The following is a 288,358-nucleotide window of genomic DNA, read 5'->3' as shown; positions in this document are numbered from 1 at the left end:
CTCAAAAATGACTGACATTTGAATCAGTTGGCCGTATATCACTACAGTCAAAGGTCCATAACGAATCCAAGCACCCTGCAAAACAAACGCCCATCAAAAGGTTTGTTTATATTCATCTTTATACGAATACCAGCAAAGCTAAAATAGTACGTACACCTTCTGAACATTCCAGCAGTAACAAGCTACAGCAAACCAGATGAAAAAAGTAGTTAATGGCTAAGATGGGCCCGAACAACTCCGAAAGTTCATCTGTAAAACTTTAAAGCAGTTGAAATTAATATTTTTTTCCACATTTAACACGTCTTGAGTTCGTGAAATAATGATTGGTGCTAGTAGCGGCTGGGGCGACGGAGGCATGCGAGCAGCGATCTCCGTCATCGCTCCAATAGCGGCCCGACGGAGCTCGGTGACCATAGAGACCCCTTGCACAGTCGCGGTAACCTCTGAATGAAGCATTTCTTCCGCGATAAAATAAAATGTAATTCTCGTAATCTGGCTATTTTGCTGCTGGTTCTTGGAATTAAAATTAACAATATTTTGGGTTATTTTTTAAAGAACAAAACAGAATTTTATAATTACAATTCCATTGTTTTTTTGACATTTCAAAGTGTTGGTAACCCCAGCGTCAGTAACAATAAGAATTAACAAAAGACATACTCTTAGGTACCCGCTTCTTACTGGTAAATTATTATACATAATGTGTCCGTGAACATGCATGATGGTAGGCAAATTAAACGAAACAGTGCAACATTTACTTTTCAAGTTCTCTCAAGAAGTCCGCGTCAGGTTTCAGTAAAGTGTCACCACACCTTTACTGAAACTTAAGGGAAAAGGGGGGATACCTACATCACTTAATTATTATCATTGACTGAATGCTTCTTGTTGTAATTACTTGAAATATAATTTACTTGACACTGGTTAAATATTCAAACCGCACGGAGTCATAATAGTCCAGTCATTTCGTCCGAAAAAAAGGCAAATAAAAGAAAATGAATTTGCGCTTCTAATTTTTTAATATGTTGTAGGGGATACCTAGAAAAGCTTAACTTGAGATTGTCGACCAAGCTTTCCTAGGAGCTTTCGCCGCCATCTTGGAAAACGCTTAAAATTTGTTTTTCGGCAATAACTCGGCTATCCGATGAGATTCGAAAATTTTTGTAGGACACTTTTTGTAGCTTTCTTTGTGCTCTACAATAACGCCCGAACCATTTTTAGCGTATCATGCATCGTTATCGAGATATCGATCGATAAAGTCAAAAATTTTGGAAAAAGAAAATGAATTTGCGCTTCTAATTTTTTAATATGTTGTAGGGGATACCTAGAAAAGCTTAACTTGAGATTGTCGACCAAGCTTTCCTAGGAGCTTTCGCCGCCATGTTGAAAAAAGGGGTAAAATTTGTTTTTCGGCAATAACTCGGCTATCCGATGAGACTCGAAAATTTTTGTAGGACACTTTTTGTAGCTTTCTTTGTGCTCTACAATAACGCCCGAACCATTTTTAGCGTATCATGCATCGTTATCGAGATATCGATCGATAAAGTCAAAAATTTTGTCGATATCTCGATAACGATTCATGATACGCTAAAAATGGTTCGGGCGTTATTGTAGAGCACAAAGAAAGCTACAAAAAGTGTCCTACAAAAATTTTCGAGTCTCATCGGATAGCCGAGTTATTGCCGAAAAACAAATTTTACCCCTTTTTTCAACATGGCGGCGAAAGCTCCTAGGAAAGCTTGGTCGACAATCTCAAGTTAAGCTTTTCTAGGTATCCCCTACAACATATTAAAAAATTAGAAGCGCAAATTCATTTTCTTTTTTGAATGTACGTAATGACTGGACTATAATCTAAACAACAACAAAAAATTCAAAATTTGGCTTATTTGTATTACAAATAACATACCCAATTATTAGTTTATGATGTTCTATACATTCTTGTAATTTAAGGCGCACCGCTCTGTTTTCCTCTGCATCAAACATTTCTGATGAGATGTCTTCGTTTCCTTTGTGTTTTAAAATTTCCTTTAATTTGAAAACTACTTTAATTTTAGGCGACGGAAAGTTTTCAAGGTTGTATCTCAGAATGTACACGTGTCCGATTATTTGGAAAATTATCAGAAACAGTATTAAATCTATCCCGGATACCATGATACTGCAGTTGTACGATAGATATACATTATAAATGGTAGTACTCGTGAAGTAATCGAGTGGGTCAAAACCGGGATATTTGTAATATAAAGCAAATTCTAGAGTAAAGTTTTCAGTCTTGTAAATAAGAACGTTTGTAACGTTATTAAACAACGGGACAATATTAAAATTTATCATTGCAGTAGTAACTAATAATGCTACAAAAATTGTGTAATAATAGGAAATTTTGTCAACAGTTTCATTTATCTGAAAAAAGAAAAGAGAAATTATTATGATTTACGAGTACCAAATGGTACCAAATCATGACGTAGGGTAAGTGCGCTAGTTTTCGTCCAATATCGGAGTTGCCAACTTTGTGATGCGAAATTAATATCTTAAAATACCCTTACTCATATGACGTATCATATGTCGTTTTAGTCCTTATGTAGTCTACTTTACGTTAATATTATATGACAATAAGTAATGTACGCTAGTTTTCGACCACTGTGTAGAAAAAAGGGTGCAGTTGAATTATTAACTTAAAACCAATTCTACAATACAGTAACTATGGATTGTGGTATATCATTTGAAAGGTAATTTTGTTAGCTTTCAAATGATATCAAAAAGATTTAAATAAGTTTCTTACCTAAATTTAGGAATATATTGCAATAGGTCGAAGGACAAATGGACGAAAACTAATCTACAGGACTAGCTAATTTTAATTTTCGTCCACCCCAGAGCTTGTTCATGGAGTCATGGACGAAAACACAACAACGTTTAAAGCTGTTTTTTGTTTTCGTCCACATCTTTTTAACGGTTTTTATGGGTTTATCACTGTTAAAAAGTGGACGTAAACTAAAATGTTTAATGTAATAGCAATAAAGATCATATTGGAAGAAAAAAAATTGTATTTTGTAGGTCCATTGAAGTAAAATGATTATTAAAAATATTAACTAGGTGTCAGGGTTTCCGTCCACGTGGATGAAAACCAAAATCTTGCAAAATTGTCATGCTAGTATTAGTCCACTTAACTATCTAAGATTTCTATACAAAAACTTTAATAAACCTTTAAAATAGTGTTTATTATGCTAATAATTAGACATATGTGCCAAAAACATTTACATAAAGTAGCTAAAACAGAAATGAGGATCAGTACTATTGTAGAAAATACAATAAAACTAGTATCTACGTTAATCTTTAAGACATAAGAAAGGTATATCTTCTTGAATTATCCAAATCGGACCATTACTTACGAAGATATTAAGTAATAAACATAGGCCGTTTTTGCCGCTAAAAGTCAACGTACGCAGGGCCGCATGACGTCACTATATCCGAATCGAGCGCAGCCGGCGTACTATTGGGATGGAAAAATTTTTTTTCCAGCTAAACTATCAGTTTTAGAAAAAAACTTTTAATAACATTTATTCATCAAAATAAAGTAACCTATCGACCAGTAATAAGTCATACCCAGCTTATAGCCTGGGGGGAGGGGCAAGCCTTACCCGGCTTCTGGCCTTGGTGGGGAGAGGCAAGTCATACCCAGTTTCTGGCCTGGGGGGGGGGGGGGGGAATGTTACCCCCCGCTTCTGGCCGGGGGGGGTGGAGCCCATCTTCATAATTGAACATACCATGAAAGTTCCCTACCGGCACGTTTTTTACTATTGCACGTTGTTTTCCATTCACCTGTGTGCAGCAGCAACTTCCGTAGATTTTTTTTGGAGCTATTACTTGTCAAATTACATTTTCATGCAGGCAGAACTGTTACTTAGATATTATAGATTGTAACAAGTCCAAACTTGCACGAAAAGTTAGGTTTGTATTCTAATTTTCCGTATTTGTTTGTGGCAAGTCGGTCAAATGGACGAAACAGGAGCTGGACAGAAAACCGGCGCAATTACCCTAACAATATTAATAAATCCTTTGTTTAATTTTCTACTAAGCAGTAGTCAGTAGCTAAACTCTTTTTGTCACTTTTGTTCTAGCCATGAACAATCCATTGGATTTCATTTACTGGAAATCTTCATTTTTGTAGTTTTTTATGATAAAATATTCAAAATAAGCTGACGTAAAGGTAAAGGTCTGGTAAAGGTCGCGGGAAGAGCCTGGATGCGGGCAGCGCAGGACCGTTCATTGTGGAAAACCTTGGGGGAGGCCTTTGTCCAGCAGTGGACGTCATTTGGCTGAAAAGAAGAAGAAGAAGAAGAAGCTGACGTATTTATTTCTTCCCTATGTCACAGAAGTCATAATGCAGTTAGACACCCAGGTACATAGTGTTACAGTCTGTCTGTTAAAATCAATCGGGTGTTCAGCAGGGCTAGGACAAAGAATTTTAAAGAATTGATCCAAAAATGGGTGTTACCTGTCCTGTGCATTTTGCATTTTCTGTCAGTGTATGAAACTGGCAATAGAGTGACTTTGTGGCAAATTGACAATACGCATTAAATAACTTGTGTCTTGTACCTACATTATTAAAAAAAGTAAATAAGTACTTACCTGTTTGTAATAAGGTCCTTCATTTTTGAAATGCATCAAATGCATAATCTTTACGAATTTTGTAAGCAACAAATGATATTTCCGTAACTGTGGTAGGATCAGCCCCGGATCTAGGGGGGGGCAAACCGGGGCACCTGCCCCGGGCGGCAGTTTCAGAGGGCGCCAAAATCAATTTAGTACATTCTGTATTAACCTAGTTGGCAACACTGATAGCGTACGTATCTCTGCCGGGGGAATCCCCGTATGTCACATACGGGGATTCCCGGCAGAGACTCACATGTAGAACTAGAGGCTACACGAACCGAGCCGAATAAACCTGTACGTCAAGGGACTATCGTTGTTTGTTTATGTGATTGATTGCGTGTGCGAGTAATTATAATAATTATTAGCGAAACTATTGACTTAAACTACACCGTATTGAAAATAAACGCCTTACGAAATAATAGGTAAGTAATAAAAATAATATTATAAATCATATTATTTATATTATCTTTTCGATCCTATTGCTGTTCCTTAATGTATTATGTAATTGATGAAGTGTCTATAACTCATGTTTTGCTGGGCTCCGTAATTCAGTTACTTACCATAATATATATTATGAATATTTAGTAAAATATATATAAGATTTTTTTATGTTACCAAAAATAAATAAACTTTAATTTTCTGCTTAATTTAATTCCTTAAATAACTAGTAGTAGCCCTAGAATAGCTTGTGTGGCGCCCGGTCCGTCGTCAGGCGGCACTCTTGTGTTCGCGGCCAGTGGCCCAACGGCAGCACAAGCGCAATGGCGGCCATTACGTAAGCTCGTGTGCGTGCGGATTTTTGTCAGTGTAGTAGTGAATCAGCTGAACAGGGTGTTGTATTGGGTTGATAAGAAATGAAGTTGTTTCCTTAATTATCTCGGAAACTAGCCTGAATTTTTGGCTCAAACTTTGGGAACGTATTCAGTGTGACGTATACATGCTCCCATTAAACGGAACGTAGCTGATTTAGAAGGACCCTATATAAAGATGTATTTTTATTATTAGAAGTGGTTTCATTACAATAGTTCAGCGGATGACGGCAATCGGCAGTCCGATACTGGCAGCACCGGTGGGTAGGTATATTTAGCGGCTAGTCCATTATAATTTTAATTTTGAATTTGTTTTTTGGAGAAGGGACGTTATAATTATCGAACATTACCTACAGCTACGTACATTACATGTGTAGTACCTATTATAAATCATCAAACGGTTATCACATCGAAAGCGAAATCGATTGGAAGCTAAAGGTAATCGATGTTGCAGTTTTCTAAAGATAAGAATTAAACTGATTGAAATAGAAATGTAGTTGTAATTAGATACAACGTCTCTGGATCTCATTTAACAACATAAAGTAAGGTACTTGATACAAATAAGGCCTACCTAACTTTAAATGCTTATATTTCAATAAATATTAACGCCAGTCAACAAAAACAAGGATAATTAACTTCTTCCATCCTTTAATTTTAGCAATATTACAAAAAATAACACAATTTTTAACTAAATCTATTCAAAATAAGCAAATTACGAAACCACTGATTTTGGCTTTATTAAATCACCTACACGGAATAAGGCCTATATGATTCAAAAGCCTGTAGACCTTAAAATTGAGGTTGTATTAAACAAAATGCGGTCTTATAACATTAAACACGTCGGCTTGTTTGCGTTATCAAAATTTTACATACCAAGTAAACAGAAATATACTGTATATCTCTAGATAAACTTAAATTCCACTTATTAAGAATAATACATAAATTATAGTTAAAATTAAATATTCATAGTAACAAAGTAATGATTCCTTACTTAAATTATCAAAAAAAATATCAAAAACAAACAATATTATTTTTTTGTATAGGGCTTATTAAAACACCGTGTTCGAATAAGGCCTACACATAAAACCTTTTAAATAAATCAGTTTAGGAAAATCATTTAGTCTTGATTTTTTGTAAACAAAATGAGATCTCAATTTTCGTTAGAACCAGGGCATAAAAAGGCTTCTGAATCATCTTTACGAACTCCTACACAATCTTTATGATACCACCAAAAGCAGTCCTTTATGGTAGCATATCTGCTACATTGTCTTCGGGACAGGCATGATAATATCAGCTTTAATCCTTTAGAATTATACATACGGCTTTTTTTCTTATTTTTTATTGGTTTTGTATTTTGTTTCTTTTTTTTTACAGGTTTAGTATTTATTTTTTGCTCTGTTTTCTTTTTATTTTCTGTGCTGTTAGTAACATTCTTATTAAATAAATATTTAGTTACTCTTTGCCTCATTTAGTTTAATGAATTTGTCCGTAATCAGGTGTTGACATAAGTATCCAATATGGCCTACCATGCTGAAATAAGGCCTGGGCCTTATTAGATATCTCGCTCTTGTTGTCTTTAAAAATTTACAAATAATGCATCTATAGCCAGTAGTACAAATTAAGGTAATTATTAGCTAGTAAGAAATATTTAGAAACGATTACTAAGAAAAGCTTAATCTAAAACAGCGTTATTTTACCGAAAATTTAAGATGAAATCGCCAGATTTTTATAAGAGAGCACGAAATCACCCACCACCTTAGAAGAACGCGTGCCAATTGGTGCTGGGATCGTGGATCGGGACGCTCTTGCACTCTACCGGGTTGTAGGGCATATGAGTACGTGTCCTTGAAGTATTATCCCGGTTGGATTTGTTTATCTGTGTTTTCTGATGTATAGGCCTTATTAGAACGTAGGCCTTATTTGTATCAAGTACCTTATTAAATAATCTGATGCATTTAGAGAGGCCTATCACGGAATACCAGTAAGTGGTGTCCGTCTGCCTGGGTAAAAGATACTTACAGCTATTAGTACTGCTAAAAACGTGAATATAATCATGTGTCCCATATTAAGAAAGTCTAACTCCTCCTTGTGAATATACAGGTAATAAAGTTCACCAATAACGATGACGCTCGTGTGGTACGGCATCAACGCTCTGTGAACTCTTACGAGCAGTGACAGCTTCTCTCCGAATACATCCGCCGGCCATGCGCCCGGGGCCACCATGAAGATTCTTATGATTTTGAAATAATTCAGTGCTAAAGGGTCTCCTTCCCTGAAAAAACTTAATTCGTATGAGTTGCGTGTGTTAAAATATTTTAAAATGTTGCTCATTTTACCTATTTCAATTTTACAAATAATTTATTTTGTTGAACTGAATTTGGGTTGTTGTTAATTTGCCTCAAATTATACTCGTCACAGGAAAATATACGAGTAAAGTCACACTTCGTTGATTACTCATTTATTTTATTATGTAATGACGAAGAAAAACAAACAAAACCACTGTAAACATTGGCGGACGCTTTCTACAAAAAAAATACCTTTTGAATAACATTTCCGGAAAGTAGCAACTAGAAAAGAAGTTTAAAAATCGTCCAGTGCTATGAACACCAAGCTTTGAATGACGTGCTTCTGTGTAATTAAGCAATATTGTCAATATCGTTCTTAATCAAAATTAATTGTGATCATTATATTAACGATGAAAACAGGTTCAGTAACTCACTCCTTCACAACATAATCTTGATCAAAACATTTTAAATTCAATCTAGTAAGTACCTACCTTTTTTCAAAATCTCAGAGAATTATAGAGATTTTGGTCTATCTCTCAAAGATAGTAGTAATACCGCTTTTAAAGCCAAATAGAAAGAGATCCACTGCGTATTATTAAGATAATTCATTATTCTGAATTAAACCCTGTCAATGCTATCCGTATCTTATAATACAACTAACTAACTTATTACAAATGCCTAAGATGTAACTGTCTGTCTGCCTTGTTATCAAATGTAAATGGTATGAGGATAAGTACGTAGTTCATTTGGGAATAACAAAGGATAGTTTTTATTTATAATTCTGTAAATAGTCGGTCGTCAGTGTGGGTTTTAACTTTTACAGCGACCTTTCGTTAGTCATTACTTTAGTTAACTTTAAGGCGTGTCTTAAGCAGAACTGCAGCCGGGTGGTACTTAGTACTTTAAACAGAAATTTGTATGGGAAATCGATGATTTTACATTTTGGCCGTACGAAAAGTCATTAGGTATTAGCTACTATGCTTTGGTACGTTTTTCTGATTAATATTTTTTATGACAGATGACACGCGAATGAGTATAAAAAATGAAATAACTTTGATATTATGAGAAAATTGCACGTGTACAATCGCAAATTAAATTCGTATCCAATTAAATGTGTTATTACCAAGATAATAAGTCTGCATTTGACCTTGAGAACTCAGTACTACTTATGGTAAATAAGGATATTTTCTATGGTTTCTATAATGGTGCACCAGTTTTCTTTGACAGACCTTTAGTCTAGTCATTTGGTAGTTTTACCTGGAATGTTTTCCGGGAGTATCTAATGAAAATTGGTGTTTATATTATGTTTCCGATTTTCAACTTTGCGACCTCGTATGGTTGCCGCTCGCGCCGCCATATTGAAAAAATGCTGCCTAGTAGCAGTTTTTTTAATAGGGTAAACCATATAGCTGTTACGGTTAAAGTGATAAATTGAAAATTATGAATAATAACCGGTTATTATGAATAATTCCCGACAGTCGCGGTAAAAGTGATAAATTAATCACATTTAACAGTGATTATTTAATAATTCAACCTTAGTACTAACCAATTTCATAAAAGAGAACAACATCTTGTGTAGGTAGGGTAAGTGTGCTAGTTTTCGTCCAATTATCGGAGTTGCCAACTTTGTGATGCGAAATGAATATCTTAAAATACCCTTACTCATATGTATCATATGTCATTTTAGTCCTTATATAGTCTACTTTACGTTAATATTATATGACAATAAGTAAATACCACGGGTTTTTTTATAAAAAATATTTTATGCAAAAGAGGCGATTTCACTAGTTTTCGTCCTAGTGTACGCTAGTTTTCGACCACTGTGTAGAAAAAAGGGTGCAGTTGAATTATTAACTTAAAACCAATTCTACAATACAGTAACTATGGATTGGAGATGGGTTATACTAGGTAAATTTGATACTAGGTGCACCTATTCCTAGTATTTATTAATACTCGATCCAAATACCTATTCCACCTAGTACGTAGTAATTTAGCATACTTGACGCGACTAGTGCGGACTAATCCACGTAATATGACTTTAAAATACATTTTTTTTGAAAAGAGACAACCGTAGTATGAATAATGCAATTTGAAATTGAATAATAATTCCTCCCTTCATACTTCAACAGGCTTAGGATTGTCAACTTAAAAGTTGGCGTATTTAAAAAATATCAATTTCATAAAAATATTTACATATTTTTTCTTATTATTTACATGAATATGGTTTGACTACGTTTGTGTGCGTTTGCTTCGTCGCGCTCAATTTGTTTGGTCAGACAGAGACAGAGTGAATTTATACGTTCGCACATAAACTTAGCGAGAAATACTAGGTGCGCGTAATACACGACTACGGATTACGCAATAATAACCTCTATTACTTTGATGATAGGGTCGGAAATCGTGTAATTTATAAAATACTAGGTGGATCAAGTATTTAAAAAATTGGAATAGGTGCTGCCTAGTACTGTAAAATACCTAGTGTGTGGATCTGTTCTAGTAAAAACGTCTCATCTCTACTATGGATTGTGGTATATCATTTGAAAGGTAATTTTGTTAGCTTTCAAATGATATCAAAAAGAGTTCAATAAGTTTCTTACCTAAATTTAGGAAAATATTTCAATAGGTCGAAGGACAAATGGACGAAAACGAATCTACAGGAATAGCTAATTTTGGTTTTCGTCCACCCTAGTGCTTGCTCATGACGTCATGGACGAAAACACAACAACGTTTAAAGCTGTTTTTTGTTTTCGTCCACATCTTTTTAACGTTTTTATGTGTTTATCACTGTTAAAAAGTGGACGTAAACTAAAATGTTTAATGTAATAGCAATAAAGATAATATTGGAAGAAAAAACATTGTATTTTGTAGGTCCATTGAAGTAAAATAATTATTAAAAATATTAACTGGGTGTCAGGGTTTCCGTCCACATGGACGAAAACCAATATCTTGCAAAATTGTTATGCTAGTATTAGTCTACTTAATTATCTAAGATTTCTATACAAAAACTTTAATAAACCCTTAAAATAGTGTTTATTATGCTAATAATAAGACATACGTGCCAAAAACATAACGTAAAGTAGCTAAAACAGTAATTAAACATACCATGTAAGTTCCCTACCGGCACGTTTTTTTTCTAACTTGACGACGTTTTCCATTCACCTGTGTGCAGCAGCAACTTCCGTAGATTTTTTTGGAGTTATTACTTGTCAAATTACATTTTCATGCAGGCAGAACTGTTACCTAGATATTATAGATTATAACAAGTCCAAACTTGCACGGAAACTTAGGTTTGTATTCTAATTTTCCGTATTTGTTTGTGGCAAGTCGGTCAAATGGACGAAAACAGGAGCTGGACGGAAAACCGGCGCAATTACCCTACGTGTTCGTGTACAGCCAAACTTTTGAACGTTTTGATTCATAGGTATATTAATATAATTTGGCATAATGAGTTTGGAAATTTGGAATGTTTCTTGCATAATATTACTTTTCCATGATGCCTATAACATAATTTTTTAATTTAAAGTGAAAAATAGGTTAAGGTGCGGCGGGGGTGGCCCTTGGGCCACCCCTAAGCCGCCTATTTAGTTTTATACACACATAAATGACCTCATATTAATCACATTTACCAAATCATGCGGTAATTATTCACAATAACCGGCGATTATTAATAATTTTCACATTTATCACTTTGACCGTAACATAGCTATTGCCCACATAAGGATTTCAAACACATTGACATGAAAAATTCAAGAAAGTATTTTCATTATCTGGTCGATTATGACTTTTTTCTTAAAACTCAATAAACTGTTAAACAGAATATTAACAGCTTTTAGTTAAAACTTACATAACTTAGAAAATAATGAAATAAAATCCTCTAAAAAGTACAGTCATTGCCCATTACTATACTAATTGCCCACATCACAGCACAGTAATTGCCCAGTATCTTAAAGCAAAATAGACTTTAAACTTTTCGGTTTTATTAAACTTCTTCAAAGTAATATTAATCAACATTCTTTAAATTACAATACAATTTAGCACCAAAGTGCTCGAAAAGACAAATCCAGCAAACCCAAACTCGATAAGTTTCCACCGTTTCGTTTAGGAATTCTTATGGCTACCTCCTGACTCCATCATCAGGACCCTGGACATCATCTAGTACTAAAGTGCTCGAAAAGACAAATCCAACGAACCCAAATTCGATGCGATGCCGCCGTTTCATTTAGGAGTTTCTATGGCCACCTCCTGACTCCATCATCAGACCAGCTCAATTATGGTACCATAACATTGCATTGTCATCGTACTTACATAAGTATACCAAATTTCAGCTCAATCGGTTCAGGAAAACTGGTCTTAAATTCAGTTGCAAGAGTTGTCCCACACATACCTACAAAAAAGTGTCGTTAGTGATCTGGTTATAAAAACTGTTGTTCTGGGTTCTGGAAGTTCTGGAAGCCCGAAAATCTTTTTGGTAAACAGTATGTACTGGATTAACGATTAACGGACTCAGGATACCTAATTTAACGGAAGTTAACGAGTCCGTTAACATTTTTTAAAGTTAACTTAAAAGTTAATCCGTTAGTAGAAATGTTAACTTCGTTAATTAACGATTAACGGATTAATGAGTTAATGCCCAGCCATGCCTTTGACGATTGCATAAGATACCGTAGTGGTTACTGATTGTGTTGTTTTGATAACTTTTCTTTGATGTGCATTGTGGTGGACAGCCGCTCGGACGGGCAAAAATAACAAAATCCTTTGGTGAAATAAAGGTATATTTTTGCTTAAAAATGTCCAGACGGCTATCTAAATATACAGGGTGTTTCTTGTAAGGTGTCAAGCCAAAGGCAGGTGATAGGTGAGGACTAGACCTATCGATTTCACCCCCATGTATGTTCTACGATTTTTCGTAATTTAGAAGTGATCGTTAATTTTGTGATTTTTTTAAATTGTATGACCTAGTAGGCTTTAAATTTTTTTATCTTTTTTTTAGGTTAACTTTTCTCAGATTTCTTTTTTTTGACAGATTCCCTAGTAATTGCAGATGTTTGAAAAAAATATCACCTTCCTATCTTTGATGCAAGATACAAATTTTTTGCTAGAAAAATAAAAAATATGCTTTTTTTTAGCAGAACATTCTAAAATTTTCAACTTAAAAGTTTGAAAAAAAAAAAAAGAAATTCCATAGGTCCAAAATAATTTTAAAAACTGCGCAGTTTTCTAAACTTTCATAACAACACAAAAAAACATGTACTTAATAGGCCATTATTTTCTGTAATCGCTCTACTAAAGTAGTAAGTCGGAGATTCCGTTACATGTTTTTGACTTTCTTAGAACTAACTAATGTTTGCAATCCACTAAGTTTACGTTACGTAGAACACGTTTAGAGAAACTGAACAGAACATTTTTCATCCACAACGGTTCCACAAGAGCTTCCTGCTCTTGCCCTTCATCTGACCTGATGGAAAGTTGGAAACTGATGGATGATTAGCGAGCTTCACCCGGAATCCTAAACCACAGAGGAATTGGCTGTCCTAAATAGGTACTCTTACCACTAGACCACAGTGGTGATTGTTACTTTACGATTAAATTTGATATACCTACCTATTAGAGTGTGAGAGAAAAGGAAAGAGTTTNGTGGAGCGATTACAGAAAATAATGGCCTATTAAGTACATGTTTTTTTGTGTTATTATGAAAGTTTAGAAAACTGCGCAGTTTTTAAAATTATTTTGGACCTATGAAAATTCTTTTTTTTTCTCATACATTTTAGTTGAAAATTTTAGAATGTTCTGCTAAAATCATATTTTTTATGTTTCTAGCAAAAATTTTGTATCTTGCATTAAAGATAGGAAGGTGATTATTTTTTTCTAATATCTGCAACTAATAGGGAATCTGTCAAAAAAAAGATATCTGAGAAAAGTGAACCAAAAAAAAGATTAAAAAAAAATTAAGCCACTAGTTCATAAAATTTGAAAAAAAAAAACACAAAATTAACGATAACTTCTAAACTACGAAAAATCGTAGAACATACATGGGGGTGAAATCGATAGGTCTAGTCCTCACCTATCACCTGCCTTCGGCTTGACACCTTACAAGAAACACCCTGTATACAAGGTGACTGACTGACATAGTGATCTATCGACGCACAGCCCAAACCACTGGACGGATCGGGCTGAAATTTGGCATGCAGGTACATGTTATGACATAGGCATCCGCTAAGAAAGGATTTTACGAAACTCCACCCCTAAGGACGTAAAACGGGACCCACGCGTACGAAGTCGCGGGCGGCCGCTAGTTTAAATATAAACACAGAAAATATATACAGGGTGGAATTTTGTAATGCCACCTGGAGGGAAAGTACCTACTCTTAATACTGTAGATAGAAAATTTAACTGAAAGGAAACATTACTTAATTTAGGAAAAGAAATAGAAATAGATTAAGAGTACTTTCCCTCCAGGTGGCATTACAAAATTCCACCCTGTATATTGTTTCACTCTCAGACTAAAGAACTATTGAGCTTGCATGTGCAGAGCTAGAGCAGCCTATTATTATGTACAAGCCCCCACCTGCAAATTACCAATTATTCGAATACACTATGGAGGATGTCTTGAAAAATGTATTTAAATGTTACGGTTAATGTGATAAACTGAAAATTATTAATAATAACCGGTTATTATGAATATTTACCGACAGTCGCGGNAATCATCCGGTCAACACACTGTTTTTCAAAAGTCATAATAAATCATCGCTCTTGAATTTTCTCGAGTCAATTCCATTTTCTCAACGACTAAACAAGATTGACAAGACCTTGTGATACGACCGAGAATCTTTTTTTAAATAAATAAATGGTATACGATTTTTAAAACCCTGGACTTTGCAATTAAATAGATTTTAATATGACTGGAACAGTGGAAATATTCCATTCCCGATACTTTTAGTGCAGCCCTCGTACCATATTTCATATTACTGATATGTATTACCAGAGATATTATAGAGTTGCACTTGTGCCTCTTTTGGAAAGTGTTTAAAATCAAAGTCAGGTATTCGGATCTTGAGCGCTCGGCCAATGAGTTGGGTTTGCTTTGAGAAACGTTAATTTAAAATGTAAAGTGTTGTAATTTGTCGCTACTGGGACTACCTTTGCAAATATTCCTAAACATAATCAAAACATTCCCTCTGCGCTCAAGATCTGTGCCGGAGACTTTATCTCAGGCAACATTCGTTGTGGTGTGAATTCATTTCGGTGTGAATCCCCATAAAGGGTTATTCCAACATTAATAACAACAACATACCCAATTATTTCTTTATGATGTTCAATGCATTCTGCCAATTTAAAACGCACTTCTTCGTTTTCTTCAGCGTCAAACATTTCGGAAGTGATGCTCTCGTTCATTTTGTATTTTAAAATATCCCCTAGTTTGAAAACCACTTTATTTTTTGGCCACCGAAAGTTCTCAAGGTTGTATCTCAGGATGTACACGTGCCCGATTATTTGGAAAATTATTAAAAACAATATTAAATCTAGTCCAAACACCATAATAGCGCAATTGTACGACAGATAGACATTGTATATCGATGTAATCGTGAAGTAATCGCTCGGGTCAATTCCGGGATATTGGTAATATAAAGCAAATTCCAAAGTGTAGTTTTCAGTTTTAAAAATAAATACGTTTGTAACATTATTATAGAATGGTATAAAGTTAAACATCAAGCAAGAAAAAAAAGTTATTACTAACGAAAATTTTGTATAATAAGAACAAACTTTGTCGACAGTATCGTTCATCTGAAAAAAACATAATAATGTGACTGACTATTATATGGATGATTTTACATTAATTACTTAGTTAGATAATTATCGTTAAATACTGCAACTTCTTGTAAGCTACTGATCAATTAAAATAATCGGAATCAACTTCAAGAAAAATACATATTTTATAAATTCATATTCAATGCAAGTTTTATTCTGTTCAAAACACTTTTTTTATGTGACAGGAGGCAAACGAGCAGACGGATCACCTGATGGTAAGTGATTACCGTCGCCCATAGACACCCGCAGACCCAGGGGCGTTACAGGTGCATTGCCGGTCTTTAAGGTGAAGATACGCTCTCCTCTTGAAAGCTTGCAGGTCGTATCCGTCCGGAAACACCGCAGGCGACAGTCCATTCCACAGTTTGGTTGTACGGGGCAGGAAGGTTCTAGAGAAACGTACTGTTGTGGACTGCCAACCATCTAAGTGATGGGGGTGGAAGTGCTGTCAAGCCGATCCGAAATGTCCTGGCAGTCAACGATTCGAGCTGCTCTCCGTTCAATGCAGTCCATAGGGAGAAGCTGGTACTGGGGCGCATCTGCCCAAAGATGAGAACAGTATTCCATATGTGGCCGAACCTGCGCCTTGTGAAGTTGCAGACGATGGGCTGGAGTGAAATACCGTCTCGATCTATTGAGCACACCAAGCTTCTTCGAGGCTAATTTAGCCTTACCGTAGAATGGGGTTACTTTGTTTCACGGGATGACTTTGATCGAAACTTCCATTTTGTATAAAATCACGAATTGCGTAAAACGAAACGCATTTGGTAGTTTTTTTTAGATTAGTAACACTGAAGAACTATCAGTTCCTTTTTTAGAACACGCGGGAAATTCGTCTATAATTTTAATTAAAAAAGGTTAATATAATGTTTTTATTTATTTATAGCTAAATAATTGTGTTGCAAAACTTCATTTGTGTACTTATTTAAGTGATAGTAAAATGAAATTTCTAGATATACTCCATCATGTGGCCTATGATCGATTATCCCATACAGTGCTTAATGTTTTTCTAACTTCAAAGATAATGGAATGACTTGAGTTTGTTTGATGCGGGGTGTCATTGATAGGGTATATGGTGCGAGATTGATCAAAAATGATCAAATTATCCCCAGAGACTATACTCCTCTTTAAATGGTAATATCCACTGGTAGTCGAAGGTTTCAAATTTTTGGAATATAAAAAAGAATTCAAATTAGATCGCGATGATATATCTGAAATTAGGAGAAGTTAAATAATTAATCTACCTGCCAAAACCAAAGCCTTTAGCAATTCTGGATAGTCGTTGAATGTGTCCAATTTTTTTTATATTGATATTGCAGAACTTGTATGACTTAAGTGAATTTATATGATTTTTCTTATTGTTTTGATGCATAAATTCAATATTATTTATTTTTTTAAGACAAATTATTTTTATAATTATTTTTTAAATTTTATTTTGTAAAGTTTAATTATTTCTAAGTTCTTTTCGTTCGTAAAATCAATAAATAATACTGATTGAATGCTAAAATTTTAATACCAACATTTTAGTAACGAAATACAGTTAATTATTTGATGACTTTTACTAGATCAAAGTTATCCCATATGACAAAAATGTCAATAACTATTTATCCCGTTGGCAGATTTTGATTTTTTTAAATCTATTGGTATTATAATTGTGGTTACTTTCTATTTACGCAATAAAATCTGGGGATATCAAAGTAACCCCATTCTTCTTTTAGCTTTGATCACATACTTACTTTTTATTTTTTTCTCAAAATTGAGCTATATTTTTTCATTTTTTATTACACGAATCGAGAGTACTATAAAAACCGATTACTTATTAGACTTTTTTTGTATTTTTTTACACCCACAGATTTAAAAGATATGGACCTTCAAAGTTCAAAATTGGCCAAAGTAGCCCCATTCTACGGTACCTTCTAAGTGACCACGGAACTGGACTTCGCTCGATATGTCGACACCAAGGATTTCGATATTGGCTGAGGCAGTTAGGGGAGTGCTCTCGAAACAGCGGGATACGACAAACGGCAACTTTTTGGCGGTGAACGCGCAAACTTGTGTCTTTGTAGGGTTAAATTGGACCAAATTGCGATCACTCTTGATTTGTTCCGATTCCGATAAGTACCAAATTATTTACCTGATTGTAATACCGTCCTTTATTTGTGGAATGCATCAAATGCATCACATTTATAAATTTTAACAGCAACATATGATAGTTCTGCAACGGTGGTAGTATACTTCGGACCTGTAAACGTAATATTTTTAGGTTGGCTCTCCACACATTAAACCAATATTAGGTAATATACAGTGTGTCCGGGAATATAGTGATCAAACTTTAAGGGCGCGGCTAGTCATGTAGTCGTAATAGGTTGTGTGATTCTTTCAGGCAGTCCATTTTCGCATGTTAACAGCGCTATGGAACGGCTGGGAAGGGGTATCTTTGTTCAACAATAATGTCGAAACTAATAGACAATGTACGTCTATAAAAGACAATGCCGGAAATTGGCGTCTTTTTTTTTTCGCGCGGCCATCGACCAAACTTTGTTTTTTTTATTACAAAATAGTGTAATAAACCAAACTTACTATGACATGTATACCTCTAAACTCAGTCTGAACTGAGTTACGAGCATTAGAAGTTTGATGATTTTCATACTAGATTTGCTTTTTGCGCGCAACAAACTTTGTTTTTTGATTACAAAATAGTGTAATAAACCAAACTTACTATGACATGTATACCTCTAAACTCAGTCTGAACTGAGTTACGAGCATTAGAAGTTTGATGATTTTCATACTAGATTTGCTTTTTGCGCGCAAAGTTTTGTAAGAAATTGCAACAAAATAGTGAGACTGTATGTGTAAACAAACAACACCATCCATTAAAGGCTCCAGACATCAGTATGGAGCAGAATCAGCGCAATAAAAAAATAGCGCAATATTTTGTTGCAATTTCTTACAAAACTTGCGCACAAAAAGCAAATCTTGTATGAAAATCATCAAACTTCTAATGCTCGTAACTCAGTTCAGACTGAGTTTAGAGGTATACATGCCATAGTAAGTTTGGTTTATTACACTAATTTGTAATCAAAAAACAAAGTTTGGTCGATGGCCGCGCGAAAAAAAAAGACGCCACTTTCCATACAAAATCTGGCACTGCCATTTACATTCGTTTTGTAGAATAGCTCAAATACTAATAATACAATGTAAATAAAACATACTTTAACGACCTGGTTTTTCTTGTGTTGGAAAATAACTGAAAAAGAAGTGAAAAAAGTCATGTATTTTTCTAATTAAATCCATTCTTATTCCAATAAAATGTATGAAACTTGTGTCTGTTTCTACTTCTACTAATAGATAATTTTATTGGCTATCACATGATATAAAATATAAATTTGCTTATTAATGTTAAGCTACCCAGGCTTTAACTTGTTTTTGAAGGAAGAGGTGAAAACTAAAAATGAAAAACGTAAATCCTTGTAATTTTGCGGTAAAATTGGTCAAGCCCCAAATTTAAAGTATTTTTATCGATAAAATTGTCCCTAGATCTCGCCCTTAAAGTTTGATCACTACATGCCCGGACACATTATATATCAACCATTCTCTATCCGAGAACAAAGACACTCACCGCTGTTAGTGTTCCTAAAAGCGCTGTTATAATCATATGTCCCAAATCGAGAAAACTTAACTCATCCATGTGCATCCATATGTAGTAAAATTTTCCGACGACAATGAGGCTCGTGTGGTACGGTAGAGTCGCCCTGTGAAATATCACGAGCACCGAAATCTTCTCTCCGAATATTTCCGCCGGCCATGCGCCTGGGGCGACCATAAAGGTTCTTATACTTTTAAAGTATTTCAGTGCTAACGGACTTTTTGTTCTGCAAAAATTTGCTGTGTAAAGGTTTTTAATATTTATTATACTACTAAATACGCAGAATCAAAGTCGATTAATAAAAGACACAACAAATAGGTAGGTGAGGTGATTTCATTTCTTTTTCTAACTAAATTCCTCCACTGCTAGACAAAGATCCTTTCCAGGAGTAACCACGCCCACGGTCCTACGATAGCTGCATTCAGGCGCTTCCCGCATCCTTCCCATTGGTCCACCAGGGGGAAGATCTGCCTAAATATGTCTTCCTAGCTCGCAGACCGGGTGGCCGTTCAGGTATAAACGACTAGATGTACGTACATACGAGTAGAAATACTTCACCAATGTTTACTGCTATACATACCTTGTGAATAACATTGCAAAGAATTGCCTACAGGGATTCAACAAAGAAATTTAAAAATTCCATAAACTACCACAACAACTGAATAAAGAGCTATGAATGGCGTGCTTGTTTGTCAATTTTAATTAAGTCAGTTGTATTATCTTTATTGCAGTTCATGGAATTGATGAAGAACGATTCAGTAGATTTTTGCAAAATAATTATAACGTAAAAATATTAAGCACAATGAAAAAGCAAAAAAAGCCCTCTGAACATGTTTCGCTCGTTCGTACTTTTATGTCAAACTAGCGGCCGCCCGCGACTTCGTACGCGTGGATCCCGTTTTACCCCGGTGTTTAGATTTTTTCATACAAAAGTTTTTTCCCGCTAACTCCCGTTCCCGTGGGAATTTTGCAATATCCTGTTGTAACTAAACTTTAAGTTTACTAAGATACCTGCTGCATGTCAAATTTCAAGCGTCTAACTTAAGCGGTTTAGATTTTTCATACAAAAGGATTTTCCCGCTAATTCCAGTTCCCGTGGGAATTCCTAAGTATACTATAACCTGTCCAGGAGTATGAAAAATAATTGTACCAAGTTTCGTTAAAATCCGTCGAGTAGTTTTTGTTTCTATAAGAACATAGGTACAGACAGACAAAAATTTTACTGATTGCATTTTTGGCATCAGTAGGTATCGATCACTAATCACCCCCTGATAGTTATTTTGAAAATATATTTCATGTACAGAATTGACCTCTCTACTGATTTATCTACACTAATATAATATAATATAATATAATATAATATAATATAATATAATATAATATAATATAATATAATATAATATAATATAATATAATATAATATAATATAATATAATATAATATAATATAATATAATATAATATAATATAATATAATATAATATAATATAATATAATATAATATAATATAATATAATATAATATAATATAATATAATATAATATAATATAATANGTTCACCGTATAAAAAAATTTTTGAAGCAAAATTTGTAGAGAATTTAGTATTCCACAATATTGATAATAAATACAAATAGCAAAAAACCCATAGGAAATGAGATATTTCTAAAAAACGCGCAAAATACCGATTTTTGTGACCGTTGACCTTGAAATTTAATAGTTGCTTACACCCTACCATATGTAGGTTTTGAGACAACTTTTAGGGTGTCAATATACCTACACGTATTTACAGACTTACAGCTGGGTATCTCGAATTCCGAGGTGAACTTACTATAATGACTGGACTACGGTGAGTAAATACGATATTGTTTTTCTGTGACAGACAAAATTCTACGCGGGCGAAGCCGCGGGCGGAAAGCTAGTCACCAGCTATAAATAAATCATAGGTACCTCTGAATGGTCACATACATGTCCAATTTTTTTATTGCGGTTTTTAAAAAAATATCAAAAATGTTACAAAACAAAATATGTAGTACAACAATTGGACATGTGACTATTCAGAGGAGGTGTGATTGATTTGTTTGTAGGTGATCAAAGGACACTAAAATAATAATTTAACTAGAGTCCACTTGGATCACCCAGGACATCGTATCCGTGGGTGATCAAAGGCACAGAATAAATAAGGACACTTAATTGTCGCTGGAAGTTCACTTTGATCACCTGGGTGATCAAAGCCAGGTGATCAAAGTGGAATAGACCTCCTTTTAGAACGTAGGTGGTCACTAAGACGAAATTTTGCAAAATTCAACCCTTATGGGAGTTAAAAAAGGGGTTGGAAGTTTGTATTGCAGTCCTCGGTTTTTAAGGTAAGAGACTTGAAAGTTAAAATGTATGCTCACTAAGATTTCTACATATTGTGGAGGTGTACATATACTAAAAATGTATCATTAGAAATCAACTACGGGGGCTAAGGAGATAAAAGGAGGGTTGGAAGTTTATGTTATGAAAGTCCTATGTTTTTAAAGTAAGAGAGTTGAAATTTAAAATGTATGCGCTATATATTATTATGCTAAGAGCGGATTTTACGAAACTCCATCCGTAATGGAGTAAAACGAGGTCCGAAATATATTTTCAAAATAACTATCAGGGGGTGATTAGTGATCGACACTGATGCCAAAAATGCAATCAGTAAAATTTTTGTCTGTCTGTCTGTATGTTCCTTATAGAAACAAAAACTCTCGACGGATTTTAACGAAACTTGGTACAATTATTATTCTTCATACTTCTGAGCAGGTAGTATGTATACTTAGGAATTCCCACGGGAACAGGAATTACCGGAAAAAACCTTTTGTGCCTATAAAAAAGCTTGAGGCATGCATGGACCTTAGTAAACTTAAAGCTTAGTTACAACAGGATATTGCAAATTTGCCACGGGAACGGGAGTTAGCGGGAAAAAACAGTTGTATGAAAAAATCTAAACCGCGTAAGTAAGATGAAGGGGGTAAAACGGGATCCACGCGTACGAAGTCGCGGGCGGCCGCTAGTTATAAGTAAAGATAGATGACGTCCAGCAGTGACTGGACAAAGGCCTCGGGCCTCGCCCAAGGATTTCCACAAAGACCGATGCCGCGCTGCTCGCATCCTGGTTCTTCCAGCCTTCACTAGATCGTCAGTCCACCTAGTGGGGGGCCTATACCCACGTCTTCCGGCCCGTGGTCGCCACTCGAGAACTTTTCTGCCCCAATGACCATCATCTCTACGAGCTATGTGCCCCGACCACTGCCACTTGATTTTAGCAATTGAACATTGTATTAAGTAATAATGATTCAGTATCACACTCGCTTTTTGGCCAGACTTCACCTAATTAGACATTCAGTGAGGACTCTCCTTGACGGTAAAATAACTGAACTAGAAACTTTAGGGACAAGTCGCACGCTTGCTCTAAGGATTGTACAAGCAAACCCACTGTTCATCATTTTAATGCGGATATAACCCGCACGAGTAGGTAATATTCTCAATTTAATAATAATTGTCCTGTCAAATCATAAATGTAATCATTTTAATAGAATCATCGTATTATGAGAAAATTGCACATGCAAATTAAATTCACAGCAAGTTGTGTTTATTATTAACGGTTGGATATTTTCACGTAGGTACAGTCAACAGCGAATCAGATACACATTAATTAATTGTTGCAAAGTAGCACCTATGACCATAGCTGGGCACCGTTAATCAAATAGTTAACTTCGTTAATCGTAAAACCGTTAATAAAAAAATTAACTTCGTTAAACGTTAAAACGTTACATTTTGCAAGATTTAACGCAAGTTAACGTTAATCGTTAATCCAAACACATGATAATAAAACGAAAAAAATAATCGTATGCAAGGTTCAAATAATTTTGAAAGCGTATCGCGCATGGAATTTATTCCTCTTTTATGTTTTCGCTACAAGCTTTCGAAATTATTCGAACCTTGCATAAGTACAATTATTTTTTTCGTTTTAGTACAACTGCAATTCAGAATAAAAGCTTGTTTTTAAAAAAGTTTAAAACACTTTTTAGTAGCAGGGGAGAGAGGAAGGCAAAGCGGACCACTTAACAAAAAAAACTATAAAAATTATAATAAAAAGAAACTTTTTTAAAAACAAGCTTTATTCTGAAGTGCAGTTGTACTAAAACGAAACAAATAATTGTATGCAATGTTCAAATAATTTCGAAAGCTTGTATCGCGCATGGAATTTATTCTTCTTTTTTCTGTTTGCGCTACAAGCTTTCGAAATTATTTGAACATTGCATACAATTATTTGTTTCGTTTTAGTACAACTGCACTTCAGAATAAAGCTTGTTTTTAAAAAAGTTTTTTTTAATCATAATTTTATTTTACACTTTTTAGTTGTCAATCTGGGCCCTGGTCATCATTTAGCACCAAAGTGCTCGGGAAGACGAATCCCGAATCAAGATTTGTCACACGGATTACTAATGTTTGGCCAAAAAACGTTTCCCAAATTATCACATCGCAAACAACGTATGGCAAATTTTTATTTGGCAAATTCTCACTTGACAAAACAACTTATTGCAAACTTTTAATTCGCAAATGTCGTTTTTGGCATATTATGGTTTGGCAAAGTATGTTTTGCCAAATGTTTCATTTGGCAAAAATATTTCACGATAAACTATTTACAAAACAATATTTTGGCATAAAATTTTAAATAAATAAATAAATAAATTGGTGCATTGAATGGAATAAAAATTAGTTTGTGGTTATTATTTTGTTTAGTGGGATTAATTTTCATATTTCATTATTTTCCAAATGATTAATTAACAATAGAGGTGATTCTAGCGCTTGGCGGCCGCTGCTGCGGCACGCTTCGCTCGCCTTCGCGCGTTAAAAGGGTTACTGTTCTAACCTAACCTAACCTACTATTTTCTACAATACCTACTTTCTGCAATCATACTATTTTCTGCAATCTCTTTGTTTTACACAAAATTCTTGTGAAACCACGATCATGACATGACAATTTCAGGAGTAGTTCAGAGAGTCAAGAGAAACCTTCATCTCAATTCATGATTTGATTAGTAGAAATAGGGATATCTACCTCTCGATGTGATCCCGCTGTCACCAAGTCAGGGTCTGATGTTCGGATCCTAGGGAAATCGCGGCAAACCCTCAAATTTTATGGGCACGTATTACCTACGTTTTTCCTATTTTTTTTCTTAAATTCAAGCATCTGAAATTCATCATTTCATGTTGAGCTGATGATGGGAGGTAAAACTCCATAACGTTTACGAGTTGGAGGATAATTCTTTAAATATTACAGGTACGAATAGAGCGACATTTGTATCCTTTCGGGTTATTAAGGTTGGCTGATGATGGAAGGCTGACATTTTAGGTTGCCAATTTACAAACTTGTAACTTACTAACCTGTAATTTGTAGGGAAGATGTTTTTTACACCTAACATGGGAAGAATATTGCGCGGCGCAGCACGGTGTAGGTGGGGAAATTCATATGCCTGAGTGTTCTTACTCTAAACTTCTAAAGGTTCGACCAAAGCAACGCGCCCGCGCCATCGCTCTTTTGACAGGGCGCGGTACAGAGCACCACTCGCGGCGTTCATCGTCCGCGCATAGCCCGACACAACACCATGTATTTATATTAAGATGCGTATATTTCATATCTTAAGATAACATATTATGACCCGAAATTATTTGCAATATCGCTCAGTATCTTAAGATGCTTAAGATAAAATATATATTAAGTTCGTCGTGACGTGTGATGGTTCATAGGATTTCTATGGTGAGCGATATTCTAAAATATGCTCTAAGATAATATATATTTTATATTATCTCGCCGTGTGTGACGCGCTTAAAAAGGGCTACTATAAAGTCGATGATTATTTATAAGATTTTAAATGTTTAGGATTCTTAACAGCAGCTTAGCTCGCATAAATATTTATAACTATGTAGGTAAACTAAAAGTCTGTCTGAATGAGTTTCTTGCGCTGCTTCTTCTCAGCACTGCAGCACTGGCGCCCATTTATTGTCCTGAAGCAGTGGTAGGGTTAATACTGGGATGAGTTTTATGTGCGGAGCCAGTGGCGGTTGAAAGGACCAGGAAATGTCGGAGTTGGCTCTAGCTTCTGCCATGGACTTCAATATTATTATGTTGGAAGCGCCGACGAAAGCTGTCCCATCTGAAAACTTCGATGGAGTGCCGCGTCGTGCAATAAACTCAACGCCATGAGCGAAACCATAATAGTAAGCTTTAATAGTTGTTATTTTCATTTTTATTACAACTTAATAGTTGTTTCTTTCATTTTTATTTAACCTTCAAGATTTTTGTATTTTATACGTTCACAAACATTTAGTAAATAACGTTAAAGACCATTTAAAACTACTATGAGAACGTTTTCGACTTCTACGTGTACGAAGTCGCGGGTAAAAGCTAGTGCTAGGTAATATAAAAATGTAATAACTTTGATATTATGAGAAAATAGCACGTGTACGCAAATAAAATTCATATTAAATTAAATGTTTTATTACCAACTCGCGAACAATAATTCTGCAATTGACCTTGGAAACTCAGTACTACATAAGGTAGATAAAGGTATTTTGTATGGTTTCTATAATATGGAGCACCAGTTTTCTTTGACAGACCTTTTACTACATAGTCCAGTCAATAAAGAACTCAATTTCTAACTTCGGGACTTTATTTATAGTCCGATTTTTAATTCGGCGGAATTCTGACAGCTGTCATTTTTTGACAATTCAGATGTAATAAGCATTTTTTGCTTTGAATTATTAATAGGTAAATAATATGAAATGAAATTATGTCAATTACAACTTACAAGAATTTTATTAATAACACTATTGTTTGTTTTGTGAATTCAATGTACACTAATTATTATGTACAGACGACGGCACGTCAAGGTAACCACTGCGGGTTCCTGTGCAGTAGTAATAGGGGCGAATTTATGTGCTGTCGTGTGTACATTTTAGAATTAAATAGAAAAAAACGCATAGAATAGCATTTCAAAGGCTCATATAAACAACAGTTTTAAATTTCATAAATATTCCTCAAACGGTACTTTCAAACTCCCCTCTTCCCACCGGCTCAAAGGCTAAGGGCGGGGACTTTTGTCGTCATGTTCACCTCCTTACTAGTCTAATAAAGTATAGAAGTCAGAAATTGTGTTCCACGCATTTCTCTCTATACCGTCGTTTAGGTATTCATTGATTGGACTTACAGGAGCCACTCGTGTTATGTTTTTATTGGTGGTCAGCTTTAGGTCATGGCGTTGGCTGGGGCAGTATGAATTGGGGGTGGGATATCCTCGTAAATCATTTATAAATATTAAATATTCGAGTATGGGCATTTCTACGGGGACGACCGATCGACGTACTGGGGCGAAAAAAGTACTTTTAAAATTGAAACGACTTGAGAAAAATCACACGTGTTTATGAGGACTCTTGACTTGATGGAGAGCATATTTAAAAGACCGCCAGGTTTCACATCTCGCCTTGAAAAAATCCGAAAGTTCAAAAACGGGCGAAATTTGGCCTAAAATGGTGTGTCCGGTTTCCAGAATTTACTCGTTTTTGCTTCATAACTTTTGAAATAATAACTTCCCCATTATGATACCCACATTCACAGAACAAGGGATAGTTAATAAAGCCATATAAATGAGTTTCTTTATTGTAAGTCAGTCTTTCCCAAAGTGGGCGATAACGCCCCCTTGTGGGCGCTGCAGGCTTAAAGGGGGGCGGTAAGAGACTCAGAAAAAAAATCGGGATGTTGTGTAGAGGTTTGGGAGGCGTCATCTACTTACTAGGAGGACTCTTAGACATCGACTGAGCTCGACTCTTGACGACAAAAATGGGGGGCGCTAAAAAATAATTTATTCTCAAAGTGGGCAGTAGACTAAATAAGTTTGGGAACCACTGTTGTAAGTCCTTGGATTTTAATACAGTAACACATTTAGGTAAATGTTGTCCGACGTGTTTGTCTCAATTCCGTTATTTTTACTTTTGTGCTCCTATATCACTAACTACGCACAGTAAGAACACCCACGACTGATTCCCATAAACTAGCAGTAGCACTCGAGTGGTCGAGCAGTATAAAAGTGGGATCTGTCGCTTTGAGGAGCATTTTTCAGAGGTTTGAAATCACTCAGAATTTTTGGTCACTGGTCATTGCTCAAACCGGTGTGCGACATTAATAATGTTCATGAAGTATTTAATAAGATTACTGCTGAATTAATTAAGTATTTAACTGATATCTGCCATTACGTTTGGTAGAAATTGTTGTAATTTATAATATTTTCGAGTAATTTGATGAAATGTGATTTTTCCTCAATTCCGTGGATCTCAATTCCGCGGAATATGGGGCATCGAATTGAGAAAACACGTACACCGAATTGATATTAAATGAAAATAGATACCTACTTTTATTGTGCTATAAATTGTTTGTGTATCTTAAAATAATAATGAAATCAATAGAGCATAAAAATAGGGTGAACCAATCATTGGACCGTACCAGTCATTGGACAGAAGACAATAAAACTAATTTTTTTGAGGTTTCATTAAAAATAATACACTGCTATTGCTACTTATCAAAATAATTCTTCCAGGTTCTTCCCTCGACCTTCACCAGATCGTCGGTCTACCTAGTAGGGGGCCTGCTCACTGTTCCGTGGTTTCCACTCGACAACTTTTCAGTCCCAACAGCCATTATCTGTACGAGCTATGTGCCCCGCCCACTGCTACTTGATTTATGCAATTCTGCGGGCTATGCCGGTCACTTTGGTTCTTTTGCCGATATTTTCATTTCTGATTCTTATTAGGCTCATAGTAAGCGACCACGTTTCACATCCATACACCATCAGTGGCAACACACACTGGTCGAAGACTTTTGTCTTAAGACACTGCGATATTTCAGACGTAATAGCGAAGCTTCCCGATCGATGCTTAGCTATGTTGAATTCAGCGATAGACCTCTTTCTCAAAGTTGGACCTAACTATCTGGACTCTTGTCCCAGGTAAACACAATTGTCAAAAACTTCGAGTGTAGTCTCCAACCTTCAGAGGAGTGGGTGCAACACGGACATTTGACATGATTTTTGTCTTGTCCATGTTCATTTTGTGACCCACTTGTTGAGAGGCTCTGCGGAGGCCATCGAGCATTGTGCTTAGATCTTCCAAGGTCTCAGCCATGACTCCGATATCGTCCGCGATATCGCGACTCCTTGGTCTTCTGTATAATCTGCCGTAGCGTACCTGTGTGTGTACCATAATACTAAAGCCTTTTCGGAAACAAGCTTGTTCGGAAGACTGGAAGTCGTCGAGTCTGCGAGCAAGATGATTCGTAAGGACTCTCGAAAACAGCTTGTAAACAGGATTACTAATGTTTGGCCAAAAAACGTTTCCCAAATTATCACATCGCAAACAACGTTTCGCAAATTTTCATTTGGCAAATTTTTATTTGGCAAAACAACTTATTGCAAATTTTTAATTCGCAAATGTCGTTTTTGGCATATTATTGTTTACCAAATTATTGTTTAAAACTTACGTTTCCCAAAATATTTCACGATAAAAAAATTACAAAATAATTTGATTGGTGCATAGAATGGAATACAAATTAGCTTGTGGTTATTATTTTGTTTAGTGGGTAGTTAATATTTTGTTCTAAATTAATTTTCATATTTTATTCTTTTTATTGAAATTTCCAAATGATTCATTAACAATAGAGGTGATTCTACTGTTCTAACCTAACCTAACCCACTATTTTCTACAATACTTACTTTCTGCAACCATACTATTTTCAGCAATCTCTTTGTTTTACATATTTTTTTTGTGAAAACCATGATCATGAGCTTTGATTTGTGGGTAATGGTGGGTAAGTATGTGAAGTGTCAATTTGACCAAACAAATTATTTGGAATATGATATTTGGCAAAATAAAACATTTGCTATACAGGGTGTCCCGTAATGTAACGTCAAGCCGGAACTGGGTGTTGAGGCAAGTTATGCTGGTTATCAGAAAAATATAAAAAAAAATCTATGTAGCATATTTTCAAAATAATGGGCATTTAAAAAAAAAACAAAAATTTCTACTCCAGCTGACGGTCTTTTTACTCGTGTTGCCACAAATCTTCACTTTTTCCAAATTTTTTTTTTGTTATGTAACCCTGAATAATGCTTCTCTAAATTGTTATCAAAATTACAAAACTAGCTGCTTCAGCTTGGATAAAAAAATACATTATTTCCAAAAAAATTTTCAAAATAAAAATTTTGTCTCGTTTAAACTGACTGTACTGAAAAAAAAAAGTACTACGCAAGTGTGGCATGTGACGTCATAATTTGGCGCATTTAGTAAGGATTCCAAAATGGTATAACACTTGGTAAATTCTTGCATTAATTGTCGATCATTTTTGGTTTTTTGGAAATAANATTTATATTTTTTATTTATTTATATTATTTTATTTACTTTTATTGGTTACTCTGCAATGCCAAACAACATAACATGTAAAAATATCAAATCATTTTAGACAAATATATTTTCAACTTAGACTCGTCATATCTCAGAATTCCCATATCTCACAACATAGCTCTTTAAGTGAATATACCTACAAATATAAAGCTTTGAAATAAAATACGTTTCATTTTTGTCCGCCCTGGGGCATTTTCTCATATTAAAGTTCCCAATGTCCTTTTGGCTATAAGTTGTTTGCGAAGTGAAATTTGGCGAAAAGTAATTTGGCCAAACGGAAGGATACCTTGTAAACACGCCTTATAAGTGAGATGAGTCTATAATGCTATCACTACACTTCTAGGCCATACCGAAGGCGTTTTTTCTTCGAGAATGACGAATTGAACTTCTGTAGAGCCTTTAGTACCGGCGATGCTCAGCCATGATGCCGTAACACCCGGTGCCTTGTTGTATTTCAGCTATTTGAGAGCCATTTTAATCGTGTACAAACTGACGTTCGATATATCTTCGGTATAGTGTCAGGTCAATGTAGCTCTTGGGTCTTGCAATATTTGTTTTATGTTTAAGGTTAAGAATAAATAAACAATGAGACCCTGTGTTATGTATTTATTTATTTTATTTAAATAAAATTAAAATAATATAAAAATAATAAGAATTAATTATAGTTCTTTATAAAAAAATAAACATTTTGATTAGGATTTTTGTTATATTCCATTGGTATTTCAGACACATAAACCTAAAATGAACCATCTAACTAATAGACCAGCAGTCAGATATCAAAACGTTTTAAGTATTTATTATATCGATTATTGAAATACATTAGGTATTTCTTCATAATGTCATCAATTCTAAGTTTGTGGAGCAATTTTTTATATTTGGAGATTCATTTCTCAATTCAGTAATTCATTTTCTCAATTCGGTGCTCTCTCAATTCGGTGCTTAACTTTTCTCATAAACCACTTCACAATATTTAGTGAAAATGCTATTTTTACATTCAGAATGGAGTAAAATTTATTTTTTTGTATTGAAACTACTTAAAAAACTAAATATAAATTTTAGCACCGAATTGAGAAAAAATACACCATGCAGTAGAAATGCCCATCGAATGCGAGACAAAGGTCGTCCCCATGAGCTAATGCACCACGGGCCCATTAGGTCGTCGTAAATTTTCATTCATTCATATGAATTTTACTTGAATAGGTGCAATTTACCCGAGATAAACATAGGTACTATCGGCCACACTTCGCTCACATCAAATGGTGATTCTTTGCAATAGAACGAGATGACATGACCGGAAATGGGTAGCTGGATGACCGATAGTACTAGTACTCTACTCATTGATGTTACTCGTACTGTCCAGTATACTGAGTTATTTATTATTTATTTTATGAGGATAGTTAGTTAATTTACAGATTATGGCTCATGAAATTATACCCCGAGGTGACGCAATCTTCATCTTAGTAACAGTTGTGCTTAATAGGTGCTAAGTTGGCAAAATAAATGTAGTAGTAGGTTGTCTAATACCTAATACATAGTAAGTGCCTAAAGTAAAAGACAATTATTTAGAATACGTGTATGTAATTTAATTGAAAAAGTTGTTACAATTCAGATGGAACTAAGTAATATTTTCATTATCTACTATTGCAAGTTATCATTGTTTATTCTGAGAAGCCACAAATATAATAGATAGAAACATGACAATTACAAGACAAAATCTTTTTTAAGCAAATTAAATTAAAGTCGAGTTCTATTTTGCTACTCTCCCATTGTTTGCAGAAATGCGTAGTATGAAAATGTTGTCTTCAATATCTGAAACAATAATACCATAAATAATTAACATTTTCCCTGAAATACAGTAAGACAATCGTAGAAACAACTTAGTATTTGAAAGTTGCGTTTCGAAAACTAATTTAGGTGCGCTGCATCAGGTGCGCTTCAAAATGGGTGCACTTTTAAGAATAGGTAACTCTGTCCTGCCATATCTACATTGAAGGACTCGTATTCCTTACCCCGGTCATGGTGCTGACGCCGACGGCCGCCAGCCCCAGCGCCTTGAGGCTGATCTTGTACTGCATCTTGTGCAGCATGATGCACGCCGTCCGCCGGTTGCTGGTGTCCATGCACTCCCACGGCAGGAAGTAAGCTGAATCTATCTCGCTATATCTACATTGAAGGACTCGTATTCCTTACCCCGGTCATGGTGCTGACGCCGACGGCCGCCAGCCCCAGCGCCTTGAGGCTGATCTTGTACTGCATCTTGTGCAGCATGATGCACGCCGTCCGCCGGTTGCTGGTGTCCATGCACTCCCACGGCAGGAAGTAAGCTGAATCTATCTCGCTATATCTACATTGAAGGACTCGTATTCCTTACCCCGGTCATGGTGCTGACGCCGACGGCCGCCAGCCCCAGCGCCTTGAGGCTGATCTTGTACTGCATCTTGTGCAGCATGATGCACGCCGTCCGCCGGTTGCTGGTGTCCATGCACTCCCACGGCAGGAAGTAAGCTGAATCTATCTCGCTATATCTACATTGAAGGACTCGTATTCCTTACCCCGGTCATGGTGCTGACGCCGACGGCCGCCAGCCCCAGCGCCTTGAGGCTGATCTTGTACTGCATCTTGTGCAGCATGATGCACGCCGTCCGCCGGTTGCTGGTGTCCATGCACTCCCACGGCAGGAAGTAAGCTGAATCTATCTCGCTATATCTACATTGAAGGACTCGTATTCCTTACCCCGGTCATGGTGCTGACGCCGACGGCCGCCAGCCCCAGCGCCTTGAGGCTGATCTTGTACTGCATCTTGTGCAGCATGATGCACGCCGTCCGCCGGTTGCTGGTGTCCATGCACTCCCACGGCAGGAAGTAAGCTGAATCTATCTCGCTATATCTACATTGAAGGACTCGTATTCCTTACCCCGGTCATGGTGCTGACGCCGACGGCCGCCAGCCCCAGCGCCTTGAGGCTGATCTTGTACTGCATCTTGTGCAGCATGATGCACGCCGTCCGCCGGTTGCTGGTGTCCATGCACTCCCACGGCAGGAAGTAAGCTGAATCTATCTCGCTATATCTACATTGAAGGACTCGTATTCCTTACCCCGGTCATGGTGCTGACGCCGACGGCCGCCAGCCCCAGCGCCTTGAGGCTGATCTTGTACTGCATCTTGTGCAGCATGATGCACGCCGTCCGCCGGTTGCTGGTGTCCATGCACTCCCACGGCAGGAAGTAAGCTGAATCTATCTCGCTATATCTACATTGAAGGACTCGTATTCCTTACCCCGGTCATGGTGCTGACGCCGACGGCCGCCAGCCCCAGCGCCTTGAGGCTGATCTTGTACTGCATCTTGTGCAGCATGATGCACGCCGTCCGCCGGTTGCTGGTGTCCATGCACTCCCACGGCAGGAAGTAAGCTGAATCTATCTCGCTATATCTACATTGAAGGACTCGTATTCCTTACCCCGGTCATGGTGCTGACGCCGACGGCCGCCAGCCCCAGCGCCTTGAGGCTGATCTTGTACTGCATCTTGTGCAGCATGATGCACGCCGTCCGCCGGTTGCTGGTGTCCATGCACTCCCACGGCAGGAAGTAAGCTGAATCTATCTCGCTATATCTACATTGAAGGACTCGTATTCCTTACCCCGGTCATGGTGCTGACGCCGACGGCCGCCAGCCCCAGCGCCTTGAGGCTGATCTTGTACTGCATCTTGTGCAGCATGATGCACGCCGTCCGCCGGTTGCTGGTGTCCATGCACTCCCACGGCAGGAAGTAAGCTGAATCTATCTCGCTATATCTACATTGAAGGACTCGTATTCCTTACCCCGGTCATGGTGCTGACGCCGACGGCCGCCAGCCCCAGCGCCTTGAGGCTGATCTTGTACTGCATCTTGTGCAGCATGATGCACGCCGTCCGCCGGTTGCTGGTGTCCATGCACTCCCACGGCAGGAAGTAAGCTGAATCTATCTCGCTATATCTACATTGAAGGACTCGTATTCCTTACCCCGGTCATGGTGCTGACGCCGACGGCCGCCAGCCCCAGCGCCTTGNTGCGTTATGATTAAAATATTGCGGTTTGCGGGCGATAAAAGCAATGGATAAAAGTGCAGTTTTTCACTCGCGAGACTGCGAAGATTGTTTTTACGGTGAAGTGTGTCAAAGCTTGGCGTTCAGAAACGCCAAGAATGACCACAGAGATGTGGAAACCAAACAGTTTTCTTGTTCGAGGAGTGTGCCTCTCCACACAACTCCTGGGAGGTTATTCAATCATAATAACGCCACTTCAATACTCACACACACTTTATTATTAAAATATTATCAAAATCTATTACATATTAAATATTAAAACATTTACAACTAAATCTATCGAACTTCAATAATACAATGATACAATGTCACATTTTCTCGCTTGTCTACACCTGTCATTATTTTCAAACTTTATTCTAATGCTGTTTACTTTTAAAGTAAAACCTGCCAGCAACATGTCATCTCATGATAAAATTCTATATCCTAACATTTCTACCTGCAGACAAAACTATTTGGGAATTAAAAATAAAAATAAAACTGCGTACATCTGCGTAGGTATACAGGGTGACTGGAACTGAACCCGTCATAGCTAATACGCGTATAGGATCATTTGCTAATTATTGAACCTATGCGAGAAAAAAATTTAAGCAGTTTTTAGGTAAAATTTCTGAAAAATCTAAAAAAAGTATAAAAATTGACATATCTCCTAAACTATAAAACTTCATAGAAAGTAGGGTTCAATAATTAGCAAATGACCTCCTCTATACGCGTATTAGCTATGGCGGGTTCAGTTCCAGTCACCCTTTATAACCACATTACAATGTGATTGAATAGTGCATGAATTTAATAAGTCTCANTACTTTACGATTTTTAATCGTTGCTGATCATCCAGCAGTTTCCAACTTTCCATCAGGTCAGATGAAGGGCAAGAGCTTGCTCGTTGTGGATAAAAAATGTTCTGTTCAGTTATTGTCTCTAAACGTGTTCTACGTAACGTACACTTAATAGATTGGAAACATTAGTTAGTCCTAAGAAAGTCAAAAACATGTAACGGAATCTCCGACTTACTACTTTAGTAGAGCGATTACAGAAAATAATGGCCTATTAAGTACATGTTTTTTTGTGTTATTATGAAAGTTTTGAAANCGCGCAACGGACCATCCGTGCAAGACAAGGACAAAAATATTGCTATCTCACGCTCTAGAATGTTCGAAGCGAGAGGTCCGATATTTCCGTCTCGTTTCTTCTCTATTTTTTCCTGAACATTCCAGATTTTCCAGAAAAGTGTGAAAGAGAAGCTATTTTGTGGAAGTGAGAGATCAGACAATGCAAGAAAGAGGCCTACCGAGTGAGTAAGCGAGAGAGCCTGATGGTTTTCGCTACGGTATTGCCTTTTTGGCGAAAATTTCATGTTCATTTTCTTAATTACGAAACAGATTAATTAGAAACAGATAATTTAATATTTTGAACTAATTGACATGATGTTGCTAACATTAATTCTGACTATTCTTGACGTCGCTAACAATAATAAAGATTTATTAGATAATCGACGCGATTTCGTACGCGTGGATCCCGTTTTACCCCTTTCATCTATCTTACGCGGTTTAGATTTTTTCGTTGATAACAACTAACCGAATTGAATGAAAAATATTAGGGATGGTACACAATTCACTTGTGGCGACATCTACGATACACCACTACAAACGTGTACCAACAGATGGTGCTGTTACGACTTCAACCTGGGCACACTCCACCGCTCATACAAACCTGCATCGCGGTGACGACGGAGTTTTCTACCCTGCCAAGTATACATATACAGGGTGTTAGGTAAATGGGTATATTATTATGAGCCGACACTAGCCCATGTTAACATGGTCATATAAATGGTATGGTGAAGTTAGAAATTTAATATCATCATTTTATTTTTTTTAATTTTCATACAAAATAAATTTTATAAAATCCGATGTGTATGAAAATTAAAATAATTAAAATGAAGATGTCAACTTTCGGACTTCACTATACCATTTATATGACCATGTTAACATGGGCTAGTGTCGGCTCATATACCCATTTATCTAATACCCTGTTTATGAAAACCAAGATGGTAGAAATTGGACCTTGGTCCCCGAGCACAACACCCGCTCGGAAGGAAGCACTCAACACCTTAGCTTCCTTATTGTGGTTGAGCATCATATCCCACACACATAATATAAATGACAGTAATGTTGATCAAATGAGGATCTATTCAGTGTAGTGAGTGATGAATTAAAAACCACATTTCCACAGAGAAAGATCCGAATAAATTCTGTAAAATGTAAATTTGACGACTGAGCTACAACCGGCATTCACAAGAGTAGAAATAAATGTATGAATTATATGAATGTAATAGTCTTAAAGCCGATACGCAAGATTTTAATGTTATAGAATACGTTAAAAATTACTCAAAAATATTAAAAAAGGTTTGTGTGGCTGCTAAATCGACATGATTTTAAAATCTATACTAATATTATAAAGCTGAAGAGTTTGTTTGTTTGGTAGTTCCTGAATCCTGTTTGTTTGGTTGAATTAGCGCGTTCAACCAAACAAACAGGATTCAGGAACTATGGGACCGATTTGGAATATTCTTTTTGCGTTGGATAGCCCGTTAATCCCTGAAGGCTTTAGGCTATACACCACTACATTTTTTATCACCGAAAAAATTTTAACAGGTTATGTAGAAATGTGTGCGGCGAATTCAACCTTTATGAAGATCTGTCAACGAAAAAATTTCAGGAGTATTTTAGAGAGGCAAGAGAAAACTACATCTCAATTCATGATTTGATTAGTAGAAATAGGGATATCTACCTCTCGATGTGATCCCGCTGTCACCAAGTCAACTATGCGTCCTAGTGATATGACTAATTGACTACTATGAACCACAAAACGCTTATTAAATTTGCTACAGGTGAGATAGTCAACTACTCCAGAAGTCTGTAATATAATAAATACAAATATTATAATATTCCCATCATGAGGAAATCAACTACATCAACATTGAGCAATCATTCTAGACATGCGGGAGCATGTTAAGCCTAGTTCCAGGCCCTCCCTGGACTACACCGTGCGTAGGTACTATATTTAGACGAACCACTTGGAGCCACTTTTGACCCCTCACTACTCATAAATTACTGTGCATTAACATTTCAAAGGCTCATATAAACAACAGTTTTAAAAAGAGCGTTGTCACATTTTTCATGCAGAAATCGAGAATTTGGCAGATTTCGAAATGATTTTAGTCATATAATTTATTGTTATAGCTTCTTTTGACTTATATCATCGTAATTATCATACGTTTTTACGGAATGTCTATTGACAAAATCTCGTTCAAATTGGATTTTTGCCGACGAAAACAGCGAATTTCGAAAGCCCGATTTCCAGGTAACTCGCGAAGGCACAACTTTGAACTAATATTACAACAAATTTATTTCAAAGTAAGAAGATAAAATGCATTCATTAGAATAAGCATACCCTGAATGTGGAAATGTATTGAAAAAATTTTGATGTTTAATTCATTAAAATGCATTTTTATCATGTCTAAGATAGTCAAAATTCGAGAAAATTACTGCAAGAAAACAGGTCACATCTCATAATCTAAAAGTCATTTGGCAACATAAACTACTTTATACTTAAGAAGAAAGATAGTACTATTAATGTGTGAAAAAGAAAAAATATCTATCTTCAATCTTCAAATGAAAAATTAATTTGAAAATACTATAAAATCGGGTGCATCAAATGGCATAAATCAGTCGTGCTTTGGCACTCGTAGACGCCGGGCCTATTTCAGTTGACTGCCCACTGACGTATATGCATCACGCGTGATTTTTTCGTAAATTGTAGTATGATTGAGTACATTTGATCCGCAAGTATTTTTAATTTATTTGTTTAGGTAAATCGGACTTGTAATTTCTTTCTTTTCAAACTTTTTATTATTTTACTTACAGAATATGGGTAGAATAGACAAAAGATATTATTATGGTATCTGTTTGGTCAGGAAAAAATAAATGACTAATAAAAATTTTAACAGGGTGTCAAAACATTNGTCATGGTGCTGACGCCGACGGCCGCCAGCCCCAGCGCCTTGAGGCTGATCTTGTACTGCATCTTGTGCAGCATGATGCACGCCGTCCGCCGGTTGCTGGTGTCCATGCACTCCCACGGCAGGAAGTAAGCTGAATCTATCTCGCTATATCTACATTGAAGGACTCGTATTCCTTACCCCGGTCATGGTGCTGACGCCGACGGCCGCCAGCCCCAGCGCCTTGAGGCTGATCTTGTACTGCATCTTGTGCAGCATGATGCACGCCGTCCGCCGGTTGCTGGTGTCCATGCACTCCCACGGCAGGAAGTAAGCTGAATCTATCTCGCTATATCTACATTGAAGGACTCGTATTCCTTACCCCGGTCATGGTGCTGACGCCGACGGCCGCCAGCCCCAGCGCCTTGAGGCTGATCTTGTACTGCATCTTGTGCAGCATGATGCACGCCGTCCGCCGGTTGCTGGTGTCCATGCACTCCCACGGCAGGAAGTAAGCTGAATCTATCTCGCTATATCTACATTGAAGGACTCGTATTCCTTACCCCGGTCATGGTGCTGACGCCGACGGCCGCCAGCCCCAGCGCCTTGAGGCTGATCTTGTACTGCATCTTGTGCAGCATGATGCACGCCGTCCGCCGGTTGCTGGTGTCCATGCACTCCCACGGCAGGAAGTAAGCTGAATCTATCTCGCTATATCTACATTGAAGGACTCGTATTCCTTACCCCGGTCATGGTGCTGACGCCGACGGCCGCCAGCCCCAGCGCCTTGAGGCTGATCTTGTACTGCATCTTGTGCAGCATGATGCACGCCGTCCGCCGGTTGCTGGTGTCCATGCACTCCCACGGCAGGAAGTAAGCTGAATCTATCTCGCTATATCTACATTGAAGGACTCGTATTCCTTACCCCGGTCATGGTGCTGACGCCGACGGCCGCCAGCCCCAGCGCCTTGAGGCTGATCTTGTACTGCATCTTGTGCAGCATGATGCACGCCGTCCGCCGGTTGCTGGTGTCCATGCACTCCCACGGCAGGAAGTAAGCTGAATCTATCTCGCTATATCTACATTGAAGGACTCGTATTCCTTACCCCGGTCATGGTGCTGACGCCGACGGCCGCCAGCCCCAGCGCCTTGAGGCTGATCTTGTACTGCATCTTGTGCAGCATGATGCACGCCGTCCGCCGGTTGCTGTTGTCCATGCACTCCCACGGCAGGAAGTAAGCTGAATCTGGCAACTTTTCAGTCTGCAATCAATATTTATAATGTACTTAGTTATAAAGTAATGGGCTAATAATATACAGGGTGTTAGGTAAATGGGTAAACTAATCGCGCCACCAAAAAAGGGCCTAAGCACAGAAATTTAAAACAATCATATCTCGAAAACTATCAAAAATCGCGGAACATACATGGGGGTGGTTCGGGTAGCCCTAGTCATGCTCTACCTTTTGGGCTTCGGCTTGACACTACTTTTTGGGACATCCTGTATAATCTTTTGTGCCGGCTCCTACGTTCCTACGCCACTCATCCATCGTGTGGATCTAGTAGATAGATATTATTGGCACCAACGTTGGAGAAATATCTTACTGACCTCTGAACCCAACATCTCAAAAATGACTGACATTTGAATCAGTTGACCGTATATGAGTAAAGTCAGTGGCCCATAACGTAACATTGCACCATATCCACCTGCAATTCAAAACACGCATTTTTGTAATTAAATGTTAATCCCTTAACGTTAACTATGTTAGTGAGTATAAAAATATGTACCTTCCGAACATTCCAGTAGTAACAAGCTACAGCCAACAAGATGAAACAAATAGGTACAGGCTAAAATGGGCCCGAACAATGCCGAAAGTTCATCCGTAAATCTAAAGCAGATTCTCAATTATTTTCTATCTACCACCAATCTAAATCACCGCTTTAAACTAGGTATATTATGTAGCCATACTGGTGTGGCGTGTAAATAGCCACACCAGGCGGGATCTTAATCGGAAGTCCAAATTACGTTTCCCAAATAATTTTGCTTGCAGAGGAGAAATAGTTGGTCCCACTAACCTCTGAGCCAATTTCGGGTCCCCTTCCGTCAGCTCGACCACCGCTGGCACCGGGACACTCCGGAATGAAGATGGATCGGCTTCGTTTCCCCTGCAGGGGGTTCGGGTCACGAGCAATTTGGGCTTTGACTGCGTAGGTGGTTTGATGCGAATGCGTTGTGCGTTATGATTAAAATATTGCGGTTTGCGGGCGATAAAAGCAATGGATAAAAGTGCAGTTTTTCACTCGCGAGACTGCGAAGATTGTTTTTACGGTGAAGTGTGTCAAAGCTTGGCGTTCAGAAACGCCAAGAATGACCACAGAGATGTGGNAATAGAAATTGTAATAAAAATCGCTATGTCCATAAATCGCAATTTCGATCCATAGTGCGCCGGCTCAAGGGCTAAGGGCGGGGACTTTTGCTATGTTCACCTCCTAACTAGTCTAAATAAAGTCCTGAAGTCAGAAATTGTGTTCTACAGTTTTCCATCTATAATGCTTTATTGACTGGACTATGCTATTTAATTTTAAAATTGTAACGCTTTAAAATACGTTCCAAAATGTTCTTCCAAATAGAAACTCCTTCGAAAGTGTAAGAAACCCCCAAGTAACAATAGTGTCAAGCAATCAAAACAAACGTCGCGGCGGTGTCGCGGCGATAACGCAGCGATCACGTTACGCTATCGTCGTGTCACATTGTTCGATATCGAGACGTGCACTTTCGCTCGATATGTAGGGCTGTTACTGTATTATTTGAAAAGCTAATTTAATTAAAAATAAATCAACGGTCACAGAGTGATATACGGTGAAAAGTTTTTATATTTCTTAATCATCTACTTAAATAGCTTGTCCTAGATACCGTGTTTATGATAATACTGTATAACACTTTGTGGATATTTTTGTGAATACATATTTTGTGAACATTATAATAATACAACTGCATCTTGAATCGGTTTACGTTATTATATTTTTGAAGAATGCTGTATGGAAGCGGGCTTATTTATGGGCCCTTGCTCTTAACTAATGAATATAACTTAAGTTTAAGTAGTCCTGAACTTCTATGAAGGGCCTATTTGGTGAGTAATGATTAATTTTTAGAACCATCATAGTGTTTTCTATGTTTTTCAATGGTGTCAAATGTAGGAGGGCATTATGGGAGTCACCACAAGATACCCTAAATTATAGACAAATGGCAAAACATGACAGTTGTAATTTTATAATGCCTGCGCTCTATGTGCTTACGTTAAGTATGCTCGCTACCGACTGCGTAAAAAATGACATTAAATATGTGACAATTTACAGCGCCCTTAGCGGCTACTTTCAAGAACTAATTTTGACGCACTGGCTAGCGAGCACACCTAAGGTGAACTCATGGTAAGCAAGCACACTGACACGTTTTTCCATTTTTTTGATGGGCAGATTGCGTTGTCTCACACATTCGCCCACCTTGCAGCCCTACACGATGTAGTTGTCGATGCAAGTTGCACCCGATAGAGCATTGTCCTCGATAAACTTGTTATTGCGATCGAGAAAGCGGCTATCACCTCGGTTATTTGTAAATACATCGCTCGTTTAATTGCTCAGATAGGTAAGGTGACTTTTCCGAATCTATTGTAGGTGAGTTTTCTTCGCTAGTTCTAGATAAGCGGTTACCTATGAGCTTCTTTGTCTACATCTACGAGTACACTAATATTATAAAGAGGAAAACTTTGTTTGTTTGTTTGTTTGGTTGTAATGAATAGGCTCAAAAACTACTGGACCGTTTTTAAAAATTCTTTCACCATTCGAAAGCTACATTATCCACGAGTAACATAGGCTAAATTTTATTTTGGAAAACATAGGGTTCCGTAAAATATGTAGATAATGTAGTCCACGCGCGCGAAGCCGCGGGCGGTAAGCTAGTTTACTATATTTTGACGTTCATAATTGCCAACAGTAGTCTAAATTGAATAAAATATTTTTAATTTAGATTTTTTTTGATTCAATCATAGATTCAGAGCTGTTGTTGAATTTGCACGGCCTAAAATCTTCTAGTGTATGTAGGGTAGGTACTTGAACTTGAGTGTTACCTATCTAAAAAATAAAGCTCAATTTATTTAATTATTGTGAAAATAATAAAACTTTCAACATAACGAAGTCGCATAAATCGACAGTTGCAGATAGCAGTTTGTTTTGGCTACGTGCAACGAAGAAATCACGATCTTGTATTCGACACCGGTATCAAATAACTGCCTTATAGGGTGATAGTATGATAGTTATCCAAGCCTTATTGTTGGAAAATCAGCTTTTGGTTTAAAGAATTCATATACTCATTATACAGGGTGTTTCTTGTAAGGTGTCAAGCCGAAGGCAGGTGATAGGCGAGGACTAGACCTATCGATTTCACCCCCATGTATGTTCTACGATTTTTCGTAGTTTAGAAGTTATCGTTAATTTTGTGATTTTTTCAAATTTCATGACCTAGTGGCTTAATTTTTTTTTTATCTTTTTTTTGGGTTGACTTTTCTCAGATTTCTTTTTTTTTGACAGATTCCCTATTAGTTGCAGATATTTGAAAAAAATAATCACCTTCCTATCTTTGATGCAAGATACAAAATTTTTGCTAGAAACATAAAAAATATGCTTTTAGTTTTTTTTCTCATACATTTCAGTTAAAAATTTTAGAATGTTCTGCTAAAAGCATATTTTTTATGTTTCTAGCAAAAATTTTGTATCTTGCATCAAAGATAGGAAGGTGATTATTTTTTTCAAATATCTGCAACTAATAGGGAATCTGTCAAAAAAAAAGAAATCTGAGAAAATTCAACCCAAAAAAAAGATAAAAAAAAAATTAAGCCACTAGGTCATGAAATTTGAAAAAATCACAAAATTAACGATAACTTCTAAACTACGAAAAATCGTAGAACATACATGGGGGTGAAATCGATAGGTCTAGTCCTCACCTATCACCTGCCTTCGGCTTGACACCTTACAAGAAACACCCTGTATATACTCATTTGAATGAAAATTCCATGTCAATCTCGTATTTTTCGACTTTATGTGAGTTAGTTCCTATTTACCGCGAGAAAAATTCGGTTAATTTTCGAGAAAACCCTAAAACAGCCCTTTTTTACGCGGGCGAAGCCGCGGTCGGAAAGCTAGTAACTTATAAAAAAATGTTTAAGATGCAACTCTTAACGTAAAATTTAATAACCATGAAGCGTAATATGTCAGTATTAAGAAGGCTCAAGGTCACCGGGCGAAGGAGGGTGCTATGCTCGGAGTTTACCTGCTTGATCGAATCAGAAATGAGGAGATCCGTAAGAGAACCAGAGTGACTGACATTGCCCGCAGAATCGCTAAAGTCAAGTGGCAGTGGGCGGGGCACATAACTCGTAGAGCTGATGGCCGCTGGGGCAGGAAAGTTCTTGAGTGGCGACCACGAGCCGGAAGACGTAGCGTGGGCAGGCCTCCCACTAGGTGGACCGACGATCTGGTGAGGGTCGCGGGAGGTGCCTGGATGCGAGCGGCGCAGGACCGGTCTTTGTGGAAATCCTTGGGGGAGGCCTTTGTCCAGCAGTGGACGTCTTTCGGCTGAAACGAACGAACGAACAAACGTAATCTGTCCAAGTGTAGAACGTGTCAAAGCTTCGACGTTATTGCTACGACCTAGACGGTCAGTTTCTCGGTAGAGAGAGTGTCTAGGGCCCGATAAGGTGCATTGTTATCAGTCCTTGTGCAACGATTGCATACATTGCGACTGCACTCGTCCGATAACCGAGAAAAATACAAATCGATCGGTTTTGAGTCAAAGGTCAAATTAATATAGACGACAGCACGTCAAGACTACACTTTTTTGTTGCAAACTCAACTCTATTACAAGTAATTAAGACCTCACTTGATGTCTGTATTTTAGTTGTGATTTTTTAAACCTGTATCTTAATTCTTTAATAATCCGATGTGACTTTGTGTTGCAAATTTGATATTTATAAACAATTTGATATTGCTAATTGATATTGCAGACAGAGTGTACTCAGTTAATTTGCGCCACAAGTTGCAATGCTAAGACAGTCTCAACACAAGTGACGTTTTTTCATTTGTGTTGTCGTAGGTTCTTATTATTTTAATTCATTTAGATTTTTAGTCGTTCATAACTCTACGTGACAGAATAAATTGTGGAAATACAGAAAGAAAATGGCTCATCACTCACCCATCATCATATAAATCAAATTTTAATTACAAGTTATAATTAACTGACTAGCGGCCGTCCGCGACTTCGTACGCGTGGATCCCGTTTTACCCCCTTAGGGGTGGAGTTTCGTAAAATCTTTTCTTAGCGGATGTCTACGTCATAACATCTACCTGCATGCCAAATTTCAGCCCGATCCATCCTGTGGTTTGGGCTGTGCGTTGATAGATCACTATGTAAGTCAGTCAGTCAGTCAGCTTTGAGTTATATGTATTTAGATACCTAGTGTCTGGTCTGCTTTCATCATTTCCTATGAAATCGCTATCCCAGGAAAAAGGCACTAAGGCAGCTTTTTTGAACAATAAAAGAATGGTTCATCATATTTGTTCTTCCCAGCAGGCGATTACAGGCGTTATAAAGATCCCGATACAATAAATCAGGGGGCCATTTTAGGGGGTCGTTAGCGATTTAAAATTTCAATATCGCAGCCGATCAGTTAAGGCGAATGAGTGTAATGGCATATAAATCAGTCGGTATCAATGTAGCCTCTGTCAATAGGTGTGAGGTGCGCGCGCGAGGATAGTGTGGGTGCGCCTTTAGCGAATTTATGTAGTTTGAAAATGAATCGCCCATTTTCGTTTTAACTCCAGCAATGGCCGTTTGAATATTTAAATTACTAACATGTAATATTGTTAATAATTATTGTGTACTTATGTTGTTAACATGACAGATTATTAATAATACTCGTGGAAATAAATAACATTCTAACATTCTAATAATTAACATCGAAACGCAATTAAATGTAATTTTTTTAGAATGTCAGAAACGGAAATATTTCAGTATCCTACATAAGCGAGCCTTTAGGATTAAAAAAACAATACTATTTTTCTATAAAATTGGTCTTAATCAATTAGATTCCTTCATCATTCATTATCATTATGTGCCACATTAACCGCAATAAAGTAATTCTTATTCAAACGAAAATTACTCAATTTAGGGTGGATTCGACGAAACAAGAGTAAATATGAATCTCAGAATAAATCATCAGTTTTGAGATATTTCCCATACTGAAACTGTCAATGTGCCAGTTATACCAGGAGTTATTCTCGAATAAAAGTTTGGTCGAATCGGTCCTAAACCTATCGAGGGTTAAAGTATAAATAATTTTTCGTCATGTCCACGCTATTCCTTCGCCCCAGCGAAGTCCATTATCGAGAGGTGGCGATGGCGTCGATAGCGGCATAATTTGCAATAAATATAAGGAGGTGCCCGTTCGACTCTCGGCCGAGACAAATTCCCCGTTTGTTACGCTCACAATTTGTTTGGATTATGTTGTAAAAGTTTTGGATAACAATTTGTTTTTAAACAAGTAAGAATTACGGTTTGTATGTTAGTAGACATTTTATAAAAGTACCTAACTTTTAAAAATCTACATAGAAAAATTTGTTCTTTCCTCTAGCCCTTTTTCCCATTATCTGCACGGCATAAAAAACTATTTTTTTAAAATTAAAATTGTTTAATGCAATAAATAGGTATAGGCTGATAAAAAATTACCGTAAAAATAACATTCATTTTCCTAACAAAAAATAGTATTACATTTCCAATTTTTAAGTATTTTTTCTTCCGGCAATCTTCAATGTTTTATTAATAAATTTAACACCAAATGAACAAAAATCTACTCAAGAATATTAGAACGGGCCCAGTAGCCGAAAAAATAAATATTTAAAAAATTAACTTAAGCGACTTGGCCCGTGGACCAAGCTAAAAGTGGGCCAAGTCGCTGAAAGACTGCTGTGTGCTTACCATGAGTTTACGTTAGGTGTGCGAGTAGGTACGTCAAAAATCTATGAAGATTTTATTTCTTGAAAGTAAGGGGCGCTGCACAATATGTCATACATTAAGGCCCAGAACACACGGTGAAACGCAACTGCAACGAAACTGCAACTTTGTGATGATTCTGATGAATGAAACTGAAACTGAAAGTTTCAAACTTGTCGCGTCATGTGTGGTCTCTCAACGGACGCTATGGCAGAAACTTAGATGCAACTCAAAAGTAACTAGCAGTTGCACTTGCGTTTCACTGTCTGTTCTGGGCCTTAATGTAATTTTTTTACGCAGTTGCTAGCGAGCACACCTAACGTAAACTCATGGTAAGCACACTGTAGTCTGTACCATTTCAATAACACGTTGGAAGAACTTGTATACTTACAAGTTTGTATCACTTTACAAGTCTAAACTTTTATTTAAGCACTTCTACATGAAATATCGTCGATAAAATTGCATCAACTCAATGTAACCGGAGCTGAAATGCGTTTTATCGCTCGATACTTTTAGTTTTATCGATTTTAATGCTGAACTGATATCGACAATGTTGCGCGCGTCATCGGGCGACCTAATGTACGCCCACGCGGCTCAAAAGTACTGATGCTTTAGGGTCTCTTCACACGATGATAATAGGTACATACATATTTTTGGATACATACTTATATGCATTATTTCATAGAGACTATGTAGGTACTCGTAGGTAAGTGTTACTTACATGATGTAGGTTCAGAACATTAATTACCTGCCTAGTTTAGTTAGTGAAAAGACAATTTGCATTTTAACACGTTTCACGGCGCAAGGAAAGATAAGCTTAGGTTTATCTCAGTTACCTATAGACTATTTAGCACCTATTCATAGTAAAAGAAGACAATAAAAATACAAAAATCTAGTGTTTCGTTCGTTTCAGCCAAATGACGTCCAGTGCTGGACAAAAACCTGCCCTAAGGATTTCCAGAGTGCAGCAAATTTTTTATAAATATTGTTAAAAATTTTTGCTATTCGTGGACAAATTAATACGCAACAAAAGCTATTCATGTATTTGATTCCGGGATAGAACGACTTTCAAAAAAAAATTTGCCAGGGTAATGTTTGAAACGCTACCGCAGCGATCTGTTTTTTCCTAATAACTTTAAAACTATAATTTTAACGAATTTTGCTATTAGTGGACAAATTTCTGCTCACGATGGACTAATTATCTGATATACTCTCGACTCTCTAAAGCACAACATTTATAAAAAAATTGCTGGGGTAATGCACTCGGATTTCCATGAATATCAACTGAAAAACGCAAACAAAGTCGTTCAGAACAACAAAACTTTACAATACAACCGCACGTTTATCTACGCGCCGATATCTGCAAAAGTAAGGTGAGCTCAACAAAACGAGTACTTCGCTTGCTTAAACTCGGTTTATCTAACGATGTGTTACATGCTTGTTCGCGATAGAGCAATCGCCGATGACCGGGCGATTGGGCACGACCGCGACAGGTTAGCAAACCGACTGTTAGATTAGTATTGTTTTAATTGGCCGTAATTATCAATTAGTACTGAATCTTGGCCTGTTATGGAAGCACATGGACGCGTAGGCGAGCCTATGTTTAATAATATAAAGATTTTGAACTTTATGTTGACTAAGATTAATAAAAAGTACCAGGGCAACATAAAATAGGTGCGTTCCGAGGTTTAGGTGCACTTCATTAGGTGCGCCTCTAAATGAGTTACTGGAAGTAAAAATATTTAAAAAGTCAATCCAGTGACTTGACCCGTGGCCCAAGCTAAAATGGCCCAAGTTATTGGGAGACTTCTAGCACTCTACATGAAGTGTCAAAAAATTACAATCAAAAGACTAAAAAATGTGTTGTCTATTTATTACAAATCTTGCGTTAATTTTGGGACACTCTTTCCTTAACCCTAAAGACTACAAACACCAAATATAATATCTCCGTGACGCAACACTAAAACGACACTTTCCTCCGCTTTGATTACCTGTATCACATCACCTAGCACTCTACATGAAGTGTCACTGTATCGCAAGGGTTAATGGTGTGAGAATCGCTGATAACGGCCCACCCCACCCTACCCCCGGTGGGGTATCACGGGATCGGTGTAATTGGCCGGTGATAGATAATGGGCCGTGAAACTTCGAGTTTTAGATGCGGTGGATCAGATCGGATTTGCGAAGATAAAAGTTTGAGTTTTGGTTAGTGATTTGGTCGTGGAAAGTTGTTGGGTAGACATGGTTTTAAATAACTGGGATGGGTAGAACTTCAGTTTTAAGCGATTTATAGGTTAGAATCTACTTTTCAGTGTTAGAATAGAGAGCACGCAATGATTTATTGACTGTAATGCATTGTACAGACATTTTATGTGAAAATATTGCAATGTTATCTTTATGATTCAATCAATAATTGATTATTTTTTAGAAATGTGTAACAACTGTAATACCTACTACAAAAAAACAATATTAAGTTAAATTTGGTAATATTTTATTACAAAACCATTATCACGTAAAATATAGTAACATTACTTACAACGAAATCATTACAAAACTAAAATACGATTTTAAACTTAATATCTTCTCACGTCAAAACCACAATAACACTTGACGTTAATACCCATGTTTATCCAGGTATACTTTAGTTATTAATAAATGCGATGATCCCTCCACCGGGCAGGGGGGAGGGGGGCTATCAGTAACACAATGTATCACATTTTCATAAGAGATTCATTTAGTTCGCGTTTTGCCCGCCCCCACCAAAATTGCGCGTTTCCACTCCTCTGAAGGTTAAAATGTTGAGGTAAGACGTTCAAGCAACGATACGTGGACCAAGTTGTTGCTGCAGTATTGATTACCTTTCAATGAATAACAAGATGTTCATATCATCACCGACATAATGTACTTGGAATTATGTGATACTAGCTTTCCGCCCGCGGCTTCGCCCGCGTGGAATTTTGTCTGTCACAGAAAAACTTTATCGCGCGCGTCCCTGTTTCAAAAACCGGGATAAAAACTATCCTATGTTCTTTCCCGGGACTCAAACTATCTCTATGCCAAATTTCATCAAAATCGGTTGCGAGGTTTAAGCGGGAAAGCGTAACAGACAGACAGACAGACAGACAGACAGAGTTACTTTCGCATTTATAATATTAGTTGGGAAGTTGGGATTTCCAGAAAAAAAATCGTAGCAAATCGTATTCAGGGGACAAAATGTTGTCAATTCTTTTTCTTTGACAGTTTTATTGTACCAATAGAAACCATGTAGTATTAAATACTGTAGACATGAATAGTAAGTTAGGAATTAGGTTTAGAATGTGAACATGAGAACGCACAAATGTAAATCTGGGTTATTTGACGTTTTAGAACCAACTAAAAATGTTTTTTTTTTTAAATTAACGAACCTAAGAGATTTTTATTTTACACTACGCTAACTTTTACCAAACTATTGCTTAGTTGATCTTTGAATACTAGACGGATGAAAACATACTTAAGTATCTTTTAAATACATCAAAAACACCTAAATATATGCGTTTGTCATCTGTCTCAATGGAGACATTTTTTATGAGTTCGGTTTGACACGACACTTATAATATTTTTTGATTAACGGTTTTTCATCCGACATTTTCCCGTGCCGTCCGCCGCTACGGAGCCGGACCCCGGCGTCGAGGGCGGCTGCTCGCTGCGATAGCGCTCACGTGCCTTTGTTCTGATCGGATATCGCTCGGATCATCTATTATTTATCCTTTTTCCGCGCAAGGAAGCGCGGGACGTGGAGGAGGCAAATATTTTGTGGGGTAGTTGAAGATTTTGGGTTTGATGAGTTTGAGATTCTCGAAGGTTCAATAATAATATTTCAATATGTCATGCCCTGCGTGCCCAAACAACTGCACGTAGATTTAATGAATGCTACTGACAACGCCACTCTTGTAGCGGAGTTTTGGGCTGACACTGTATAAGTTTGTTGTCGACACGACAAGAAGAGTGTGCGGGTCATTTGTTGTTAAATAAACGTGCTTAGATTTTGACTGGTAATTTCTTGATGGTTTCAAATTCAGCTCTAAGTTAGCCTGACTCTTAAACCAAAGGTAGCGGAGCACATCCGATCAACTATCATTTCATTGAGGTGGAAATGGACATAATATTTTATACTTATAGTCTTTGACATTCTACTAGATTTTTAATCACTTTGAAGTCGCTTATCTCTTCGCTAGTTTATCTACATTTAGCGCGATTCAAAAACGAATTTATAAACTTATGACCAGCATAAAATAATTATTTTGAGCACATACCGAAGCTTCGTAGCTCCTCTATTCGTACCTGCGCGATATATGTCGAGCGAGATTACGCTGAAAAGGGCCGAGATGGATCATGCGAGCGGTGACGTTATCGGACCCATACGCGGACGTCGATTCCAGGATTGGTGCCTAAAGATTTTTGTAAGAAGTTGTCTGGGGAAAAAGGTAATAATTTACGCGATTTTCAATATAAATATGTTTTACAGGTGAAAAACAAAAAAAGCTAAATTGATGGATAAATTCCATGCATATTCCAGCCTCATAGAAAAACAGTTCAATAAAAAGGTTAAAGTAAGTAACATATTGCTGCTAAAGGTTTCAGAGAGGTAGAGATCATGGAGGTTTTGAAAATATATTTGGACTAGCTGATCCGGCGAACTTCGTACCGCAATCATACCGTACATTAGGGATAATGTAGGATTTTAATTGTGAAATAATTTTTCATATCGGTCCAGTAGTTTCGGAGCTAATTCAATAGAAATAATCAAATCTTACCACTTTTTATTATTAGTGTAGATAAGTAACGATATGATAGGAAACACAACATTTTAGAAAACACGATACTGGTTGCATTACAATAGTGACTGAGCTTCTTGTGCTACTTCTTCTCAGCACTGGCCCATTTGTTGTCTCGAATTCCCGAAGCAGTGGAAGGGTTAATACTGGGACGTGGAAAAGTGCTTTTTGAAAGCCTACTTACAGAAACAAATAAGTTTTATGAGTTTTTTAGTAAACTCACTTTTCATTAATTTTCTCTAAAAGACTTGGCTTTCAAACTCGCTGTGATCGAGCCCCCACTCGTCGCGTCGCCGCTTCCTGAAACCCAATTGTGTGTGCTGATAACGTTTATCAGACTGACACTTAGGTGCCTCAAAAATAACGCTTCACGATCTGCTTGTTTGTTTTTTGTGCGCGCAGTCAATAAACCCCCTGACTTGGATATCAGGATTAAAATGATGTGTTCTTAGTTTTCGTGTAGGTACACATTTTTGAGCAGGTCGTTAGGGGTAGTTGTTTTTTTGGTCTACTGTTTTTTTAAATGTCCGATAGACAGAAAAAACTTTGGTTTTTAAAAGCAATTGCTATGGTCCAATGTGAGAGTCAACATGTGCTCCGAAGTACAACATCATATTTTTTGTACTATCAGGCTAATTTACTCTGCAATATTGTAACGAAATACGAAATAAATAAGTACAGAGAAAATGAAAGCTGAAAGCCTAGTGTCAGTCGTGTCTCCCACCTAGGAATCTAAGAGTACCTAGCTAGAGTTAATTTAATTTAATGCCTTGTTATAAAAAAAAATCTCACTAACTTAACACTGTATCATACACGGGTGCTTTGAAATAAGAGGCGTAACGCAGTTGCAGTGTCACTACAGTGACAATCACGAATGGTAGGATAACGCTTCCTCACGCCTCTAATTGGAAGGCGTCATAACCAGAAATGTTTTGAAAAACTATGGTTTTCCGCTGCTGTCGACGACTCAGTCTTTTCCCGCGGAGGCAATGGCGCGGACGCCGTAACGACGCCGCACCTGAGCCGTGCTCGAGTGGTTTGGCGGTTGTTTTTTTTGGGCGAGCTCTAACACACAATACGGGTAATAACGCGTCTATGAAGTGACCTGGGAACAGAACCCTACACCTAGAGTCCGGTGAATCTCATCTGAAACACTAAAGGGCTACCTACTTTCAGAAGGCAATGTTAGAAACGCTGCTGTCGACGACTCAAGTCTTTTCCCGCGGAGGCAATGGCGCAGACGCCGTATCGACGTCGCACCTCAGCCGTGCTCGAGTGGTTTAGCGGCTGTCTTCTTTGGGCGAGCTCTAACACATAATAATAAGGACCGACAAAAAAGTGACATAGGACATGAAAGGGCTACCTACTTCCAGAAGGAAATGTTAGAAACGCTGCTGTCGACGATGCAGTCTTTTTCCCGCGGAGGCAATGACGCGCACGCCGTAACGACTGCACCTCAGCCGTGCTCGAGTGGTTTAGCGGTTGTCTTCGTTAGGAGAGCTCTAACACAGAATACAAGTAATAAGGCGTCAATAGGAAAACACATTGACACGAATATTAATTATACGCATATCTTTAGTGACGGCATTTATAAATATTTTCCATTGCAAACTGAAAATATCGTGAGATCTAAAGAATTTATCTTTTTGCCAAAATCTATTGGCGTTTTTGCAGTATTTTGGTGTGGTTGGGCTTTCAAAGCCTACCAAGTAGATATACCATACTCTACTACATAATATGTGTACGATATAAATACTTGTACCTACATATTAAAATATCTACTCCAGACAACCGTATTTGACTATGCTGGTAGGTACGAAATATGGTATTTTTTCAAGAAATTTCCAAACGTTCTTGTCAACCTAACTAGAATTCGAATCTGGGTCCGTCTACGTGCCAAACTCTGCTCCAACGGGTTACTAGGATTAGAAGCAATGGTGTGACGCTAACGACGTCGTACCCCCGTGCTATCTGATGCTTAACTGGAGTAGCTTAGTGGTTGCTACTTCATTAAGTGATGACAGACAGGATTTAAAATGATTTTGTTCCTTAGTGCCTTGTCAGATTCTGTTGATAGAAATATGATCGAATATGTAATCAGATCCTAAACTTCTTAACTTACTATTATTTCTGCTAATTGTATAGTTAGGAACAACCTTAGCAAACAGGGTATAATAATATTAGTACTCTAGGTACCCACTGTTTTAATTGTAATTCGTAACAAAGATAAACAAAAATGTACTCAGCCGTTCGCTTTTGTTTTTATTAAAATATAATATTTCACCACTTTTAATTTATTATTACTTTATTTAATTTATTAATATTTCACCACTTTTCTTTTGCAAAAATTTACTAGATTTACGTTCGGAAATTAAATTCTAGTTAAGCTAAAATAAAACCAAATACATAAGTAATGCTCGCATGCAATTTTTGTTCGTGCGACGAGGAAGTTTAACAATATGCAAAATATTCAAATTGACTCACTATCAGATGAATTCTAACTTAATTGCAGAACTACATACTATTCCTATCGAGACAGCCTATTTTACTGCCATCTAAAAACATAATTAACTTACGTACTTAATTAACAATTCAATTTTTTGAATTTATTTTAGGCCGTCACTTCCTTTTTCTCCTGAAAATTTTGTTCAGGTTCGTCTTAAACCTTTAAACCTTTGGTTGAGACACGTATTTTTATTGTATTCTCTCGCATATAAACCTAGCCAGTAAAAAATAGGTAAGTAATATTGCGGAAAAGAGTATGTATTACTGAATTGTCTATATACCATGCTGTAAATATCATCTTGCATTGCAACGAACTGTATAAATCACTGAATCATATGTCTGTGAAAAATATTTTAATATTTCTTAGTTTAAAAATTGATGACGTCTATTAGCCGAATATAAATATCCAAATGAAAGTTATTTTAAGTCAAATAAATAAATAATGGCAAATAAATTATTGAATTTGAATTTGAATTTCAATACGACTGCAGAATTTCCCGTAAACTCAGAATTTTTCTTCACACAATACATTTTAAGGCACACAAGACGTCTACACTCGCCTCTTTGTTAACCGATACCGACATCGCACATATAAACAGATCCTTACCACAAATTACCCTTATCACTCCCTCTTACCAATTTGCACTTTAACTCAAAATAGCAAAGTCCGTTTCAGCTTGGCGAAGGTTAGTTTTCAGCCGTAACTTTGTACAAGTGAATTTGTACTTAAGTGTCTGGGGTCTAGGTCGAGTTTGGATTGCAGGGTAGATACAGCCTGTTGCTACCGGATATTGCCGCGTTCCATCAACTCGGTTGCCGGGAATCACCTTGTAATTCGCCAAATTACCCCCAAATCTTTGTGTAATTAAATACTTTTCAGCGATCGCCGTTTTTGAGGTTTTCGCGGGAGAGACGAGAATTGACCGAATGTGGTGTTGATTTCGATCACTTGACCTCTTTTTGATGATGTATTTCTTTAAAAAAATAAAGTAAGTATGTATTTAAAACCATAACAGGTAATTGATTCGAGGGGTATTTTGGTGTCAACCAACCACTGAACATACCCCTACTAAAAAGATTAGGGTTACATGGAGGGATTCTAGAATACAGTACTTAATTTTAAAATCACTTTATATCATTAAAATACTATCAGGGATAAATACTATGATTAACTGGGAATCTTCATGGCAAACGAATTCAATTCTTGTACAAAACATACCTACTCAATAATGTTGTTTAATTGTCACATAAGTAATTTGTGTATGTTTTGCAGTTACACTTTTAAAAGTAATTTATTATTTCTAAGCTTGTCTGTCTCAATAGTATGTAATAACGGAAGAAAAAAAATATTTTTTCCAAGAATTTATTTTGGAAAAATGTGTATTTTATTTTGCATGTCAATTTAGTTATTTTCCTCATTAGATCCAGTGTTTTAGAGCAAACAGAGCCCGATCACAATAGAATTAGGTGAAATAGTCCCATCTCTATATGAAATGTTTATTAATGAAACAATTAATTCTTCCCGATGATCTGCTCCTATATTACCTAGTCTTAGCGTGATGGTATACAGGGTGGAATTTTGAAATGCCATCTGGAGGGAAAGTACTGTTAATACTGTAGATAGAAAGTTTTATTGAAATAAAACATTCCTTTATTTTTTAAAAGAAATAGAACTGCCTTCAAAGATTTCCAAAAATCAAATCTCTCTAACAAACTTGATGAATCTAGTGAAAGGAAAACCATGAAATCTTACATTATTTTAATTATTTACATAAAAATGTATGGTATGGTGGTGAATTTTCAAAAAAATTACAAAATTCTTTGAATGCAGTTCTCTTTCTTTTAAAAAATAAAGGAATGTTTTCTTTGAGTAAAATTTTCTGTCCCTCCAGGTGGCATTACAAAATTCCACCCTGTATAGCCTAAGCCTTCCTCGATGAACACATATTTTTTCAAATCGGAACAGTAGTTCCTGAGATAAGCTCGTTCAACCAAACGAACTAACTCTTCACGTGTTAGTAAGTGAGAAATGAGTATGGTCCTTGAACGCATACCTTTATGTGAGGACCGAGGATGGTCCCTAAAGGCATGCCTACTCTCCTCGCCCCAGCTGTAGCGCTATCAGGTCCGCGCAGGCGCCTTAGATCATATCTGCTTAATTAATTTGCGCGCAAACAAACGGGTAAAAATGTGTGTTTTTCATAAACCCCCGTCAAGATGACAGCCAGTTCCATCTGTGGCTAATGTTATTCATGCACGACAGCCTTATAAAGATTCTAATAGATTGATTCTAATAGGTGTGACTGCGACACCCGAGTTGCAAAATGATTGACAGCCATAAGCCATGAACTGCACCTGACGACTGATATTTCTCTGATTCAGTACGTACTATTGGCAACAGTGCTAACTACCCATTGCCCGTCATGTCATCTCGTTCTATCGCAAAGAATCACCATTTGATGAGAGCGAGAGCAAAAACGGAAATGGATAGTTAACAGTGTGGCCGTGTGTACCTAATCACCTTTATCATTATAAGACACGTCACACGTCAAATTGTGTGACCGCATCTAAGGTGACAACGTATTAAATTATAATCAATTCAGTACTTCACTGCTGTATCTACTAAGACTCCCCAAGGTAGGGCCACAGAGCATTTTATCTCCCTCTTTTTTCATCCAGATTCTGCTGATTAACTGTTACGAGTAGGTCAAGCTCTATTTGCCATCAATCCACGATTTTGAATTTGAAAAATTTCTTTTCTTTGTATTATACTATGCCGTCCTAATTACAATAATGCCTCCACATTAAAAAACACATGCAAGTTCCATGGCGTTTCATGTTTAAAATTATCGCGGCTAAATTATAGCAAACGAGTTTCTTTCGTGAGCTTATCGCTGCTATCTGGTGATCTGTGAAACTTTCTGAATCTAAGCATGGAACGTGCTTCGGTCTTGACCTAATGCTACTTTGGATATTATGTACAGTCAGCGTCAATTAGTTCGTGACACTTAAAGTGACCATAAAGTTCACAACACGTCTTTGGCTTTGTTACCATTGGACCTTTACATTGGATTTAACCGCCTCTGTGGTCCAGTGGTAAGACCACCTGCTTCAGACGCAGAGGTCTCCGGTTCGATTCCCAGTGGGGGCAGATTTTTCTGTTCGGTTTGGTTGGTGGTAGGGCTTGTTCTAAGTCCGCCTGGCTAGCTACCACCATCTTATCTAAGTCTGTCGCCATAACAACAATGTTAACAGCATTATTGTGTTTCGGCAGTAAATGTTAGAGGTAAGAAGCCAGTTCCTCCGTTGTTGAGGATTCCGGGTGAAGCTCGCTTCCACCTTCGGCCTGATCGTCACTTACCATCAGGTGAGATACAGGCCAAGAGCTTACTCGTTGTGGATAATAAAAAAGAATAAGGTTTTGAACATTTTGGCCACTTTGGGTGTCGCGAACTATTTGACGCTAACAGCACTGCAGCGCATCAAGTTAAACCAGTTATAGAGTAATAGTGAAGTAAAGCTTATGTAGTTGTGATAGTGGCTACGTTCCAATAAAAATGTGCAGCTTGATGTGCTGTTGACTGTACTTTCTTGTTGCGATAATCTGGAGGTTTATCATGGCAGTTTTTTCCAGTTTTTGTTGAAGTCAAGTACGGGCGAATTATGGCAAATGTCGGACTGTACAGCATAATAATAATGCAAACTTTTCGTTGCCCAATGGGCCTGACTTTGACAAGACTTAATGACAGTTTTGTAATATTTTCCTGAAATATCCTGGGTTCGATTCCCACATGACATATATTAATTGCTTCATGTAACTATTCGAACTTTTATAATAAGCCTCTAATAGGTAATCACTTTGCATGACTCCTTTTATTTTTATTTTAAGGTCCTATATCTCTATTTTGGGATACCCTATAAAATAGGTCAATCTTATAAGTGCTATTTTTTTTTGTTTGGAGTGCTATGGTGGAAATTGAATAACAATAACTTTATTTCATTTCTCTCCAACCAATGTCGTTACTCACTTGTATCTTTACTCAAGGTGCCATATTATAGTAGGTAGACTACTTTTAAATGTCTATCTTCACGAAACAAAACTTGTGCCAATCGTTATCAGTCGGCTGTTGAAGCCTACGTCGCGATTCTACCTATCGCACGTTCATAATCAAACTGTCACTATACAAAAAAGTCGATTTTTCAGGAAAAGCATTTGAAATACTCAAATTTTAAAACCTTTGCAAAGTGTGCTAAATGTTCTTAAATGTTTTGTTTTTTGTTAAATACCAGTAGTGGCTTGTTTGGCTTTTACGGGAATATAATTATCTTTCAAATTATCATAATGGTTTATTTAATATTTAATTTTTTCCCTAAAAATAGTGTCACCATCTTTCTTTAACTTTAACAAACGTCAAAAGCCTGACAAACTCCAGACAAAAACCACCAATTACTTTCAAAGGAAGGTAGTGAAATTCAGCCAAAACTCGTTTTAAATACGATCTATCTTCGCGAAACAAAACTGGTGCCAATCGTTATCACCAGTCGGCCGTCGAAGCCTACGCCGCGATTCTACCCATGATTTTACATCATCATCATCATCATTTCAGCCACAAGACGTCCACTGCTGAACATAGGCATCTTCCAATGTGTGTCTACTAGCGTGGGACGTTCACCCACAAGGTGGACCGATGACCTGATAAAGGTAGCAGGAAGGCGTTGGATGCAGGCCGTTATCAACAGCGCGATATGGAAATCATTGGGGGAGGCCTATATTTTTACTTACTTATTTAACTATTCTCACTCAAGGTTAGACTCGTTTTAAATACGATTATCTATCTTCGCGAAACAAAACTGGTGCCAATCGTTATCAGCAGTCGGCCGTCGAAGCCTACGCTAGAAGGTTATGTTATCAGGAAGAGACCTCCATGAGGAATCGGCGAGGATGCTAAGGATATGATTAAAATGCTAAGTTATGTGTTTCATTAACAAACGGGCTTAAATTAAACCGTCTATTGCTATATTTGTGAAACTTGTCAAACTCTAGGTTGATTTTTTTTCTGTGGGTATGCGTAACTATTAGACGTAAAGACTAGACTTTTTAGAAAGCTAATCTCCAACATGGATGGACTAAGTAATAAGATTTGGAAAAGCATTTTTACAAAAAATGGAACTCTATTAAAAACATATCATTGCAAATATAATCAATAAAAAAAGAGGTGCTATATTTTCAGGAAAGTTTTCACTCACAAAGGTTTCAGGTATGAAAAGTTTTGATATGTTATCAATGATGACAGCGAGAAAAATATCTACTATTCATACATCATTAAGGTAATAAATCCATAAGAACTTTTTATATGGAGAGCTTTTGCTGAAAAATCGTCAAATATTTTCAATAAAACTCTGTATACACTTATGACTTAAGCTCTCATAAGCACACCACACCAGTTATTTTTAAAAGTAACTTTCATAAGGCAGTTTATTTTCAAAAGTGTGTTACTTTCGTACAATATTTTCTTTTTATTGCCCTTTGATTCCCTTCATGTCCGTGTGTGTTTGTGCGCCTGTGTGCGTGCGCCGCGTCGCGATGATAAGGATGTATTAGCACATTCCGCCGGCGAGCGCCACTGTATTTATTCTTATCCGGAATAAGTCAGGTTACACCCCTAGTGATGTGGGGAAGATATCGATAAACTAGATCATTTTATGAACTTCGAAGATAGAAAAAATTATTAAGTACGTACAGAAAGTAGGTACTGTTGACTTAAAAAGTTAGTATGAGAAGCAATTTTCTAGTGTGAAGTTTGATTGAAGTGTAATTAGGTGACCATGAAGAAATCGTAATAAAATTGTCTAAAAATATTATTTCAACCTTATTTATTTATGTCTTTCAATTTGTTCTTATGTTTTATTGTTAACTTTAATAATTATGTAATGGTTTAATGGACGCCATAACTTTTTGTACTACAACAGAGAAGCTCTTGGCTCTCACCTGATGAAAAGTGAAACTAGTAGAACTAGGTTGAGAATTGGAATGGAATTTCAACCCACATTTTTCCACTACATTCCTATGTAGTGGAAAAATGTGAAATCTCGCCTCAAAAATTTATGCACTTGGAATCTATCTGATAATTTACTCACCTAAATCAGCAATAAGGGTTAAATAATATTTTAAACTCCCAATCTGAACAGATAAAGATAACCATCTATCGATAACTCTATCGACACACGCCACCCCTACGAAGGGGGTGAAGCGACGCTGGCGCGGCGAGATAGCGGCGATGCCATCGCGGGTGGCGGCCCTGATAGTACGAATAATAATAATTTTATTATCGCCATCTAGGGCTGCCACCCTCCAGATATTGTTTCGCTATTAATGATTGGATGAGACGTTTTTGTATGAGATATCTACTGAGTTAAAAATGACATGTTAAGATTTTAGGAGTATCGATGAAAAATATAAATACATGCACCATCTTACTTTAACTTTAACAAACGTCAAAAATCTGTCAAACTCCATACTAAAAACACCGGTTATTGTCATAGTTACGGTTGAAGTAAGTTGGTGCAACTCAGCCTTAATGTCTTGCTAATCTAGGCAATGAAATGTACCTATTGAAATTATCAATTTATCTATGCACCTAATAAGACGGTTTTTGACATTGATAGGTCACCTTTTAAAAGGTAACCTTCAATAATAGTGTGTAGGTTATATTGCAAAACTAGAAGTCTTTATCATTTTGGGTAAGAGTTTTCAGACGTAGATAATTTTCCTTTCAATCAAAGTTGTAATCGAGATTCGCAAGTAAGAAGCTAGCAAGTAACACACAGAAAAACCTTGGAAGAAAGAGAAAAAATAAATTAAACATTTGAATATGGAATGAGAAAGAAACAAAACTGTTCGAAAACAAAAAAAAAATGTCGAACGTGAAAAAAACAAAACTATTCGAATTCAGAATCCACCTTTCCATAAAGTAAAGATTTTAAAGCGTAGTGGCCGTCAAAAATGGGCCGGGCTTAGGGGGCTCCCCCGAGGCCTTATCTGCCCGGTGCAGATTGAATATATTTCATGTGTGCCGAGATCCGCGCGAGAAACAGTTTTACAGTTAGCGTACTTTGAGAGAATGGTTCCCGTACTTTGTTAAGGGAAGATTCGCGTACTTTACAATGTTAGAATGAGAACGTTTAAGAGACAATGTTGTGGTTATGAGAAAAATGTATTCATGAATATTATCTTGGTAAAAAGAATATTAGCAATTATAAATGCGAAAGTTTGGATGTCTGGATGTTTGTTACTCTTTCACGCAAAAACTACTGAATGGATTTTGATGAACCTTTACAGTATTATTGTTTATAACCCATATTAACATATAGGCTATAATTTATAACGATATGTGACAAACAAAATTTCACGCTGGTGATGCCGCGTGCAAAAGCTAGTTACTAATAATCCCTTTAACATCAAAACTTAAATATCTTTTTGTTACGAGTGGTTTCACCACAATAGTTGAGCAATAATATTAAGTATGTTTATTTTAAATTAAGACAATATTTAACTTTATCCCAACGGGATTTGAACCCTCAATCGTTTATTCCCGATGTCCCCCAGTAGGGCCCAACGGGAAGATTTCAGTAGCGCTGTCCCCCACTGGTGGACATTGCAACTTTTTTTCTCGATGTCCACCAGTGGTGGACAAATAGTGGGGGACATCGGGAATAAACGATTTATTTTTTATCCCTACCTTACCTACACCGGATAAATATTCTTAAAGTGGTAACTTAGATATTTACATCATGCGAGTGGAAAAATTACACGTTCGTGGTTAAATTAGCGATTAAAGTGAACTTGTTTGGAGATATCGGACTTTATCGGGCGTAGACGGCATTGTTAAAAGGCTGAATAGCTATCTGCTAATGAGCAGATACCCGGGACTCGAACCCGCACCGCCGTAGGGCTGCCAGGGACCACAAGTCATCTATCTAATCCTTCGAATAATATTTAAATTACCGTTGTTGTACCGCTATTTATTTTGTGTGTGTAATCATCAACAGCCCTTTACAGTCCACTGCTGGACTATGAGCCTCCTCCACTATAGTGGAGGGTTTTGCCATAATCTCCACGCTTGGCAGGCGGGTTGGAGATCGCAGTTTAAAAGATTGATGTTTTTCAGAGAGCGCTGCTGCCCATTCTCTGTTTGATGTGTAGTCCCTAAGTCGCCTCTTACGACACCCGCGGGAAGAGTAGGGGTTGGTGACAAATGTATTCTACTCTGCCGTCACCACACGGCTTGTGTGTGTAATAAAGATTTGAAATAAATAAATAAATGTTTTTTTTGAGGATAATTATTAGAGATGAAACGGATAGTTGTTTGGCCGGATACCGGATACCGGATATCCGGCGAGCTGCTAGGCCGGATAGCCGGATATCCGGCGGCCGGATAGTTGTCCCATTGTCATGTTGCATGTCGTAACGAGTTTAGCGCTGCACAGGTGCTTCGAACGCGATCAGTAGGTCTAGTAGACTAGACAAGTCACACTTTTCGAAAATCGAATTCGTTCGAATAGAATGTCAGATTTTGCCACTCGTCTAAGGGGCAGATCAATTCGGGCGATTTCGGTTGCCATCGTGAGTATGTGATTGAATAGCGAAAATTCAATTAGTTTACTTGCTGCGTAATCTGAATGAACTGCATTATACAGGGTGACTTTGAAATCGTTGGCATTCTTTTTAAAATAAGACTCTACTCATGATTCCCCAAATATGAGTCATATCAAATGAATTAAAATTTAAATATTTGAATTTGAATCAATCTTCATATTGTGGCATCTTATTTCAATGTATTAAGTGTTATTTTGCAACAAAATGTATAGGATGATGTGCTGTTGACTGTACAATAGTTTTAGACTCTTTTTAAGAGCACACTAATACGAGGGTGGTCTGAAAAGTTTCCGACCTCAACGTGAAGATGGCAGCACACATCAATTAAAGTCAGGGAATGTAATTGTGCATCTTTTTACAGCAACACTTCAAAGTTTCAGCCATTTTTGACGCGCGGATTTTATTTGAAAGTCGTTTGAGTGAGTCGATGTGAGTATTTTTGTGAAAATGGAAAAAATCGAGTATCGAGCTGTCATAAAATATTTGTTTTTGAAAGGGAATACCCCTACGCAAATCAAAGATGAGTTAGATTCTGTGTACGGGGGCTCTTCACCGTCATTTACCACAGTAAAATTTTGGGCAGCCGAATTTAAACGTGGCCGTAAGAACTTGGGAGATGATGAACGTTCGGGACGTCCAAAAACTGTAACTACTGACGATAACATCGCTAAAATTCACCAAATGGTGTTCGACGACCGCCGAATTAAAGTGAGAGAGATAGCAGAGGCAATGAAAATGTCCAAAGAACGTGTTTGTCACATATTAAATCATGATTTAGGCATGAGAAAGCTGTCCGCGCGTTGGCTGCCGCGTTTGCTAACGCCAACGACGTGTTCGAATGAACATTTCCAATGCTCTGTTGGCGCAGTTTAGGCGCAATAAATCCGAGTTTTGGCGCCGAATAATTACTGTAGATGAGACTATGTAGAAAAATAAAAATAAATTTTAAGAAAAAAAAACTTGTATCTATGTATGTTAGGTCGGAAACTTTTCAGACCACCCTCGTACAAATACATAGTTAAAATAATGACAAAAAATCTCATTAGAGTTGTCTCATATTTGGGGAATGCACCATGTATCATGAGTAGTCTTATATTAAAAGGATGCCAACGATTTCAAAGTCTCCCTGTATGTCATCAGACAATCAGTGAAAAAAAAGATCGCCTATTTTATTTGGCAATATTTCGACATTAAAATATATTTACTATTTATGTTCGTCATTAGAGTGAATAGCCCAGAAAATAAATTAGTTTTTTGAAAGGCCCTAATATGGCTTTTTTGTAACTTTTTGGACTTTAGATAAAAACCGTCATTATTTTAAGCCATTTTATTGATATTTGACTCAAAGATTAATGGGTTTCATTTTATTATAGGAAATTTTCGTAGTTTTTTTAATATCCGGTATCCGGCCGGATAGTGAGCTACTATCCGGTATCCGGCCGGATAGTAAATTTAGGCCGGATATCCGGCCTACCGGATAGTTGCCGGATATCCGTTTCATCTCTAATAATTATTACTTTTTCACGCAAAGTACTGAACGGATTGATTTAACGATCCTTGACAATTTTTATCTTTGAAAAAGCTAGAATGTTGGATGTGTGAAAGTATGATAGGATGAATGGATGTTTGTTACTCTTTTACCCAAAAACTACTGTACGGTATTATTTGTTCATTCCTATATCAGAATAACGTATAGTTAGTTATGCTACAATTTATAACTGTGACAAAATTAATTTCACGCGAGCGAAGTCGCTGGAAAAAGCTTGTTGCAGTTTTTAAAGATACGTATTTTTTTTTAATTTTACAAGACGTCTAGATTGGACGTATGTCCACGGATATTTATGATTAATTTTATTTAATAAGTATGTAATTTATCCGGTATCCGGGTGGTAAGAGTTATCCGTTTGAAACCGGACAGGTGACAACCCTAAGCACCTGTAGTAATTAAAGTTGTTGTTATCTTCTAAATATATTGTGTGTGTGTTACTAGCATGGACAACAGTAATGTTATCGTAGAAACTTCTTTCCAATAAGAATATTCACTTACTTGGTGCCAGACATAGAGTTGATAAGGAAAAGTTAAGCTTAACTACTTGGGATTCCCACAAAAATTTAATGGAATTCAAATTAATCATGGGACATGATTAGGAAAACAACTTTATACGATGTATCTCAAATTCTCAACAATGCCGGTTAATAAGGCCCAGTTTTTTGATCCGTAGTAAAATAACAAATTGTATTATCAACAATGTTGGTTATAAACGTTTATGGTGAACACACTTCTGACACAAGCATTTTATATCAAGCTTCAAACTGGAGTGGTAAACGTGAATATTAGTATTATGTGCAATAAAAAATTGCTAAGACTGTAATTAAAATAAAACGCTTCGATTATTTAATGCTTGTAGATGCAGTTGTCCTTCAGAATCGATTACAATGTTTTATATCGATACAGTGACACGTGTGCAATATTGCTAAATACGCACGTCTGTAAAAGATGCCTAAATATAAATAATTAAACCATAAAATCATCTCCAGTAAAACTCATTAAAACTCATTTATTTCTGTAAATAGGCTTAAAAAAAGCACTTTTAAAACCTAAATGTATCAAAATGGCTGATTCTGGTGGTGCCTACGTTAGGCCTTCACAGTATGTCATAATCAAACAAGTATTATATAATTTTACCTTCATTTAAATTAATAAATTAACTTACCTAATTATTTATTTATTTATTTAAAATCTTTATTGCACACATAAAAAAACAGTGGTACAACTGGCGAGCTTAATGCCATGTGGCATTCTCTTCCAGCTAACCAGAAAATTAGACAAAACAGAGAATTTAAGTAGGCGGTTATTATTCAAAATTAATCTCTATAAAATCACCAATAAACCCAAAACATCTCAAAATAGTTGACACACACATTGCCCTTAACGGGTGAATGGCCCCTCGCTGGACCTATTCAGGGGTGGGGAGGGCAGGAAAGGGGGGGGGGGGTCTGAAAAACGTGAAAAGTGACCGCGATAAGGTATGTTTGGCCTGGCCGATACGATACCGGTGCAGTTATTTCAAATTTCGCAGGAGATAAGCTGAAAGTTTCACAGCGGTGCACACGTGGTTCGTAGAGGGCCATTCGTTCGTTAGCATGGTCACAGCTTGAGTATGTTTCGTAATACTCATTAAATTTGGTGGTTTCAATTCAGAATACTTCTTAAGAAGAATTAAAGATTTTTGCCAGTGGGCGGGGAATATAGCGTAGAGACGATGGCCGTTGGGGCAGAAAAGTTCTCGAGTGGCGACCACGGGCTGGAAGACGTAGCGTAGGCAGGCCTCCTACTAGGTGGACCGAAGATCTGGTAAAGGTTGCGTGAAGAACCTGGATGCGGGCAGCGTAGGACCGTTTATTATGGAAAGTCTTGAGAGAGGCCTTTGTCCAGCAGTGGACGTCATTTGGCTGAAACGAGACAAGAAAGATTTTTGTGACTTTGTAAAGGAATATCTATGGAAGTACTGAAAAGATTTTCAGCAGTAGAAAGCTGCATTATTTCTGAGTGACAAAAGCTAATAATTTATAATGATTTAATTGACCAAATTACAGCACTGAGTGAAGAGTGAGTCGGTTTTTCTGTGATAAACTGAATTTTGCTCGGGAGACACCGCGGGCAATAGCTAGCATTATACACATTATGAATATACTCGAGTGTGTTTTTAAGTAAACTACAATATTGTAATCAATATTGAAAAGTTTATACTCGTAGTTTATCGCTCGGAACACGCGAAACATACAAACTGCAGTACGCGAAAACGTTTATGTCAAAAAATACCTCACTTTAGATTCAAATGAGGCGAGCCACCTATTTCCGTGAGGGCTGACCGTGTGATATACAGGGTGAAGCACTATGAATCAATACTATTTGAATTTGTACGTTGTGTAAATAATTTTATGATTAACTAGCTGACCCGGCGAACTTTGTTCCGCCTTAATGGCAATAAATAAGCAAGCAGGCTTTTTTTTTAATTTCGAACGGGATAAAAAGTATCCTATGTCCTTCTACTGGCTCTAAACTACCTCCCTGACAATTTTCAGCTAAATCGGTTCAGCCGTTCTTGAGTTATAAGTGGTGTAACTAACACGACTTTCTTTTATATATATAGATTACTTTTTTCAGCTAAGTACATTTTTATTGAGTACCATAGTAAATCGAATCGAGTGTCTTAAAATTTACAGACGTAGTATGTTTATACTGTCGCAGTTGTATTACACACTACACATTCCAATTTTATTATTACAAAGAAAAAGTAATAAAAAAAATACCAACTAAGTATTGTGCACTTTATACTTTTACAGCTTTGCAACACAATTTCATAAACCTAGCAATAATAAGTTAATAATGATTTTATTAGTGTAACATCTGTGACTTTTTTATTCGATCTAAAAATCGCTTGTCATCGCTTGCCCTTTTTACTTCTGCATAAAGTTGAAAATGCAACAGTTACTGGTGATTGAGTTATTGCCATAGATCAACATCAAAAGATAAATGGTCATAAACCACCCTGTATAGTCCAATGCGCAACATGCCACTGCGCGCGTGCCCAGCCTAACTCTAGATGCGCCGATAGCAGCTCATTTGCATAATACTGCAGATTTTTTCAAGAAAACATATACAAACTTCATAACACACTAATGTTATGGGGTGGACCAAGGGATGAATGAGAGCGAATAGTATTTGTGGAAACCACAAAACAACGACTTCGCCCATTTTCAAATAAATCTCTCTTCTAAGATGAACTACACGCAAATGATAAGATTTTTTTTTTTAGATTTTTATTAAAAGCACTGACACGTCAAACGATTCATTTTGAAATAATCTTTTTAAGACGCCTTAGCGACTGCGCACACTGGGCGATAATCGCGGCGACTAGACGCGTGCGCGCGTCATTTCATATATTTATTAGCTGTCGTGTCGTGTCGAGACTCCGCGACTCTAATATGAAATTGACAAGAAAAGGCGTCTAGTCGCCGCGATTGTCGCCCAGTGTGCCCAGTGAAATTAACGTTTTTTTTCAGTCTTCCTTTTTTGAGTCACTCAGGCTGGGTTGCACCATCTTACTTAAACATCTTACTTATCGCATTGTGTGTATGTACAGTAATGTACAACTTAGTTTTATTCACAGTAATGTCAACCTAGAAAACTGAGTAAACGTATGTACAACAAAGTTCACGTAAGTACAGGTTTGTTAGGACGGTTCCCGCAGAAGTACATCTGCTTGTTCTGGCTATTGGACAACTTGTAAATTATCTACCTACATAAAATTTGTTAATTTCTCATGTAAGTGACTGCAATGTTTTTAATGAGAAATAAATGTTCTTTAAACCTAAACTTTTACGAACGTCAAAAATATGTCAAAATCCATACAAAATGCACCGGTTATCGTTATAGTTACTGTCAAAGTTAGGTGGTGCAACTCAGCCTAAGTACCTAAATTACGTCATTTTGTTACATCTAAAGACTCAAGTGTTTCTGAAAAAAATACTCTCATTTTATTTTTTCTATGACAAACTGGCCATTGGCATTTGCAAGTTTTCCATAGCACGTGTGGAACCCTAGAACTCTAATCTCAATTCCACGTATTGGAACAGGAAAAAATACCACATCTGACCTTATAATTATTATAATTAGTCGCTCATAACTTGAACTGCATCACAGGTCAAAGCGGGTCGCGACCTGTTTGTGTGATATTATTTTATTATAATTACTTTTCGTTGTTTGCAGGTAAGTGGGACAATCACGTGGAGCTGGTAAGATATGCCTTGATCACACGTGCCGAGCAAACGGGCGAGACAGTGCTCTCGGCCGAGTACTCGGTGTGTATGAACATTACGCCGAGTGCTCGGCCGAGCGCTCGAGTATGTGACTCACCCAACTGTCTCGACCGAGTAAATATTTTGACAGTCTCGCCCGCTTACTCGGTACGTGTGATCAAGGCTATAGAGGTGGATGATGAGGAAAGTGAAAATGCCGCGAGGAAAAGAACATCTAATGCTGAGATGCGCCATCTTACTTTAACTTTGACAAACGTCAAAAATTTGTCAAACTAAATACAAAAAGCACCGGTTAATGTTAATGTTATAGTTAAAATAAGGCGGTGCAACTCAGCCTAAGTAACTACAAAGAATGCGTGAATTGTGATAGTGCAGGGGTGGCCAAAGTTTTGACTTGTGAGGTCTACTTATGCTCGAAAATATTTCTTGTGGTCGACTGCAAGGTAGAGTTTAGAAGAGTGAAATAAAACATTTTAGCAGCAACAATACTACCACGTTACGACCCACCGACGCGTGTGAGTACCCATATTTACAGGTAGATAGATAGATAGTCAGTGTTCTTGGCGCGAATAGCTACATTTTAAAATAAGTTCAGTTTACTTAACTCTCGCGGGTATTGATGTGCCGTTCCCGAGAACGCTCTCCCAACTGAGAATATTCTCGGGAGCGCTCCCGGGAGCGTTCTCCTAAGTGAGAAAGGTTGAGAATCATGTTTATCAAATGGAAATAAACAAACTTTCTTAAGTAAATTAGTATTAAATTAAGTCGACAGATAAGTGTATATTAAACAATACACTCTATTTGCAGTGAAAGGCTATATTCCCAGTGTTCCCGAGAATATTCTCGGGAACTTTCCCGGCAATATTCTCGGCAACTGCACCTTTATTATATTTAATTTTTTTCGTCGTGAAATTTCGTTTTAATTATATGTAAGATGACAGAAATTTCTTTTTACACGTAATTAAATAATGTAACTGTCAATTTTTTCGTTTTTAACACGCTTTTATTAGGTCGTCGTGTATGTAACTAACTATGTAATGGAATCTTAGAATCTGAATTACACGTACTTCTATGTCTTGTATCATCATGAAACTTGGCAATTATAATGTAGATTAGATGACAATACAATATTGTGGTACCAGCTGATCTGATGATGGGACTGGAAGGTGGCCAAAGGAATTCCTAAACGAAACGGCGGAATCACATCGAGTTTGGGGTCATTGGATTTGTCTTTTCGAGATCTTTAAGTGCTAGATAATGTCCAGGGTCTTAATGATGGAGTCAGGAGGTGGCCATAGAAACTCCTAAACGAAACGGTGGAAACTCATTGAGTTGGGTTCGTTGGATTTGTCTTTTTGAGCACTTTAATGCTAGATGATGTCCAGGATCCTGATGATTTTTGGCCTTTTAGTGCTAAAAAGTTTTTTAAACTATTCTTATTTGACATTAAGGACATATTTCACAATCGCTTAGTAAGGGCCTGTTTCGCCACTTCTGGATAAGTTGTGGATAGCTTGTCTCGACGGATCATTTGACACATTTTTATAGAAAATACGTGCTAGCTAGATTGATCCGACACTTACCGAATATATCCCGGACATTAGTCTGTACGAGATTAGAATGGTTCTCAAACAGCTGTAAAACAGCAAGGCACCGTAATCACGGCTGAGCTTCTGAAAGCAGGCGGAATGTCGGCACTAAAGGCTTTTCAGAAGCTGCTCGATTCTGTCATGCTCGAGGGCATAACGCCTACGGCATGGCAAAGAAGTATGGTGATACTCATCTTCAAAAAAGGCGACAAGACCTTGTTGAAGAATTATAGACCCATTTCGCTTCTGAGCCATGTCTACAAGCTGTTTTCGATAGTCATTACGAATTGTCACGTTAGCAGACTCGACGACTTTCAGCCCCCCGAAAAGGCTTTAGTACCATAGATAGACCATAACAATATACGCTACGGCAGATTATATGGAAGATCAAGGAGTATAATCAGCTGCTTTGCGTTTGTGAACTATGAAAAAGCCTTCGATTCGATTGAGACATGGGCAGTGCTGCAGTCTCTCCAACTGTGCCAAATTGACTATCGATACATTAAAGTGTTGAGGCTTGTTCAAATACGCCACAATGACAGTCCGTTTCAAAACCAGGACCCGAAACCTATCCAGTTGCAGCGAGGGGTGAGACAGGGAGACGTCATCACCATCGCCCTGGAAGATGTTTTTAAGCTTCTGGGCTAGAGCGCATTCAGCATAAATATCAACGGCGAGCACATCACCCAGACAACAGACGATATCGTAGTCATGGCCGAGATCGTGGACGATCTAGGCACAATGCTCGATGGCCTCAATAGAGTCTCTCAACGAGTGGGTCTCGAAATGAACATGGACAACATTTAAAAATCATGTCTAAAGACCGTGTTGCACCCACTCCTCTAAAAGCTGGAGACTCTACACTCGAAGTTGTTGACAATAATGTATACCTGGGACAAACAGTCCAGTTAAGTAGGTTCAACTTCGAAAAAAGGTCAATCATCGAATCCAGCTCGGCTGGGCAGCCTTCGGAAAGCTTCACGATATTTTCGCGCGGCGTCTCCGTCGCGTTGCCACTCCGCTTGCAATCCGCTAGGGTGGCAAGGGCCTTAAAACTCAGAGGTACACTGATGTTCAAATACCGTAGCCGAGTCCTAAAGCCGCGGTACGCGTTCGCCACGAAAAGAGTGAGCAAGACAGCAATATCTCACTCACACATGTCATGCCTTGTTTATAACGACTAGTCTTAACGCCCAGTTTCGAAACATTACAAATAATATCACATAAACAACAAAATTAAAATTAAAACTAAATGTATTCTATCGAGAACACTGAGAATATTCCCGGGAGCGTTCTCGGTTCTCGAGAATATTCTCACTGGGAATATTGCCGGGAACGAGAACTTTCTCAGCGGCACATCTCTACTCGCGGGCTACCAAAATCGTCTTCGCGGTCGAACTCTTGGCCATCACTGTGATAGTGTGTTATTAAGGAACTACATAACATATTAGTAGATAGAATTAACTGACAATCTTTTTCTGTTCCGTATTTTTAGAAACTCTAACCATAGTTCGACTGAACCGAACCACCAGAGTACAGGTGGTTCAAGTGCTAGACTACTAGAGTCAATAGTAACTAAAATAGTACACAGAAAAATACTAATGAACCTAGGTATAAAATAATATGTAGGTACAAAGTACCTTAGTGAGTGTGTTTGTAACCGCTGTCCAGTACCTACAATTACTAATAGCATAAAAGTTATAACTTTGTAAATAAGTCTGTCCAAGAATTATAAATAACTTGAAAAAATCGAACTGCCTAAAGCGGGAATTGAACCCACGACCTTTCGCTTGCCGAAGACTGCTCTTCCATTTGAGCTACTTAGACACTGAATGAACCAGTGGACAGTCGATGATGTCAAAGAACAATTTGCATTCAATTTCTTCAACTGTCGTTTACTAACAAAAGGCTTTCATACTTCTATCTACAAGTAAGGCTATGAAAGCAGCCGAACGAGCCCTAACATTAAGTACCCAGTATTTCGCCTCAAGGCTCCTTGTATCGTATCATACCTAATTAAAATGACAAAAACTCCCGCACCTACTTCATCTATCACGCTGCCTGTGTGTGTGTACAGACGGGGGTGACGAGGGGTGGGGGGCAGGGGGTGGGGGTTACAAACAGCAAAAGTTCACGTCCGCCTTATCTCATCTGTTTGACGGATTCCTACCGACAACGCGGCGTATTCATATTTCGCGCAGATTAGGCAAGCGCAGAGGTAGCTGTTGTTTGGAAACTGAGGGCTGAGTGTGAGTTTTTTTCAAACGTACTCAATGTCATTAAATGTATGACGGATTGTACAGCGCCCCTATCCGGAAACTTTCAAAAACTAAAATTTTCATACATTTTTTAAGCTCGCACTCAGCCCACTGATAGAGAAAACAGACACTGACGTTAAGGGCCCGGTATAGTCTGACAAAACTGTGTAACAGCTTTTCACATAAATTATGGATATTGTGGTATTGGTTAATGAAATTAAGAGATTCGGTACTTAACTCACCCTAAAATACAACACATAAATGGTGAAGACTGTCAAAAAATTGCTGACTTTTTCAAAATTTTAATCGAATTTACCATGAAAGATTTTTTGCAACGCAATAAGTACAAAATACCTATATCGCGAGACACGTGGCGATCTTACCAAGTGACGAATTTTCTTGTTATGTGACTTTTTTGATCACATTGACTGGTCACCATTTCAATATTGCGTTATTTCAGGGAAAAGGCTTTGTTCTTATAACAATGTGAACACCTATGACAGAAATTTATCGATCGGGGCCTGACCAAGGCGAGTTTATTACTCAATATTAGTAAACAACAAAACAATATTTCTCTGCATTTCACTGCTCTGTGCAGCCAAGATCCTGGCGGCCCGACTCTGATAGCGAGCGCTATTTAATCACAGATACGATCGAGGGCGGGCGGCTTATCGCGCGCCTTATCGCCGCCCCCGACTTTCTTATCGCGCGTATAAATTCTGGGCGATTCTTATCCTGCCTTTCAAGGGCGCTAGATGTTTCGGTACGTGTGATAAGTAAGTAATTATAAACGCTCGCTTGAGGGTGTGATGCATCGCGCTTTGTTCGCGTTGGAGTGACGGATTATTTAAATTAGTTCAAGTAAGAATCCCTAAATATGTTCGCGATAGTCTTTTGTTTTAGTTTAATAATAAGTAACAATATATTGTTCTAAACTCATATTTGATATTAATATTAGGAAAACTGATATTACTCATCGATTACCGTGTACCTATGTTTCCATTAATGAATATTTAACTCAAGTAAATAAGAAGGCCTCAAATAGAGTAGGCAACATACTTAGTTGGCTATATTTTATACACATCTAAAAAATTATGGCCATTCAGACGAAACGTAAAATTGTATAAGACTAATGCCCGTATTCACAAACATCTGTACCTCTAGTAGGAAAAACTTTCGAGTTCGTTTCGTTGCGCCTAGGGGGCGCTGTTTAATTTTTCATACAAAATTTTTCGATGACACTTTGAATACGCAACGAAACGAACTCGAAAGTTTTTCCTACTAGAGGTACTGAGGTCTCACAGTGCGCGTGGACGCACAGGGTGGCACACGAACCAATCACAGAGGTCTATTCAACGCTATGTGTCCGATTTGCTGCTTCACATAAGCAAGCATCGTGTGTGAATACGGGCGTAAATTATACTTACTTAGGTACCTTATTAGTGGATAAAACATACATTGGACTAATTACCAACAATACAGCTCCTCTTTAGTGAGTGTCACATGTCGCGAAAATTATGATAAACGTAGTTTTGTGTATTAGGTTAGAGCTAACGATACGAGTTGCGTAGAGCTAGGGGGTGACAATGCCAACCACCCTCTCACCCCGCCTTATCACCCAGTCTTATCGGGTTCTATAAAATCAAGATAAGAATCGGGGTTTCTACGACCTGCTTTTGTTTGCTTGAGCACCATGATCTGTGATAATAAACGTTTTCTATAACCTTGATAAAATTCAGGTTTTTTTACCCAATTACAAAAACCTGGCTACGGACAGTAGATCAAATCATTCATTTGCCTGAGGTAAATTAGTGAGGATCGTACGTGGAGACTTAATGATGTCATAGACTAGGGGCCGTCCATAAATTACGTCATCGATTTTTTCAGATTTTAGCCCCCCCCCCCCTACAATCATCCTATCGTCATTTCTTAATGACCCCCCCCCCATCATTTACCGTCATCCGCAGACCAACCCCCCCCCCCTAATTTAGAATGACGTAATATATGGACGGCCCCTAAGAGCTGGTGAACGCCAGACCTACGTCATTTTATAAAAGCTGAAAGTTTGTCAGCGTATGCTCCCAATATAGGATACAATGTTGGTGAATCATGAAGTTTGGGACGCTGACAAACTTTCAGCTTTTATAAAATGACGTAGGTCTGGCGTTCACCAGCTCTTAGTCTATCATGATAATATTGGTAATGACAGCAAATAGGCCTACAATTTACAATCAAACCGAAAAAATAACAATAATAATGGTTTTTAATGGTGGAAATTTAACCGGTAACCGTAGAATCTATAGAAGTTCTCCATCACTGAACCACAAGTAGGTAAACCTCGTAACTTCTTTTCTTTTTTCAATACTCAAATCGTTAATGCATCCATAATGTTACAGTTTTGCACAAAACAGTTTAAAATGTACCAAAAAGGTTTTTGACTAACAGCTAACCAGTTGAAATATAAAAACACGTGTACTAAGCATTGGAAAACACTGAATATTGCTACTAAATATTTGTGGAATCATTGGAAATTCCAGAGCCTGACAGACGGTCGGGCAGGGCGGGCGGCACCGCTGGGCGGGCGGTATCGGCCGCCTTATCGCGCTATAAACTCCAGATGGCTATCGGCCTATTGTGACTCGCTTTTGTGTTATTTTTGTAGATATACGGGAATAAGTCAAAACGTGACTTTATCTGAAGCATTTTTGGGAAGGATTTATTATAGTACTGTAAAAGGTATAGTAACGCGTTTCCCGTATGATTTTTTACATACTTATGCATATCTTTACAGTTTTCTAGTAGGCTTATGTTTTTCAGAACTTACACCAAAGCTTTTTCAGTATTTTAATCGATCTACATTACCTCTTACATATAGTTTTCAAAATTATTGGTACAGTCAGCGTGAAATAGTTATTAAAAAACGATGCTTGCTTAAGTAAACCAGCAAATGATGCGTTGAATAGAGCTCTGTGATTGGTTTGTGTGTCACCCTGTGCGTCCACGCGCACTGTGAGACCTCATAGTAATGTTTGTGAATAGGGGCATTAGATCTCTAGATTTTTTGGATGTAACGCCATGTTGTCGTTCCATCTGTTTGTCAGAACTCGGTCATAAACCGAATCTTATATCTCTCGACTATAAATACTTTTTATCTCCACTCTGAAGCGTGTTCTTTGATGTTTCTATTCAGCTTTGGATTTTGATAGATAAGTTCGCAGACAAGATATATTTTGTATCTATGAATTAATATAATCATCAATATAATCCGGGCCCTTTCCAAGGCGAGAGTGAATAGGCACTTACAGGGCAGATATGTACCATCTTAGACTGCATCTCACTTAACACCAGGTGCGATTGCGGTCAAATACCTGCCTTGTCTTGCATAAAAACATTTGTCGAGAATAAACCTGTAAGTACCTATGCTGATAAATTTTAAGCCCAGGACTTTAGTAGATTATCCTGTCAACTTATGTCTATGGCATTCTATTGTATGCAATTCACATTAAGTCACGCCGACTTGGAATTTTGTCTGTCATTGAAAAACTTTATCGCGGCGTCCCCGTTTCAAAGACCGGGACAAAAACTATCCTATGTCCTTTCCCGGGACTCAAACTATATCTATGCCAAATTTCATCAAAATCGGTTCAGTGGTTTAGGCATGAAAGCGAGACAGACAGACAGACAGAGTTACTTTAGCATTTATAATATTAGTATAGATTAATTGAACATAAAAAGTACTTTATCGTCTTACTTATTTCATGAACGCTGCACAGGTTATAAATCAAACCACGTGACCCCCTGACACACGCGTCGCCAGGTCGGCCAGCATTATTAATAAAAAATAATTATTCCTCGTATCTAACTTCCGCTCGAGATACGCGATTACATCGGCCTGCTAATTAGAGTTATCGTAGACCAATTATTTATAAGCTTATCGAACTTGCGCCATTGTTCAGTTAAGTTTGCGGTGGTGCGTGTAATACGGTTGTGTAGGACGGCGAACATACTATCTAATTCCTATAAGAAAGGTGTATTAATCATTAATCGTTGATCCTATATAATTTTACTCAAGTCTAGATTGATTTTTGTGGTAATGACTAACGGAACTTGTATTACTTATACCTGAAAGGCTTTTCAGTACACTTCCGGTGACATTTGGTCGTGATAAAAATGTGTTTTTCTTTGAATGGTTTAAACTTAGTAATTAGAAGTTATTAATAAGTAGAAGTTAGTGTTCATAACAAGCACTTTGTATTTAAGTTTTTTTTTCGTTCGGTCGTTGGTTTCATCCAAATGACGTCCACTGCTGGACAAAGGCCTCTCCTAAAGATTTATATTATGACCGGTCCTGAGCCGCTCGCATCTAGGTTCTTCCAGCGATCTTCACTAGTTCGTCGGTCTACCTAGTGAGGGGCCTGCCCACGCTACGTCATCCAGCCCGTGGGCGCCACTCGAGAACTTTTCTGCTCCAACGGCCATCGGCTCTACGAGCTATGTGCCCCGCCCACTGCCACTTTATTTTAGCAATTCTGCGGTTTTTTTATGTAATTATATGCATTTCCAGACGAGTTTAAGCTCTGAATAGTTTTAGCTGGACGATTCGAGCTATGTCCGTGTGTCACCCACCTACATATATAGGTGACTATAAGTTTTCGCTGTACGCAATTGTAGTAGATTAGCACAATGTGAAGCAATGTTTTCCTTGATATAATCCTGTTTTATCATATTGCCTACTACCAGTAGTAGTTACTTGTTATTTGATAACAAATAATACTGTAAATATAATATTAAGTATCATATTATTATTTTCAGTGCAAAATAGGATAAGAAGTCTTTGCATTATAAAGAGTGAACTAATGCATTTACAAGTACCTTATCCATGTTTCAATCGTTACTTAATGAGTATCCTTTAAAAATATTTGATAATAATAAAAAACACTCTAAAATACATTAATAGGTACTTTATGTTCTAAGCAAAAGCTTACAAAAAGTTTAAATATAAATAATCACTTAAGAATTGCGACTGTGATTTGTCCATTCTTGAATTTAAATGGCTTTTTGAGCATTTTTGTTTCAGAATACGAAAAATAGACAGTTATAAAAATTTTTAAAAGTCTAAATTATCTCGCTAATAAAAACCCAAGCTTGCTGATCATAAACATTTTGATCCCAGATCGCCCAAGAATTTCTTTCTTTGCACCATAAATACAAAAACAAAATCCAATTGGTTTAATTTAAACCAATAAATTAAGCAACGACACATCCAATACGAAAATCGCTGTATCACAGTAATTACCAGTTTAGGCTATGCCAAAAGAAAACCATAAAATCCCCATTGCGAACGCCCATCAATTGCCCAGGCCAACGGTTAAAAGAATGTATGGCCCATAAAAATGTTAATACACTAATGCAATTGCGCATTTCTTGCAAGCGTAATTTGCCACGTTGAAACGAAAAATGCACTGAAAGTTTGGTGATAAGGCGTGGTTGTGAAGCATAGGCGTAAGGCGGTAGCGGGAGCGTGTTATACCTACATGCTTCATCTGTCCTTTCTTCTCTTGCATCTCCGTTAGCAGGGGTACGCCGTGACAACAGAGGGACCCCGTTGACTATCAGTTTCAAGACAAGCCCTGGCGGGCTGGATGTACGCTGAGCGGGTGCCTTTTTGTCAGAGGGGCACAAGCAGTTAACTGTCCACTTGTATATTTCTCTATGTTTGTGTCTATGTCTTGCCTGTTTGTATACCTTTCTTTCAAATAAAAAGTTTTCTTTTCTATTCTAGGTATTTGTTATTATTAGATATACATGTTATTGTTAAAAATACAAAGGGTTGTGCGGTATGAGCGGTAGCGGGAACTCGTCAAAAGTCAATAAAAAAGAAAAATTAAATGATCAGCAGTAATAACATTTGGTTAGCCTTCAAAGCAGCATTAAAATAATTTGGTTAGCCAAAAAATACTTGGTTTGCAATAAAAAAAAATCGTTCAGCGATCCTTGTGTCGCAAATAATCTTGATATTGATCAGCAATTTAATAACAAAACAGGCAGCTTTAAATATATGGGTTTTTGTAATAAACATTCATTATAAAATAATAACTTTGCTGTTAGTAATCTAATGCTTTTGTTACAAAAAATAAATAGTGTACTTAAAACTGTTTGGTGCTTATCAACTATTGTAGTCATTGCTTACACTACACATTGACAAGCGAATTGTTACTTACCTATTGGATAGCGAAAACATGTAATGGAGATTAACTTATCAAGTATTTAGTAACTAATTAGAACAGTTTTCCTTTAAAAACAAGATTTGTTTTCTCTTTACACAAATGTGTTACTGTGTTTTTCTTCCTTATGTATTTGCCTATAGAAGATAATTTGACATACAACTATGTAAAATTCAACTTTAAATAGTAAGTATTAAGAAATTATAGTAAGTAAACGACATACAACTTTTGACGAATCCACAGTAATTTTCTTTGAAATATCATAATCGCTATCGCCCATAAACGACTGTCGGGCATATGTCCAGCCGAATTCAGCATTCGCGGGAATGGCTGTTAAAGAAATGGGACATGCAAATGAGACGGATGCTATGACCGACGACCGAAACCCCTCCCCCTTCATGTAAAGAAATATTTTCAGGATAATATCGTCGCTTGCCTCTCTAACTGACGAATCTGATTTTTTTTTCGAAACTGCTTTATCTACACCATCTTAATCAATTTCGCAAGACGAATCAATCTGTCTAATCGCCTGAAAATTTTGCAAAATATCAGTTACGTCAGTTAGAGAGGCAAGCGACGATTTAAGAAATAAGTCTTTGTAAGCGTATTATGTATTACCACTGTATTTAAGTATGTTTAATGTTTATATTTATACAGACGGTCGTAGTAGAAATCCTTGGGGGAAGCCTTTGTCCAGCAGTGGACGGCATTTGGTTAAAACGAATGAACGAATGATTGTTTATACTCGTATTCGTTGTCTGGTACCAATAGTACTACTAGCTTCGCTTAATTTGATAGTGCAGTGTAAAATATCATTAGATATTTATTTATTTACTGAACCTGCAAATGCAGATACAATAATTTTCTGCAAATTCAAAATCGATGTGATGATTTTTATACAAAAGGGGAGCGGGACATGTTAGTGCCAATGGATTTTCAAGAATTGGTTCTTTTATAAAATTCCCCAAAATATTATCAATGAAACAAATTATTAGCTTATCACACCCAAACCTTCAACCAAATCCTCACTTTTGCTTGTTCGAACTCTACAAAAAGGCTTCAAGTTGATAATGCATATCTATCAGAACTGGCGGGCTTCGGCGCCGTTTGGCACCGGCCGCGATACACTGCATAAGTTAAAGCCGCCAGATATTTTTATACTTTATGGGGCTAACCGTGATAACGGGAAGGGATAACCCATGTGCCAAAATGAAACTGCAAAAAGATACGTGCTGTTACTGTCTATGGAACTTGGCAATTTTGTGCACACTGGAAATCATTCGGGGAGGCCTATGTTCAGCAGTGACTGTGGATGTCCTGTAGCTGAAAAAATGATGATGATAATGAATTTGATCAAAATCAACTGAAACAGACAAAATTTATTCTCAGTGAAAACGACGCTTTGGATGATCTGTATTAATTTTAACCAACTACAAAAAAGGCTGACAGCCGATGGGGCAGCAAGGTTCTGGAGTGGAGGCCGCGTACCGGAAAAAGCAGCGTGGGAAGTCCACCCACAAGGTGGACCGACGACATCATAAAGGTAGCAGCAAGGCGCTGGACGCAGGCCGCTACCAACCGGGCAACATGGAAAGCATTGGGGGAGGCCAATGTCAACAGTGGACGTCCTATGGCTGAGATGATGATGACAAAAAAAGGCTCGCAAACCGACTGTATGATTTTATATAGTCAGTCTTATTAGTTTGAAACTTAACAGTTTTAAGTAACTACTTAGGTTGAGTTGCACCACCTAACTTTAGCCGTAATAACGATCACCGGTGGTTTTTGTATAGAGTTTGACAGATTTTTGACGTTAGAAAGTTAAGGTAAGATGGTGAAACTCAGCATAAGAATGTATCTTATTGCGCTGAAAATCTTAAAAACATGGTCACAGCGTCCATTAACATAAAAGTACCAATATCACAATCATAAAGCTTACTGATAAAAAACTAATGCAGGCACCCGGAATGCACCGATATCGGGATCAGATAGCTCGTCCCGGCTCTCAGCTGATAAGGATTTAATTCATTGATAACTTGTCTACAAGATAGCTGTGGCGCCAAAACTGTTACGTCTTTACAATTATAAAGTGCCAGGATACGACCCTTTTTATTCCAATATATTTTATATTATGTGGACAACTGTTCTCGAGTGGCGACCACGAGCCGAAAGACGTAGTGTGGGCAACCCTTCCATTAGGTGGACCAACGATGTGGTGAAGGTCGCAGGAATTACCTGGATGCGGGCAGCGCAGGGCCAGTCATTCTGGAAATCCTTTGTCCAGCAGTGGACGTCAATTGGCTGAAAAAGAACGATGGACAACACAGTAAGATATACCTATCTTTAAAGACAGACATAGTACCACATAAACTACATCATCATCATTTCAGCCAATGGTAGTCCACTGCTGAACGTGGACTCAAGGAATGAAACTAAGTACATACAATATTCCAATCTCTCCATTCGTACCACCACCTTTTCCGTCTACACCGGTGGTGGTTCAACTCCGGTCACCAAGCCACCAGGTAAAAATCCTTTCTTTTAAGACACTGTCGAGGTCGTCGGTCCATCGAGCAAAAGGGCGGTCTTCACTACGTTAGTCGATACTCTCCTTTTCACAACCGTTTCATAGGTTCTGTCATGGATACAGTCGGTTTATTTAGCTTAAGTAATAATATGCATTGCAATTCTGACGTCAGTTTTTGCAATTCTGACGTCAGTTTTTGCAAACCCATACTCATTATTTCTTGCCTGGATTAACAACATTTATTTCATGCATACCAAAAGTCAAACACTATAAATCAGACCGACGGGAACAAAACTATTTCTCAAATAACAATCCAAAGCACCTTTCATCTTCAATAATTGTTTTATGTTCACCACAAGTGTAAACAATACACGCAAAGAAAAACAAATAGCCACTGGAGTATGCAACACGACAGCTACACGCGTTTAAGGTACAACGACGGCTCAATGCGAAGTGTTAACTCGCATTTCCATAGATTGCTGTCGATGGACAGGTAACAAGGAGATACCGTCGCGGTACCGCTGAGGTGGCTGCGCTCGCGCCGGTAGTCCGGACTTTTTGTTTTATCTCGCATCTCTGTCCCACTCATTTGTTGGCCATTGTGGAACGATCACCGTCTCGATTTCTTTTTTCAAAGATAATATTGTTCTCCGCTCCGATTGGGATCTGTATTCTGTTACAGCTGTCAGTTATTAAGCGTTCGGTGTTCGGAATAAAAAATCTAATCGAGTGTGAATAAAGTATGTGTACGTTACATTCTTGAGGAATCGGTTACGTTGTAATTATGACCACTATTTTGTTATTCAAACTTTAATTAATTTTTAAATAAATAAATGTTTGAAGATATTGGCATGTCGAAATTCATAAAGAAGTAGTTAATTTTAATGACGCGGAACTCGGAAGGACAATGAATTAATCCCACCTTTAGTTCCCACCACAGCAATTCTAGAATAGCCAGGATCTACAGCTTGGCGGCTAATGAAATCCAAATCTAATAAAGAATGAGTAGTCCCAGGGGATAGCTGACTGTCTTGGAATTAGCATCAATATAAATCAGAAGATTATAGGAAAAACTAGAGGTGAAAAACTTTGACTGCACGTAACATTAACGCCCGTATTTATAAACGATGCTTGCATAACTGAAGCAGCAAATCCAACGCACAGCGTTGAATAGAGCTCAGTGATTGGTTCGTGTGTCACCCTGTGCGTCCACGTGCACTATGAGACTATGTAATGTTTGTGAATACGGCCCGTTAGGATTGTATGTTATCCACATAGTTCTATTTTGTCCTGTCAAATCCAGTATCTTGGGCTCCCTACACGAATCGCACTGTCCGTAACCCGAGCCGCGGTGTAACAAATGTGTTAAACAGTTTGAACGTATAAACACTAGGGCATTGTCCCGCGATCGCTATCGCGACACACAAAGGGCCAGCGTATCGTGGTAGCGGCCGCGCTTGACAAATGGCGCAAGAACGAGCCCACCCAATGAGCGACCTGTACTATGAAACGCTGCTAAACTTTTGACAGTTGAAAAGTAAGAGGTTTCAACAATATTAGTAAATAGATTTTATAAAATAAGGCTGGGTGGCACCATCTTACTCTATCTTTAACAAACGCCCAAAATCTGTCAAACTCCATACAATAAACACCTGTCATCGTTAAAGTTACCGTCAAAGTTAGGTAGTGCAACTCAGCCTTACAGTGAAAATTCTTCTAGCTCAAAACTCAATCCAATTTCTAGCATAGATTGAGACTATCGATTGCAATACGGACCTTAATGACGGCTCTACCCTATTAAGAACATTAGATGTAACACTGATAAAGTATACCTATTTATTTTAATATCACATGTAATCAAAACGAATGTCAATTTATAATACAGCCATGAACAGAGATTATCAGCACGTGTAAAAAGTAGTCAACCTCCAAGAAATACTCAAGCAAGACTGAATAATCTAGGTAAGCAAGCTGCTATATCATAGATCACATTTACGTCTACAAGTAAGATAGTGATCAATAGCAAGCCCATAAAAGGTTAAAAACTATTTTTTATCACCTAAGCTTCGCAACCCAATAGGTCTCTATGACGCTCGAGTAAATCCTCATTTAGCACCGTGGCTTCCCCTTCTATAAAGCTCAATATGCGGAACGTACTCGTATGTACAATGTAAAAGCCGCCAGATTTCGTTACCTCAGCCTCAGACTATATCCTGAATCAAAACTAAACTCTAGTATGTGGACTTTTACACCATACGCACTTTTACACTTTTACATCGGACCGCACGGTGTAAAAGCCGCCGGACTCCGTTTCCTCGGCTACAGGCTTATATCCTGAAATCAAAACTAAACTGTAGTATGTGGACTTTTACACCCCACGCACTTTTACACTTTTACATCGGACCGCATGGTGTAAAAGCCGCCGGTCTCGACCACAAGCTATATCCTGGAATCAAAAATAAACTCTAGTATGTGGACTTTTACACCATACGCACTTTTACACTTTTACATCGGAACGTACAGTGTAAAAGCCGCCAGATTTCGTTTCTTCAACCTCAGACTATGTATATGTTACAGGAAATGTATGAATTCTAGGAATTGTATACTATTCCTAGGAAATGTATACAATTCCGAAGCTATTTAGGAAATGTATAAAATATTGCTTCAGAGATTTTTTAATACGCACGTATCCTAGGAAATGTATACTTTTCCTAGGAATTTTATAGAATTCCAATATTGTATTAGGAAATGTATAAAACTAAGCGGCACAAACGCGGTCGCGTGATCGGGTGCCCCTCGGTACGCCTAAAATTTCATTTAGCCAAACCACATTGGCCGATAGGTACTTTTAACTCACAATTATTATTGTTTAGCCTGACAGTTGGTTTCGCACTATTATACTTTGGCCGAAAAAAATATTTGCCTATTGGCATCCTTTCTTTCGGCATCACGCATATTACGCTGAAGTATTGGAAATCCCTAATTTTAACATCTCTTTTATTAAACTTATTAGCATGAAGGTTTTAATACTTCTGTAGCTGGATAACAAAGTCTCGGTTAGGTTAGGTTAGACTTGCGACCTTACACATACACAGCTGCCGCGGCGCGGCAGCGCCATTTAAGTTTCGGAAAAAAAAAACTGGCGTAAAGAGTAATAAAAATAATTTTGTGTAAAAAAATTTTAGGCTTAAAAGTTAAAATTTGTGTCATAGACAACTAGGCGTGCAAAAAATTTGACGATTCGATAGAGACCCCGCGTAATCGGATGATGCAATATCCTCCCCTAGCACCGTATGTTCACGCGTATTCATTGAAATCTTAATTTCATTTCCGATTGCTGTTTAGGAAATGTGTAAATTTCCTAGGAAATGTGTCTAATATAATTTACATCACACATTTCCAGGTGATTTTAGGACTTATACACAATTCCTAGGAATTGTATACAATGACGGATTTTATACATTTCCTGTAACATATATACTGAATTAAAAGTAAACTAGTATGTGGACTTTATAATTTTTACATCCACGCGCACTTTTACACTTTTACGTCGGAACGTACAGTGTAAAAGCCGCCGGTCTCCGTTTCCTCGGCCACAGGCTATATCCTGGAATCTTGTTTAAGTAATAGTATCGCGCTGCGATAGTGTTAGCCCATTTTTCTTCTGTATAACAAAGGGTGTAATCGGCCGTGTGTGTTACCCGGGAGCCATGGTGCAAGTTATGAACTTTGTGAGGCATCAAACGAAAGTAAAGTTTTTTAAAGCTAGTTAGATAACTCGCTTGCAGAGTTTGTTTATTTCGTTACCGACTTAAACTTAAACATCTATTGTTGGTTCAGTCTGATGCCGTAACTTTTGAGCTTTATTAATTTCTAACCTAAAATGGTTAGTGATAATTTTAATAGGTAAAATGTATTCGTAACGAAGTTAAAATGACTGAAGAGTGTGTTTTCTTTTACTTTAAATCCAATCCTTAACTTCGAACTCTTATGTTCTTCTGATGGATTTCGTTGCAGGTCCAATGACAATTTAATTTTCCCCCGAGACAAACTGGTTGGGTTTTTATTGGCGTCACAGAAGTTGCAGTGGTGGAAACTGGAAACGAGAGTTGGGAAATGGGAACAGTGGCGAAATATAAATCGTCCATACTAATGACTACTTACCTTAGGAATCAAGCAAGAGTCTAGCTGTAAGACTTTTGGTTTACGTCTGACTTAAAGCCAGTATTCACAAACGTTACTATGAGGTCTCACAGTGCGCGTGAACGAACAGGGTGATACACTAACCAATTACAGAGCTCTATTCAACGCTGTGCGTTCGATTTACTGCGTCACTTAAGCAAGCATCGTTTGTGAATACGGGCTTAAGGCTTTTAAAGTTTTATCATTGGCCCACCCCCCACAACGGCAGTGGGCGAGGTGTCGCCGTGTATCGCAAGTTTAATGATTCACTCCATGATTTCATACCTCGGCCGACCGAGTGACACATCTGATAGATGTACGAGGTGATCACCCACACAGTCTTGAGACAATGGTTGTGGTAACCTGGTATTGGTTAGGCTCAAGATCGTTCGCTTTGAAGCAGCTGGAGAAAAATCAATAACAATATTGTTTTCAAGTCTTCAGTAGAAAATACATAACAAAACATAAAATAAGCCAATTGGACGTGGCTCAGCCTTTTTTGTAAGGGAATAATATCTTGACAACTCTGACTTTCAGCTATGCCCAATTCTCTCGAGGTGTTAAACGAGGATATTGTTTTTGTTAGGACTTAGGGTGGGGTGGTCAATAGCAATATTGAGTGTAGGCACAGTAATGTTTTTCGATAACTTTTAAATGATATATGTAAACATTTCAAAATGATTTATCAAGTCAAGGAATTATCATAATTATAAATGAAACTTAAAGGCATATTTATTTTTCGCCACTAAAGCAAACAATATGCACGAATATACCTACATAATGTTTACGCCATCGCACCAGGTTGCACACCATTTGAATCAAGATTATATTGTTATAAAAACTTAACCTTTCAACTGCCATTGTCTTTTATCAGTTTTAATAACCGTATAAATATTAATATCGATCAGATACCTATTCAGTGTATGGTAATTTAAATAATTAGACTAGTTAAAATAATAACAAGTGTCAACTGTCAAGTTAACCTATTACCCCTTATTAATGTTATTATTACGTAACCGTACGTATAAAGAGCTATTAATTATCGGGCTAATGATTAAGTCATGTTTTACTTTTTTTCTTTCTAAAAAGTTAGATGTCTTATGCTATCTTTTTGTCACCCCTATAATTGCACACCTACTTTAATTCGATAACGACAATTAGGTAGTTCTTTATCGTTGATTACCTCGCCGAAACAAAGGCGTTGCATATTAATTACCAGTATCTCCCATGTGTGATAGTGACGCCTACTTACCTACGCCTGAAAGGCAATTAGTGATAAAACTCTAGTATCATTTAAAATATAGTAGGTACTGTGTCGGTATAGCAATGCAATAGAGCTAATGTTTTCAATTGTCGGCCGTTTGGTGTAGTGGTTCAGAAGTCAGAACGGACTACTACGCCGAGAGGTCCCCGGTTCGACTCCCGTCCAGGCAGAAATTAAAAAGATGAATTTTAATTTCTGTTATGGGTCTGAGTGTTACTATGTATGTATAATAATGTATGTATTTACAGAAAAAAAGTATTTAAGTATGTTTATATCCGTTGTCTAGTACCCATAGTAGCTTTGCTTAGTTTGGGACTAGAGGCGCAGTGTAAAATGTCCAAGAATATTTATTTATTATTTATAAATAAGTAGTCGAATGTGATTGGTTGTCCTTCAATAGCTCATGATTAGGGAAGACTGGGTACGGTTGTAACAACTCGAATGTTATCGAACAATGCTTGGAAGATGAGCCTTACTTGCCTTTTTCCCTTTGTACCCCTCACCTACTGAGCAACAGTCTAGTTGTTACAACCGTACCCTGTTACAACCGTACCCAGTCTCCCCTTTTAGGAAAATCGAAGGCTAGAGATCCTAGAAGCCATAGATCAATAGCACCGAAGTCGTAAGAGAAGTTCATCAGTCTACTTCATTGCTTGACTTCTTCCAACATTGGTATATTACTGAACTAAATAAAACTAATGGATGGGTTTTGTTGATGAAACTTTGCACTGAAAAAAGCTAGTTTTTATAGAATAACACGAATAAAAACAATCATATGACCATTAAGTGGCCATTCCAAAGTTCTATTGTCTGATTAAGAAACAGAAAATAAATAAAAAATATTAATTAAATGTAAATTACTTCCTTATTATACGAAACACTCTGATAATAAAATATACAATCGCCCAACTGGATCTCGCTGACCAATTAACTCATGTTCTTACTTATTACTCGAGATCTTATCCATTTTCAGTCACGATGTAAAGATTTTCAAGTATTAATTACATTTCACAAATTAAGGGCACCCATAATTTGTAAAGATTTAATAAAATTGATATATTTATCGACTAAATTACACTGAACAATGTTCTGAAATCAATAAAAAAATGAATAAAACGATCCCGAAGAAAGATTTCTGGTTCAATCGACATCAAAAAAGACATTACTTACTTGTGCAAGTAAAGCTCATCCTGTAATCTAGTTACAAATCATTTTAGTATTACAGAAAATCTATGTACATACAAAAACAGTTTTTAAAAGAAATCTTTGAAATTTTTCGTCCTCCTTTATGATTCCATCTTTTAGCAAAATGTCTCGTAATTTTTATAATAAATATTGTTATGTAATTTAAAAATTATGATTACTTACAGTTTACTTTGGCTTATCTTAATCTTAATCTGCAAACCTAATAATTAATTGGCTGCTGCTAATCACTAATCCGTTAATATCAGCACAATGCGGATTGACCTTGTGATATAATAATACAGCAAGCAAGCCGCCGGACAGAATAGCCGGCTTTGCGCCGGACTCCGTTAAAATAGTTATATTTAGGGCTGATTTTTCAATCCTCAGATAACTTTAACTGAAGAATAAGTTTGGCACATTGACAGTTTCAATATGGGAAATATGTCAAAATGACAAGGTTATTCTACAGATAAAAGTTATCTGACGATTGAAAAATCAGCCCNACAATAAATAAATAAATAAATAAATATAACACGTCTTATGTATTTATTTATCAGTTATTTAGCTTGTAATTATGAAATTTCTTGAATTTCTTTGTAAAAACTGAAGGGAAATAAGTTTTTTCCCCTTTTAAACTATAGACAGGTATGTATCTATTTGATAGCTGGTCATGTTGTTAAGTCTACGTCCGTAAGTCAAAATTATAAATATTTATCTTTCTTTGAAACCGTAACAAAAATGTTACAGGTACATAGTAAAGTAATTACATTGGCCGTACATAAAAAAATCCCGTGGTACCGGTAGGCTATGTAGGTACCAAAGTAGTGTGTACATAATGTATCTGACATCCGTTGTCTGTTACATTTTGTACAACCTTTACTTGGTTGGTTCTGGACTGGAGTATATTTATATCAATATATTATAAAACACGAGGTCACCCACTCTGACCCTTACAGATTGACCGATACGGATTGAGATTTGCTTCGAGATATTTGACTCAAAAGTCAAAACTAATCCATGGCTTGTTAGTCAACGTCAGTGACGTCACGGAGGGCCTGATCGGCCCTCAGATTGTTTCAGGGAATCAGCCGGAGTGAATAAAACCGATCGGCCGAACAATTTCGCAAAAACTACACAACACGATCCGTTGTTCAGATCGCTGATAGGGCTGCGGTAGCGTCAGCAATGGCGGCTTGCGAAAACTAGTTTTGGTTTGCAAAAAAAAAATACAGTGACTACTAGGAAAATGGTTTTTAATGTTTCAATTTTATTGACTATCTCGCAACAATAAGAATATTACGAAGATCAACAACGGCAAAACCCAAATAGTCAGTATTTGAAAATAAAAATGTGAACATCAAATTATATCAACAGATATGAAATCTAAAAAAATAGACTAAATATTTTTTAAGTAGAGGTATTCAAAGTTTATTGTTACTTGAGACGTTAATATTTTACATAATTTTATATCTTATTAGCTTCTTCTATGCCTTTATTTTAGTTTAAGAGACATTGGAGGGATTAATTTACATCAAAAACTATGATGTTATTTATTTTTTCTATATCAAATAACCATCAATACATCATTCAGTTTTTACAATTTGTAACGAAGTATAGACAAAACCTCCTTGCGTGCTGTCCCTACACACACGCGGGCTGCGTATCGTGCCATCTAATATTATTCTGGGAACGGCCTTAATAAGTCACTACAGAATGTTATCTATTTCATTTTATCGGGGCCCTGATAACGATCTCTATCCAATTAGCCCCACAATGCAATATGGGCCGTCTCAGGCACAGTTATGACGGAATTCTGACTCCATGCTCGTGTTTTGTTACTTTGTTGGCTGATGTCAGCGATGGATGATAAGATGCTGCCAGTTTTGTAGGAGTTTTTGGGAAAATTTGGTTAGGAGAAGCTTCTACGTGGTTCTGTTGTTGAAGAAAGGAGGTAATTATAGCACGAAATTGAAACACGCTTTTCTTATCGCCAAAACCTTATTATAATTTCTAAACACTAACTAAAAAAACCTTTCAATCAACATCCACAACTTTGTGACTTGTACAAACTTTCATCCTCTTTAGGCTTTTACGTGGGAACGTCATACAAGGTAAGGAATGTAGATACTTAAGTATGAAAACATTAGACTCTACCTACGAGTCTTTCAATAACTTGGTCCACTTTTAGCTTGGCCCACGGGCAATGTAAAAGTCAAAGTAAATGTTGATTTTCAACATTAACTTAAAGCTTTTCTTACATAGCTTAAGCAACTTTTTTCCCACAATTTCAAACAATAATCTGATTTAAGTAATTGCTTTGCTTTAGTTGTTATGAAGTGTTCATATCTGACAGACACAAAACAGTGACAGACCACCAAATCATCACCATTTATTGTGCCCTGTCTTCGTAGTGCACTTTTCTATCTAAAAGACTTTAAGGCTGGATTGCACCACCTAACTTTAAGTCACATAGCCGGTGTATGGAGTTTGACAGATTTTTGACGTTTGCTAACCACATTAGCCAATAAAAATAACCACATTAGATTTTTGTTGATTTATTTATTAATTTAATTTATTTATTTATTATTCAAACATCTTACAAGCTAACAGAATATATTCCAAAGCGCTTATAAGATTAATTGTACATAGGTTATCATGCATTTTTTTTTTGATGCGTTGTTTTGATAAGATGGTGCAACCCAGCCAAAGTATAACAGTTGCAATTATTCCTCAACTGACGCTCCAGGTTTCTTTTCTCTAATCTTTGTGCTAACCTTGTAGTTGGTGAATATACTTTGCTCAGTATCACGCAGGTCGTAGTGTGAAGGAATGCAATCAACTCCCGCGCAGCCGGGGTGATACCCGCCGTAATTTGATCGCCGATTATCGCGCGCGCCATCTTGCGCCCGAATACTGTACCGTTGGCAAATGAAATAGGTTTAAATTGCATTACGAGTATTTTGATGAGAAATAGAGTTAGGCTGAGTTGCACCACCTAAATTTGACCGTAACTATAACGATAACCGGTGTTTTTCGTATGGAGTTTGACAGATTTTTGACGTTTGTCAAAGTTAAAGCAAGTGTAAGTAACCCAGCCTTAAGCTGAGTTGCACCACCTAACTTTGACCGTAACTATAACGATAACCGGCGTTTTTCGTATGGAGTTTTACAGATTTTTGACGTTTGTCAAAGTTAAAGTAAGACGGTGCAACCCAGCCTTAGTGTTTTATTGCAAGCTTTGAGGATTCGTTAGTTACTGGTTACAGGTGAAGTTTAGGTTTAATTAAATGTGCGCATCTGCGGTCTAGTGGTTGCAATGTTGCTCTCTCTCTTTATTCAATGACCCTGGGTTTTGATCCCAATAAGACACGAACATTAAAATTCACTTTTGTAGTTTCTTCCAGTTTGATTAGGACGGTACAAGCTGGTATCAATATTTGACATCTAAAATTTTTATTTAGATTTTTTTTTCTTGGCATGCATTATATTGTAGCCCAGTTATCGGTCCAACGATGACCAAACTAAAGCCTTATGGAAAATCCTTAGGGGTTTGTCCAGCAGTGGACGACGTCCACGAAGAAACGAATCATAACATGACAATAATTCCTAGAACAATGAACAAAAGTGGTTATTTTATCTCTACTAATAAAATATAAAAGCTGCATTAATTAACAAAATAATCTAGACTCTATCACTATCACCACCTATGGGGGGTCAAGGGTCAGAGGTCGGGGGTCGCTGATAACGCATCGCCGTGTTATCAGCGATCGGCGCGAGTCGAATTATCGCGACTCGTTCGATTACTCGGCCTTATTCCTAATCGAGCCTTGGTTGTGAAATAGGGCATGACATACATAGGGGCCACTATACATTCATTATATGTACTTCTTTTGTGGTCGCGGGTTCGATTCCCAGCAGAGGCTCGTTCTTGTGCCACTGGTTTCGGGGCTCACTGTCTATAACTATTCTAGAATGTTTAAAAAAAATATTTCAAATCAAATGCTTAAACCTTTTTAAAGAAAACGTTAAACGTAACTAGTTTCTTTTCAAGTAATGATAAATGTATTTTAATATTTTATTAGAACACACCCCATTAACATTATTAATGACAGAATTAATCCGGCCGCTACAACTAAAAGACATATTAAAATAATGTGTTTGATTACTTCAAACACGAATTTTTATAGCCGCAGCCTAATTTTATACTCAAATCTGTGTCTACGCGTTATCACCACAGTGCAGGTGTAAGACAGTAGGATTATGCCCAAGGCATGTTTGTGTCAGTCAGTCCAAAACAAAATATATGAATCAAACATTCGACATTGGCGAGACCAGTTTGCTTCAAATACGTACCATTGAAGCCATTAAACAGAATAATAATAATTTGAATCTTATTTAGTCCGGAAGACAATGCATTTCTTTCAAATCTTGTTTTAAAACCACTGATAACTTAATATCTTGGTTCTCTGCAAAATACTGTCTTCTATCGAAAGAACAGTCCAGATGTGCCCTTTTCACTTGTGTTTTTCAATAATTTCTTAATTTAATGCTGTTCTAAAAAACGTTAATGACTTATCGAACGTTCAAAGTACAATTATTTCAACACAGGACAAACGGTTCTCATACAATAGAATGCTGTGTTCTGAGATTGCAGAAACTGCGATAGCTTCGAAAACAAATTTTAGTTTTTTAACTTTGATTAAGTTTAAATACATTTTAAATATTGTTTGTCTTCTAGTGTGTCTTGTTGGTTGTCCTATTAAATAAAACATAAAAAAAACTTTAACTTTTTCTCATTACTTGGGAGGGCCTACTGAACCTGCTTCTCTACATCTATGCCTGCCCATCACTATCACGGTCCTCTTGTTAATGCCTCCACCGGTGGTCTGAGTGACGCCCTTAATTAGCGCCAGGAATTCGGTATTTCTGACTGTTTTACATTTCATATCAACTATGTAAACTAAAGTTTAAAATGCGCGGTTAAAAATGTAAGCCTGTGTATAAAGTATCACAAAATTAAGAAAATGTAAAGATAAGTGATCAATCCAAAATGAGCATGAAATGTTTCTAAATGAACTTCGTAGCAGACTACGAGAGCTACGACGTAGAATCTTCCAGAACGTCTATTCTACGCCGTAGCACGACACAAAAACTTAAGAGATGTGCGATTATCAACAGCCTCGGGCACTGGATAGTCTTCATAAAGTACTTTTAAAGTAACCTTACACTACGCACTCGCTGCTTTATTAAGTACTCTACCCACCAACTGAGTTTACACCTTAACCCCAAGTTATAAGACTCACTTTTAAATGACTTCTTATCAAATAAGTAGTCCGTCTCTCAAACGGGAGCCGCCGTCATATCTACAAGTTCAAATTCGTAAAAAGGATTGCATATGCCCGATAGTCCTCCGGCGCCATCTTGCGATAACACGCTGTATAAATCAACGTTAACGCACTCAACGATAATACCCCGGTCGGGAGATAAAAGTATTAATCAATACGATTCCTTCGACCTAATGGATTCTTAATGTGAGATACAGCCGTCAACTGCTCGGAAATATGTGTTCCATGTCAGGATTGGTCGAAATGGAACGTTAAAGTACGTCATATTAATATTTGCTTTGGTGGTCAAATTGAATCTTTTTTTTATGCTAGACAAGGCAGGTATTTGACCACAATCGCACTTGGTGTTAAGTGAGATGCAGTCTAGGATGGTACATATCTGCCCTGTAAGTGCCTATTCACTCTCGCCTTGAAAACGCCCGGATTATAGTGTTCAGGAAATACAGCAGCAGGCAGCGAATTCCAGTCCCTGGCTGTTCGCATGAAATCATCTTAAAGTGAGTCTATGTTATTTCTGTAATTACCTATCTTGTTATGAAAAACCATCGTTATAAAAACCTTGAGATGAAAGTTAAAATTTGATTTTGTTCATGTGATTTTTGATCTGACTTATTTTGGTTTCACATACTTTAGTATTTTCACTTTGGACTCTGTGAACCCAACTCACGAATTAGTTTTACTTTAGAGTGACTTAATATGAAGGGTTTTAGATACAATAGCCCAATTTTATTATAAAAACGAAGTTAGTATTCCATTACTTTCTAAAATAAGCAGTCAGAAAAAAAATGTTATAAAAAAAGAAAACACTAAAGATTCGTATCCAAGATGTGTAAAAGAAGTTTTAAGTGTTTCAAGTGCAAAGTTCAAACAATTTAGTCCCAGCTACATAACTATATCTTTATTTAATTATACGAGCGTTAAAACAAACCTTAATTTAATGCAAAATGGCCGAATAAGATCAAATTAAAGGTTACGTTCAAAACCTTACATTGTTCATAATACTTTTTGCTCGCACACCTAAATCGTCGATCGGAGATACTGAGAAAAAATAATAGTTGTATGTAAATGAGCCACGCATGCGCGATGGAGTGATAGCAAATCTTGCGGCGAGATCTCCGGGCACCTGTGTATCTAGTCGGCGAGGCTATCGCGGCATATCGGCCCAAACTCCGAGGTTGCGTATATGATGTATTGTTACACTCGTTATGGTACCCACTTGGTTTTAAAAACGAAAATGAACGGTTGACTTTAAAATCTGTTACTGGCTGGAAATTCGGTTTTCTTAGCAAAAAAGCTTTTTTTTTCTTTTCAGAAAACTATTCGTGGTATTTTTTGTTTTTTTTAAATGAGCTAAGGTTGACTGGCGTCAGCTGAAAATAAAAAAATGATAGTTTAAGATCTTTATTCTCATTAAGAATTACAAAAATTCTCTTACTTTGAGAAATATGTGTGATTAAGATGTTTTTCTATTCTCAAATTACACAAAAAACCAGTCCAATGAATCATTCTGTAACGTCAGCGTAATCTTAATTATTGAAATCCACAATTCTAATTTGAATCGAATTTACACCTGATCATGCCCAAATGTAGAGCACATATAAAGAAAGAGTCTATAAATAATTAAATAAATAGGCTTCACAACAAATTATTTTGTCTGGGATACAGGTCACGAAGTGAATAACAAACATGAAAATTAATCATAGTTTTTTCTTTTTCAGGTAAGTTCACTTTCATTAAGCAGAAAAAAAATTGTGGGCCACAAAATACAGGTAAGTATAATTTGTGGCCTACTACCAAGGAGCAGCATTTGTCTCGGTAAGAAAATATTATGATATGCATTCTTTATTACCAGTAACTTTTAACGAGTAGGTGTTCCATTATGAACATTTGTTGCAATTTGGTCAAAATAGTTGGGTACAAACTGTCTGTAGTAAAACCACCAAAAAAGTGCTTTCAAAAAAGACTAGCCCCTCCATTTTGACTAGACATCGTACAACAGTACCAAAATACAGATAGTTCTGTAATTTTTGTCTACGATATTTATCATTTTATCGATACAATCGGAAGTTGATTGATTTCGTGATCAATAGATTACGTATCGCTTCGTACAGAATAGTCTGATTGTGTGATAAGGGTTCCCTTGAGATCAGGATAATAGGTAAGGTCTAGGCTGCGATTGTGTTTGTAATGTTAAGTATTAGATGAAGTAGTACTATTTTATCTTACTTCTTTAAGCAGTTACAGTAGTTTAGCACATAGTTTTGTGAAGTTTTAAAGGTTGTATCAAACTTGCCTTGTTTAAAACTAAATTAATTATTAACAACGATTTTTTTTTCTTTTTGAATTCATTGAGAAAGTTGATAATTAGGTCAAATTTGATGACTAATCGAAATCTTATTACGACTACCTTTTCAATCACTATCAGACATTTCAAATTAGAACTTAGAAATCTTGGATCTTCTAATTTCAATCTAGCCAGACGTGCCTCCATCTGACGTTCCAACACGAAGCGTCCTATCAAAAATCGCCCAGCCACGTTTATGGCAGCAACTTTTTTATTTGACATTTTATACAAGTTTATTCAAACAACGATAGGATCGCAGACGTTATCTCTCAATGCAACGTTACCGCGCGCTCCGTTGTGATACCATCTCGGCCATTGCTAGTTCAGTATGATAAGCCGCTGTGTGTGTGTGCGCGCGTCGCTGTGTGCGAGGGGAGCGCGCGCCCGACCGCCAGTCACTCACTTTGCGCGGCAAAAGTATGACGGCTGACCGACCACGCGGTTAAAAATGTCAATTAAAATACAACAGTGAAAAAAACCTGTGATGTTATTGTGGCTGAGGTACCTGAAACAACTGGAGCTGGCCTGCGCCGCCCAGACGCCGCCAGACGGCGCTGGGCTCGCCAAAACAATGTGTAAGTGTTGTTTACATCGGCTGTTATCTATTTATGTGTGTTATTCGCGTTTAATTGTTATGGGCAAGGTTCGAGTGCTATAATGTGTAAAAATAACATGAAATTCAAGCGAAAAACAGTGAAAATGCAGCAATATTATTTATATGCTATGCCATTAAATTCGTTGAAAAACAGTTGACGGCTACTGACACTTATGAAAGTTGACTTTTAATCGATTCATTATTTGATTAAACGAAAGTGCTTATTAACTGAATTCGGCTGTAAATAAACTGTAAACACTCATTTTTGACAACGAACACACATGTAGAGTCCTACAAACATTTTCGTTGATTTAATTTTATGTATGTATGAAGTAGAGGTGTTTTGAACATTATAGAGTAAGATTTTAATTGCTTATAAGGGCATAATTGGGTGTAATAATAGAGCTGAAATAGATTATATTTGTAAGCCTTTCAAAAACCCTTTACTTTGACAACTTTGTGAAATATTTTGAGCGCTTGTTTTTATTACGATGCAGTCTAAACAAAATACCTCAATATCATTCAACTTACCTATTATCTAAGTAAACTATTTTTTTTACTCCATTCTTCATTCGTTAACGTTGTTTATTATGATAAAAATGTCGTTAAGTTATTTCTTTATCTTGTTTGAAATGTGATTGCGCCAGCAGCTAGGGGAAGCACTGGTTTCTTATTATAAGTAACTACAAACTTATTATTATTTATATTTGTCGATTTTGATGGCAAAACATATTGTACCATAACAGTGGAGAGTAGAAACCAAAGTAGATTTAAGTTAAGGATCATCTTTAACTAAAAAACTGCGTAAACATGATAAAGGTTTGCCTTAATACTCGTGCTAAGATAAATTACTCTATCATTGTTACATAAAGATACGTTTTAGGATTATTATTAACTCTACTACTAACATAATGAGCACATACATTCAATCGTAGAGATTCCTATTATTGACTTCATCTAAGATTTTTTATATTTTATACTGAGACACACTCGCGAGAAGTGTCGGGGTATTGTATTAAGCTGATTTTTTCAATAAAAGAAATGGCGACCTTCGATAAACTACGACAGCTGAAGTCTTAAAGGCGTTTGAAAAAGGTTTTAATGCTTAAAAAAAAAACAAAAAAAATACTCTCAAGAAACTCATTTGAACCTGTAATCTCATATGCGATGAAAGAACTCTACAAAGACAGTAACATTTCTCAGCGACGTCTAATTTTAGTCGTACCACATATTAGCATAACTCATGTCTAGCGCACATTTGTGTTCCCCAGATTATGTTCCTGCGATCACGAGCGCCGATTGTAATCAGATATACTGACGTAAGATAAAAGATTTAAGGAGATACGTCAGAATGAACGAGTCGAAATTCCGCCCGTGTGTGGCGCGCACGCTGTTTTGACAGCCGCTGTCAGTGTCAAATGTGTCAAAGTCGTGGCACGCGAGCGAACGGTAGAAGCGTGCAAGCAGTTTTTAACCAACAATTCGCCGTAACTGGTTCTTTAAAAAAATGTTTCAATACTTGCTAGCTACTTTTCAAAGTAACCGAAATAGGTCACTCTGTTTGTATCGAGAGGCTTATACCATCTTAAATCATTTAAATAAATGAAAAACATGGAATTAGGCTAAATAGTACATCTTACTTTAACTTTAACAAACTTTAAAAATCTGTCAAACTCATACAAAAAACACCGGTTATTTTTATAGTTACGGTTAAAGTAAGTTGATGAAAATGTTTACATCAAAGACTAAGAAGAAGAATATTCCACAATGCAGGTGTGTTGATGACTAACGCCCGTATTCTCAAACGATGCTTGCTTAAGTGAAGCAGCAAATCGAGCGCACAGCGTTGAATAGAGCTCTGTGATTCGTTCGTGTGTCACCCTGTGCGTCCACGCGCACTGTGAAACCTCATAGTAAATGTTTGTGAATACGGGCGTTAATCTTAAAACAAGTACGCTTCTATGCTTTTCGTTCGCTATTGCTGCAAGCTCGTGCGTGTAAGCTTCATCTTTTGTTTTAACTGAACTCTTTATGCCAAAGACTTAAGAGCTATTTTCGAATAGTTACTTACTAATGGGAAGTCTAAGTAGACGTTTTTCTATTTGGAATGCTTATGAATATTTTAATTGAGGTCTAAAAAGATGTTTATCAGCCAATCCTTCGGTTTGCGAAGTGAAATTTTATTCTTGAGATCATACGTTTTGATTAATTAGTTAGTTAACAAAAGCGGTAGCAAACCTTGAGGAATATTCAAGTTTAATTTGATATTATCTTTCGAATAAATGTGCAGTAAACTCAAGCGCGGTAAATCATACTTTTTAACTTACTGTGACTAAAGAAACACACACGACTTACTTAGATATAGTTTTCCTTATAATTATTTTGATAAACATCTAAAGTGGTCATCTACATTACTGTTGACCTCCCTTCTTATCTAAGTGCTTAAATTATTTCTAACGCGTGTTAAAAGGAACGAAAAGGAAAACGTATAAAAAGGATTTTATCACTGTCACACTAAAAACACTACAAAACAAAAGATTTCTAAAATAATGCTTTAAAACTTAGAACTGGCACTCTTTTGATCAAAAGAAAAATATAAAAAAAACTATGAAACAAAGATTTCGAAAATTATGTTAGGCTTTAGAACTGGCACTCAACAATTTTGATCAAAATAAAAATAAAAAGCTATAAAACAAAGATTTCGAAAATTATGTTTGGCTTTAGAACTGGCACTCAACAATTTTGATCAAAAGAAAAATACATTTCAAATTTCGAAAACAGTGTGACGTGTCTGTGCGCAGCCGACCGGCTCCCGATGCGATAGGGGGCGCTATCAGCAGCACAGATTTCACATTCACTATCAGATGGATGCCTTCGCGCATGTGTGCGTGTTGGGGTGACTGACAAGGTTCCATTGTGGGAGCGACGAAACACCATGAGAAAGAGACGGATATACCCGAATAGACAGGTGTAGGTAGGGTTGCCAGATGGAAACTTACCAAATCCGGGACAATTCTACTAGGACAACGGTGTCGGGTCTTGGCCATAGTAAAAATATCTTGGTTTCTATTATTTTCAAATGATTTTATTTGTACCTATTTTAAAAGAAAAATGCCATTTATTTTCAAATACATACTTTTATTAAATAAATAAATAAATGCCAGCCGTGTCATTTGTTATTACTTATTAGTTTATTTTGACACAAAACTATTAGGTTTTCGGAAATCCGGGACAGTAAGGTCTAATTACTGGACACGGGACAAGACGCAAAATTCCGGGACAATCCCGGATTTCCCGGTCATCTGGCAACCCTAGGTGTAGGCTGCATTTTGAAAGCAGACCAGTGATAAAACCACAGATTCATCAAGAATGCCATTTGCCAGATATTTTGGCCTCTTAACAGATGGTCATATGATCTAGGAAGAGTAATTCAAATTATTTTCTAAACATTTCAGTGGTTTAACAGTCATGTTTTTACTGGAATCATTTTATTTTCTGAATTTTTTCATGTTGTTAAACCTTTTGATATAGATTTTTTTATGAATTAGTAGAGTCAGTCCAAATTGAATAAAGTTTTAGCAATTAAGCAAGATATACGTAAGATTTTGTGAAAAGAAAACTTGGGAAAACACCTAATGACGATGCACATAATAGAAAACATGACCAAAATGAAAAATGATGTTAGACAATAGCTTTCAAAGTGACATTTAGGTGGAGACTTCGTTATACATATTTTATCCGACTCACTGTGCGATAGCGAGGGGGTCGGTTATCAGATCATGGTGCTTCGCGCATGCGTGTATGGCGCACAGTTTGGGGAAGGCCTCTATGAAGACAAAAGGCCCATTATTATTCTTAAAACAAAAAGTTCAAGGCACATCTAAAACTTGGTAGTTTTGTTAAAACTGCTTCGTACTAGCTAGCAACAGGAAAGAAGTGCTGAAGAGGAAAAATAACTCTAATTAGAAAAAGCAGGAAGAACTTTTTGATTTGATAAAGCTTTTAATATTTTGAAATAAAAAGATTGAACTGAAAATAATATTATGTTAAATTAAAATTATGGAGAGTAAGTTTTTATTAAATTTTGCCCATAACAATGTGCGTTGAAATTATTTCATGAAAATACTAACCATTTATGAAGTGTAACACTTATTTATTATATTTCTAAGTACAATTTCAATAATAACTACATACTTGCAAGAAAGCAAAGTAATGATACTTTTTATATTCACAAGTTCTAAATTAGACAATTTCTTACACCAATGAAAAAGAGTGCTTATACATACAGGGTGTCCCAAAAAGTAGTGTCAAGCCGAAGCCCAGAGGTAGAGCATCACTAGGGCTACCCAAATCACGGCGACTTTTGATAGTTTTCGAGTTATGATTTTTTTACAACATACAGGATTTTAGTTTACATTCGTGTTATGGATGTAAATACTTCTGAATCAGCTAGGCCTAGTATTCATCTAATAATAATTNATAGTATATGTTCAATTCAACGAACCGTATGACGCTGAGCTATTTCGAGCTACGACTTTGTGTGTTTGGATAGTCAATAAATGTTTTTAAAGGCATACAAATCTAGTTACAATCTGAACTGTTAGGCTGAGTTCCACCAACTTACTTTAACCGTAACTATAACAATAACCGGAGCATATTTTTGATGTTTGTCAATGAAGTTAAAGTGAGATGGTGCAACTCAGCCTTAGAAGGTTGACAGCCATTTAACTGTCAATCTGGCAGATGATACTCATGATGTTATAGATGACCCAAGCTGAACTGTCCCACCGAACTCAATGACAGGGGGGCGCTACTAACGTTCAACTATATGGTTTCCAACATGGCAAAAATCGGAACCTGCGATCCGGTATTGACGGTGGCGCCCTACTGTCAATGTCATGCATAGGACAGTTCAGTATTTTGGAACTATAATCAATTGATCTACTTTTTATTAGCTGTCAAAACATGCCATTCCCTATTATGTATTTTGAATAATTATGACGTCACTTGTGCTTTAATGCATCAGTAATTTTAAAGTAAATATGGATGACAGCTCATCTTAAGTACTATACACTATTGCATAGGTACAGTCAGCGTCAAATAGTTCGTGACACCCAAAGTAGCCAAAAAGTTCAAACACGTCTTTGTTACAACTGGAAATAAGTTGTGTTGTCATCTTTTTGGCCACTTTGGATGTCACGAATTATTTGACGCTGAGTGTACTTATAAGTTGGCTTCCTATTTCACCATATTTTTGACTATGTCTAAAGTATACCCATATATTTTTGCAAAATAGCACAATATTGTGATTAACATAAGATTCACAGTTCTTAGCTTAGATTGTCGTCTGTAACTACTTATTTATCGTTACGTTATCAGAAAAGGCATTTCTGATATTAGGTATTAATTGATTATTATTATCTTATATGTGTCATTCTAATAAAGTTCTGTAAGATCGTATAATTCCTTTTTTTATTATTAATATTAAAGGCATTGTGAATTAATATTTTTTGCATATTTAATGGAAAATGTATTCCATTTTTAATTATAATAAGTAAAAAACATTTTGTTTAATTAAATAATAATATGCAATAACTATCGTGTAAAATTCGTTTCAGGAAATGCAATAAAACTGTGAATCCATTACAAATAGTTTATACTTTATATATATCGATGGGTGCCTGGAATAAAGCCGCAATAGCCATAGCAGCAGTTTTCCGATTAAGTCATTTTCGTAATCTGGGGGTCCCAATACACCTTGTGATTTTTTTTCAGAATTTTATCTTTGAAACTGGCTGATTTACCAAAAGCACTATGGATATTGAATCGTTATTCCCATTCACAATTTAAAATTTGTTGACCGGAATAATCGTGCCATATACAATGTTAAAACTTTTATTTAAATCTTCTACAAGCAAACGGCTATTACTGTATCCTTCAGATCAGCGCCCGAGGCTGCAATACACTATTGCTGTTTGATTAATTGCACACTTTTTACCGGAATAAAACCACAATGGACTCTTACGGAACCGACTTTCAATGTATGAAGCGGCAATATGTATTTCTACCTTTTTAGGGTTCCGTAGCCAAAATGGCAAAAACGGAACCCTTATAGTTTCGTCATGTCCGTCTGTCCGTCTGTCCGTCTGTCCGTCTGTCCGTCTGTCCGTCTGTCCGTCTGTCCATACTTTTTACGACTTTGAGAGCTGATATCTCAAAAACCGTTCACTTTAAGAAAAATGTTTTTTAGAAAACTTTATATCATTTTAAAAGACCTTTCCATTGATACCCCACACGGGTATGTACATCGAAAAAAAAATTTTCATCCCTCAGTTACATGTATGGGGGGCCCCACCCCCAATTCTTTTTTTTACTATTTAGTGTCATAATTTTGTAGCGGTTCATACAACACATATTCCCATCAAATTTCATCACTGTAGTACTTATAGTTTCCGAGTAAATCGGCTGTGACAGACGGACAGACGGACAGACGGACAGACGGACAGACGGACAGACGGACAGACGGACATGACGAAACTATAAGGGTTCCGTTTTTGCCATTTTGGCTACGGAACCCTAAAAATCAGGCATGCAACTTGACTATTCGCGCCATAGTGACCAAAAAAGTGCCTAAGCACAGAAATTTAAAACAATCATAACTCGATATTATAGACTCGGGGGTGATTCGATAGCCCTAGTGATGTTCTACCTCGCTTCGATTTGATACTACTTTTTGGGACAACCTGTATAAAATAATATTCTTTATTATTATCGAGTTTCCACGTAGGTACATACATTTTTTATCCCCAGTAAGACCTTATCAGTAGGCAAGTCGGGAGGCGTGTTATTTCCTCCCGATAAAAAACTGCACTGATAAGGCATTTTAATTAGCAAATACCTACTCCCTGATAAGAATTAAGTTTGATCTCGGAACTGAAATACCTCCAGATGGGTTTTTCCATTGTTTTAGCAATTAATGCAAATAAATAAATTTAATGATAAGGGTCAACCGTTTCATTATAAATATATCAGAAATATAGGCATTGTAACGATAAGGTGTTTCAAAAACCTAATTGTAATATAAAATGTTACTTTTAAAACGATGACAATAGTCCTTAAAACTGCCAATGTCTAGAAATTCTTTAGCAATTTTATAAACAACTAAAAATCTCCTGAAATAAATTGAACTGCCCGAGTTTATAGAACTTAAATCAAGGTAATAAGGCCCAAAATATACTTTATTACCATTTTCTTGTAAAAGAGTACATTTTCTAAAACTTTTGCACACGGATTTCAAAAGATGCATAGACACAAAACTGACTTAGAAACGATATAAGTACTAATTTGAAACAGTACAATTAAGGCGGACTTACCGCTAGGAAGTGATTTCTCTCAACACTAAAAGAATAACCTACGAAGGAATAAAACACTGTGGGAAGAAGGAAGGAAAGAAAAAACTATTTTATTTGGCACTATACATAAACTTCTATTTTGCAATAAAAGTGACGCCGCGACGTATAAATAGACATATTAATCTGATGGACTGTAGACTCTACCAACAATATTCTATTCAAAATATTCCAAAATAATAACCCCCCCAAAAGCCCACGGGGCTTATCTAAAACAATTTCTATTGTCTTATTAAGCGGTTTTTTCCCAAAATAGTGTTATCGCCCGAATCAGGAGTCGAACCTTATCGTTTATCCAATCTCGCTATCAGGGATCTCGGTCGCGCCGACCCCGACGGGAGGTTTTTGTAGCCACAACACAACGTTACGTTTTTAATCCTTTTTGATCAAAATTATGGTTAGATTGTTGATTAATGGTAAGTAAAAAGTTGATTTTGAGGTAACGAGGTTGGTACGTCAACAATGTGGTCAAATATTATTGGTATTAAATTAGTTTAGACCTAGGTCTTGCTGGTTTTTATGCTAAGTATTAGTACTAGTTTAAAAAAGTTTTTTTTTGTATGGTTTAGCCATAAACTGATCTGTAACACCTACTACCAACTATGGTGACTATTTAGTTTTAACCTACCCTAAAAGTTATGATGACGGATAAAATTACCCAACTTCAACAAAAAGAGGAGGTTCTCAATCAGGTAGTTTTAAGTTTACATATGACTACATTACAAAAACAACCATAGATAACTCCACATAAACATTTGCTTCTGTGGGATTTGAATTTGCAACAGCTAGGTAACGTACCTATTTGTGTAAACAAACCATCAAGTCATCCGACCTCATAGTCAACGAAATCAAATTACATTTCGGTGAAAAGTCTGTCAAATAGACAAAAGACATTCTATACTTTTAACAAGTTGTAAAAGCTTTGCCATATTACGCAAAAGCTTCCCAAAGCTCGCGATTCTAAAAAAAAGAAACGCAAAACAAAACACCGGTTTCAAAATATAATTTAGTATTCTGTTTGCTCTAAATCTGTATCCATTACAGTATATTATACAAGTCCTATTCAACTTTATCTTTTATCGATTAGTGGACTCGCCCGATAGCACGATCGATAAATTCAAGTGCAATTTTCTTTAGGCCTTTTTTAAACTGGTAGCCCTTTTACTGTAAATGTTGACTATCCGAAATACTTTTACAGATCAGAAGATGACTTTTTTTTTCTTTAAATAGGTATAACTAAATTTTTACTCAAATAGCGTATGTAGAGTCAGTGTTCCAAGTCACATTTTCACTTATGTTGGAAAGTAAAGGACTCTACAATTCTTAACTGGTCAGTTATGCTTATTAAATAAATTAATTTCTGCTTAGATGATTATTGAGAATCTGTAGAAAATTGATCTTTTCGTCATAAAGTTAGTTAGCTCTAGGTAATCTGTCTACTTCCAGTTTTATTATTTTGTACTAATAACTAAAATGTTCTTACATTTACGTTATCTGAATCTATAGAGTTGTTAGTTTGAATCATTTTATTAAACTTTTTTTTCTTCAAAAATGGCGAGTATTAGAGATATTAATTAAAATCTTGTCAGTAATTAAGACAACAGGGGTTTTTTAGAGTAATTAGTAATTAAGACAGACGTTCTGTTGTCTAGTTTTAGTTATTATCTTGCTGTGTACTTGCATCGAATAAATACTTTTCTTTCTTTCTTTCTTTTTGCATAAAATCGATAAAATGCGTCGATAAAAATGTATGGTGGCGCGCATCTTAGTCATCCCTAGGCCTACAGAAATGAAAGTAGTATTTCTCGCACCCTAATCGTGCGTTTCCGCCATATTTCGGATGCGGCCGAGTGGGCCGGGCGACTCACGCGCAGCTAATTGATTCCGCGCGGGGCGGGGCTGCCGAAAGGTCGCGGGTTCGAAGCCTGGCTGTGACGTTGACGAGATTGAACGTGTGAAGATTTTTAGATAAATCTCTAGTTTGGTTGTCTAGGATAATTATACTTTGTTTAACTGATTTTATTTATAAGAACTTGCTTCAATGTTCATTGATATTTCTGCAAATCTTATGTTAAAACACACCATTTTCATTCAGAACATTATTTTTCACTTTTTTAACAAGAGATTACACAAGATCTAATATGTGTACCTATTTTATTTTATTTTTCTTTATTCAGAAAACAACAGCTCTTTATAATATAATATGATTGAAAAAAATAAGTAACTGTTTCTTACTCTACCTCTACTCGATTGTGTCATATTTGCAACAATAGTTTTATCACTTGGTAAGGAAAAGTCTTACAATGTTTTAACATTGTTACATTGATGAAACTAACTCAAACTGTAACACACAGTAACGTCTCTAGCGGTCGCTCAGAAACGAATTTAACGGGTTAAGAATTCGCGTCAACTTGAGGCATTTTATCAAGTTAAAAATCATCTACTCACATTTCAGTATCTTCAAAAACATCTGGAACCTTTGTAGCGAAAAAGGCAGGTGTAGAATTATTTGTTTCATTTTCAATATAATTATTTGATAAATGAAAGGATTATAAACACGAAACTGCGACTACGAGCAAGTTCAAACTAGATAATTACAGGCGAGAAAATATTAATATCTGCGATCGCATAGATCAGTGTCGGCAATATAAATCGCCGCGCGTGCGCAAGGCAACAGATAACCGGGCTTTATTCATAAGCCTTCTTATGGTTGCTGTTGTATGGAATGCCAATGTATGAAGAGAGTTAGAAAAAATATAAAGATAATTAAAAAATAATCAAAACACTAAGTTTTTTTTGCGAAATTGACAATAATTTTGAATTGAGTAGTTTACTGTTTTTGGGAGAGATAGGTATAACATACGTAATCTAGATAATACACGACCAAAAAGTTCAAAGTTTTGTGCAAATTGAAAAGATGAACACTACCGCATACCTACCTTAGTACTTACTTAATGGATGGTGTTACTTCGATAGTGAGTGTAGTGGAAGTTTATAAATGAAAAGAGTGGACTGTATGAAATTAATTATCTATTCGGTATAAATTTACAATGTTATCGAGACCGTTTTGTGCAAAGTCGTTGAAGAGAGTGCGTCAGGATCGTCTTCTTCGATGTTCGCTCGCGAACCGAACATTGCTCGTTCGTTCGCCGAACGCTCGCCGCTCCCTCCGGTCACGCCGCCCGCGGGCAATGTCCGTGAGTAGACAGATGGCCTACCCGTTAAAGGTTGCAATGTAGGCTGTTCAATCCATCGCTTTTCATCATGTTACTAACTCTACAAGTCTACACCATAGTTTTGCCATTTCGCTACGTCACATGGGCGAAAGGTGAAAATTTATTTACAAAGTAGGTATTATACATATACAATAGTTCTTGTAGTATTAAAACAATGAAGCCACATATTTTTGATTTTAGAGTAAGTTTTTGGAGTTATTAGAGTTTTTTAGGAAACAAATATTACCTATGACACTCACCAAATAACGTTCTACGTCCGCTAAAAAGACCGAGTGGGGGGTGCATGGGCGAGGGGGGGTGGGAGGTTCGTTATCGCCGAGCGCCCCGATCGCTGAGATTCGCCCGCGCGATCGTACGAGCGATTGCGATCGCAGCCGAGATACGCGCTTCCAGAATATGCCTGTAGTGATGGGAACGACGCGAAAAATGAAATCGATTCATGCGTATTGAATAGAATCGAATGAAATAAATCGGGTGATTATGGCGATTTGTAGTAGTAACAGATTAAAGCATGCTTGTTAGTCTTGTTACGTTTAGTAAAGAATGACGGTTTAACTTTCCCCCGGGACAAACTTGACCTTCATTGGTTGGGTTTTTATGGCGGTCAAGCTGTAGATCCTGGCTACACAGGAATTGCAGTGGTGGGATCGAGAGGTGGGAATAGTAAAGATGTTTTGACGGATTTCTCAACACAAAGTGCTGGGTGAGCAAGAAGCTCTAGGTGTTATAGCAGAAACAATTTACAATTTTAACTTCACTAAACATTGTGAACAATCACTCACATACTCTACATATCGCAGTTACGATTCTCATCGTAAGCAAAGGTATCCCTTTGCTTTGGTCAGACTTATTTAATTTTATTGTTTCTTTATAAATAAAATAGATGGTCAAACTATGTAATTAGTTACGATGTCGATGGTATAATAATCATAATATATAACCCAACAAAAATATACCTACGATAAACTTATCGTATATATCTTTTTATCCACCAAGACATCACTATCGCCTCTATCTTTTCAGAATCGTTTTCGCCCAATCGCTAGAGAGATCTCTCTCTAATGACTTTTATGGTGCTTCCCTACGATTTATGTTTAGTATCAAAATCGTGGTACTTGCCAACTTAACGCATGAGATATTCCAAGATAGCGTTTTAAAATATTTATAATTCAATTTCTTTTGTGTAACGCCTATAATTAAGATAGCACTTAACCTATTATATAAGCATGTATAATATTGTCTAAAATGGTGTATGTCTTGTTGGTGTTAATAAATAAATAAATAAATAAATAAACAAATTAAGTTGTATGAAAATTTTGACAGGTTTTTTTATTATTAATTGGTTTTATCGTGTAAATTAAGTTTAAGTTTTAAGGATCTTTTCGTATTTTTTTCTTCTGACAAGTTTTTTCATCTATCCATTTGAGTTATCACATTAAGGGCTGATTTTTCAATAGTCGGATAACTTTTAACTGAAGTAGTATTAAGCTTACATTGAAAGTTTCAGTATTAAATGTCAAAATGACAAAGTTTATTCTTCAGGTAAACGATATCTGACGACCGAAAAATCAGCCCTAACTTAACTATAAATCATACATCTACTATCTTTTTTAATTATTTAATCACTGTTTGAGTTCTTCTAAAACATCATTTTCATTGAAGGTCTAGAATCTAAAATACCTTCCGTAAAATGAAATGAAAATTAACTTCCACCAGACTTAAAAATGGAAGGTCTAATCGCAAAAGTACATAAGTTAGTTTTTATCAAAACGCGCATGCGGGAGCTATCGCTATGCGATACGGCTGCCCGTATGTGGCGGAAGATACGGTGTTTGTGAACTTTGCTTATATTGATATTCAATCTATCTAGGCAGAAAATAATATACTACTGGGTACCCCAGTCTAACCTTCCAGTATTGCCTTCGTCATCTGATGATGATTTGGCTCCACGTTTTTTAAAGCAGACAATTTGACCGCAATCGCACCTGGTGTTAAGTGAGATGCAGTCTAGGATAATACATATTTGCATAACTATTGCTTGTATGACTATTTTGAAATTATTGAAACAGTGACTTCTTAGCTTTGCGATTGAACTGTTTTTAAGGCAGTCAATTTGACCGCAATCGCACCTGGTGTTAAGTGAGATGCAGTCTAGGGTAGTACATATTTGCATATAACTATTGCTTGCTTAAATATGACTATTTTGAAATTAATGAAACACTGACTTATAGCCTTGCGATTGAACTGTGAAAAAAACCTAATTTGCTACAGAAAAATCGACTGTTTCAAACTCTATCATTCTTCTTCAATTAAATTCAAAATTTAGAATAGGACATTAAAAATAAAGTGTAATGCCAGATTGTGAATTCATAATGCTTTAAAAAAGCCAACGAGTCCTTGCTGTCGTCTGTACTCTGTATTAGTAGTACAGTCAGCAAATTAATAAATATTAATATCTAACATATTCGCAAAAACTTTGTCGCGTTGCTTCTCAAAACTGACACCTGAACCGTCCCATTAAGGTCGCGAATGGCGTGCACCTGCATACATGTGTCGCCGCGCGTCCCGACTTGCATCGTTTATCTCCGCCGTATCGGCCACGTGACGTAGGAAGCGCCCTCGCCTATCGCATCCGGGCGCCGGTAGGGCTGCCAAAAACATACAAATATTACCGGTTTTTAACTTGCTAGGTTTTTGTAGCTGCAATTGGGTTTGAAGTATATGTTAAACGTTATAATGATTGCTACCGAAAAAACTGCTTTCACTACCTTCACTCTTACGCAAAAGAATAAGTAGTAGAGGTATGTAATAGAAGTAAACTATTACCTATTTTTAGTTTAGGCCTGTGCTATTTATAAACTTAATCTTGATATTGATATTATACTAATTACAAGCCTGAATCAATTAGTGAGTGAAGATTTTGTATTTGTCTAGTACAGGTCTTACAAAAGCTTTTCCTTTGGAATTTACGGTGAAAGCACACAGTACACTAAAGCTTACTTTGATACTAATCGAATATTGAGATTATACCGGTATGCTTACCGGTAAAAACAGCAATGTATCGGTATACCTTTTATCTAACAGCACCTCGTGCCAACCCTGACTATGTTTGAGTTTCATTAAAAGAAAATAGATTTTACTGCACCAACTTAAGCGTCAGATTGGTCTGAACAGGTAAATTAGGGTTTTAATTAACTCATAATCTGATACTCGGGGGATGTTATTAGTAGTGGTTGATAAATGTTGATTTTACGTTTTATTAAAATAATAATCTTGCGTCTTGTTCCTTTAGCCTGCTTTGTAATTAATGTACTAAGTAATATTATTTTCTTAGTAAGTAATACAATATGAAAGCTTTAAAAAAAGAATAAATATTTTTTTACAACAAAAAATAAAAAGGTTATCCAACAACCACAAGGTAAATTTTTCATGAAAATTAATTTTAATTTCTTACCACGTAACAGAAGTTTTTTTGTCAAATTACTTACTTATTAGCTTTATCATGATGTATTCTTTAAAATAATATGTAAAGAATAAAAAGATAATGCCGCCTTTACAGTTATTTCATCTCATTAGTTAATTCCGATAAATAAATTAACAATAAAGTAGTTTTTACAAAACTTTTTAGACTGAGAAAAAGTACCACACGATAACCCCATTTCGATTATGGCGGTATCTCTCAACTTAATCATAGTTCTGTGAAACTTATCAGTAGTTTTTGTTACTTAGTTAATTTATTAATTAAAGGACATGGCGGCATTTCTTTGATGGTGGATATTACAACCGCGGCTATACTTTTTGCAATTTTTAATTGGTTATTTGGAAAACCAATAAAAAGTGGTTATCTAGTTTTAAATTACATTACTTTGAATACAGTTTTACTAATTTCTGTCTCGGGTATGTACGTATGTAGGTACTGGTACTCTTTTAATGTGTTAAATTTTGCTAGTTGTAGAGTACGATCCGTCTTAGTAAATATGAAAACTTTAAAATATTTCTTTTTTAGAAAATGTTACCTAATCGTTTACATATTTCAGATAAAATGTAATAAAGTTTTCTTTGGATTTCACTAAAATTTTTGGGTTATTTTTAAAAATAAATCTAATATTTTACATATTTTTTGAAACTTGTATGTACGATGTATCCAGTCATAAAACGTTTAAGGTTACATAAAAAATATAAATTAAGTTAATTAATTTAATTAAAGAACACTGGTGTGTTATCACGCCGCATCGCGGAAGTTGCGCGTTATCGCGCGCAGCATGTATTGTGTGGGACCGCTGCCGTTTGGAGGTGTTTTTGTGAATTTTGCACTTAGGCGGTTTTGCTTAATAGGCCTTCAATTGCAGCCCTTACTCGGGCTGTTAGGCTTTTCTTCTTTAACCTGACTATCTTACCTTAAAGAAAATTGAAAATATGTTTTTTGGTAAGGTCATTATGAGTCGTTTTTGCGATTCTATTGATAAAACATTTTTGCATGTAAGTATTAAATATTTGTAGTAAAATTAGTAGTAAACAAATCAAGAAATTTTACAGGGAAGTAATCATGGAGTCAACATATTGGTACACAGGTTGACCTACAACACTCCGCTAAAATCCGATCGCAATCAATTCCCAACAATCGCAATATTCAATTCGAATCTGCCATTCAAATGGCTTTACTTAGAAACGGAATAGTTAAAACAAAGTCTTAGAACAATAACTCTCGATTTATCCGCGACCGTGGGCGCGCGCACGACGCGACACGGCGACAATAAAATCGCGCGATTTCGCGCGTTAACAAGCGCGGACGCGTCGCGCGATCCCATCGCGCCAATTTGTACGCGCGTCGCGCTACGATTTATGGGGCACGCGAGCGGTGTTATGGCTAGGCGCATAGGTGGCCGGTGTCAGGTATGGAATGTGTGTAGTCAAATTAAATGGTTCAGGAGGGGTGTGATGTCTGGCAGATGTTGAGGATGCAGCCATACCATGCACGTAGAAAAGTCTTCATCCTAAGACATTTCTCCGGACAATATGATAGCAGAAAAGTAAATGCAATAAAAAGCATCTTACTGATGCTTTTTCAACCATGGATTATTTGAAATTTCTTTTCATTCTATGAGAAAGACAAAAATTAAACGGGGCGACGATAGAAACTAATAAGTATTTTTACCAATACCTTATCCTTGTTAAAATCTCTACTTATTATTCTTTAGATTTTATTGTAGATTTCTCGATCTAGAATTATTAGTAGTTGTAGTAGACCTTGGGCATTCGTCAGGAAAGTAGTTGTTGGTTATGTAGATGCCAAAATCACCAACTAATACTATCAAAATGCCCCCCAAATTTCAATCAACTAGTCTACATAAATGCAGAAATATTTATTGCCAGGACATATCCGGTATGTCCCCACTCCCAGCAAATATAAAATCAATATTATTGCGGCGGGAAGCATTGTTGGCAATTCCTCTAAACTCAGGCGTTGCCAATTAAATCCGCCATTTTTACAAGCGCAGGCGCACCTCACGCCTCCGACGAAAGAGTGAAATATAAACGTTACTGCTAGGGTTGCTACTTTGTTAAATAGAATGGTAAATTGAAAGATATAATTGCTTGTGGAGCACTTCATTGTCAACTACATATTTAGCACGAAAATAAAATGCATTAAATGTCTTAAAGTCTGATAAAATGATAAATCATACTTAATTAAATATTTTTTTAAATAAATAAAAAACAAACTCTGGTATACTTCACATACGTTTTAATGAATAAAAGATTTTTAAGAAGGAGTCTGGACATCGTGGTAGGTAAATCCACCATTTTTGTCTCTAGTAATTTTGGTAAACAAGAGAGGGTATGTCCTTACAGTGAAAATTACCTGGCGATCACTAATAACTCTTCTATTCTACTCTCAGATGACACATTCTAAAATTCAAAACAATGGTGTTACGCTCGTATTCACAAACAATGCTTGCTTAAAGCAGCAAATCGAACGCACGTTGAATAAAGCTCTGTCATTGGTTCGTGTGTCACCCAGTGCATCCACGCGCAGAATACCAGTGGCCGTAACGTGCTCTTCAGTACGTTATGACCTCATACTGAGCAGAGACCAATTTGGTACAATGTATTTTGCTTTTTAAGTTGATTGTACTTATTGTTTAACTTTTTGGTACCAAATAAATGTTTTTTCTTTCTTTCTTTCTTTCATTGTGAGACCTCATAGTAATGTTTTTGAATACGGGCGTTAACCTCGGCAACCCTGCCCAAACCCGCGATAGATCGGCTCGCGAGTATCGGCGCAGCGATCGCGCAATATCATTATTGCCGCGCCCGCGCAGCCCGGAGTTCCCAGCGCTGGCGGGGTGCGAGGAACGGTATTCAATAATCCTGGACTGGAAGGAATAGAATACTTAAATAACAGATTTGATTTGAGTTCTACAGTGGGGGGTGACTTTATTTAGGAAGTGTTTGTGTCCTGGAAAGTGCCTATTAAGTACTAGTAACGAATTTTAATTTTATTACGGATCACGCAATACCATTATTGTCGCGCCCGCGCAGCCCGGAGTTCCCAGCGCTGGCCGGGGTGCGAGGAACGGTATTCAATAATCCTGGACTGGAAGGAATAGAGTAAATAACAAGTTTGATCTCGCAGAATTAGGTCAGGTAGACAGTGCCACTGTGATAGAGCAAGCTACATTTCGGAAGTATTTGTGTCCTGAAAAGTGCCTATTATTGTTCCCAGCGCTGGCGAGGGTGCGAGGAACGGTATTCAATAATCCTGGACTGGAAGGAATAAAATAAATAATTTGATCAAGTGGGTGAAGTAGACGTACCACTGTGATAGAGCAAGCTACATTTCGGAAGTATGTGTGTCCTGAAAAGTGCTATTATTGTTCCCAGCTGGCGAGGGTGCGAGGAACGGTATTCAATAATCCTGGACTGGAAGGAATAGAATACTTACTTAAATAACAGATTTGATTTGGGTTCTATTTGGGACTAGCGGCCGCCCGCGACTTCGTACGCGTGGATCCCGTTTTACCCCCTTAGGGGTGGAGTTTCGTAAAATTCTTTCTTAGCGGATGCCTACTTCATAACATCTATCTGCATGCCAAATTTCAGCCCGACCAGTTCAGTGGTTTGGGCTGTGCGTTGATAGATCACTATGTCAGTCAGTCAGTCAGTCTGTCAACCAGTCAGTCAGTTAGTCGCGGTTGAGTTTAGTTGTGTTTGTGTCCTGAAAAGTGCTTACAAATACTAAATAATTTTCATTTTATTACATACCGATTGCGCAGTATCATTATTGCCGCGCCCGCGCAGCCCCGGAGTTCCCAGCGCTGGCCGGGGTGCGAGGAACGATATTCAATAATCCTGGACTGGAAGGAATAGAATACTTACTTAAATAACAGATTTGATTTGAGTTCTGCTGTGGGGGGAAAGCTTTATTTGGGAAGTGTTTGTGTCCTGAAAAGTGCCTATTAATCCTTCAAGGCCCGCGAATCTAGACACAATAGATAATCAATTGTTATGACATTAATGAATGCCGTCTGGGACTCAAGCGGTTAAGTACTACTTAGTAACGAATTTTAATTTTATTACGGATCACGCAATACCATTATTGCCGCGCCCGCGCAGCCCCGGAGTTCCCAGCGCTGGCCGGGGTGCGAGGAACGGTATTCAATAATCCTGGACTGGAAGGAATAGGATAAATAACAGATCTGATTGTGCAGAATTTGGTGAGGTAGACAGTACCACTGTGATAGAGCAAGCTACATTTCGGAAGTATTTGTGTCCTGAAAAGTGCCTATTATTGTTCCCAGCGCTGGCGAGGGTGCGAGGAACGGTATTCAATAATCCTGGACTGGAAGGAATAGAATACTTACTTAAATAACAGATTTGATACGAGTTCTACTGTGGGGGTGTAGGGCAGCGGAGTTGTTGTAGGTGATGTTGATTGAAAGGCCGTGTTTCACTAATTAAGTTTATTGCCAGGTCTGCACAGTTTAAGATAATTATTACTCACAATCACAAGTGTAATGGCCGGAGTACGAAACGCTACTGGGCGCGAAAGGCGCTCAAATACATACGTCACAAGATCGAACGAATGAAGGAATTAATGAGTTTTAGTGTTGGAACCCAACAGGGGGGAAAGCTTTATTTGGGAAGTGTTTGTGTCCTGAAAAGTGCCTATTAATCCTTCAAGGCCCGCGAATCTAGACACAATAGATAATCAATTGTTATGACATTAATGAATGCCGTCTGGGACTCAAGCGGTTAAGTACTACTTAGTAACGAATTTTAATTTTATTACGGATCACGCAATACCATTATTGCCGCGCCCGCGCAGCCCGGAGTTCCCAGCGCTGGCCGGGGTACGAGGAATGGTATTCAATAATCCTGGACTGGAAGGAATAGGATAAATAACAGATCTGATTGTGCAGAATTTGGCAAGCTATATTTGGGAAGTGTTTGTGTCCTGAAAAGAGCCTAGGTACCTACTATTAATAAAGAATTTGAATTTTTTAACGACTGATACAAGTGATACAACCACACCTCTCATTCAAATCGAACCTTTGGTAAAGATTTAGGTTTTCCTATTGTTGATATTGATTGGTCAACTATCACATTTTGGAAAAATATTTCTAGACGTTTTAGCAACAAAACGTAAGTACCTAGTGTAGAATATACCTACAACACTTTTACATCTCTAGATTTGCTACATAAATGGCACTTACAAATCAAATAATTTCAATTCACTTATGCTGCCATTTAACATTGAAGTACGTATCCAATCAGCGCCCAAAGTATACATCACATCCCACAATTGCGTCCGCATTTCTCGCCCGATAATAATATCGGTTCCAGTGTCACTGCAGCGAAATTACCCACGACTGGGCGATAAGGCGCGAATGTAAATGAGACGTGCGAAAAGAATGAGATTATCTCTATTAGGTTTAAATTAAGGCGGGATGAGGCCGCGCAATTATATTGTCACGAAGGTGCGGGCAGGTGCCGAGTATCGCGCGCGCGATCGCCAGGGCTGCGCGGGACCAGCGGACGCTACGTATTCTTAAACTTTACCCGAATATTGGGACAGCAAGCAAAGACTTTAGCACCCGTACTTTTAAACGTTACCCGAATATTGGGACAGCAAGTAAAGACTTTAGCATCCATACCTTTAAACGTTACCTGAATATTGGGACAGCAAGCAAAGACTTTAGCACCCGTACCCTTAAACGTTACCTGAATATTGGGACAGCAAGTGAAGACTTTAGCACCCGTACTTTTAAACGTTACCTGAATATTGGGACAGCAAGCAAAGACTTTAGCACCCGTATCCTTAAACGTTACCCGAATATTAAGACAGCAAGCAAAGACTTTAGCACCCGTACCCTTAAACGTTACCCGAATATTAAGACAGCAAGCAAAGACTTTAGCACCCGTACCCTTAAACGTTACCCGAATATTAAGACAGCAAGCAAAGACTTTAGCACCCGTACTTTTAAACGTTATCTGAATATTAAGACAGCAAGCAAAGACTTTAGCACCCGTACCCTTAAACGTTACCCGAATATTAAGACAGCAAGCAAAGACTTTAGCACCCGTACCCTTAAACGTTACCCGAATATTAAGACAGCAAGCAAAGACTTTAGCACCCGTACTTTTAAACGTTATCTGAATATTAAGACAGCAAGCAAAGACTTTAGCACCCGTACTTTTAAACGTTATCTGAATATTAAGACAGCAAGCAAAGACTTTAGCACCTGTACTTTTAAACGTTACCTGAATATTAAGACAGCAAGCAAAGACTTTAACACCCGTACTCTTAAACGTTACCCGAATATTCGGCACGCAAGGATTTTTCTTTCATCTTGACGATTTCATAGTCATAGGATTTTGATGGGACAAAAAAGATGGTGCAATAAACACAAATGAAACCGTTCAAACCGAAATGAAAAACTGTTTACGTCAATCTCTATTCTCTATCGCAACTCGAGAAAACAAGGAAAAAAGGTGTTCTCTAGGTCCAAAAAATTTTACAGCCATTCTTATAACTGAAAACAGTGTCATATAAACTCCAAAATATTTGCAAAAGTAACCTATAAATAGTAAAAACAAAGCAATTCTTCACCACACTTTACAGACCTAGGATTTATCTCATTTAATAGTTTAGTTCTAGCATCCATGAATCATTTCCTGACTGCTCTAAGTACGGTTAGAAGGTGACATTACCACAAATGCGTACCTAGTTATTTTCAATTTTAATTCAAATCAAATATGACCGTATTAGTACCTAGGCACAAAACACTAGGTACATAATTTTACCGTTTATTGAAACTTTGTCCAAATTAACAATAAAATTAAACCTACTGATAACGATGGACGATGACCGAACTACAGAAATAAACAATCAATGATTCAACTTAATTAGTTAAAGTTAATTTAAATTGCAAGTTTATGCGTCATTAAATTATCGTTGTTGACATTATATCACACTTCTGAGTACTTATAAGAGTGACACGTTTACATTTGGTTAACGTTATTAATATACATTAAATTAGTAATATATTTAACAATAATTACCTACATGCTACTAATAGGTAATCTGCTTGCAAAGTTAAAATTTAAACCTCACACGTTTATTTCTAATTATTTATTGGTCATCCCTATTATACGTAAATACAATGGTATAATATCTATGCAGAAAGTTCGTGACCGTTTTTTTGTTTAGATAAGTTAAAGATCAATCGAAGAAGATCTTTACGTCAAAATAAAATTAGAATAAAGCGAGTCCAACCATCGATATCTTAATCGACACAGCACCTCACTACACAGACAAGACAGTGCATTTTTCTGTAACCCAATAGATTTAAGGGTGAAAATTGAATTGCGGTTTTATCGAGCGGACGGACGGACTCGCATATTTTATTGTGAGCCAATTAAAATTATTCCTTCCTTATTGATTGTGTGAAAGAGTTAGTTCTAAACTAGTGCTGCGCTAGTCGATAATTCAATAAGTTGCGAGTAGATATTTTGAAATTGTAGTGTTGTGATGGTGGCGATTGTTGTAAGTTACTCGCACTTCTCGAGTTGGTTTTGCGAGTGGAATGAATTATATCCGTCTTTGTGATAGCTTGTTTTACTATTCGTGATGCAATAATAATTTGGCGGGAATGAACATGGTTACTTGTATGGGTAACCATGTTTATTCCTGGAGATTTCTCATTCCTGTGAATCGAATGTGACTGTCTTTGTGAATGATAGTTAAGAGGAATTAGGTACTTTTTTGGCAAACATGTCAGTTGTCAGTGTATCACAACGTTTCAATGGGAAAAATTAATTACAGTTTATAGATAATTTTTGAGGTCATAAAATCCAAGGAAATTATACTCAGATGAAAACATAAATCTCAGGATTAATTATGTGACTCTACATTTCGCGGTTTTACTTGTAAAACATTTCGTTCATTCGTTTTAGTCAAATGACGTCCACTGCTGGACAAAGGCCTCCCCAAGCTTTCACAGATTTTTTTTTAGAATTCTTTAGAAGTTGTAAAATGGAATTATTATGATTAGACTCTTTTCGCCCTTCTTAGCCCTTAGCTTTGATCAAATAACCAATATTTCCTTAACCTTTTCACAGTTACAGTACACGTAACAAACTCAAGGGACTCGTGTCCGTTGTTAAAAACCGGCGCACACGCATCGGTGCCGTTACCATCTGAGATCGAGGCGATACTCCTTGCAGTCTGGGCACGTGTGATGCATTCGCCAATACACTGCAAATACAACTCTATCTTAAACTCGTAGAGTTCAAATTTAAAAACTCTGTAGAGAAACAATCGATAACGTTCGATTTTCAAACTTAAACTCCTCAATTTCAAAGTCTGATTTCCTTCACGTTTTAGCCAACCGCATGTTAAACCCATTTTGAGTTATAAGCACTACGTTTTAAGGTTAAAAGTCCTTTGTAGTGTTGTGTGTGAGTGAAAGATGTCAAATGGGTGCGTCGGCGCGAAAGCCGTCTGCGTACGCGCACGATAGCTCGCGATGGGCGGCTAGACGTTTTACAGACGTTGCCTATCGGTGCGAGGAATGTTGACTTTTTCTAATGTACTTGGGTTCTGGGAAAAGTGGGAAACTGCATTGAAAGTGTTTGCCTTGTTTTGCGTATCAAAACGTCAAGAAATAAAAAAGTCTTGAGTTCTTGACTCTACATTAACATGTAATTGTCCTAAGTAATATTTGTTTGTAAACTTGGACGAATAAGATTCTTCCTAGTTTGTGAATGATAAATGATAATAATTACTTACTCTTTCATCATCATCATTTCAGCCACAGGACGTTCACTGCTGAACATAGGCCTCTCCCAATGATTTCTATATTGACCGATTGGTAACGGCTTGCATCCAGCGCCTTCCTGTTTTAACTTAACTACCTATAACTATTTAACTTCCATACAAAAACTGCATTATTAATTTTATACACCAGAATAACGGCATAAGCCAACTACTCGTAGTATGTCTTATGTAATATTAGTTTGTGAATTATTATTATACAGGGTGTTAGGTAAATGGGTATATGAGCCGACACTAGCCCATGTTAACATGGTTATTTAAATGGTATGGTGAAGTCAGAAATTTGATATCATCATTTTAATTTTTTTAATTTTCATACAAAATAAATTTTATAAAATCTGATTTGTATGAAAAATAAAATAATTAAAATAAAGATATAAATTTTCTGACTTCACCATACCATTTATATGACCATGTTAACATGGGCTAGTGTCGGCTCATATACCCATTTACCTAACACCCTGTATACTTCCATAAAAAATGCTATTAATATAACTTATCAGTAATACAGCTTATACATCAGAAAGGCATAAAGGCAACTAGTAACATGATATCATTATAATGGAAAGATACCATCAAAAAAGCATTTCATAAACACTGCGTGTCGATTTCATTCCAAACAATTGCACGATCTACGATCGCATCACACATTGGAAATCATTCGCGAGATATTAATATAGATAGTTTGACTGTCTGTGCGTGTAGGAAGACATTATCGACGCATCGGTGACTCAACTCTTTGTGACTGACTCACGATGATGCGTTGACTTATGGACTATCAAATCAATTTTTGCATCAGTCCACTGTGATTTGAATTGCATTGAAATAAAACGCTATAACCCTGTATAAGCAGTTATAATAATGAGAGGTTTTGCAAATTATAAATTATATTCTTCTTCTTCCTCGGTCCCTCACTGATGAGGATCGCGATCACACATAGTGTTCCTCCACAGACTGCGGTCATAAGCTGTGTGAACCGCACGATGCTATTTGGTATACAGCAACGAAAATGATGGAATTTGAAAAAAATAATGGAAGACAACATACATTTGACACTTTTAAGGATTTTTAGCGCTAGTGTGTGACAAAAGTCACCACAATCCTGATGTCACACTTTTTATGTGACCATGCATGCAACGTGTTAAACTGCCAATCGCCGTGTAATTTGCCTCATCGATATCCAAATTCGCAAAATTGGTATTAATCACTTATCTTTAATGATGTGCAGTTCAGTAATATCTCAATATAATAAAAAATAATAAACCTTTGAGATTCTTTTAATTTTTTCAATTTCAAGTAAAACCACAGATAACTAATGTATTTTTCCAATTAACAAATGAATAATCACACTGAGACCGCATGGAGATTTTAATTTTTCCTATTTTGTAACTCAAGGAAAATCGTTCCTTTTTTAAAAATCAATTAAATTCATTTATTTTTTAACCAATTCAAGCTGCCAGTGCTAACACAGAAAATGCCACTAACCAAAAAAAAAATTTCCGTAGAAAAAAAACGAAGTGTCATCGACGGACGACGGAGGTCCGAATCTTCCACGCGTCAAAGTAAAGAAAATCAAATTAAAATACAAATTCCATGAAGTATCCATTTCACGATAGCGATCGTCGAATAAATAAACGCGCGACGACATGTCGCGGTGACGGACCGATAGGAAATTGCGACCGCGGCCGCACGCCGATATTTATTCATTCTTAGATTTGATGGTGACTGTACGTTTGTGATGCGCACGATATGGAAAGTAATAGAAAATTGTACGGAGCGTTTCGGACGCCAACCTTTTTTTTCAGAATTTTTTTTCACAGACTTTTTTTGACGAAATTGCTCCGTTGCTTCGTTGTCTGGTAAAAATATCATATTTTTTAATTATTGCATTTAGATATGTAATTCAACTAGAGATGAGACGTATTTACTAGAACAGATCCACACACTAGGTATTTTACAGTACTAGGCGGCACCTATTCCAATTTTTTAAATACTTGATCCACCTAGTATTTTATAAATTACACGATTTCCGACCCTACCATCAAAGTAATAGAGGTTATTATTGCGTAATCCGTAGTCGTGTATTACGCGCACCTAGTATTTCTCGCTAAGCTCATGTGCGAACGTAGAGATTCACTCCGTCTCTGTCTGACCAAACAAATTTGAGCGCGACGAAGCAAACGCACACAAACGTAGTCAAACCATATTAATGTAAATAAGAAAAAATATGTAAATATTTTTATGAAATTGATATCTTTTAAATACGCCAACTTTTAAGTTGACAGTCCAAAGCCTGTTGAAGTATGAAGGGAGGAATTATTATTCAATTTCAAATTGCATTATTCATACTACGGTTGTATCTTTTAAAAAAAATGTATTTTAGTCATATTACGTTACGTGGATTAGTCCGCACTAGTCGCGTCAAGTTGGCTAAATTACTACGTACTAGGTGGAATAGGTATTTGGATCGAGTATTAATTAATACTTGGAATAGGTGCACCTAGTATCAAATTTACCTAGTAAGTATAACCCATCTCTAAATTAAACTTGTCTTACATGAACATAAAAATGGGTGAAATTATAGTAGACCCTACCCTAGAGTTCCGTTGCAGAAGGCAGGCTATTGTAGAAAAACATTGGGAGAAAACTTTTCAGATTGTTTAAATTAAATTATGCGTTTTTCTTGTCCGATAAATCGTCATCCAGTCTACACTGTAGGAGTACGGCCCTTTCTAATTTACTAAAAGCGTAAGGCGGATGTGTTCTATGCTACACGTGTTGTCTTAAAATACCGTACTATTAAACTATTCAAGAACTAAGGTCTAGTAACCATTGCTTGCCAACATAAAATCCGAGCATTTAAAAAGGTTGTGTACCCGATTTTCGGAGCATCCGTCTATAAAGCGGCCTATCATAACTCAGCGATTTCAATATTAAGATAAGCCGTGGACAGGCGCGGAAGAGACGCGATGTATGCGCCCGCACGGCCGCGCCAATATCCGACCGAAGATTGAAATATCTGACCCGCGCGATTTGAATGCGGCTCACGTGGGGCCCGTAAGGCCAGGGCCTGAGTTGGGGCCTGGTTTCTTAAATAAGGTTGCGTTGTACCACGTTACTGTAAGTCTGTAACAGGTGTTTTTTGTACGGAATTTGACAGACTTGACATTTGATATACTTAGAGTAAGATGGTGCAACACGCGATGTATGCGCCCGCACGGCCGCGCCAATATCCGACCGAAGATTGAAATATCTGACCCGCGCGATTTGAATGCGGCTCACGTGGGGCCCGTAAGGCCAGGGCTTGAGTTGGGGACTGGTTTCTTAATGCTGAGTTGCACCACCTTATTTTAACCCTGACTATAACAATAACCGGTGGTTTTTGTACGGAGTTTGACAGACTTGACTGTTGATGTAGTTAGAGTAAGATGGTGCAAGACGCGATGTATGCGCCTAAGGTTGCGTTGCAACACTTTACTTTAACCGTAAATATAACCACCGGTGTTTTTGTACGGAGTTGGACATACTTTTGACGTTTGTTACAGTTAAAGTAAGATGGTGCAACACGCGATGTATGCGCCCGCACGGCCGCGCCAATATCCGACCGAAGATTGAAATATCTGACCCGCGCGATTTGAATGCGGCTCACGTGGGGCCCGTAAGGCCAGGGCCTGAGTTGGGGCCTGGTTTCTTAGATGGCCTTTTAAAAGTTTGTGCAGCATTCCTATTGACCTTAAGTACAAGAGGACCGCAGCTCTACGCAAATATTTCGAAAGTGGTTCTTTCTTACGGTTTCAGAAGTTTCTGTAGTGTTTAATCTGAGGTAACTCGGCTCTATTACTATGATTACCGAGGTAGAATAAAATGTAATATGAATAAACGTATTTAAACATGATTTTAAAAATAACTTTTCGGTAATTAATACATGTCATGCTCTAGATTCAATTACATTTCTGTTAGTTTCCTTATATCTACGTGTAGGAAGTACAATATTTTTGTCCAATATTTTACTCGCTCGGTAAAACCGCACAATACTTATCTATCACTGTTCTGTTAATTAGTGACAAATATCCAATTTAACAGCACATCAGACTATACATATTTGTTGCAAAAAAGCACCTTATTACAACTGACATAAGATACCAAATTGTTAAGCTTATGTGCCCCCGGTACTCCTGTTAATCACACTGACGTCAATGTTCCTACTTCAGAGGAATATCACTGGCGAATCACTAGTTTTCCCTATTTATTCAGTTCCCAGTAAAATATCGCGGTTAAAAAGTATAGCCGGTTAATATTGTAATAATTACAAACAAGGATAAATTAATGGAAGATGTATCTGTGCTTTGAATGGCAGAGTAAGTTAAATAATGTGGAACTTTAAAGAAAATTTTATTAATTTTTCAAATACTTTTAGCCTAGAAGAAGACCACCGACTTTAATGCTGGGTTGTACCATCTTTCTGTGACTGTAACAAACGTCAAAACTCCATACAAATATCACCGGTTAAGTATCGTTATTAGTTACGGTCAAAGTTTGGTGGTGCAACTCAGCCTAAGTTGACCGATAGTTGGGTCGGGCTGTTAATCAGTATGGAGATGTATGAAAGTGACATTACACCGATTGATTCTTCATACAAAAGAATCGGGCCCAACTATTGGCCGACTAAAAGTCAGTGGTCTGCGCCAAGTTTCGAATAACCCCAGCTTTTTCTTTTTATACGATGGCTTGTTTCGAATGACGTGTTATTTTATTGCTAGCCAGTGTCATTTAAAATTTTCTTAATTAAAACAAAACACGAACGCTTAGCTAACGTTACACACATTGAAACTCCTAACAAAGCCTCAAAATTAATTTCCTTTGCCAAATCGCAATTCGGAACCCTCGATAAACAAAACGCTCTCCAAACTATCAACGATCAACGCTTTCGAAGTTCGAAATAATTTGAAAACGTAACAAAACAAAGAGCATCATTCAAACGAACGAATGAACGATTCAAATGAGCGAGTGAGCGGATAGATGGAGTAAACAATATCTTATTTTGCTATAATCCACGGCGGGAAGCTGGGCTAATTTCCTGGGAGGGATGGAACTCCGTTTACAGTTTGCTATTTAAATGGTTTACACTTCGCGATTGATAGTAAAAAGTTTTATTGAAGTTTAGCAGTATGTGCTGATTTATTGAGCATGTATAAACTTATTTCAGGTCCTGGGATATGCTGAGTTAGGTTTAAAATAAATCTTGTTTATGCTTCTATGTTTTGCATTTGAGTTCAGAAAGTTAAAAACGGAGATAAATTATTTTATGAACAGTGACTAATTTTATTTAAGTAGGGAAAATTCACAGCTGTATTTAAGACAATGGTTAGTTTATAGGTACCTAACTATTCATTGCTGACAATTCATTCTTGAAATAAATGAAAATTATAACATGCCAGAAATATTTAAGTGCATGTAGGTACTATGATTTGAATTTACTTAAGCTCAAGATAAGCTACATTCAGTTCCAAAATACTGCTATGATTTCAGTAAACTTCAATTCAAAGTTCATACAAAAAGTTTTTACACAAAAGCTTCAAGACATTTTAAAAGTAAATCGTATCGTGTAAAAACCATTTTCTCACGCGCGAATAGGTTGAACATTACACTTGTTTCGCAAGATGTCGCGATTCGTTCGTTATTTATCTTCCGAATGGAAGGGAAACGAAGGGATCACTTCTTTGATAGGTTCGCAAATGTTAAATTTCGGATTAATTTATATATTCAATTTGGATGTGCGGTGGAGCGGACGGCTACAGATATGGTGTTTGTGATTGTTTTATGTTGTCTTGTATAGGAATTAGAATATAATTAAGTCCGAAAAAAATAGTAAACTTGTTTGTATGAAGTTTCGTAAGCCGTCCTGTTTTGCATCTAGCTATTTTTGACCGTTATTTTAAAAAAATATATAAAAGTAACTCAAAAAAAAATTGAATCTGGTCGGTCCATTTTACCCATTCTTCCATATCCCGCTTGACAACTCAACACTGGCAAAAAAAAGAATTGAAAGAGAAAATGCAGTTTTTAAATGAAATTTTTGAATGAAATGTCACTACAACTAATCTTACACAGAAACGTTGGTATTTTGCCGGAATTAGTAAAAATAGTAGAGCCTGTTTGGATCATCCAAGCGAATAAAATATGTCGTGATCAATTTGTCGCCCTCATTAAGCGAATAAAGGCGCGAAGCAGAGTGTTGCGAGCTATCGCCGCCTCCTGCGGGGAGCGTTCATTTCCTGAGCTCGCCTCTTGTCGAACTAGCTCAGAGAACTAAGCCAGGGGAGGCAGCGATGGGGTTAAACTTAATAAATACCCTGAGACATGAGACCATAGAACATAGTTTTATGAGATTCATACTTTTACAATGTAACAAAAACCACACCAGCACGGTTGGATATGTTTTATTAACCTTTTTATCATAATAAGCCAAGGCGTATGTTTATAAAATTATTTGTAATAATAAATATGTATAATAATTATTCGTTTTGACGAATTTTATTTAACGGAGCGATATGAAAGCTTTAAGTTCTTAAAGAGAAAAAATAAGCACCAGTATTTCTGACATCATAAATTCTTGTATAAACGCTCTCAGCTTGTATCTCATAGTTCTAACACTAGAATACGAGGGGATAATCACATTGTTTCATTTTTGATTCATTGCACTTGCCGTTCGTAAGTTTGTATTTATTATATTTCTTGCCCGATCGGATATTTGTACTGCCATATTTTATCTTCTGAAGTTCTGGATACGTTCCCTTTAATGCTAAACGACATTTGCGATATAAGTTTGTTCGGAAATAGAAAGAGCAGCGTTTATAGTGTTATTGAATTGTTTATTCTTGTTATTGTTCACATTGACATAAAACTTAATTGTTTTTTTTTTGTTTACAGGTAAGTTGGTGCAATGAAACAGAAGTAGTTTTTAAGGTTGGATTAATCTTATATGTTGCTATGAATGGTATGTAATTTATTTGTTTTATGGCTCTCATCTTTTAATAGACAAAAAATGTTAGTTACATCTTTTTTGTAATAAAATGGTAATAATACCTAAAAAATTACATTTTGTATAAGACACCACAATGTCTAGCTCAATATTCGTCAATTAATGCCAGGAATATGACAATGTTCAAGAAGATTTTTCAGAAGAAAATTCTTCCATTTGTTCTTTTGTTCCGAGATTAAAATAAGGTGGAATATCAGATATTTTGTGTGTGTGTGTCAGTGATTGTAGATTAGTCATTCGCGTTGCTCTTTTGTTTCTTTTATGCTAGTTTGTTATTTTGTTTTGCGCATCTATAAAATTATGGTTGATTGATTCGTGTGACGTATGTTACGTTTTTAATTTTAAAATAAAAGGTGGTTAATTTTTTTAAAGAGTTACTTAACAGGTGACTTTATAAATTGTCACCAAATATGACATTAAAAACCTATATCTAAGGAACTTAAAACTTATGTCATTGATTGTGCCAACATACCTAAAAAAACATACCTATTGCTTTCAATTATAAGTATGTAGGCATTTATTCTAAGTCTAGGTATACTTAGATAAGTTCATTTTCAAACAATACCTAACTATTTCTCCCACTTTACAGTCTTACAGATCGTTGATCGTGACTGCATTCTAATCGATGATAGAGACAACTAATTCGGGCGTGAGAATACCCTAGCCTTTGCGCTTGCGCAAGCCGCAGTCTAATCCGATGCCAGGCCTGATGTCGTTTGTTTTATTCTATAAAATGCAAACTTTATAGGTACCTAATTCATTTGTAGGAAAATGTGGGAATAAAATCAAATTACTACAATTTTCTTGCACCAAAATATCTAGATTTTCATACCTTTGAAATTAATGAAAATGGATGAAACTAAATTAGTATCCGAAACTTAGTACTACAATCATTGTGAAACTTTAGGAGCGCGCAAAAAATCTAATAAAGTCTAATATAAGGAATCTGCTATAATAGAAATTCATTAGGCCAAATTGTGTATCCGAATCAAACACTACTATTATGTGAATATTAAATATGTGTGTGCTTTATTAAATATGTAATACCTTATCATGTAAAAAGGGGATCTTACTCAGCTTTTCCCGAAAATATACTAGGTACTCATACCTACTCAATTGTTGAGAAACCTTTCAATTGCTAGTTCATTGCATTTCCCCTCCAAAAAAATTACACAAAAGCAAAAGATTTGCTCCACTTAGTGCCTATCAATGACCCCTCCTTAGCGTCGCGTGAAAAGCGCACCGCGATACAATCAGTGGAGTATCATTGCCGCGAGGGCCAGCGCGCGGCTAATCTGTCTCCACAGTCCGATCGCTGAGGACAATTTTATTAGGACTGCGCGCATTCGCAGGCCCAAGTGGAAGTTACTCTTCGAGTGTTCTTCTGCAATCGGCGATTGGTGTCCGTTACTAAGCGTTTTCGTTTGAACTGTAGCGTGATGGAATGAAGTTAAAAGCCCCACTTAAAACTAAGGATTGAAATTTATACTTGCATTCTTATTTAGGTTCATTTCTTTTCACTGGTTATTGATTTTTATTCCATAAATGCTTTGCTCTTTGTTAAATATACCCCCTCTATTTATTTTCCTTTAAAGAATAGTTAAAAGTCCATTAACCTTGCTACCCCATCGGCCGTCAGTTCTGCGTAGGTACTATGTGCCCTGCCTATTGCCACTTCAGCTTGCTAATTCATCGGGCTATGTCAGCGACTTTAGTTCGTTTACGGATCTCCTCATTTCTGATTCGATCTCGTAAAGTCCACGTCCACCCACAAGGTGGACTGACGACATCATAAAGGTAGCACGAAGACGCTGGACGCAGGCCGCTACCAACCGGGCAGCATAGAAAGCATTGGGGGAGGCCTATGTTCAGCAGTGGACTTCCTATGGAGATGAAAAAGTTTATCAATAATTTGACTCTACATTTCATCTTTTGAATAATTTACTTGCTTTCGAATCAAAAAAGCAAATTAATATGCCGCTAGTTGTACAAATACACCGGCAACAATACATTTTAACGTTATCATATTTCCCAATTCTAAATATGGCGCACAATATCTCCAAGTCCACAAATCTCGGACTGTTACAAACAATGTCTTCCAATTTGGATAGCACAAAGCCCAAGGAGATATCGGCCGAATGCAACGCTGCATCGATCGCAAACAACCATCTCTCTTAGACCCGCAATCTCACTATTATCTATGCTACTCCGAGCTACAACCAGTTGACAAAGTGCACTACGTGATATTCCCGCCATTACTCGTAGTGATTCATATCGACTCACCCCAGACCTCCGCCCCCCTCCCTCCCAAGATAACAGCTCCGCACGCTGTCCAGATATACCTATTAAGGATGCAACACCGAACACTGAACGTAAATAACGCCCAACTTGCACACTGCTTATTGTTGTCGGATTCAATCGGCCATTTTGAAAAAAACCAAACGTCACAGTGACAGCGAAAAGCGCGCCAAAACTACCGCGACAAAGCGCCGGTGGTCCGAAACAATCAACAAATTCGCATCGCACAAACGGATCGGACGTTTATTGTCCGCTATCGTGAAATTCCACCTCCGTTGTTTATAACAGAGACGCCCAATTTGCTCGGAGACTTTTTATCTTTTTTTTCTATACGGCAAACAAAGGTTCGATATGACAGGTCTCAATGTAGAATGCGGACGGTATCGGCGGCCGGGCACGACGCAAAACGAGGATCGCGCGATCGGCAAAACAAGAAGCAGCCGGCCCAGCGGCCCGTGACAATTGCATCTCTCGAATTGCAGCCGCCATGTTGGATTATTGCGCCTCTATTTCGATTAAGGNGCCCAAGGTCATTGAGGACTCTAATCGCCTTAAGTGTCTCATCGGCTTTGTTTTAGTTTCCGTTTCTGTTCTCCGTTTTTCGCATTGTGTAAGCGCTCGCCGGATATTACTTTCGTCAGTTTACATTCATTGATATTAATTTTATTTGCAAGTTGGACGGCGGCGAGATATTGCCCCGTTGTGCGAGTTAACTGGCTTTTGTGACTGTTTTTATATCAGTTTCCTAACTTTAGAGTAAAGTTTTTATTCAAAAGCGAAACTCAATTAACAAAGAGTTTGTATTTGGAAATAAACCTTTTTGACAATGATAAAGCTTTGCTAAATAGTAGATTGTACAATGTTTAGCGTTATACTTATGCGGGCTGTTCCATTATTTGTCAACTAAAAACATCACAAGTTCTATTTAGTGAGAAACATCTTATTCAAAATATTCCTTTGCCTCAAAAAGTCCGGCAACCTTCTTAAAAATGTACGCTAGTGTTGTTCTCTCTTCCGAGAGGCGGTGTATCGGCGCGCCCGTGCGGAACGGCGATACGCGGACCCTGGCCGCCGCCGATACAACGCCCCGCAAGAATCTATTCATATTTCCACAATTTTTAACCCCTACTAAACTGGCACGAACGAAAACTCTTTCAATATAAAACAACTTACGCATAAAAAGCAATTTAAAAAGATTGAGACAAAGGAAATTGCCCATCAAAATGTTAATTCCCGTACCCCTTCGCAGCCAATCGAAGTGGAAACAAGTAATGCGACGATACCGACCTGTCTAAAGTTCAATTGGAATCAATCACAAATTCAGTTTCAGCGAAAAGCTATTTGCGCGAAACCTCGCGATCACCACATGTCAATCACTTGAAACTTCGACAGTTTTATAAAGTATTCGGGATTCTTCGCGCGCGGAGGAAGCAATCGGGATCTCGGTTTGACGTTTGTTACAAAAAAGCGCGGGAGCGGCAGCCGCGGGATGGATTCGATAATTAAAACCGCGCGTTAGTCGGATGACGGCTGTCATCGCGCGCGCGGTGTTGCCAGTCGAGTCGATTTCAGGCTTGTTCTAAATATGTCACTTCTTTGTTATCGAGCGACGTGCGCGCGGAAATGAAAGTCCATCCAGTAGACGAGTCCATTATCGACGCATCGCATATTATATTGCGCGCTGCGTTCACGGCAAATTAACAAGCCAATTTCATTTCAACGCGAGGAAAAACGCAACGCAACGCGCTAGCGCTAAATAAACTCGTTAGACAATCGTCAGATGTTTATCTTGTTGAACATACCTCTTGATAGATGATATCTTGATCACAAGAACTAAAATGCACACTCAAGTACCTTCAATCATTAGCTAATCTGAGTATCAGTTGCAAGAAATTTTCTAAAAATAGAAAAAAAGATACCATTTTCAAATTAAGTGTAGAGTTTAAAAACACGATAAATATTCGCTGACTCTTTAGTTTTACACAATATTTTAGAAGTGACTTAAAAATTTCGCAAAATTGAATGTGCCCTATGCTAACCACACATGCACATCTGGAAAAAATGCCAAAACCCATTCCTCAAATTTACGCGCGAATAACAAATCGCGATAATTCAAAATGCGAAGAAAACTTACATGAGTGACGTATCTCACGCTGGCAGGCGGGTATCCTGCACTCACCTGCGTCGCTCACTCGTCACCGTAAGCCGCGTTGCGCGAAAAAGTTTTCGACTGGCGCGCGAGATAGACCCCGCACTCGAGTTAATGTCGTCAACTGTCGGAATGGGTAACAGCACGCCCGCTTAATTTTCGCATTTAGAACGTTCGGAATGAAAATGTTTGGACAAAAAAAAAATGTTTTGAAAGATAAAAAGAGCAGAAAGTTGACTTATTTAAAAAAAACTTTATGAAATGACAGATTAGGTGAGTATTTTTCAAATATTAAGATCCCCAAATATTTTTTACTGTAGAGACAAGTAACACTAACTTATCTCGGAGCACCAACATAAAATATAACTCTCTTTATTCAACTGCAACTTTCTGTAAGAATAAATTTTCAAATCTGAATTCTAAGATTTTTTAAACTAGGGCTTTCATTATGAATCACTCGCAGCCAAGATAAAAGTCAGAGAGCATACCACAGAAACCGCTGTACAATTTTTGGTTCTAACTCAGACAACAATTTTTAATATTTTGTTGTACGATGGAAAGAAAATAAAATCTCAAGTTTTTCACCAAAATTTTTCCAGTCGCAAAACAGCGATTTCGAGCAAATACAAACATTCTTGGCCTCGCACGGTGTATCACGTCACCTGTCGATCGGATCGACATTATGTTTGTTCAATCGTCAACGCTCCTTTTGTCCGGCGGCGATAAGCCACGCACCACTAGGCGAGGTCCGTGCGAGAAAAATTGAGAATATTTAGAATCATTTTTAATGTGAATTCTTAGACATATTTTTGTTTTTGACATTATCTAGTCGACAGAAGCTCTTCTTTGGTTTGAGATTGGTAATTGATGGTACGGTTTTTTTTAATGACAATACTTGTAGACCGAAAAGTTACATGTAAGCTTATTTTATTTCTGATAATACGAATAATTTTAATAGGTATAGAGCAATTAAACGTACAATAACTATTCCTATTTCTAAACGAAAGCAGTGATTTTTGAAGTTGGCGTTGACTGACCCCGACATGGACCGAATGTGCACATTATAATAATGTAATTATTTTCTAGTGTAGAGCTATGGATTAACAGTAAAATTTCTACAATAAAATAAATGAATAATTTTGATTAATTAAATGTAATGACATTCACCCAATCTATTGTCAAACCTCTATCAAAGTCTACAGCTAGCTTATCAACCGGTAGCCACGTAAACACACATTAAAACCTATCTGAGAAGTTTGTCAACTACCCCGATGTGTATCGGTGTGTAATCCGCCGTGTCGTGATAGCGGCAATCGTAAAATCGGTTGATTACGCCTTATCAGTGAGCGATAAGCGCGAACTATTCAGTGTTTGTTTGGCCAACACAGCGGTGGGCCGCGAGCGAAGCGCGTTCGATTTTGTTTTGAATTTTTTTTATTTCATGTATTTTTTGAGCAAATGTTGCGCGAAATTTTGAGCTAGTGATTCGGTTTTGTTTTTTTTTAGTTACGTCCTTTTTCCTTGCGGCAGATATTCGTACATTTAAACAAACTACAGACTTTAAAATTGCTAGTAATTTAACAGACGTGTATTTTAGAAGTTATGTGTCATTAAAAAGGTTTTTTGCGATTTAAGGACACATCTTTGGACATTTTGATTGGAGTCTAAGTGGAAAATTACATTTCACATGTCAATTAGATATGCCAATAAAAACGTGGTCGAAGGCTTCAAAAAGAACGTGACGTCATGTTACGGTAAGTGTTTAGTTAATCGATTGGTTATAAATAAAGTTTGCATATTTCATTTGTTATGAGTGAAATTAATTTATTTTATTATTATTTCGCTGTAATGTTGTTGTTTAAAAAAATTCAAATTGATTACTAGTGAGAGCGTCAATTATCCTCATTCTTTACAAAATTAATTTGTATTTTATTTTGAATTTGAAAATTCCGCACTGTCCCCCGAATCATCAAATTACACTGCATATTAATAGTGTTTTATTGATAAAAAAAAAAACCTACACACTGATCCCCGAAATAAAGCTCACTGCAGATATATTTAAATCTGCGATATGCATTATCAACTATTAATAACTTAACTTCGCTAACTCTTTTATAACAAACAGCTAGGGACTGGAATTCACACATATGCAGCATCCTAGACTGCATTTTATATAACATTGCAGTCAAATACCTGCTTTGTTTTGCATAAAAAACCTTCGTCTTATTCTTATTCACACATGTAAATTCCACATTCTTTCTTTAAAACTGATTCTCTTATTCAATCTAAAACATATGTAATTACACAAAAAGCAATCTAAATCCATGTTAGTAAACCTTCAAATAACCTAACGCTTATCGTTTAGTTGTTGGTTAGACATTTATTGTTATGCGGGCCGTTATCATAGCCACTGTGTGTACAGTTAATTTGGAAGTATAATTGTTGTTGTAGATAACTAAAAGTATGCGATAACATTCCACAACTACATCCTTTTCTATTTTTAAGTCTTTAAAAATCCTGCTGAACAATAATAATTATTCCCTTTTCTTTCCTCTCTATTTGCAAAATCTATACTGCTAAGGGCCAAAGGAATTGGAAACGTTTAACGAGTGACAATCACTATTTAATTGGACTCCAAAACACTCTCACTTAATTTGCCTCTACATGCCCCAAGTCTACCTATTATGTGTAAGGTATTTATTCTAGAAGAAAACGGCGGTTGCGATATACTATTTAAGTAATCCACCAGATACGGCCAAAAAAATCATAATAAGACAACTTGATAAAAACCTACAACAAAACCTAAAGTAATTTATATCAAATCTAGAAAATAGTTAAACCAGACCTTGGAATATAGTCAAGAGGTTTCATGTCAAGACTTATCCGACACAAAAATTACGTCTCAATCGTCAATCCCCAACAATTTTAGTCCAAGAATTCAGCACACATAACCACTGTGCAGTTGCATAATAGCAAAACCCATGCAAAACATACCAGCTCGCCCGCAGCGTGCATTTTTACCATTTTCGCGTGCGATAACGCGGCTCCGTTATCAGCAGCGTTATCAACGCCACGGTTAGTTCACTTTCAATCAATAGTTACTTGCATGAAACCATGGGTTTTTAGTGCCGTGTCTTTTTTATGAGACTTAAAGCAAAATTTAATGCGTTTTTACAGCGAGAAAATCTTTATAGGGTCTCTACATTCATGAAACAAGCAATATTTTCGTTTAATTTTTCGGTAATTTGCACTTCTGAGTCGGATTATAATTTGAACAAAGTCGTACTTATTATCTTATGTAGGTATTTTATTTATGAATATTTATTTTGGGTTATTAGTAATTTCGCACGATTTTCCTTCGCACGAATGTGAGAAACGTATCCTTTCAATAATATTTTTTTTAGTAGGAGTTTCGCCCGGATGTATCAAAAGTATTAAAAACGGGTGCGAATCGACCCCTTTGAGAACTAGTAATCACATACTACTAGTTCAAAAAAGAGTCGATTCGCACGCGATTTTAATACTTTTAATACATCCGGGCGAAACACCTATTAAAAAAAATTACCTATTATTGAAAGGATACGTTTCGCACATTCGTGCGAAGGAAAATCGTGCGAAACTATTGTGAAACTGTATTAAGTTGCTGTATACCTTTCTTGCCTACCTTAAATAAGTAAATAGAAAAGTTTCATTTTAATCACATAAGTAGGTACCTATTTCAGGAGAATAGCGAATAGGAGAATAATATAAAAATAAATAAAAACGTTTAGAAAAATTAACTTCTCTTATCTTAAAAAACTAGATAAAAATCATATTGTTTGTCTGTAGCCAGGACGGCTTGCAATGGGATATTGACACGGCAATTAGAAATAAACTCGGATAATTCATTGACGTAATTACTCGATACCGATTCAAAAAACGATAACGTTATCGTTATTAATTGCAATAACATCTTGTAATCAGATAACGGGGGATATCTACTAGATCGGAGTTAGCCAATTATCGGGCTATGAAACACAATAGAATGTTAATACAGTAATTCCATCATCAGTCTTCAGCACTGTTTCAGAACGCATTAAAGTATGTGGCTATTGTAAAAACGAAGATCATCATCATCATTTCAGCCACAAAATCAAAATCAAAATCAAAAATATTTATTCAGTTTAGACCACAAGTGGCACTGATGAACGTCAAAATATTATTATAGAAAATTATAAAAAAAGAAAAGGTAGCCCTTATGGGGCACTTTACATGTCTCCTTATCTTTTGGGCCCTACCAGCGCTTCGAGACAAACATATGGCAAGTGCTGAAAAGAAACGCCGGAACAAACTCAGGACGTCCACTGCTGAACATAGGCCTCCCCCAATGATTTCCACATCGCCCGGTTGGTAGCGGCCTGCTTCCAGCGCCTTCGTGCTACCTTTAAGAGGTGGTCAGTCCACCTAGTGGGTGGACGTCCCACGAAACAAATATAAAGGTTCCTTGTCAGGACTCCGGAACCCTAAAAAGAAGCTCAAAGACGAAAACTGAGTATAGATTGAGTAATCGAGTTTCAATATTAGGACCAAGCTTAAATCCTTTCTCAATTCAACAATCATGATGACGTGCCCTGCGTGCTCAAATAACTGCACGCAGGAAGATTTAATGAAGGCTACTACTGACAACGCCACTCTTGTGGCGGAGTTATGGGCTGACGCTGTGTAGGTTTGTTGTCGACACGACAAGAAGAAGAATTCAACAATCGAATTTACAATACATAATACAAGTATGTATTGAAATGTACCGTTCTATTAGTTTTGCTAAACTAACGCATTATCATAATCATGGTGCCAGCAACTGACGCCCGTATTCACAAATATTACTATGAGGTCTCACAGGACGCACAGAGTGACATACGAATCAATCACAGAGCTCTATTCAATTAACTCTGTGCGTTCGATTTGCTGCTTCACTTAAGCATGCATCGTTTGTGAATACGGGCGTGAGCCTACTTACTTTACACAATTTATTAAAAATACAGTAGTGTTAATGATTAAATACAACGATATTAACATGTTTCTAATCTAATTAATTCCTAGCCGTCCACGGAAAACTCTTTATCAAGACAAATCGATTTATTTATCAATTTAAAATCTTATCACTTCATAATCACTTAAAGCAGGAAAATTTTATTTATTTTGAAGTTACCAAAAAATAAGTCTCCGATTCGATTATATACTTTTGTGTATATTGTTATCTTTACATACTAGTTACATATTGAGTATAGTATAATCTCTACATATTTATCTATTATACATAGATATTTTTTAGAACAACTCTTGAATTCTATGTTTTTACCCATTTTAATAACTGCATTGATAAATAAAAACAAACTGTCTTTTTATAAAAAGAGTAGGGCCTCTACTTTCGGTGGTACCTCGTACGTGAGTGTGTGATGATTCTCCATAATTTGACGTTAGCATACGAAGGTTAGAATTACACTTGTACTTACAGGTTAAAATTACAAGTTAATAACATGTAGGATAAGTAGGTATACAAATGTAAAATCAACTCGAAAAATTCCAAACAGGTGTCAAATTTTCCGGCCCGCCTCCAAAATGACGGAATAAAATCCTAAATTGGGCATAAAAACCGTCAATAACAGATTAAAAAGTTTTAAAAACCGTAATATCGAGTTGGACGGCGCTCACTCGACACCTCCGTATCGCGATACGATCGGAGACGATAGTAAAACCTATCGGGTGTTCGATTACATCTATGGGGGATAAATTTACGGATAAAACTGCATAAATTACACACCGATGGCAGTCTGTGTGGCTTGTTTACGCTTTAACGTTATATTAAAAATAACGTTATTTTAAATTAAAAAAATACCTAAAGGTATTTCATATGTAAGTAAACAAAACACAATATATTACACTATTTCATAGACTACACACATGTTATCACTAGCGTGAATACACGTTTTTCTCAGACTAAATATAAACAACTATCAAGTACATAATAAGGTGAGTAAGTAAAAAGTTTAAATCATCAAAGTTTGTAGACATATCAAACTCCATATCAGGCAACGTGAAATCATTTATGAAAGTCCCAGTACTAGACAGTAAAGTAATTTATCAAAGCGTTTTGTTAGATACTTTGCCTTGCTTTAGATATTTACAAATTAAGAATGTTATCTAATTTCCAAATTTCAATACGCGCCGCTATTGCGTTTTTCATCAAGAATTCGAATAAAAGTATCCGATATCGACCAGTGTCTATTTTCGATAAATACCTAACAGTATATCGAATCAAAACATTTCGTTACTCCATCGTATCTCCGTAATAATGCAATAAAATAACCGATATTCAATCTAAATCACTCGAGAATTCAATCGGTATTTTTACTTTCTAACTCTAAAGTGTCTAACATTTTGTATACCACCGTCATTGGCCACCCAAATATTTTAATCGGTAAAAGAATCGATTTTCGAATGGGAAAATCGGGGAGTATTTCACTGCTCTATCGATGCATCTACTCGCGTTCACATTATTAAAGCGACCGCGCTGATTTATCGAAATCGATAAGTGGAAGTAAATTATTTTATTAGTTTTCGATTAGAATTTGTAGGTTTGGTAACGTTTAAGAAATTTGTACGTGTTCTAGTTTGGGATTGGATTTATTTGTTCTGATGACTGTGAGTGAAAATAAAACGATGCTCGGTTCTTGTTCAAAAATTAACTGGTATGGCAGCCTTGTACTCAAACAGAACCGGGTATCCAATGTCTATCACCCACGATGTTAGACATTGCCCAATCGGCGGGGAAGCCGACACTTCACATCTCAAGCATATAGCACGGAATCATTGTACAAAAAGACATTAACTAAATCTGGCACAATAACCAAAAGATTTTTCATCAGCATTCATAAAATTACAAAATATTGATTAAGAATTAGGAATGCAGTGTACCTATCATTTTAAAAACGCTAAGTAAAACTTGGCTATTTATCCACTTAAGGTCTAATATGTTACAGCAAAAGCTTTTATTTTAGAAAGAATGAAAGAAAGAAAAAAAATGTTTGGTCCAAAACATAATTACTACAATCATACAGCTTAAATAATACTTGCACATGTTGTGAACCAAAATGGCATCTGCTCAGCATTGTGTCCTGCTTTGAGGTAGACCCCAGAACAGGACGCTGTTATTCTACTGATGCCAGTTTTAGGCAGTTTGTCTTAAGTTTAGTAAGATGCTGTCCAGGATGTGTCATATCGTAGTAGTACCTGTCCTGTAATACTTATCACTATCTATAAATAAATAATAATAATAATAAATATCCTTGGACATTTTACACTCAGCTTCTAGTCCCAAACTAAGCAAAGCTAGTACTATGGTTACTAGACAACGGATATAAACATATTTAAATACTTTTTTTTTGTAAATATTGCATACTTATTATACATAGAAAACACCCAGTCCAATACAAACAAATATGTTCATGCACACAAATGTTTGTACTGTGCGGGAATCGAACCCGCTACCTCCGGAATACCTAGTAGTCCGTTTCGAACCACTACACCAAACGGCCGACGATCTATCAGAAGGATCAGACAACACGATGTTTAACAATACACATACGGGCGCACGACCCCACTCGCGTGGAGTAGGAAGTCCGCGAGAGGGGACGCGTGCGCAGCTCGGAGTGACACAACGATGCACTTCCCTCTCCAACCAATCGGGTATCGTGGCCACGTGTGACTAGATCTTGTCTATTAGATAATCCGTTTTTAGTAAGAGCATCAAATGTTTATTATTTACTAGAGACCCGCCCCAGCTTCGCACGGGTGAAATAAACCTTCCTTTTCTTGAATCACTCTATCTATAAAAAAAACCGCATCAAAATCCGTTGCGTAGTTTTAAAGATATAAGCATACCACATACACATAGGGACAAACAGACAGGAAAAGCGACTTTGTTTTATAATATGTAGTGATTTACTTGTAACTTTATGGGTTTTATAGTGAAAGGACACTCAAAACTATATTTTTACTTTCAAGCGTCGAGACAACCCTTGTTTTAAGAGACCAGGACAAAACCTATGCTAGAGTTTGTATTTTGTATTCATAAAGGAGAGAACAAAAATCACACTTTCGGCTTTCCACGAAAAAACTAATGCTAAATAATTTCAGTTACCTTTCCTTCTTTTTATTAGATCTGACTTGTGCCCGTTTTTAAGATAAACCTTTATTTTCATTTCTAACGCATCTATTTTTCTTTCCAGGTAAGTCACCCCTATATTTATGACGTCATTACGTAAGTACCTCATTACCGCAATCCTATCAAACGAGACGTACAGCGGAAGCGTGCACATGTGTGTTGCCATTATTGAATTTTCTTTCGCCGTGATTCATGTGTTGCCAGCGTAAATTTTCTGTGGAAAATTTTCAACGCATTACCGTAATGTCCCTTCGTTATTTTGAGTTATTGTTAGCTAAATACTTGCTATCAATTCTAAGTAACATATTTGAGGGGTTATAAATCAAATCAAAAGCATAAGTTATTTGCTTGGTTGGTATCACTACGGACCTGTGGGATGTGATTTTATTTATTTTTACCGTGTGCTTATTTCTTTTGATTTCTCATTCATAGATCTTTGTTAGTATAACGACGAGTGATCTATGAATAGTCTTACAACAATGAATTCTATGCATTACTACACAAACTTCAGATATTGCTCTACTATAAGTAACAACAACTCATTTAGTCCATTGCAAGCGAACAAGAGAAGCTGACATGCTCCGAAAGTTGTAGTCGGATCCATATTATTACAGAAGACTGATTAAACTTTGTAACTATTAACCGACTTCAAAGAGGAGGAAATTCTCAATTCTTTGAGTACTCAACTAATTTGCCATGTCAATTTTTTGTTCCAAACAGCTCATCTACAGAACTTTTCATCACAACCCATCACCCACACGTTAGTCACAAAACAAAACACCTCCCAAGCAACAAGTCGCCATTATCGCGGCCCGAATCTCTAACTCGGGCCCGTATCATGTCTCCTGCGACTTTATTAAACTTTTTTGCATCACAGTTTTTCGCGTCGGATAAATTGCTCGACGATAAGTCAGACTAAACGAGGTTAATACATTAAACGGAGTTAGCAGAGTTCGCCCGAGGCGAGTGACGGAGTAATGAGCTAAAGAAATGCGAGTTGCCCAACTTGTCCCGCTAGATTTTTACGGTTGACAAAAGTTTAAGTGACTTGGGCTTGGGGATATATCATCTTTGTTTTTATAATGTTACTTGTACAGTCGACAGCGTATCAGAATAGGTAACTATATTTTGTTTCGAAATAAGATCTATTAGGTGCAACTATCAAAAGCGTTAGGGTTTTTCTATGTGCTGTGTACAGTTTTCCGACATTGTGTTTCGTTTCGTATACAGTGATTTTAGTGATTGAGATTCTAAGTCTAATTTTACCTAGTGTCTCGATTTCAAAAGAACCTCTTTCCTATTGATTTAAAATGGTTAAATATTGAACATTTTAAAGGAATTTCATTTTATAATTTAAAGCTCCTCTAATTTAGAAAAAGCTCAATTATCGATCTCAATGAAAATCTATTCAAGGAGCGGGTTGTCTGGATCGCGACTAATAAATTTAAAAGTGTCTCTTTAGTAAGTGCCTGAAAATCCTTTCGCGCGGTATCTCAAAATATGAAAATGTATGTAAAGCCGGCCAGCCACGGGCCGACAGACCGCCAATAAATCGTACCGCATCGCTCCGTATCGGCCGTCATTAGCGCGAAAGTAATTGTCGCAGATTTGTCTCAGGACGGCGCGCGAATGGGACGCTTTATCTAAGTTTTTTAGAAGATATGCGGGCACGCCGTGGAATGTAGAGATAGAGGTAAATGTACGTACTAGGGTGTATTTAATCAACACGAATCTTTGTGCTAAAATTATATTGTTTAATATGCAATTATACTTATATTATACTTAGTAGTTATTGTGTCGTACCCACATATTGCTTGAATTGGTTTTATAGTAACCTAAACTTGAATCATTTTAAAAGTTTTAATTATTTATTTTATTATAAAAACGTTCCTACACTCGGTTATAGAGACAGCTAAGATTTTTTGTGAAAAAAAACCCTTTTCTGAAGACTATACCTGAAGGTTCAAAAAATTCAAAAGTTAAGAGAAAAGAACTAATATTTCAGAATTAGAAATAAAGTAACACGACCAGAGCTTATTCCACTAAATTCTTGAAGCAAGTATTTTGTTTATTCAAACCTACACTAATTACAACGCACTCACAAAATTTAACTTTCTCCTTACTCTTTATGTAAAGCGAAGTATGTCAACAGCCCCCGGCAATTACCTAAGTTCGTGACAAATATCTGGTGCACATTAAAAGCGCGATTTTTCGCGTTATCGCCGCGCCGCAGGGCCGCTCACCCTTGATACAACATTTTTCAGGGCGATATAACCGCTCTTTTTCAGGATATACAGCGTGCTCCATTTTGTGGTGGTTTTAAAAAAACGTTGTTTATTGAAATAAGTAAACGTAAAAAAAGGACATGGGATAACAACGTAAGTTTTATATAAATCAATTTTATTACAGATAAGATATTAAGAAGTTAAGATTTTGGAAATTCTTAATTTATTCCACGATGTTGTGTGATTTGCGTTAATAAATTTAAAAAATATTAGAAAATTATAGGTAGTCCTAGGTAGGTACTTAAATAGAGGAGTTACTTGTGAAGAATTTTTTTGCAATTTTTAGAATATTTAACTAAATATCTTCAAACCAATTTTATTGTTTTGAAATTAATGGAATGAGTTTAAAAAAATATCATCAACTTTCATTATAAATGGCTTAATCTCAATTGAATCTTACTTCAAATGCTTCATGCAAATGCATCTTCTCACGAAGTCTGCCACAAAACTTGTGACATAATTTAATACCCAGAAGGCAAAACAAAAATGGAACACCCTGTACACCCTCGCTTTTTCAAGCGATATAACAAGTTGAGTCTTTAAAAGTTTATCACGAAGTTTAGCGCACCTCCGCGGATGATGTACCGCATCGCATTAATCCACGTTAAGTTAATCTTACGTTAAACGTTAGTTAACCAGTCGCTTTGTTACTTCAGCATAAGTTTTCTTCTGCGATTAGGCGGAGTTTTCTCTTTTACATTTTTCTGTTGGAAGTTTTTTAAATAGTTTGTTTTAAGATGTTGTGGTGGTGGTTTTTTAGCCAGCTGTAATGTAAAGCATGAAGTAAAATCATAACTTATTACTATTCATCAAAAGGCGATCTTAATTTTAGGGGTTTTTGCACTGAACGTGAACTTTTGTCCAAAAAACGTAGGAATCAGTCTATCGGGATTTTAAACCATCGATGAGTCATTGTTATATGTTCATTAAACTCACATTATAGGTAGTTATCTCTTTCAATTAAATCAATGTTTTTTTTTACATTAATTCTAGAATCCACTAGGCGAATGTGCTCTAGGCACAAACTTTTATTCAAACCAAAAAAACTAGTTCAAACGGTCCAAACTTGGTGGTTAGTCCAAACCTAACATTCAGTTTTCAAGTAAAAAAGTTCGTAACAACTTTAAAGTTAGTGCCAGCAAACCATCAGTTATCAGGTAATCATTGAACCCCGACCGATGCCAGATACAAACACAATATCCGTTCAGAGAGCAGTCGCCTTATCGCTACCAAAATCTTAATTTATAACGCATTTTTATTATGCTTTTACAAAAATATCCGCCCGACAGATGTCTTGTAATGCTCACATGGTTACACGTTTAAAATAATCGATGCTATCAATAACATTACATTATGTACATGATTGATTCATTACATAGTTGAAGACGGGTAACTGAATACGTTTACTCATAAAAAAAAATAAAACCGACTCCAAAAAACCTACACTAAAACGTAGAAAAATAATTACTAATTACCTACTTATTTATTAGGACGAATTATTAATATTTATGTACGTATACCATGATTGATACTTCTGGAGTCGGTGCCAAGATTATGAAACATGTAAAGTTTGCCTGCACCGACTCCAAAAGTATCAATCATGGTATACCTACATAAATATTAATAATTCGTCCTAATAAATAAGTAGGTAATTAGTAATTATTTTTCTACGTTTTAGTGTAGGTTTTTTGGAGTCGGTTTTATTTTTTTTTATAAAATTTTACTTATTTCTTGCTTTTTAGTTAACTAATTATTACCTTGATGTTACCACTGAAGGTNCCACCCTTGGGGGTTGTTTTTTCTATTATTAAATTTAAATGGGACCACCCTTGAGGTATTACCTATACGCCGAAAAAAGATTTGTTCAAATCGGTTCATAATTGGCGGAGTTATCGCGTAACAAACATAGAAAAAAAAAAAAAAAACATACGGGTCGAATTGAGAACCTCCTCCTTTTTTGAAGTCGGTTGAAAATACACAGCCTGTTTTAGCAATTATTTACTTTGTAGTTTTAAACCTTAAAGGGAGTTTATTTACATAATTAGCAAAAGCACAATTAGGAACAACGTTTTCTTAAGACCACTTTAAATATATTATCATGTAATTATTAAATTATGGTTAAAAATTACGAAGTAATTGGTTGCGACATTTAGGAAAAAGACTTCATTTTAATTAGGCGTGAAAACATTCTTACTGGCAAATTGTTTTAAAACTTAAACCTTCGCAAAAAAATTGGTCATGCGATAGCTAAGTACCTACTTAAATTTTAACCCTTCAAGTACCAGCGAATCGAGACACAATAGAAATCAATTGTTTCCGCGGTCTCATGACCACTTAGGGTTCCACGAGTTAAAATAAAATCTTTACAACGCAAAATTATTAACATTCTCGCGAACATTCGACTCCCAGGCTAGAAGTAGTTCCCGTTACACCCAAAACGGGAGACTATGTGTAGTCACCCGGCTCCGTCCAATTTGGGCGTCCGCGATAAACATCGGATTTGAACAGGCACGGACTTAGGCACTAGCTACGTAATTTAAATCACTTTTCCACTATAAATACTTTACTTATGCATGCAACAAAATTACTGTTTAATTTTAAAGACATTTTGAGATTAAAGATAAGCAGTACCTATTACTGCTTATCTTTAATCTCAAAATTATTATTATTTTACTACGAGTAACTGATTACAAATCATGGTTTCAATACGTACCTATACGTGTATGTCTTTTGATGACAAATTAAATTGTTTTCTTTATTTTAGCAGTACTGTCTATTTAAGAATTCAATCCAATCGGATTTTTTAAACTTTAACGAGGGTTCCGATTATTCTTGATTGGCCCAAAATTGTGATTGCTTCTTTGGGCAAAGGTCAAACACAGATTACTAATTTAGTAGGTAATTCAGAATTAGGTAAAGGTAAGGTAGGTTAAATAAATTGCTGTGATTTTGCCATTAATTATCACACAAATTGATGACTAATGTCGAGTGAAACAATAACACATGTCTCTGAAGGTTCAATAACATCCATAACTTCATGATTTTATTCCTCTGAACCTAACTCCGTCCCTGTCCCGGTTTTTATTTATGGCCGAGTATAATATCCTCGTATCTAGCCGCGTATAAATAAGGCGGATCTATGGCTCTATCTCGCGTATCTGGAGATGGTTCGCGATACCGTTTTATTTATTCACTGCCTGAATACGCCCACGTCATGGCCAGCTCACTGATTCTTTGAGAATTGGTGAGAAGATGCTGGATTTTATGAAGTCAGTTTTTTATAGACACTTTTGCTCGCGACTGCATCCGAGTACGTTCGCGATACGTATCGGTTTGTCTCTTTATCATACGTCATGTGATTAAAACTTTAATTATTATCGAGGGCATAATACATATAAGATTTGACAAATACTTGTTTCGTCTCTAATCCTCATTTTTACACGAATTAAAGAAAAGAAAAGGTACTTAACCTAAGTAGATCACCTGCAGACAATTTATTATTCAAGTAAAATAATACCAACCACCGATATCTCCGAGATTTTAATAACAAACTCTCGAGATCCTTATCAGAACTTATTACATTGTTTCATTACAATATTACAAAGTCATCATCACGTAGGTATATTATTGACCTATGACACACCTATAGAAGCAAGTACAGTCAGTAAGAAAGTGGCAAATGATAATGAAATTATTTTATTTTATTTTATTCAATTAATAAAATGGAATAAGTAAGGTGCATTATTCTAAACTAGATACACTTCACTGTTAAGTTAATGATGGATGTAATAAATATTATGTAAAGTTTCTACACGTGCATTTTTACATTAAAAATATGATTAATCTGACAGTGGAGATTTCTTGCTTATGTTTGATTTAAGAAGTTATAACGTTTTTATTTCAACTTACTAATTTATTCCAAAATTCAACACAAGCAGGTAGGTATGTCGTTCTTGCATTAACTAAAACTTCATCTTAATTAATATCGTGCTTAAAATATTTAACACTGCAAAGAAAAGCATCAGCAGCGTTAGTCGCCAGCCTCCTTCATAAATAATCATGAGTACACATCTCAGCATCAAGATAAAACTTAACAAGTCGCTAACAAACCGAATCATAACACAATTAAATTACCATCAAAATAAAACAGCGAATGATCATTACTGGCCCGACGACACCGCGGCGCATTCCCGCTGATCGACAAGAAAGTATCAAATATTATACGTCGAACACACCTGAAGCCAGACTGCATGGCATGCATATGAAGAAGACCGATACCAAACTACCAATCCTCTAAACACCCGACCACACACTATCACAATGCAACAAGTCACAAACTCCCATGGACGCCCACCAGAAATAAATTTGCAGTTCCACAGATAGCATCATTTCGTACGTTCGCAAGAAACATTTCACGAGAAACATGGCCGATGTTCGGCCGAAACGAAACAAAGCGTTGTGACATCCCGATAAAGATCGATTGGCTCCAACGTCGCGCCAAAACGGCCCGAGCAAATTATCGATTCATAAAAACATCGATTTTAAAATATTGCGGTGGGTTATCGCTTTGTTCGATAGGGTGGCCAGTATCGAGGATTTATGCGCGACGAGTTTTTAATGACAGTTCAGTTTTTTAATCTGTTCGGGCTACGTCACTTCTTCGTACCTAGGCATACCACAAACAATAATAAAAACTCTCAAGCCTGGCACTACAGTTGTACCTTAGTTATTTTTATCCTCACAGTAGGTAGAGATAACTTAAAAAAATCCCATGGGTCATATTAATTTAACATAAATGAGATCTTCATAAAGTAAAAGTTACGGCCACAGAAATGCAATTTTGCATGCATGTCTTTCTGTAACGTGTTCGAAAAGCATCCAAAAATTCAAAATGCAATTTGTAACATACATAAGTGCCGTAAGTGAATATAAAGTAAGAATCTTTCAGTAGTAAGAAAGATTACGCAAGTTTTGTTCATTTTGCGAAAGCTTCGCTCATGAATTTAAAAAAATACTTATAATATATTTAACATAAAAAGCGCTTCTAGGTTCTAGGTCATTTGCGTCTTAAATTCAAACCTTTTGTATTAGATATTACATAAGTATACAATATACAATTTGTACCTTCATCGCCGTGTGGCCGCAGGCTGCGTCACCGTATCGCGCGATCATGTCACTGCGCAGGACCTTTGTTACTTCGCCATGTTCATTCATATTCCGCTATCGCACGACAACATCTTATCGCGTAGGATATCTCGAGTGTGAGATAATTTATTCCTCACCCATCTCGCAAATAATAACCCTGTTACTTTGTATCGAAGTCCTAATAAAGTTGATAAATATGCCTGACAGGACGACCATTTGCCCATCATCGTCTATGAATTATGTAAAAACTGTCCATACTGCAACAAGACATGGTGTTTATGCATTGTAATTTACATTTGCCATTTAACTTTTTTATATTCCTAATACACAATAGCGACTGTTGTTTAATGTTTCTTTTTAATAATTATCTACAAAGAAAAAAAACAATGCTATTTATAATGTAAACAAAAAAAAACAAAAAAGTTTGATAACATAATCTGTTAATAAAACAAAATAAAAAGCCAAAACATTTTTTTGTTCTGTTTTGTTTTGTACATACTATTTCTGATTCTGATTCCGCCATCACTCTAAGCCTCGTATGCATTTGCTTGATACCGCGTGTCGTGCGGAGACACCGAAATTCTAGGAACAGACAAATCTCCATCCCTTTGAGAGGATATCTGACCTAGCGAAAGGGCTTTAAGGGAGTGAAAATAAAGTGTAATGCGAACGCAAGCTGGAACGGTCTGTGAGAAGGTATGAATGTTACACTGAAACGAACATTATGAGGAGTCACTTAGTTAAACGACAGATGGAAAATAAAACAAGATTTGCATTTTTTGAGTTTTGTAAATTACTAGGTTTTTAAATATTAGGCTTGTCAAAGCCCTTTGAATTAATTATCTGCCAAATACTTATATTCAGCCGCCTTTAAAGGTCAATGCAAGATGCTAGCACGGGCTAGTCATGTAGATTCAAGATTGGTTGCTTTCTGTTATGACCAATTATATTTTTGAATGGTAGATTTTAATCGTCATTTCAGTAGGAACTTAATTCACCTCATCTCAAATAAGACAAATTGCAACAGCGAAATGTCACAAGGAGAAATAGTACAAGAATTCTTAAAAGTAACTAAGAAATACTACAAGAACTTTCAAATATAACTAAGAAACACTACGGCTCAGTTGCACCAACTTACTTTAATCATAACTTTAACAATTAAACCGGTGTTTTTGGTATGGAGTTTGACAGATTTTTGACGTTTGTTAAAGTTAAAGTAAGATGATGCAACTCAGCCTACAAGAATTCGTACACCTAACTGACAAATGCTACATTGTTTCTCTTCCCGCGTTCGCGGCGGTGTGACAGCCGGCCACTATCACCGCATCGCCGCTGGGTGGCCGCGCGCGATCCCCGCTCGCGATTAGTCGCGGACGCGCGCGATATTTCGCGAATGACACGAGAATGTCGCCGTCGTGGGCGCGCTGTGGCTTGTTACCGCGAACACAACGCAATTTGTACGCGATAAAAGTAAGCTCTTAATAGAAACAGCGTTTTGTGAATGACGCGCGGTCTTTATTTATTTATTTGATCACCAAAAAGGTTACATTGAGGCTTCACAAAAGTAACTATAAAAAATTACACTTGTTAAATGCAAACTTAAAATTATAGGTGAAAACATCATGCGTTAGAGACTAAAGCAACAGCAATTAGGGGTCTTTAGTTTATTGTGCTTGGTTTAATAATTTTGTCACGTCAAATACGACATTGCCCGTGATAAAAAAGAGTGCCATCCATTAATAGCGCTTTTTTTATTCTCGCATTTCACAAAAATATCACCCCTCTTGATTAAATTGAATTACAAAACGCAGGACTTAAGCTAAGCATCCACTTGTCGGTGTCGTACGAAACACATCGTATCGGATGTGCGATGCGTACGATGCGGACAGGTGGACGCACTTACATGAGTTTCCATATAAATAATACTACGATCCGTTGCGTGCGATACGTCCGATGCGTACGATACCGACATGTGGACGCTTAGCTTTATAAGATACGAACGCGCGATATTTTGGACAGCATTGTGGTTACCACAAACTGCATTAATAAGTTAACAAAAAGTAATAGCTATTTTATAAATTAAATCAAACTAGTTGACTGATTCAGTTCATTTTCTATAAATGACAACTTATATTATCCTTTTATGGCCTTGTCTAAAGTACCTATAACAGTTCAGTTCGTTCGCATACATCATACCATTAAGTCGCGCGTTCTCACCTTACCATCAAAATCCATATCTAGCGTATCAGTTTAGAATACAAGTTATTTTTACCTCACAAACACTTCTATCATTCCAAATCAACCCTATCAAATCATATATACGGCAACCCCGTACATTAATAAACTAGATAACACGTTGAAAGGTGTAGTGCACCTTAACCGGAAGTGCGCTCCTAGGGCGGCGACAAAGCGGCCATTAAGTACAATTTGGACGGCCGCCCGCCCATCCGAGCGCGCCGATAGCTCATTACACCGTGAGCTAAGCACACAGCTCATGTTCGGTCATCTGTACCGTCAGTAACTTCAAGTATTGCATATATTATTATTATTGTAATAAGGTATAAAACCTGTGTAATTAAATAAAATAAATAAATGTATAAATAAATAAGTATTGGAATGTAGGTAGATGTTTTAAATCTTACGGTCTAAACTCAAACTGTTAAGACAATAGACAGTATTTTTTTATGCATAACAAGGCAGATATTTGACCACAATCGCACCTGATGTTAAGTGGGATGCAGTCTAGGATGGTACATATCTGCCTTGTAAGTGCCTATTCACTCTCGCCTTGAAAACCCCGGATTATAAGCAACGAATTCCAGTCCCTAGTAATTTAAATATCCTAAGAGATAAAATAAACAAAATCATATAATAATAGTTATATTTAAATTAGAACATTTTTGTTTTATTATTGTCCTAGCAAAAGATAATAATCGGCGAGTCAGCTTACGTTCGCAACGGTAGTCACTTCCCACGTTCAACGTCTTGTTCCACAAATCATTTCCTCTTACTTTGGTCCAGTGTACCTACCATGAGTTTACGTTAGGTGTGCTCGCTAGCGAGTACGTCAAAAATCTCTATGAAGATTTTGTTTCTTGAAAGTAGCCGCTAGGGGCGCTGCATAATATGTCATACAATTAATGTCATTTTTTTACGTAGTCGCTAGCGAACACACCTAACGTAAACTCATGGTAAGCACACAGTTTAAAATTGTATCAGTCAGATGGTGCCTAACATGGATTTGAAAACATAGGTACAAACATGTTTGAAAAAGCTCTCGTATGAAACAGCTCAGATGTGCCATATTCCAGCTGACACTAAAACACTGACTTTTAAAAGTTCAGCCTTTATTCCGAAAGCCGAAACAAAGTGAGATAGCTCGGAGAGACGGAGCTGGTGCGCCACGATAAAGGCACAGCTGAAGTGCAGGCAGTAACCTCTGTATCAAATGAACGTGAAAGAGTCAAACTGCAATAGGTATACTAAAACTAATAAAATATTTCACCAAACCAAAATATCAAACGACCAAAACGAAACGTAACTATAATCCCTGTTTCCTATCACACAGATGTCTTGTATTCGATGAATGAACAATGACATTGCAGGCAGTGAACGGGGCACATAGCTCATAGTGTTGAGGGCCGCTGCAGCGCTGGGGCAAAAAAATTCTCGAGTGACGACCACGGGCCGAAAGACGTAGTGTGGGCAGGCAACTAGGTGGACCGCCGAACGAACGAATGAACGAATTGGAAAATGAGCAAAACCTAAACCTTATTTTATCCCACTCACAACATATGAAGATGACATTGGACATAGATAAGTCCCTAAGGAAATACTGTGTGTCGGTAAGAAATCTGAAGGTTTCATCAAAAACACCTCATTTTTGGATTACTAGATTTATTTTTCTCTCTCTCTCTCTCTGATGTATTGACGCTTAGCGCATAAACCAAAGATGTGGCCTACTGAGCATAGCTGCAGTACTGCGGTGGTGTGGGCGCGATAAAACGCGGCGCGATACGCGCGCGCGCGATAAACGCGCAGCTTGCAGCTATGATTCACGGCGATAGTATAACTGTCGTAAAATGGAATCGGCTCAAGGAAATTGATATAACCCCGTGCTGATGCCACGAGCTCCCGGATTTGCGGATTGGTGAACAACCAGGGTAAAGAGTTACTTGAAATGAAGCTAATTTAGCAGTAACCTTAGTCAAACGTGGTTCCGTCAAAGTATTGGGATAACCCGCTTGCCTGTTTATGTATCTTGAAGCAACAGTCGTGAAAAGAGCTTCTCAATCTACTGTAAGGTCCTTATTCCGTTGACTAGTACCAATAGTAAAAGCTTTGCTTAGTTTGACGGCGCAGTATAAAATGGCCAAGGACGTTTATTTAAAATTTTTATAAGTAGCTCAAAGCAAAATTTTTATAAGCATAGCTGAGCTGCTTAGACTTGATTGGTGGAATTTCAATATTTAGACCAATAATAGGACAAAATACTCGACTTTTGGGTGTTGTTTTGTAATACGGACTTTATGGTTGAAGCTCCACGTATGCTCCACTTTTATAATGTTACTAGCGGCCGCCCGCGACTCCGTACGCGTGGATCCCGTTTTACCCCCTTAGGGGTTGAATTTTGCAATTTCCCGTCTTAGTGGGCACCTACATTCTAAAAGGATCCCCCATGCAAAATGTGACACTCCTAGCACTTGTAGTTTCTGAGATTTCGTAATTAGTGAGTCAGTCAATCAGCGACCTTTCGCTTTTATAGATATAGATATTCAAACAGTAAAAACAACGATTAAAACCTTACAAAAATAATGCACAAAACCAATATTAAAAATCTCAAAACCAGTGTTCTTATAAAGCTCTCATATGCTACAGAGTATCTCTGGTAGAGCGGGCGTATATTGCGTTCTTGGGCGGGCGCGATAACGGCGCACGTTATCACCGCCGCCCAGCCGCCTATCGTCGCCGCGGCTCCATAGCTCATCCTTGAACGTTGTGTAAAGTCTAAAGCAAAACAATTATTAATACTTTTCCTTTATTTATTTATTTAAACTTTAAGTACCTACATAAGGCGAACGAAGTCTTTATCGAAGCGAGTTATCGTAAGAGACAGTTTTATTACAATGGGAAATCAAAATTTATACAATGCATGTTTTAAAATATCTAACAAATGAAAAAAAAAAGGATTAGCATTTGTCAGACTTAACAAAAGTCAACCAAAAAGGTGCGATAGGTGGTATCCTAAAATATTTCAGCCTGTTAGTTCGAGACTCGAGTATATTTTTGAAAAAATGTTTAATTTATTTATCTATGGACAAATATTATGATCATGAACTTCTACACTATTATATTTNCGATAAAGACACAGCTGAAGTGTAGGCAGTAACCTCTGTATCAAATAAACGTGAAAGGGTCACACTGCAATATACTAAACTAGTAATTTTTCACCAAACCTCATATAGTTTTTACATCAAACGATCAAAATGAAACTTAACTATAATCCCTGTTTCCTATCACACAGATGTCTTGTATTCGATGAATGAAAAATGAGATTGCAGAATTGCTTAAATCAAGTGGCAGTGGGACGGGGCACATAGCTCGTAGAGTTGAGGGCCGCTAGGGCAAAAAATTTCTCGAGTGATGACCTCCGTCTTCGACTAAACGAAATGGAAAATGTGCAAAAGCTAAATAAGGTTTATTTTATCCCACACACAACATATGAAGATGACATTGGACACAGACAAGTCCCTAAGGAAAAACTGTGTGTCGATAAGAAATCTGAAGGTTTCTTCAAAAACACCATTTCTGGATTACTAGATTTTGTCTCCCTCTCTCTTTGATGTATTGATGCTTAGCGCCATAAACCAAAGGTTACCTAGCCTACTGCACATAGCTGCAGTACTGCGGTGGTGTGGGCGCGATAAAACGCGGCGCGATACGCGCGCGCGCGATAAACGCGCAGCTTGCAGCTATGATTCACGGCGATAGTATAACTGTCGTAAAATGGAATCGGCTCAAGGAAATTGATATAACCCCGTGCTGATGCCACGAGCTCCCGGATTTGCGGATTGGTGAACAACTAGGGTAAAGAGTTACTCGAAATGAAGCTAATTTAGCAGCAACCTACTTAGCCAAACGTGGTTCCGTCAAAGTATTGGGATAACCAGCTTGCCTGTTTAGTGTTTATGTATCTTAAAGCAACAGTCGCGAAAACAGCTTGTAAGTCGGCTGTAAGTTCCCTATTTCGTTGTCAATACCCATAGCTCTATTGTCTAATACCAAAAGTTTTACTTAGTTTGGGACTAGATGGCGCAGTGTAAAATGTCCAAGGATTTTTTTACAACCATAGATTTGGATTTTTGATTGGTGGAATTTCAATATTTAGACCAATAACAAAACAACGAACAAAACTCGATTCCATCTTAGACATGGATTTACTCAGATTGTATCGAGTTTTGTTCGTTGCTATGTAATACGGACTTTATGGTTGAAGCTCCAAGTATGCTCTACTTTTATAATGTTATCTATACTAATATTATAAAGAGGAAAGATTTGTACCTATTTTTGTATGTTTGTATATTTGTAATGAATAGGCTCAAAAACCACTGAACGGATTTTGATGAAACTTTACAGTATTATTTTTCATAATCCAAAATAACATATAGGCTACAATTTATGACGATCTGTGACAAACGAAATTTCACGCGTGCGAAGCCGCGGGCGGAAAGCTAGTCTTTAATACAATGAATAACAACTATGAAAACTTTACAAAAATAATGCACAAACCATTATTAAAATTCCATCCAGCCAGCTTTCTTATAAGCTCTCATATGCCATAGAGTATCTCTGGTAGAGCGGGCGTATATTGCGTTCTTGGGCGGGCGCGATAACGGCGCACGTTATCACCGCCGCCCAGCCGCCTATCGTCGCCGCGGCTCCATAGCTCATCCTTGAACGTTGTGTAAAGTCTAAAGCAAAACAATTATACTTTTCCTTTATCGGAGCGAGTTATCGTAAGACAGTTTTATTACAATGGGAAATTAAAATTTGTGAAAAAAAAACAATGCATGTTCTAAAAAACTAACAGAAGTAAAAGAAATGCATTAGCATTTGTCAGACTTAACAAAAAATTACCAAGAAGATGGTATCCTGAAATATTTCAGCCTGTTAGTTCGAGACTCGAGTATATTTTTGAAAAAAAAATTATATTTAATAGGCACCACATATTACAGTCATGTACTTCTACACTATTATATTTACTTTTAAACATCGTTATGCAAATATACGTAAAGACTTATGAAAGTAAGGCGGGCGGGCGCGTCGCCTCGATTTTGATTCCTGGGCGGGCGCGATAAGTTGTCTCATTGCACCGAGCAGAGCGCTTATCACAGACGCACAGCCACCTACCGCAGCCTGGTTATCTATAAAACTACGCAATTATTTATCAAAGAAGCATTGTCAAAAGAAAGGCAATTTACCCTATTTAGGAAGCCACTTGATTATTCCAGAAAAGCAGTTTCCAGTTTATCTAATAAAAGTGTCAAAAATGTTTCAAACAATTTAAGATCTCAAACAAGTTTGCACAGCTAAAACGCAATTACCAAACATCGGCAAACACACACGGCTCATAAAAATATGGCGCGATCGCGATCCCTGGGCGCGCGCGATAAGGCTGTCTCACTGCACCGGTCGCACGCAGCCTTATCGCCGCCGCGCAGCCGCCTATCGTTGCTAGTTTTATCTTGTAAACTACGCATTTATCAAAGTAGGCTAGCCAAAAAGTTAGATATAGCAGTTAACTCTACTTAAAGATGTTACTTTAAGGCAGTTACCAGTTTTTATAATAAAAAAAGTCTCAAAAATGGTTCCAACAATTTCAGATTTTTGAAAGTAAGGTGGGCGGGCGCGTCGCCTCGATTTTGATTCCTGGGCGGGCGCGATAACTTGTCTCATTGCACCGTGCACAGCGCTTATCGTAGACGCACAGCCGCCTATGACTGTCTATTGTATCATCAAAAAGAAGGCTACAACAGTTGACCCCGTTAAAATATGTCACTTCAACATGTACATCCTACATGTTGTAAAAAAGTGACTCTAAAAATTTTCTAACAATTTAAGATCTCAAACAAGTTTGAACAGCTAAAACGCAATTCCCAAACATCGGCAAACACACACGGCTTATAAAAGTAAGGTGGGCGGGCGCGATCGCGATCCCTGGGCGGGCGCGATAAGGCTCTGTCTCACTGCACCGGTCGCAGCCTTATCGCCGCCGCGCAGACGCCTATCGCCGCCCGTTGTATCTCCAGGGTTTTGTGTACCGAGTCACTTTGATAAAGATGTGTTAGGTTATTGGAGTTATGAATTTTGTTTCAGATAGCTTGGGTGAAGCAAGTATTTTGTCGTATAATATTTTATTTTAGCACAAATTGTAGTAGGAGTCACTTCTATGGGACACCTACTATTTTAGATACTTCACGACTAATATTAAGTTGTAACTTAATTGATTTAATAAAATGAAGTGACTCTCTCTTAGTAGTTTTTCATCAATAACTTTTTGTAAAATACATAATTAAGAAACACCTAGCAGTGCCTAATGATTAGTGATTGGTTACACTAGCATTTTTGATCACCTCAATAAAATCTTTACAGACAAAATATCGACCCCCACTAACATGTGATTATGTCGACCAATTAGGTAATTTTATGTTTAAATATTTCTAAAGAAAACACTTTAAAAGTCATAAGTAGTCACTATTGTGGCAGAGTAAGAACCGAAAGATTATCTTCCTTAACTAAATACGAGTTTAACTAAAATTAGCCAGAAAGTAGTAGGAAAAGTCAGCCTTTCCGGCAGGTGGACAGAGGTGTAACATTGTTCCCCTAAAACAATTTACAGTCCTATCGTAAATCGTGCCAACTTTGACTCGCAACAGTTTATTCACAAGTAACATAGTTAGAATGCTACAAACAGCGAGGAAAGGCCAAACCGAGATGCGCGATCAAACTCGTGAAATGCTTATTATAAACGCACAAGAATCTTCCCTTACATCTCAATTGTAAAACAATGTTATCTATTGCAGTAAAACCCCATCAAACCAACATAAGCCTTCTTCGCACTCGATAAAGTCTACTCTCATCTGACTGCATAGTTTTCGAAGTTACACCAAATAAGATTAAGTAAGTTCTCGTTAACAGGCGAGAGTTGGCTCTAATGTTATGCGAATAAAGTTGGAATTTGTGTAGTGGGGGGTACAGAAGGTTATTTATTAGGTAAAGGGTGGAAGAACGCCCCCTCAATGCTTTGAGAGGTCTGAATGCATCTGATGGTATCGAAACTAAATACGTGCAAGTTAAAGGGAAAGGCATTGTGTGGGGGCACCACTTTCTCACGTTTGAGATTGATTTCGAGAAGATTTTTAATTTTAAAACATAACTGGTTTTCGATCGCGCACTTTGATGAGTCAATTCGAAATTACTATGAATAATGAAGTAGAGAATGTTTGTGTTATTTTCTTTTATTTTTCTTACGGCGCTTATCATATTATGAGGTAGGATAGATTGTCTTTTTATCAGAAAGCGCCGGGTTATTAACATAAGTTGTAAACAGCGGTAATTAATTAAGTTTAGGTTAATTACAAATTACTAAAAATAACTTTTTAGTAAGACCGTTCACAGGTAAAACACTATTTTATGTACTCCTTCCTCCGTATAAAAGTAATTTTAAGCTTGTTTATAAAATAACTGACACTTCCAATTCTGGTTTATTCTTGGGAAAGTCCAGCACTTTTTGTTTCAGCAAATCAAATGTTTACCTACAGCACTAAATTATTTTTGTTTACATTAACTCAAGCTAATAGTAGAGTGCCCTTATCTTAAAAATGAACACTACATATTAAAAGCTTTAAGCGCTTTTTTACTGCGCTTTTATTGTCATCTGTGAACACAACGTGGGTTCAACACTCATTATCATGAAAATCATAAAACTCTTCTTTGATTACTGAAAAAAGTTTACATTTCTAAACAGTTTTTACAGTAGCACAATAGGCGAAAAGATGTAAGATGTTTTTCAGTCTTTATAAAGTTTAAAAAACGTGGCGTTACTAAAGGATTGCTCTCTCTCTCTCTTTATTAGATATTTCATTTGTTTAAAGATTTTACAGGCAATACGAGTAGGTATACTAGTATTATGTAGCTACTTTTAATGTATTGATAGGTGGAACTTTTTATAGTGTTTCCCAGTGCGAGCATAGCATTGGTTTTATTTTGGAGTAAGCAGTAGTAGCAACCAGCCTCTTAAAACCATTGGTTGTCTTTTCTTTTCATTTTTTGTCAAGTGAGCAGAAAAATGTACTGTACTATATGTGCATGTTATTAACCCAACACGAAGATATCAAAACTTTTTCAAAGTTATTAGGTTTTATTTTTTAATAGCTTGTATGCCATTGTAAAGGGCAGTCGATCCTCATACAGAGGGGTATTAGTTCCTTACAATAGGAAAAACACTAATAATTCTGAGCGTTAGCACTGTTTGGGCAGGCGAGACGTTTTTAGGCGACACGGATAGAGAAACACGAAAACAACGTGAAACGTCTTGCTAAAACTTCGAAACTTAAGAACCGGTTACAAATAATATAATTTTAGTAAATCTAAGTAGCTTTGATAAGGTGAATATTACTGATAATTGCATGTTTTAATACACATTCTGCTTTTTTATAATACGAGTATGTTAGGCTCAAATAATGTTAAAAAAAATTAGACATAAAATATGTATTATTATTCATTACGTTACATTTTATTTATTCTAATCGAAACACTATCAATTTCTTTCCTAACCCAATGTTGACGCTAATCGCTCCAATCTTTATTAATTACAATATGTTTGTTGCCAACGAACAACCATGACTTTGAATTTACTTGTATTTTTCAATCTAGCAGGTTTAACACGCCAATTGTCATCAAGACCTGTTGTACAGGTATGTCATACTTAAAGACGTCCGACTCACACAAACATTAGCTTATTCATTAAAAGTGTACTATTTTATGTATATTGCCATGCCAAACAATGATGGATTTACCACCAGGCTGAGTAGGCTGAAGCCTAGGATAGCAAGCGGCAGATTTAGTTATTTTTTTTATTTCGATTTACAAAATTAAAAAAGTTACTCTCATACAAAATACGAATCTTGGAAATTGGAGAGATATGAAAATATTAACAGAAAATATATTTTTTATTCTACTATATCGCATCCAGCTTTGTGTATCTGCGTCCGAACGTGCCGTATCTCGGGGCGCGCTCACGCGGCTCTAACGATTTATTTAGTAACGCGGTAACGACGTTTGTTCAGCCAGCGCCACACGTCACTGTAGTGGTCCGTTTTTATCGTCGCATCGTTGCTTTTGCGATAGCCCGCAACGCTGCGGGACGCAAATATTGCTAAAAATTCCAGTATTTACGTCATTTAAGACTAAAGCAGCGCTACACGTCAGGAGAACGTAGGTAACTCACTATGGTGCAATGGTGGTCCGTTTTTATCGTCGCTTTTGCGATAGCCCGCAACGCCGCTTCTGCAGACTCGAATGTTGCTCAAAACTTCTAGTATTTACGTCATTTAAAGCTAAAAACAGAGCAACGCTATTTTAATACTTAAACAGCGCTACACTATGGTGGTTCTTTGGCCGTAACGTTGCTTGTGCGGTAAACGCTGAGTGACTAAATATTGCTGAATATTACATATTTGTAGTATTTTTGCCAAGACTGATTATTGTTCAAAACTAATGACAGAATAACGTACATAACAGCGCGCCACACGTCAGTAATCCAGTACTTAGTCTTTACCATCGCGTCGTTTCCAACAATTCCGCAACGTCCGCGCTATCGAACTCGCTAAGTGACAGAAAACTGCAGGAATCTGCAATGAAACGGCTTATTTGCTAAAACAGCGCCACAAGTAGCCCCTTTATGTAAATTCAATCGATTGAAGCCAATTTAAAAATTTAAATCTAAAGCTGGAGCGTTTATAAATAACTCATTTCTCAAATCTGTTTGCTCACGGTGAACTGCTTCACCTAATTTGGTGGTACGTTATTAAAAATCAGTAAGCAAAGTATTAAAGGAATGGGATCACTTAATCGTCGCGCCGGCGGCGGGGGCACGACGAGCCAAATTGGGTGTTTACATTATGCTGAAGGAAGTCTTAGTGTGCCAGGTGTTTGATGGGTGTTCGCTATGAAACTGGTTTATAGCGTAAAAAAGGGTTATGAGTTTGGCATGATTAATGTGATCAAAGTCACATCGTAGGTAATGATTGAAATGATTTTAGTGACAATTTATTGTTTATTTGGAACACAAGCCTTCAATCAATTAATTTAGTATTTTTTCTCTTCTGATCTGATTAAATAGACTGTTATATTTAACATCTGATTTGAGATAAGAAAATGAGTTAAAATATTCACTTAATGATTGTACAAATACTCGCGACAACATCAAAGAATGTGTTTTAACATTATCATCGGTTAGAGCAGACTCATTGCATTTTCTCACCTAATTTAACCACCCTTATCTCACCGCTCCCTTATAGACATACCATCCATCGTCCCGGCTTCGTCACTTAAAATAAATTCACACTAAGTTACACTTAAATCAGCCAGCCTTTTAGCGGCCATATCGTTTAGCATACGCAGGTTATCGCATATGCAAATCTGTACAGTCGGGCCCTTGAATATGTATCAAATAATGCTACCTTAACTCAAAGTAGTATGGTGGAGAGTAGATCCATATTTATGAAGCCGACTGCACTCGCGGGAGTGTTGAGAACTCAATTTGTAAAGGTGAAGGCGGTGACATTCCTTTTTAAGATCAGCGTTGCAATTATGCATGTCAATAAATAAATGGTGTCTGAAAAATTTCCGTTTATTTTCATAGAATAATTTGTTGTCATTTTAGTTTTCAGGCTGTTTTAAGTAAAAACGAATAACTTGTGTACATAAGTTACTATTATGTTCATTATTCTAATGAATAGTTAAGTCATTGAGGTATGTTTGCAAATTACATAACACATACAAAAGTAATTTAAAACAAGCAGCCAAAAAGAAACTAAACTTATTGCTCAAACAATAAGACCGCCTTTCGCTATATTCGTCGCCAACTCTTATCGAAGCAGTAGCTGCCACTTCGCTCCGTTATCACAACGTCCCCAATACTACACGAAATTTAAAAAGCCATTGTGTTATTATCTAGCGATCAGGAAACATATCTCGCGTCCGGTGTAAATAAGTGCGGACGCATTAAGGCGCGATCGCCAGGTGGCCTTCCGCCCGTTGCGCCGCCCGCCCTGTATCGCTGATAGCGCCGCTAACGGCCTCTAGCGGCCGTTAGGGGGCGTTACGGTCGCGTTAGCGCCGGCCGCTTCCTCCGCATTGTGATATGGGCCGCTTTATAAAGCGCGCGGCGTCTCTCGTAAATTTTTGGATGGTGCCGCAACGATTTTTAGTTTATCTTCAGATAGGTTTGGGAAATATGTGTGCGCTGACCACTTACTCGTCCTAGCGTGTACTAGCAAGGCTCTTAACAAGTTCTGAAAATTTTCAACTAGGTAATTAGATAATTTTAAAATGCATAATCGATCACATTGTACAATCATTTTAATATGTCTTCAGTTTCATTTTAAAATAGACTTCTAAGAGAGCACTACCGAGGCCATTAGCGCAGCACCTGAGTATATATTCAATTAGGCGGGCGGCGCGATACTATCGCGGCAGGGCGGGCGGCCAGATAGGTGCTTCTTTACAATACAGCTAGTGCATTAAGCGCTGTTAAAATAAATAAATAAATATCCTTAGACATTTTACACTGCGCTTCTAGTCCCAAACTAAGCAAAGCTTGTACTATGGGTACTAGACAAAACGGATATAAACATACTTAAATACTTTTTTTTTGTAAATACATACTTATTATACATAGAAAACACCCAGTCCAATACAAACAAATATGTTCATGCACACAAATGTTTGTACTGTGCGGGAATCGAACCCGCTACCTCCGGAATAGTAGTCCGTTTCGAACCACTACACCAAACGGCCGAAATGCATTGATATAACCACCTAAATGACCATCTTATCTTACCGATATGGGAGACAAATAATCGCTGTTATTTTTGTTTTTAATGAATTACTTTAATGCAATTTTGTAATTAAAAATGTGCCTATGTCGCTCTTAGATCGTAAAACCGAAGTAAAACGGGCACTATCGTAGCCATTAGCGGCGGCACCTGAGTGTATATATTCAATTAGGCGGGCGGCGCGATTAGTATCGCGGAAGGGCGGGCGGCCAGATAGTTGCCCCTTTAATACTCTGTTAACGGAAGGTCGATGGGCTTTGTTGTCGCTTGTTGCATGATTTGTTTTGTGTTTTGCACCTGCTTAGTGAAACTGGTATTAAAATTTAATCATGTAAACTTTTTTTTTTGTTTTACAAGTTTAAAGATGGAACTTAGAAATACAAGACAGATAATAATCATAATAACATGCACATTATCAAAAAGAACAATAACCGATTTAGTGTTTATAACATTTCTCAAAATTGGCAAGAAAATTCATTTTCCACACGTATTTAACTTACTTGACAACAAATTTAAAAACTCCCTAATTTTAGATACTCCATTAGAAGTATCCCACTTCTTTATAGCAGTAAACAAAGCCGTAATCTGTATTTTAACCATAGAACAATTCGCATAATCGGTCGTTTGAGGCCCTGCGCAGTAAAACATTACCGGGGTACAGTCGTCAACAATAAACAATAAACGTTAAGGGCGGTTGACAAAAACCGCGAGCCCTTCCGAAGGATGTTTGACTGACTCGGAAACGCCTAATTGGGACGGTTTTCTTCAGTTACAATCCTAATATTCATGGTTAATTTTAAAACAGAGAAATAAAAACAACCTTAATTTTTACGATTGTAAAAACGACTTAGCCGTTAATTACAAGGACTTGAGTGTTAATTTATTTATTTTTTTCAATGAAAAGGTCGCAGTTAAGATCACACCATTGGCACAGCTTTTGTAATTTCGTTTTTGTAAATGTTACAATTACAAACCTCTAATCTTACAAAGTATAACCTCACTCACTATTCCTACAAAAAAACAGTTGCTAGGATGCACCGCAATATTAAAAAAATACATAATGTTTTACAGTCAGACGTGAACACTTCAAACATAAAAATGCTATCACAATTTTTGCTGGCACCCCGAATCTTTTGACTGCGGTGACCTGTGCCGTGTACATTACACCTCCGAATCTGATTCCAGCGCCACCTATTCAGCGAGCACCTTTGTGAGTGAAGTGGGTCAGTCTTCAAAACGTGCCTTTTTATGACTCCCACTGTACAAGCTTGGAGAATGCCTGCTCATTTTTAGATGATATTTTGAAACTTCTGAGATTATTCAGATATTATGGAAATATAATTATTTATTTACTTTTCACGTGGTTTGTACTTAACTGCTACTAAAATACACTACATTCTACTAAATTAACACATTTAAATAGATCTGTTCATTGCACTCAAGATAACCTGTAAAATACTAAATTCTAGTATAATTTTCAGTAAAAACCAATTTTTCAACTGCCAGGTTCATTTTATCTTTTGTAAAATTCTTGAGATAAAAACTTCTTATTTGACAATTGAAAAATGGGTCTCAAGGTTCTTGAAATTGCTGTCTCAGATGTCATAGATTTAGCATACCTATCTATCAATTTGAGTAATACAAAATGCTTTTACAATCTGCTTATCTGACCGAACTTTAAGCGAATATACTTACCTGTTTTTTAAGTAGGTATTGCAGTAGCTTTACATAGTACCTACTTAATGGCATCGCTACACATTAATTGTAATAAAAAACCTATTTTATTTAAATGACTAAAACTTTCTCAACAATTTAACATTAACTGCCCGTTCTTTAAACGGTTATCAGTTAACTAAATCTCGCACTAACTCTATTTACCTTAACATGGGAACAATTCACGAAAATCTGAAACTTTTAGTCGGAAACTTGGTATCTGGGCAGAGTATCAGCCGGTGTATCAGGGCGGGCGGAAGTTTCAGGCTAGATATGCCAAGAAAGAACGAACATGCAACGGGTTAAAATGCTATCATACCTCTAAGAAAGGAATTTGTGATAAGAAAAATTATGACTATCATAATGTAAAAAAAATTTAGTTCATAAATTATACCATCGTATATAACATACGGTATTTAGCATAACAAATGCTATATACCTAACGCAATCTCATAAAATGCATCTTACCATACCATCTTTTGTAATGTAACTTTATGAATGCAATAAATTATTTAATTTTTGAGTTTTATATTAAACCATACGAAAATTCTTAAATAATTATTTTCACGTATCAAATAAACTTATTACCTAATTGTAAGTAAAATTATAACACCCACAGGACATTTTCAAAATCACTGAAACACTCCATAAATATCACTTATCACCTGAGTGACTCACTCATCTAAATGAGTGATGATGATAATTAAACATCGAGCTTTTATATCCAAAGATTTATTTTCTCAGATCTGCAGATCCACAAAACCTCAATACAATATCTACATTAATGCCCACCCCAGCCGTATCTAACTACCCCCAAGTACTTGTAACCTCGTTTATAGTACACTTATAGTACACAAATGTGCTGTACTTGCGCTGCATTCAAGACACTGTGATACGTTAGAGATACGCCCAACTTCGAGATCCAATACGAGGAACTAAAAGTTGTTGTTTGGGTGGTACAAGCGGTGAACACAAAGCGGAGAAAGGTTATACATTAACTAACATATCAGAAAAAGAAAGTCAGAAAAAATATCTAAATTGTATAACTCAAAGGTGACTGACTGACTGACTGACATAGTGATCTATCAACGCACAGCCCAAACCACTGGACTTATCAGGCTGAAATTTGGCATGCAGATGTTATGACGTAGGCATCCGCTAAGAAAGGATTTTACGAAACTCCACCCCTAAGGGGGTAAAACGGGATCCACGCGTACAAACGGGCGATGTGAAAATCATTGGAGGCCTATGTTCAGCAGTGGACGTCCTCCGGCTGAAATGATGATGATGATGTAGATCTGAAACATTTGCGTTCCATTGCATTTGAAACTAAAACCTGAACGATGCCACAAACCCTCTCTGTTTATAACCACGGCTGTAGCAGTACAGCTGAAAGTGATTTAAAAAATATGTTTTGTCAACATTATACCGGATATTTGTTTGACTGATTGATGAATAATATAAGTGGCGTGCCAATATTATTCAGTCAATGCAGAATATAAAGTTTACTAAAGATTTCATCGTTGTAAGATAAGATTATCAGCGTGTAAACATAATAAAATTATTTTGGATAGAAACGACTGCTTGGATATTTTAATTAATTTTCTATTGAATGTTACTCGTGAAAATGTTTTTGAAATATTACTGTACATTTAGCTGTTCATTGTAAAATAGGATACGCAAACTGAAATCGTTGCAAAGGTCACATTATGTAATAATAACATTCGTTATCTGCACGTTATCAAATACCGTTATCACTGTAATATCTGTGGCAAACATCTGGCCCAACATAATCATAGCACTGATAACGTAACTAACTCATTTCGAACCTTATTTCAACGCGATAAGAACGTTATCAATTGATGTCTAAAAGTGATATGTAAACATACAAATTTAATCAATCGGACACAATAACTTCTCGTGAATGCTCGCAGATAGCAAATGTGGTTGCTTTTTAGTAAACTTTATCGAAGGAAATCTCCCTGATAAAGGTAATGCTTACGAAAATACGAGGTTTTATCGCTCCTGTTTGATTTCGTGTATGATTTACCTATCTGTGATACCACTTACCGTATATCAAGATTCAAGCAACTCGAATTCATTCATTTTTATGTAAAAAAATCAGTAGCAGTACCTAACTTATTTTAAGATTAGATACTTAATATTCTATTTTTTCAGAGCGGGACTGTTCGCAAGTTGTTTTTAAAGAACATAGCTGTCATATNACCGAAATAGCTCGAATTGATTTGCCCCCTAGACAAGTGGCAAAATCTGACATTATATTCGGACAGATTCGATTTTCGAAAAGTGTGACTAGTCTAGTCTACTAATAGACCCACTGATCGCGTTCGAAGCACCTATGCGGCGCTAAACTCGTCACGACATGAAACGAGACAATGGGCCAACTATCCGGCCGCCGGATATCCGGCTATCCGGCCTAGCAGCTGGCCGGATATCCGGTATCCGGTATCCGGCCAAACAACTATCCGTTTCATCTCTAGTGCACATGTTCATTATAAACCATACACCACCGCTAAATCCGTAGTCCGGTAAAAAACGGATGTTTACAAAGGGCCTTAGGATTTTAGCATTTTTCATATTGAAACTTTAGTTTAGTTTATAGACTTTATAGAGTTTGAATCGTCGTCTTGAAACTTGCACCAGCCCTCCCCAAAGACAGCCATTGCAACTAATACGCTTTAGATGCAGTTCTAATTAAACTGTATGCTAGTTTGTAATGTCGCGGGTGCCGTATACGTGCGATAAGATGGCGACCGTTTTAGGCGTAACTTTCTGTATGTGTCAAGTGTGTATTGAAATGGGGTGTTTAGATGGATATTTGTTGTATTGTTCTTCTCAGTAAACTTGAGCGTAGACTTAGGTACATTACAAAGTCTCAAAAGAGGACTGATTGGTTGAATTGCAATCTATGGTAGTGTTACGTGACTTTGAATCAACCTTCTGAAATCTGAATGAAATGATATTTTTTATGATTATCAACGATCTTAAATAAAAAAATATTCCAAACGCCTATGGCGGCTTATAAACTCTTACATACATCAAGGACTTCAAAAGTGCAGTTGCATTAAGTACTTCCAAAGTGTCGGATGTAACAACTATGGTTAAAGAACCATAGTTTTTATATCCGACACAGGAAGATAAGTGTAGTGTGTTGCAATTTTATAACGCCTTCCTCTAAAGGAGGACCTTTAAAGTATAGGAATATTTTTAAAATTGCATTTCAGTATTTTTTTCTACTTTAATAAGTTTTCCCTAAATACAGAATAACTGCAGATCATGAGAATATCAATAACTCACAGTTGCCAGAAAATTCCTGCGAGTGATGTCTCTACTTTTTCCTTGAACGTGTTAATTCTAATTAGTAATTACACGCCCATAACGTAATTCTGTAAGTTTATCTATCCTCTGCTGCAGTTAACACGTAGCATTAATCCCGCTATCTGCGGATAAGCTTAAAACATTCGGATAGCGGCAGACGAATGAATCACTTTGCCATTATGAGGCGGGGCGGCCGCAGACGGGCGGCTAAGTATAGGAGGTACGATTAAACGCACGGATTTGTAAATATTTGATAATTGCAGGTCTGAGTGGAAGTGAAATGCCTTGGTCCAGCTGAAAAAGGTGGTTGAAAAAGAAGGTCTCATTAAATGCTCAACACGCATCGCATCTGTCGCTGACGTAGAAAATTAAGCGTTAAACTTTACTTAACTTGCATTACGTACCTATGAAATAAATGTCTAGATTTTTTATCTACAACGAGGAAGCTCTTACTGATGCCGCATTGTAATCATTTTTTCTTTCTAACAAAATCCTGCACCAAAATGACCAAACCTAACAACAAACGATTTNTTTTTAAAGAACATAGCTGTCATATGAACTACAACTAAGTCACCAGCAAAAGTAAAAATATGATTTTTTGCGTCATAGCGCTTGAGTCAAAAACTACCTAATATGAAGCTTTTATGAATTTTCAATTTGTAGAAAATAATTATCATAGGAGAAAAGCACTGGAGAAGGACAGATCTGATTCTGAAATTGTTTTGTATTTAATAAAGAGAAGTACCATTAGGTACCCAAATATAACCTAATTTTCAGCCACTTTAAGCCCTAGAGTCCTGTAACTATTAGGTCGTTTGTAGACGTTCCGTATCCGTTTTTTCACCGGACGACGGACCGTCAAAAAACTGATAATATCCTTTGTTTGCTGTCAATTTTCTCGCCGGACCTATGTCCGATGTATGTGCACATGTTCATTATAAACCATACACCACCGCTAAATCCGTAGTCCGGTAAAAAACGGATGTTTACAAAGGGCCTTAGGATTTTAGCATTTTTCATATTGAAACTTTAGTTTGTTTTATAGACTTTATAGTTTGAATCTTCGTCTTGAAACTTGCACCAGCCCTCCCCAAAGACAGCCATTGCAACTAATACGCTTTAGATGCAGTTCTAATTAAACTGTATGCTAGTTTGTAATGTCGCGGGTGCCGTATACGTGCGATAAGATGGCGACCGTTTTAGGCGTAACTTTCTGTATGTGTCAAGTGTGTATTGGAATGGGGCGTTTAGATGACTATTGTAGTGTGTTGTTCTTCTGAGCAAACTTGAGAGTAGACTTAGGTACAGTACGAAGTTCAAAAGTCTCAAAAGAGGACTTGTCAAATTGCAATCTATGGTTGTGTTACGTGACCTTGAATCAACCTTCTGAAATCTGAACGAAATGATATTTCATATCAACGATCTTAAATACAAAATTATTCCAAACGCCTATGGCGGCTTATAAACTCTTACATACATCATCATCATCATCATCATCATCATTTCAGCCACAGGACGTCCACTGCTGAACATAGGTCTCCCCCAATGACTTCCACATCGCACGGTTGGTAGCGGCCTGCATCCAGCGCCTTCTTGCTACCTTTATCAGGTCGTCGGTCCACCTTGTGGGTGGACGTCCCACGCTGCGTTTTCCGGTACGTGGCCTCCATTCCAGAACCTTGTTGCCCCACCTTCATTCACCTTGCTTTACATACATCAGGGACTTCAAAAGTGCAGTTACATTGCTTCCAAAGTGTCGTATATTACAACTATGGTTAGAGAACCATAGTAGTTATTGGAATATTTTTAAAATTGCATTTCAGTGAGAGTTTTCTACTTTAATAGGTTTTCCTTAAATAAATACAGAATAACTTCAGATCATGAGAATATCAATATCACACGCCAGAGAATTCCGTGCGAGTGATGTCTCTACTTTTTCCTTGAACGTGTTAATTCTAATTACACGGCCATAACGTAATTCTGTAAGTTTATCTATCCTCTGCTGCAGTTAGCACGTAGCATTAATCCCGCTATCTGCGGATAAGCTTAAAACATTCGGATAGCGGCAGACGAATGAATCACTTTGCCATTATGAAGCGGGGTGGCCGCAGACGGGCGGATAAGTCTAGGTGATGCGATTAAACGCACGGATTTAAAAAATAAAAGATATTTGTAGGCCTCAGTGAAAGTGAAATGCCTTGGTCCAGCTGGAAAAGATGGTTGAAAAGTAAGGTCTCATTAAATACTCAACACGTATCGCATCTGTCGCTGACGTAGAAAATTAAGCGTTTTCTTTACTTAACTTGCATTACGTAGGTACCTATGAAATAAATGTCTTATCCACAACGAGGAAACTTTTACCTTGAAAAATGGCCCTATGATGCCGCATAACAATAATTTGTTCCTTCCTTCTAACAAAATCCTGCACCAAACCTAATAACAAACGATTTCTAGTCGCGCACAAGAATGCGTTTAGTCTGCCGCGTTCGTGCGCCCTTACGGGTCATAATATGTGAGATTGCGTCTCGGAAGATAAGCGGGAGTGCTTTTGCCGATAACGTCGTGTGCGGACGAAATCGGCGTATGATTTAAATTGCGATTCTGATGGGGTTTATCTCGAGACGTCAGGGGTCCATTTGAGAAAAAAGATTGGGTGATAATACGGACTGGTTCTTTTCGGAATATTGTTTAACTAGGTGCCCGCTCGCTCTAGGTACTCGCATATGCGGCCTAAGCTTGTGAACATAAACCTTTTTTACTGGTTTAGTAACTTTACAGCAATTTGCATGTTATTTAAGGTTTTTTGGATCGGTATCATGTAATGTATTTCGTGAGTGAGTTGTGAGTAAAAGACTATCAATTCTGCTCTATTACAATGCTTACTGAGCCCCTAACTTAATGTCTGAGTAGAACTAACATGAAAGATAAATGCATAAATAGTTATGTAATTTACTTGCGTGAAAATTCGCTTGTAGGTATGCTCTATGACATCTTATGGGCTGTAATAAATGATATTTAACAAAAAATGAGTAGATAAACCGTGTGCTGAAAGCTTAATACTAGAGCATCAGTTCTAAATAGGTACTCAACTAACACGAAATCTGATGATTTTAGTTATTATTAGGTAGTTCAGACGATAGTTGCTTTCGTTTTCTAATTAGTCTCACACTTGTGTTAGCAGATTCGCTATCGAAGCGAATCCATCATACCTATCGAACGCTCGCGCGCTTCTTTTGTTTCGCAGCCTCGCTTACGTCACACCGCTCATAAATATTAAAACTAACCGGGTTGAGATATTGACAAAATGCTTCGCGGAGGTGTTTAGTATTAAAGCTTGAATGATATTAAAATTTCTAGAGGGTTTATAGGAAACACATTGATCTGCCACAAAATGATAGATTTTAGCTATAGATACTAGGTGCTCTTTATAAAGTTCTGTATTATATTTGGATAGTTTATCTGTATATATTTGCTTTCACTCAATATTGTTTAGTTCTAGGTTCTACCTTAACAAATTAAAATCTGAGAGATATTTGAACCTATAACTGTGACTACCTACACACACATATTTATTCAAATCCTTGAGAATACATAACAAAACAAATACTAATGTAAATTATATTAGACAACTACGAGTAATTTCGACAGCTTTTTCCGCCCTAAAACAAATCTAGTCACACATTCTTCTCTAAACTGAGGATTGAAACTTTAAACCTGTTTTTATAATCAATGCCTTCCGCACGCATCATAAAGCTTACATATCACGTGCGCGCAGTCCGCAGTTGCTGGGGCGGCAAAATAAACGAGTTGGCGCCTGGGCGCGCGCGATAGCCGCCCGCCCAGCGATGTATGGCGCGATAGGGCGCTGCCACCGCGAGATAACACCTGCCCGAGAAACGATTGATTCTGTGGTGTTAGCTCCGTCTAAAATTAAACACTTTTACCCCCTTACTAATAAAACTTACACGCTCGTTGATCAGTGTTTTAAAGTGACGTTTAGTATGGAAATGTCATTTTAAAACAGTGATCAACAACTGTGTAACTTTTTATTAGTAAGGGGGTTAGGGTGTAGCGCGCTGTAATACACCAAAACACAAAATTAGACACCTGACATACTTTTCCGGTTAATTACCACACTTTTGCTTAATTAGTTTAAATAGTGTTCAATAATAACACCTGGCCTAGAGACGATTGATTCTACGGTGTTAGCTCCGTCTAAAATTAAACAAGCACTTTTAGGGCGCAGGGCGCTGACGACAAAGTTATCTGACATACTTTTCCGGATAATAAATATTCTTACATGTGCACGGCTTAGATTGTGCTAAATTAACTTAAAAAGGGTTTAATAATAACACCTGCCCAAGAGACGATTGATTCTGCGGTGTTAGCTCCGTCTAAAATTAAACACTTTTAGGGTGTAGCGCGCTGTAATACACCAAAACAAAAAATTTGACACCTGACATACTTTTCCGGTTAATTACCACTTTACTTGTTACACGTGACGCTTACATTTTGCTGAATTGGTTTAAATAGTGTTAGATAATAACGCCTGCCCGAGAGACGATTGATTCTGTGGTGTTAGCTCCGTCTAAAATTAAACACTTTTAGGGTGTAGCGCGCTGTAATACACCAAAACATAAAAATTAGATACCTGACATACTTTTCCGGTTAATTGCCACACTTTTCTTGTTACACGTGACGCTTAAATTTTGCTGAATTAGTTTAAATAGTGTTAAATAATAACACCTGCCCGAGAGACGATTGATTCTGCGGTGTTAGCTCCGTCTAAAATTAAACAAGCACTTTTAGGGCGCAGGGCGCTGACGACAAAGTTACCTGACATACTTTTCCGGATAATAAATATTCTTACATGACTTGCACGGCTGAGATTGTGCTAAATTAACTTAAAAAGGGTTAAATAATAACGCCTGCTGGAAAGACTAATTCTGTGATGTTAGCTCCGTCTAAAATTGAACAAGCACTTTTAGTACGCAGGGCGCTGAACTTATATCGCTCGTAGGGCGCTGTGAACAACAAAATTACCTGACATACTTTTCCGCAAAATTTTCTAAAGCACGATATATCTACACTGTGCTACATTTATTAAAAATCGGTTTAAATGTATTAATTATACAATGAACTTAAGTTTTTATAACTTAATTGGGCTTGGGCGCCGCCCAACAATGTGTAAATGACATAAAGTACCACCTTGGTTAAAGTACGGTCTCTAGCACATCAACCTTTACATTTTTATCACATAATCACACTTATTACGAGTACAATCACACAAACCACAATGTTAAGCCCGATATGCCGTTACCCCTCCACGTAAAACCGCGGTTAATCTTTAATTTGACGTAAAGTAAGTAACGATCCGTCCGAGCTATCACCCGATGTATCACGGCGACATCATCAGCTATCAGAGGGCCGCAGCCTCTAATAGCTTGCTCTCTATGCCTCTTAAGATGTTTATAAAGAACCTCTATTTATCATTAAAAAAAATACCCAAATTGTACTTATTATTTGCTCAAGCTGATATTGGACACAACGGTGTTGAATTAAACGAAAAAGGTGATAGGCCTACTCGTCATTGCCACACGTTTTTACAACAACAATTAAATCTTGTTATTAACCCTTTAAAAGCGATCAGGATCTTTGACTTCTAGTCCGGCCGCTATTAGTCCTGAGGTCGTAGTAGGGCAAACTATATTGGGATAGTATAAGTACTTTAGAAAAGGCTTATCTACATGACGTAAAGTATTTGAATCAGATTCAGAATAAAAAAATATTCAAATATAATTTTCTTCGCTTGTGGTCATTAGGTAGAGGCAGAATTATGATCACTCGCCGCAATTATTAAAAAAAAAAACATTAAAAGCATGAAAAAAGATCTTTTTCAAATACAAAATAATAACAAAAAAATCTTCATTTGTAAGTAGGTATGGGAGGCAGTTATCACTAACTTATCACGAGCATTGATACCGAGATGTATTCCCCGAGGCGCGCGCTATCAGCGGGGCGCAGTCCCTCTTTAATAGCCTCGGGCTCCGTGCGTTTGGATTGCATTCAACACTTGTTCTGCGGTCTCAAGCTGTTGTGGCGATTAACTTGTTAATTAAGAGACAACATTCATTTTCAAAAGGTTTATTAAGTANTAGTTCAGACGATAGTTACTTTCGTTTTCTAATTAGTCTCACACTTGTGTTAGCAGATTCGCTATCGATGCGAATCCATCATACCTATCGAACGCTCGCGCGCTTCTTTTGTTTCGCAGCGTCGCTTACGTCACTACCGCTCATAAATATTAAAACTAACCGGGGTGAGATATTGACAAAATGCTTCGCGGAGGTGTTTAGTATTAAAGTTTGAACGATATTTCTAGAGGGTTTATAGGTACAGGAGACATTTTATCTGCCACAAAATGTTAGATTTTAACTACAGATACTAGGTACTCTTTATAGAGTTCTGAATTAGATTTGGATAGTTTATCTTTGCTTTCAGTCAATATTGTTTAGTTCTAGGTTCTACCTTAACAAATTAAAATCTGAGAGATATTTGAACATATAACTATGACTAACCTACACATACATATTTAATCAAATCCTTTAGAAAACATAACATATCATACAAATGAAAATTATAATAGACAACTAATTTCGACAGCTTTTTCCGCCCTAAAAACAAATCTAGTCACACGTCCTTCTCTAAACTGAGGATTGAAACTTTAAACCTGTTTTTATAATCAATGCCTTCCGCACGCATCATAAAGCTCACATATCACGTGCGCGCAGTCCGCAGTTGCTGGGGCGGCAAAATAAACGAGTTGGCGCCTGGGCGCGCGCGATAGCCGCCCGCCCAGCGATGTATGGCGCGATAGGGCGCTGCCGCCGCGAGATAACACCTGCCCGAGAAACGATTGATTCTGCGGTGTTAGCTCCGTCTAAAATTAAACAAGCACTTTTAGGGCGCAGGGCGCTGACGACAAAGTTACCTGTCATACACTGAAAAAAATGTTTGGTTACTGCTTACACAACAAAAGTGACCGCCGAACACTTTGGTTATGAGGAACAAAATGTTGTGTAAATTAAACAAATTAATTCTGTAGTGAGCTAGACTTAGTTTGGTTATAGTTAACACTTAGTTCGGTGGTCACTTTTGTTGTGTAAGCAGTAACCAAACATTTTTTCAGTGTACTTTTCCGGATAATAATTATTCTTACATGACATGCACGGCTGAGATAGTGCTAAATTAACTTAAAAAGGGTTAAATAATAACGCCTGCTGGAGAGACTGATTCTGTGGTGCTAGCTCCGTCTAAAATTAAACAAGCACTTTTGGAACGCAGGGCGCTGAACTTATTGTACTTATAGCGCTGTGAACAACAAAATTACCTGACATACTTTTCCGGAAAAAATTCTAAAGCACGGTTTATCTACCTCCGAAATTTATTGAAAATGGTTGGAATGTATTAATTAGTTATTAAATTTTTAGCGTTAAGAGTCGCATCTCAAACTAATTTGAAAATGTATAATGTATTAATTAAACGGTAAACTAAAGTTTCTATAATTTAATTAGGATTAGGCGCCGCCCAGTGTGTAAGTACCTATGTCACTCACCTGGGTTAAAGTACGGTCTCCAGCGCATCAACCTTTACATTTTTATTACAAAATCACACTTATTACTCGTAATATTCGTACAATCACATAAACCACAATGTTAAGCCCGATATGCCGTTACCCCTCCACGTAAAAGCGCGGTTAATCTTTAATTTGACATAAAGTAAATAACGATCCGTCCGAGCTATCACCCGATGTATTGCGGCGACAACATCAGCTATTTGCGGGCCGCAACCTCTAGTAGCTGGCTCTCTACACCTTTAAGATGTTTATAAAGAACCTCTATTTATCATTAACAAAATTTTACCCAAATTGTACTTATTATTTGCTCAAGCTGAGAGTAGACTCTTCAACGGTGTTAAAATAAACGAAAAAAGTGTTAGGCCTACTCGTCAGTACCACAAGTTTTTTACAACAACAATTAAATCTTGTTATAAACCCTTTAAAAGCGACCAGGATGTTTGACTTCCAGACCGGCCGGTATGTTGTCTTGAGGTCGTGGTAGGGCAAACTATATTGGGAAATGTATAAGTACTTTTGAAAGGGCCTATCTACATGTAAAGTATTTGAATCAGATTCAGAATAAAAAAATAATCAAATATAATTTTCTTCACTTGTGATCATTAGAGGCAGAATTATTATGATCACTCACCGCAATTATTTAAAAAAAAAAAACATTAAAAGCATGAAAAAAGATCTTCTTCAAATACAAAATAATGACAAAAAAATCTTCATTTGTAAGTAGGTATGGGAGGCAGTTATCACTAACTTATCACGAGCATTGATACCGAGATGTATTCCCCGAGGCGCGCGCTATCAGTGGGGCGCAGTCCCTCTTTAATAGCCTCGGGCTCCGTGCGTTTGGATTGCATTCAACACTTGTTCTGTGGTCTCGAGCTGTTGTGGCGATTAACTTGTTAATTAAGAGACAACATACATTTTAAAATGGTTTATTAAAAGATCAATATGATGGGCCTTTTCGGGGTACTCTTACACCTTTCTTGTCTTACCTAAAACACTTATTACTCTTAGATAGATGAATGATGGTAAATTCGATATTAGACTAGGCCCTTTTGGTGCAATAAAATTGAAAAAAATCTTTATTTTTACCCGAATGCGACACAAAGAGGTGATGCTTTTTTAAAATACCTATACCATTCGCTAGTGTTGTTTATGTTTTTGGCATGTAATTATGGAGTTAAACAAATAAACGGATATCCCATAATGATTAAAACAATGGCAATTAATATCCTCCACTGCCTTTTCCTTACAAAGTAAGACCCCTAACTGCCCACTAAAACGGTCACATCATTATCAAACTCGTATATTATCGGCTGAAGATAGCAAAAACGCTATCTAACTGCAGATCTGGGCCGTTAAAAAGCCTTACAGAAAAATGCCATTAATACACTCGACACCAGTATTATAGGGCTACTTTACTCAAGTATCCTGTCAGGAAATAATATTGCACATCGACTATTATGAAATAATCATGCCATTTCTTATACAGCAAATATCTCTGTCTAGTTGAGATAAAAAAAAGAAAATTCAGAAAAAACCTTTTTGTTGTTACTGGCAGCTTTTAATCTTTTTTCATCGTCATCATTTCAGCCAATGACAGTTCACTTGACGACCTATATTGTGGACCAAAGAACGCATAAAGCACTTGTTCTTGCAACTCACGAAGGCGAGTGAGCTTTACTTGTGTGTGTAAGTGTACATGCACATTATACGATAGTGTAATATCTGTCAAATCTTTTGAAAAACGAACAGTAGCGAGCCACCACACATGTAAAGCTCGTATTACGATCACCTACTCATAGCTGTGCTAAATAGTTCATAGAGAAAGTTAATGGTAGAGCAACATCCTACAAATGTGCCATACACAATATCTATTTAATAGTATGATAAAGCTTTTTGTGGCTGATTGTACAGGGTCCTTATCCAGTTTGTCATCCATTAGCATTAAAATTGAACTTTATCTCGTCAATAAAAGACCGGTCGAGATTGTAAATATAAAGACAATAAAGTTATTAGGCAATAATGATGTGTCCGATATGGCAAAGATAAGCATCGAGGTAGAAGGTCTAAGTACCCAATGGAGTACCAACTTGCTAAGACAGTGCTGTACTTTGTTTAAATAGTTCTTTTTTTTCGATCATCGGTCTATGAAATTGATTCGAGAAATTATTTTGTGCCAGGCACTAGGCTGCATGCTTTATTATGTCCTTTGCTAGCAGTCTCAATGTTTTTGATTAAAAAATTTTAGCTAAACGCAAGGAGTGCGTCTACGTCTCAACGTCTACACGTTGAGTACGAGAATTTAACGCGGGACGCGAATAAGCTTAGTTTCTTAGTTCTAGAAAATTAAAGAGAAAGCATTTTATGGTTTGGTTCATTTAGTCAGAAATTCTCTAAACATCGAATATTTTCAATTCAAAACAAATAAAAAGAAATCATTTAATGAACTGATGAGGTCAAAAACATATCAAGTTCAAAGCAAAACAGCCCTATCCTTCTTACAGTTGAGTCATTTAAAATAACGAGCTATCAAACTTCAGCGAACATTAATTAAACAAAACTTATCTCGCGTCCATAAATAACTTTGTTTTGATAAAAATCCAGTTATGATCGTAGTCAGGGCCGATGACCGCTCTTAATGGTTACAGATACCTTGATGCTAACCAGACCGACTGCGGCCCACAGAATCTTAGTGTTCCAACTAATCGATCTACCGCCTCCTTATCAGGGGCTGCTTGGATCAAAAATACGTGAAACCACCCAAATGCGAACCTTATCCCCCCAGGTTAAGAATCACGCGTAATTGAAAGCGGTCTTATCGGCAAGCGACTCGGATATCCAGTGGTTCTGTTTCAGTTTCGCTGAGATATCCATTAGTATTACTCGTAAATATCTGCAGATATCGCGCGAGGAGTGAAATTGGTGCTACTCTACATTAATTTGTTCGTAATTGGATTTCTACTGTAACCCCATTGATTAATCTTACGCACTAAGGCCCGGTTTTTTGATTCGTAGTTAAATTAACCAATGGCCAAATGCTACTAATAGTTAAATATTAACAATATGTAAACTAATAGTCAAAAAATGTACTAAAAGTCAAGCTAACCATTGTTCGAAAATATTTTTTTTCTTATATTTAACCACTTGTCATTTGACATCTGTCAAATTTGACCATTGGTTAATTTAACTACGAATCAAAAAACCGGGCCTAAGTACTATCTCGGGTCACGCTTCATTCCAGAGTTTTTGGGAAATATGAAAACAGTCAGAGTAAGTTACTCACATGTTTTTTTCTTTATGGAAGGTAATACTTAACCTTGTAAATTAAAGGAAAACCTGACATTTGTGCACAAATATTTAAAAGTTTTCATCACTTTTAAATATTTCAGGAGATGCTAAAGAGAGGGAAAAGGTGTCAAATGATTTTACATAAGTATTCATATGCAATATAATACGAGTACGTATAGGTACCATCGGTAACAGTGTTAACTATCCATTGCCTGTCATGTCGTATGGCAAAGAATCACCATTTGATGAGAGCGAGAGCAAAAACGGAAATGGATAAGTTAACAGTGTGGCCGTGTGTAGGTACGTAGATAAAAACAAGTATGTAGTACGTGTATATCTTAACGTAAACACTATTTATTTTGTGTTTAACAAAAGCTAAAATGACGAACACCAAGATTCTCACTTTCTCGAATTGATTCACCACAAATAGACACTTGAAGACCTAACCATTTCTTTTGCATTGCCAAGGATTCCTCAAAGCATTTTTTTCACCAATCAGATAAACTTCGTAGCTCGTAGTTTCCGAAAACAACCAGAAAGCCAATGTCATAGGCATCGGCCACCCACGGTCGCGATAGCGGCGACATACGAGTGCCGTGCCGGTAGGGAGGGACTGAATATCGATATCGGTGATACCGGTAAGGCGCTTTTAAATTACGAGTCAAGTAAAAAAATCAGTAGTGTGGGGATGAAACTCATTCATTTTTCATCCCCACCCCACTGTTTTTTTGACTTGAGTTGTCTCGGCTAATTTCCGCGCAGTGTAAATCCGCGAGTAAACGAAAACAGGACAACAAATGCGGCTGGAAGTACCGGTATTTGAAATTATTGCACGATAAAAATATGTATAAATAAACATAAGTTAATGCACACACGTGTCGTGGCAGCCTGGAATATACTAAAAGATATTCCTGCAGCTTGGACTATTTCTACTAGAGACTATCATGATATTATGTCTTCTTTGACCAACTTTCAGAGCACGGAAGGTTGGTTAGGTTGAGTTCTGTAGCATATTGAGGCCCATCTTAAAAGAACCCAGTGTGAATCAAAACCAAAATATCCAGGTCGACTCTATCTACTAAAACACGATTACGATACTAGTTATGAAAACATTTAGCACAATGGGTCTGGGTGTTACTATGTAAAATATGGTATATTTTTACAAAAAAAAGGATTAAAGTATGTTTATATCCGTTGTCTAGTACTCATAGTACAAGCTTTGCTTAGTTTGAGACTGGGTCTGCGGGTGTCTATGGGCGACGGTAATCACTTACCATCAGGTGATCCGTTTGCTCGTTTGCCTCCTATCACATAAAAAAAAAAATAGAAGCGTAGTGTAAAATGTCCAAGGATATTTATTTATTTACCTATAGCATGAATACCGGTAAAATACGTATTAGTATCTCGGGTATTCCCCTCCCGGGACAGCCCGCGCGGGTCGCCGCGATGCGCGATATGCCCACGCGCAGATGACCGCGCGAATTTGCGGCATTGTCATATTCCTGATGTTGATGCAGGATACCGCTGCCTGGTGCGTTTTAGTATGTACGATGGATACCGAGATTGTCTAAGGGATATTTAGTGAATACATTAAGTTGAAGTTCTGATAGACATTTTGGTCAGACTTTAAAACGGAGGGATGAATGGATTTTATGTCAATGTTGTTACGGAATTTCCAATTGATACTACGGGATAATTTATAAAATTGGATTGTTTTAAATATTTAAACGAATCTTTGATTAGTTTTGGGCTTGCTATGGGTCAGCCATACGTATGGGAAGGACAATGTATCAAGAAACTATGTAAAGTTTGAAGAATGAACCAACTTTTAAGAAATCTAACCTATTCATATTAAAATACCTAATTTAAACTTTACAAAAGCGCAACTAAGTATGCAAAGCGCACCATCTATCTCTACCAAACGTAGCCCAGTATATCAAAGTCAAAATCAGCGCCAATCTTTGATTTACATACCTCCAGCAAGATAGCATGCAGTGGAGGGGAGAGGGGATGCCGATCGGCTATTGGTCGATACAGATTTATGGTTCCGTATCGCGAGCGTTCCGCAACAAAGTCTGGATATGAAGGCACGATGGAATTAGAAACAAAGTGTAGGAATTTCAAAAAAACACAGACAATTCAAGTGGTCAATCGTGTAAATATTGCGTAAAATGAATTCTTTTTCACCGACTATAAAAACGCAAGAGGTTTTCAATTAGAAAGGGGAATTTGAAACGTGAAATGCTTAGCTTTTTAAGATTTTTAAATTGTTTAATCACCATGGTCATCATTATGGAGACAAATATGACAAATAACATAAATATTTAATGACTCCACACAAGAATTGTGTAAAAGAGTTAGTATAGAAAAATTGTTTAAATAGAGTTAGACTTTTCAAGCACCTAATCAGGAGGAATCTAATGCAACAAAACAGCAATGCAAGCTTTACACCACAAAACACTGGCTGGATATTTTGATAAACGACTCAAGATTTTTAAAAAGTAGAGCACTTTTCAAATTTAAAATTATCCAGTATTCCAAATTCGAAATAAAGTTCCGCTGAAAGCCGTGTTGAAGCCGCGACAGTGGCGCTCTGTGGCTGCGCGCGCGCTTATCACGGACATGTGTTGAGCCAGATGCGCCGATAGCGCCGCTCCCAGCGCCAGATAGGCGCTTTGATCTCTAATGTATCTGTAATAGGTTTCGTAAGCTACTATTTTCTGAATTAAATGAGTGAAGAAACTCGTTGGAAATAGTGCCAAAAATATTCATAAGGTATTGCGACAGGTTATAGGTGCCAGTGAAGAAAAATGAAACATTGTCACAATGTCAAAAATGGAAATACTTTTTAATATACCTATTATGCGATATATTCGCCACTTCGTACACTCTGAAAAAGTTTCCCAGATAGCGCCTTCGCATAATTTCTTTATAACAAGACCAGAGCAATTTAACGCATTCACAAACGATGCTCGCTTGAGTGATGCAGCAAATCGAACGAACAGCGTTGAATAGAGCTCTGTGATTGGTTCGTGTGTCGCGCACTGTGAGACCTCACAGTAATGTTTGTGATACGGGCAATTATGTACTTACCTACTTTTTATGAGATATCCAAATGCATTCTCTCATTGAATTTCTATGACAACTACATATCGATAGCGTCACTATTTTGCCCAATACCTAAGCTTAGAGGTAGTCAAGACAAATGGATCCATTGAGGACTAGTTTCTATTATTCTAATATGGCAATACTAATCAACTGGCTTATCACGAGCTGGGCGCGGCGTGGCGTGCGCCCTCTGCAATTAATTAGTGCCCCCTTATGTGAGTTTGTCATAAAAAATTGTTTACGTTGATGATTTTTGAGGTGTCATTTTTATTTAGTAGGTCGAAAATTATTTATGGACTGGGTATGAGACAACTATACTATTTTTTTTTTGACGCGCTTCTCGCTTGCACCGTTCAGACGAAGCACACGAGTGGACTTTGAGCTGAAAAATTAAACAAACATGTCTAATTTTTTCCCTAACAGTATTTTGACACAAAAAACCTTTACCACATTAGCATCCTATCCTACTAATCTTACTAATTTATAAATGAAAGAAAGTTTGGATGATTGTTACTCTTTCACGCAAAAAGTAGATACAGAACGGATTTTGATGAAACTTTACAGTATTATTTAATATTTATAACCCAGAATAACATATAGGCTATAATTTATGACGATCTGTGACAAACTAAATTTCACGCGGGTGAAGCCGCGGACAAAAGCTAGTCTTCTATAAAAATTTAGTTTACCCATGTACAAAATAAGCCACAGAACTTATTTTTTTTTTTTAAATCTAATAAAACAAATTGAAAATTTTTGAATAACCTAAAATTATTTTATCATATTTTTGAAACAAGTTCTAAATGCTTAGCGTCCATCAAAGGCCGCGTGGGCGCGATATGCATCGTCCGTCCTAGGTCCCAGCTAATAGATTCGCCTATCGCAGTCAGCAACTTGGATTTATTTATAGCTTTGCAACGTAGAGGAACACCCTGTTTTCCAAATTGTGAAATCTTGAGAGCTTATAAGTAAGAATTTCTTTTGGATGGAACACAAATCGGTGTCATGAAAATTGATCTGGCATATATTCAGCACAAATTATAAAAATCTAGATTTTGCCCTCGGCTTCATCCGCGTGAAATTTAGTTGTCATAGATCGTCGTAAATTATAGCCTATATGATATTCTGGGTTATAAACAATAATACTGTAAAGTTTCAACAAAATCCGTTCAGTAGTTTTTGCGTGAAAGAGTAACAAACATCCAGACATCCAAACTTTAGCATTTATAATATTAGTAGGATCTTCATTTTTCTGTGGTAAGGATTCCAGCAGTAAAGACTAAATAACCTCATGTATGCTGATGATGAGACAAAGTTATCAGTACACAATAATTGCACAATAAATACTAACAATGACAGAAAATGAACAACAGGAATTTAGGAACTCTAAATAAAGTGTATTATTTTCTTTTCAACGTACACTTTAAACCCTACCGATATTTGTACAGAAGAGCACATCAGCCTATACAATTCTGTTGCAAAATCAGCTCTTTTACAACTGAATAAGGCTCTAGTGTTTATCTTAGTATGCTTTAAAGTACAAATATTTGTTCAAATATTTGCAATAGTACGAAGTATAATATGTTTTACGAACCGCAAGTAAAACTAATGATAATTGAATCTTCTGTAACAACACTGTAAGCCGTTGTGGGTTACGAAATTATAAATTAGTGAACGTATCGAGATTGTATAAACTACGTCTTGCAATGATCCTGCCAATCGTTATACAGAGTGTCCATCAAATTGACGTCAAGCAGAAATAAGGAAGAGCATTGATTTGACAGCGAAAAAAATATCTTCGTTCAAATTCAGACTAGCTTAAGTACCTATGACGTCTGTGGTGATTGAAACTTTTCCATGCTGAATATATCTAGAGATGTTTACTGAAAAAGTCGTTTTCTTCAAGTAACTCGAAGATTTATTTGGTAAAAATTATGTGTTATGAAGTTTTTCTCCAAAAAAGAATTTTTTGCATATACCTACAGAACACCTACATAAGTCCTAGTGGCTAAGAAGTCATAAGTAACTTGCTTTTGAGTTAATTTCAACAACATCCTGTATTTTAACAAGCTACAAAGGAGGTCCAACGTTACACAAAGTCGAAGATCGATCGCAAATCAAGCAATCGTGAACATTAGATTTATATCGGTCCGTCCAGCAATAACCTTCAGGGAGGAAAGTTAGTGGAAACTATAAAAATAAAGATGGGAGATTTTAACACAGTTTATACATTCTATAAGCTCATCTTTAGACTTCTCTAGACTTGTCTATGGATTTAATATTATTTTAGTTGTTCAAATACATGCATTCAAGGAGCTACTGTCTTTTTTCTGACTCTTACCCAGGCCAGGGTTGCACCATCTTAGCTTAACTAATAACAAACATCAAAAGTCTGTCGAAATTCATACAAAAACACCGGTTAAAGTTAAGTTAATGCAACTTAGCATAAAATTATGCCATGCAAGATGCACTTTCATAGAGTAGCGCTGAAAGTATGTTAAATATTAAGAGAATACTTCAAGGGCGTGTTATAGGCTGTACAGTAGTGTACAGCTAGTATCTGTAACTGTTCTTATTGAAACTCGGAGTACTGAAGGCTGTATGTAATTAATTATGTACCTAAATGATAATAATAATAACATAGTTATGGTTAATGTAAGGTGGTGCAACTCAGCCTAACAGATCGCGTATCATAGAGCCCGCTATTAACCATAGATAAACAATAACAGAGCAACAGAAGTGCGTCGACACATGCCACCGTATCACGCACGTCACGTGACCTAATGACAGTCACGCGATACCGAATACTAGCTCCGGTTAGCGCATATTTTTGGAGAGGAACGCAATTTTGAATAACACTGTTGTCAAACTTTGGCGGTATGTCTGTTGGTACGAGCTATAAGAAGAAGCGTGTAGTTCATATTAATCCGCGAGAAATCCTAATAAGTAAATAAAATAAAAATAACTTGGAATTAGACAACTAGATGTCTCTATAAAACCAATAAAATCAGAGTATCTCTATCCATTCAAGTAATAAGTAGACCGCGGGTACCTACTTATTAATTTAAATGAATACCTATTAAAGCATCATCATTAATGAATACCTGCTATCCTAGTATGGCCGCCTACCAAAAAAGCAATCTAGAATATTTATGAACTGACCGCAGTGCCCGCCATCTCTGAAACTTTTATTCGTCATCCCGTAATCCTTATATTTCATGTCTAGTTTAAATAATCAATTAAATATTTATAAAGCACTAGATTTTTTTATGGAACTATTTATTTATTGCAAACTTATATGCACATACAACAGTATTTATTATTGTACCTATTAATTCTTAAGTTCCAAGCCAAAAAGTGTGAGTTGCTGAAAATGGTGTTACAATTTTCCTTTACTCCTTTCTCTTGTGCCTTACACCGTATCAAATTTCCCCGATCAGGAAGCCTTGGAATGGATTGGCGGTGTAAACGGTGGATGCTTACACGCACAGCGCGCCAACATTTCGCACTGTTCACGACTTCATTCGCCATTTTATTGGCCTGCGAGACAATTTGGCGGGAATCATGTGATAATGAACGCCATTGTGGAACATTTTTGAACATGCAGTGGCGCGCGCTGCAATTTACAAGGAGGTTGTGCCAACTTTTTTTTCTTTCGGCTATATTCTGTCTGGTTATGTGATTATTATGCGACCAGTATTTATGCATTTGACACAAAATTATAATCTCAAAGTTTATATCTTAATTAAAAATAAAAAAATCTGAGTGCATTCAGCAGATCAGCAGCCAGTTATATTTTTATTATGAGTTTTAGTTACTATTGCTTTAAGTAATTTGGACTACACTGAGCATTCTCATTTAGTTTTCAGTCCTCTTCTAAAGNTCTTACGCTTTTTAGATTTTTTCATACAAATGTTTTTTCCCGCTAACTCCCGTTCCCGTGGGAATTTTGCAATATCCTGTTGTAACTAAGCTTTAAGTTTACTAAGGTACCTGCATGCCAAATTTCAAGCGTCTAACTTAAGCGGTTTAGATTTTTCATACAAAAGGATTTTCCCGCTAATTCCTGTTCCCATGGGAATTCCTAAGTATACTATAACCTGCCCAGGAGTATGAAGAATAATTGTACCAAGTTTCGATAAAATCCGTCGAGTAGTTTTTGTTTCTATAAGGAACATACAGACAGACAGACAGACAGACAGACAGACAGACAGACAGACAGACAGACAGACAGACAGACAAAAATTTTACTGATTGCATTTTTGGCATCAGTATCGATCACTAATCACCCCCTGATAGTTATTTTGAAAATATATTTCATGTACAGAATTGACCTCTCTACAGATTTATTATAAGTATACATAGGTTAGTATGGCCCTTTTTAGGGTACTCTTACACGTTCCAAATACCTATCTTGCCTTACCTAAAACACTTATTGCTCTTAGATAGATGAATGATGGTAAATTCGATATTAGACTAGGCCCTTTTGGTGCATTAAAATAAAAAAAAACTTTATTATTACCCCAATGCGCCAGAAAGAGGTTATGTTTTTTTAAAATACCTATACCATTCACTAGTTTTGTTTATGTTTTTGGTATGTAATTATGGAGTTAAACAAATAAACGGCTACCCCATCTAAATAATGATTAAAATAATGGCAATTAATACCCTCCACTGCCTTTGCCTTACAAAGTAAGACCCCTAACTACTAAAACGGTCACATCATCATCAAAATCGTATATTATCGGCTGAAGATAGCAAAAACGCTATCTAACTGCAGATCTAGGTCGTTAAAAAGCCTTACAGAAAAATGCCATTACATACACTCGACACCAGCGGGCTGAGTGTGAGTTTACATCAAACGCGCTCACTAGTGAGCACGTTTAAAAAATGTATGAAAATTTCAGTTTTTGAAAGTTTCCCGCTAGGGGCGCTGTACAATCCGTCATACATTTAATGACATTTTTTGACGCGCTCACTACTGAGCGCGTTTGAAAAAAACTCACACTAGGCCCTCAGTATTATATGGCTACTTTACTGCTCAAGTGTCCTGTCAGGAAATAATATCATACACCGACTATTATGAATTAATCAAACTCTTTCATATACAGCAAATATCTCCGTCTAGTTGAGATAAAAAAAGAAAATTCAGAGCAAAAATTTTTTGTTTCCGGCAGTTTTGATTTTTTTTTATCGTCATCATTTCAGCCAATGACAGTTCACTTTGGACTTGACGACCTACTTTGTGGACCAAAGAACGCATAAAGCACTTGTTCTTGCAACTCACGAAGGCGAGTGAGCTTTACTTGTGTGTGTAGTGTGCATGCACATTATACGATAGTGTAATATCTGTCAAATCTTTTGAAAAACGAACAGTAGCGAGCCACCACACATGTAAAGCTCGTATTACGATCACCTACTCATAGCTGTGCTAAATAGTTCATAGATAAACTTAATGGTAGAGCAACATCCTACAAATGTGCCATACACAATATCTATTTAATAGTATGATAAAGCTTTTTGTGGCTGATTGTACAGGGTCCTTATCCAGTTTGTCATCCATTAGCATTAAAATTGAACTTTATCTCGTCAATAAAAGACCGGTCGAGATTGTAAATATAAAGACAATAATGTTATTAGGCAATAATGATGTGCCCGATATGGCAAAGATAAGCATCGTAGAAGTAGAAGATCTAAGTACTCGATGAAGTACCCATTTTTTTTACCAAGACAGTGCTGTACTTTGTTTAAATAGTTCTTTTTTTTTCGATCATCGGTGTATGAAATTGATTCGAAAATTATTTTGTGCCAGGCACTAGGCTGCATGCTTTATTATGCCAGCAGTCTCAATGTTTTTGATTAAAAAAAATATAGATAAACGCAAGGAGTGCGTCAACATAACATCTGTTGAGTACGAGAGTTTAACGCGGGAAGCGAATGAGCTTAGTTTCTTAGTTCTAGAAAATTAAAGAAAAAGCATTTTATGGTTTGGTTCATTTAGTTAGAAATTCTCTAAACATAGGATAATGTCAATTTCAAATCAGAATAAATAACAAATCATTTAATGAACTGATGAGGTCACCTTTCCGAAAAAACATAACAAGTTCAAAGCAAAACAGCCCTGTCCTTCTTACACTCGCTTGAGTCATTTAACGTAACGAGCTATCAAACTTCAGCAAACATTAATTAAACAAAACTTATCTCGCGTCCATAAATAACTTTGTTTTGATAAAAATCCAGTTATGATCGTAGTCAGGGCCGATGACCGCTCTTAATGGTTAAAGATACCTTGATGCTAACCAGACCGACTGCGGCCCACAGAATCTTAGTGTTCCAACTAATCGATCTACTGACTCCTTATCAGGGGCTGCTTGGATCAAAAATACGTGAAACCACCCAAATCCGAACCTTATCCCCCCAGGTTAAGAGTCACGCGTAATTGAAAGCGGTCTTATCGGCAAGCGACTCGGATATCCAGTGGTTCTGTTTCAGTTTCGCTGAGATATCCATTAGTATTACTCGTAAATATCTGCAGATATCGCGCGAGGAGTGAAATTGGTGCTACTCTACATTAATTTGTTCGTAATTGGATTTCTACTGTAACCCCATTGATTAATCTTACGCACTAAGGCCCGGTTTTTTGATTCGTAGTTAAATTAACCAATGGTCAAATTTTGCTACTAATAGTTAAATATTAACAATATGTAAACTAATGGTTAAAAAATGTACTAAAAATCAAGCTAACCATTGTTCAAAAAAAATTTTTTTCTTATACATAGTTAACCACTTGTCATTTGACATCTGTCAAATTTGACCATTGGTTAATTTAACTACGAATCAAAAAACCGAGCCTAAGTACTAGATCTTGGGTCAGGCTTCATTCCAGATTTTTCGGGAAATAGGAAAACAGTCAAAGTAAGTTACTCACATGTTTTTTTCTTTATGGAAGGTAATACTTAACCTTGTAAATTAAAGGAAAACCTGACATTTGTGCACAAATATTTAAAAGTTTTCATCACTTTTAAATATTTCAGGAGATGCTAAAGAGAGGGAAAAGGTGTCAAATGATTTCACATATTCATGCAATATACGTATAGTATAGGTACGTAGATAAATAAAAGTACGTAGTACGTGTATATCTTAACGTAAACACTATTTATTTTGTGTTTAACAAAAGCTAAAATGACGAACACCAAGATTCTCACTTTCTCGAATTGATTCACCACAAATAGACACTTGAAGACCTAACCATTTCTTTTGCATTGCCAAGGATTCCTCAAAGCATTTTTTTCACCAATCAGATAAACTTCGTAGCTCGTAGTTTCCGAAAACAACCAGAAAGCCAATGTCATAGGCATCGGCCACCCACGGTCGCGATAGCGGCGACATACGAGTGCCGTGCCGGTAGGGACGGGCTGAATATCGATATCGGTGATACCGGTAAGGCGCTTTTAAATTACGAGTCAAGTAAAAAAATCAGTAGTGTGGGGATGAAACTCATTCATTTTTCATCCCCACCCCACTGTTTTTTTGACTTGAGTTGTCTCGGCTAATTTCCGCGCAGTGTAAATCCGCCAGTAAACGAAAACAGGACAACAAATGCGGCTGGGAGTACCGGTATTTAAAATTATTTAATATGAATATTTAAACATAATATGAGTGATACCACGCACGTGTATGGCAGCCTGGAACTTGCTAAAGGATCTTCCTGCAGCTTGGACTACTTCTACTAGAGGCAATAAGAACTATGTCTTCTCTGAGCTGACTATCTTTCAAAGCACGGAAGGTTGGTTAGATTGAGTTCTGTAGCATATTGAGGCCCATCTTAAAATAACCCAGAGTGAATCAAAACAAAATATCCAGGTCGAATCTTTGACTCTATCTACTAAAACACGATCACGATACTGGATATGAAAACATTTAGCACAATGGGTCTGGGTGTTACTATGTAAAATGTGTATGTATTTACAAAAAAAAAAGTATTTAAGTATGTTTATATCCGTTGTCTAGTACTCATAGTACAAGCTTTGCTTAGTTTGAGACTGGGTCTGCGGGTGTCTATGGGCGACGGTAATCACTTACCATCAGGTGATCCGTTTGCTCGTTTGCCTCCTATCACATAAAAAAAAAAAAAAATAGAAGCGTAGTGTAAAATGTCCAAGGATATTTATTTATTTACCTATAGCATGAATACCGGTAAAATACCTATTAGTATCTCGGGTATTCCCCTCCCGGGACAGCCCGCGCGGGTCGCCGCGATGCGCGATATGCCCACGCGCAGATGACCGCGCGAATTTGCGGCATTGTCATATTCTTGATGTTGATGCAGGATATCGCTGCCTGGTGCGTTTTAGTATGTACGATGGATACCGAGATTGTCTAAGGGATATTTAGTGAATACATTAAGTTGAAGTTCTGATAGACATTTTGGTCAGACTTTAAAACGGAGGAATGAATGGATTTTATATCAATGGTGTTATGGGAAATTCCAATTAAAATGTTATTTCATGGAAATGAGATACATTTGAGGGATAATCTATTAAGTAGAAGGAATATTTTAAAATATTCAGACGAATTCTTTGATTAGATTTTAGACCCACGTTTGGGCTAAAATAGGGATAATTTATCGGAAAAGTTTTATGAAAAGTGTTAAGAAGGGACCAACTTTATTGTTTTTAAAATGTTAAGAAATCTAACCTGTTCATAGTAAAATACCTAATTTAAACTTTACAAAAGCGCAACTAAGTATGCAAAGCGCACCATCTATCTCTACCGAACCTAGCCCAGTATATCAAAGTCAAAATCAGCGCCAATCTTTGATTTACATACCTCCAGCAAGATAGCATGCAGTGGAGGGGAGAGGGGATGCCGATCGGCTATTGGTCGATACAGATTTATGGTTCCGTATCGCGAGCGTTCCGCAACAAAGTCTGGATATGAAAGCACGATGGAATTGGGGATAAAGTGTAGGAATTTCAGAAACACGCATTATAATTCAAGTAATCACCGTATAAATAGGTTTGCATAAAATCAACTAAATTTTTACCGACTTTAAAAACGCAAGAGGTTTTAATTTCAATTAGAAAGGGGAATTTGAAACGTGAAATGCTTTTTACGATGTTTAATTACCATGGTCATCATTATGAAGATAAATATGACAAATAACATAAATATTTTGATGACTCCACACGAGAATTGTGTAAAAGAGTATAGAAAAATTGTTTAAATAGAGTTAGACTTTTCAAGCACCTAATCAGGAGGAATCTAATGCAACAAAACAGCAATGGAGAAGCAATTCAAAAATTATTATAGAGATGCAAGCTTTACACCACAAAACACTGGCTGGATATTTTTATAAACGACTCAAGATTTTTAAAAAGTAGAGCACTAAAATCCAAATTTAAAATTATCCAGTATTCCAAATTCGAAATAAAGTTCCAGCAGAAAGCCGTGTTAAAGCCGCGACAACGGCGCTCTGTGGCTGCGCGCGCGCTTATCGCGGACATGTGTTGAGCCAGATGCGCCGATAGCGCCGCTCCCAGCGCCAGATAGGCGCTTTGATCTCTAATGTATCTGTAATAGGTTTCGTAAGCTACTATTTTCTGTATTAAATGAGTGCAGAAAGTCGTTGGCAATAGTGGCAAAAATATTCATAAATTAATGGTATTGCGACAGGTTATAAGTGCCAGTGAAGAAAAATGAGACATTGTCACAATGTCAAAAATGGAAATACTTACTTTTTAATATACCTATTATGCGATATACTCGCCACTTCGTACACTCTGTGAAAAAGTTTAACAGATAGCGCCTTCGCATAATTTATTTATAACAAGACCAGAATAATTTAACGCATTCACAAACGATGCTCGCTTAAGTGAAGCAGCAAATCGAACGCACAGCGTTGAATAGAGCTCTGTGATTGGTTCGTGTGTCGCGCACTGTGAGACCTCACAGTAATGTTTGTGAATACGGGCATAAATCTGTATTTGACACCACCAATTATGTACTTACCTACTTTTTATGAGATATCCAAATGCATTCTCCCATTGAATTTCTATGACAACTACATATCGATGACGTCACTATTTTGCCCAATACTAACCTTGAGGTAGTCAAGACAAATAGATCCATTGAGGACTAGTTTCTATTATTCTAATATGGCAATACTAATCAACTGGCTTATCACGAGCTGGGCGCGGCGTGGCGTGCGCCCTCTGCAATTAATTAGTGCCCCCTTATGTGAGTTTGTCATAAAAAATTGTTTACGTTGATGATTTTTGAGGTGTCATCAGTAGGTCGAACCAGTATTTAATAAATTAAGTGATAATTTTTTAATCGTCAGACATCTTTAAGAATAATTGTAATTTTCACATATTTCCCATACTGAAACTATCAATGTGCCAAGCTTTTTCTTCACTTAAAAATGTTCCGACGATTGTAAAATCTGCCCTAAATGAGAAGAGATCTTTTGGGCCTGAAATTACGTTATTGATGAATGTCCTTCTGAAGGTACTGTGGGATATGATGTTCATCCACAATAAGGAAGCTAGATGTTAGTGCTTCCTTCCGAGCGGGTGTTATGCTCGGGGACCAAGGTCCAATTTACACCATCTTGGTTTGTCTATATATACTTGGCAGGATCTAAAACTCCGTCACCGCGATGCAGGTTTGTATGAGCGGCGGAGTGTGCCATAGTGAAGTTAGTGACAGCGCCATCTGTTGGTCACTAGTTTGTAGTGGCGTCGCCACACCACTCCCCCCGGAAGAACCGGAGGTGGATGACGTCAGGATGAGCTCAGCAGTCTGTGCGTGATGAGCTTACAAGTGCCAGTGTGCTCAAGTCTGCGGTGAGTCGAGACGAGCGGTTGCGGTGCTCTATCCACGGTGAGTCGGGATAGTGAGCGGAGGCGTCTTCGATGATTCCTGCAGTGAAGACTAAATAATCTCATGTATGCTGATGATGAGACAAAGTGATCAGTACATAGTTGCACAATAAATACTAACAATGACAGAAAATGAACAACCTTAGATACGCTAATCCTTAAGCAAAGAAATTATAATTAAATTTTCCCAGAACAACAGGAATTTAGGAACTGTATTATTTCCTTTTCAACGTATACTTTAAATCCTACCGATACTTGTACAGAAAAGCACATCAGCCTATACAATTCTGTTGCAAAATCGCCCCTTTTACCACTGAATAAGGCTCCAGTGTTTATCTTAGTATGCCTTAAAGTACAAATATTTGTTCAAATATTTGCAATAGTACGAAGTATAATATGTTTTACGAACCGCAAGTAAAACTAATGATAATTGAATCTTCTGTAACAACACTGTAAGCCGTTGTGGGTTACGAAATTATAAATTAGTGAACGTATCGAGATTGTATAAACTACGTCTTGCAATGATCCTGCCAATTGTTATACAGAGTGTCCGTCAAATTGACGTCAAGCAGAAATAAGGAAGAGTATTGATTTCGACAGCGACAATAAAGCTCTTCGTTCAAATTCAAAGAACTAAAAGCTTAAAAGTATGACGTCTGTGGTGATTGAAACTTTTCCATGATGCTGAATATATCTAGAGATGATTACTGAAAAAGTCGTCTTCCTCAGGTAACTCAAAGATTTTTGGGTAAAAATATTATGTGTTTGAAGTTATTGTCAGTGTCATCTGTCACTAAAAAGCTATTTATACTTATTTATATTTGCCTACAGAATGCATAAGTCCTAGTAATTAACAAGTCACAAGACTAACTTATTTTTAACTTAATTTCAACAAACACCCTGTATTTTAACAAGCTACAAAGGAGGTCCAACGTTACACAAAGTCGAAGATCGATCGCAAATCAAGCAATCGTGAACATTAGATTTATATCGGCTCGTCCAGCAATAACCTTCAGGGAGGAAAGTTAGTGGAAACTATAAAAATAAAGATGGGAGATATTAACACAGTTTATACATTCTATAAGCTCATCTTTAGACTCGTTTTAAAGTTGTTTATGGATCGGATAAGTTTATATACTTTTCCAAATAATTTTTCAGAGCCATAGGCTGTTTTGGCTCTTAATTATATGTATTTATGGTATGTTTAATATTAAGAACACACTGTTATAGGCTGTACAGCTAATATCTGCCTGGAAACGGTTTAATTATTGAAAATCAGGATATTGAAGCTTGTAATTATGTTCGTTCGTTCGTTCGTTCGTTTCAGCCGAAAGACGTCCACTGCTGGACAAAGGCCTCCCCCAAGGATTTCCACAAAGACCGGTCCTGCGCCGCTTGCATCCAGCTACCTCCCGCGACCTTCACCAGATCGTCGGTCCACTTAGTGGGAGGTCTGCCCACGCTACGTCTTCCAGCTCGTGGTCGCCACTCAAGAATTTTCCTGGCCCAGCGGCCATCAGCTCTTCGAGCTATGTGCCCCGCCCACTGCCACTTGATTTTCAATCAATCAACAATCAAGTGTAATCAAACAACAACAATTCAAACAATCAAGTGTAATTATGTACCTAAAACTAAATAATAATAAAGTTATGGTTAAAATAAGGTGGTGCAACTCAGCCTAACAGATCGCGTATCATAGAGCCCGCTATTAACCATAGATAAACAATAACAGAGCAACAGAAGTGCGTCGACACATGCCACCGTATCACGCACGTCACGTGACCTAATGACAGTCACGCGATACCGAATACTAGCTTCGGTTAGCGCATATTTTTGGAGAGGAACGCAATTTTGAATAACACTGTTGTCAAACTTTGGCGGTATGTCTGTTGGTACGAGCTATAAGAAGAAGCGTGTAGTTCATATTAATCCGCGAGAAATCCTTATAAATAAAGTAAAAAATAACTTGAGATTAGACGACTAAATGCCTCTATAAAACCAATAAAATTAGAGTATCTCTATTTACGCTCAAACAATAAGTAGGCCGCGGATACTTATTAATTTGGTTGTATAACCTATTTTAAAAGCAAGCAAACTAGGTAGTATGGCCGCCTAGTCTGCCTACCAAAAAAGCAATCTAGCATAATTATTTATGAACTGACCACAGTGCCCACCATCTCTGAAACTTTTTTTCGTCATCCCCGGTCGTTTAGTCCTTGATTTTAAAAGCCTTGTATTTCATGTCTAGTAAGAAAGAAACAAACATTTACAAAGCACCATTTTTTATGGAATGTTTTATGGTATCAATTCTTAGGACCCAAACCCAAAAAGTGTGTGTTGCCGAAAAGTGGTGTTAGCATTTTCCAAATCTCTTTCTCTTATGCCTTACACCGTATCAAATTTCCCCGATCAGGAAGCCTTGGAATGGATTGGCGCGGCGGTGTAAACGGTGGATGCTTACACGCACAGCGCGCCAACGTTTCGCACTGTTCACGACTTCATTCGCCATTTTATTGGCCTGCGAGACAATTTGGCGGGAATCATGTGATAATGAACGCCATTGTGGAACATTTTTGAACATGCAGTGGCGCGCGCTGCAATTTACAAGGAGGTTGTGCCAACTTTTTTTTCTTTCGGCTATATTCTGTCTGGTTATGTGATTATTATGCGGCCAGTATTTATGCATTTGACACAAAATTATAATCTCAAAGTTTATATCTTAATTAAAAATAAAAAAATCTGAGTGCATTCAGCAGATCAGCAGCCAGTTATATTTTTACTATGAGTTTTAGTTACTATTGCTTTAAGTAATTTGGACTACACTGAGCATTCTCATTTAGTTTTCAGTCCTTTTCTAAAANTTCTAAAGAATCTCTTTTAAAACTTCATATTAGTAACTTATTATTGGAACTATGCTGTAAAAAAGATATTCACGAGACGCTGCCCAATTATTTTTGTAATTAAACCTTTTTCCACACGTCATGTCCTGTTTTTCCGCATTTATAAAGCCTCTATCTACAAGTGCGTACGCTGACTTTCAGTTAACACAATGAGTTGCGTTGAAAAATGGGTTAGGTTGGGTTAATATATTCCGCCCGGCACGGAGGGCTGACAAACGCTATTGACACAGGAGCGCCGTGCGTGCGGCCCTCAGATACCGATCTCACATTTTGTGTTCGCCTCGTAAGCGATAAGGCGGTGAAAACGCCGAAACTGTGACGAAGAGCGCGTTCGCGCGGGAAAAGTGACAGGCATTTGTTTTTAATTTTACGATCGTAGCTTAAAAATCTGTGGCGATGGCCCGCCGAAACTGCGATGAGCATCGCGTTACGCGGGAAAACTGAGTGTCATTTGTTTTTCATTTTATGATGGTCTGTGGTGAAGGTTCCTATTTGGATTTGGAATTGAATAGGGCAATAACATATCAGAGCATACGACATGGTTTAGTGTTGTTTACAGTCTTTTGTGGACATAAATGACACATTTGTTTGAGCCATTTTGGCATGTATTCCGTTACAGACCTGAAATCTTTATTCCATTCATAAAGCTCTGGAAAGGTAGTTCGAATCAAATCTATAATAATAAAAATCTTAATCTTACCTACTTGTACTTAATTGTAATTTTTCATCAAAATCTTTTTAGCTTGTTATAGTATTATATATTAGAACTATTTATTGTACTTATGTTTAATAAGCTTGTAAATACCACTAGCTATGTCACAACAAACCCAATATTCATAATGTATTTTCTCGTTACAGGTAAGTCATACATCTCGACTCGAGGCTGGAGCGCAACTAGTAAGTCGGTGAGGCAATCGTTTAAAGCGCATTAAAGCACAATGCTCGCGCCGGACAGCCGCTACTAACGACCGCTAACGCGCAAAGAATGCGCCATTTATCCGCCGCATTCAACAGAATGCGCATAAAAACGATCCGCGACAACCGAAATAAATATCGATTCATAACACAATGCAATCTAGAATCGATTCTTTTTGTTAGGTTGACCACACTGGCCACATGAGTACCCGCGTATCGCGCGCGGCGATCGGCCAAGGCGCGGTGATACCATCTGTCAAATACGCGAAATTAGTCGGTTGTGAGTGAATTGCTGTATTTATGTTGGTTTTACATTTCGCAGAGAAACTTAGGCATATTCATTCGAAGAAAGTTAAGGTTTTAATAATTATTATTTTCTCCTCTTGTACCTATGTATGGAGAGAGAGCATTTCATTGGATTAAACTCGAACTGGATATTTTATATTTCTAAATACTACCTTAAACTTAACCGTTATATATTTGGAGAACCACCACTTCTGTCTAAATGCCTAGCTATTCCTACGTTTTGGTATCCAAAAATAAACTTCATAATTTTAATTGTGCATATTTTAATGTTCTACATAAAAAGATCTTATTATGATGTACAAAATAAACTATAGTAATAAACCTTACAAATTCAGAGCGGTGACATTAAAAACTGCTGCCGCGAATTCAATGCGCCATTTTTCGAAATCAGATGCAATTCAATTTCACAACGAGACACATTTATCTCATTATCGTGCGACATCAATGGCGAATATTCATATTTACGTGGATGGTAGCGTGAGGCAAATTCAAATTATTTCTATGCATACCCTTTTGGGCACTTATGCGCCTTTAGTGGTCTTGATGAAGCTCTACAATAAATAAGTTTATCTGACTTTTAAGCCAACTCAAACATTTGATNCATTTGATAAAAGTACATTTTCCTTTTGAAAAGATTAAAGGCAGCTTTAATAAAAAAGACTTGCTTCTCAACACAGCTATACTTTTACTTCACAAGACGCGGCAGGCGAATCGAATAACAATACCCTTTTATCGATACATCTTACCTATTAATACAACAAGCGCATCCCTAATTGTCTCGCAAAATATGGTGACGTCTCCAAAGTACTGCGGGCAGCCGATGACGTTCCGAATGTGAACTTTATTGCGTTGTAACAGAGACGGCTCCGTGGTGTGCAAGGTCTCATCACTTTGATAGTATTTACACGGCGTTTGAAGAGATTTATAAGCTGGACAGGTAATGGTAGGGCTGTCAGCTATTTCACTTAGGGAGCGAAAGAAGAAAACATAATATAGGAATGCTTAATTATGTAGTCTTGTTTTAATAATCTTCGATTTACTCTTACAAACACCACTATTTCAAGGATCAAAGATGTTCAGGCTAAATAATGTAATAATAAATAAATAAAATAAATAAATTTAATAATAATAATAAATACACTTTATTGCACACCAAAGATAAGAACAGAAAGAAAAGGAACACACAAGGTACAACTAGGCGGTCTTATCGCTATGAAGCGATCTCTTCCAGACAACCTATATATAATAAATTTATTAATTGGAAGTAACTCTATTTTTTGGAAAACTGATTTAGTCCTCTCTTAGCGTAACGGTTTGAATTACGCCACCAGATTCATCCTACTACGGGACTATTCCTACCTCTCGTTCCCTCCGCTACCGCACTGCAACTCCTGTGTAGCCAGGATCTATAGCTTGACTGCTAATAAAAACCCAACTGGAGTCAGTTGTCTAGCAGGGAGAGTTCCCTGCTTAGAGTGAAGTAACCAAGTCATATTTTAGAGGAGAATCCTCGAGCTCCCGATTGCGGGCCCCGGGGCACGTGCCCAGAGGTCCAATGGGAGAGAAGACCATCGTATTTAAGTCTGTCGCCATAAAAACAGTATTCCTGCATTTGGGGCAACAATCTTGCATTCCTGCCTGTTCCCCTGTAGTTGATGATTCCGGAACTCGCTACCACCTTCTAACAGGTGAGATGCAGGCCAAGAGCTTCCTCGTCGTGGATAAAAAAGGGCCTGAAGAGAGAAAGCCTCAATTTTTATGAGAACATTTCAGGAACGAACCACTTGCCAAATGTTGGTCTCGAAGCGCTGGTAGGGTAAAAAAAAATTATGAGACATGTAGAGGCTCCTTAAGAGCATATGACGATTTGTAAGAACTATTTATTAGTCTAAACAAATAAAGAAATTTTGACTTTTGACTTTTTTAACGAGACTATTCCCACCTGTCGTTCCCACCACAACTCCTGTGTAGCCAGGATCTACAACTTCACCGGCAATAAACAACCCAACCAGTGAAGGTCAAGTTTGTCTCGGGGGAAAGTTAAACTGTCATTGGACCCGCAACGAATTTAATCAGAAGAACATAGGAGTTCGAAGTTAAGGTTCGACTACCCCCCAGCGCAAAGCGGCAGGATAGGATATGCAGTACATGCGTGGCATGAGGCAGCCCTAGCGCCGCGCGTGCTAAGATGTTTATGCGGTCCGGCGCACGGTTTCGTGTTGTGTTTGTACCGATCCGCGGACACATGCTCGGCCGAGGCGTTGGCGTATTTATTAGTTGGCTGCTTCGTAACTGATGCGGGGGCTTGACGTTTTTATTTCAGCTCCATTCGGTAAAGAGCACTGATGCCTATTTTTCAGAATCAGAATTCATTTATCTGCTTTTTATCACCTAGAGCACCAATTGGAATCATGATGTCTGCGGATAAAGATACCGAGGCCTCACTCATCTTTATTGAGAATGATCCATACATTAAATAAATTCCTGGAATCCATTAGGTATTAGGTGGGTTGTTGTACCCCTTTCTATGAGCTAGGTTGTACCCTTATACCAAGGATTTTGGTTTTTTGTGTAAGAGGGAGCATAATCATCACTACTAATTTAAAAAAAAAACTCATAAAACTCATTTATTTCTGTAAGTAGGCTTTAAAAAAGCACTTTTACATGTCCCAGTATTAACCCTACCACTGCTTCAGGACCATAAATGGGCCAGTGCTGAGAAGAAGCAGCGCAAGAAACTCAGACACTATTGTCAGCCTCTTTTTCAAAGGTTTACAGGCTTTAAAAATACATAGTTATAAATGCGAGCTATGCAGTTACGCATCCCAAACATTTTTATCTTTTAAATAATCATCGGCTTTGAGGTCCGTGGCTCGGAAAGATTTACAATTGAAAAGTTTTCACCGAGTTAGGTAGGTAGTATACCAATTTCTGCCATCGTCAAGTGAATTTGCAAACCGCGTGATGACTCTACATTGAACGAGCTATTTAAATATTACATACAATAGTGATAAAGTGCACTCAATTAAACAGTTGTTTGGCTCAATTTTTAGCCCTGGTTAATAGGCAATTTATTATCAAAATACATTTTCCGCCCACGGTGACCTTATCGATAACTTTCCTCGGCTTAGATTTAATTGCATCGATCTGGGATCGCGCAATCGATCGATTACAAATCCGCCGACCGATCGGGCGATCAATTGCGCAATTTCCCGCGTATCTCGACAACGCTACTAATGAGAGCGTACACCCGCCATTGTTTACAGATTCGATCGCCATGTTATCTCCAGGGTTGCCAGGTGCAGTTGGAATGGGTATTAGGACTAGGTGTTACCATGTTTTTGAATTTTAAAGAGAGAGCGTGCGATGCAGGGCAATTAAGCGCCTAAGAATCACCTCTACATCTAATATCGTGATATGCCATGTCCATGTATTCTAGCTTCTCCGTGCATTTCTTCTTGATTATGAAAATCTCTTCTTTCACTCATCTTTCTGTTCCTTCCAAAAAAGTAAGTGAAATTGCTTTTTAACAGTGAGAAAATAGTCTCTGTTACCTGTTCTATGCAGAACACGTTAGTGATTTATCCAAGTACACTATAACAAAATAATGTAGAGGATTGGTTTCTTGGAGCACCCATGTCCAGCACCAGCACCTATAATTTCCTATATCAAAAAGTATTATTTTAGAAGATACGAATATGGTTGAACTTTTTCAACTGCACTATATGGCATATGCGAAAAAAAATCGCCTAAAATCCCAATGTAGGCACACTCCAAAGCCATTCTCGCCAGCCCACGTTTTATCTATCTGGCAACCCTGTCTCGTATTTTTGCCGGTAGCCATGTTTTCACTTATCTCAGCGTATGCGATTGTTCCGTTCCTGGCCAGTTTTCGTCATTGCGTCTTGTTATTGTTGTTGACCGTAGTGATGTGCGATACGATCGTATGTGTGCCGATCGTCCGATTGCGAACGATTGTTTAAAAACATCGAACAATACTGAATGATATGAGTAACTCAATTCGTAATTAAAGTCGTATTTGCATAGATGAAAGATTGCGAGACGAATGAATTGTTTATTAATATCGCAATATTGATCTGTTTGTTTTTTGTCCGTTGATCGAGCAGTCGAGAGGATATTGCGTGGAAATAAATTATCTTTTTTGCTATATTTGACAACTCAAAACCAGTCTAGTCTAAGTGTTTTTAAATAATAAAAAAGATAGAAACGAATATAGAATGTGTTAAATATTAAAGTCCTTCATTATCGTTCTCATCAATCAATCAAAGTCGAATATCAAATCAAATTCACACGTATTCAAATCCAGTCAAAAGACTTCACATAATTTACATCTTGCATCATTTACCAACGCATCGAGAACAGGTGGTGAAGCGTTTTACAAATTAGCGTTGCGATCGCGCGATACGACGCGACGTCGCGCGTCCGCGTCAATCGTCGTAACGAAGCGCGTATTGTATGCAAAGCGCACTACCGCTCGCTCAGCTTACGACGAACTAACGCTATTTATTGCTACGCACGACAAAGACGTATGGCCAATTTTTTCAGTTATCGAAAACCTGTGTAACTGGTAATTAAGGCTCTATTTTCACGAAAGGAAAGCTTAAATTCGCTTGTATTTCAATAGAAAACTCAAGCCAATTTCATACAAAAACGTTAACCTCGGAAAATGGCTTTATCAGTGAAAAACTTTAAACACGATCTCCCATGAAAAATCTTTATACCTATTTTTTCCGCAATCACCAATATTATAAGTTCCATTGTGCGGCCGCGATAGCCTGGAGCATTGGCTCAAACTGATCCTTTCCAAAACCGTCCCCAAAGCCGTACGATCTCATTGGCGTTATTTAAAATCGACTCTACAACTCACATTCCTGCGTTCATAATCGCTCGCTTCGGTGTAACTTATATGACGTTCTGTCATCATGACACGGCATCGCCTCTCGCGTATACGCCAGACCTGTCCACTCCAAAGTGTATGCTATCCTCGGTGGTTAAGGCAGGAAATTGTATAGGAAATTGAGGGGATTTAGTCCGTTTAGTCGACGCCGCGACTGGCGCTATCGGCATCACCTTAATGATGTCTCGATGGTGGATAGCCATTGTGTTGGATGTAAATTTGTAGCCGTCGGCGCGGGTAATGATGTGAGAACAAACTGAGATCCCGATAGCCAGATCTGGATCGCTTTCGGCCCACTGTGCGGGATTGTATTCAGCTTTCGGCTTCAGCCCGTGCGATCGTCGTATTTTTATTTTGAAATGCGAACGAGCATTGTTTCTGTCTTGTAAATCATAAACAGATGAGATAACGAGCGTCGTTCAGGGCCGAGTTACGTTGCAGTTTCGCCAACTATTATGCTCCTGTCATTAGCCTGCGACCTTCCAAACAAAAACTAAGCATTCAGGCCATTTCAAACCCTTTTCACATTATTCCACACAACAAACAAAACGTTACATTCAAAATGGCCGCGCTCAAAATGGCGGTTGTGATGGCGTCATTAACACACAGTTATCGCACTATTTTGTCGACTAGACAAAATTTCAGTCTTTCAACGTGCGTCGGCGTAATGAAAGCGATGTAAATGATGCTTTGACGAAAACGCGATAAATAATAAGCTCACTAAAATGAGGTTGATGAAAAACGGCTCACGATGGGGGTAGCAATATTTTTGCTGAAAATTAGGCTGTCATTTTGCTTAGGGATGCGGTCAAGTCACAATTTAGCTTGATTAATCGCTGTGATTATGATAGTTTCCAATGTAAATGACAAACTCATAAATTACTGGTTTAGAAACGGATTTAATGTTCCACTAACGGACAAATAAACAAACACGATGTAAACAATTTGAACAACCACAAATTTATTGCTTTACATACCCATTTGAAGTCTACAATTAAGTCACTTAACTACGACAACAAGCCATAACATCTTTATCTGAGTGAATCGATTCTTTTTCTTTTAAATCGACTATCTGAATCGAGTGTGGCGCCGGCCGATCTCTTTTATCGAGGCATTATCGGGGACTAATGCACTGGGCGCGATAACGCGGACATAAGAGCAGGGGCAGATAAACGCGGTGTGGCCATGTTAAAAATAGTTTACACGAATAGTTGTCTGCTCCGTGCCAGAAAAACAACCTGTTTGAATCCATATGTATTCATGTCGAGGTTTTCTCTATGTAACGGGCCAAATTAGTGTTAAGAAAATTTATTGCGCTTGTGTATAAATTAACGTTTTATTTACTTTGATTAAAAATATTTCCTGAAAAACAAAATCTACGCTTACTACTTAGTTTATAATATTTTTGTCGACTACCAAAAGGACAATATGAACTGCACGAAGCATTTTACCGACAAAACCAGTACTTACTTTGTGATTACAGCAGTAGATAACATTCAAAATACTTAAGTAACGTTCTATTTATAACATCACCGCATTCTTATGGGCAATAAATAATGAGCTATATTTATGTGTGCTCTTAATCGATCAACTGACAGAACCGATACGGGCGCATCCCTAACCGCATTTTAAAAACTTGGAATTCCTTTTACAAATTCTTTCCAAATTCAAATTCAAACTTATCGACCGCCGAAACGAATACATCTTCCTTATTTAAATTGTCATTACGAACTCTTTCCTTCGGTTATCGAGTGGGGCCGGCTTCGGAGAGATGGCAATAATAAAAATTATCTATACAAATGGCCGGGGATTACACGGCGACATAAATTCGGCTCTGGGCCAATGAGCGCGGCTGAGGAGAGGAGATAAAGGGTCATCGGTTTTTAGAACGCTTTCGGTTTTCGCTAGTTTGTTGATGGTTAACAATTTTTCAGACTGATTACCGAGATTAGGCTCACACTTAATGTTTTAGTGTGAACGCGTTTGTTATCTCTCGTCTGCGTCTACAGACTGGAGTTTGGAAACATTTTATTCGGTTTGTCAAGCTTTTAACTTTTCTAGTCACACCTTAGTCCTGGTTACTTACTTCTATTTTATTTAATAAACTTTTACTCCCATTGGATGCAATCTGTGAGTGCAAATGTGCTTCGGTTCGTTTACACGCATAAATCGCCGCGGATTAGTGCACGCGTTCACGTCCCAAGGCTTCGTCAGGGCGGGCAAATATTTTAAAGTCCAATTCCGTCGAAAACAGGAAAAAATCTCGGCGGCCGCCGTCGGTATCGGTGCTCAGCGAGACACCGCCTAGAGTTATACGGAAAAAATGCTAATTTTCAAATCTCGAACTCGCTCGCCGGCCACAATCGAAACGACACCGCACTCCTTTATTTGCAACATCCACTCTATCCCTCCGCCTCGCTCTGTCGCCTGCCTTAATAACTCATTTATTTTCGAAAATCGAACGAATATGACGTACACGCGCGATAACACGAGATCCGAATCGCAAGTTTTCTTTAATTACACGACTTAAATTGTGGAGAACGCGTATCGACGCCATCTGCAGGCGTCCGCTAGTAATTTTTGAGATAGCGTACTCCGATTAAACGTGAATTTATTAAAAATAAACAGCCGTCCTGCCTGTACAGCTTTCTCGCAATAGCATTCATGAAATCGCTGTAAAAAATATTATGTCGCGTTGATAACAGTGGCGGACAAGTTTATGCGATTTATTCATGAATTCAATTGATTTCTTTTGCTTTATCGTGTGGTTCTGTTATTGTCGACGGCAGCGCCTGATCGGGCCTAACGCGCGATCAAGGGTGTCGGGTAATAAAGTGCAATAAAAACAATTTGTGCTTCATGAAAATTGTAACAGCGTGTATGAACATCATATTAGATGTTCGCTCGATCCATCAACGGCTCGTTAGCGCGTTAACATGCCGAGAGCGAGAGGTTTTTTACTTTTTCAAACCAGTCCGCGCTAGTGTTGAGCGCCCGTTTTTGTGTCGAGACTCGATCGATTGTCAGTAGTAATTGGTATGGGAGTAGCAGATGTTAAACATGATGTTTGACGGTGAACAGAGTTAATTATTTTCGTGTCGTAGGCGTACTGCGACCGTTCGAGATCCAATCGCGATCAAGATACAGCCGTAATACAAAAAGGGAATGGATCATTCCACTTTGATTGTTCGATTGTACAACAATACGCTGTTAGTTTAAATTTAATTCACGTTATTACAAACATCAATCTTGATTCGGGCCCGAGTAGGTATCGCTGTAAACTTTTCCCGATAGCGATCGCAGCGAATGCTAAAGAGGAAGCGTAGGTAGAAACGTTGAATGCAAATAAAGTTTACTTGAAATCAAGATCATTCTCGCTGCGATGTAGCGGGTATAATAAATCGTGCTTTTATTTTTCTCAGTTGAAATAAATAAATATCTACGATCTTCTGCGGAAGAGTGTTATCGGGCCATCAGTTTCGCGGAATGTCGCGGGTTCCGCAAATCAAATTACGCATTCGAAATTCGAACGGCGGACGAATCAAAGCGCTAGTGTCGCTATCGCTGCGTTCGCAATCGACATATTAATATTCGATCTAGAGCCGTCCCGATGTTCTCGATTCGTATAATTAAAATCGAGATCGATCCGATTGGACGGCGGATTCCGTCACGTTATTCATCATAAGTACCGCCTACTTTTGACGCCTCCAGCGCTGCGTGTACGCAACTTTTAAGCTGTTTATTTATATGTGATGTTATCGTTTAATCGCGCGATCGTTAATTTAGTGTTGTATCCGCCATTTTGTGGAGACGATTGCGGCAATTAAAAAGTCGTAAGTGTATTCAAATTATGTTTTAATGGGGTCCCTGGCAATCTGCGTTCGATTAATCAAGTGTGGCGTATGAGTGGAGTTATGGGGGGTGTATTATGAAATCGCATGTGTTTTTACGGAGGTGTGGTGGGGGTTCGAGTCGTGCGCCGTACGGCGTATCGTCGCGTTTTGCATAGATTTAAAAACTCGATAGTTATGCAAATGTCCCGCTGCCGTGTTTGCTTGTTCTGAGTTACGACGTGGCCTGGTAATAGAGCCTATCAGAATTAGACCTTTTTAGTGAGTGTTTTTTCCGTTGCACCTTGCGACTGCGGATTGCATGCTCTGAGGACATACGAGTCAAATTTCAGGAAATTAAAACAAGTAACACACGAACAAGGAGTTAGTTACATTGACGTTAAAGAAATAGCCTAGTTACATTTTATTATATCAGCCGTAGGTGGTGCAAAAAATTTGCGCTAGTTGGTTGGAAATTTTAACGTGATTGCTTAGCTTAACTAGTTATTTAGTTCCTATTTTTTATTCCCACTTATTAAAAACAAATGCAAATTACTGTAACGACTTTAAAAAGTCGATGTGGGATGTAGAGTCTGACGTCCGTATTCACAAACATTACTATGAGGTCCCACAGTGCGCGTGGACGCACAGGGTGACACACGAACCAATCACAGAGCTGTATTGAACGCTGTGCAGCAAATCGAGCTGCTTCACTTAAGCATGCATCGTTTGTGAATGCGGGCGTCAGCCTAATTAGCCTTTATTTGTTGGAACCATTGACAGTTTATATTGGCGCAGACTATTCATACTCCAATCGTCATTCTGAAAGCGACTTATGTGTTGAAGTTAACAATTAAGGTTCGGTCTTATGGTAAAGCGGTCGTATGAGATGCTACTTTAAAAAAACTTTTTGACACTGATTGTTCCTTTGACTCTAAACAAGTGATTGGAGCAACATTATAGTAAGAGAAGATGGGTGAAGATGGGTTATAATGATAAATATCAAGTGAAAATTAAATATGAGAATAACTGGTTATAGTTTAAATAGAGATGGCTATTAATTCAGCATAGACATAGATATAGGACGCGATAGCCGGCCGATATGGGCTTATTCCACTATTCCCCGTTGACAATCCCCGTCAACGGGGATTAGTGAACTTTTTGTTAACTATTCCCCGTTATATTAGGATTTTATTTTTAACATTATAAGCTCCAATTGNTTGCGCTAATTGGTTGGAAATTTTAAGGTGATTGCTTAGCTTAACTAGTTATTTAGTTCCTATTTTTTATTCCTACTTATTAAAAGCAAATGCAAATTACTGTAACGACTCTATAAAAGGCGATGTGAGATGTAGAGTCTGACGTCCGTATTCACAAACATTTCTATGAGGTCTCACAGTGCGCGTGGACGCACAGGGTGACACACGAACCAATCACAGAATTCACAGAGCTGTATACAACGCTGTGCGTTCGATCTGCTGCTTCACTTAAGCGTGCATCGTTTGTGAATACGGGCGTGAGCCTATTAGCCTTTATTTGTTCGAATTATTGCCATTGTATATTGGCGCAGACTATGCATACTCCAATCGTCATATTGAAAGCGTCTTATGTGTTGATGTTGAAGTTAATAATTAAGGTTCGGTCTTATGGTAGAACGAACTTAAGGCATGCTAGTTTAAAAACACATAGACATGATCGTTCTTTTGACTCTAAACAAGTGATTGAAGCAACATTGTAGTAAGAAGAATAATGATAAATATCAAGTGAAACTAAAATATTAGATTAACTGGTTATAGTTTAAATAGAGATGGCTATTAATTCAGCATAGACATAGATATAGGACGCAATAGCCGGCCGATATGGGCTTATTCCACTATTCCCCGTTGACAATCCCCGTCAACGGGGATTAGTGAACACCTTTTTAACTATTCCCCGTTATATTAGGATTTTATTTTTAATATTATAAGCTCCAATTGACGTTAACGGGGAATAGTGAACAAAAAGTTCACTAATCTCCGTTGACGGTGATTGTCAATGGGGAATAGTGGAATAAGCCCCGATATGCCCAGCAGCATGGGCTGATATTTTTTGTCTAAGAGCTGGCTGAAAATGTCTGAAGTATTTTCGAGCTTATTATACAGGGTGATTAACTTTTACCATTTATGACATAAATTATAGGATGAAAGCAAAGATAAAATGACAAATTAAAAAGATAAACAAATTGTAATTAGGGCTGATTTTTCAATCATATTACTTTTACTATTTATGACATAAATTATAGGATGAAAGCAAAGATAACAATATGACAAATTAAAAAGATGAACAAATTGTAATTAGGGTAACTTTTACCTGAAGAATCAAATTGTCATTTTAACATTTTCCCATACAAACACTGTAGATAGGTTAATGTTATTCCTTAATTATTTTATTAGATAATATCAGCCCTTAAACTAGAAAAGCGCCAAAATGCTTGTCCTTTGTCACTCCATTCCCTATTTATTCTCTCTAGCAACTCCAAACATGACACCCGACATCGGAGGCGAATTTAAAATCAAATGGTTTACAGGCGTTCGATTTGAATACACAGAATAGTAGAAATGAATTTATTTGTAAAAATATTGTACGCGGATAAAATTACGCAAACCTAACAGCACAGTACACAGTTGATAAGATTGTACAGGAGAACTTAGATAAAAAAGTTACTTTTTTTTATTCACAATGAGGAAGTTCTTGTCTGTATCTCACCTGATGGTAAGTGATGATCAGGCCGAAGGTGGAAGCGAGCTTCAACCTCAACCACGGAGGAACTGGCTATCTTACCTCTAACTGCCAGAACACAACAATGCTGTTAACATTGTTGTTATGGCGACAGACTTAGGTAAGATGGTGGTTACTTCCTTTAATAAACCACCCCACGAATTGTTTTCTTGTTAGAAGCCTTTGTAAATTACCTAGAATTTTTCTTATTCGACACCCGGTATAAGTGCGACATTAACGAGTACTTCAGTTATAACTAGAACGAGGCAGGTCAGCATGATTCGTGGCCGGTAATTAGGGTTGTGTATGCAAATGGGACCGCACCCGCGTGACATTATTATGCTGGTGTGCAGTACATACGGTGACGCCACAAAAAGGCTGCGTTAAGTTTCGTATGTTAGTGTGAAAGAAAAAGAAATATATTTTAGAACTATTGGTACTGTTCTGGATACTATTGTGATACTAGAGAGATGGGAGTTAAGAGCATGATTCGTGGCCGGCAATAGGGTTGCGCAGTACAGGAATGACGCCACTGAAAAAGCTGCGTTAAGTTTCACATGTTTTTGTGAAAAGAGTAAATTTTAAAATTATTAAACCGGTCCTGGATAAGTGATATAAGATACATTTCAGAGACACTTTGTACTTAATTATCAGCTGAAACTAAAAATAGAGCCACAGAAATGGCATAATACGACTAGACATTGTTTATTTTTTCATGCAGAAAAAGGCAGTTAAGTATTTGACCGCAATCGCACCTGATGTTAAGTGAGATGCTGTCTTGGAAAAGCCTTGAAAAGGCCCGGATTATAATGTTTATTTGTTTGTGTTATTTCACTATGTTTCATATTAAACTCATAAGAAAATGGAAAATTGATTAAACCTGAAACGTGTAAATATTTTTTGCATTAAGAGTCGCATCTCAAACTTTTAAAAATAAATGTAGAAATATTGTTGTAGCAGGTAGTTAAACAATAGATATAATGTGTATTTTCGATCTAATTATTTACTTAAAATTACTAAAAACTTCATGAAAATAATTATTTTAAAACCTTGAAACTTACTTTTCAGCGATCGCAAGAAAGTTATTGTTGGTTTTACACAAAAATTAACATTCGCCTAAAACTACACGAAAAGAGTTCTAATTTTCCGTCGTAGCTTATCTAAGAGCGATCGCCACGTATGTATTTTCTTTTTTCATTTATCGCGACGTCGCGACTCAAGTATGTACTTAGCATACGCACTATTGTTGGCCTGAGAACTGTGGCAACTTGGATATGGCAATTTCAAAAGGAAGAAAATATTTCAAAATTCATAATTAAATTAGTACAAATCAACATAGTGTGCCTGTTTACTTCAGTGCTACATGTAAACTCGGCCTGGCTGTTTTCAATTAAAAAAAACGGAGGTGAAACAATTTTTTTATTTATTATTACTTTAAAGTTCAAAACATACCAGGTAGAGCTTTTCAGAGAGGAATGTTTTATGACCCTGTAACTAAATGCAATTTTCAAATATTCTGAAATACCTACATAAAAAATAATATAATACATAAATAATAATAATGCTTGGTGTTTTTTTACGAGATCCAGTCAGAAATGAGGAGATTCGTAAACGAACAAAGTCATCGACATAAGCTTGCTAAGCTAAAGTGGCAATGGGCAGGACATTGTCGTTCGCAGAACTGACGGCCTATGGGGCAACAAGGTTCTGGAGTAGAGTTCACGTACTGGGAATGCAGCGTGGGACATCCATGGTGGACCAACGACCTCATAAAAGAAGCAAGAAAGAGCTGGATGTAAGTCGCAACCAGGTCAATACGGAAATCATTGAAGGAGGCCTACGTTCAGCAGTTGGTCGTCCTGTGGCTGAAATGATAACGATGACTTACTTGACTTGATGTCCTATGTCCCCTAGATAGGGCAGAAGGCGTCCACAACAGTCCTCCATCGCGTTCGGTCTTGAGCTTCGCGTTTGATCTCGCTCCAAGTCTTGCCGATTTTCAGCTGCTTTGTGCGCCGCCAAGTTTGTTTGGGGCGACCACGTTTGCATTTTTCTTGGGGGTTCCAATGATGATGATGACATAAAAAGTGTCAGGAGTCCTGTCACTTTTTATGTCCTGACTCAGCACCTTCATCATAGAACTGCGTCACCTACAGCACAGATTTCGGTTCTTAAGAAATACCATATCCATCTTTCCCACCTCGGCGTCCCTCACATGTGGCAACACTCATGAATATTAACTTACGTTTTACATCAATCATACTCCAGAGGCCGAGATCGCCTCGGCGATTGCACACTCGTTTGTTAAAGGGTTGATTTCGTCAAGGAAGTGGGTTAATGAACCGATTAATGAATCTAGTAAACGCCTCTTTAGTAGCCATTTCGGTAAGTAATGGCCTCTTGCGTTAAACTAAGATAAAGTTCCAATTGGTAATACTAATTTGTGTATGCATTGACCTGTTTTGATGAGTTAGAAAAATCTACCATCGAATATTTTTTCATACTGGCAACACTGATCTACAAAACCTCAAATCAGAAAAAAATTCCAGGCCAGGAAGGAGTGTTTAAAAAAAAACCTCAAATCCGTCTCTTTTGATGAATTACCAAAATTCTACCACCAAATATTTTTATTTTTTTACACTGGCAACACTTGCCTACATAACCTCAAATCTTGCATACGCGATGCATTATCAACTTAAACAGCCTGTCTCATAGCCGCATCGCAGTTGTACAGTTAGGAGCAAAAACATGTTGTAGGTACCTATTTCTTAAGGTACAGTTGTTGCGGCTTCTGCGTTGATTTAGCCCGAGGCGTCTAAAACAATATTTTGCAGATGTGATTATAGCGGTAGTTTTTTGAAACGTGTATTGTTAGATATGTAAATGTTTTGACGGCTAGTTACTGATAACTCTTGAGTTTAAGGATTGACTTGACCCTCTAGGAGTCAGCTAACTTTGAAACTAATTTTTCATATCTATTAAGCATAATTTGATTTTTTTCACCTATAAATGACAGACTAGAGAATACATGGTCAAACACAAACAAATGGTAGTATTAATTTATCAATTGTACTTTTTTATCGACTGCACCAATAAGCAAGTGAAATTACAAATTGTCATTTCTATGTCAAACAATGAAATGACATTTAGGTATATTTATGTCATTTATTTTTATAATGTTCTCAGCTTGAGGACAGCTCATAGTTTTTGGTTGGGACTGTACGTGTTATCGCTCGCGCGAAGACATCAAGATTTATTCGTCATGCGCCGGACGCGGGCACTATAAGGAAATGTTTATCTAGGTCCGTTTGCAGCGTTTTTGCTGGTGGCCCACGGCACGATCGCACTGTCCCGGCGCATTTATTTGTACTGCGAAACAAATCGAAGGAATAGATTTTAGATTTCTTGTTAGTCCTTAACTATGTTAAATAGGACGTGTTGTCAAGTTGGTGGGGAATTTTTATTTGAAATGTTAGATGCGGTACGGTTTTTAAGCTGTGATGCGGTACGGGTTTTAGTAACTTGTAGCTTCTGACGCTACAAAAAGGAACGTAGATTTCAGAAAAGGTGACATCTACAAGCTTAACGTTGCTTTACCGCTCACTGCGTAATTGTTTTCTAATTCCAAAGCGTAAGTTAAAGAAAACATCATAATTCATAAGTAAGATCTTATAGTTAGTTATACAACCCTCCTTCTGACGCAATCGGGCAATTTTAACTACTGCGTTTGCGTAAATTTTACACCAGTTTTCTTTTTCAAATGTTCTCAAATATCTTAAATGGTTATTTTATTTTATTCACACAAAACTTACCCCTGCATAGCATTCATCCACAGCCATTTATTCTTACAAATAATTTTATTTCAAAGAAAGAAACTTAAAGCAACAGGGTTGCAGTTGCGATAGCGCGGCAGGCGATACCGCGCGATATGTTAATGCGCGATCGTGACGCACGCGCGGACAGCCGCACATCATAGTGATACAGGCATCGCTATACTCACTTCTTTTATTTTATTTTTGTTTATCTTTATACAGGGTGTCCCTTAAAGAGTGTCAAACTTAAGGAGACCGTATCTGAAATAGAGATGCTTTTCAATTATTATTTTTTTGTATTTTGTATGGTCACCCATTATCATCTCCTTACGTTTGGCACGCTCTTTACGAGACACCCTGTAGTAAATCACTCATCCCTAAATGTCAGAAACTTCAAGTGTTAGGAGTCTCAAATTTTGCATGGGGGTTTCTTTTAGAACGTAGGTGCTCACTATGACGAGATTTTTCAAAATTCAACCCGCGTGAATTTTGACAACGAATCAGTAGTTTTGGCAAAATACAAAAATTATTAAGCTCAACGTGAAAGGCTGAGAAAATGGGTCAGAAAATGCCTATAACTCGGTTAAACTGGTCAAGATATCTGATAGAAATTGTTTTGCAACTGATTGTAAGTAGCATTAACTCTCATTAATATTGCTCGAGTCACTGAGAATTCCTATAACCTAGGGTCAAAAAACCTTTACAAATACATCAACAATAAGTGTTAAAATAATTATCTCTAGATCTTCATTACATCATAATTTATAATTTACTTCCTTATTTCTTAAGATTGGAAATTTTTCATCGTTAAGTAAGTAGTAAGTACGCTTAAGAGCTTTTGTACTAAAAGCTTACTAATAAAAAAACCGAAGTGAACGACACTTGTATCAATATTTATTTATGTACCTAATACATTTCTTCAAAGAAAAACACAGCATCAATTAAAAGTACCGTAACTGTAATGGGTCATCATTCAAATTCCAAATCTAGAAACTCATCAGTATTTCTGATCCTGCTCCTATTAAACACCTTTATGATGTTGTCACGGATATAACAGTCTCAACACACACGGTTTCACTTCTACCCACTTTATCAGCCCATTTAAAACCTTACTCACTTCTGAGTAAAGTTTAAAGTCGCTTATGAACTCCGCTCATGTGTCGAATATATGATAGATGAACAAAACTCTGTAACAGAACAAACTAAATAAATCAAGATGTTGAGCGACGATAATATCGACGTCGTCTTTGTCATTGGACTCTTTATTTGTGTACTTATTTCTTCGATGGTAGTTTTTATTGGTAGTTTTTTACTGGCAACACTACGCTAATGGCGCCCGTAACGCAGTGACGCTAAGTCGACACGCTGTTTGATTGTTTTTAGAAGATAAATACTGAGGTGACCATGTTTGAGAGATACTCGTAGATGCTTTTGTTTCAATACTGGTTACTGGCTCGTATCATACACTCAAGCAAATGATCTATCTTTTAAATCATAGCACCCTTTAAGTGTTTTGATATAAAGTTTTTTTGGAAACAAATCTAAACGAAAGAAAGAAAAGAAAGAGGAAAACCATGAAACATACCGAAAGCGACCCTAACAAATGATGGAAAAACTTTAAAATGACGTATCAATTTTAAATAAGTTTTAATCACGTTTACAAAAAATACTAAGGTAGATACAGTCAGCGTCAAATAGTGACACCCAAAGTGGCCAAAAAGTTGACAACACAACCTTATTCCAATTGCAACAAAAATGTGTTGTGGAATTTTTGGCAATTTTGAGTGTCACGAACTATTTGACGCTGACTGTACCTATATGCAATATGACACCATGCAATACGAAGCTAATGCGCAAAACTAAATCTTAAACAATATTTTTAAGCCCCAAATGCACTGCAACTCTACCTTTATCAGTTCACCGATCAGTTACTTGTCGATAAACACCGCAAAACATGGTATCTTCGCTAAGTTTCAAGTGGATTTGCATAAACTAGCTTAATAGTCCATTCGGAATGGGTTTTATTTGGTTTAAACTAGTTCGGTGCATGGGAACAATCGATTTAGTTTTTATTTAGGTCAATGTTACAAAAGATTTAGGTTTCAATTTGATTGCTAAGGTTCTGGTTATCTAACTATGGCAGAACTCTGCAGAAGTTACTAATTTGAGGGTAGTTGAAGGTAGAGTACCGAAAAACGCAGCGTGAGAGGTTCACACACAAGGTGGACAAGCGACCTCATAAAGGTAGCAGGTAGGCGCTGGATGCAGGCCGCTACCAACCGGGCGATGTCGAAGTCATTGGAGGCATATGTTCAGAAGTGGACGTCATGTGGTTGAAATGATGATGATGATGAAAATAGAGAAATATCACACAGGTCCAACGACTCTATGATAGGTTTCAAAACTTTATAACTCGTCTCACATACATTACCTAAGTTAAATTGGAATGCTCACTCGAAATACCAATTAGATTCAATTTTACATTCAATGATCGAATTCGTTGGCTATCGGCAAAACATATCAACAGACAATCAGTTCAGTTCAAGGTGTACCTGGCATTTGGGGATAGAGACACTACGGTAACTCGAACTTGAATCACTTATAAATAATGAGCACAAAGGCTGAGTTGCACCATCTTATTTTGACTTTAACAAACGTCAAAAATCTGTCAAACTCCATACAAAAAAAAGAACCCGTTATTGTGAAAGTTACGGTCAAAGTAAGTTGGTGCAACTCAGCCAAAGACTTCAACGACTCTAACCTGAATTTTGTAGCGTCTCATATTGCTGAAGCATTAAAGAAACCTCACCTCGTCAATATACTAAATGTAAAAAAAAAATATAAACTGCTACAGCAGTCCCTACTGAAACAACTAGATAAAAAGCGTTTTTCCTGTAACAAAAAAGCTATTTAAATTAAAAAGAGGTGCAGCTTATCTCAAGAGGTGAAATGTTTGGTTAAAAAAAATGAAGTTCAAAATTAGAAGCTTTTCTGTGGCCAGGTTTGATTCACAACTCGCTCGCTTCCAAGTCACTCGATTCTCACTCCTTTCTCGCCGTTGTCACTCAAGTGACACCCGTAGTAGCCCCAAACTCCATGTGATCGGTCACGGGCGTCACAGTCACAGATCGGTATCGCGCGATTGTGACGCGCCCGATGCACGACTATTTTAATTGGGCTCGATCTTCCATCTGATAAGCAGAGACAAGACGCGTTTTGTACTTTTTGGGGGGAGGCACGTGTTTGAGCCGCTGTTATTGATTCCGATTCGAACGAAAGCTGAATCACAATGTTTTCAAACAGATACTTGGGACTGATTCTTTGTTTTATGTTACCTACAGGAGGAGCTAATCTAAAAGGCAATCTTTTAGCTGATAGCAAATCTAATTAATCTAAAGATAGTCTGAAACAAATGTTATTTCATGAGCAAGATTAATTAAACACAAAATTATATTTTGACCCAAACAATGCTGTTGCTAAGTTAAAATACTCTACATCGTAGATTTACAATACACTCCGCCTTTGCCATATTAAATCTAATACAAAACCTAGGTTTAGCATGACTCCACTATCTGTTCTCTTTGTATTCAAAGAACGGCAACATGTAGCAATGTCACTCGTCTAATTTCTAGACAAATAATGCGGGCACTAGCTAAACAAGTACAATACACGTATGCATGTAACCTCTCGGGTACGGCCATTATTTGACATGTTTATAAAGACAAAAGGGTACAGATGAATATCATTTAACGAATCGACGTTGAGTTTCGAGAGCGCTGCATAAACGACACTCAGTCACGCCATCTATCTGATTGCACGTTCAACCTTTTTGCCAGCAACAATCACAAGCTTATAACTTATTTAGCGAAAAACAGAAGCTGGAACGACTAACGAACGGCGATAAGCGCGCCCCCGGTATGACGGCGACATTAAGCGCGATGGAGAGCATTAGCCGGCCAATCGCGCGTCACCGCGCATCGTAATGACCAATCGCGACGCGCTAACACTAGGATAGCGTGACCCGAACGCAATCCGATCCGAATGGTATTCGTTACCGCGAGATGGCGGTCGCGCGCGCACCAATCGTCGCGTCCATCTCGCTGTCGTGCCCATATAATGATCTTCACAGGGGAAGGAGAATGAAGTTGAGCCTCTCATTAATTGGCGTTTTGAGTCGAGATCGTTGCACGAAAGATAGGTTAATTCCTTGCTCGGTAGAGATCGTTGTCTCTCAAAAAGGAAGGTGAGCGAACGTTTTCTGGAAATCAGATCCAATTACATGAGGGCCCGTTAAGTTTTTGTTCTGTTTGCCCGCGGGCTGACTCACGCTCGCGATATTGATGGACGAGTATTGTTACGACCGGTTCGTATTGACGGATCGGCCGAATTTCTGAAATTTGTAAAATACGCAAACTCGTAAGGCCGCATTTCTCGCATTTCGTTAAGCGAACGCGGGCCCCACCCACGCGGCGACATTTACATAGCGCGAGCACGTCTCAATTAGGAGCGCTAATGTATGCCTCGACTCGCGAACCCCGATCTGACTGACGTCGACAGATAGCGGGCGAAACGTGACGAGTGACGACTATCGCGAGAAAACCCCCGCCAGCTCAGCATCGCTCGGCTATTAACAACACTAATAGGAAGATACCGGCTGCGATTCTTTATTCCATTTGCGAAACTGATTCCGCGGACGGTGCATTAACGATACGCTTTTGTTTGCAGGTGAGGACGAGGAATGGGGAAACGAGAGCGAGGCGATGCCGGGAGAACCTCGCACGCCGAGCTCAGGGGGCGAGCGCGCGGCCTCGAGCGGAGGCGCCTCGCCGGCGTCCGCGGGCTCGCCCGGGGCCTCCCCGCCGCGCCTGCGCCTCAACACCAGCCTGGCCACCGACCCCGCGCTGGCCCCGCAGGCCGCGGCCCTCAAGCATGAGCCGCCCTCGCCTTCGCCCCCGCCACCTCCCGTGCCGCAACAAACGAGAGACTTCCTGGCTCTATCTGCAACCTTCCCCGCCCTGTTCCCGGCGGCTCCGGCGCCCGGGTACATGTGCAAGCCGTGCGGAATACGATACTCATCCCTGAGTACCCTTCAAGCGCACCAAGAACATTACTGCTCAAACAGGAGACCCAAGCCGACGGAGGGCACTGATGCGCCTGCTGACCCAGCTGCGGATGAATCCAGCAGCGACGCGAAAACTCCGCGGCCGGCCACTGCGAGGCAGTACACTTGCAACCTCTGCTCGTACAGCGCCGACAAGAAAGTCAGTTTAAACCGGCACATGCGAATGCACGCGCCGTCGCCGGCCAGCAGCGGGACTCCGGCGCCGACGCCCACGTCCAACGGCGAGGCCCCCGCCGACGGCCCGCTCGTGCAAGACCGCTACTGCGCCGACTGCGATATAAGATTCAGTTCAATCAAAACGTATAGAGCGCATAAAGCGCACTACTGCAGCACTCGACAGGTCGTCAAGCAGGCGGTGGCGACGGCGAGAGCCAGTTCAGCCACGTCTGGGTCCGCGCCTCCCTCGCCCGGAGCGACACCCCCAGCGCAGGCGCAATATGCACTCGCTCTACCTACCAATCCGATTCTCATCGTACCTTACTCATTATTACGGAGCGCCAGCACGCTCCCAGGTACAACTCTACCGGACCCGGACACTCCATGCTTTCTGTTACCAAACGGGACATTCCAGCCTCTCAGCCGCGCGTTACCAAATATGACGACCGAAGGGAAAGAACCTGAAGTCTTGAAATCGGCTAACAGGCCCCGGGAGCCCTCGAGAGATGGTGCCACGCCGCTAGATTTAAGCGTGCGACGGTCGCCTGAATCTGTAACGACTGATGAGCACGAAAAGGAGAACAGGATACGTTCAACGACGCCCGAGCAGATCGTCTGTGCTCCCTCGCTGCCGGGATCGCCAGGAACGCCGTCTCCATCCAGGCGGTCGTCCTCTCCTTGCGGCGAACCCCAGCCGACTAAAAGAAGACGACTGAGTTCTCGAGGCCCGACCCCAAAGCCACCAAGTGTGCCTTCGCCACCGGAAGAAAAATTCAGTCCCGTCGTCCCGCCCCCGATCATACCCCCCGCTCTGGCGTTGAGACTGGCGAGTGAACTGCCAGTGACCGTGTCTGCGTCGCCCCAGGTGTTGGTTAAACAAGGCGTGTCGAAATGCAAGGAGTGCAACATTGTTTTCTGCAAGTTGGAGAACTACCGCATCCACAAGCGGCACTACTGTCCGTCTGGGGGCGGGGAGGATAGAGCGAGTCCGGCTCCAGCGGAGCCGGGGCCGCCTCCGCAGTATCGTCAGTTGATTTGCCTGGCTTGTGGGATCCACTTCAGTTCGCTGGACAATTTGACGACGCATCAGTCGTATTACTGTACGAAGAGGGAGACGCGGTCGCCGCGGACGGCGCCGGAACTGCCTAGGCCTGCGGCGGGGGCGGGGGCCGAGGGGGGGTGGAAGTGCCCGTGCTGCGAGGTGGTGTCGCCGACGGCGGCGGCAGCCCAACGGCATATGGAGGCACACGCGGGCGTCAAGGCCTTCCGCTGCACCATCTGCCGGTACCGCGGCAACACGCTGCGCGGGATGCGCACGCATATACGCATGCACTTCAACAATAAGAAGCCTGCCGATTTGCAGGTGAGTTGAAATGTAATTATTGATAATATTTTTTCCATAAAATCTAGTTATTGAAGAAAATAAGACACATTTTACAACACAAAATAAGACACAAATCTGATTAGCGTGAGAAATCTCTCAAATTGAGATTACGCCACGTGTGTGATTCCCTAATTTTTGAGCTATTTGCACACCTCACAACTAAAACAAAAGCATGTTGGTGGAACCTTGATCGATGCTTAGAATCTGGAACTTGCAATGTCTTCTTAAATCACGTCTCTCAGTATTTAACCCCAAACGTTCCAAAACTAACCGTCAATTCCTCTCAATTCCAGGAAGAAAGCTACATCGCGTGCGTGTTAGAAGAGGATAACCGCGAGGTTACCTCTCCCAGTCCCGCAGCAGGCGGCGAGCGAGTCCACCGTTGCGGCAGCTGCGCCTACACATCCACCTACCGCGGCAACGTGGCTCGCCACGCGCGTCTTGTCCACGCAACGGAAGACCCAGAACCTGAAGAACCCACCCAGACCTCCCCAGTCCCCGTCGTCGACATCAAAAAAGAACCAGAGGCAGAAGGAGAAGAAACGCCTAACTACTGCAAATTCTGCGACATCTCGTTCAAATACGTCAACACGTTCAAGGCACATAAGCAGTTCTACTGCACAGCGAACAATCAGGAGACGGCCGCGAATAATAACGTGCCTGCTCCGCCGCCGGTAAGGGTCACGGACACGCCTGTGCTATGAGATGATTGAGATTGCCCTGGGAGATGTTAGATTTTCACTTCACTATTGCGTTCATGAAACCATGTTACAGAAATGTTTAAACTGTGGTTGGTCCACGCATTTGCTAAGCCAACCTGTAACCGACATTTTACATAGGATAGAGCGGGTACTCGTGGTGCTCTAAAAACTTGAACTTATTTTCTGAATATAGAGTCGATGGTCGCGTCCCATTTGATTTGATTTGCCAAGGGCCTTAGTTGATTTACTTTTGAAGAACCTCAAGCTGGTTCTTCTAAAATATTTTTTCATGTACTACATCACCACTCAAACAAAGAGTCAACTTTTATAAACGCAATAGAAGTGAACATTTAACTCTCCGGGCATTGGCTACTGAATCTGAATATTTGGAATTACGCTGGCAAATAACTTATGCTTCCGTTTGCTTAACGTTTCTCCTATGCTAGAATAGTCAAAAGTGTATCCACTACGGATTTGTAATCAATTGTGTGCAATAATCGGATAATGTTTAATTGGATCCCGCATATCAAGCCAAATTGACGTTACACTCGTGTGAGTGAGAGAGTGAATGAGTTGTTGGTTGCTCTTCGCAAGGTACAGTCATGAGCAAAAAACTTTAAATACACAATGCAATTTATTTATCCGTAATAAATAACAGCTTAACTTCCAATGAAAAATAAGCACATTTTCTCGTGACTGTACAAGCGAGCCCTCAAGTGTAAACACGTTATGTTACGGACCTTGTTATTGTAAATTTACTAATAGTTAAAAGTTAACCTCTTCGTCTTTGTATTAGTATACGTTAAAAATTACCAAATTGTAAATATATGTAAAGATATTATTACATTGTAACTAAATTTTATTACCATTTGTTCTAAGTAATTGTTCTTTCTTTGTTGTTAATTTTGTTTATTATTAATTATTAATCCTAGATGAATTATTGTATTCTATAACTTGTAAAGCGATCTAATGCTCATTCCAGAATTATTATTTTACCTACCAGTGGTTTTCTCATTATTATTCATTAATAGGCTATGTATGTGATCTTATTTCTTTGTTCTAGGCTGAAAGCTTAGTTTGCTATTGAAAGAAAAGGTATTTTGAATTTGAAAGACATTATTTAAGTAATTATATTTATTATTATTCACGTAAACCAGAAATAAAACCATAGACACTTGCAATATGAACTCTTGCAATGTGACACTAATTGAAATCATTGTCTATGTGAGAGGAAAGTAAATTAAATTTTGCCAGGTTTGTCAAAAAATACTTCATAAACTGTAGTAAATTATCCATTTATTCCTTCACTTTTTGACTTCTGATTGAATTGACTTGTAGTTATTTATTGCGAATGAACTATTTTTTAACAATTAAATTTTTCTCTTCTATGTTCAGTAGTTGAAGTTATTAAAACGAAACACTTATTTAACAACGTTTAAATAAAACAATAAGCAAAATACCATGTTTTGTCTATGCCAAAGCATTGCTAGAGTAATCGTAATTTGCATTTATAGGTATCTCACTAATTATAGTATAGGTGTAAGTGAATACAAGACTTATTTCGTGGATTACCTACGTATAATAACTTTTGTGTTTGTCTATGTAGAATTGGAATGAGTCTCGAATCTGTTGGGATAACAACAGTGGTGGTACAGTGACCAATACATTGATCTGCTGTGACGTATCTTCATGTTTATTAAGTGTGCAGTTTTTTAAAGTTTAAAAAAATCGTTAACATTTTCGTCGACGACTGTACACGGATAGACGTAATTTATCATGACATTTATGTAAAAAAATATGTAACCAAACAAAAAACATTGCATTATTTCAAATACATTGACGGGTGCGACCGTTAGTAGAAAAATGGGGCGTCAATATCGGTCGATGTAAGCAAACTTATGCAATTTGTTGTGAGTACATATCAATACGCAGCATCTGATGCAACGTGCCATAATCTGTAAACTTTAAACGTTTCAATAAGACCGCATCTCGAATAACGCCGTAAAAAACTTTGCCATTTAGACGCATATTGCTTGAACCGACTATAAAAAAATATGGCTCCACAATATAAAAAAAGATTTTTTCCTGTAATTTTTTTTTTCATTTTCTTTCAAGCAATGCAATGCAATAGAAAACTCCTTGGACGTTTTTGATATTAAAAACTTATTTCAAAATATTTACCTACTCTATCACTGGTTGAAATCCGCTGCTTCGAAAAATATTTTAACGTATCTCAATAAAAATGCGTAACTTATCGTTTCAATTTAAGAATTTTCCTCTCGACTGTACTTCAAAAGCGTTCAAGGCTACATTTGGCTATAAAATGTGTACGAAATTTCAAAAACTAAATGTAATCATAGAGTGTTAATAAAGTGATAATACGTGTAAAAGTTATATCAATAACTGAGGTAGACATACGATGATATTGTAAAAAATATGCCAGACAATAAATTATTTATCACATATTAAATGTGTGGTTTTCCTTTGAACACCTTTTCCAAAGTACCTGGCCTTATCCGGATCTGGTTTCGATTCCCAAATGGGCCTTAAAATTAGCCTACTTATTTTTCTATGTTGCAGTTAAATAAAAGTTTAAACGATTTAGCAAAGCAGTTCTTTTAATAACTGGTATTGTTCTTTTAATAGCACTCGCGGCCTACTATTGTAGACCAGGGTAACAGTTTATTAGAATAAAGTTATAGATAACTTTTAAAAACTTACGCTAAATACAGCGTACCGGTGTAAAAAAGGGGCGCGTGTACGCTTAGTGTTAAAAGATAGTGCAATTCTGAAATTCTTCCGAAACCAATTTAGCGCACTGGTTGAGAACTCCACAACTAAACGGATGCAGTAGTCGTGGATTCGATCTCCGCAACGAAATAGGCAATTTTCGTCTTTACAGAAAACGAGTAGCGCCATCTATCGTTACCGATCTTAATCTTATTCTACCCTCGTTCGATGTGATTCGCGACTGCGCTCGCTGGTCTAGTGGTTCAGTTTGTTACTTGCAATTATTGCGGGTTCGAGTCCCAACGCAGGCACAAGTACACCGACATCAAAACTTATAAGATTTTAAACTTGCGAGTTCCATTTCAACTAAAGTAGTAAGACACGGGTCTTAACGCGACGTTTATTAATGAGTTACATTATGTACTCACGGCTCCATTATGTACTCCGTGAGTACATAATGTAACTCATTTATAAACATCGCGATTACTTTAGTCATCAAAACTTAATTGGATAATTTCATATTTTCAGCATGCATAATCAACAACACAAAAATCATCTTTGTATAACAGTATATTCTTATAAAATCAGTACAATAATCTCCGCTTAAAACTAGCAACAATAATATTGGTAAGTGTTCAATCAATCTGGGCTGTACTCATCTGAGGATCCGTCTCCATACTGCTCCCGGAACTGCTCTGTGTCTTCATCTTGACCGTAGTAGAAGCCATCATCGCTGTCACCCTGGAAGAAGGAGCAGTATTTTTAAATGTTCATGGTTTGTATCGTAAAACGGTGCACTTATGGGCGAAGGGCCAAAGAGAAGGTCCAAAGAGATATCTACAACGACCGTCTAGCCTAGGCGATTGCCGCGCCTTCACACGTCAGTTCATACTTTGAAAAGTCTTTTCTGAGTAAAAATACTTCGAAAATACTACACTGTTGTGTTCTTTTATATTTGACAACTAGCTTTTGCCCGCGGCTTCACCCGCGTGAAATTTAGTTTGTCACAGATCGTCTTAATTTATATCCTATAATATGTTATTCTGGGTTACAAATAAATTATTTGATTTGATTGATTTGATTTGAAAGAATAATACTGTAAAGTTTCATCAAAATCCGTTCAGTAGTTTTTGCGTGAAAGAGTAACAAACATGTTAACATCCAGACATCCATACAAACTTTCGCATTTATAATAATAGTAAGATTAGCAAGATCAATAGATCTGCTTACTCATCAAAATATGTACTGAAGTTTCAAAATATACAGCAATGGAATTGAAAATGGAATATCAAGTGATAACTTGCTGAATATGCAATATTTTGAAAGTGTTTTGTTTTTAAAGTATCAAAATTACTTACTTTGTACCCATCTACAGACTCTTCGTCTAAATCTTTGACGGTGGAACAGAGGAGCAAATTCTTCGGTTGTGTTTCTCCGTCCTCTGACATCACTCTAGCTTTGTACTTGGCGTATGCAGTACCGTAACGCTCTGCATCTTGGTTGAATATATCTGGTGGATCGTCGTATATTTTGTCTTCACCGGTATCGCTTGAAAGATCATCTTCTGAAATTGTAAATTATGGGATGTATTAAATAAATTAACTTAAACCGTACAGTCAGTGAATATTTTAAATGTATTACACTTATTTTAGATAGCGATTCAGAAAATTTCAACGAAGATTTTGAAGAGATGTAATTTTTTTTCCAATACTTATTTCATATTTTTTTATTATTTATGCAATAATGTTTTAACAATAAATACGTCAGTATTTGTCATAGTCATTCTATTTTGAAATATTTACCAATGTCACATTTCTCCATGGCCTTGATCATATCATCTTCATCAATGCTGCTGTGTTCTGTATCAGGGTATTCGTTCCTCCAATTATTCTCATCGTTGGAGTCATCATCATCGTCTGCTTCGCTGTCTGACGGCTGCAGCCCATTATCTCGATATGACCCATATATCAAGTTAGTTTCATAGTTTTCTATACTGCAATGAAACCAAATTATATTTTATTTATAGAGAAAATAGGCTCAATTTTGTTTGTTGAATATTAATTTGATATTAAAAGAAGGTGAAACTAAATAACTCTTCAGTCATGGACCATTAAAAAATAAGGTCAATAAAATTAACTCTTAGGTCATGGACCATCAAAATTACTAAAAAATATTGTACTTAAAACTTATACCTTTTGAAAGTAATTTCTTAATTTTAAACATTACTGGAGGTAGCTAAAATACCCAAAAGCTGACTGAATTAACTAGAAACAAACTTACCTGACCAGATTATCTAACATGGACACATCAAAGTCCTGTTTAGCAGCTTTGTACAAATCGTATGCATATTGAACGCCCATCTGAACTTCATCCTTCCTTTCTAAATCGACCAAATCAAACAGATCTTCAGTTTCCTTGTTACTATCGTCTTTTAACCCTCTACTGCAGTTTACAACCTCGTAGCGGTTTTCAGTTGAAGCTTCTTTTCTGTCTTTCCTTATCTTCTCAATAATATCATTCACATTGTGAGATGACTTCAATTTCAACTCAGATTTTGGAACAACTTGCTTGACACTTGTTGTTTCCTGAAAAATACACATTTATTTAGACTCTTATAGAAATGTCGAGGCAGTGTTTTTATATAAAACTGTTGATAATGCTAACCTGATTATCGACAGTGCCAAGAAACACAAAAAGCGAAGGTGATATCTCTTCAGAATTTGTTTTCATCCGTTTGCATAATAACACCAACGCATCTTGAGGATTATCCTCCAATTTGCGCTTCACACGAAGTACCGTCGACATGGTAAGTTTCTTGTGAAAATCACATGGAAAAACACAAAACACAAATCCGCCAAAAACACTTGTTGTTATTTCAACTGTCAAAATTGTCAAATCAAATAATAGTGTAACCATGTATTACTTTGCTCTGTGAGTGTAACCAAATCGATAGTATTATCGTTTAATATTGATAATCGATAATATTATCGATTAATTGTACATGGCCATAGTTCGCAAATCACAAATATAATATTTAACACTCGTAGAAAATACTAACAAAAATAATAACTGCTGATAATCATAGCTATTTGAAAATCAATAGTAATAAACGTAACTTTAAAACATAAACGTAACGTTGATAACAACGTTATTGAAATCCTTGGAGGACAATGATATTATATAAAAACAAAAGTTGTTGGAGGAGGCTTTTTCCAGCAGCAGACGTCTTTTGGGAAGAATTGAACGAACATACGTTACCGCATAATCGATTGAATATTATCGCTTGATCTCGGATGTTCGGCAACCATACAACACTATTCCACACAGTGACAAAAAAAACTTTTTATAGTTCCAAAATACTGGACTGTCCTGTCGATGACATTGACAGTGGGGCGCCACCGTCAATACCGGATCGCTGGTTCAGATTTTTGCCATGTTGGAAACCATATAGTTGAACGATGGTAGCGCCCCCCTGTCATTGAGTTTGGCGGGACAGTTCAGCGTGGGTCATCTATATATTTAAATGACATAGGAATATGATTAATCAGATAAAACACCTAAAAATATTTATGTGTTTCATAACACTGTGAATTATTGACACTATAGTTCCAAAATACTGGACTGTCCTGTCGATGACATTGACAGTGGGGTGCCACCGTCAATACCGGATCGCTGGTTCAGATTTTTGCCATCACAGATAAAGATAGATGCAGCATGTGTCAAAATCTGTATGAAGCCGAGCGTGCCACTTTTTAAACGTCATTAGTGTCATTTTAGCGAATTTTAGTGATTGCCGCAACGTAAAAGTAATCGTATCATCGTAATGCATTCGCAAAGTCATCGAATGATATCGTGTGACTCGATTCAAAAATTAATTAATTCCAATAAAACTGATAGTATCTCTCTAACTACTTGACATTGGCAGAATCACTGCGTGGCGCCCTGGGCGCTTCAGCGGGACAGTCCATCCCAAAAAAAATAAAAATAAAAATAAAACTGATATTTTGTTAAATTTATAGCTAGTCTGACTGTGGATTAAAATAATTATGTAGCGGTAGACGTTATTCTACAATTCTACATTATTAATTTGCAAATAATATTTTTGTTGTGCCTAATGTTTATGAAAGTAATTATCGTTATTCCATTATGTTAAATAGTACTACTAGTAATTCATACTTAATTCCATACTTTTAAATATCCTAGTAAGTAAATGACCTACTTTCATAAAATAAAGTCTATTTTACTCAAGCTTTTTATTTTTAATAAATGTAAAAATGCGTAGTTTACGGTCTGTCTATAAAGTCGTGACATGAATGTTTGAGGAACTAACATTATTCATGTGTCTGGCAACACCAAAGATCACCAAACATATGTACATCAGCTGTCATCGAGAACAAGTTGTGGAACGATTTTCATTTTGTGGTTTTTATTGTTTGACTAATCTCCTGTAAATTATTACTCAGCTACGAAGAAAAGTATAAACAATGAGTAAAGTAAATTGGAGTGCCACGCGGAAAGTGATTTTTAAAGTTTTCCAGCAATGTTCCGCGGAGTACCAAGCTGGTCAAATTTTGTGGGATTTTGATGTTTTTTATGGGCGAACAGCATCTTTGACGGGTACGTAATCGTGTTACTGCTTGTTTATAATCTACCTAAAGTAACAAATTTACTGCATTTTGCGATTTGGTGACCAAAACAGGCATTGTTTACATAGGACATTTTTAGGTTAAATTTTCATTGTAAGTACGTAATATTGTAGTACGACCATTTCTTTTGATATATTAATTCAGTCAAGTTTTCTACGAATTTTGAATTTGAATTAATTGCTTCATATCTATATTACCCGTTCGCTTTGGCCATTGATAACTGTATGACATCACTTTCACATCAAGTTGTCCGTCTACAAAAATAATAATTTGTTGAAATATTTTTTTATGATTATGATTTAGCTCTTATTATTAAATGCATGTGAAATGATATCTTGTTGGTAAATCTTTAACAATAAATAATATTAGTTAGGTATTGTAGTTATTCTTTCCATCCCTTTAAACTTTGAACTTTTTTTTTTCAGGAAAATCAGAGAGTACGGTTAAGCGCATAGTCAATGAAGGTTTTCAGAATAATGGAAAATTTAGAACTCCTGGGAAACACAGGCAAGGCCGACCAAAGAAAGAAATGGATAATTTTAATATTTGTGCTCTGCGCCAAAAAATATAATTTTTTACACGGTACAAAAAGAGGTAGGTTAATAACATTTTTCATCTTTTGCATGTTTTTTGTTTGATGTGAGCTATATTCATTCTTCATACAAGGTAACCTATATAATATTATAGACTATGTTAAGCAGTTTTTTTTAGATTGTAATAATGAAATAATTTTAATTGCACCCTCCCCCTCCCTCTTATACACCCTTAAACCCCCATCCAAACAAACCAAAAATGAAATCTTTCTTCTTAATAATATGAGTATAGATGTATAATTTTATAAAATTTTCACTAACAAGAATCTATTTATTTTTCCACCAGGTCACAAAATGTTCGCAATCTCTAAACATCAAAGGCATCACAAAAGACATTTTCAAAGGAAAGCGTTACATCATAGTCCATGCTGGAAGCGAAAAGGGGTTTGTGCCAAACTGCCTCCTCATATTCACTGGCAGAAATAATTTGGAAGACTACCATTCAGAAATGAATGCGCATAACTTCACGAAGTGGATTAAAGAAAAACTAATACCAAATCTTCATGAGCCTTCCATTATATTTATGGACCTGTACCAAGACAATTGGTTATTTTTGCTTAGGCGATAATAACAGCAGCGAAGATGATGATGTGAATGATGACAGCGCTGCTTATGAAAGTGGCAACGAAACTTTTCTTAACATCGAAAATTTGGAATCCGATGATGAAAGTGATTAATAAATGTCCTTATTAACTATGTATAATGCATTTTTTATTATGCTGATTCAACAAAAATGCTTGGTAAAACCTCTCATAAGCATAGGTACCTACTGTATAAAAACAAAAACAAAATATCGTCNAACTTTGAATTTTTATACCGCGAAAACTACGTGGAATTTTCAAACGGGAGTTTTACTATCATGTTTGTATAACTGAGCTCTATACGTTTCATCAAATCAATGAAAATGTCCGTTTATACAGTCCCATAACACACTGTGCGGCTGGTAGAGGCTTTGATAAATCAAATCCGCTTAGATTCGGTAAACAACTCTACGGAAAACTATCGATATACGGGAGTTATTGCCTAACTACAAAAGTGACACATGAGTCAGCAACATCGTATTTTGCTTTGATAGTAGTAGATCAAAGTTTGAGAGGTAGTACAACTTGGAACAAGGATCCCTCATAAGATTTAGGTATGCCTACTACAAACTTCTCTGAAATAGTTTTTTACATAAATTATTTAGCTATACATACCAGGATTATACAATCTGTGACCAGGCAAAGGTATCTCTAACACAAAATAAAGGCCTACGATGTACGGTCGTTGTTTTTCATTTTCAGTTTTTGACAGTAAAACTAACTAAATAAAAGAACAATTATAGAGATTTTCCTTTCATAAGTTTTGTGGCAAACACACCTCGTCGTGCGTTGCGCAGGCACACAGACTCTACAACTCAAGTTAACATCATCATCCTACATCTACAACACTGCTGGGTTGCACCATTTTACTTTAACTATAACAAACGTCAAAAGTCTGTCAAACTCCATACAAAGAACACCAGTTATAGTTACGGTTAAAGCAAGCTGAAACTCAGCCTTATAGTAATAAGAAAAGCCTGTTTTTGAGCAATTCAAAACGTNACAGACAGACAGACAGACAGACAAAAATTTTACTGATTGCATTTTTGGCATCAGTATCGATCACTAATCACCCCCTGATAGTTATTTTGAAAATATATTTAATGTACAGAATTGACCTCTCTACAGATTTATTATATGTATAGATTACATATTTGTTACTCGTTGCTGTTAATTACAATTCTCAATCCGTATTTAATTTCTTCTCTCTACCGTGTTCGTACTACTGTCCTCGTAAAATCATCGTATCCGATTGTTGTAATCGGATTACATGAACATCACTCGACCATGTATGTCCATTTGGACATATCGGAATGGCACGCTTTGACTAGCAACTTGCTGTATCTACTCTAATCCGTATCTGTGTTTGCCATGTTGGAAACCATATAGTTGAACGATGGTAGCGCCCCCCTGTCATTGAGTTTGGTGGGACAGTTCAGCGTGGGTCATCTATAGTTAACAACAAATAAAACAATATCATATTATGTCTTTGCTTGTATGTATTAAAATATTCATTTAAAAAATATTGAATAAAAATGTTGCCACAGTAATATACATTGATAATTTTATGTACTTTTACTAAAAATATTAGTCATTTATTTTACTGATTCTCAGGATCTTTAAAGCCTCAGCCAGCAGAGGCGATTCGACCTCAAAACTTGGAGAAAATAACTTTCTTTTTGACTTTACAATTAAAATTTGAAGGATTTTTTTTATTAAGTTTTGATCCATAAGTTTTCAATAGATTCAATGAGGATCAGTACTGTTGTAGAAAATTCAATAAAACTAGTATCTACGTTAATCTTTAAGACATAAGAAAGATATATCTTTTTGAATTATCCAAATCGGACCATTACTTACGAAGATATTAAATAATAAACATAGGCCGTTTTTGCCGCTAAAAGTCAACGTACGCAGGGCCGCGTGACGTCATTATATCCGAATCANAACCTTGATGTAGGTAAAAAAAAATATCCAAAGTCTAAGAAAAAATAATTTGAGGTAGGAGGCGGTAGGCTTATATTAATCAAACAAAACAGGAATTGTTTTTTTTTAATGGTATCTTATCTACACGTAAACTGTACATTTTCAGATGGAAGTAGCGGGTATCACTAAAAAATTTTGACAGCTCAAAAATGAAATGGACGCGATAATTTCAACTCGCGCTCGCCGCATGTGACAGTGGCAACACGTGTTTCAGGTGTTTTANGGACGCGATAATTTCAACTCAATGCATTTAGAAATTCCCATGCAAATTTAAGAAAATCGACCGATTGTGTGTGTTTTTGTGTTATATAAATTAAAATGGATAACTTAAAGCAGTTTAATGCCATGGCGTCAGATGACAATAACTGGCGAACTCCAAGCTTTCGTCAAGGTGTGGTCACGAAAATGTAAGTATTTGGGTATTTTTGTTTTGAAAACACCTTCTGTTTGTTTATTATTTATCTACCGTATCTTTGATGTACATGAATTATTGCTAATACCCTAGTAAACAAAGTTCTTATCGTTAAAGTAACCATCCATTCTGTAACAGGTTAGTAAGTCTTAAATTAAATTTATGGATTCACAGAGAAGAAGTCATTCAGCGTTCGGGCATGCAAGTTGCTAGAAACAGCAGTGAGATGGAGAACCATGTGTTTACGAAGGCCAAGACACGTGAGGAGTACATGAATATGGTTGCGAAGCTCATTTTGCATGTCAGAGAGATGTGTAAGTATTTAATGTCCTTTTTATTTGATTACGTGAATGAGAAATGATTGCTTTAGAGTGTGGATTTATTCATTTACTAAGGACAGCCACCAAATCTTACACCAATAAAGTAAAACATCAGGCTATATACACTTAAAATATGATGATAGCGTAATATACTTACTCACCACGATTTGATTATTTTACTAAAGCTAATGTTTCTTATTTAGAATGCTCTTGCCTTAGCAAATGTACTTTAGTATACAAAAAAATTATGTCTCAAATACCTCACCATTAATTTCAATAAAAAAGACTGAATTTTTGGATGTATCAGCTATACTGCTATACATTAGTTAGGACACTTCCACAACTGTCTGTAATGTAATTTAGTATAGCTTACATTTCACCAAGATTTACTTAACTTATATCTTTAGTTATAAGCTTATGTTAATTTAATTATTTAATTGAATTAGATGGGAAGAATACAAAACTGAATGATGACAAAGACAAGTTGAAAAATGTGTGTCTTAAAGTCGCAGTCATAAGTATTTTTAAGAAAAAAATATTACATATAAATTATTTATCATTTTATTTGAAAGATATTAATAGTCAATTTCATTTTATGTGATGCTAATGCTTCTAAAACTTACTATATTTTGCAAAAGTCTCTTTGACTGTGAATAGTTCAATTGGGAAAACCAATATACTCACTAGTACTTATTATTTAAAGTCCCACATACAAATCTATTATTTTTATTGATGAATTTTTTTTTACCAAAATATGTTTAAAAAATCTCAATCAAACAAATCATTTTAAATTCAAACAAAATATTGAACCATTTTTATGCAAACTAATATGTAATTATGTTCCACTACATTAAACTTTAACGAATAGGTCAACGTTGATAACTCACATTTTTCAAAATAAAACATAGTTAATCAACAACGTATAACCCAACGCTGAGTGATAAGAGGCGTGAGGCAGTTAGTGAGTAATATCCAGAGTAATAGATAATGCAGGTCTGCCAAGTGTAGCGTGTACTTGCGTATTTTGTTTGCTCTCAAACATAAGTTTTTTAATTTAATTTCAGCTCAACCAAAACAAAACCAGGGTGCACCAAATATGCAGGGACCCAACCAAAATCAAGCAGGGCCTAATCCTCAAGTACAGAACCAGCCTGGCCAGTCCCAACAGGCCCCAAATAACCAGTCTGGCTTGGCCCCAGATCCCATCAACGCCTTACAGAACTTAGCATCTCAAGGATCAAGGAACCAGATGATGAATATGGGGCCTCAAGGCCAGATGCAGCCTCAAGGGGTTATGGGACCTAACCCAGGGATGGGAGGCATGCAGCCCCAGATGGGTCAACAAGGCCCCATTGTATCGCAAGGAGGCCCACAAGCCCAGACGGCCACGAATTTATTGCAAACATTAACACAACGGCCTCAGATGAATATGCAGCAACTTCAAAGCAAAATGGGAGGAGGAATGGGGATGGTCCCAAATCAGGTACCTAATTTTTTATGAATTAACCACCTCACAGAATTAAATAATGACAGTTTTGAGATTTATTGCATTGTGTTAATTTCTTTAGGGCCAAATGGGAAACAACATGATCGGAGGCATGGGTGGCATGGGGAACCCCATGGGAAGCCAACTACAGAACCAACTAGCTGGGCCTGGTATGCAGGGCCAGATTATGCCCAACATGTCCATGCAAAACACCATGTCAGTACCCATGAGTGGCACAAACACCATGGGACAACAAATGGGACAGTGCAATCAAGTGGTTGGCGGTATGGGGGGACAGATGGCGCCAAATAACATGCAGGGACAAATGCCAGGACAAATGGGTGAGTAGTCATGAACTTTGTTTTTATTTTATTTTTGTACTTGGTAAAGTAATCATCAATGTGTAAAAATGTTTTTAACACCTGATCAATATAATATCATTAATATAAAAAAAACAAATGTTATCTTTGTTGATGTCAACAAACTTATTGGTAACTGACCTTACCAACCTTCAAGTATTTATGTGCATAGCTATTACTATTTGTGTCAGTAATGTGAAATCTGTAAAAAAAACAAGTGATATCCCAAAAAATATTTTTCTGTAATGTATATTACACATTTAGGAGAGAAAAATCGCAAAAGTTGAGACCTAACATTTCCATTTCAGTTTCTTTAATCATCATGACAACAGACTTCGAATAGCGCATTTCATATATTTTCCTGTAATACAAAAAAACAAATTGTTTGTTGTAATAAATAATAACAATGTCTCACAACAATTTTGTAAATGCTTGACAGACTTGTGATTATCCAGTAACAACTATAACATTCATATCAAACTGATAACTGCACACATTACGATGTGTTTAACATTTAATAAATGTTAATTTGTACCTACAATGATAACTTATCTATTTGTGGGGGGGAGTAATGTATGGTTTACTATTTTTTTTATTCAATCATAAGATTTTTTTTTCCAAATAGGTTCGAAGTTAAGTCGCCATGAAATTAGAGGCGTGAGAAAGCGCTACTGGGGCACTATTATTAGTTGTTCATACAATTTTTAGAAACGCAACGCAAGTCGCGTTTGTCACGGTAGTGGCGCTGCGACTGCGTTTCAGTAGCGCTGCGATTGCGTTTCAGTAGCGCCACTGCAACGCTCCTCACGCCTCTAAGAGCGCCTTCAAATTAGATGAATGAAACGCTGCTGTGACAGCACTCTGTAATTTTTTGAAGCGAAATTGCAGCGCCTCTACTAGTGACATCGTGACAAAGACGAGCAGCAACCTCTCATCAAGGGTCTAATTTGAAGGCGCCCTTAAGTATAGGCGCACATTAGGCGACTGTCGCCCAATGTGCGTCTACACTAGGGGCCCTCGCCTACGGCGACTTTATATCGCAGTCGCGCGTTAGTACCGCGTTGGCATCACTTATGTAGTACGAAATGCGCGACAAAAAGTCGCCGTGGGCGAGGGGCCTAAGAGGAAGTTAGATTCAAATGTGAGGTTTTTTTTTCAAATCTGTATTTGTTTTCTATGGTACACCCGGACCGGAACCTCTTTTATAGTGAAACCATCTATTTTTTAAATCATATTTCCGTCTCCAGTAGGTGGTATGGGCAACAACCAGAACGTGAATCTAAACATGCTACACATGCAAGGGCGGGTGCAGAACAAGCCCGAAGTGGTGGGCGGCATGCTGGTGGGCGGCTACCCGCAGGTTAGGGCGCCGCCGCCCAGCCAGTTCCTGAGGCGGAGTCCCTCGCCCTCCGCGCCCTCGCCCAACATGGGCGGGCCTAGTCCTGTGGGAATGGGTGAGTTATTATTATTTGTTACTTTCCAATGTCTAATTTAGGCCCCATTTCATCAAAGCGAAGGCGAAAGGAGGTGTAGAGAAGCTGGCAGTTTATTATCACCATTTTTCAAAGCGGAGAGGAGACGAGACAAATCCCACTAAAGCCTGGTCCGTGAGCACGTAGAATCCCGTCCAATGACCCCTAGCTACCCATCCTTATCGCTCGCGCGTAATTATATTGCTGTCGCGACTGTGCGACGGGCGTCCGCAGTGAGTGTGTCAAGACACCACAAATACGGTACTTCGCGTCGGGCTGCTATCGTTGGGGCCTAGTCCCATGGGGATGGGTGAGTTGATTCCAAGGGCGGGTGCAGAACAAGCCCGAAGTGGTGGGCGGCTACCCGCAGGTTAGGGCGCCGCCGCCCAGCCAGTTCCTGAGGCGGAGTCCCTCGCCCTCCGCGCCCTCGCCCAACATGGGCGGGCCTAGTCCTGTGGGGATGGGTGAGTTGGTTTTTATTTGTTACTTTCCTATGTCCAATTTAGGCCCCATTTCACCAAAGCGAAGGCAAGAGGTGTAGCGAAGCTGGCATTTTATTTTCACCATTTTTCAAAGCGGAGAGGAGACGAGACAAATCCTACTAAAGCCTGGTCCGTGAGCACGTAGAATCCCGTCCAATGACCCCTAGCTACCCATCCTTATCGCTTGCGCGTAATTATTGCTGTCGCGACTGTGCGACGGGCGTCCGCAGTGAGTGTGCGAGCGCGATAGCAACATAATTACGCGCGAGCGATAAGGATGGGTAGCTAAGGGTCATTGGACAAAATTCTACGTGCTCACGGACCAGACTATACCACCCATGGTTCTTCCAGCCTCACGGCGTACGAACCGAATCTCGGGAGAGCGCGCGGGTACTTGCTCTGGGCTCTTTTCCCCGGGCGCTTTGCTTGACTCCCTACAAATTTATCTGATCCATGTCCCTTCTCATAGTCAATTCTCCCCCTTCTGGGGCTTGACACCACAAATACGGTACTTCGGGCTGCTATCGTTGGGGCCTAGTCCCATGGGGATGGGTGAGTTGATTGCAAGGGCGGGTGCAGAACAAGCCCGAAGTGGTGGGCGGCATGCTGGTGGGCGGCTACCCGCAGGTCAGGGCGCCGCCGCCCAGCCAGTTCCTGAGGCGGAGTCCCTCGCCCTCCGCGCCCTCGCCCAACATGGGCGGGCCTAGTGTAACTGAAAACTTCATTGACATGTCACCTTGCATGTCAGTCTATTGCTGTCAAAGTGTAAACAAACTTTATTTTAAATGTGCGCAATTGATTTTGTGAATTAAATTGCTAAAATCTTTTTATAGTCGTGAAAGAAAAGTGGTTCACAATGTGTTAAAGTATTTGTCGAAGAGAAATACTAAGGGTTCGGACAATATTTTCATTGAATAATGTTTCCGACAAAGGTTGTCAAATTGACTGACATGTTTATCGTATAGTACAGTCCACTATGAAAATTAGCTGTGGTTTGTTTCAACTACCTATTTTAAAGTTTTTTGTCACTTTCTAAGTGTTGAATTTTATGGAATTGGGAACGAAGTACCGAGTTTGAAGCGTTCATGAGCACACATTGCAGTTGAATATTCAAGTTCTGAATTTGATTATTGACGAATAATAAAATAAATCCTACTAACTCGATTGATGGTTTCATTTAATTTATTTAAACCAGGTTACCTATAATAATATTTTTTCGTTAATTTATGAAAATATCAAATTAGCCCGTAATCTAGAATCCTGATACATAAAGTTAGCCTATTAATTTAACACAGGTACGACTGTACTCAGTGTTGCACTATCAAATGCAATTGACCCGCCTCTATGCCAGGGTTTTTATGTTCCTGGTCAGGCTATAATATTAAAAAAAAACAAATGTTTTGTTGGTGTCAACAAACTTATTGGTAACTGACCTTACCAACCTTCAAGTATTTACTTGCATAGTTATTACGAATTGTGCGAAAATGTGAAATCTGTAAAAAAAAAACAAGTGATAGCCCAAAAAATTTTTTTCTGTAATTTATATATTTCACATTTAGGAGAGAAAAATCGCAAAAGTTGAGACCCAACATTTCCATTTCAGTTTCTTTAATCATGACAACAGACTTCAAATAGCGCATTTCATATATTTTCCTGTAATATAAAAAAACAAATGTTTGTAATATGTAATAACAACAATGTCTCACAACAATTTTGTAATGAGTCCTAATTAATGCGTGACAGACTTGCGATTATCCAGTAACAACTACAACATTCATATCACACTGATAACTACACACATTACGATGTATTTAACATTTAATAAATGTTAATTTGTACCTACAATGATAACTTATCTATTTGTGGGGGGGTTTAATGTTATGTATATGGTTTACTATTTCTTTTATTCTATCATTTTTTTTAAATAGTTTCGAAGTTGGAGCCTTCAAATTACAGGTATAAAAGCGCTGCAGTGGCACTATAGTTCCAAGATACTGAACTGTCCTGTCTATCACATCGACAGTGGGGCGCCACCGTCAATACCGGATCGCTGGTTCCGATTTTTGCCATGTTGGAAACCATATAGTTGAACGATGGTAGCGCCCCCCTGTCATTGAGTTTGGTGGGACAGTTCAGCGTGGGTCATCAATACTATTAGTTTACAATTTCTAGAATCGCAACGAACGTCGCGACTGCGTTTCAGTGGCGCCACTGTGCAGCGCTACCTCACGCCTCTAATTTCAAGGCTCCCAAGAGGAAGTTAGATTCGAATGCTACTTTTTTTTCACTCTGCATTTTGTTCTTCTTTTATTTTGGCAACAACTTGGTATAGAGAACCATGATTTCGCCAATGTCACGTAAGCATTTGTTTTTGTTGGTACAATCGGCGTCAAATAGTTCGTGACGCCCAAACTTGTCCAAAAAGTTGATAACACATCCTTATTCCAACTGTAACAAAGACGTTTTGCGAACTTTTGGCTACTTTGGGTATCACGGACTATTTAACGCTGACTGTGCATCTGGACCGAAACCTATTTTATTGTGAACTCAAAAGTAAATTGATCTAAAGCCCGGTCTGTGAGCACGTAGAATTTTGTCCAACCCAAGCTACCCATCCTTATCGCTCGCGCGTAATTATATTGCTGTCGCGACTGTGCGACGGGCGGCTGCAGTAAGTGTGCGAGCGCGACAGCAACATAATTACGCGCGAGCAATAAGGATGGGTAGCTTGGGTCATTGGACAAAATTCTACGTGCTTGCAGAAGTTGCAGACCAGACTATATTAATTAACTTTTTTATCACCATTCCATCTCTCCAGTGGGTGGTATGGGCAACAACCAGAACGTAAATCTGAACATGCTACACATGCAAGGGCGGGTACAGAACAAGCCCGAAGTGGTGGGCGGCATGCTGGTGGGCGGCTACCCGCAGGTCAGGGCGCCGCCGCCCAGCCAGTTCCTGAGGCGGAGTCCCTCGCCCTCCGCGCCCTCGCCCAACATGGGCGGGCCTAGCCCTGTGGGGATGGGTGAGTCTTCATCATCATCATCATCATTTCAGGCACAGGTCCACTGCTGATGGATCTCCCCCAATGACTTCCACATCGCAGTTTTTAGTCTAGTCCTGTGGGGATGGGTGAGTTGGTTTTTATTTGTTACTTTCCTATGTTTAATTTAGGCCCCATTTCATCAAAGCGAAGGCGAAAGGAGGTGTAGAGAAGCTGGCATTTTATTATCACCATTTTTCAAAGCGGAAAGGAGACGAGACAAATCCCACTAAAGCCTGGTCCGTGAGCACGTAGAATCCCGTCCAATGACCCCTAGCTACCCATCCTTATCGCTCGCGCGTAATTATATTGCTGTCGCGACTGTGCGACGGGCGTCCGCAGTGAGTGTGCGAGCGCGATAGCAACATAATTACGCGCGAGCGATAAGGATGGGTAGCTAAGGGTCATTGGACAAAATTCTACGTGCTCACGGACCAGACTATACCACCCATGGTTCTTCCAGCCTCACGGCGTACGAACCGAATCTCGGGAGAGCGCGCGGGTAATTGCTCTGGGCTCTTTTCCCCGGGCGCTTTGCTTGACTCCCTACAAATTTATCTGATCCATGTCCCTTCTCATAGTCAATTTTCCCCCTTCTGGGGCTTGACACCACAAATACGCTACTTCGGGCTGCTATCGTTGGGGCCTAGTCCCGTGGGTGAGTTTATTGCAAGGGCGGGTGCAGAACAAGCCCGAAGTGGTGGGCGGCATGCTGGTGGGCGGCTACCCGCAGGTCAGGGCGCCGCCGCCCAGCCAGTTCCTGAGGCGGAGTCCCTCGCCCTCCGCGCCCTCGCCCAACATGGGCGGGCCTAGTCCTGTGGGGATGGGTGAGTTATTATTATTTGTTACTTTCCCATGTCTAATTTAGGCCCCATTTTACCAAAGCGAAGGCGAGAGGAGGTGTAGCGAAGCTGGCATTTTATTTTCACCATTTTTCAAAGCGGAGAGGAGACGAGACAAATCCCACTAAAGTCTGGTCCGTGAGCACGTAGAATCCCGTCCAATGACCCCTAGCTACCCATCCTTATCGCTCGTGCGTAATTATATTGCTGTCGCGACTGTGCGACGGGCGTCCGCAGTGAGTGTGCGAGCGCGATAGCAACATAATTACGCGCGAGCGATAAGGATGGGTAGCTAAGGGTCATTGGACAGAATTCTACGAGCTCACGGACCAGACTATACCACCCATGGTTCTTCCTGCCTCACGGCGTACGAACCGAATCTCGGGAGAGCGCGCGGGTACTTGCTCTGGGCTCTTTCCCCGGGCGCTTTGCTTGAATCCCTACAAATTTATCTGATCCATGTCCCTTCTCATAGTCAATTTTCCCCCTTCTGGGGATTTTTGCTGATCTAGCATCGGAGCAGTTGCTAAAACGTGCGATTCCGATACCGTGTCCGAACGCATGAAGTCGCCAAATCGCGATGCTTCATCGATAGTGTCGCTAAAACGCATGATTCCGATACTGCTATAGAACGCAGAGAGTCGCCAAAACGTGATTCAGCACCGATACATTAGCAAAATCGTCGATCACTAATGCTAAATGTAACATGTCTGCTGTTGCCCTTATGTAAACTAAGAATCTTCATTGCGTTATTTCGCTACAGTGCAGTGGGCACATTTTGCCGCTGATGTCCCGCGAGCATCGTTAACAGTGGGTTTTATGTGTACCAAGGCCCTATTCAACACGAATTTCGTTGCGTTCTTTCGCCACAGTGAACACATAATGCCTCCAATGTTACGTGCGCAGCGTTTAGACATTAGAGCTCAAGCACACGATGCGTTGCAGCGGCTTATATCTTTCATATAAATATCTGTGACAGGCACGTGAGCGGTACAGCGTCGCGTCGCGCGATAAGGCGAAATCTTTGCAGTGTGCAACGCATCGTGTGCTTTAGCTCTTAGGGCGCTTTCAAATGAGGCGTTTTGAAACAGACGTTAGTCGTCCGTTAGCAGTACCGCACATGAAAATTGTATGACAATTGCGTCGGAATAAAATTGATAGTTACCAATAGGGTGCGGTCTTGCACACACACGGCAAACGTACTATCGAGGACTCGGACGCCTTGACACCTTAAGGGCCTAAATTGTTTGCACACACACGCTCGATTAAGCTACGCCCCCATTCATTCATCTTTCGGGTCTAAGCAGCGTCGGCGCACCACTGTAGATGTTTGCCCTAGCAAACCAAGCTCTATGTAAAGCGTTTAGGATTGAGTATTGCTTAGCTTACCCGCATCCGTGGCGCTAGTTTGGCAACGTCGCATTTTAGCAAATTTGAAACCCAATAAAGAATCGCTACAAAATATTATATGGGGCTTCGTGTAAAAATTGAACTAGCGATTGCCCGCTCGGGTCACAAAATTGCTATCGCACATTCCGAGGTAACTGTGCAATTTCCTGAGAAAAAAGTAGCTCTTTCTATAATTATTGTTGATATTAAGATTGTAAATCTCATGATATTAGTTTAGCTAGTTAAGGCGAGAAATGCAAAATCATACAGTCACTTTCGAATTTTACTTGTTTAATAGGTATTTAATTTATTTGGAACTTATAATTTATAAACTATATGTTATTGAATTAATTAGGAAATAGTTAAGGAATATTTGTGGCTTAAAAACAATTATTGTAAGATCTGGCTACATAATAACATTCTTAAAGCACGTAGAATCCCGTCCAATGACCCCTAGCTACCCATCCTTATCGCTTGCGCGTAATTATTGCTGTCGCGACTGTGCGACGGGCGTCCGCAGTGAGTGTGCGAGCGCGATAGCAACATAATTACGCGCGAGCGATAAGGATGGGTAGCTAAGGGTCATTGGACAAAATTCTACGTGCTCACGGACCAGACTATACCACCCATGGTTCTTCCAGCCTCACGGCGTACGAACCGAATCTCGGGAGAGCGCGCGGGTACTTGCTCTGGGCTCTTTTCCCCGGGCGCTTTGCTTGACTCCCTACAAATTTATCTGATCCATGTCCCTTCTCATAGTCAATTCTCCCCCTTCTGGGGCTTGACACCACAAATACGGTACTTCGGGCTGCTATCGTTGGGGCCTAGTCCCATGGGGATGGGTGAGTTGATTGCAAGGGCGGGTGCAGAACAAGCCCGAAGTGGTGGGCGGCATGCTGGTGGGCGGCTACCCGCAGGTCAGGGCGCCGCCGCCCAGCCAGTTCCTGAGGCGGAGTCCCTCGCCCTCCGCGCCCTCGCCCAACATGGGCGGGCCTAGTCCTGTGGGGATGGGTGAGTTCATCATCATCATCATTTCAGCCATAGGACGTCCACTGCTGAACAATGACTTTCACATCGCAGTTCTTATTTATTTGTTAATTAATTCCCACCTCTGCAACTCCTGTGTAGCCAGGATCTACAGCTTGACCGCCATAAAAACCCAACCAATGAAGGTCAAGTTTAATTGTTACTTATCATAAGTCTGATTTAGCCGGTTTTGCCCTGTTCAATCCCGTTAGGTATACGTGTTACTTTTAGCATCGGCGATCGGCGACTTAGTGTAATTCAGTACTTTTGACGCAGGATGTCATATTCGCGAAATGTCATCGCATAATTCTCAAAAGTCACTTGCAGAATGTTACTTTTGCAAAAGGTCACTTTTCGCAAAAGATTTTGAGAAAGTGATCGATGACATTTATCGAATATGACGTTCTGTGTCCAAAACCAATTCAGCGACTACTCATTTTACACCGCAGACTTAAAAACGTCAAACGCGGCGATAGAGTCGGTTTTCGGAAGCTCGATACAGCGTTTAAATCTCTCCGTCAGCAGTGTTGCCGATCCAGAATCGAAGCAATCGCTAAAACGCGCGATTACAATACCGCGTCAGAAATCGCGATGCTGCATCGATAGTGTCGCTGATTCCGCTACTACAATCGAACGCAGAGTCGCCAAAACGTGATTCAGCATTGATACAGTCGCAAACTCGCCGATCGCTGATAAATTTCGTTGAGTTTTTCGCCACAGTGAACACATAAAGCCTCCAATGTCACGTGAGCATTTTTAACAGTGGGTTTAATAAACATTCGCTTCTGCAGGCGTGATGGGCGGTTCAGGCGTGGGCGTGGGCGGCGGCGGGCCGATGCCGTCTCCTTTGTCGGGGCTGGGCGCGCTGGGCGCGTGTGGTGGCAGCCCTTCGCCCTCCGCGCCGCAGACGCATCTGCAGCACCACGCGCCGCCGCAAAGGTACTAACAGAGAGGATAATATCAGAGTAAATACAAATGAGTAGGTCATCTTCATAGAAACGCACGGGCGCGGTTTGTATGTGAGCGCGACAACACGTATGCAGCGCGCACGCACACACTAAATGATAATAGATGACCTACTCATTTGTATTTACTCTGGTAGGGGGCTGAGCTCGCTGGGCGCGTGAGGCGGCCAGCCCTTCGCCCTCGGCGCCGCAGACGCATCTGCAGCACCACGCGCCTCCGCAGAGGTACGAGCAGCAGAGGCTATTAGTCTATAACAGGACCTTTAGAGCCTAGTCTAATAGACGATGAAAGAGTATTTCCTTAGAGGCCAGGTGTTCTAGATCATAGCGACGGTGCAAAATAGAGTCGCAGAGTATCTGCAGCACCACCAGCAGACGTACGAGAGGTATCAGGTCATTAAACACCTTGCCACACTGGCGGATTACAAGCAGTTTCAAAGCGGAGCGGCGAAATCGCCACAGATGCACGACTAGAGGCAGTGTGGCAGCTCACTACGCCAACGTCTTCACTAAGACTCCCGTGGGTGTCCGCAGCGCTCTCACGAATTAATTTATGGAAATGCACGCTTTTCGCGGAAGCTCGTGTGCTTTGGTCGTACTAATTTGCGATTCTGAACCGCGTGTCAGGCAGTTTTAGCGAAGGCTCTTAATCTTAACTACAAGACTGCTTCTAATTTACCAGAAAGTAATGAAAAATACAATTTGGGAAGGCTTGATTTTCGCACATTTCTTTCTTTTTGATATCCCTGGAAAGAGTGGGGTGATCCTATTTTATTCTGTCGAAACCAAAAGGCTAAAATATTTTTTAATTTGGAGTCTTGCACAGATTAAATGTCCATTATCCACGGCATACATTAATAATCCTTCATCTCATCACCCTTCTAATGGCCAGTAGACTGACCTGGCTCACTGTGTCATCAGACCACAATCAGGCTGTAACTCGCCTATAACTTGTCTGACTCTGCCTGATCAAACCGTCTCGACCACAGGTCTCGACCAGAAGGGCACGCAACCCTCATGACGCATTGGTTCCCGCTGAAAACCAGCTTCTCGGCATGACGTTTGTGACATGTCGCGATTTTTGCTGAGTGGGTGCCTATTCAGCATATGTTTTTATTTATTTTTTATGTTTACTTACTCTTGCTTTGTATACCTTAAATTGTGCTGAATAAAGACATTCTTATTCTTATCTCCACAGAGGCGTAGGCATGGGCATGGTGGCGTCCCCTTCATCTTCCCTAAACACACCCGTAGGGGCAGGTGTGGCCTCCCCTGGGGGGGAGGAAGCGGCTTACCGGGAGAAGGTCAGACAGCTGTCCAAATACATCGAGCCGTTGAGGAAGATGATACACCGGATGGCTAGCGAGGGGGAGAGTGAGTATTAGAACATTAGTTTGTTACTTTATTCCTATTAGAGGTGTAGCCTCCCCCGGGGGAGGAGGCAGCTTAGCGGGAGAAGGTCAGACAGCTGTCCAAATACATCGAGCCGTTGAGGAAGATGATACACCGGATGAGAGAGAAAGTGAGTTAATACTAATGACATAAGTTTGTTACTTTATCTCCATTAGAGTCGTATACTCCCCCGGGAGACTGTCCAAGTACATCGAGCTGTTGCGAAAAATGATACACTGGATGGTTTTGGTTAGCGAGAGAGAGAGAGTGAATACTAGATATAGTTAGTTACTTCTTCCATTAGACGTGTAGTTATGGGCATGGTGGTTCCCCCCTTTACTTACAATGGTGGGAAGAGACAGCCTACTGAGAGAAAGTCCGGTATCACTCCAAAGGCATTTCAAGTACAAGCTGGAAAGATGATACACCGGATGGCTAGCGAGGGAGAGAGTGAATACTAGACATCAGTTTGTTTATTTATTCCTATTAGAGGTGTAGCCTCCCCCGGGGGAGGTGGCAGCTTACCGGGAGAAGGTCAGACAGCTGTCCAAATACACACACCGGCAGATTTAGAGGAACGGAAAAAAAAGCATCAATATCATCATTATTTTAGGAAAAAAATGCCTAATTATGACATTATTTTTTAATTTAATTCTAAATATGAAAAAAAAAATTGCCAACAGTATATTTTTTTAATTATTTTGTTTAAATTACCCCATCAACAGTTTCGTTGAGTGTTTTGAATTGAATGAAGCTTTTGCTAATTTGGATTTCTTTTACGTGAAAGATGTTTTTTTCTGAGAATTTTGTTGTGTAAGCATTCAGTTACTTATAAGGGTTTATTATGCCCAGCTTAGCACCGTCAGAAATCATTAAGGCAGATGAAATGAGAAGTAACGGCCATGCATACAAATCGGCTGCCGTAAGACGTCGTTGATCAGTATCGACCACCCATGGCAGTAACCAACGGTACAGATTGATCATTTCTGTCGTTAGGAGGAGGGTTCAAGTCAGAAAAAGGCGTACTTCGCGACGGGATGACCGTTTTTTACAACTTCGAGTTTTCAGAAAGTCGCGGTTACCTGCTGTTCAAGCCAGAAATAACCTTAAAGACACTCGAGGAGTAAGAGTGACTGAGCCCACAGTTCACAGGAGATTTACTGAAGTTGGTATAGGGTCGTGCATACCCGAGAAAGCTCCAACTTGTGACACAGCACCGAAAAAACATATTGAACTTTTCACGTGAATATCGTGATTGGGTCTTGAACGACTGGAGGCATGATCTCTTCACTTATGAGTGCAGAGTTCTCTTAAACCAGATCGATGGAAGATAGCGAATATGGAGACACAAAGAGAACGTAACATTTAGTCTTAATTTTGAAAATATCGTGGTTTATGGAGGTAGCTTAATTCTGGTGTGGGGAAGGATTTTTTTGGGAGCTCGCACGGAGTTAGTGGTGGGTGATGGAGGAAATACGACTTCTGAATGGTACACTAGGAACATTTTAGAAGAACATGATGTGCCATTTACTCCATTTATTGTGGACTCCTTTAGTTTAATTCACGATAATGTTCGTTTTCACAGTGCTCGCTCAGTACAGGCACATCTAAACCATTTGGATATACCCATGATGCAGTGGCTGGCAAGATCCCTAGACAAGAATCCTATAGAGCATGTCTTGGACTTTCTTAAAAGATGTGTTAAACTCAGAATACCACCGGTGGTGTTGAGAAACGCGTTACTAGAGGAATGGCAGACATTGCTCCAAAATACCCTTCATATCATTAACTGCAGCATGCTCAGATGAATGGAAACCATCATCAGAGCAAGAGGGGGAAATACCCATCATTAATTCATTCATTTGGATAGTGATAAGCTACCCTAATTTTTAATCTGGCCACAATTTCTAATTTGTGTTCAAAACTGAAAAATTGAAATTTCGTTTCGATGATTTTTTATTAAATAAAAACGACTAAATATTTAAAAAATATATGTTATTTTATTTTAATTATCTCTTTATTTTGTATAATAAATATTTCATAGATCAGTAGTAATTTTCCTTATTTTCATACTTTTTTTTGCGTTCCGCTAAATCTGCCGGTGTGTGTACATCGAGCCGTTGAGGAAGATGATACACCGGATGGCTAGCGAGGGAGAAAGTGAGTACTGCCCTTAACTTTGTTCCCTTTTTTTTCATCAGAAGCAAGATGGAGTAAATTTTCTAAGCACTTAAAAACTGCCAACAAAATCTACCATCTCTTTTAAAAGCGTACAATAGTGTGGTACATGTATAGTGAGTTTAAAAATTACTTTAATTCCTTATTAATAAAAATTCACATCTAGAATGAACTTTGGATTAAAATTACATTTCCATACTAAATGACAACTTAAGCCAGAGTTCAACTAGGGTGTAACTTTTATTAAAAGGCCGTAAATGTATGACATAAACACATTGTACAGCGCCCCTAGGGGCTACTTTTCAGGTGCGATTGTGGTCAAATAACTGCCCTGTTATGCATAAAAAAAATCTTCATAGATTTTTTTACTCACTCGCTAACGAGCACACCTAACGTAAACTCATGGTAAGCACACAGGAATTGAATGTTGTACCCAATAGACGGTTTTTTCCTTTCCTCAGACGTGGAGAAACTCACCAAAATGAAGAACCTACTGGACATCCTATCGAACCCGAACAAGCGGATGCCACTTGAAACCCTGATCAAATGCGAGGTGGTGCTAGAGAAACTTGATTTCAAGCGTAGCGAGGGCGTCGTCGTGGGACTCCCGCCGGGGAAGGTCAGTGACGTCATTATTGAAGATTGTAAATCAATAAATAAATAATTATTCTCCTGTTCAATAAATAAAAATTTATCCTGCCTTCTCAGAGGTTATCTGTCAACAAATATGTTGTCAACAGAGAAAGAAAGTTATTTGTGTAAGTTGTGACATATTTCAGACTCATCCATAGATTGTTAGTAAGGATTAGTAACAATGTTGTTTTAGGAGAGCAGAAAATAAGCGGTGAGGAGACGAGCGGTATAGCGATCAAGTTATTTCCACCAGAATACCTCCATATAACATATCCACTCCGCGGGAGGTCTTCGCCGCTCTGCTTAACTGTTTCTACTGAAACTGAGCGGGATGAAACGCGTAAAAAACTAATTTTATTGGTTACTTGTATTTATTATAACGCATCTCGTCTCCTCTTTGGAAAACGGACCTATTTATTAGTTAAGGTCCGGTCCGCTTCTCTCAGCTCCGCCCCCTTTCTCAGCTCCGCCCTTTTTCTCAGCCCCGCCCCTTTTCTCAACCCCGCCCCTTTTCTCAACTCCGCCCCTTTTCTCCTCTCTGTTCATTCAGTGAACTGTGAGCTGGCTAACTGAACTTGAAGTTTGCCTTCTCCAAATTTTTAATAGAGCGTATAATTTGAGTCGCGACGGAAGTCGAACCTTACCTTCGAACTCCTATATTACAGTTTTTCTGATTAATTTCGTTGCGGGTCTAATGACAGTTTGACTTTCCTCCGGGACAAACTTGACCTTTAGTGGATGGGTTTTATTGGCGGTCAAGCTGTAGATACTGGCTACACAGGAGTTGCAACGATTGGAACGAGAGGTAGTCAGTTCAGTAGTTAGCGACCGATTAGCACTCGTAGCGAGCTACGCTTAACATTTGCCTTTGTCCCCAACAGGAGCAGATCTTCAATCCTCTGCTAGAAGTAGTGAACAACTGCCTGTCGTCGCCGCTGGCCAACCACACGCTCAAGCGTACCTTCGGCTCCACGTTAGACGCGCTCAACGGGCCCGAGATCAGGTTAGTCAAGATTCGTTTCGTTTCAGCCAAAGCCAAATAACAGAATAATAATATGCTTCCTACAGAAGAATTTCTTCGCAAAGGTATTTTAAAAATGTCTAAAGCCTGGTCCGTGAGCACGTAGAATCCCGTCCAATGACCCCAAGCTACCCATCCCTATCGCTCTGTAATTATGTTGCTGTCGCGACTGTGCGACGGGCGCCCGCAGTGAGTGTGCGAGCGCGACGGGTAGCTTGGGGTCATTGGACGGGATTCTACGTGCTCACGGACCAGGCTTTACTCAATATCGTCAATAATATGGTGCAATTTAGTTTGCCTCAGAGTTGAGCACCGTTTCGTTTACATACTAGAGACATCACTCAATAATGTTACTCGAGTAAACGATTCAAAACACACTAAAACTATTCAGTGATCGGTCACTGCTTGCTCGTGGATTCCTTGCGGATTCGCCGTGCTGGTGTTACTCCCAATCGTGTTTTATTTTCGATTCTTACTCGGGGAGATGATCCTTGGGGTAGGCCTTGGTCTAGCAGTAAACGTCATTTGGCTGAAACGAACCATCGATGGGTTGACAGGAGCAACAGATTTTAATAGTGTTGTTTGTTTTAGGAATCTACCACCACCGCTCAAGACGCAAAAATTAGAAGAGCCAGTCATGGATATACCTGATGTTCTTCAAGGAGAAATCGCCAGGCTAGACTCCAGGTTTAAGGTAAGGATGCAAATGTCAAATATTTAGCTCTGCAGTATGGTTTCGCGATGTGTTTTCGACGCACCAGTTATGCAACTATGAATTGGGTGAAGTGTGTGTACGCGATTCAAACTCAGACTTCACCGGGTTTTTTATATAGCTACTCGCAGCTTCTTGCGCGGTTGCTCCCAAAACTTAGAGACCATGCTAGCGTAGCTCAATTTTTAGCGCTTGCGCATACTCGTACGTTGCGTTGACGTCACTTTACCGTTGACAGAACACTGAACATGGAGGAACTCCCTCATGCCTTCGACCGTCTTGTCTTTTTTTTGTATTAACCAAATTACTAATAGTCCCGTTAGCCTCTCGTGGTAAGCTAAATAAGCTTGTGTTACGAGTGGGCTCACCACAATAGTCTTGCGGCGGTGGGATTCGAACCCGCGTTCCTCGGATCTCGAGTCGGCCACTCCGACCCCTTCACCGTTCGGCTGTCGTGGCTATATCAATCATTGAACTTTTCCAGGTGTCCCTAGACAACATGCAGTTATCAGGCGGCATCGGCGCCATATCCCTGGTCGCGCAGTTAGACGACGCGCGTCTGCCGTGCGTGCCGCCGGTGCACGTGTCGGTGCCGCGCGACTACCCGCTGGCCGCGCCGTGCCGGCTGCGACTGCGCGGCGCGAAGCCCGACGCGCCCGACTCGTTCCTGGCGCGCGTGGAACGCGCGTGGGAGGCGCGCGTGGCCAGGTGACGTCATCACAGTAATACCAGAGCCCCGATTGCGCTAAACATTTTCAACTGCAATGCGACTGGACATCAGCTGTTTTGACAAATCCGTATCGCAGTATCGTTTTGACAGCTAGTTCAATCGAAGCTGAAACGTAAACGGAGCACAACTGCGCCTTCACGTAAAAGCTGACAGAAAGCTACTTTTTTTTCTACCGATCACTGACTTAAACGAAGTAATATGTTATATGAAACTCGATTCAGTTATGCTGCCTTTCCACCGGGGTGGAGTGAAGTAGCGGAACGGAGCAAGAACTTATGCAAAGCGGAGTTTCAAATTAGTTTTATTTTGAACAATGCAACTCACTGTCCCCTAAAGAGGAGTGGAGGTTTTAATCCTTCAAGGCCCGCGAATCTAGACACAATAGATAAATCAATGAGGGCTATCGTTTTTATACTTAACAGTTGGCACCCCTGGCGATTGACAGGACCTTACTCTACAGTGGCGCCATCTTGATGAGTGCAAATACGATAGTCCTCCTACCACTTTAGCGCTCACAAGTTGGCGCCACCGTCTTCGCTACTAGCAAGTGACAGGACCTTACTCTACAGTGGCGCTAACTGGTGAGCGCTAAAACGATAGCCCTCATTGTTATGGCATTAATGTATGCCGTCTGGGACTCAAGCTGTTAATACAATTCTTGATGGATTATGACCTAGCTCATCGCTCCGCCACGTCTACTGCCGTGAAAAGGTAGCCTTGAAGATTGATTTTGATTGACTTTTTGCAACTATCGTAGATAAGCTACAACTACACGTTTCTACAATATATTTTCCTCCCGCAGGTTACCGAAACAATGCTCCGTGGGACAACTCCTCGACGCGTGGGAGATGAGTGTGCGTCAAGCGAGCGCGCCCAGCCCTATCACGTATACGCCTGTGCCCGCGCTAGGACTTTAAGAAATGACGCAGCGACAACCCTAGGTAAGGTCAGTAACCTTTGTTGCTGTGGAGTTCCAATGGAGTTAGCGTAAAATAGAAATTGATGTACGCTAAGCATTGCAGCGTTATGAAATACTTATGGGAATACCGTAAAAGAAAAACAAAAGAAAAGTTCCGAGTGAGGACCTGGAATATGCTCATTCGTCGATCGTATAATGGTGTGTCCACACTGGGCGCTCGGACTCGCGCGGCATGCTGGTCATCCTGCTCACCCTGCTCTTGAGTGAGCAGGATGTCGAGTTTGCCGCGCGAACCCGTTCATCCAGTGTGGACGCACCATAAACCTGTCATATCAGTCTCTGAAGACTGTTTAAAGTGTATAAAATTGGTATACTAAAGTCCTATTTTACTTTTGGCACCTTTAGCCCAGTAGAAACCAATTTCCAAAAAATGTGGACCATTTTCAAAGGGCTATAGCTTGCAAGAGATGCAGTTGGTCGTAGTTTATTGCTCTTCTTATGGAAAACTCATAATTTTATTACTTTTAGAACTAAACGTGGGAAATTATCCAAAATACGAATTTGGTTCATGCAACATACGATAATAACAGATATTCATAATGAGTTCCGATTTTCATGTATGGAAAATTATTGTCAACACTAAATAAGTGTGCAGTAATTTCATAACAAAATTTTGATCACCATACCAGCCGGGCTAGGATGCGCGCCGTGATATAATCTTATCGATGTTTTTAGACGACAAACATATGAGATTGTCGCGTAAAATCGATAAACAGGCGCGAGAAAAGTTTATCGTGGCACGTATCCTAGACCTACAGCCGTCTTAGGCCGTCGTATCATAGTGGCGGCATTTAGGCCTTGTCTACGCCTCGTTTGCTGGGCGCTAATAGTGGGTATTGAAAGCGGGGTTCAGACTTGTGTAAATGATATGTAACGAACGAACATTACTTTTTATGTTGTAAGAGCGAACAGAGACCTCAAAATAAGTAACTGCAGAATTCGCGCCGAATCCACGTGATTTGCGTTACATAAGGCCCAGAACTGACGGTGAAACGCAACTGCAACGAACGAAAGTTTCAAACTGGTCGCGTCATGTGTGGTCTCTCAACGGACGCTATAGCAAAAACTTAGATGCAACTCAAAAAAAGTAACTAGCAGTTGCAGTTTCGTTGCAGTTGCGTTTCACCCTCTGTTATGGGCCTAAGTCTGAACCTCGCTTTATGCAGCGATTTTAGACTTTATTTATAGTGTTGACCAGACCTTGACGAGATGTCAAATAACATTTTAAAAATTATTGCAAACGCAACAATCGGTCATTGAAGAAATTATATGATTTCACTTTTCGAGAATGTATTGGCGTGAAAATTATAAAAATGTCACGTTTTCAAAGTGAAACTTAGAAAAAATTGAGTTAGTGAAAATGCATGCGGTTTGTGAATTATATTATGAAGATTATTAGTATTAAGCATATTATTGTGAAGTATTTTTTTATGATTTTAGGTAAGTATGAAAATATTTTCAAGATATTTTTAAATATTTTATGTAGTAAAAATAATATGACTTCCAAGATACAACGTATTATCTTGATATGTATCCGAAGCGTTTGAGTGAGAATAATGAATTATCCGTCTTATTTCTTCAATTTATGATACATTGCTTGATTATTTAAAATTAATTTAACTGTTTAAAACTGACTGGCCCTTCATCTATTTATGTCAAGCGATTTAAATTGTGGCGTATGCTAAGGGCAGCGTAGCGTGATCGTAGCGCGATTGTAGCGTAATTATAACAAAATCAACGCGATACCGCCTTGTCATGAAATCTCCGATCAAATCGCAACTGTGAAAAAGCTCTAAGGCAGCTTAAATTATATACAGAAGCCACTGAAGTATTGTGTAATGTATGTATGTTATCAGAACTGAAGATTTCATTGGGTTATGTTTGTATTTTATATTTTATTTCCAATGTTCCTAAATGTTTTATCTCCATTATGTAATAAGGGATCCTCTGATGGTATTGATACGCGATTTTATTTCTTATATGTATTAAGTTAAAAATGTTTGCAGATGTGATATTTGTCTGTGATAATTTAAAAATCAAGGATAACTCAGATTTATTGGATCCCTATTATAGTCTGGTCCGGGAGCACGTAGAATTTTGTCCAATGACCCCAAGCTACCCATCCTTGTCGCTCGCGCGTAATTATTTTGCTTGGGGTCATTGGACAAAATTCTACGTGCTCCCGGACCAGACTTTAGATTTGAGGTTAATTTATTGTTATGATGAGCTACAATTTTAAACATTCGCATGCAATAACCGAACTGATTCGTACAAAATTTACTTTATCAACACGGGATCAATTTTATACAATAATGTAGTCCAATCTGTAGGTTTCTAAGAGGTCCCTTTGATAGAATTTATAGGCGGTGAAGATATAAAGCAATAACTGTTTGTAAATTGAATAAATTGAATTGAATTAGTACTCCTGATTTTCATTTAATGTCACCAAATTTTCAATTGACCTCTATTACATGTTTATGTATAGAATAGTGTGCTAATTTCGAGAAGGTGAGATATAGGCCAAGAGTTTCCTCGTTGTGGATAAATTCTCTTCGGTCTCTTGGAGTAATTCGTTAATGGTGTAACCCTCTTTCGAGTATTTATTTATTTATTTAAGTATTCGTTGGTGTAAAGGGTTCAGAAAAAGTAGACTACTCAATAGTCAGAGGTGTCAACTACACTTTTCTGTTTTAATTTATTTTACTACAGGCCAAAAACGCGCGGTTCCGAGCGCATCAGAGTCAAAGAAGTGTATGTATTGGTGACAGTGTATATTTCCATCCCTTTCGTCCAAAGCGAGAGGGCAGTGTGAGCTACGTAAAGAAGTAGCCTTGCAAGAGTTGCATATACAGTAGGCGCGCGAGTTCATGTCCATCCTGAGGAATGCGGTAGTGCTGTTACCTAACTAATTATGCTAATGTCGATATCGATAATTATTACCAATTAAGTAGGTCAACCTTATCTATTCCATATTTTTTGCAACTTATAAGCAAGTAAACTATACATTTCTGTAACACTTCCTACATGTGGGGTTTACTGGGGTTGCCTCGAAGAAATTGCTTTAATTTACTATCTTTTTTTTCGTCGACGCACATCTGTAGGACATTTCTCGCCATTTCTCGTGCTTGCTTATGAATTATAAAAGGTTTTTTTCTACCTGAACTTGTTGAAGTACTCATGAATTACACAAAATAACAACACAAAAACAAAATGTCGACAAGCACGCGTCACCGTCGTCAAGGACAACACTCAACTGCGGACGAATGCGGCCCCAATGGACATGAACTCGCGCGCCTACTGTTTATGTTGCAATGGGAAGGGTTATAAAATAAAACGCAAGTTTAATAGATGCGTGTATTGCTACAAGGAGAACTGGTAGGTGGCAGGGCGCGCTCGGCACAGCCCGCGGCGCTGCGTGCTGCCGCAGCACGACCAGTGCCGCGCGCCCGGCCAGCCCGCGTGCCCGTGCCCGCAGCCTGGGAAATAAATACATAAATGTGGACACCAGGAAAGCGATAATGCAGAGTAAATGCAAATGAGTAGGTCATCTTCATAGAAACGCACCGAGCGCGGTTTGTATGTGAGCGCGGTTCGGTTTGTATGTGAGTGCGCCAATACGTATGCGGCGCGCACGCACACACTGACAAAATTTAGCGGGGATTAGCGGATTGTTGCGCCTAATTTTGTCAGTGCACTGTGTGCGTGCACGCCGCAAACGTATTCAAAATCAAAATCAAAATTTTCTTTATTTGTTTAGACTAATTAAATTAGTTCTTGCAATCGTCAAATGCTCTTAAGGAGCCTATACATGTCTCATTCTTTTTTTGCCCTACCAGCGCTTCGAGACAAACATTTGGCAAGTGCTGAGAAGAAGCGCCGCAACAAACTCAGTCACCACTGTCTGCCGGTTTAAAAATATAAAAAAGTAGGAAGTTGTCCCCGATATTGTCCAAGAAAGGCAGTATTTTTCCCACTGTGCAGGTGCTGGACAATCTTTAACTATTAATTCTATAAGTTGTTAGGGGGCGTCCATAAATTACGTGAGGCTTTTAGGGGGGGGAGGGGGTCAACGAAAATCTCACTAAATCTCACGTAGGGGAGAGGGGGGGTCTCGGAAAATATCACGTAATTTTTCCCGCAAGGAATAGAGTAAAATTGCCAGAAAAATGGGTTATTGAAGTAAAAAAAAAATGATTTTTTTATGATGATAATGACAATTTATTCCAAACCGTCTAATCAAATTAAACTAAAAATGCTTCCATCTGCATTTGTGAACACTAAAGATGCAGAATAAATGTCGAAATTAAGAATTTCGAAATTAAAAAAAAACTTCATCAGCATCGCTATTGCATAATAAATTGGTCAAGTGCGTGTCGTGGTCGTCCCACGCGCAGTGTAGGGTTCCGTAGTTGTCTGTCGTTACCACAATATATTTCAGAAGCAAGCAATTACTTCTTCATCTAAAGTCACTTTTCATATTTTCTTCTAAGGAATTTTTACCGGTTAAGAAATTGTATAATACATGAGTCAAATGATTATTACTCTTAAACTAAGTAATCTATCTTAACCGTTATAGTTTTCCTTGAAAAAATTCATCCCCACTTTACATGCAGGGGAGCTACCCTAGAAATTTTATTTTACCGTTTTGTCGGCGTGATTAATATACATGTTACGGTCAAAGTGATAAATGTGAAAATTATGAATAATCGCCGGTTATTGTGAATAATTACCGCATGATTTGGTAAATGTAATTAATATGAGGGTATTTATGTGTGTATAAAACTAAATAGGCGACTTAGGGGTGGCCCAAGGGCCACCCCCGCCGCACCTTAACCTATTTTTCACTTTAAATCAAAACATTATGTTATTGGCATCATGGAAAAGTAATATTATGCAAGAAACATTCCAAACTTATTATGCCAAATTATATTAATATATGATATCAAAACGTCCAAAAGTTTGGCTGTACACGAGCATGTACACAAGATGTTGTTCTCTTTTATGAAATTTGTTAGTACTAAGGTTGAATTATTAAATAATCACTGTTAAATGTGATTAATTTATCACTTTTACCGCGACAGTCGGGAATTATTCATAATAACCGGTTATTATTAATATTTTTTTCAATTTATCACATTAACCGTAACATACATACCTTCACAAAATTACAGCTCCTCAGTGCGAATAGTTTCCAAGCAAAACCTCGGACAGACAGACAGACATATCGAAACTATAAGGGTTCCTTGTCAGGACTATGGAACCCTAAAAAATGACATTACATAATTTTGAAAATATTATGTATTCGTAGTTAAAGTAACCAATAGTCAAATTTGACAGATGTCAAATGACAAGTGGTTAAATAACAGAAAAAAATGTTTTTTTAACAATGTTTAACTTGACTTAATAGTACATTTTTTAACTATTAGTTTACATTTTATTAATATTTAACCATTAGAAGCAAAATTTAACAATTATTTATTTTAATTATGAATCAAAAAACTGGTCCTAGGTTGAAGCAATTGCTTGTCTTACTAAACGACGGGAAGCTACGGAACCCTGCACTGCGCGTGGCACGACACTGGGTTACTGATTAGGGGGGTGGGGGAGGGGGTCAGGCAAAATCTCACCAAATCTCACCAAGGGGGGCGGGGGGGTTGAAAAATGGCCAAAATTGTCTCACGTAATTTATGGACGCCCCCTTATCTACTCATTTATATTTACTCTTGATAAAACGAGCGCCATATTTGTCAGGTTTTATTTTTTCTAAAGTTTTGTTCTGGCACAATAGAATACAACCCCACTATTCCCGTGATTGTCGTAAGGGCGACATCAGAGTCAGCTGGCGTCAACTGTTTTGACCAATTGTATCGCAGAATCGAAGAAGCGCGTCTGTATTGGAGACGTTAAAATTAGCGCAATCGGGGCACAGCCTAGGTCTCTCCCCAACCGTCGTATTCGTGAACGAGCATCAATTTAGGCAAATGAAACAAAACAGTGTCAACTTCAGATTCTCTTGACGCAAGAAGCCATAAATAACAAAAAAGAAACAATATTAAGTTTAGTTTAAAAAGTTAAACCTAGTGTAATGAGAATCTACATCAAGACTAAATGTTTCGTCTTCTGTCAGTAAGTAAATACAGCCGAAGTACTTTCATATCCCAAATTATAGTCCCTACCTTTATACCCTCCAGCCATGGTGGCGCCGCAGCCGCAAGTGACGTCACGCTTGCCGCCCGACGAGCAAAACGCGCAGCAATGAAATTGCCCGCTGTGGGCCTTGGACACTCGCGCAGCGCATGGGAATGGACTGCCCTGAAATAAGTATTTAAGGCTAGTTCAGTGATTCGTCCCACAACAGGTTCGTCCCACTGGGACGAAACACTGAATTCAAAAAATAATTTTTTTTTCGTTCTAGATTCGTCTCATTGAATTTAATATTTAACATATCGGTACTAAATACCGTCAGAAAGTCAATGAAATAAAAGAAGCTTATGTTATAGAATAAATTAAATGGGACGAATCCAGAACGAAAAATATTCTTTTTTTTTAATTCAGTGTTTTTTTTAATTCAGAACGTGTTGTGGGACGAATCACTGAACTAGCCAGTATTTAAGGTGACCCTTATTTACAGGTAATATGGGTGATTTAAACTGCATTTGGTGGTAACAACTAAGATTACAAAGATGTCAAGACTAAGGCGTTGTCAATACGCTCTTCTGTAGAAAAACTGAAGTTGAACTTCTACAAAGTGAGCGTGAGCCTTTTTTATGTTACTAGTTTTTGGAATGATCATGAAGTGTCTTGTGCCTGTAGCACAGGCAGGCTTCGGAGGCCTCACGCGAGAGACGTTTGTCCAGCAGTTGACGTCTTTAGATTCGCGTGTTCTATAACCTATATTGTACCTTGATGGGCATGATTAAGGACCTGTTTATCACCAGGACCTCACGAGTAGTCGTAGTAATTGGATCGCGCTGCGCGAGTTCGCGCACTCCTGGCACACAATCAGGCGAAGTTATGAGAAGAAGTGATGACATTCATCAACGTTAGCAGCCCGACGCGAAGTACCGTATTTGTGGTGTCAAGCCCCAGAAGGGGGAGAATTGACAATGAGAAGGGACAAGGATAAGAGAAATTTGTAGGGAGTCAAGCAAAGCGCCCGGGGAAAGAGCCCAGAGCAAGTACCCGCGCGCTCTCCCGAGATTCGGTTCGTACGCCGTGAGGCAGGAAGAACCATGGGTGGTGGTGGGATTTGTACCTTGATGGGCGTGTTGTTAAGCGTAACAGCGAGCAGGTAGGCGCCGGGCGCGGGCGGCGCTACCCGCAACGCGTAGGAGCCGTCGCCGCGGTCGCGTACCCTCGCCGCTGCAGGCGCCGCGCTCGAATCACGCCGGCGGAAGTACCCGCAAACCTGGAATGAGGGTACTTTGGTCACTTATGGAGCTTTGGGTTCAACTGTATGGATGCAGATTAAAGGTGTTCTTTAATTCTGAATTAAGATTTATTAATTTGCTTAAAACTATTGAGTAGGTAGGTAGGTATATTGAGTTTCTTGCACTGCTTCTTCTCAGCACTGGCCCATTTATTGTCCTGAAGCAGTGGTAGGGTTAATACTGGGACGTGTAAAAGTTCTTTTTTAAAGCCTATTTACAGAAATAAATGAGTTTTTTTTATGAAACTGGCAGTTGTATGAAGATGAGATGAGACCACCAATGAAAATTTGCTTGAGAAAATCTGCGTGACAATAATAATTCGTAAAAGTAATCATTAAAATATCTACCTGTTCACCTCCGCACCATATCCGTTCTCCGCTGCTATCTCGTAACTCCAGAATGGCTTCGTGTGGGTAATCTACCTGAAGGTCTTGAAGTCCTGAAAACATTTAAGTTGGTCATCACTCTGATTAAACCAACTTTAAAGCCTGTTTCACCATAATTTGGTAAAGTTTCCAGGTAGGTACCTACTGATCCCATGGTCTCTTACCCTCAGTGTTCAACACGCATTTATCAGGGTCAGGTGCGCACGTCAGCAGCCGACCTACGAGCGTAGAGTCATGGACGGCGGGCGCGGTAGCCGCAAACCGAAGCTCGCAGCGAGGAGGTTCTGCTAACGGCTGCAGCTCTGTTAGCTTCTCAAGCCGCCGGGATACGGCCCCGCTTAGGGACAGGAGCTCGTCTTCCTTGGCTTCGGATAGCACCTGGGAAGGCAGAAGGGAAAGAGTCAGAGAGAGAGATAAAGGACGGAGAAATAAGAATTTGTGACATCACTGTCATGCAATAATTAATTTGAATTTGGAGTCAAGAAGGGTGTGCCCAAAGCAGACTCAATTCCACTCATCTCCCGCGATTAGGCCTGTATGACCGAATTTGGTGTCGCTCTATAAGAACCTGGAAAGGCAAAAACTTTTTGGCCTACACTCCCCACGCTTGGCCGCATGGCCTGGGGAAGCCTGATATTCAGATAATATTTGTTCCTTAATTGCCTGTAATATTTCCACAGGAAGAATAAGAGCGGTCTACTCTGTTTACGGTAAAGTAAATTGCTGAGTCCTTACCTCCTCAGCAAACTTCACAGCGTCCACCGCGTGCTGCGCCCTATCATGCAGCTCTCGCGTCTTCTCGTCCAGTCTCTGTCGTTAGCAGTCCCGCTCCACTGCCTGCTGGTATTGTTATTAGGTATTGGCAAATGGATCAAGTCAAGACTTACCTCCTCAGCAAACTTCACAGCGTCAATCGCATGCTGCGCCCTATCATGCAGCTCCCGTGTCTTCTCGTCTACCCTCTGCCGGTAGCGGTCGCGGGCTCTGGCTGCGCCCATACACACCGCCCGACCGTGGCCTCCACTGCCCGCCTATACTGCTGTTCTTACATCCTCAGCAAATTCAAAACATCATCCTCCTGCTATCGGGCAGCTCTCGCGTCGTCTCATACATCACCGATATTTTTGTTGGGTACTGGCAAATGGCTCAAGTCAAGATTATTAATTACCTCCTCAGCAAACTTCACAGCGTCAACCGCGTGCTGCGCCCTATCATGCAGCTCCCGTGTCTTCTCGTCAACCCTCTGCCGGTAGCGGTCGCGGGCTCTGGCTGCGGCCATGCACACCGCTCGACCGTGGGCCTCCACTGCCCGCCTATACTGCTATTCTTACATCCTCAGCATAATTCGAAACATCAACTGCCTGCTATCGGGCAGCTCTCGGTCGTCTCATCCACCGCCGATATTTTTGTTAGGTAGGTGTACTGGCAAATGGTTCAAGTCAAAACTTACCTCCTCAGCGAACTTCACAGCGTCAACCGCGTGCTGCGCCCTATCATGCAGCTCTCGTGTCTTCTCGTCTACCCTCTGCCGGTAGCGGTCGCGGGCTCTGGCTGCGGCCATGCACACCGCTCGACCGTGGGCCTCTACTGCCCGCCTGCATTCTGTATCTGTTCTTACCTCCTCAGCAAACTTCACAGCGTCAACCGCCTGGTGCGCCCTATCATGCAGCTCTCGTCACATCTAGTAGCGGTCGCGGGCTCTGGCTGTGTCCATGGACACCGCCCTGCCGTGGGCCTCCACTGCCCTCCTGCATCCTATTACTGTCCTTACCTCCTTGTGTCAATCTTTACCTCTTCAGCAAACTTCACAGCGTCCACCGCGTGCTGCGCCCTATCATGCAACTCTCTAGTCTTCTCGTCTACCCTCTGCCGGTAGCGGTCGCGGGCTCTGGCTGCGGCCATGCACACCGCTCGACCGTAGGCCTCCACCTGTAGCTATTACTGTCCTTCTTACCTCCTCAGCAAACTTCACAGCGTCAATCGCGTGCTGCGTCCTATCATGCAGCTCTCGTGTCTTCTCGTCTACCCTCTGCCGGTAGCGGTCGTAAGCCATGCTTCATCGCTTATTCTGTGTTCTTTCCTTACCTCCTCAGCGAACGTCACAGCGTCCACCGCATGCTGCGTCCTATCATGCAGCTCCCGTGTCTTCTCGTCAACCCTCTGCCGGTAGCGGTCGTAAGCCATACTTCAACGCCCGCCTGTATTCTGTGTTCTTTCCTTACCTCCTCAGCAAACTTCACAGCGTCAACCGCGTGCTGCGCCCTATCATGCAGCTCTCGTGTCTTCTCGTCTACCCTCTGCCGGTAGCGGTCGCGGGCTCTGGCTGCGGCCATGCACACACCCTCTGCCGGTAGCGGTCGTAAGCCATACTTCAACGCCCGCCTGTATTCTGTGTTCTTTCCTTACCTCCTCAGCAAACTTCACAGCGTCAACCGCGTGCTGCGCCCTATCATGCAGCTCTCTCGTCTTCTCGTCTACCCTCTGCCGGTAGCGGTCGCGGGCTCTGGCTGCGGCCATGCACACACTGCCAGCCGTGGGTCTCCTCTGCCCGCCTATACTGCTGTTCTTACATCCTCAGCAAATTCAAAACATCAACCTCCTGCTATCGGGCAGCTCTCGCGTCGTCTCATCCACCGCCGATATTTTTGTTAGGTATACTACTGGCAAATGGCTCAAGTCAAGACTTACCTCCTCAGCGAACTTCACAGCGTCAACCGCGTGCTGCGCCCTATCATGCAGCTCTCTTGTCTTCTCGTCTACCCTCTGCCGGTAGCGGTCGTAAGCCATACTTCAACGCCCGCCTGTATTCTGTGTTCTTTCCTTACCTCCTCAGCAAACTTCACAGCGTCAACCGCGTGCTGCGCCCTATCATGCAGCTCTCGTGTCTTCTCGTCTACCCTCTGCCGGTAGCGGGCTCTGGCAGCTGCCATTCACACCGCTCGGCCGTGGGCCTCCACTGCCCGCCTGCATCCTGTATCTGTCCTTACCTCCTCAGCAAACTTCACAGCGTCCANTTGGATAGACTATAATTTCTAGTATTGGCGCGCTCACATACAAACCGCGCTCGGTGCGTTTCTATGAAGATGACCTACTCATTTGTATTTACTCTGCTTTATCGCTCCCCCGCGGTGTCCACATTATCCACTCATTTATATTTACCCTAGATAAAGCGAGCGCCATATTTGTCAGGTTTTATTTTTTCTAAAGTTTTGTTCTGGCACAATAGAATACCCCCCCACTATTCCCGTGATTGTCGTAAGGGCGACATCAGAGCCAGCTGGCGTCAAATGTTTTGACCAATTGTATCGCGGAATCGAAGAAGCGCGTCTGTATTGGAGACGTTTTAAAATTTACCGTAATCGGGGCACAGGTCTCTCCCCAACCCGTCGTATTCGTACGTAAACAAGCATCAGTTTAGGCAAATGAAACAAAACAGGTAACTTCAGATTCTCTTGACGCAAGAAGCCATAAATAACAAAAAAAGAAACTAAATTAAGTTCAGTTTAAAAAGTTATAGTATAATGAGAATCTACATCAAGACTAAATGTTACGTCTTCTGTCAGTAAGTAAATACAGCCGAAGTGCTTTCATATCCCTTAGACCAGTGTTTTTCAACCTTTTTCATTACACGACCCCCCCTAGTATGAAAAAATTTTTGGCGACCCCCCGACCGTTTGCTTTTTTTTTTCATGCATTTTATAATGTTGCAAAGATGTTTGTAGGGACCGACTACTTCAATCCATACAACATTTGCATAATTAGATTTCGGATTAATCTGTCTTTATAAGAATTTTTTTTACTGAAGTATTTTTTTACGAGCTCTCGCGACTCCCCTATAAAGGCTTCGCGACCCCCCAGGGGGTCAGCCTTAGACTATATTTACTGTCCGTACCTTTATACCCTCCAGCCATGGTGGCGCCGCAGCCGCAGGTGACGTCACGCTTGCCGCCCGACGAGCAAAACGCGCAGCAATGAAATTGCCCGCTATGGGCCTTGGACACTCGCGCTGCACATGGGAATGGACTGCCCTGAAATAAGTATTGAAGGTGCTGTCAATAAGCTCTTCTTCTAAGGCCCGGTTTTTTGATTCGTAGTTAAAATAACCAATGGTCAAATTTGACAGATGTCAAATGACAAGTGGTTAAATATCAGAAAAAAATGTTTTTTGAACAATGGTTAGCTCGACTTTTAATACATATTTTAACTATTAGTTAACATTTTGTTAATATTTAACCATTAGTAGCAAAATTTAACAATTTGTTATATTAACTATGAATCAAAAAACTTAGGCGAAGAAAATACTGAGCTCAAAGGGCGTTTGGTTGCTGTCTGCTAAAGGATACGTGAGCCTTTTTTATGTACAAAGTACTTTATGGACTGTCTTGTGTCTGTAACACAGGATCTAACCCAGGTAAGCCTCGTACTCGGTGGATCACCGGCCTGGTGAAGATGGATGCGGAACTTTTAGCGGCAGGCTTTTGACCGCTTTTGTCCAGCAGTTGACGTCTTTACATTCGGTGTTCTATTACCCTCTATTGTTGTTACCTTGATGGGCGTGTTGTTAAGCGTAACAGCGAGCAGGTAGGCGCCGGGCGCGGGCGGCGCTACCCGCAGCGCGTAGGAGCCGTCGCCGCGGTCGCGTACCCTCGCCGCTGCGGGCGCCGCGCTCGAATCACGCCGGCGGAAGTACCCGCAAACCTGGGTGAGGGTACTTTGGTCACTTATGGAGCTTTGGGTTCAACTGTATGGATGCAGTTGGGTGTTCTTTAATTCTGCATTAAGATTTATTAATTTGCTTAAAACTATTAAGTAGGTATATTGAAACAGGCAGTTGTATGAAGATGAGATGAGACCACAAATGAAAGTTTGCTTGAGAAAATCTGCGTGACAATAGGGATGATGACTGGGTAATGAAATCGAAATTCTATTTAGTCCGTCAGACAGATAATTAGAAAATATTAGACTCGATTTTTTTATTTTTTTCTATAATCGAATAATTACAGTATTATATTGAGTTGTAATGTCGCGTGACGTCACTTTTGAGTAAAAATTCTACTCAAGCGTGACGTATCGCGCCATTTCAACTCGATGTAGCACTGTTATTATTTAAATGAAAGAAAATAAAAAATATGAGTCCAATATTTTCTAATTATCTGACGGACAAATAATTGAAATTTTGTCATCTAGCCTATTCGTACCTAAATGTAATCATTAAAATATCTACCTGTTCACCTCCGCACCATATCCGTTCTCCGCTGCTGTCTCTTAATTCCAGAATAGCTTCATGTGGGTAATCTACTTGAAGGTCTTGAAGTCCTGAAAACATTTAAGTTGGTCATTAATCAAATAATCCGAAGTAAACCGATCTTTGTGGCCTGTTTCACCAATCACTCTGATTAAACCTACTTTAAAGCCTGTTTCACCATAATTTGGTAAAGTTTCCAGGTAGGTACCTACTGATCCCATGGTCTCTTACCCTCGGTATTTAGCACGCATTTATCAGGGTCAGGCGCGCACGTCAGTAGCCGCCCTACGAGCGTGGAGTCATGGACGGCGGGTGCGGTAGCCGCAAACCGAAGCTCGCAGCGAGGAGGTTCAGCTAACGGCTGCAGCTCTGTTAGCTTCTCAAGCCGCCGGGATACGGCCCCGCTTAGGGAGAGGAGCTCGTCTTCTTTGGCTTCAGATAGCACCTGGGAAGGCAGAGGAAGTTTTCACAAGGGACAGAAGAGGAATAGAAAAGAATTTGGAAAGAGTTAATAGGTGTAGCGCGGTGAGGTAATCTGGCCAAGGCCGCAAGGCAGACTCAATTCCTCACATCTTCCGCTATTTGGCCAGTATGTTTTGGTATGGCCATGGGTTTGTCTTTATGAAACTGGAAAGAAAGTTTTTGGCCTACACTCCCCCCGCTTAGCTAGACGGGCTGGAGAAGCCCGATGAAATGATTCCCACGGGATGAATGAGAATGGTCCTACCGGAATTTTGGCAATTGCTGCAAACTTACCTCCTCAGTAAACTTCAGTGTCCCTGTTCTCTATCATGAAGCTTCTCGTATCTTCTCGTTCACTCTGTCAAATCATACGACCAGCTGAGTGCCGGTAGCGGCCCCGCCTCATGCACACCGCTCGGCCGTGGGCCTCCACCTGTAGGTATTACTGTACTTCTTACCTCCTCAGCAAATTTCACAGCGTCAACCGCGTGCTGCGCCCTATCATGCAGCTCCCGTCGTGTCTTCTCGTCTACCCTCTGCCGGTAGCGGTCGTAAGCCATGCTTCATCGCTTATTCTGTGTTCTTTCCTTACCTCCTCAGCAAACTTCACAGCGTCAATCGCATGCTGCGCCCTATCATGTAGCTCTCGTGTCTTCTCGTCAACCCTCTGCCGGTAGCGGTCGCGGGCTCTGGCTGCGGCCATGCACACCGCCCGACCGTGGGCCTCTACTGCCCGCCGGTACTGGTCTGCCCACGCTTGGACTTCGCTTTCTACGCGGGCTGCTTGGGACTGAAAGTGAAATAAGTGATCTATTTTTCTGTGTTTAGTCCCATTGTTTGTAAAATGCTTGAACAACGAAATTCAGTTTTTGAAATAATAAGAAAAAATAAGTTTGATTGTCCGTCTTTCATGAAAACACCACTGGACATATCTATGAAAATCGTTTTATAGCTCATTCATCAAACAGAATATTATAGGCGTCCACGAAGGCTATGTCACAGGATATGTCTGGTGCCCACTCCAGAATGTTGGGCTAATCGATTCGAAGAGTTGATAGTACTCAATCATCACTCGTGCATAAGTTATGGAATATCATCTGTTTATTTGCCACTTACATCAGCTTCAAAAGCAGTCGAGCTGAGTATCCTCACGGCCCTCTCTACGTTTTCTGGCACATGCTTGGCCCTCTCGAACGCGTCTCGAAGCAGACGAGCGCGTTCCGCCGCCGCCCGCGCAGCGTTCGCTAATGCGTGCCCTGAATGGGATACGAGGCAGCAGTCGCGGCAGACCACCTGGGAAGGTAAGAGAAGGGTAGTAGACTCAACAACGTCAAGTTACATTGATGTCTTCACTGGTTGATTGTGATAAATCTTTTTATATTTGGCCACGTCATTCTCACAACTGGGTCAAAATAATGGATTTTCTACCACTGCCAGCAACTTTGTGTAGATATGTCATCACATCTAGCTAGATCTTGCCTCTAACTAGAGTACAGCTAGAGAATCCAAAGCATCGCTTGATGCTAGATCAGTCAGTTGATTCTTTGGAATATTCCAGTAGCGAATTTCATTCTGATCTGCTCGTACTTTGCTGCTGTGGTCTGTCAAACTCAGTTGTTCCATTGTGGCAGCAACACAAGTGACCTCAACCAAATCCCTCATATGTATAAATTGGATACCTAAATACTACTGTTTACCTGCTGACAAGTGGCGCAGTACACCGTGAGCTCAGCTCTTGGATGCTGGCTGCAGTATTTCGGCGGCAGTGGGTCCAGCGGATGAAGGGAATGTCTGGCCGTCGCCTTCTGCCGGCCGTGTGCCTCGCTGCACGACGTGCAGACGCTTACCAAGCATTGGTTGCAGCGGCTTTCGGCCTGGACAGATGGTAAAGAAGTCAGCTTCTACCAGTGGTTAAGCATATACGGTAGGCCAGAAGGTGGAGGGAACGTCGCGCCGATGTGCAGTTTGTGGGCCTCGCCGCTACATTTAGATACTTGCTGAAAATTGTAAACCAAAGGTGAGGAAAGGAGCTCCTAAAGAATAATATGTAAAGATCTTAGATCAGGAAGACGTCTGTTGGTTGAGTTGCTACACATTACACCTCAACAAGCTAGTTAACTACTATTATTGAGACAAATACAGGACTCTATGTCGAAATACATCTCACTCCAAATGCAGTCCAAATACGCATATTGTAACGAGGAACAAAAATAACGTCAAATTCCTTTATATGCCTAATTCGCATACAATAAACATAAAAAAACTGAACACTTGGTGAGAACAAAATCGCCTAATTAGTCATCGAAGATTGATGCCGTTCCCGACAACCGCCGTTGTTACAAATGATCGTTATTTTAGGAATCAACACGTGCGCGTCAACTCATGCGCATATTCACGCAACACGAGCGATTTCAACCAATTCTCTTTCTACTCGTCCCGCCACATCTTTTTTGTTAATGACTCTGTGTTTACCGCGTTCTTATGGAAATACCTTTGGTAATGAAATTCTTTCTCGCCTCCCTTGATATTTTCGTTCATTAGCTCCTCGTAAAAGTCTTTGTTTGAGTTTAAGATGAAAGTTGGAAATGTTATGCGTTTCGATTCATTTATGCAGGTGATGGGAGACGTTATTTTACGTATAAGTAAGTCTATTTATGTTCCTCCTACATATTTGGAATTTTCCGTTCCGTTTTTCCGTTTTTCAATGATAATGATAATAGTTTATTTGCATAAGACATGGTAAAGGTGTTACATTGCAATGAGCACATATTAGTTACTTATTTAGCCATCGGATATAAAAGCTGTTTAGTTTGATGACGTAGGTCCAGCCGTAGGCTATTGCCGGAGAAAGCATAAGCTAACTGTACCTAATTTCCATGCGCGTATTATAACCAGGGGGGCCGGAAAACAACCCTAGCTACGCCAATGCTACTCGTATTTCCTCTCACCTTATTATCGCTGTTGCACAGATCACACAGCACACCTACACTCTCGCCCTCTCTGGTAGCCAGCATCCTTCGGAGAAGCACGTAGTTTAGAGGAAGAGCTGCGATCCCTCCCAACGGGAGGGGAGTATCGTGCCCGCATGTCGGACACAGGAGGAACTGGACGCTTTTGCCGGAGATCTGGGAAAGAAGTCAGTGTTGACATTTTCAAGTAAGTACACAAATACGCTAACTCTTTGATTCTTGACAAAAGATTGGCACTCTAGCTTTTGAAGCTACAATAAAGGAAGGTGTCGAACCTGCCAACACGAGTTACGAGGAGCGAGGTTTCGAACCCCGCCACCGCTGGACTAGGGTGTTGAACCCATTCGTAACACCAGCATAGTAAAATGTAGCTTAACATAAGGGGTATACGGAATTTATTTCTTCTTGTCTTACCCTCCTAGTAAAGATGCCATACTTCAGCGGCTTCTGGTCCCAGCTGCCGTCAGACCCTGAATGGCGGAGGTCGCTCTCGTAGCCCGAGCCGGCGGAACCAGCGCCAGAACCAGACCTGGACTCGCCTGCTTCCAGCTGGATGGACCCTGGATTGGAGGTTAGTTTTGAAGTATATGAAATATGTAGGGCAGTATAATTTACAATTTTATTATAAAATGTATATTATTATTTAAAATTGGCGCCCAACGTGTTACATTTATGTTTTAAAGTGGCGCCCAACGTGTGACTGGACTAGGACTAGGATCGAATGGAAGTAATAGACAGAAACGCCACCGAATATCGTAGTATCCTCTTCTCGAAGACAATAACTGTATTTAAAAAGTATCATTAACTTTATTTTATTTATTATCAAACTAAATTCATCATTTGCCACATAATTAAAAATCGTTTTGCCTAGCACCAAAAGTGTAATATTCAAGGACATCATGGATGACAAATCGGCATAAATATAGGTACCTACTAGATTTTGGCAGACGCACGGTTGCGTAGGCCAACAAACATTATTTTTGCTTGCGGAAGAAACATGCTCCGTTGCTGACTGTGTCGGATGTAGGGAAATATTTAGAATCCTGTACGTTGACCTTGTTTTGGTGATTCATAGATCTATTAAAAGTGCTGCATTCTTGACACTACATCAGTTCTCATTACCTTTGATACGACTGTTTGCTATTTTGCGTTACTTTTTGGGATGTCTCAGCGTAATTACGGCTTATAGCTACCAAAAGATAGGCGTGCTATGCAAATGATTCGACAACAGAATGTTCCTGTTTGTGGTAATTATGCCTTACTCAGTAGCGAGTGATACCTTACTAGCCTTACTTTCATATTAACGTTTTTTTTCTGAAAGAAGTTTCTAACTAAGTACTACCTAGTTACGGGTTTTGCAAAACTGTTGTATTTAGATGGTTTTGGACGTTTGATATAATACAGACCTGTATTGCAATTAAACTGATTTTACATCAACAGAAACAGTCGGACGAATTCTGTGAATGATAACAGAAATAACCTCTTGTACGCGCACGCGCAGCGTTATTAATGTCTAATGAATCATGCGCAACTGTGCTGCTGATTATTTCGCAATGGGATTACGACTGTAAGTCTGTGTTTACACGAGCGGGCATCGGGTTTGCGGATAGCTGTCAAAATTTGACAGCCGTCTGGTAGAGTTCCAAGACTTCCAAGCTCTGAAGTTCCGGGCCAAACATTGATAGTCATGGTTAAGTAAGTGTTGCTCTCCCTCTCTACTCATAGGTAGACAGGTATAAGTTACTCTTTTAGTCATTTGGGAATCTTAGCTGTATGTGCTTACAGAAGCTTTCTGGTGGGTGGAGAGATGTATGAATGAAAGGCTGTATTAGTCCTGTGAAAAAGTTCTTCCTGGTACAGTAAATTTAGTTTGCAATGTGTTTTGAGCAGCCTTTATGTACATAATAGGGATTTTTTTTTATCTTCTTTTAACACAAAGAAGTAATTTAATTTTACTAGTCATTGTCAAATTGGTCCATAAGTTTAAAACTACACTCGACGTCAAATAAATCGCACCTCCCGCGACAAGCATTTTCAAACGTATGCATCCCAACTTCCCACCAATATTGGTACCATTTAAAAGGCTAGTTCTAACCTTCATTTCATTACAGGAAAGGTTTTTACCCCAAAAATGTGTCTTTAGAAGGATCCAGAGTCACTTCTTCAAAAAATAGGTAGTTACGCTAGAGCCAACTTTTATGGCTATAAAACTGTTAAGTTAAGTTGGGTTTAATTGCTACCCATCTGTTAAAGAGGACACGTGAAATCATTATTTGGTTTTATAACCATAAAAATTGGTCTAATTGATCCAATAGATGGGCCCAAAGTGAGGTATTTTTTCAAGTCACATTTATGGTATATATTAATCATTTATTAAGAAATTAAATGTGTTTTTCTTTAAGGATATTTATTGGGCTTTCAAATAACACCAATATTGTTGGGGCAACATGATTGTGTCAGAAGAAAATCGTTAAAGTTCGCGTCGCGGAAGGTGCGGTTTATTTGATGTTGAGTATATTTACCTACCAGCTGCGCTTGCACGTTGATGTCTTCCATTATTAGAAAACTTAAACCTTCCAGAGAATGGGCAAAATGATTCATTGGTTCATTCGCACGTCAAAAACGCCGGCACCATTGAATTTGTTTATAAACAGATACTGGAACTGCTGTATGTCTGTTTAAAATCACGAATCTCTGACTCAACTCATTGAAATCTTGAATATGATTTTCTTCATCGTTTCGTTTTCCTTTGCTCATGGTTCCATTTGCGGCACTTTCAGTTTTACAATTAGGTACTAGATATTATAGACAGGCTTCCTAAATGTCGAGCGCAGTACCTCTGACTTAAATAAATAAATAAATATCCTTAGACATTTTACACTGCGCTTCTAGTCCCAAACTAAGCAAAGCTTGTACTATGGGTACTAGACAACGGATATAATACATACTTAAATACTTTTTTTTTGTAAATACATACTTATTATACATAGAAAACACCCAGTCCAATACAAACAAATATGTTCATGCACACAAATGTTTGTACTGTCCGGGAATCGAACCCGCTACCTCCGGAATAGTAGTCCGTTTCGAACCACTACACCAAACGGCCGACAACGACAAACTTAGTAGGTAGGTACATTTTATGACATGCCGTTTAAAGAGTATGCTTCTAAAATTCCAACAATGCTTTCACAAAAATCCACCCAACTGTACAAAGAAAATAAAAATTGATTGTTTATACACAATCTTTGTTTGTTTGTCCGTTTGTCATTCCGGGCGAGGCGGGTGGCGTATATTTATGGAACGCATTAGCGAGTTCCGGCCTCTGTCAATGAGCCTATGGAATTCGTGGCGACCTTGCTATATTTTTTATAATAGGTAATTCCCCAATGACAGAAATTATGCCAAATATTAAGCGTAGAGTCAATATCCTTGGACATGTTACACAGCGTTAGTTTAGTTTTAAACTATCCAAAGTTTGTTCAATGGGTACTGGTACCCAGATAGTATAATATCATGGTACCCAAACCCATAGTACCATTATGGTATCCACGGTAGTCTGGACAACGGATCAAACAATACTTAGCTGGATTATCAACATCAGTATAATGCGCAATAATCTAGCGCATACAAATGTTTGATTAGATCAGAGATCGAACCCGCAACATCTGACAGTAGTCGGTACGCGAACCACTAGGCCGTCTAGTCTAGAAGCTACCAGACAAAATAGTTTTGTCCATCGATCGCGTTTTGATGCGATTAGTGAGGAGGTTGGAGACGAATGTATGGCTTCACATTACGTTTCTAACTGGATCTGTTTGGAACATACGAGGGACTTGACTTGCCTAACATAGACGAATAAATAGGAACGAATATTACTACAATAAAAAGGCAATAAATTAATTTTTCTGAGAGGAATCGCTGAATTTTNTGAATTTTAGATTTGATCTTTTTGGCTCTCGTACACTCTCTCTAAAATTTTAATTTTTACAAACAGGTTGCAGATAAGGGCCTCATTTCTCAATAACGGAGTATTTAATAGGTCATAATAACGAATTTTAATAGCTTCCCCAGATGCACTGCAGTAGGCCGAACGCATAAACATAGTTTTATTAACATTAAACTCCGACCAAATTAACATGAGCCTCCTTTGAACCCAATCCTATAATATTTCATAAAAAATCTGCCAGCAGCGGAGTTCAAACAACATTGGTTGATAACAGATTAGTCAGACAGCTCTTTAATAAAAGGTTCTTTGTAATGGGCACGTTAGATTTAACACAAAATTAATGATCTCAGTTGGACTTGTTAATAGACCGAGCGTGTAGTGTTTATTGGCGCTTTATGCCATCACAGATTACAAAATAAAACAGAGCATTTGCCACATGGATTTGGACTTTGAAGAGTAGGTTTTAGGACTTATCTAGCCTTTCATCTCTTTGTTAAAACTTTGTATCCTGTGTAATCACTTCAAGTTTTAGTAAAAGTCTACATTGCAAAGTTTGTAATATTAGGTATTTGTGGTTTCCGCGAATACAAAGTCAAAATAGATCGTTTTATTGATTTCCGCAATATAAAGTCTCAATAACTGTAGAAAGTTATTAATTTAATAAAATAACTTTGTAGAGTCGCCGAGTCTGCGCTCATCAACATCAAAGATTAAACATATCGTGATGAATCAAAACATTAGATAGAAATTTACCTCCATCAACCTCGCTCCAAGTCTCTGCCTCGCCTTCCTGGTGCAGTCCCTGCAAGCATCTCGTACAGAAGCTGTGCAGGCAGCCCAGCAATCTGGGCTCTACCAACTCCTTCCTACACAGTCCACACTCCCACTCTTTCACTGGAGGACGCCCACTTTCATATGCCGAAGTTCTCGGGGCCACAATCAGGTTCTGACTCACAGGACGCTGAGTTCTTGGCAGTCGTAACGGGCTGTTCCCAGCACTGAGAGACGACTGTTCAAAAGACTTCCTCTTGTCTTTTTTTCGCGAAAAACTTCCGAAAATGTAAAGAATACGGTCCACTTCCATTTTTAATGTAACGACGACATTAAAAATACCTTATTTTACGCGCGAACTTTATTTGAATTCGAATTCAGAACGTAAAGTTTTTTTAAGGCAAAGGAGTGCGTGACTATACGGATAGTGAAACAATAAATAATTGTGTAGCGTAAAAATAAACGTGTCGTCCGCTGGACGCCTCCCGGCTTACTGGAACTGCTCAGCACTTGGGGGGTTGCACTCTCAGACAACATGGGAAGTGGGATTGTTTATGTAAGTAATCATTATGCTTATTACCTAGTACTTAACATTGACTTATTTGGGTAAAATCGCAACTAAGTTATTGAGCTTGAGAGGTGGGTAAGTAATTAGTAGGGTTTCAATATTCCAAAAATAGTTACTTTTATCAATCGTCTAATTTATCACACCCCTCTTCCAATCGAGCGTTTTTGTCTCATGTCATTTCCTACATTTGAGGGATGAGCCCGGTAATAAAGTTAACTGTTCTATTTTTGGACCAAACGACCCCGTCATATCTCATTTCCGTGACATTGGAGGGTTGAGGACGAACGGTGGGCTATTTATTATGTTAAACTAAGGGGCTACTTATGTCGAGCTATTTTATGTTAGGCATGCGCAAGTCCTTTTTGAAGTTCTGATTTTAGGCTTTATTACATCAAAACACAAACTTTACCACTCTACCCTCATGAATGCAGCTATGGGCATGGGTTACAATTCCAGTCATGACTTAAAAAAATGTCTATAGGCTTAAATCGAACTTTTTATACGAATAAAGATGGATTTGACCAAACAAGAGTAAATATTTATCTCAGAATAAATCGTCAGTTATTCGACATCTTGACATATTATTTCCCATACAGCAACTGTCAATGTGCTAGTTATACCACAGGTTATACCACAGAATGTTATAGTAACGGTGTTATTCTCAGATAAGTTGGGTCGAATCGGGCCTAAGTAATTAGTAATTTTTAAAAATGATGTAAAGAAAGCTCTGCAACTATTTCGAAAGAGCGTTTATGGCAGCTCCAAAGCATTAAAGCTTGTGCAATGTTAATTCTCCGCGATAACTGCGCAGGAGTTGAATGGCGAATGGGGTGCGATAAACTGCGTTAACCACTGACAACAATGAAATCGTTCTCTAAATAGAATTTTATTTATTTAAGAATGATAACGAATATTAGGCTGCAAGGTGGGGAAGAGCAGCAGATGAGCAGACTTTTGAATTTTTGCGAGGAATAATTTAAGGGTAAACTTTTTGGTCACTAAAAATCCTTCAAAATACTTAATCAAAATCAAAATTATCTTTATTTGTTTAGACTAATTAAATTAGTTCTTGCAAATCGTCAAATGCTCTTAAGGAGCCATACATGTCTCATTCTTTTTTTGCCCTACCAGCGCTTCGAGACAAACATTTGGCAAGTTAAATGGCTAAAGGCTTAAATGATAAAGTTCGGTGACAACGGGATAATTTATGATAAAAGCAAAAAAAAAGTTTAAATCAGTTAAATTATTATTTCATTTTAGCTAAACTTAATTAGTTTGAATCCCAACCCAACTGTATTTTAGTAAATTATTTTTGTTCTAATTTATTAAAGACGTATGCAAAATTAAGTAATTTTACCAAATGAATGACATCACAGAACAATGAAAGTAAAAGTTTTCATCAGCTGTTGTTGTTTACGAACTGCACAACAATAATAGCGCAACGCGCGATACGGAACGCTGACCTAGTTTTGGCGGCAAAACTAATGTCAGTCAGCTATTTTTCGCGCGCACCCGTGTTGCGCGGCGGCCATTCGGAAACTGAGTATGAGCTGTGGTATGAGTTATAGTTTGAATAGGAAGGATTCACTACGGAAATCCATGCAAACAATACCCAAAACATGGCCGGATGACCCAAACATAAATAAAAGTGTAACTTCCAAGGTATTGATCTAAGATCTAGGAAACAAAGAACTTTTTCACAAAATGCACATACCTAATAGGCATGGGGTGGGAATGGTGGGATTATGAAAGTAAGATTTAAAAGTGATGCAGTATTGTTTACTAGTACGAATACACTTTGATACAGCAAAATCTTTAAAAATATAGGACTCTACGGATAGTCATTCATGACTCTATCAAGCTCTGTCGATCGTCCGTCCTGGAACTTTCCCATGAGTGACAGAGACAGTTAACTCTGCAAAACCATATATCGAAATAGTTTAGCACAGTAGCCCACTAGAAAATGTTAACAAAACCTAACCATACAATAAATTAAATTAGACGCGGCCACCGCACCGTCTCGTATCGATTTATTTATTTAACAATGCGACGGCCTTATTTATTTGGTCTGCTGACGGAACTGCGCTGTGTTTAGATTCACAATGGTGATATGGGTCAAAACGATCTGTGAGAGATAAAATAGACAATGTATGGGAACAAACTTTGTTTACCTTGTGACTCTCATTTTTAAAAAAAGTACTTAGTTAATATCTTTTGCAATTATTTTCATTTCATAAATATAAATGTACTCTAGTAGGTAAGTTAGGGTAATTTTGATCTACGAATAATCGTTGGTCGAAAATACGCATTGTCATTTAATAATATATTAATTAGTAGGAAAGAAAAACATTAAAAATAAAAATCTCATAAAAATCTGGTTCAAGTAGCTGCCTTATGGGAAGGTGTCCACTGTCCAGAAGGCTTTTACATTACATGAGACTTGGCAAGACAGTCCCGCTGAAGCGTGTAGAGCGCCACCTAGCGCCACGTAATGATTCTGCCAATGTCCTATAAAGTTAAATGCTTACTGCATAAAACGGAACGTACATTATTGACGGCCACTGTCAATTTGACAAGTTCTGTTTGACATTAGTAGATCGGTGCTGTTGTGCTGTGCGTGCAGCCGATTTCTATTTTACTTTTCTCGTGTGGGTGTAGAGAAACGCAAAGCAAATGCTTATTTATAAACTATTTTGAATATTTATTACGCGAGTGCTCATTTGTGTGTAATGTGAAGTGCTCGGGCCCAGTTCGTCATGATGAACGCGCACAAGATATGGGTGCTTTCAAGCCTCTGTGTTGTTGTTATCGTTGTAATATATTTTCAGTCAGAAATTGAACGTTTAGAAGAGATTTATCACAGATTAGGTGATTACTAGGATCTGTCCAATTCAATTTACTGTTTATTTGCGATGCAGATACTTATTATCGTTATTAATTTTCAGAATACAGATTAGTCCAAACGCATTCCGAACCTCGGCAGTTCTTCATGCAACCAGTGGATAAAAGTGATGATGACCTGGTGGTGATATACAATAGGGTTCCGAAGACGGGATCGACAAGTTTCGTGGGTGTGGCGTACGATTTGTGCAAGAAGAATCACTTTAAAGTGTTACATATCAATATAACGGCGAACATGCACGTGATGACCCTGGACAACCAGTACAAGTTTGCTCAGAACGTCACCAAGTGGAAGGATGTGAAGCCAGCCCTGTACCATGGTCACATGGCATTCCTGAACTTTCATAGGTGGGTGAGGGGTTTTATTAAAGAAATCAAATAGGAAGTTATTTGAGAGCTCATCTATTTTAAATAGTTCCTTTTGTACCAGTTTACCTGATGTGATTTTCTGCAAAGCTCTGATACCCAGGCATGCAATATTCTGTCAGATATTGTGGCATAAAACTTATCAAAGTTTTTTTACTTATGCCTAAATTATACTGAAATTATCTCAATTATCAAATATGAACTTCTAACTTTTTTTTACAAGCTCTTACATTGATAACTTTCTTTTAAAAGTTAACAATTAAAACTCTTTTGTTTCAAATGATTTTCTTTTATCTTTCAGACTTGGCACCTCTTCAAAGCCCTTATACATAAACCTGATAAGGAAGCCCCTGGACCGGCTGGTCTCATATTACTATTTCCTGAGAAACGGAGACAATTTCCGGCCACACTTGGTTAGAAAGAAACATGGAGATAAAATGGTAAGGATATGAAAAAAGTTTAGTAAGAAATAGCTTTTTATTTATGGGAATCACAGGGTTGAGATACATAAAATTTTTGTATGCTGTTGTCACCTATAGGTGTAATTATAATTAAGCACTTAGCATGTAACCAAATGTTATTTTTCATATCTAGTTTGTGGTGTAATCTTGTTGGTGATCCTTTTAAATAAAAAATAAAATAAAATTCTGAGTGTCTTTATGCAAAGGCCTCTTCCATTAATTCTTCATTCATTCTCCATTCTTAGCACAATTTAATTATCCTGTACCAATGCCTCACTATTGGAGACATAGTTGATACATTACAAAACACAGCTTCTCTACAAAATGTTTAGTTTTAGTCATGGAATGTAATAATGCAAAGAAAAAACTATTTTTTCTGTGAATTTTTTCTGGACCACCTTTTAAGAACAAAAAAGTTCTGTCATAATTTGTATGAACAACCTATGGTGTGGTAGTGTACAAGCTTTATCAGCCAACTTATCAAACGTCTGTTCTTTATTTTTAGACGTTCGACGAGTGTGTGGAGCAGGGGCAGCCGGACTGTGACCCCAACAACATGTGGCTTCAAGTGCCTTTTTTCTGCGGCCACTCAGCGCAGTGTTGGTATGTATTTATAGATTATAGTTTCATAGTAAAAATACACATGCTGTATATCACAAATGATATAATACTTGTTCAGCGGAAAACATTAATTTGGTTTAAATTCAAGTTAAACAGCAGTTATTTCCTTGTACAGTCAGCATCACATAGTTTATGACACCTAAAGTAGCCAAGTAAGAGGCGACTTAGGGACTACACATCAAACAGAGAACGGGCAGCAGCGCTCTCTGAAAAACATCAATCTTTTAAACTGTGATCTCCAACCCGCCTGCCAAGCGTGGAGATTATGGCAAAACCCTCCACTATAGAGGAGGAGGCTCATAGTCCAGCAGTGGACTGTAAAGGGCTGTTGATGATGAAAGTAGCCAAAAAGTTCGCACCACGTCTTTGTTGCAATTGGAATAAGGTTGTTTTGTCAACTTTTGGCTACTTTGGGTATCACGAACTATTTTACGCTGTAATAGGTGAAATTTTGCATCGAAAATGTATACCCTGATGTGTTTTCGATTATACATACAATAGGCGGAATTGCCTAACATACTCGTACCATCTACTATATAAAAATAAGTCGGGTTTTCCTCCCTGACGCTATAACTCCAGAACGCACGAACCGATTTCCACGGTTTTGCATTCGTTGGAAAGGTCTCGGGCTCCGTGAGGTTTATAGCAAAGAAAATTCGGGAAAAGGGGGTAAAACAGGATCCACGCGTACGAAGTCGCGGGCGGCCGCTAGTATTTTATATATTAAAATAGATTACTACATCTAGTTATTGAAAAAATACCAATTCCTGCCATTACTTTATGTGATAGTAAAATCAGTTAGTTAAAGTTTTGCGCAACATGATTAATTTTATAGCATCGTTAAATAGTGCTTAGCCCTAGTTAATGAACGAAGTTTAATTGCGAAAACATTTTTTGTGGCTATTATCACAGAATAATAATAAGTACTACGTACTATTATTAATAATGGGAACTTTAAATGAACAATTATTTTGGATTTAGAAATTAAAACACGCCGCGAAATAGCATTTTGGAGTGTGTTTTCGACTACGAGCCTTATTCCAAGCAGACCAAACAGACTTGGAGCTTCTGCTCTAAGCCTAGGCGCAAACTACCGATTTTTAGCCGGCCGATATTTAAGCTCCGATTCTAATTTGTATGAAGAATCAATCGGTGTAATGTGCGCACTTCCATGCATGCCCATACTGATTAACTTCCCGACTAAACTATCCTCCGACAAAAATCGGTGATCTGCGCCTACGCTAAACACTTTCATTCAAGGCTTTTGGATCTTTAGACTAGGATTAAACCTTAAAACGAAGCAATAAGGTTCAATACATTTTCTAATCAATTAAATGTGATTCTTAAATATGTCAATTTTGTCTCTAGGAAACCGGGCAGCCACTGGGCGTTGCAGCAAGCGAAGCAGAATCTAGTCAACCACTACCTCGTAGTGGGGGTGACGGAAGAAATGCTGGACTTCATCATGGTCTTAGAGGCAGCCCTGCCCAGGATGTTCAGGGGTGCCACCGAGCACTATCTAAACAGCAACAAGTCGCACCTGCGTCAAACCAGCTNTTTATTAACAAGTCAAATAGCAAATAATGTGAGAGCTTATTTATTTTTAAATGGTATCTATTACCAGTTTACCCAATGTGTTTTTCTGCTAAGCTCTGATACCCAGGCATGCAATATTCTGTCAGATTTTCAAAACTGCTTGAAGACCTTATTATACTGAAATGAAACTAGAATTGTCTCAATTATCAAATGTTAAGTTTTAACTTTAGCCTTACAATATCTCTTGCCCCAATAATATTTGGTTAAAAGTTAACACTGTCACAAAATATGTATTAAAGCATTTTTGTTTCAAATTTTTTTCTATTATCTTTCAGACTTGGCACCTCTTCAAAGCCATTGTACATAAACCTGATAAGGAAGCCCCTGGACCGGCTGGTCTCATATTACTATTTCCTGAGAAACGGAGACAATTTCAGACCACACTTGGTTAGAAAGAAACATGGAGATAAAATGGTAAGGATATGAGAAAAGTTTAAGAAATAGCTTTTTATTTATGGGAATCACAGGGTTGAGATACGTAAAATTATTGCATGCTGTTGTCACCTATAGGTGTAATTATAATTAAGCACTTAGCATGTAACCAAGTGTTATCATTCATATCTAGTTTGTGGTGTAATCTTGTTGGTGATCCTTTTAAATAAAAATTAATAAAAAGATCTGAGTGTCTTTATGCGAAGGCCTCGTCCATCAATTCTTCATTCATTCTCCATAATTAGATGATTTCATTATCCTGTACCAATGCCTCACTATTTGAGACATAGTTGATACATTACAAAAAACAGCTTCTCTACAAAATACTTGATTTTAGTTATGAAATGTAACAATGTAAAGAAAAATACAGTGTCACATTTGTAATGTGAAAATATCAGCTTTTTACTTTGTATGTATTTATAAGTACAAAAAAAATATATTTATGTCAGTACATTTGTTCTGGACCACCTTTTAAGAACAAAAATATTCCGTCTTATTTTGTATGAACAACCCATGGTGTGGTAGTGTACATGCCTTATCAGCCAACTTATCAAATGTCTGTTCTTTATTTTTAGACGTTTGACGAGTGTGTGGAGCAGGGGCAGCCGGACTGTGACCCCAACAACATGTGGCTTCAAGTGCCTTTTTTCTGCGGCCACTCAGCGCAGTGTTGGTATGTATTTATAGATTATAGTTTCATAGTAAAAATACACATACTGAATGTCACAAATGATATTATAATACTTGTTCAATGGAAAACATTAATTTGGTTTTAATTCAAGTTAAACAGTAGTTATTCCCTTGTACAGTCAGCATCACATAGTTCATGACACCTAAAGTAGCCAAGTAAGAGGTGACTTAGGGACTACACATCAAACAGAGAACGGGCAGCAGCGCTCTCAGAAAAACATCAATCTTTTAAACTGCGATCTCCAACCCGCCTGCCAAGCGTGGGGATTATGGCAAAACCCTCCACTATAGTCCAGCAGTGGACTGTAAAGGGCTGTTGATGATGAAAGTAGCCAAAAAGTTCGCAACACGTCTTTGTTGCAATTGGAATAAGGTTGTTTCGTTAACTTTGTTAATTTTGACCACTTTGGGTATCATGAACTATTTTACGCTGTAATAGGTGAAATTTTGCATCAAAAATGTATACCCTGATGTGTTTTCGATTATACATACAATAGGCGGAATTGCCTAACATACTCGTACCATATTTTATATATTAAAATAGATTACCTCGTCTAGTTATTGAAAAAAATACAAATTCCTGCCATTAGTTTATGTGATAGTAAAATCAGTTCATTTGTTAAAAGTTTTGCGCAACATGATTAATTTTATAGCATCGTTAAATAGTGCTTAGCACTGGTTAATGAGCGAGGTTTAATTGCGAAAACATTTTTTGTGGCTATTATTAATAATGGGAACTTTAAATGATATTTTGGATTTAGAAATTAAAACGCGCCGCGAAGTAGCATTTTGGCGTGTGTTTTCGACTACGAGCCTTATTGCAGGCAGATTTGGAGCTTCTGCTCTAAACACTTTCATTTATTGCTTTTGGATCTTTAGACTAGGATTGAACCTTAAAACAATGCAATAAGGTTCAATACATTTAAGAGCATTTGACGATTTGTAAGTACTAATTTAATTAGTCTACACAAATAAAGATAATTTTGATTTTGATTTTTGATTTCTTAGTCTAAATTTAATGTGATTCTTAAATATTTCAATTTTGTCCCAAGGAAACCGGGCAGCCACTGGGCGTTGCAGCAAGCGAAGCAGAATCTAGTCAACCACTACCTCGTAGTGGGAGTGACGGAAGAAATGCTGGACTTCATCATGGTCTTAGAGGCAGCCTTGCCCAGGATGTTCAGGGGTGCCACCGAGCACTATCTGAACAGCAACAAGTCGCACCTGCGTCAAACCAGTTCAAAACTCCAACCCAGCCCGGAGACCATAGAAAAGATACAACAGTCCAACATCTGGAAAATGGAGAACGAATTGTACGAATTCGCGCTAGAACACTTCAAATTCGTCAAACGACGAATCCTGTTGAAGGAGCCCAACAGTGTTGCGCAAACGTTCTTCTACGAAAAAATACGGCCTAAATGAGAATACGTTTTACTGTTGACCACAGTAATATCATTGAAACAGTACGTTCGTGCGACTTTGAAAACCAACCGGTTTCTAGTGAAAGTCATATCGGAATACAATTATACAATTCGCTTAGCTCTAGGTTGGACTTAAAGGGTAAACTTTTTAGGTAAATTATTACAATTGACTTATAATATAATCAATATGCAATATATCAATGTTATACTCGTAGTTGTAGCATAAGATGACTATTCGATTTTAGAAAAAGTTTATTCTTTATTATAAGAGCCAACACTGCCGAATACTGAGTTGATACTTGAGGAATTAGTTGTTTCTCCCCACAAAAACATTACCAATGTTACTTTAACAGTTTATGCTGCATACCAATATAAATAACAAAGCTATGTCTGTATATTTGTCTGTGCAGGTCACAGTCACTCTTGCCAGCATTTCGCTATGAGTGGGAGAAACGTATAGATCCGAAAACAGAAAAATCACGTTTACTTAACCCCACGGGACACAGTTTCAAGTTTCATCTCAGTATTTGCGCGAAAAACTACTTAAATATCTCGTCATTCCATGCATTTGCATGTCATTGGTAGTTTTATTTTTACTTGAAGACAGTTTACATACCATTGATAATTAAATTTTTATACTAATCCAATTTTATTAAGTCGTTATTTTTTGTACTTTATGTACTTACATTTTTTTATTATATTGACATGTATAGTGTTCATTGTAGTTAAATTTAAGTCCTAGGTCTAATAATGTATCAAATATTTGTAGTTACTTACAGTACTAAATAATTTCGTTAGAAGAAAGAGACAATGCTCTACAAAACGTATAGCTTTCTCTCACTCTCACATTAGCTGGAATCATTTTAATGCATAACCCCATTTAATACTTAATTATGGTATTGCAGTGCCTAAAGAATGTTACTAAGCTTTATGTAAGGGGTTAAATACCAAAGTTAATGAGATTAACGGTTTAGGCACTCAAGTACCTGATAAAAATCTGTTTAAACGGTGATCTTTAAAACATATACTTAATACATTAATTTCGTATGTATTATAGTAGAAACATTTTACAAGTTTTTCATCAAATTGCACCGTTATAGATGCTTTGCACAGTAACATTACTTATATCAGCTAATTATTGTTACTAACCAATAACCATACATATTATGTAGCAAGAAATTATTGAATAATAGTTGTTTATGATGAATTTATAGCCTGGACTTGTATAATATTGTATTAACTAATTTAGAAAAATATGGGACGAATTATGTGAATTGATACTTAATAGCAATTATTTTTGTGTTCATAGATATTTAAATTATAACAATTTGTATATTTTGATTATTGTTGTTGATATTTTATATAGAAAAGACAATCTGAATTATTTTTATAAGAACGCTCAAGTTTGTTTGTGTTTGTATGCAGTGGCTTATGTTTAACAATGTAATAAAGTATCTCTCTTTCTCTAGATAGTTAGTCTGTTAATAGACCGAATTCTAAGAGAGAGCGAGACGACTAATCATCTCTCTGTCATGCTTAGACAGAGACAGCCAACGAATTCTGACTCCGATTTGTAGTGCAATCACTATCACTCCAAGAGAGGGACAAAAGATGTATTTTAGATGCATTCGAAATTCGCATAATGAATTTATGCTGCATGATTAGTTATTTTTGACATGACATTGACAGATATGTCAAAATCCACTACGTATCTTACGTCTACGTATTGCCATCTGGCGGATTTTTCAATCGCGAAAACCCTCATTGTATTCTTATGCGATTTGAATAGTTTCAAATGCATTAGAAATGTGAAAAATTATTTCTTAAATAACCCTCTGCTTAGATTTGATATGTTCATTGCTTTGGCGCGCAGCCGGCGCGACTATGACGCGACTTGTCATGAAATAACATTAGGCGATAACTTTTAAACTGTATGAAGACGTAAGGGCCGTTTTCCACTAAAGCGAAGACAAGAGATGCAATAAGCAACTAACTTCGTGATTTGCTTTACACGTCTCATCTCCGCTCGGCTTCTGTAGAAAAGGTTGAATTTCTCGGCTCGGCCATGTATCTCGTCACCACACATCTCAAGTCGCGCTGTCACATCGGCTGTATAACAAAGCCTCAACTTTTAGTTATTGACTAACTGAATCTTGTTTGTCTAATCAAATATTGTGATATTTTTAAATCCATCCACGCTTGTTGACCGAGCTGTTAATTTGTTAACTTTTTGTAACTTCGTGCTGTGTGAATATAACGACTCATTTTTGTTGTAAACATATTTTTGTGTGCAATTTTTTGTAACTCGTATTTCAGTTGTATATTAGAGTTTGTAACTAAATATTGATTTTGTAATTTCTACTTAACAATATCAAAAATTGTATTTTTTTTGTGTAGATAATGTGTGTAAAAAGGGACCATGGAAATTACAGATTGTAAACGGGTCATTGTGGTGTCGCGTTGACGTCGCGCCGACATCGCGTCGTCACTCTGAACGGCGGATGTCGTGATATTATACGGTTTTTATTGATTGATATAAAACGTATTACTACTCAGATGTACAGGATTTTGACTTTTTATAAGCCTATCTGTAGACTTTGAAAATTAATCTGTGGAAAAAAACAAGTATAGCCTGACCAGGAACATAAAAACCCTGACATAGAGGCGCGTCAATTGCATTTGATAGTGCAACACTGAGTACAGTCGTACCTGTGTTAAATTAATAGGCTAACTTTATGTATCAGGATTCAGGATTACGGGCTAAATTGATATTTTCATAAATTAACGAAAAAATATTATAGGTAACGTAATTTAAATAAATTTAATGAAACCATCAATCGAGCAAGACGAATTTATTTTATTATTCATCAATAATCAAATTCAGAACTTGAATATTCAACTGCAATGTCTGCTCATAAACGCTTCAAACTCGGTACTTCTTTCCCAATCCTATAAAATTCAACACAAGTGACAAAATTTTTTAAAATAGGTAGTTGAAACAAACCACAGCTAATTTTCATAGTGGACTGTACTATACGATAAACATGTCAGTCAATTTGACAACCTTTGTCGGAAACATTATTCAATGAAAATATTGTCCGAACCCTTAGTATTTCTCTTCGACAAATACTTTAACACATTTCCGATAATTACCTACAGCGAAGCGCCCCGCCGGCGAGTATTATATCAGTCGAGTGTCACGCGCTCGCCCGTCAGGACGCTGGCGTGCGTTTTAGTATGATTATAATTCTATGATCGAAGTATTATTTAAAAATGGACATAAAGAGAAAGAAATATTGTGCGGCGTTCGGGTGTTTAAATTCGAAAAGAAATTACCAGATTTATCTTTTTTTTTCGCTTCCCAAAGATGCTGAAAGGTATGTTGGCCATGTAGGTAATCAATAATCAAATTCTTAGGATAGTATAGGATTCTTTTTTTTTCTGTAATAGTATGTTTAATTTATCTGTCTTATGTTAAAATAGGTATGAATGCAGACATTGTAATAGAACAAGTTTTTTTAATCCTAATTAGGTATATTTGAAATGTTATTTTTACTTACCTACATACGTACCTCATTAAAAATAAGTAGATTAATTATTTTTTCACTAGACAGCAACCCTAACAGCGTAAGAAGAGTTCAGAGGCACGCGATAGAAAGAGACAAAACTTGTAGGTGAATAAAATTGTAGGTACGTAGTGCTGTGCGAGCTGAATTCCACTGTATCGCGTCGCAGCAAGACTCGCATTTATTTAAATCGTCATGCGGAGTAATCCTTCTGTACCTGTACTATTACTTATTCTGTGACACTACATCAGTTCTCATTACCTTTGATACGACTGTTTGCTATTTTGCGTTACTTTTTGGGATGTCTCAGCGTAATTACGGCTTATAGCTACCAAAAGATAGGCGTGCTATGCAAATGATTCGACAACAGAATGTTCCTGTTTGTGGTAATTATGCCTTACTCAGTAGCGAGTGATACCTTACTAGCCTTACTTTCATATTAACGTTTTTTTTTTTCTGAAAGAAGTTTCTAACTAAGTACTACCTAGTTACGGGTTTTGCAAAACTGTTGTATTTAGATGGTTTTGGACGTTTGATATAATACAGACCTGTATTGCAATTAAACTGATTTTACATCAACAGAAACAGTCGGACAAATTCTGTGAATGATAACAGAAATAACCTCTTGTACGCGCACGCGCACGTTATTAATGCCTAATGAATCATGCGCAACTGTGCTGCTGGTTATTTCGCAATGGGATTACGACTGTAAGTCTGTGTTTACATGAGCGGGCATCGGGTTTGCGGATAGCTGTCAAAATTTGACAGCCGTCTGGTAGAGTTCCAAGACTTCCAAGCTCTGAAGTTCCGGGCCTAACATTGATAGTCATGGTTAAGTGGGTATTGCTCTCTACTCATAGGTACACAGGTATAAGTTACTCTTTTAGATAATTGTGAATCTTGGCTGTAGGTGCTTACAGAAGTTTTTTGGTGGGTGGAGAGATGTATGAATGAAAGGCTGTATTAGTCCTGTGAAAACGTTCTTCCCGGTACAGTTTAGTTTGCATTGTGTTTTGGGCAACCTTTATGGTCAGAATAGGGATTTATTTTGTCATCTTCTTTTAACACAAAGAAGTAATTTAATTTTACTAGGCATTTCCACCTTCGGCCTGATCATCATTTACCATCAGGTGAGATACAGGCCAAGAGCTTCCTCGTTGTGGATAAAAAAAATGTAAGCCCGCCAGTGAATGGCCAAAATGATTCATTGGTTCATTCGCACGTCAAAAACGCCGGCACCATTGAATTTGTTTATAAACAGATACTGGAACTGCTGTATGTCTGTTTAGAATCATGATTCTGTGACTCAACCCCTTGAGATCTAGAAGTGATTTTCTTCTTCGTTTCGTTTTCCTTTGCCCATGGTTCCATTTGCGGCACTTTCAGTTTTACAATTAGGTAGGACTAGATATTATAGATAGGCTTCCTAAATGTCGAGCGATGTATAGAGCGCAGTACCTCTGACTTAGTACATTTTATGATAATATCGTCAGTTGCAGGTTCACTTGGGGTAACTGACAAAATACAGTTTTTCAGTAGAGCCGTTTAAAGTTTTTTTTCGTCTTAAATCGGACATAACTTTTTTCCTATTTAACCTTTTTTGGATCTGTTTTTACAGAAATGCTTAGAATTCTACGCGGTTTTAGATTAAATAAAAAGAATTATCTAATATGTCTTACTTAAGGAAATAAATTGCAGTTACACCAATGTATTTTTGTACTTTTGACAATTACACTAATTTTACACCAAACTTTTGGAAAAAACATAGGTCAAATTGGTGTAAGTACTGCCCAAAGTTGAAATAATTTGATGATTTTCTGGGTTTTGTTTAGTTAGTTGCTGTATAATTTATGTAAAAGTATTAAAAAATAAGAGAATTCATGAAAAATATTACATTTTGTCGTTTTCTTTATTTTTTTTTAATTTTATTAGAAGTAACTTTTATTTTTTTCATTAAAAAATGTTAAAAAAGCCACGAAAATCAAGAAAATATGTGTGTTTAATTTTTTTAAGGCACAAATATTGAAATAACTAAAGTATTACTGTGAAACTAAGTAATTTGAATATTTTTTTAAGCTTTGACTTACCAATACCGTATTTAGCTCTACGGAGCAACTTAAACTGAAAACAAAATGGATTTAACTTCCCACCTCTTTATAGCAACGTTGAATTAAGGTCATGAGTACTACAACAGTAAAAGTAACAGAGTAACAACAGGTTAATGTTAGCAACGCGCAGTGACGCCTAGTTGGCTGGATAGTTTGCTCAATTTCATTTTTTTTTGTTGAGCTAACTTTAACTTCTTTAACTGATACTGCTGGTATAATAATAATGTAATTTAACTTAAAACTTTCTAAATTCCTATTTTATTTCATGTTATAAACCTTAGCAAATCAGTGTAATTGCAAAGTTTTGTAGCAAAATTTTTACATTATTACAGATACACCAATTCAACCTGGTAAAATTATTACAATGTCAGTTACACCAAAATTGTGAAGGAAATCTGAAAAGTTCACACCTGAAAATTTCCGTGTAATTGTAATTTTTTTNTCGAACTGTTTCCCTGATTAATTTCGTAGTGAGTTCAATGACAGTTTAACTTTCCTTGGGACAAACTCGGTCTTCTTCACTGGTTAAGTTTTTGTTAGTGGTCAAGCTGCAGATCTAGAATTCACATAAGTTGCAGTGGTTGGAATAGTTTCCTACCCTAAAAAGCACAGAACCACCATTAAAATCGGATATTTGGTAAGATTTTTGTGTTTTTCTCTGGGTATAAGAGTAGGCGCACACCGTTGATTTTTCGTCGGCCGATAGTTTAGTCGGGCAGTTGATCAGTATGGGCATGTATGGGAGTGCGCACACTACGCCGATTCGATTTGGCCGATTCTTCATACAATTTAAAATCGGGCACAACTATCGGCCAACTAAAAATCAACGGTGTGCGCCTACTCTAAATGTTCGTAATTATCAAACAAATTGTCCCCGACCTTATTCGAACCTAGAACCTTTGTTGGCATTACAGTCCAGTTCGCGAACGATCAGTCCATAAAATTTCCATAACCCAACAAATCATTATCGCTGATACAATTTTATCGAGCGGATACACCCTGCGTGGCGTAATTAAAACTAGCCATCAAATCTATGGACAAATTACTAAGATCCACCCCAGCTCTATGTCTATGTCGTTAAGGTTCAAAGTCGAATGGGTTAGTGCCAGTTTCGATCTAGATAGCTAAGTTATCGGGGTGGATACAGAAATAATAATTGTTGATACAATACCGTGATATTATTAATGTAAAACAGTTCGTTTGGCGCTTTCTCCGGCGTTTCTCTCCCGAATTTCAGAAAAATATAGTCCTTAAGTCAAGTTTAAATGCTCTTCAAGACTTGCTAATAAAGTCCCTGGATTAGGAACTTTTCTACCTCCATTATGGTGAAAAACGAGCTATGATATATATTTTTTTATATCCGCAACGAGAAAACTCTTGGCCTGTATCTCACCTGATGGTAAGTGATGATCAGGCCGAAGGTGGAAGCGAGCTTCACTCGGAATCCTCAACCACGGAGGAATGGCTATCTTACCTCTAACTGCCAATGCTGTTAACATTGTTGTTATGTTGTGTATCACCCTTTCACGAACCAAACTTTGGAAACTGAGCTTTTACCTGTATCGTACACTACGTAAGAACGTTACACTACATAAAATGCTGTAGTATATTGATTATTGACCTTTATTAAAAACTAGAACTAGGTTCTAGAATCTCTTTGTCGAGATACGGGACTATTCCCACTTTTCGTTCCCACCTCTGCAACTTCTGTGTAGCCAGGATCTACAGCTTGACCGCCACAAAAACCTATCCAATGAAGGTCAAGTTTGTCCCGGGGGAAAGTTAAACTGTCATTGGACCCGCAACGAAATTAATCAGAAGAACATAGGAGGAGTTCGAAATTAAGGTTCGACTTCCCTCCATTGCAAAGCGGATGACAGGTGACAAACAAAGGTTTAAAACCTTAAAGAAAAGATTATGCACCACGGACAATAAATATCNTTACTAAGAACCACCCCAGCTCTATGTCTATGTCGTTAAGGTTCAAAGTCTAATGGGTTAGTGCCAGTTTCGATCTAGATAGCTAAGTTATCGGGGTGGAAACAGAAATAATAATTGTTGATACAATACCGTGATATTATTAATGTAAAACAGTTCGTTTGGCGCTTTCTCCGGCGATTCTCTCTCGAATTTCAGAAAAATATAGTCCTTAAGTCAAGTTTAAATGCTCTTCAAGACTTGCTAATAAAGTCCCTGGATTAGGAACTTTTGTATCTCTATTATGGTGAAAAACGAGCTGATTTTTTTTTATATCCACAACGAGGAAGCTCTTGGCCTGTATCACCTGATGCTAAGTGATGATCAGGCCGAAGGTGGAAGCGAGCTTCACCCGGAATCCTCAACCACGGAGGAACTGGCTATCTTACCTCTAACTGCCGGTACACAACAATGCTGTTAACATTGTTGTTATGTCTATTTTATTTGATATTGTACTAAAAATGTTAAAGAAGGTTCTATAGCAAGTAACGAAACCCTCTCTACGAAATTAATTTCCGATTGAATGTAAATAAAATACAAGTTAATATCATACAACATATAACTAATTCTTGTGTAGTCAAAAACTAACTTACATGGCTATAATGTAAAAATGTATAAGTACTTAGCTTATTTTACAATACTGTAGATAAGCATTTTATAGTGGATAAGTGATAGAACGTTCTTCCATTTGTCATATTGTGATTCTGATGATATCAGCGTTGTAAATATTCGATAACCTGTAAAATTGTAACCTATGACGTCACTTGACGTGTTTGCGGTTAAGGCGCGTAACTGACCAAAAATGGTTGCAAGAAAATTCTGGAAACTCAATCTTTTAGTACCTACTTATTTCAGAATTGTTCATATTTGTTCGATTAAAACTGTATTCTTAAATTGATGAACTTTCTCGCGCCTTAACTTTATTATTGGTGGCAAATCAGTTAAATCTCTAACTTATTTTTTTTAGTCAAAGAAAACCAATACAATGTTATTAAACTTTATTTAACGTTTACTTCAGCCAAAGGACGCCCACTGCTGGACAAAGTCCTTCTCCAAGGATTTTAATAACATGTTATAAATATCTTTATAGGTATTATTTATTTATCTTTTTGTTTAAATAGGCAGACTTGGAAGTTGGTAATCAGCAGTTTAACTGAAATGCCACCGGTCGGGATTTGAACAGTGAACTGTTATTATGAGTAGTGTAATAAATTAAAAAATACTTATCAAAAGTTTCGTTCTACTAACACAAATGTGTGGACTGTTTATCTAAAACATAAATAAAATGTAGTGAAATAGAAAGAAAATAGAAAACATGCCTAAACACTGTAATTAAAATATAAGAATAATAAACTATTATTGTAACTCCTACTTATACAATTTATACGCCTCTATTATCCGTTGTAATTATTTTTTGTATATTGACATTTTATTTAAATCCGTTTGGGTTAGACGACATTGATAATTTTATTATATTCTGTTTTACAAGACATATGAAGATAAAGCGCAATTAATTTTATATCTAATACTCCACCTGAAAAATATAATGGGTAATATGAATTATACTTAAATACAGTTCCTTATATTTTATTTTCATTTTACATACACTTGTTATACTTGTTATTATACTTCAAAGTTTTCAGGTAGTGATTTAAAAAATTGACAAATAAGTATCTAGTGCCCACACCATACTTTTAAACACACGCACGAATGCTATGCACATACAGTTTGAGGCACTAAATTATGGTAGAGAACATTATAACATGATTGCTTCCAGATAACCTATGTATGTTTTACATTCGAATTAAACCGTTGTTTCAGCACTCATAGTACATAGTAGGTCTTTATAAAAATTGTTCGCGATAATAAACTGACATTATACACACTTTTATTTTTCATTGATATTCCTGATAATTTAAATGAACGATGAAACTTATAGGAAATAATATTTACGTTGTTTTAGAGAATGTAAACATTTTGTTGCTGCACCACGTTGGGCGCCAATTGTTTGAGTTAAAGTTAAAAGTCGAAAAAAATGGTCGTATGCTGATTGAAAACTGTTTCCACTTATTAACTTTAATTTGAATTATTTATCGCTCCCTATTTCTCAGAAAAGATGATCTCATGTCAACACGAGTCATTCGACTTTACAGAAATCAATCAAATGTTAAGTTTTAATAAGATAATTACATACTACCACAAAATATCGTCCAACCGCTGTGTTTGACTACATGCTTTTCGATAATTGAAATGTATACATGTAAACTACGTATACTTTCCAAGAACTTTGTCTTTCAGTTGACTAAACGTATCAATTATCGAAACTGTAACGGATATGAATAAATAAAGTCGTCCTCCGGCTGTCTGAGTCACTGAAAAATTATTGACCTTAATCGACACTTGAGCTGTGTTTCTTAATGTGAGCAAATATCCCATCAGTCACCGGTAGGCCCTTGCCACCTTGCAGAGCGCCTTGCATTTTGTACGATAATTACCACTCGCACAGTACTTTCATTCAGGGGGACGTCTCTTTAATTATTCAATTGAATTTCCCTCTCGCTTCAGGGCCGCAGGATTACTTACAAGAGAAAGAGACGGACAGAGTTTTCGGGGCGAGCCGGTGTGAAACCTAGGTGTGAGTGTCAGTTGTGTTTTAGGCGCGAGGGAGAGCGGTTGGCCCGCGATGCCAACTAGATTCAGACCGCTAGCAGAAATGCTATCACGGAGGCACAACTTTCGAATAACTAGAAAGAAGTCGATTAGCTAAAAAGTTGAAGTTTTAAACATGAGATAGATTAATTTGAATTTAACAGTTTTATGTTTAGTTTGTTTTGAGGTCTGTTTACGAAGGTCGCGTCCTTCAATCGATAAACTATTAATTGTGACATCGTGTGATTGCCCGTGGCCGGTAGACAACTCGGTTGGACGCGCGTTTTGGATATATTTTTTCTATAAGTGCCAATTTACTGTAGTTAATATAATATTTTTTTCGGACATTGCGTCGTAACTTTGCCGCCGAAGAGATTTGTTTTAAATATTATCTTCATGGAATATGGGCATCTGTTTAGACACTGGTAAGTTACATTGTTCTTATTTATAGCTTAATCAATATTGTTTGTTAACTGCTTGTTATTTTGTTTCGACGATTGCATTTTTATGGCGAAACTACATTCACTTATTGCTTTTAAAATTAGGCAAAACATATTCGAGACGTCTGTAAGCAGAGTATCTACATAACAATTAAAAGAAGTAGTAGAATGCTAATTTGATGTGAAACTTAATACGCGCGAAAAAGTTTTGAAGTTTTGCATTACCCCGCGTTGGGCGCCAAATTCGCCAGATAGTCGTACACAGCCGGCCTTCATACTAAACATATGTAGATGAAGTTATTCTACGAACATAGTAATTTGTTATAAGATCATTGTTATATTAATTGATTTGGAAGTATTCATTAGCAGCATCTATTAGGTTAATTGAATGCTTTGTGTACAATGTATTTTATTGCAATAAATAAATAAATAAATACGTAGATAATTCTAGCACTTAAATAACCGGCTGATTCAATAAAAATATAAAACGGTATTTTAACACTGATTTACTGTAACACTGAGATGACCAAACAACAAAAATATCAAAACACTGTCTTTTTATTTTATCTAAGCCATTGCTAAGCAAAAACAATAAGCTATTTTTAAGAACTTTTATATTTCCCTAAGCCAGAAGAACATTGAACTTTAAGGCAGGAAGTGGAAATGACCCAATAAAAAGCCGCCCCTTGGTTTTTTGTTTATTGCCTCTATAAATCCTGTTTAACAACAACTGATTAATCATTTAAGACTTTCAATTCATACGTTTTCGTATCTCATATCACCTTATGATAGCATTATAATATTTACCTATAAATTAATTAATCCAATAATCAAAATAACTTGCTACTTTTGTGTACACCTAGAAGCTTGCCTTTTGGTCTTATTTAGATTTTTTTTCTAGGCTTAAATAAGTAGTTCGTTCGCTCCGGTTTTGCGATAGTGGTTCATGTATGTACCACATTTAAATTATAGTTATTAGCTACAACTTGTTTTTACTCACATGTCAAGATGATATAAAAACAAACAATTTATACATGCCCATGTATAAGTACACCAACCACCAACATCAATAATGAACTACTTCCATCTTAAGAGTATAATCATCATTTATTCGATTTTAATTTGCAATATTGTAGATACTTACGGTCGGTGGAGATAGAAGGAGTCGAAACGGACTACTATTCCGGAGTAGCGGGTTCGATTCCCGCACAGTACAAACATTGGTGTGCATGAACATATTTGTTTGTATTGGACTGGGTGTTTTCTATGTATAATAACTTTGTTACG

At 38.0% G+C, this 288,358-nt stretch overlaps 9 protein-coding genes and 2 long non-coding RNA genes across 22 annotated transcripts in view; 4 read left to right on the top strand and 7 right to left on the bottom strand.

Annotated features, from left to right (window-relative positions):
* Positions 1-8,063, bottom strand: part of LOC114362599 (uncharacterized) — an 11,769-nt gene extending 3,706 nt beyond the window's left edge. The window contains exons 1-5 of one of the 5 annotated variants that reach the window (XM_028318058.1): positions 7,988-8,063; positions 7,470-7,722; positions 1,901-2,391; positions 155-257; positions 1-75 (exon numbers count right to left, since the gene is read on the bottom strand). The exon at positions 1-75 is cut by the window's left edge and continues 15 nt beyond it. In XM_028318058.1, the coding sequence (XP_028173859.1) occupies positions 1-75; positions 155-257; positions 1,901-2,391; positions 7,470-7,722; positions 7,988-8,001 (936 nt within the window). In that variant the 5' untranslated portion in view covers positions 8,002-8,063. Of the gene's footprint in view, positions 76-154; positions 258-1,900; positions 2,392-7,469; positions 7,967-7,987 lie in introns of those variants that run through there. The other 4 variants (XM_028318057.1, XM_028318059.1, XM_028318056.1 and 1 more) reach the window with 4 other exon arrangements.
* A 6,641-nt stretch (positions 8,064-14,704) lies between these two features.
* LOC114362601 (uncharacterized) lies at positions 14,705-19,873 on the bottom strand. 4 transcript variants are annotated; one of them, XM_028318062.1, is made up of 4 exons: positions 19,768-19,873; positions 19,161-19,413; positions 17,676-17,783; positions 14,705-15,517 (listed from the first exon to the last, which is right to left on the bottom strand). In XM_028318062.1, the coding sequence occupies exons 1-4, from the start codon at positions 19,779-19,781 to the stop codon at positions 14,897-14,899; spliced, it is 996 nt and encodes a 331-aa protein (XP_028173863.1). In that variant the 5' UTR covers positions 19,782-19,873; the 3' UTR covers positions 14,705-14,896. The 4 variants fall into 4 exon arrangements, with proteins under 4 accessions (XP_028173863.1, XP_028173865.1, XP_028173864.1 ...); XM_028318064.1 differs by having other exon boundaries at positions 19,161-19,293; positions 19,768-19,857; XM_028318063.1 differs by having other exon boundaries at positions 19,161-19,426; positions 19,768-19,845.
* Positions 19,874-30,699: 10,826 nt separating this feature from the next.
* On the bottom strand, positions 30,700-38,602 carry LOC114362603 (uncharacterized). Of its 2 annotated transcripts, XM_028318068.1 has the most exons (3): positions 37,808-38,602; positions 33,669-33,710; positions 30,700-31,477 (listed from the first exon to the last, which is right to left on the bottom strand). In XM_028318068.1, exons 1-3 carry the CDS (start codon positions 37,874-37,876, stop codon positions 31,424-31,426), a joined length of 165 nt encoding a protein of 54 aa, XP_028173869.1. In that variant the 5' UTR covers positions 37,877-38,602; the 3' UTR covers positions 30,700-31,423. The 2 variants fall into 2 exon arrangements, with proteins under 2 accessions (XP_028173869.1, XP_028173868.1); XM_028318067.1 differs by lacking the exons at positions 33,669-33,710; positions 37,808-38,602 and adding an exon at positions 31,678-33,646.
* A 222-nt stretch (positions 38,603-38,824) lies between these two features.
* Positions 38,825-40,121, bottom strand: LOC114362602 (uncharacterized). The gene is made up of 2 exons (XM_028318066.1): positions 39,352-40,121; positions 38,825-39,007 (listed from the first exon to the last, which is right to left on the bottom strand). Exons 1-2 carry the CDS (start codon positions 39,433-39,435, stop codon positions 38,825-38,827), a joined length of 267 nt encoding a protein of 88 aa, XP_028173867.1. The 5' UTR covers positions 39,436-40,121.
* Positions 40,122-68,891: 28,770 nt separating this feature from the next.
* Positions 68,892-75,639, bottom strand: LOC114362610 (uncharacterized). Its single transcript, XR_003656702.1, has 3 exons — positions 75,626-75,639; positions 73,099-73,101; positions 68,892-68,994 (listed from the first exon to the last, which is right to left on the bottom strand). It is a non-coding gene; the product is annotated as an uncharacterized LOC114362610 (long non-coding RNA).
* Positions 75,640-94,874: 19,235 nt separating this feature from the next.
* Positions 94,875-218,556, top strand: ush (Zinc finger protein ush). 2 transcript variants are annotated; one of them, XM_028318069.1, is made up of 3 exons: positions 94,875-95,074; positions 213,449-215,364; positions 215,679-218,556. In XM_028318069.1, the coding sequence occupies exons 1-3, from the start codon at positions 94,984-94,986 to the stop codon at positions 216,087-216,089; spliced, it is 2,418 nt and encodes an 805-aa protein (XP_028173870.1). In that variant the 5' UTR covers positions 94,875-94,983; the 3' UTR covers positions 216,090-218,556. The 2 variants fall into 2 exon arrangements, with proteins under 2 accessions (XP_028173870.1, XP_028173871.1); XM_028318070.1 differs by lacking the exon at positions 94,875-95,074 and adding an exon at positions 131,095-131,319.
* An 812-nt stretch (positions 218,557-219,368) lies between these two features.
* On the bottom strand, positions 219,369-221,696 carry fs(2)ltoPP43 (female sterile (2) ltoPP43). Its single transcript, XM_028318074.1, has 5 exons — positions 221,481-221,696; positions 221,097-221,401; positions 220,619-220,809; positions 220,175-220,380; positions 219,369-219,557 (listed from the first exon to the last, which is right to left on the bottom strand). The coding sequence occupies exons 1-5, from the start codon at positions 221,619-221,621 to the stop codon at positions 219,456-219,458; spliced, it is 945 nt and encodes a 314-aa protein (XP_028173875.1). The 5' UTR covers positions 221,622-221,696; the 3' UTR covers positions 219,369-219,455.
* Positions 221,697-223,110: 1,414 nt separating this feature from the next.
* Positions 223,111-224,695, top strand: LOC114362611 (uncharacterized). Its single transcript, XR_003656703.1, has 3 exons — positions 223,111-223,433; positions 223,888-224,056; positions 224,342-224,695. It is a non-coding gene; the product is annotated as an uncharacterized LOC114362611 (long non-coding RNA).
* Positions 224,696-226,851: 2,156 nt separating this feature from the next.
* MED15 (mediator complex subunit 15) lies at positions 226,852-248,100 on the top strand. Of its 2 annotated transcripts, none has more exons than XM_028318072.1 (12): positions 226,852-227,029; positions 227,209-227,348; positions 228,419-228,837; positions 228,923-229,181; positions 230,450-230,653; positions 238,245-238,392; positions 239,617-239,792; positions 242,450-242,607; positions 243,503-243,624; positions 244,234-244,336; positions 244,839-245,062; positions 245,887-248,100. In XM_028318072.1, exons 1-12 carry the CDS (start codon positions 226,941-226,943, stop codon positions 245,999-246,001), a joined length of 2,157 nt encoding a protein of 718 aa, XP_028173873.1. In that variant the 5' UTR covers positions 226,852-226,940; the 3' UTR covers positions 246,002-248,100. The 2 variants fall into 2 exon arrangements, with proteins under 2 accessions (XP_028173873.1, XP_028173872.1); XM_028318071.1 differs by having other exon boundaries at positions 230,447-230,653.
* Positions 248,101-249,419: 1,319 nt separating this feature from the next.
* Positions 249,420-267,864, bottom strand: LOC114362612 (tripartite motif-containing protein 45). Its single transcript, XM_028318077.1, has 11 exons — positions 267,258-267,864; positions 262,970-263,115; positions 262,535-262,711; positions 261,284-261,460; positions 260,703-260,879; positions 260,179-260,376; positions 259,356-259,569; positions 259,104-259,195; positions 258,425-258,577; positions 257,772-257,907; positions 249,420-249,539 (listed from the first exon to the last, which is right to left on the bottom strand). Exons 1-11 carry the CDS (start codon positions 267,586-267,588, stop codon positions 249,424-249,426), a joined length of 1,917 nt encoding a protein of 638 aa, XP_028173878.1. The 5' UTR covers positions 267,589-267,864; the 3' UTR covers positions 249,420-249,423.
* A 2,585-nt stretch (positions 267,865-270,449) lies between these two features.
* On the top strand, positions 270,450-278,020 carry Hs2st (Heparan sulfate 2-O-sulfotransferase). 2 transcript variants are annotated; one of them, XM_028318075.1, is made up of 5 exons: positions 270,450-270,711; positions 270,789-271,092; positions 274,064-274,202; positions 274,796-274,893; positions 275,963-278,020. In XM_028318075.1, the coding sequence occupies exons 1-5, from the start codon at positions 270,600-270,602 to the stop codon at positions 276,330-276,332; spliced, it is 1,023 nt and encodes a 340-aa protein (XP_028173876.1). In that variant the 5' UTR covers positions 270,450-270,599; the 3' UTR covers positions 276,333-278,020. The 2 variants fall into 2 exon arrangements, with proteins under 2 accessions (XP_028173876.1, XP_028173877.1); XM_028318076.1 differs by lacking the exons at positions 274,064-274,202; positions 274,796-274,893 and adding exons at positions 271,412-271,550; positions 272,077-272,174.
* Positions 278,021-288,358: the final 10,338 nt, after the last annotated feature.

Source organism: Ostrinia furnacalis, unplaced genomic scaffold (genome assembly GCF_004193835.3).
Source record: "Ostrinia furnacalis isolate ACB-3 unplaced genomic scaffold, ASM419383v2 OfSCF6654, whole genome shotgun sequence".
Taxonomy (NCBI): domain Eukaryota; kingdom Metazoa; phylum Arthropoda; class Insecta; order Lepidoptera; family Crambidae; genus Ostrinia; species Ostrinia furnacalis.
This window is presented reverse-complemented; position numbering and strand designations above follow the sequence as displayed.

Bases quoted from the DNA above. Each gene is read 5' to 3' on its own strand.
- MED15 (XM_028318071.1), top strand. From the start codon at position 226,941: ATGGATAACTTAAAGCAGTTTAATGCCATGGCGTCAGATGACAATAAC. The intron at 227,030-227,208 runs GTAAGTATTTGG...ATGGATTCACAG, and splicing joins CAAGGTGTGGTCACGAAAAT to AGAAGAAGTCATTCAGCGTT. The intron at 228,838-228,922 runs GTACCTAATTTT...TAATTTCTTTAG, and splicing joins TGGGGATGGTCCCAAATCAG to GGCCAAATGGGAAACAACAT.
- LOC114362602 (XM_028318066.1), bottom strand. From the start codon at position 39,435: ATGTTACGTTATGGGCCACTGACTTTACTCATATACGGTCAACTGATT. The intron at 39,008-39,351 runs GTCAGTAAGATA...TATTGATTGCAG, and splicing joins TTGAGATGTTGGGTTCAGAG to ACTGAAAAGTTGCCAGATTC.
- LOC114362603 (XM_028318068.1), bottom strand. From the start codon at position 37,876: ATGGACACCAGCAACCGGCGGACGGCGTGCATCATGCTGCACAAGATG. The intron at 31,478-33,668 runs GTAAGGAATACG...TTATTGTTTCAG, and splicing joins GCGTCAGCACCATGACCGGG to ATATTGAAGACAACATTTTC.
- Hs2st (XM_028318075.1), top strand. From the start codon at position 270,600: ATGATGAACGCGCACAAGATATGGGTGCTTTCAAGCCTCTGTGTTGTT. The intron at 271,093-274,063 runs GTGGGTGAGGGG...ATTATCTTTCAG, and splicing joins GCATTCCTGAACTTTCATAG to ACTTGGCACCTCTTCAAAGC. The intron at 274,894-275,962 runs GTATGTATTTAT...TTTTGTCCCAAG, and splicing joins GGCCACTCAGCGCAGTGTTG to GAAACCGGGCAGCCACTGGG.
- ush (XM_028318069.1), top strand. From the start codon at position 94,984: ATGTTATTGTGGCTGAGGTACCTGAAACAACTGGAGCTGGCCTGCGCC. The intron at 95,075-213,448 runs GTAAGTGTTGTT...TTTTGTTTGCAG, and splicing joins TGGGCTCGCCAAAACAATGT to GTGAGGACGAGGAATGGGGA. The intron at 215,365-215,678 runs GTGAGTTGAAAT...TCTCAATTCCAG, and splicing joins AGAAGCCTGCCGATTTGCAG to GAAGAAAGCTACATCGCGTG.
- LOC114362612 (XM_028318077.1), bottom strand. From the start codon at position 267,588: ATGGAAGTGGACCGTATTCTTTACATTTTCGGAAGTTTTTCGCGAAAA. The intron at 263,116-267,257 runs GTAAATTTCTAT...CCTCCAATCCAG, and splicing joins TTGGAGCGAGGTTGATGGAG to GGTCCATCCAGCTGGAAGCA. The intron at 259,570-260,178 runs GTAAGGAAAGAA...CTGCCTTCCCAG, and splicing joins CTGTGAAGTTTGCTGAGGAG to GTGCTATCTGAAGCCAAAGA.
- LOC114362601 (XM_028318062.1), bottom strand. The intron at 17,784-19,160 runs GTGAGTGTCTTT...TTACGTTTACAG, and splicing joins TTTTAGGAACACTAACAGCG to GTCCGAAGTATACTACCACC. The intron at 15,518-17,675 runs GTAAATAATTTG...TGTTTTTTTCAG, and splicing joins AAGGACGGTATTACAATCAG to ATGAACGATACTGTCGACAA.